The 288,358-nt window shown below is 42.8% G+C and overlaps 1 protein-coding gene and 1 pseudogene across 7 annotated transcripts; both read left to right on the top strand.

The window, feature by feature from the left end:
* The first annotated feature begins 77,216 nt into the window (after nt 1–77,216).
* Nucleotides 77,217–93,867, top strand: LOC309630491 (HIG1 domain family member 1A, mitochondrial pseudogene; annotated as a pseudogene). The gene is made up of 2 exons (XR_014249482.1): nt 77,217–78,332; nt 78,662–93,867. The product of XR_014249482.1 is annotated as an HIG1 domain family member 1A, mitochondrial pseudogene (transcript).
* Nucleotides 93,868–93,914: 47 nt separating this feature from the next.
* NR5A2 (nuclear receptor subfamily 5 group A member 2) lies at nt 93,915–219,623 on the top strand. 6 transcript variants are annotated; one of them, XM_082394836.1, is made up of 7 exons: nt 93,915–96,241; nt 111,438–111,556; nt 113,081–113,222; nt 115,473–116,119; nt 164,226–164,345; nt 168,962–169,109; nt 214,911–219,623. In XM_082394836.1, the coding sequence occupies exons 1-7, from the start codon at nt 96,178–96,180 to the stop codon at nt 215,156–215,158; spliced, it is 1,488 nt and encodes a 495-aa protein (XP_082250962.1). In that variant the 5' UTR covers nt 93,915–96,177; the 3' UTR covers nt 215,159–219,623. The 6 variants fall into 6 exon arrangements, with proteins under 6 accessions (XP_082250962.1, XP_082250963.1, XP_082250967.1 ...); XM_082394837.1 differs by lacking the exon at nt 93,915–96,241 and adding an exon at nt 106,779–107,379; XM_082394841.1 differs by lacking the exons at nt 93,915–96,241; nt 214,911–219,623 and adding exons at nt 107,204–107,379; nt 170,913–171,162.
* Nucleotides 219,624–288,358: the final 68,735 nt, after the last annotated feature.

Genomic DNA, 288,358 nt, shown 5'->3' with positions numbered 1-288,358 from the left:
TTCTCATCTGGAATTTGGGTTTGGATAAACTTCTCTTAGTTGTTTTGAGTATTTCCTTTCATCAGGCAAATTGTTACAATTGTTTAACCAGTTGCAACTTTGTTGCATGGGTCCCAGCAAGACCTGGGGGAAAGAATTTGAACACCCTGGGATTTTTATTATCCTTGGGCGGTGGGGATGGTTGTTTGCATTTCATTTTATTCCTTAAGGGTTTTTTTAAAAACTCCTAAATTCCATCCTCTGATCTCTCTCTCTCCTGCGTCCTTTCCTTCCCCTTCTTTGTTTTCTCATCTTTGCTGTTCTTTTATACCCTAGCCAATAATTATAATAGCTGTCATATAGTAAATGCCTAATATGATACAGCCACTTATGCAGAAAAGCCATTTATCTGAAGTGTTAAAGTAAATGATGACAATCAGAAAAGTTACATAATGTGATCAATGTCGTTAGTTTCTGAGTTTTCTGCATATAGAATTTGAACCCAGGTCACGTTTATTGCACTGCCTAAGCCACCTCTGCTGCTTCTTTTTTTCTATTTCTTGACCTCAACTCAGATCCAATACAACTCACTTCATATATATGTTCCTCTAAAAGAGTTTGCACAACTCGTTGGAAGTTGGGAGGCTTGAAACAATGCTGTAGAAAGAGAAAAAAATCACTCCCCTCCTCCACACCAGCCTTAATTGTGGTGCCCTGTTAGGCTCTTCAGTGTTAGGTTTTTGAATCATGCTGTGTTGCTAGTGCATCTAAACAAAATTTCTGTGCCCATATTTTCAGTTCACAAAGGACTTTTGCATATATCATCTAACAGGGGTCACTTTTGATGCCAAAAAAGAGAAATGTTGCTTACAAACTGAAACTTTGTAGTAAGATGTTTAATAAATACCTTAAGATTTTCTTCTACCTGGTAAGTCGCCAGATTTAGCAAATAAAAATACAAGACATCCACTTAAACTTGAACTTCAGACAAATAACCAATACTTAGTGTAGTATAAATATGTTCATGTAACATTTGGGACACACTATACTAAAAATTATGTTTTCTATCTGAAATTCTAATGTAATTGGGCATTCTGTATTTTACCTGGCAACCCCATTGGTAAAGAATAACTTAAAAATTCTCTTCTAGCCATGCTTTCTTTTGAATTTTATTTTATTTATTTTTTTATACAGCAGGTTCTTATTAGTCATCCATTTTATACACATCAGTGTATACATGTCAATCCCAACTGCCCAATTCATCCCACCACCACCCCCACCACCCCACTTTCCCCCCTTGGTGTCCATACGTTTGTTCTCTACATCTGTGTCTCTACTTCTGCCCTACAAACCAGTTCATCTGTACCATTTTTCTAGGTTCCACATATATGCATTAATATACGGCATTTGTTTTTCTCTTTCTGACTTACTTCACTCTGTATGACAGTCTCTAGGTCCATCCACGTCTCTACAAATGACCCAGTTTCGTTCCTTTTTACGCTAGCCATGCTTTCTAACAAGTCATTTTTTGAGTAGAGAACAGTAGGAGGCCTCCCTTTTTAAAGGAAGTCTGGGTAAGTATGTATGGAGCAAGGACTCCCTCTGTATAATAATCCTGCCCCAAAGTGTCACTTTTGCACAGTTGAATTTTTGTTTAGTGTTTTTCTCAAAGTATCTTACACCTTTGAAAGTGTAATTTTAAAATAGGGAGAAAGACTCTTCTTGTCTGTTTCAGACTCAAACAACACAGAAATGCATATTCATAAAAGGATTAAGGCAGCAAAGAAAGTGATGAGCTTCAAGTGTCGTAAAGACAAAGACATCAGAACAAATGAGGAAGAAAAACTGCCTTTGCCAGACATCAGTTTAATCAACCAGAATATGATGGACTCCACGGTATTCTGCTCTTTAAATACGATATACTAAGGTTTTACTCTGTTCTTGGCAGCAGATATAATATGTATGTAGGATAAGCTTAAAGACTGTAGAAGCTAAGTGATTCAGAATTTGCAACACTGTGTTTCAGGGCAGATAACTAGACAGGTCTTAAGAGGAAATCCAAAACGATATGGAGGTTGGAATACTCAACATAAAGAGTTGAGGGACCGGGCTTCCCTGGTGGCGCAGCGGTTAAGAATCTGCCTACCAACGCAGGGGACACGGGTTCGATCCCTGGTCCGGGAAGATCCCACATGCCGCGGAGCGACTAAGCCCGTGCACCACAACTACTGAGCCTGAGCTCTAGAGCCAGTGAGTCACAACTACTGAGCCCGTGTGCCACAACTACTGAAGCCTGCGCACCTAGAGCCCGTGCTCCGCAACAAGAGAAGCCACCTCAACGAGAAGCCCGCGCACCACAACGAAGAGTAGCCCCCCCGCTCGCCGCAACTAGAGAAAGCCCGTGCACAGCAACGAAGACCCAAGGCAGCCATAAATAAATAAATAAGTAATAAATTAATTTAGGGAAAAAAAAAAAGAGTTGAGGGTCCACTAGCAGAAGCCGTATTATTCATCCTGCAGAACATCCCTGACATCTGTCTCCATGGAATCCTTCATCACTGATGTTGTCAGAAAAACAGCTTTCACTGTGACGTAGTGCTGAGCTCATCCAGCTTGACACACCAGTGTTGGTCAGGGTCTTGTATTCAGATTAAAAGTTACTTTTGCTGGAATTATTATTCTAGAATTCTATAAGCAGAACTGACTTGGAGAAGGAAAAACTGAGGTCACATTCACCTCAGACCTAAACAGTGTTTAGAAAAGATAAGAGCAATGGTGTTCTCCCAAGGCATCCTTGGGAAAGCCCAGCCACCTCCAGGGTATAAACAGGGCGGCTTCCCTCCCCAGGGGACTTATAGAGTGAGTGTCCTCATCAATCATGGCTGCAAGAGGCCGCAATTGCATTGTTTTGAAGCTGAAGGTCATCAGTATTCTTACCAAATTATCACAGTTGTGATTTGATTTTCCTAGAACTTGGTTATTTAGAAAGGTTATTCCATAATTGTTTCCATCTGTTCAGGACATGAAGCTCATGTCTGACCAACAGAAACAACCAAAGGGCAGGTCATTTATTAGAGATAAAACCAGAATAGGGGAAAAACTCACAATATTTAGGATTCAGATATCTTCTCTATGTAACAGTATGAGACAGAAGGGGCTCTTGTTATACCATTGTGGCTCCCAGAAATGTAAAATCTGTGGCTATTTCTGATGGACTTAATTATTTAAGTAACAGAGTGTAAAAAAATAAAACCACATCTTTTCCTTCCTCAACTGTCTCTGTTTTTTAATTCTTTGAGTTCCAATATGCCTGCTTCTGACTCACTAGGAGTAGATAATGATCATCAAACCAACCAAAAAGTACTTAGCACTTACCATGAACTTGGCCACAGGATGGAATAAAAAGGTAAACAAGGTATAGTCCTTGGCCTCTCAGAGCGTAAGTTTACATTCTAGTAAAGGGTTGGCCTACAAAACAGAAATAGTTATGGTATAAATTAGAATGTGGTAAGTGCCAAGGAGAGAAGAAAAGTGCTATGAGAACATACAGAAGGAAAGTTTCATTTAGGTTTTCCAGAGAGATGGGTTCTGAGTCTTAGGAAGTGGGTAAGATCTCATTTGGCAGGTTTGGGGAAGAAACAAAAATTCTAAATGTTGGACGTAGAATGGGTGAGAAAGAACGGGAAGGATAATTCTGAGGACAGATTGTAAATAACAGATCGATTGCCCATTGGGATGGAATTGGAGTTTGTGTTTTGTTTTGTGTTGCTGTTGTTTGCTTACCCAGTATCTGTTTCCAGTATCCATTTTCCTTATTCTGGCAACAACGTCTGATTTTTCCTTTAAGGAACCTCTCCTCTCCATAATCAGTCACAGCCCTAGTCAGGTTAAGAGAGAATAGAGTGGGAAGAGGGGTGTTCCAGGAGAGAGCCTCTAATGTCCTCCAGCATCTAATAACTGCATGCAAGAAGGCAACCCATAGAGGGGATGGAACAGGCACGGAAGAAGATGGGGGAACAAGATCAGGAGGGTTGGTACCACGGAGGCCAAAGCTAGGAAGTGTTTCTAGGTGTGGAAGGTCAACAAGTCACCGTGGGTGAGATCCCAAGTACATGGTAACTGAAAAATATTCACCGGATTTGCTGACAGGATAATGTCATCGATAATGTAAGAGAAAAGAGGGAGAGGTGTTTCTACCCAGTGCTAAGGCTGGAAGCAGGGTCGAAGTGGGCTGGCGAGTAAGTAGGAGGTGAGGAAATGGAGACTGCAGGACGGACAATTCTTTCCAATCTCTAAGGGAATTTAGCTGTGAAAGAAAGATGACTGATCAGGCAGGGACCCGGAGCCACGTGGGGATTGGTTTGTTTTTACTTGGATAAAATGGATTAAAAATGGATGGGAAGAATCTGATTGAGAGAAAGGGTGAAGATGCCTGAGAAAGAAGAAATAATCAAAATCATCAACAGTGTGAGGTTCCTGAAGGTGGGACGGCATGTGACCCCGAGCAGAGGTTGGCAAGTCCTTTGACAGGATAGGGACGAGAAACAGGTGCAGATGTAAAGAAAGAAACATGTTTGGTATCCAGAAGAAGAGGGCATTCTCCAGCGACGGCATCTGTTTGCTCTCTTCAGCAGGAGGGGCGAGAGGGATGTGGGATCAGGGGCCACAGTGGACAAGAGAGAAGAGGGGGAAATAAAGTTGGAGGAGAGGAATAAGCTGTGACAAGAGCCTCCAGAGGTTGATGTTTTATTTTTTTTTTTTAAGTCTTTATTGAATTTGTTACAATATTGCTTCTGTTCCAATGTTTTAGCTTTTTGGCCTTGAGGCATGTGGGATCCCAGCTCCCCGACCAGGGATCAAACCCATGCCCCCCACATTGGAAGGCAAAGTCTCAACCACTGAACCGCCAGGGAAGTCCCCAGAGGTTGATTTTTTTAATACAAGTTTTTATCTGCACATTGACTTGGAATACCCGTCAAGGAAGCTGAATGGAAGAAACATTCTGGGGATACTTCAAAGTGTTTCTCTCACTCTTAAAAATAATAGCAGGGCTTCCCCGGTGGCGCAGTGGTTGAGAATCCGCCTGCCAATGCAGGGAACACGGGTTCGATTCCTGGTCCAGGAAGATCCCATATGCCGCGGAGCAACTAAGCTCGTGTGCCACAACTACTGAGCCTGCGCTCTAGAGCCCGCGAGCCACAACTACTGAGCCCGCATGCCACAACTACTGAAGCCTGCGCGTCTAGAGCCCGTGCTCCACAACGAGAGAAGCCACCGCGATGAGAAGCCCGCGCACCGCAACAAAGAGTAGCCCCTGCTCACCGCAACTAGAGAAAGCCCATGCACAGCAACGAAGACCCAACGCAGCCAAAAATAAATAAATAGATAAATAAAATTTTAAAAAATAATAATAAATAATAGCACGTGTGCTGCCAAAGCCAGCATGACCCACTCTTGAACACAGGTTAAGTAAATTGCAAGTAAAATGATGTTCTTAACCCTCTAGCTTTAGACAATGTTCAGAGATCTGGGTAAATACACTTTTAAATGGCAAACTGAAAACGAGTTTCGAAGACAACTAGAGTCAGAATTGCCCATTGGTTAATATGCTCATGGTGTGAGATGCCTTCATTTTTATAAGTTATATGAACTGCAGCTACCAACAACCACACCAAACATTCAAATTTAATCAGTATAGGATAAGCAGATTGTTTAAATAAATAAATAAATAAATAAAAGAATGGCTTTGTCTTTGGTGCTTGTTTATAAAAGACTTATTCCATCACAAATATTTTAAAGGTATCATAAACAACCATCCACTAACATAAATCCTAGCATGTACCTTGCAAAGCAATATCACTGATGTCTATTACCTGGTTGTGATTGATTATCTGCTTACCCCAAACTCATCTAAGTGCCAAACCAGATTGCACACTTATAGCAGGTTTGGTTCTAAAACTAGGGGGAAAAATTTTTTTAAAGCCAATGCATGCATGGTTTATAATTTTTAATTTCTCATCTTAAACATATTCACCAACGGGAATAAAGGTAATTGTTAGGTTATAGCATCATGGTATCCAGAGTAACATGGGAGATGGCCAAGATGTCTGCGTGATGCTCTGGAAAGAAGTTCCTGGGATACAATTTTAAAGGAAGCTTTGTTAGGGACTTCCCTGGTGGTCCAGCGGCTAAGACTGCACGTTCCCAATGCAGGGGGCCAGGGTTCGATCCCTGGTCAGGGAACTAGAACCTGCGTGCCGCAACGGAGACCCGGAGCAGTCAAATAAATAAATAAATATTTAAAAAACAAATAAATAAAGGCAGTTTTGTTAAACTGACATTCAGTAAAGGCCAAGAAAAGGCTCTATTCAAAGTGCCAGGCACGTACTTATCTTGCTGCGTATCAATTTTTCACCAAATCAATCATTTTATCACTAGTTTTTTAAAAATCTGTCAGTGATTATGTGCTATATTTAAATGTTCTGACTTTTACTCCTCTCTCTTGTTTAGATTTTTTTTTTTTCCCCTTTGGCTGAGCCACGCAACCTGTGGGATCTTAGTTCCCCAACCAGGGGTGGAACTCGTGCCCCCTGCAGTGGAAGTGTGGAGTCTTGACCACTGGACCACCAGGGAAGTCCCTTGTTTAGATTCTTTCATCTGTCTTCTCATTCATGATTATCTTTTCATCATCTGTCAAAACCCAGTTTAAAATGCCATCTCCTTGGTGAAGCCTTCCCCAACTCCAATTAGAAAGTTAACCCCACCTGCTCCTCCAATGCTGTCATGTATATAGTTACGTACCTCCCTCTGCCACTAGACATTTTTGTATCCCTAGCACTGCAATTGTAATCTCAATAAATGGAGGATTTTGAAAGTCACAAGAATATATGTAGGCACTAACATAACTGTTACATCTCAAGCAGTTACTTTAACTCCACCCAAGTTACCCATCACGTCTCCTCAGTCACACCCAAAATGCAAGCCCTTCCAGACACACATCCTCTTGTGGACTCAAACAATTCTTTTTTTTTAAGATTTAATTTTAGGGGCTTCCCTGGTGGCGCAGTGGTTAACAATCCGCCTGCCAATGCAGGGGACACGGGTTCGAGCCCTGGTCCGGGAAGATCCCACATGCCACGGAGCAACTAAGCCCGTGCGCCACAACGACTGAGCCTGCGCTCTAGAGGCCGTGAGCCACAACTACTGAAGCCTGCATGCCACAACTACTGAAGCCCACGTGCCTAGAGCCCGTGCTCTGCAACAAAAGAAGCCACCACAATGAGAAGCCCGTGCACCGCAACGAAGAGTAGCCCCCGCTCGCCGCAACCAGAGAAAGCCTGCGTGCAGCAACAAAGACCCAACGCAGCCAAAAATAAAATAAATAAAATAAACAAATGTATAAATAAAAATTAAAAAAAAGATCTTTAAAAAAAAAAAAAAAAAAGATTTAATTTTATTTATTTATTTATTTTGTCTGCGTTGGGTCTTTGTTCCTGCACGCAGGCTTTCTCTAGTTGTGGCGAGCGGGGGATACTCTTCGTTGCGGTGCACGGGCTTCTCATTGTGGTGGCTTCTCTTGTTGCGGAGCACCGGCTCTAGGCACATGGGCTTCAGTAGTTGTGGCACACGGGCTTCAGTAGTTGTGGCACACGGGCTCAGTAGTTGTGGCTCGTGGGCTCTAGAGCGCAGGCTCAGTAGTTGTGGCACACGGGCTTAGTTGCTCCGCAGCATGTGGGATGTTCAGGGACCAGGGCTCAAACCCGTGTCCTCTGCATTGGCAGGCAGGTTCTTAACCACTGTCCCCCTAGGGAAGTCTCGGACTCAAACAACTCTGTATGTACAACTGTGTCCTCTCATATTCGTACCCGTGTTCCTCGTGTTTCTCTCTCTCCCTCTCTCTCTTTCTCTCTCCAGAATTTATATCTCTACATCTGCAGGGAAGAGGTCAGTGTTCTCTTAGCTGCTTCTTTCCACTCTCAGACTATTCTCTTGCCCTTTTGTCCACAAAACCCTCTTCCCCTGAAGCTCATGCTTCTCCCTCTCCTTGTCAATTTCAATTACCTGTTTCGAGCCACCGCCCAAAAGTCACGGATGCCTTTGGCACCCAGTTGACCCTTTTCCTTTCATCTCTTACATGATTGCAGGTGACTTCAACAATTGTGTGGAAGCGTTAAAAAATAGTAAAAAATACTAGCTAACATTTTTGAGCCAAGCACTGTGTAAGTGTGTTCCTGAATTATCTTGTATAATCCTCCCACCAATCCCATAAGGTGTGCTACAATTAAGCCCACTTTACAGATGAAAAGATGGAGGCTTACACACTCCATCTGACACTTGGCCAAGGTCACACAGCTAGTAGGTAGCAGAGCTGGGAGTGAAGCCCAGGCGGCCTGACCACCAAGCTGCACGTTTAACTACGTCCTACACTGTCTCGAAATTAACCGAACAGCGTGGCCACACAGCTCCTGGGCTTGCCAACCATAGTGCTCTCTACATCCACGACAAGCTCCTGCTCCAAACCCAGGAGTCTGTGGACACCGGGAACCGCTCCACATACGAAACCTTAATCTTCCAAATTGCAGGGCACGTTATCCTTCTACCACCCCCTGTCACTTGTTCCTCTCCCCCATGAGGGGCTCCACTCCTTTTAACCACTCCCTACTGGTGTTGAAAGTTTGGCCTCTGTGCACTGGTGCCAAATAGGATCTCAGAGACAAGAGTTTTGGGTGAAGTAGAAAGGAATACCTTTAGAGCTGTGCCAGGCAAAGCGGGACACAGCGGGCTCCTGCACCGAAAAATGATGTGTCCCAACCCCGGGGGGATTTGATGAGGAGTTTTATAGCAACGGTTCAAGGGTGGGGTTGTTGTAAGATTAGGGTGTGTGCAGGGCCTGCAACTGCTCTAATCTGGTCTCAGATAATCTTCTTGATGAGCTTTTCTGGTTCCTGGCCTCAGGTGGTCTTTCTCTGGTATGAAGATTGTTGACATCTTCCATTTATTGGGCTTTAATTCTATAAAGAGCTTAAAGACATTGTTATGTGTATCCCTTGAGGTGGAATCAGGGCCCTGCCCCAAGGCTGCACTATTGTTTTTTGGCTGCCCCTCCCTTGTCTTTGCATCCCCTCTCTTCCCTGATTAGTAACTGTCTGAATCTGCCCTTTGGAACTCAGGGAAGGTCATGGAGGCTGGAGTCTCTTCCCTACAAGAATTGGGGACAGAAAGGCTCACATCCCCAGGAGCCCCACAGTGTCCTGCTTGGTTTCAGTACTGAATCTCCCTTACTTTTACTTTCTGAACCATTAGGAACCATTTAACCAGCACCTTCCACAAGCTAAGCCCCTGTCCTCCAGCCTTACCTGCTCCCCGAACTGCTAACCATTCATTTTGACCACTTGCCTTTCCCATCCTGCATCCAGGTCTCACTCCACCCCACCTCTCTGCAGCATCTGACTGTGATGCGGTCCCAACACCGTATAGTGCTCGGAACTGGACTCTCCTGGGTTTTCTTCTACTTCCTGCCCTCTCTTTCTAATAATCCTTATTTGGCTCTGCTGCCCAATCTTTTGATGTTGGTTCCTCAGGGTTTCTTCACTGGTTCTTTTACAATTTTAAAATAATTTTTATTATGATCTATTTCAAGAGCACAGAAAAGTATAAAATATAATACGACAAACACCAAAAAGACATGGCACGGATTTGTCAGAGTTTTTTAAAGAAATAAATTACAAACACAATAGGATTGTTCTGGGTGCCCCTCACTTACACTATTCTCAGGCTTCACTTTCCAGATGTAACCACTATTTTCACATTGGTGTTCACCACCCTCATGCTTCTGTTTACAATTCATGGCAGTTATTAACTACTTATGTACACATTTAGTAATTTTGCATGTTTTTAAATTTTATGGTACCACTGCTAAAAAGAAGTGAGCTGTCAAGTCTTGAAAACACATGGAGGAACTTTAAATGGATATGACTAAGTGAAAGAAGCCCATCTGAAAAAGCTACACACTGCATGATTTCAGCTATATGACATCTAGAAAAGGCAAAATTACAAAGACAGCAAAAATATCCATGGTTGCCAGGGATTGGGAGTGGGGAGGAGGTGAATAGGTGGAACACAGAGGATTTTTAGGGCAGTGAAAACACTTTGTATGTTACTATAATGGTGGATCCGTGTCCTTATACATTTGCCCAAACCCATGGAGTGTACAACACCAAGAGTCAGCACTAATGTCAGCTATGGACTTGGGGTGATGAGCAAGTGTCAGTGCACATGCATCACTTGTAACGAATGTACCCTCTGTGAGGGATGTTGGTAACGGGGGAAGCTGTGCATGTGTGGGGCAGGGGGTATTAAAGACTGAAAAAATCTTTATAGTACAAACTATGCATGTCTTTCCACAGCTTGTCCTTTTCATTCAAATATTCAACATTATTTTTTAGAAATCTAGAACAATTGATCTTTTCTCCTACTTAGTGGATTTGGGCTGTTCTGTGCCTTTTGCAACTGCAAATAATGCTGCAGTGAGCATTCCTTTCTTTTTGTGCACGTGACAATTTCCCAAGGATTTTCAAACTGCTTGGACTCAGGACACCTTTATACTCTTAAAAATTACTGAGGACCCCAAAGAACTATTTTCTTAATGTGGATTATATTTATCAATATTTATCATATTAGATATCGAGAGAGAAATGTTTTCAACACAAGAATTCACAAGCACACTAGCCATTAACCATCACAGCAATGACGATCGTACACACTACGTAGTCTCTGAACAACTCCACCATACTGGTGAGGGAATGAGAGTGAAAATAAATAACTTCATAATAGTATTATGAAAAGCTTTGATCTTCCAGACTCTCCAAAGGGTCTCAGGGGCCACCAAGGGTCCCAGGCCATTTTGAGAGCTGCTGTTCTCAGGTATACAGAAGGTGAAGAGCTCTGTGTTTACATGATGCCATCAAATTTCTCTCCAAAGAGGCTGTCTCAGATACACTCCCAGCATCTGGCAGTTCTGCTTTTTATTTTTGCCTAACTGATGGGTATGAATGACCTCTCATCTTAATTTGCATTCCTCTGATTTTCAAGGAGATAGTTTATATATGTGTGGGTATAATATATATATATATATATCCTTGCTGCCTTGCTAGAACTTGTAGGCCTCCAAACAGATTTTTAAATATTTAGTTGAGTTTTTCTAATGTGCTCAGCAGATTTTTTTCTACAAGAATGTCTACTGTGGGAATCCCCAGTGGTCCAGTGGTTAGGACTCCACACTTTCACTGCCAAGGGCCTGGGTTCCATCCCTGGTCAGGGAACTAAGATCCTGCAAGCCACCTAATGCAGCCAAAAAAAAGAAAAAAAAAGAATGTCTCCTGTTACCACAAGCAGAAATTAGGTTGCATGTACCTTTTAATATTCATAATACTATTTAATATTCATATTTGAGTTTACAAAATATAAAATTAATCAACAGTTCTATCCTCCTGAAAAATACAATGACTTAAAAACACTTTAATTTTAATATCTCTTTTATTGTACCAGCTGTGTTTGTCCAGAATTTTAGTACTAACTTATTTTTATTTATTATGTTTATTTTTGGCTGTGTTGGGTCTTCGTTTCTGTGCGAGGGCTTTCTCCAGTTGCAGCGAGTGGGGGCCACTCCTCATCGCGGTGCGCGGGCCTCTCACTATCGCAGCCTCTCTTGTTGCGGAGCAGAGGCTCCAGACGCTCAGGCTCAGTAGTTGTGGCTCACGGGCCCAGTTGCCCCGCGGCATGTGGGATCTTCCCAGACCAGGGCTCGAACCCGTGTCCCCTGCATTGGCAGGCAGACTCTCAACCACTGCGCCACCAGGGAAGCCCCCTAACTTATTTTTATATTTCCCATATTAGTCATTGTTGTGTGTATATATATACAATATATGTATACATAGTATATATACATATATTTATATGTGAATTATATATATAAAATTTCCCTATACAGTTTAAGGAAATTATATACCTAATATAGTACATATAATATGACTATATTTTCATTTTATATTTGTGTTTATGTTTTATATATTATATAATTTTATAATATTATTTATTATATTATTGCACATGTTCATACTTTATATATTATATATGTTATATACATAATATGTATAATTTCTCTAAACTGTTTTCTGGGTTATTTTCACAACAGTATCTTCCAGGTCACTAATCTTCTCTTCAGCTGTAGATTATTTGTCATTTCATCCATTCACTGAGTTTTCTATTCTGCAGACCATATTTTTTATTCCTAGAAGTTATTTTTTTCTTATTCAATCTATCTGCTCTTTTCTCAGAGTGTCTTATTCTTTTTTATATTTTCAGTAATTTATTTTGTAAGTTTAGTCATTTCAAAAATTCTTGTTTCTGGCTTCTACCAGATTATTTGATTACTTAAAGTTCTGGAGAGTATAATCCTGGCTTTTTGTGTCCATTGACTTTTTCTTTTGATGGCTCCTTTTTTGGAATTCCTATGAACTTTTTGAGATGATGTAAATGTTCTGTATCTTTATTGATAATTGACTATGGGGCTCTTATACATTTGTCGAAACTCATCAAAATGTTTACTTTAAAAGAACGAAATTTACAGTCTGTAAATCATACCTCAAAAGTAATTTAAGAATGTTTTAACCCCAAACCCATATTGGTAGAAACTATTATGTAAAAATTCCCACATGAGACTTTCTTTTTTAATCTCAAAACCAGAATGAGACCATTTAATTGTCTTCTTTCTATGCCAGAGGGTATTTTTTTCCTAATCCACCCTTTGAAGTGCATAAATCCATTCAGGGGTCCCAAATGGGTTTGAGTCTTAATTCCTTACTTCAGTGGGGACAAAAGCTTCATCCCCTGACCCCACATGTATGTTACGACCCAATCTTCCAGGTTATTGGGAACCACAAAACCTCCACTTCACCCCAGCAGGCAGGCACCATCTCAGCTTATTCATTTACCATGCCAGTCATTTTCAGGGAGGTAACTTGGAGGGTGTGGGGCAATTTTCCACCCGCTCCGCATGTCTGGTCCCTGGAAATGCCCATTACTTTCTTTTTTTTTTAATTTATTTATTTTTATTGAAGTATAGTTGATTTACAATGTTGTATTAATTTCTTCTGTACAGCAAAGTGACTCAGTTATACACATACATACATTCTTTTTTTTTATATTCTTTTTCATTAGGGTTTATCCCAGGAGATTGGATATAGTTCCCTGTGCCATACACTAGGACCTTGTTGTTTATCCATTCTAAATGTAATAGTTTGTGTCTACTAAACCCAAACTCCCCATCCATCCATTACTTTCTGAGTGCAGCTCTGCTCTAATAAGCTTTGCTGCCTTGTATCTTACATGTTTGTGTGTTTGCAGTGGGTGGGTTCTCGAGTTCCCGTTCTGCCATATTTCAGAACCGTAAATGCTCTCCTTCCCTTTTCTATAAACCATCAGTGGGTGGCATTTATTCCCATGGCTTCAGCTGCTGTCTATAGGCTGACTAACTCCCAAATCTCTATCTCTGACATGGACATCTCATTTCGGTCCCAGAAATATACTTCTAATGGACAAGCAGACATTCCCACCTGAATATCCCATAAAAATCTCAAACTCTCTATGTTCAAACTTATACTCACTCAAAACTGCATTTATTTTTTCAACTAATGGTATCACCATCCCATCAGTTTTCCATGCCACACATCTGCCAGTCTTCCTTTACTTTTCCACTCCCTTATCCCCTGTCAATTCCACAATTCCATTCCTTAACGTTCCCCAAATAAGTCCCCTCCTCTTCATTCCCACTGCCTTAATTCATGCCTTCCTGTATAGTCTCCCCCATACTATTTTTTACAGTTAACAATCCACCTTTTTTGGGAATTTCCTCGTAGTCCAGTGGTTAGGACTCTCACTGCCAAGGGCCTGGGTTCGATCCCTGGTCAGGGATCTGACCCCACATGCTGTGTGGTGCAGCCAAAGAAACAAAACAAAACAAACAAAAAAATCCACCTTTTTTCACTTTTACCAGAAAATGACAAATCTGAACGTCACCTCAAAATCCCAAGTAACTCCCCAATGGCATATATGTGGAAGTCCACACATGCTCCCTAATTTTTAATGTCGCCTCTTCTCATGACCTAGAGATTTTTTTCAGTCTCCACTCCTGTTAACTCCCTCACAATCTCTAGCCTTATTGAACTTCTTACTTCCCTAAATGCACAGTGATCTTTGACGGTACCAAACCTTTGCACTTGAGACTCAAGCTGCCTAGAATACCGTCCCCACCAGAGATTTCCCGGCATACTTCAAATATCCGTTCAAGAGGCATTTCTTCTCTGACATCCTTCCCAACTCTACAGAACCCTGCCCCAGGCAGTCCGAGGGCCCCTCTGAACTGCCAGGGTACCATGATGCCAAATGACACATCACATGCTTTTGAAAAACTATTTAAATTTCTGTCTCCTCTACTATATACTGTGAACTCCTTGAGGAAAGGGGTACTGTGTAGTATTCATCTTATCCTAATGCCCAGTGTCGTTCCCGTCCCATCATAAACATTCGGCTGACTCACTGATAAAAACTGTCGTACTTGCAATTTAAGAAAGACTACATGATTTATCATCTTACATCATCCATCAAGTGTCAAAATAATTTTCCCTAGAACTCCACAGGCAAAATATGCATATTCTTTTCTTCTTTGTAAGCCCTAGATTATAGGCATCCTGAAATGTAGCTGTGACTACATAGGTTGCCACCTCCAGCTTCAGTCTGTTTTTTAGAATTCAGAAGGATACGTGTACATTATCCTCTCTTGGAGCAAATGGCACTTGAGCTTGACCAGATTTAATGTCCATATAAAAATCAGAAATGCTACACATTGAGGCATGTAGAAACATTTGCCATCTCTCCTTCAAGCTCTGTCTGCCATCTGCATCCCACATCACCACTGCTATGCTGCGTCTGACCACTTTCGGTCTAGAAACCTCATTCTCCGTGGAATACTTGAATCAGAACAAATTACAGCAATAATGAAAATGGTCCTCTGAATGCACGCACTGCCCAACAAGAATACTTTGACCGGATTACTTAGCCGTGGCAGGCGGGGTCTGTTAATATGCTCTGCCTGGTTTCCCTGCAGACAGACTTCAGAAAATGTAAGCCTGCAGTTAAAGTCATAGAAGGCCAAGAAACCTGGAGACATAAAGAGTCAAATTCATCTCCTTGGGAATATGTTTTAAAACCATCCACTAGCGGGAAGAAGAGATTTAAGAGGTTCATTTCAGAGCAGATGTCAAGCCGAAGGCAGGGCCAGTTTTGTAGTTTTTGTTCACTAGCTGGCTTTCTGCTATCTCCATTTTCCACTGTAGTTTAGAAAAGCAGCCTGAGACGGCGCTCAGAGTGGAAAGTTGAGCTGGGTCTCGTGATGGTCAAGCTCCTCTTCTGTGTAGCACGCCACTGAGATGGAATGGATGGAGCAGGGCTTTCCCTGGCTGTTTCTCCCTCAGTTATAAACTGTCTGAAGAGAAAATGGCATAAAAAAATCTTAATTCATTATGCTGTTGCCAAAGCATAAAAGTAATCAGCGTGGTCTTTATCTAATCCTATCAAGACAGAAGGAAATATGGTAATAAACAGAACAATGTCTCAAGCCAGAAGGCATATTTCATGGTAGTTAATACGCTGGACCATGACTCAAAAGAGAGCTGGGCTTAAACATAGCTCTTCCATTCACAGCTGTAAGAACTGACCCTCTCAGAGCCTTGGGCCTCTGTCTATAAGAAAAGAATGGATTGCAGTACACCTGAAAGTAACACAACATTGTAAATTAACTATAACTCCAATAAAAAACAAGAATGGAGCTCTTAACTAAGCTCCAAAGAAACATATTTATCAATGAATTAAAATTATCTTAGCATCTGTTCATTGGTAGTACAAGGTAACAAGTAGTATAGGAACAAGAAGATGGGTCTATTATTTCCTTCTTTGGTGAATAATGCAAAAAACTTTATATAAATGTCGGCCACTTGGCTCAGCGACCAATGCAAATGCAACAAACATCTAAAGAGGTCTCCCAGGCACCATGCACCTCTCTCTCTGACTCATGACTTCACCTTCAGTGAACCCTGAGTGAATCTAGTCTATGACAGGATTTTTCAACCTATGCGATAAAGATAATATATTTGAAATGCTGTTTGTAAACTTTGGCAGCATTCCTCTGATCTTCAGACACAAGGTTCTACCAAATTATCATCAATGCTAAGCGTGTAGAATATGAAAGAAAGCATTTCAACTATCAAAGTTGAAGTCAGGAGCTCAAACCAAATTTAATTTAGGTCTGATTTGAAAACATTTTGGTGTTATGGTTCTGTGGTTTTAGAAAAAAAATACTCACCACCAGTTCTGGTTTAAACAGGTGGAGTAGGTTAAAACTGAAACATTTCTCCACGGGTTTGTGGTTAACCGATTCATTTATTGTTTCAGAAATTGAAGTTGGTTAACCAGCCTCTGGTTTGGGCTCCTGGCTCGATTCAGTTCAAGATCCTGGCAAATGCATACTCAGAAAAATGTACGATTCCTAAATTACCATGTGCTAAATATCCCAGCCTCCTCAAAACCCACAAGTCTTCCACAAACCTCCTTTCCACTGGTAGGATAACAGAGAAATGTCCCAGCCAGAAGCTGCCCAGTATAACCCAAAGTAGTGCAGAAGGCAGGCATCACCTAGTCTGAGAGCAGAGAGGACCCTATGGGTCCACTTTCAACAGCGGGTGATACCTGAACTAAAACATGCACCTTTCTTGAGCATCAGAAATCTCTACGTTGGCAGCTCTCAACAGTGATGTCTGGACACAAAGGTGTCCTCTTTTAGTTATGCAACATGTGTCAATTAGTCATTTATAAATGATTGATTTTTTTCAAGTTGATATGTTGATACACACATACACATTCATACAGATACTGATTGTATATAAGGACGCATTAACAAATTATTCTCAGTCATCCGCGTTCTGATGGGCGTTCTTGTCTAGGAGCAAAATGCACAGGCTACAGGGTACATGTTTGGGATGTGTCCTGCATGTGGGCATAAAGTGCTGTGTGTGACAGCAGGAAAATGTGACGGCAGATACTTTGTTGGGCACTCCCTTCTTCCTGTTCATGCCATAAGATAAACTTGGAAATCAAGACAAGAAATTTGCACAAGGCTAAGGACTGAGGTGTGCCCCAGACATCCCAGGTCTTGGACTCCCTGAAGCATGGGCGTGGCTATGAGGGCAGCTCAGCCCATTAAGCCAATTTGCCCTGAGAACAACCAGCTCTGACAAGAGCACGGTGCATTGATATGACCGCTCACAAGTCTAGATTCTTAGTTTGATTCTGGCTTAAGAGAAAGATGGGACTGTTTGGTTTCCTCAGTCAGGTCCCTGTCTGTGTTTTCAGTTAGATTTCAAGTTCTCCCACGTCGAGAGCGGGCACAATACCAGGTGACCTCGGTTAATGCAAATTTGCAAGGAGCTCGAGCAGAAAATACTGAGAAAGGAAACTTCTCAGTATTCCAAATGGTGCAGCTGAGAGGGAATTTAGATATCTCCTCCTCTAGTGGTTTCTAAACTTAGCTGGCCACCAGAATGAGCTGCAGAGCTTTATTAACAAATAAAATAAAATAAATCTATTGAATAAGAATCACCAGTGCCGCAACCTGGAAATCTAGGATTTTAGGAAGCGCCTCCTGAAATTCCGATGACCAGTAGGCTGTGGACCCCACTGATCTAGCTCACCCCCCTTCCTCCATTCAGAAGGATGCAAATGCAGACAACCCCTCGGTTGTGGGAATCACAGCTAATAAGTGTGGGGTGCCCACTGTGGACGAGACACCTTAACCTGCATTATCTCCGGTCCTTACAACTCCTCCTAAATTCCCGCTGCGAGCAGACAACTTCCTACAGTCTCCTCTCTCTAGATGTTCGGCACTGTTCTCAGGTAGTTAATCCTCGATGGACATTATGAAGTTTCCACGTGTTGCCCCAGCAAGTCCTGCCATCTAAGCCAAGAAGATAAAGTGATTAAGTTGCATTTCTCATCAGCAGCAGGTTCTCAGGGATCTTTTTTTTTTTTAATTTTATTTATTTATTTATTTATTTATGGCTGTGTTGGGTCTTCGTTTCTGTGCGAGGGCTTTCTCTAGTTGCGGCAAGTGGGGGCCACTCTTCATCGCGGTGCGCGGGTCTCTCACTATCGCGGCCTCTCTTGTTGCGGAGCACAGGCTCCAGACACACAGGCTCATTAGTTGTGGCTCACGGGCCTAGTTGCTCCGCGGCATGTGGGATCTTCCCAGACCAGGGCTCGAACCCGTGTCCCCTGCATTAGCAGACCGACTCTCAACCACTGCGCCACCAGGGAAGCCCCTCAGGGATGTTTACTGGGACCTTAAGGGATACACGATACTGTCCTCAGGCTGCAGGCACGGCAGAGATTAAGGAACTCATAGGAAATGAATGTACTCATAATTCTCAAGCCAGTATGAATAACCCCATGCAAAGCCACGTGCTGGGCCATCAGGCAGCTGGAGGGGCCAGGGCTCCCAGAATTCAACGACCCCGTCTGACTTTCAGCCATTTCCATGAGGGGTCAACTCACGATCTGAATTGATGGGACCACCCAAAGTGTTAAGACGCCTGGCTATAGGACTGGTTTTCATACACAGAATGGTTTGGCTCTTATAAAGAATATTCACAACAAAACAAGTTTAACTTCAAGCAATTTTGTTGCTGCTTTTTCCACTGCTGCTTGTTTCCAGAATTTCTAGCTAAAAAACACTTTCACTTTAATCAAAATGCATGTATTGAATACATATTTCACTTTTCAAATGGCTGTATGGCATCCTCCAGAGAATTTACCTATTGAGCATAGTTTCCCAAAATGATAAAATGAAGTAAGTCGGCATCTGACACCACCCCTGGCACCACTGCCACCAGCACATGCCACTTGCCCTCCGCTCCTTTACATCATTTCTGAACCCCAATCAAAGCCTCCCAAGGGAAAATTTTGGCAGCCCGAAGACACAGCTAATCCCCTTATAAATAGTTGTTCTTCTAAATTGCCAGAAAATTGAATGGATTATAACACAATAGAGCTATAAAAGTTAGTGCCTCCATAATAAATGTCAACTACACTTCTCTTGTGATTATTTAATCTCCTTCAGTCGATTTTATAAACCTTGTTACCCAATGGATGAAATAGGAAGGAGACACAAAAGATTCCTCTACAAATTAAACTTCATGAGCTCTGCAGGCATTCCTTGGAGATATTTCCAGTTCAGTTCCAGACTACCACAATAAAGCTAGTCGCATGAATTCTTTGGTTTCCCAGTACATATAAAAGTTATGCTTATACTATACTGTAGTCTATTACACATAAAATAGCATTATGTCTAAAATAAAGGTACATACTTTAATTAAAAAATGTTTTATTGCTAAAAAATGCTAACCTGAGTCTTCAGTGAATCATAATGTTTTGCAATAGGAGCATCAAAGATCACTGATCACAGATTGCCATGGCAAATGTAATAATAATGAAAAAGTTTAAAATTTTGTGAGAACTACCAAAATGTGACACAGAGACACGAAATGGGCAAATGCTGTTGGAAACATGGCACCAATAGTCTTGCTCAACGTAGGGTTGCCACAAACCTTCAATGTGTAAAAAGCACAGTTAAAATGAGACATGCCTGTATTTACAGAAACATGGATACTTAAAGGACTTCAAAATCACTGGGTCTTAGCTCACTTTAATTCTCCAGGCCCATTCATGGACACTGTCGTGCTTGAGCCTCACGGCAGTTATCAAAGGAAGCAGCCCTAGATGATGGAAGATGTGAACTTGAAGCAGACTTGAAGCAGAATGCTTAAGTTTGAGCCCAGGTTCTCACCGTACTCGCTGCCTGATACAAAGTTACAGTCGGCCCTCAGTATCCATGGGTTCCACATCCACGGATTCAACCGACCTCAAATGGAAGATACTCAGAAAAAAAATTCTGGAAAGTTCCCCAAAGCAAAACTTGAATTTGCCACCTGCAGGCAGCCATTTACATCTATTTACATAACAATTTACATTGTATTAGGTATTATAACTAATTGAGAGATGATGTAACGTATACAGGAGGATGTGTGTCGGTTATGCAAATACTGCACCACCTTCATTGAGGGAGTTGATCATCCACGGATTTTGGTAGTCGCAGGGGTCCCAGAACCAATCTCCCCACAGATACCAAAAGATGACTGCATTTAATCTATCTGAACCTCAATGTCATTCCCTGTGAAATGGGGGCTGGTGATAGCTACTTTCATTTACTGAAAAGACCAAATGACATGAATACCTAAAAACATCTAGCTCAGTATTCAATTTATACTTTGTGTCCATGCAAATCCCAGTGGGCATTTTTTATCGTGACAAAATGATTCCAAAACATAACACATTCGCAGGAAGAGCCAGTATAAAAGCTTTAAAGAGTAATAATAGGAGACTATCACGTGGTACATTAATTACCTTAATGGTCTCAATTTCTCTCTCCCTCCCTGCATGCACCTTCTTTGCAAGGTGCCTCTGCAGTTTCTTCCATCAAAAGGTAAAGTATACGTCCCTGCCCCTCAGAGCTGAGTTCGGTCATGTGACTTGTTTTGGCCAATGAGATGTTAGCAAACTTGCTGCAAACAGAGGTTTGAAAATGCTCTGTGTTTGCTTCCTACCCTGCCCTCTATCCCTCACGGTACGAATGCCTGGGCTGGCTCGTGGAGGATAAAAGATGTGCGACCTGGTTAAGTGCATCTCCCCAGCCCACGGCCAGCAAACCACCAGACTAACAATGAGCCCAGCTAAAACCAGTTTAGCCTAGCCTAAATCAAGCTGCAGATTCATGAGCTAAATAAATGTTTACTGTTTTAAGCCATACCTTCTCAAAGGGGTTTCCATGAGAAAATTAAGTCCTATAGAAAAAATATTTGAGTGACAATTTTCTCAATTCTCCCCCATGCAGCACAGTTAATTTGTTACATGTAATAAATGGCTTAGGGCATTAAGGCTTAACTGCTTGCTGAAACCCTATTAAAAAGGGATATTTTAAGCCATTGGATTTTGGATTGTTGTTATACAGCATAATTGCAGCAATAGATAACTGTCACAACCATATATTAAATACATCTATATATAAATATGTCAATATATATTTAAATGCCTTATAAAGTCACCATTACTAAAATACAGTGGATCCTTGAACAACATGGGTTTGAACTGCACAGGTCCACTTATATCCAGATTTGCTTTCAATAGCAAACACTACAGGCTACGCAATTTGTGGCTGGTTGAATCTGCAGAGGGGGTAGGTGCCCTAACTTCCTCATTGTTCAAAGGTCAACTCTAATGTGTCATCAAAATGACAGAGCAATAGGTCACCAAAATGACAGAGCAACAGAGCAAAATTAAATCTCAAAAAAGTCTGAAATATACATAAAATAAAAAATAAAAGTGGCATGATAAGTCTTTGGGGAAGAGATGGAGCTTTCAATAAGGTCTGTTGGGAAAATTAGGTATTATACGGAGAACAAAAACTTCACTACCTGACATCTCGCCATCAAATACACTCCATATGGTTAAAAATCTGATATTTTGGGGACTTCCCTGGTGGCGCAGTGGTTAAGAATCCACCTGCCAATGCAGCAGACACCGGTTCGATCCCCAGTCCAGGAAGATCCCACATGCCATGGAGCAACTAATCCCGTGTGCCACAACTACTGAGCCTGCGCTATAGAGCCCGCAAGCCACAACTACTGAGCCCGCGTGCCATAACTAATGAAGCCCGTGCGCCTAGAGCCTGTGTTCTGCAACAAGAGAAACCACCACAACGAGAAGCCCGCATACCGCAACGAAGACCCAACGCAGCCAACAATAAATAAATAAATAAAAGATTCTTTAAAAAAAAATTAATATTTTGTTAAAGAAAGAGCTATATCATAAAAAATAGATGAAAATTCATATCATCCTCTACTGAGAGAGTCCTATTTAAGCATGGTGCCAATAAACCAAAGCAGAGAGACTGATAGAGCTAACGATATAAAATTTTTAAACATCAGTACATATTTAAAGTATTAACTTTGGCACAAAATGCTTATATTTTGATATGATGTTAAAAGGCAAACAAAAAAATGGAATTTGGTCACAGGTATTACCTATATATGCTTTCATAGCAAATATTTATTGAGCTTCTTCTGTATGTCACAACTGCATCTGGAGATAAAATAAAAAGCAGAAACAGGCATAGCTCTTATCTTCATGGTACCTAAGGTCTAGCAATGGAGCCAGACTTTAAGGAAGTAAAAAACAAGCAGCGGAGCATTCCAGTAAGAAGAAACCACAAGTGCAAAGGTCCTGTGGTGGGAGGGGCTTTGGTGTGTTTGAGAGACTGAAATAAGGTCACAGGGGCAGGAGCACAGGAAACAGATGGGAGACTGGCTTCAAATGAACTAAAGAGAAAACCAGGGGCCAGAAGTTGCACAGTTTTACAAGCCATGAGAAAGATTTTGGATCTTTCTCCTAAAAATAAAGTCACTTGAAGGGTTTTAATTAAGCAGGCGACACGATCAGATGTGCGTCTTGTGAAAACCTTCTGACTGTAGAAGAGGTAACTGATTCAAGCATTTGAAGTGCGTGAGTTACTAAGGAAAGACACATTAGGAATCTGGTCTGGGGTGGGTGGTAGTGAGGACAAGTGACTGGATTCAAAGACGCTTTAATGATTCAAACAAACATAACACTGGAGTTAGGGAGTGAAGGAAAGATAACTGTTCCTTGTGCCAGAATGGGGTAGGGGCACCCCTGTAGGGAAACCAGGTGGGGGAAGAGGTGGATTATGAGTTGTATCTTAAACATAGTAAGGCACATGAGCAGCTAGAAAAGCAAACCTGGGTCTCGCCAGCATCTGACAGATGACTGAACTGGAAGTGTGTGTCTGAAGCTGTGAAAAGGGCCCTCAGAAGAGAGCCCTTGAGTAAGATGAGTGGTCCCCAGGCAGAGTCTTTAAGAACCCCAGGGAGTGATGGCTGGGTAGAGTCTAGACTTGAGAAGGGATGGGCCAGGGTGGGAGGGGACCAGCCTGGAGAGACCGAAGTCACCGCAGCCAACAACAGAGAGAACGTTGGGAAGGAGTGGCAACCATGTCCAGCTCCATGGAGAAGCCAGTGGAAGGAGGACCTTGAGTCGGTGACAAGGCAGGATCCCGGGCATCTTCGAGCGACGAAGGAGCTCAGGGGTGAGACTGCAGAAGCGGCTGGGAGGACGAGGAGAGATTATCGAGGATGCGGATAGCTTGCCCCGGCTGCTCTGACCGCGCTGCTCGGCCCTGAGTCTGCCATAGGTGCTATTTTTATAAACAAAATCCCCAAGGCTATGAATACTGTCAAATTCAGTACTCCAAGATGTCTTGTCAAGAAGGAAAAATACGTATTAGTTTAAAATCTATGGGAGATTTCTGTAACACCCAGTACGTGTCAGTCTTCTCATGGGGTTTGTAAGAAATAAAAATTAAAAGTAAATTTTTTATTGAGATATAGTTAATTTACAATGCTGTGTTAGTTTCAAGTGTACAGCAAAGTGATTCAGATATATATATATATATTTATTCTTTTTCAGATTCTTTTCCATTATAAGTTATTATAAAATACTGAGTATACTTCCCTGTGCTATACAGTAGGTCCTTGTTGTTTATCTCTTTTATATATAGTAGTGTGTTTATGTTAATCCCAAACTCCTAATTTATCTTTCCCTTCCTCCTGCCACCCTGCTTTCCCCTTTGGTAACCATAAGTTTGTTCTCTATGTCTGTGAGTCTATTTTTGTTTTGTAAACAAGTTCATTTGTACCATTTTTTTAAATTCCACAAATAAGTGATATCATATGACATTTGTCTTTCTCTGTCCGACCTACTTCACTTAGTATGACAATCTCTAGGTCCATCCATGTTGCTGTAAATGGCATTATTTCATTCTTTTTAATGGCTGAGTAGTATTCCATTGTATATATGTACCACATCTTCTTTATTCATTCCTCTGTCGATGGACATTTAGGTTGCTTCCATGTCTTGGCTATTTTATTTAAAAGGACGTTCTATTTATTTATTTGTTTGTTTATTTGTTTATTTATTTTTGGCTGCTTTGGGTCTTTGTTGCTGTGCACGGGCTTTCTCTAGTCACATCAAGCGGGGGCTACTCTTCGTTGCGGTGCACGGGCTTCTCACTGCGGTGGCTTCTCTTGTTACAGAGCACGGGCTCCAGGCACGCGGGCTTCAGTAGCTGTGGCTCACAGGCTCTAAAGTGCAGGCTCAGTAGTTGTGGCTCACGGGCTTAGTTGCTCCGCGGCACGTGGGATCTTCCCGGACCAGGGCTCAAACCTGAGCCCCCTGCATTGGCAGGTGGATTCTTAACCACTGTGCCACCAGGGAAGTCCCCATGTCTTGGCTGTTGAGGTAAATTTAACGTAAATAGCCAAATGAGATAAGGTACATAAAGTTCTTCGTTTGGTGCCTGACACAAATATCCATCTTCTCTTTTCTCTTTTACATGAATAATACTGAAGTCTAAGACAATTGAAAATGTTTGTGTGATGTTGAGGGTTCTGCTCTATCAATATTAATACCAATTAGATAAATTCTACTTTTTTCACCTCTTTCATATCCCTTTAGTACTTATACTCTTCTATTATAATTAATTATAATTATGTTAATAGAGATTTAATAACCAAATATTTTATAAGATACTATTCAATAGTTTTGGTTGTGGTGTTTTTTTTAAAAAAGACATTCAGGCCGCAGTTTATGCACATAACACATATGATGACTGGGGAAATGGATGCAGAAAAATATTTAACCTGTTTAAGGGCAATAATAAAATCGAAAGAAGCAGCAAATAAGTTCTTTTCTTCCTGAAAAATCTGCCTTAGCCTGAAAAGCTAGAGGCATCCGCGTGCCACTTGACATTAAGAATGCATTTCATCAGGGGCCTCGGGCACAAGAAAATTAGATGTTCCTGGTTTGCTCATTTACTGGACATAAACCAACACCACACTGCAGCAAAGGTCCCCTACAGAAGGAATCTATCGAATCCCTTCCAAAATGTCCTAAATAAGAAAATACAATAGGCAGAATTAAAGCTGTCCTGAGCTAGGGCACATTTATATTTCTGACAAGTATGGATTATTCAGTAATACCTCTCAGTGCACCAGTAAGGAGGGAAGCACGGAGAGCTAATAAAAGTAATGAAGTCTTTGTCGTACGTGAACTCCCTGCTGTTAAATCTCTTCTGAGACGTAGGATGAGCCTGGCAAGTCCGTGGCAGCACGGCTGGATCCGTGGGCCACTGAAGTGAAAATACGTAGAGGTTGTGGTCACCGTGGCTAAGATCACGGGTGTTCAAGCTCAGAAGTGGAGAGCTTTATCTAGCCTTCAACTTTAAGGAAACGTGATGATGACATAAAGTCGGGCTCATTGTAGTTGTACATTTCAGCAGAATCTAGAGATAAAGACCATAGTTTGATAATATCCAAAGCTTGGATGTATCTTGTGGTTTCCAACACTGAGCCACATCGTGTAAACTTTGCATTCTTCATCCAGCAACTGATAGCATTCACCACCCCCCCACCCCCGTTTAAGGCCTGTTGGAGTTCACCCAGGGTCCCTGAAAAGCCATGATGAGGTTGAGGTCTATGGAAGGTGGTCTGTGGAGTGATGGATGGGTCAGGGACCAAGCAGAAACTGGCACACAGCAACTGAGGACGGCTTAATCCACAAAAGTGTGGGCGGAGTACAGGGAAACTTCAGGACCGTGCAGGATCCCGGGGGGTGGTGACACCCGGCACATCCGTCACCCCTGCGACAGAAGTGTCAAGGCAAGAGAGAGGTCACTGGAAACTTGGGATAGAAAAGGCTCTGCAGAAAAGAGCTCCCTCCAGGAGCTGTGACTTCAGAAGAGGGACACGGCCAATCTACAGGCACCTGCAGGAGGAGGATGGACGGGTCCCCAGCCTCTCTTCCCTCTGTTCTCCAGCAGGTGGCATTGACTGAACCCCACCAACATCCGGGGGACATGGGAGCCCTTTGAAGTCACCTTCAGGGGCACTGAGCAGGACGGAGTAGCAGGGAAAGCAGATCGAAAGGGGCCAATGAAAGATACCCAGTATAAGTGGAAAGACAGAATTATTGTTTTAAATAATCTCTGGTGTCACCTAAGTCTTTATATCAGTAATTCCCAAGGTGACATATTTGCTTGGTTCCCCCTCCAGGAGGACTAGTATTTTTTTGGTTTGTTTTTGGTTTTGCTTTTTCATGTATCTATCTTTATTTATTTATTTATGACCATGCCTCACAGCATGTGGGATCTTAGTTCCCTGCAGTGGAAGTGCGGAGTCCTAACCACTGGACCACCAGGGAAGTCCCAAGGAGGACCAGTTTTAACACAAGAGTGAGTGAAGGACATTACTTTCCACTAGTCAATTTCCTTAAGCATTTCCAGGTCACATTATCTCCCGCTTCCCCCTCAAAATCAAGCATTCTCACTTCAATCCCCAGAAGAATATTTATTTTCATCCTACAAAGAACACCTATTGTTGATTGGTGACATTTTTTTTTTAAAGAGAATAATCAGAGCTCTCAGTTTTCCCTTTTACAAATCAGGTGAGCAATGCACTTATTCTGAACGATGGCAGTTTTTTGGCTGCTTGGGAACCCTGGAAATATTGATCAGTTAAAAATATTCGGACGCTTGCATCTCCTGAATTTGCTTACTGCAGCCCTTCTTCCTGGTCTGTCAGGAGAGCTCCAGCAATTTTGTTATCATGATAAATTATCCTCCCTGGTAGGTCACTCTTTTTTACCTAAAGTCACAATTTGCTCCTTCCTCTAGGTCACAACCTGATTTTTCAGGGTGACAGATTTATTGCTTGCTTTGTGTTCCAAAAAACAAATAGCCAACATTGCTCAAAATACCGTCCTGTCACAATAACTTTGGCTATTTCCCAACGGGAATGAGACCCAGAATTCATGCTTCTGTTTGCATGTGGTGGAGAGAAAGAGGCTGTTTCCACATTTCTGTGGCTCTGGGTTGAAAGGACAGTACTTAGGTTTAAGCCAAGCTGCCAGTTTAAGCAACAGATAAGCAAGTATTTGTTGGCATGGTCTTGGGGGAGCTTTTCTTCTTTGGAGGAAGCTCAAAAAGCAAAGCAAACAGCTACTTGTGACCTCCAAAGCAAGCCTTTTCACGGATGGCACATTTCCCTCAGCTCTTGTCCCCCATAAAATGTCCCTAAAACCTGAGAATGAAACTGTGCTGTTTCCACGGTCAGGTCAGGTCACGAAGCAGAGCTCACACAATGGAATGTGGACCAAAGCGGTGAGAAACACTTCCAAGCCTGTGCATCACTCACTCCCACTCCGTCTTCCAGGTTTCCTCCCCCACCTGCCCCCTGCGTGTGCTGTCACTGCAGCCCCCCACCCAGCCCAGCTCTGGCACCCAGCGCCGCTAAAGGCACTGTTTCTGCAGGAAGTCCCAGCCCCCTGCACACGGGGCTCTAATCTGGCTGGTCTCCGACCCAGCCTAGCACCCTCGTTTCTGATCTCCATCCACTAACCCGAGTTCATCCTCTTCCCCCAGAGAACCCATCCTTTTCGTACAGTTCGGATCCCAGTTCAGTGGCATCACAGGCAACCAGAAAAACCTTCTAGAGCCTTCTCTCTTCCTTGACTCATCCGTCTGAAAAATTATCAAATGTCCCAAATGTGCCTCAGATCCATAAGGGGGTGGCGCCTTCGTACAACGAAATGCTGCACCATGGTTAAAAAAAGTAAGTCAGAGATTTCCCTGGTGGCGCAGTGGTTAAGAATCCGCCTGCCAATGCAGAGGACACGGGTTCGAGCCCTGGTCCGGGAAGATCCCACATGCCGCGGAGCAGCTAAGCCCGTGCGCCACGACTACTGAGCCTGCGCTCTAGAGCCCGCGAGCCACAACTACTGAGCCCGAGTGTCACAACTACTGAAGCCCACATGCCACAACTACTGAAGCCCGCACGCCTACAGCCCGTGCTCCACAACAAGAGAAGTCACCGCAATGAGAAGCCCACGCACCGCGACGAAGAGTAGCCCCGACTAGCCACAGCTAGAGAAAGCCCGCGCACGGCAACAAAGACCTAATGCAGCCAAAAATAAATAAATAAATTTAAAAAAAAAAATAAGTCAATGATAAAATTTTAAAAATAAAGTCTAATATTAAATGAGTGAAATATAGCTGCATGTTTCATTGTGGAGGATCCTCAACAACATGATATCGAAAGGGGAGAAGGCACAATTCATACATACTGCAGGATTCTGTTTATATATAGCATGAAACAGGAAAGAGGAAGCCATACTTTACTCTGTGGTGAATGGTACGCATAGAAGGCTGTGGGACAAAGCCAAATAGAGATGGCCATTACCCATATCTTTTCTCTTCCACGTTATTACTGGAGTCTTAAAAAGGGAACATCCCTAAATGGTCGACACCAGTGTCTACACAGGTGGGACCCTGAAAATTCTGTGGGTAGAATGCTGAAAGTCCAGTCGAACTCTCTATGCGATGCCATAAAAACCAAAAACATCTGGAACAAAAATTAAAGTCATTACTCTAAAAATGAATTAAATTAACGATAATAGACATAGTTCACGTGATTTGCACTCCCCACCCTATTCTACAGCATGTTTTCTGTATCATCTTTCTAAGCATTTATTAAACTCCAACTCTGTGCCCGCCACTGTGCTAGCTCTGATAATACAAATATGAGGGACTTCCCTGGTGGTGCAGTGGTTAAGACTCCGAGCTCCCAGTGTAGGGGGCCCAGCTTTGACCCCTGGTCAGGGAACTAGATCCCACGTGCCACAACTAAGGAGCCCTCCGGGTGCAACTAAGACCCGGCGCAACCAAATAAATAAATAAATAAAATTCAAATATGATTGAGACAAATTTCCATTCACAGGGGATTTACTGCCTACTGGGAAGGGTTGAGAAAGGGGCAAAAATATTTAAGAATCACGAAATCAGGTAGCAAGTGCTGTAATAGAAATGTGGAAGGGTTCTATGGGAAAACAAGAAAAAACACCCAATTCTTCCTGGAAGCAGAGGTGGGAAGGCTTCGCAGGTGAGGCTTTGTTTTGCTTTGTACTATTTCTTGTTTGGGGTTTCTTTGGGTGTTTTTTGTTTTGTTTTGTTTTGTTTTGGCTGTTGGAAGAAGTTCATTTGTAGAGAAAAGTGGAGAAGGACTTTTAGGAAGAAGAGCTTGTGCAGAAGTGTGGAAGGAAAGCTTCACAGTGTATCGGGGAAATAAAAATAGGGGAGAATGAGATCAGAAGATGAAGGGGCTTGTACAACATGCCTTTTGATACTGCAGACCACAGATCACCTAAGTAGAGCCTGTCTTATAAATAAAGCTTTAGTGGTACCCAGCCCTGCCCGTTTGTTCCTTGTATTGTCTATGGCTATGATGCAGAGTTAGATCAGAGTTACAACAGAGACCCTATGACCATCTAGAAAAAGTGGGCCAAGCTTTGCGACAGTGAGGAACAATATAATGGTTGTAGGAGGGGGTACAAAGGTGTGAGTTATATCCCACACAGGACACGTACACGCAGTGCTCAGGGCCAGGTATCAGAGCAGTGGGGCTGGAGGCTGAGTCATAATACGATGGAGTTAGAATACTTCTCATAAGGGAGGAGAGACGACAACAATCATTTAGTCCACTTCATAAATGCTGCAGAGTAAGTAGCCCGCAGTGTGAATAGACTCCAATTTACTTACCTTTTCTACTATTAATGGACATTTGGATGTTTCCAAGCTTTTTCCTCTCTTTTACGACCACTGCTACTCTGAATCTTTCACTTTGAATCTCTTAGTCCACACGTACAAGGATTAGTGACTCTTCAGTGAAGACCGGGAAGAATTGCCAGGTCACATGGTCTGCACATGTTCAACTTCACGAGGTCACACCAAACTGCCTCAAAACCAGGTAAGCATGGACGACGTGCACTTTTCCAGCCTCCATATTGTCAGGGGGAAAGAGTAGAGCAGAGGTTAAGATCAAAGACTCTGGAACCAGTGCATGGACCTTCAATCTATAGATGTTAGTCTATAAAGGAATTTTCAAAAAAGATCCCCCAAATACTGGAAAGTCAAGGCCCTAATTACTGGAGTGAAGTTTTCCAAACAGACTGACCACCAGCCTTCATAAGACAATTGCCAAACCTTCCCCTTTGGCTTTTTACTAAATCAAACTGGACTAAACATCACACCAAGCTCTTAAATCAAAGTAAATTTGTAATTAATAAGCACCCATAATAACACACTCAGGGATACACAGAAAAATAAAGCACGATTCCCGCCTTCATCAGGTTTCACATCTAGTTCTGATGAAAGAGTAACCACATGAAAAGATATCTCAAATCAGAAGGTAATAATATCATTTTCAGGTGGTATGCACCACCGTATAGATCATCATAATTCATTCCTATGTTCAGGAAACTCATTTCGTAAGTCACACCAATAAAGAAAGCAAAAGGATGAAAAACTCATTTCCTGCCCTGTTGATGGGAACCCTTGAAACGTCATAGTTTATAATGTCCAAACCACAAAAGAACAGGCTTGTTGAATTAGTGGTCCACGGCTGGGGACGTTGCCATAGGTTCCGTGTCTGAGAGGTCAGCCCGCAGCTAAACTCCTGCTGTCTCATCCTCACCATTCATTTATGGTTCCAAACTTATCGTGCATATTGGGCAACTCCTGGCCTTTAAAATACCTCATTATCTCATTTCTTGTGAACATGATGATTTCTTCATGAGAGTTACTTGGGTTGTTCAAGGATCTTTCCATACAACTCTTCAGTGACAAATGAAGTGTTTTTATTCTTCATTATTTTGTGATTGAAATATGGCCTCTGTGGACCCGAAATATTTGAAGTCTACGGTGTTCGTTTCAATCATTCCAACCTTGGTCCTGAGTTCAATATCAGTAAACAGAGCACAAGAAATATTTTAAAACACAGTTTTCTCTGGACATTAAAAATATCACGTTTTAGTAGTGTGTATATGTCAACCCCAATCTCCCAGTTTATCCCTCCCACCCTCCTTACCTGCCCTGGTAACCGTAAGTTTGTTTTCTATATCTGTGGCTCTATTTCTGTTTTGTAGAACTCTGCTCAATACTCTGTAATGACCTATATGGGAAAAGAATCTGAAAAAGAGTCTATATATGTATACTTATAACTGTGCTGTGCAGTGCTGTACACCTGAAACTAATACAACATTGTAAATCAACTATACTCCAATAAAAATTTTTAAAAATATCATATTTTAATCATCAAAACTTATTCCAGAGTTCTTATAATAATTGACAGAAGCCAAAAGACCAGTTGGCAGAACAAGCATTTAAATTCGGATTTATTGTTTCAATTAATATTTACATTAATAATAATAATAGCTAATATTAAATGAGTGTCTTTGTGCCCAGCCCTGAGCAAAGCACTTTAGATCAATTATTTTCATTTATTTTAACAGTCCCCCTATATGCTAGGTATTATTAGCATTCCTGTTTTACGGTATCTATATCTGAATCAGGACTTATCTATTCAAGTCAATAAACATTTCTCATGCACCTGTTATGCATGAAGCAGTCCTAGACAGTTTGGAGGCTATAAAGATTGCAACACAAGCGATTATGCTACAAGACGGTACACAGCCGTGAGGAGTCGTAGGAGAAACACAACTGCTCTGGTAACTCAGAGGCAGGAGTGACCATATCTCCAGAGGAATCAGGAAAGATTTCATTGAGCAGATGTTAGCACATTATGGCTTTAAGACCAAGGAAGCCCCTCTCCTTCCTTCCCTCCCCACACAGACCACAAGGGCTCTGCCGTGGGCCTTTAGCAAAGGCAACCTGGCAGTGGAACACGGTCCACAGCACTCCATATGTACCCTGGCACAGGATTTCTAACCTCTATACGCCTGACCATATGCTCTTGGTGACTCTGATTTTGTGTCTCTATTCTGCTTGCTGGTGGTGTCACCAGCTCATGAATTGGTTCTTGGTCATGGCCCATTCTGACCTCAGCCTGTCCCACATTCACAGAAAGATCTGTTAGGCCCAACAGATCATGTCCATATAGATCTTTATGTAAGGAAATATACAGAGATTTAAAGGTATATCAGGAATTCCCTGGCGGTCCAGTGGTTAGGACTCGGTCCTTTCACTGCCGAGGACACGGGTTCAATCCCTGGTCAGGGAACTAAGATCCCTCGAGGTGTGTGGCGTGCCAAAAAAAAAATTAAAAATTAAAAATTACTAAATAAATTTAAAAAGGTATATCATTATATCCCTGAAACTAGGTAGAAAAAACTACAGATAGCAAAATACATTGGACTGTAGTAGTGACATGCAAGACATTTGGGGGAAATTTCTTGGGCACATAATGACACCCATGACTCCAACCCACTCATATTTTTTCCATTTACATTTTGTAGATGATCTGTAATAACATGCCGTCAAAAAAATAAGTACTTCCACAGGAATCAGCAGAATTTTCCAAGGTCCCATCCAAACCACTCTGTACACATTCATAATCTGAATCACAGAATTCCTTTTCTTCTGTCAATCACCGCGTTTGTTTTCTTTTTGTGGCCATCAGAAGCTACCAGTGAGATAACCCAGAAAACATCATGCACAGAGAGCTAATTGGAATGGACTTTCCTTGGCTTGTTTGAAGAAGCCCGCCTCGGGCAAGGAGTTTCAGAGGATGGAGTATGACTCAACCAGCCAGATGTCGTAATTCGTAATTCGTAATTCGCCTCCTCTGGGTGTGATCAACTCACAGGGAAGTAATAAAACTACCGCTGATTCTCAGTGGCGGGTACTAGGGGTCTGTAATCATCCTCATTTGGGGAGACGTGTGGTCCAGTGGACAGATGGGTAAACTCAAAGCAGAAAGGGCTGAGACCCAGTCTGCCGTTAAATCATCACAGCCCTCACCTAAGTCAATCCTTTGCTTTCTTCTGCTGTAAAGGGGTGGGGAGTTCATGAACTAATCTTTGAGATTCCCCACAGTTTTAACATTTTCTGACTAGATTACTTTCCATTCTAGACGTGGCCATTCTCCCACGATACGCATCAGGTGTAGAGGTGCTAAGGTGCTCTTAGAAGTGGCAGAAGTTAAATTTCAGGTCAAAATCATTATTAAAAATTAGAGTTTTTCTCTGTGCACCAAGATAAAGCACCACCTCCCCGCCTGACAGGGACAAATTGACTCTCTCCGTGATAAATGCAAATCAAACTCATAAACATTTTCATAGTCACATGTAAAAGCCTTTGGGCCAATCCTGTTACTGTATCATTGAGCCATTCAAATACTTAAGAATAAAATGCACTTATAGGGCTTCCCTGGTGGCGCAGTGGTTGAGAACCTGCCTGCCAATGCAGGGGACACGGGTTCGAGCCCTGGTCTGGGAAGATCCCACATGCCACGGAGCAACTGGGCCCGTGAGCCACAACTACTGAGCCTGCACGTCTGGAGCTTGTGCTCCGCAACAAGAGAGGCAGCGATAGTGAGAGGCCCGCGCACCGCGATGAAGAGTGGCCCCCGCTCGCCGCAACTAGAGAAAGCCCTCGCACAGAAACGAAGACCCAACACAGGCAAAAAAATAATAATAAATAAATAAATAAATAAATAAAAGATGCCTCCTGCAAGACTGCCCACACCTTTCCTTCCTATGGACTCCGGGCCGGGAGTCGGGGCGGCGCCTTCCCTGGCCGCCCTTCCCAACACCCCTCCCCCCAGGCCCCATCCTCTCTCTGCGCTATTTTCCTTTTTAGTACTTATCAACACCTAACGTAGGATATATTTCATTCATTTAACTTATTCTCTGTCTCCTCTCCATGAAAGCAGAGTTTTGTCTGGTTTATTCACTGCTGAATTTGTAGCACCCAGAAAAGTACCTGCCACATAATAGGCACTCCACAAATACTGGTTGAATGCACAAATGAATATTATTTACTGTTACGATATGACAATTGCCATTTTTAAAAGAGGGATATGTCTCAGGCATATAACCAAAACAAAGACAGCCCCTGCCTTCCGGATGCTTTCCAGCTTCAGATTACAGGAAAGACCCACTTACCTCCCACTGAAAAAATGAAAGAAATGAACACATGGCCAACTATGACATAGTCAGAAGTCTGTGACATAAATCAGGGGATGTGGCCTCAAGATGATAAGAGAATCAGATAAACGCGTTATTGTGGAGTGTTTTCAGTTCGGGCCCAGAAGACACACAGAGTAAACACAGGTATCTTAAAGCCTTTTCTGCTGGAGAAGCGTCAGTCTGCTTGCAGCCTGGGTTTTCCTTAAGTCCAAATTGTAATGAATCGCCCCACAGCAAAATATTACTCGGGTTCTGTCCTACAGTCCAGGAGAGAAGAAAACCAGAATCTCTTCTAAATTACCCCCCAACCCCAGCGCCGGATGCAAGCTGAAGGGGGCAGGCAGTGACAGGCCCACCCCAGAGCAGGATGGCCACTCTGATGTCATGTACACCCCCCATGGCTCCACTGCCACCCCCAGCTCTCAGCTCCCAGGCAGCTTGAGAGCACTGTGGTCCAGCCTTCCTGGATCAAAATCATTGCCTTCTTTTTCCTCCCAAAGATCCAAACTATCGTGTCAGCTACTGATACACAGAGATTTGTTTTTTGTTTCTTTGTTTGTTTTTTCCCCTCTCCCCTTGCTCAGAAAATATTGGTCGATCACTTCTGGGAAGCTCAGACCTGGAAGCTCAGCGACATTATTTACTATCCTGCAGCCCCCGTCCTCCCCTCTACACACGCATTCATTTAACAAGTCTCCTTCACCCCTCTATCCCCAAACTAAGTCCTTGTTGCTTCCTTGGCAACAGCAACTCAGGTGGCTCTCAGGTGACCCCATTTTCCTGTTTACTGTCTGGAAGTCAGGCTTTCTGTCTCTTTACCAATTTCCCACCTCCAGGCTCAACCTTGTGGTTGGCAGAATTCAGAGCCTTGCAGTTGTGGGACTGGGAATCCCACTTCCAGGCTGGTTGCCAGATAGGGGCCCCTCTCAGCTGCTAGACACTGACCACCTGTGTGCCACGTGGTCCTCTCCATCTCCAAACCAGCAAGAGGACCTCCAGTCCTTCTCAGGTGGCCTAGAAGGACACGGCAACCCACCACAGTGGCCCAAGCCAAGAATTTGGCCATCTTCCTTAATTCCTCCTTCTCCCTCAAGTCTATTGAATTCTATCTCCATATATGTACCGAAGGTATCCACTGAGCCCCATCCCACTGTCACCATTCTGGTCCAAGCAGCCATAATCTGTCCCTTGATATTTTGCAACAGCATAACGACTCTCCTTGCCTCCCTACAATCCAGTCACCCTAGTGCATCCAGAATGTTTCTTGCTACCATAGATCTGATCTGATATTTTTTTGGGGGGCCTCACCGCGCAGCATGTGGGATCTTAGTTCCCCGACCAGGGACCGAACCCACGCCCCCTTCATTAGAAGCACAGAGTCTTAACCACTGGACAACGAGGAAAGTCCCCTGATCTGATTTTTTTAATTGCCTTCCGAATTCTATCCTCAAGATAAAAACCAAATTCCCTAGCCTAGTTTACAAATGGCATTCCTAATCTAAGCCCTGTTGATCTCTCTGATTTCATCTCTTACTCTCAATGCCAAGTAGAAGAAAATCCAGAATCTCCCTCCTAAGGTTTCTTCTAATTACTCACAAAGTTTTTCCCTGCCTCTCGGCTCCGGCCTTCCAGAACTCCTTTTTGTTCACCCGACACGCTGTACACTCTGCCACCACCACCGAGCCTTTGCACACACAGTTTCATTTTCCTAGAACATTCCGTCCTGCCCATCAGCTTTCTTGGATATCACCTTAGAAACCATGTCTTTCAGAAATCTTCCCTGACTTCCCCAAACCTTCAGTTTTGCCATCATGCTGTACTTACCTCCCCATGCCACTCACCACATTCTGGTATCATTGCCTATCTGTCTGTACCCCCATCCGATGATAATATGCCCTTTTAGGTGGGAACTATATCTTGTTCTTTAGTGTATCTCTTGTGATAAGAAAGTGACTAGCAAATACGAGGCACTACATTTTTTTAAAAATTAATGTGTGTCTGTGTTACCAATGATCACAAGTTGGTTTCTGTGGAAAGTAAACAATAAAAGGTTAGGAGCCCAAGATATGTACTGGGGAGTAACACCTATGAAGCAAAGGAGGAAAAGCCAGGTGGGCAGAGGGAGATGTCAAGCTGAGATGCACACCTGACCATGTCTCTGCCAGCTCAGCAGGGAGTGTGGAGTAGAGATTGCCCATCAAAGGAGACTCACACTGGGCAAAGTAGCTGGACCTGAGGCCTTGCTTAGACATTGGTGGGGACCTCTCTAAGAAGAGGCTGACTTCAACTTGAAAGCTGAAGCCAATTCTGAAAAGCCACCAAGTGGAGCTGTCAGCTAACCACACCCACAGCAGCTGGGTAACAAACAAGTCCTTTCCTGAAGGGGGGTCCTGGCTACCACACTAATAAAAGAATCCGAGGGTTGTGCCTTGGACTTTGGAAAAATATCAAAAGATGGGTTCCAAAAATAGCTTGTACATTGATAACATCATTATACTAAGTAAATTTCTTCCAAAGTAACTATTTTTGAGGAAAGAGCATTATTTGAATGCAAATAATGGTGTATTTGGTTTTCAAAAATTTAGTCCTATTACTTTAGACTCACAACTCCTACACATACAGGATGGTTCTACCTGTAAGGATGTTATTTGTTTTGTTTTTTTCCATTTCATTAACATAGATTGGTGGAATATCTTGAATGGACTTTTTTGACCCAATATTTCTTTTTTAACAACTTGTATAGGAATAGTAAAATGGTAAAATTGTCATATTGTCATAGCATAGTATCATGCTAATAAAATCTAATTTGAACTCATGCAACCCAGACCCTGCAAAACATTGATCGTTTAGTGGTAGTTTGATAAACTGAGCAGAATATACAAATTCCACTAGATATAATGAGAAGAAAATACTTGAATTTTTGCTTTTAGCATTTCATGTGTCTATTCAACTTTCTAACTATAAATTATTAAATGAGGTTTAATAGAATCTAAAAACAAGTTTTGCTAAATTTTCAGAAGCCACAGGTACTAGAAACCACCAGAGACTTTTCAGGAAAATATTCTATGTGAGCCAGGTTTTTTCATGAGACCTAGATTAGAAAATGCCATTTTAAACATCTTGTGTAGAAATACTATGACCATACATATGCAGTTTCACTAAACTTAATAAGATATGGAGAAAATAGTTCAAAGGTTCCCAAAAGTTTTTTTCCCAAGCATTAAACATTTTGTGCTCCCCTTCCCAAATCATCTTTGTAATTTGTTCAGCCATTTTTAGAAATTTTAAAATCTTGGTTTTTCTATGCACTGTACACATACTCAAACCTTGCTTCTAAAAGGATAACGTCCTTGGGCTTCCCTGGTGGCGCAGTGGTTAAGAATCCGCCTGCCAATGCAAGGGACACGGGTTCGAGCCCTGGCCCGGGAAGATCCCACATGCCGCAGAGCAACTAAGCCCGTGCACCACAACTACTGAGCCTGCGCTCTAGAGCCCACGAGCCACAACTACTGAGCCCACGTGCCACAGCTACTGAAGCCTGCACGCCTAGAGCCCGTGCTCCACAACAGGAGAAGCCACGACAATGAGAAGCCTGCTCACCGCAACAAACAGTAGCCCCCGCTCACCGCAACTAGAGAAAGCCGGCGCACAGCAACGAAGACCCAACGCAGCCAAAAATAAATAAATTAATTAATTAATTAATTTTTTTAAAAAAATAAAAAATAAAAGGATAATGTCCACATCTTCCCTCATAAGGGAAGGATTCTGTTGGTCACCTACAATGTTTGGAAGATAAAATTATCGGTGGGGGGATGGGCAAAGTTGATTCCACCCTACGAGCAGGTACTGAGCAGTAAGTGACACCAGGACATGAAGCTAGAATCTGGCCTCTAGTGTCTGCAACTTAGTGAAGAAGAAAAAGACACTTAACTAGTGAAGAGTGAGTCTGTTGTTACCAAAAGCATATCTGAAGTAAGAAGAGGGGATTTTAACAAAATGTTTACGTGTGAGGTAAGGACACGTAACATGAGGTCGACCCTCTTAATAGATGTTTATGGGTACAGTCCAGTGCGTTGTCTACAGACACAGTGTTGTACTGGCCTTAGAACACAAAGGATATAAAACAGCTGCCTTCCCTGACAGGCAGGGTCAACGCCCCTACTCAGCCTTGAAGCAGTTGCAGAAGATGACCATCGCCCTTCTGCTTCCCATAATATGGGAGTAAAATCTCTGAGGGGAGAATGAAACAGGAGAGAAAGGGTCAGGGCACAACCTTTGAAAGAATGACATAGCCCGAGGCCATGACATAAACTGATTAGAACCAAATGGGTCCAAGATGGCAGATGAGTCGACTTCCACTAGACCGTGAGCCTCAGGATACGCTCACTGTAACACATCAGCAAGCTGAATGACACACCCACAGGTGCCATGACAGTTCCAAGGCCGACCAGCAGGATCAAAAAATGGGTGGTGGCCCAATTCCTGGAAATCCCCGCCCCTTACTGAAATAGCTGGAATGCTCCTCCCACTCATTAGCCTATGAAATTACCCACCCTTATAAAAGCTGAAAACCCCATACCCTGGTGCCTTTCTCACCTTCTGAGACGGCCCACACTCTGCCTGTGGAGTGTGCTTCTCTCTAAATAAATCCACTTCTTACCTATCAAAACAATAAAATAAAAATAAAACAGCTGCCTTTTGAAGGTGTGGTTGAAAAATGGATACTATTATCATCACCATCAAAAAATGTCCCCCCGCCCCAAATGTTTGACATGTTGCTATCAGCCCACTTTTATCTTGTGAGATTCTCTGGGTTGTTCACACCTTTAGGAGTCATATCACCTCTTTCAGAACTCTAAACTCTTACTGTGGATTAACACACTTCTGATAGTTCTTCACTTAACGGTTAACTTCTCAGAGCAGTGGTTCATGGATCAAGAGAATGCTCTTCACCCAATGAGCATTCATTGAGAGCTTACTGGGTGTCGGGCTCTCAAGAAAAAAAATTATGTCAACTCTCTAGGAGTTCATCTTTTCCTCCAGTTTGTAGTTATATACGTGTTTGTGTCATTACTTATTTGAAGTCTGGCTCCCACGTTACACTGTAACTTCCTTGAGGAAATATAACACAGCGGCTAAGTTACAAGACTATGAAATTACACTGCCTGCATCCAAATCCTGGCTCTACCGCTTCCTTGCTGTGTGACCTTGGGCAAGTCTCTCAACCTCTCTGCACCTTAGTTTCACTATCTGAAAAATATCTACCTCTTAGGGTTGTTGTGAGAATTAAATAAAATCTTTAAAACCCTTAGTATTTCTATGTGCCTGCCACACAGAAATGCTCAATAAGTGTGAGATATTTTTAGGGCGGCAGCCATTTCTCCTTAGCTTACCAGTTTATCCCTTGTGCCTGACACCCGTAGGTGCTAATGAAACAAATTAGTTCATTTTGGTCACATAATAGGACACAGAGCAGGTGCTGAAAGCACAGCTGACTTCCTTAATTCATTCAATGAAAATTTGAGTGCTTAATATGTGCCAGGCACTGGAAATACACCAATCAATAAAACAGTCAAAAATCCCTGTTCTTGTGGATCTATTAATATAATGGAAGAAAGTGCAAAAACAATGCACATGGAAATGCTATACTATGTTTGAAAGTGATGAGTGCTGGGGGACAAGACAGAAGAGGCTAAGGGGGATTTGGGAGGGCAGAGGATGGGGTTGCAGGTTTCAATAGGGTGGTCAGGGTAAGCTTCCTTGAAAAAGTACCATCTGAGCAAAGACTTAAAGGAGGTGAAAGAGCCAGCCGTGCAATTACTAGGCAGGGGCAAAGCCTGTGCAAAGGGCCTGCGGGAGCAGCATATCCAACCAAGAAGTAGCAGAGGGCCAGTGGGATTGGAGTAGAGTGAGCCCCAGGAGATGGGCAGCAGGTAAGGGTGGGATGGGAAGGGACATAGTCCTTGTGGGGTCCTGGAGACCATCGTGAGGCTCTGGCTTTTACTGAGTCAAACAGGAGCCACTGTCAAACAGAAGGACATGATCCATCTGACACAGACACAAATGTAGATACTTACCTGGATATTTAAGAATCAATCTGGACTTCCCTGGTGGCGCAGTGGTTAAGAATCTGCCTGCCAATGCAGGGGACACGGGTTCGAGCCCTGGTCCGGGAAGATCCCATATGCCGCGGAGCAACTAAGCCCCATGTGCCACAACTACTGAGCCTGCACTCTAGATCCCATGAGCCACAACTACTGAGCCCGTGTGCCACAACTACTGAAGCCTGCACGCCTAGAGCCCGTGCTCCACAACAAGAGAAGCCACCACAATGAGAAGCTCTCGCACCACAACAATAGTCCCCGTTAGCCGCAACTAGGGAAAGCCCGCGCACAGCAACGAAGACCCAACACAGCCAAAAATTTAAAAATAAGATTAATTAATTAATTTTTTTTAATCAATCTGGTTGTTTTCTTGAGAATAAATCGGATGAGGAAAAGAGACCAGTTAGGCAGCGATCATAATAAACCAGATGAGAGATGATGGCGGCTTGGACGAGAGATGGTAGTGAGTGATCGGATTCTGGATGAAGACACAGTTATCAGGATCCCCTGACAGATTGATGCGTGTTACGAGAGAAAGTGGGAGTCAGGGACGTCACCAAGATTTTCAACGTGAGCAAGAAAAAAGATGAGGTTGTCATGACCCAGCGGAAGCTGTGAGCTGTCAGAACGGGGGAGGGGGAGAGGGGGGGAGGGGGTAAGGGAGACCCAGAGCTCAGTTTGGGACCCGTGAAGTTGGAGCAATTAGGCTTTCAAGTAGAGAAGCTGAGAAGGCATTTCGGAGTTCAGGGGAGAGTTCACCTGGGATTTATAAATGGGAAGGAAAGATGTATGATAAAAAATAAAGGCACGTAAATGTTACAGGATAGGAGCAAAATGCCGCCAGAGTTCAGAATAAGCAGCTCTGTCCAGGAGGGGAGAGGCAAACGGTAGAATCTTGGAGAATGAGCAAGTTTGCTGGGTGAGGAAGGGAGACAGGGGATTCCCAGAGGAGAGCACAGCCAGGAGTCATGGGGATGTTGGAGAAGGGTAGGGGACAGCCAGAGGCTTCAGGGGCTGGAAGGTCAGACAAGGCGATGGGCAGAGGGCAGGGGAGAAGACAGACAGGACTGTAGCCAGGTTAAAAGGGAAATGGAGAAACTAATTGCAATTTAAGACTCATGTTTCTGACGGTCTACTCTTTGCTTTATACATCCTTTCATTCTGGTTGTTTTATGATCATTGGATATAATGCTAAGGGCTTCTGGTTTCTGGTTCTACCTATAAGGAGCTTGGAAGTCAGCAGTCTACTGGGGGAAAAAAAGGTAAAAACCTGAACAGACTGAAAAATCAACGACTCTTGTTGGATCCGTAAGAGAGGGGAGGACAAAGAACAAACCCCAGAACTTCAGATCAGAGAGACAGGCAAGTGGCTACAGGGGATCGGAGCTTGGGGTGGTGGGGAGGGAGGAATGGCCGTGGGAACCAGTGCTGTAGGAACCCCTGAGCTGAGATTGACAAATTGCTGATGGCTCAGTGCAGACGTCTCTGAGAGGTAAAAACTCCAGGGGACACAATATTGTAAGACTTCCCTCCAGGACTCAACCTGATTCCCACAGTAAATGTTGGAGAAAAATCCCCTCTGGCTCCGGCAGGGGGAGGGACAAAGGAGCCATTTGAAATAGACCAGAGCTCTGCTCTTCTTAACCAGGCTGCCTTTAAGAGAAACTAGTTAACCAGAGGCTAACCTGCTGGGGGTTATCAGAGCCTAACTGACCCAGGGAAAGGAAATAACGACATCCAGCCCACTCTAGCCATCTTGTTCCATGTAAAAGGGCCCGGGGGGTGGAGGGGGAGAAGATACAGGAATTCTTTAAAATCAATAAGAAAATAGACAATCTAAAAGAAAGATGTACAAATGAACAAGGCGTCTCCTAGAAGAAGAAACCAATGGCAACTAGACATGGAAAAAGATATACAAGACTCATTAGTTTTCAGGAAAATGTAAATTAAGACCACATTGAAATTCCATTTCACACCTTCCAGCTTGCAAAAATTAAGAAGTCTGAAAATGTGTGATCTCTGATGTTACTATGTAATTGTTTGGGGGCACCACAAACCATGCCCCTATAAGACGATGAACTTAAATGATAAAAAGAAAAAGACTGAGCCCAGATCACAGGGCTGTGGAATACTTCCCCTCACCCACACCTCTCCCCACATTCCTAAAGGCTCATTTACAGCAGTTCCTTTAACCTCGTCTATCAGACCAGTTATCAAGAAAAAATTACAAGGCATACCAAGAGGCAGAAAACACAATTTGAAACTACACAGCAAGCATCATAACCAGATATTGCAGGGATGTTGGAATTATCAGACCAGGAATTTGAAACACTGTGATTGATATGCTAAGGGCGCTAATGGATAAAGTAGCCAGCGTGCAGGAGCAGATGGTCAGTGTTAGCAGAGAGATGGAAATCCTAAGAATCAAAAAAGAAACACTACTGATCAAAAACACTGCAACAGAAATGCAGAACGCCTTTGATGGACTTCTTAAAGGAGGCAGAACACAGCTGAGGGAAGAATCTCTGAGGTACAGGATATATCAGTAGAAATATTTCAAAATCCAAAAAGCAAGGGAAACAGAGACTGAGGAAAAAAACAGAACAGAATATCCAACATCGATGGGACAGCTACAGAAAGTATAACATATGTGTATTGGGAATACCAGAAGGAACATATGTGTATTGGGAATACCAGAAGGAGAGGAAAAAGAGAAAGGAACAGAAGAAATATTTGAAACAACAATAACTGAGAATCTCCCCCAAATCAGACACCAATGTCAGACACCAAACCACAGATTCAGGAAGCTCAGAAAGCACCATGCAGGATAAATGCCCCCAAAAAACTACACTTCAACCTATCATTTTCAAATTACAGAAAGATTGAAAAAAAAAAAAAAGCCTGAAAGAAGCCAGAGGAAAAAAACCTAACTACAGAGGAATTAAAATAAAAATTACATCCAACTTCTCCTTAGAAATCCTGGAAGCAAGAGTGGGATGAAATATTTAAAGTGGTGAGAGAAAAACCCATCAACCTAGAATTCCGTGTCCTGTGAAGTTATCCTTCCAAAGAGAAGAATAAATAGTGACTTTCTCAAACAAAAATTGAGAGAATTTGTTGCGAGTAGACCTGCCTTGCAAGAAATATTAAAAGAAGTTCTCAAGAAAGAAGGAAACTAACACAAGTCAGATCTACATGAAGAAAGGAAGACATTGAAGAAGGAATATGTGAAGGTAAAATGAAAACTTTTATTTTTCTTATTCTTCATTGATCTACCAGGTAACAGTTTGTTCAAAATAATACCAACAATGTGTTTGATTATGTATGCTTATGTATATATCATTATATTTATATACATTTATGCTTATGTATGCTTATGTATACATCATTATATTTATATATATTTATGCTTTTATATACATCATTATATTTATATATATTTATGTTTATGTAAGCTTATATATGTGAAATGATTGACAGCAATGATGAGGGGGGGAATTAGGGTTACTTTGTTATTACAAGGTACTTGCACGACTGATACTGCTACAGTGTTATTTGAGAATGAACTTGGATTAGTTGTAAATGTATATTGCAAGCTCTAGCGCAACCACTAAACAAAGTAAAAAAGTATAACAGATATGCTAAGAAAGGAGAGCTAATGGAATCTTATAAAATGCTCAATTAAAACCACAAAAGGTAGAGACGGGGCAAAATGGTAAAGGGGGTTAAAGGTACAAACTTCCAGTGATAAAAATAAATAAATAAGTCATGAGGATCTAATGTACAGCATGGTGACTATAGTTAACAATACCGTATTACGTATTTGAAAGTTGCTAAGAGAGCAAATCTTAAAAGTTCTCACAAGAGGGACTTCCCTGGTGGCACAGTGGTTAAGACTCTGCCTTCCAATGCAGGGGATGCGGGTTCGATCCCTGGTCGTGGAACTAAGATCCCACACGCCAGGAGCAACTAAGCCCCCACTCCACAACTACTGAGCCTGCACGCCTCAACTAGAGAGCCCACGTGCTGCAACTAAGACCTGACGCAGCCAAAAAAAAAAAAAAGTTCTTACAAGAAAAAAAGAAAATGTGTGGGAATTCCCTGGTGGTCCAGGGGTTAGGACTCAGCGCTTTCACTAACGAGGGCCTGGGTTCAATCCCTGATCTGGGAACTAAGATCCTGGAAGCCGCGTGGCACGGCCAAAATAAAATAAAATTAAAATTAAAAACAAAAAACTGTAACTATGTATGGTGATGGATATTAAGTAGACTTGAGGTGATCCTTTCACAATATATACAAATATCAAATCATTATGTTGTATGCCTGAAACTAATATGACAGTATGTGTCAACTATACCTCAATTTTAAAAAATAAATACTAAAATTAAATTAAAAACCATGAAAGGAAGAAAGAATGGGGAACAAAAGTAGGAACAAAGAACAGCAAATAGAAAACAGTAAGGAATATGGTAGATATTAATCCAACTATATTAAGAATCACTTTGAATGTCAATTAAAAGATTGTCTGAGTGGATCAAAAAGCATGACCCAACTGTATATTGTTTACAAGAAACCCACTTTAAATATAAAGACCATAGAAATTAAAATAATGCTAGAGACTGAGATTTCTTATGAAATCGAATATCCACAAGGACAAGAAATTTTATCTGCTCCTAATGTGCTGAATTTTCACCCATAATTCGAATATGAAGAAAAATGAATGTATTTCTTACCATCCAGCTCACTTTGTCCTTCAGTAGTAAAAGTAGAACAAAGGGTCCACAGTGGCCCTCCTCTAGGTGACCACATCAGAAAACTCTCCAGATTGTCACTCCTGAAGGAGAAAATCATATGAAGGAGTTGGGAAAAGATATCTTTTAGATCCTTGTAGCTTTAATTTATTCATCTGACATCTATTTTATTATTTTTTTAATTTTTAAAAATTTTATTTATTTATTTTGGCTGCATTGGGTCTTCGTTGCTGCGTGTGGGCTTTCCCTAGTTGCTGCGAGTGGGGGCTACTCTTCGTTGCGGTGCATGGGCTTCTCATTGCGGTGGCTTCTCTTGTTGCAGAGCATGTGCTTAGGTGCACAGGCTTCAGTAGTTGTGGCACGAGGGCTCAGTAGTTGTGGCCTGTGGGCTCTAGAGCACAGGCTCAGTAGTTGTGGTACACGAGCTTAGTTGCTCCGCGGCATGTGGGATTTTCCTGGACCAGGGCTCGAACCCGTGTCCCCTGCATTGGCAGGCAGATTCTTAACCACTGTGCCACCAGGGAAGTCCATGGTATCTATTTCACTGAGGGCCTTTTATGTGTCAGGCACTATTAAAGGTGCTGATACAAACATAAAGAAGAAAACAATACAAACCTCTGCCCTCATGGGACGAGTTTCTTCTTCTCCGAGTCCATGATTCTGCAGAACGACCCATCCAAAGGCAGAGCTAAAATCCTGAGCATTCCCAAGGGTGAGTTCTTGAGTTAAAAATAAGTGAGCTGGTAACAAGATTTCTCTGGCTTTTCCTTTGCTTGTTTTTTTTTCTTTTTTCTTTTAATCCTTCAGTGGAGAATTTGAAACAAGTGGTCAACCTGACCGCTTTCTAGAGCATCCACAGGTGAGAAATCAAGGTGGAACATAATTCTCACAAAACTTCCCTCCCTAGGGAGCTCCCCGGAAGAAAGGGCCAGAGGCCAGTTTTCTAGTTAAAAGGAAAAAATGTTGCAACTACTGGAATCAATAAATGCCGGCCTCCACCATCTCCACGGCCGCGTGTGTGGAAGCACCCTGGCAGCACGGGCACTGTTGGTGCTAGCACGAGCACACTCAAGGAAAGTCAAAATGTCCTCTTTAAGGCTGTCGGGCCTCTTCAAAGCTTCCCCCTCCCGCCTTCTCCTCTATGAGATTGACGTGTACACAAGGTAATAATGGAAGAGAGGGTCCAGCCCCTTCCATCTACAAGAACCACGGCTAAAATTGTCTATACCATCTCCTCCCCAGGTCATTGTAGACCACATCTGCCCAGCTTCACACACAGAAGGTCGAGTAATGGGGGGAGACCCAGTAGATCACACAGCCAGCCTTTCTGGATCACAGACGGTGGGCACCTTGTGTTCCGTTGCCTGAAACCCCAACCCCAAGATGTTCACTTAGCTGGCTGCTTCTCCCAGAAGCTTCTGAAGCTCTTACTTCACGACAGAAGAGCCTTCCACAGCCACCCCTTCTAAAGTGGGGTCTACCCTCACCCTGCCATCCCCCCACCCCGACCCCGCAGTGAGACGACTGCCCTCTTGATGCAGCTGCACTTGTCACTCGGAAATGATCTTGATTATTCGTTTTTGCAGTCTTCCTGGAATATAGCCTCCGTGAGGGCAAGCGGCAGGTCCGTCTGGTCCTCCACTAAAGGGCCGGGGCCAGCACGGTGCCCAATGAAGATTTATTATCCAATGAGCAAAGGCTGGACCTGCATTGCCTGAGTGGCGGAAGTCTGAAGGTCATTTTTCCAATGGCTGCATTTCAATGGGTTAAATCCCTCATAAGCAAGTCAAAAGCAAAGACTGTGGCAATTAACCAGAGAGTGTTCAGGTGCAAAAACCCCACTTTGACTTCAAATCTCCATTTCAAGAGAAAGTGCATGTTTCCAGTTCCTTTAATTCTGGACTTGACTTTGTGTAAATCTGCCCACAAAAGGCTCCTTTCCGTCTCCCAGTGGGCAAGGGGTTTTCCTCCTTCCTCAACAACTGCGGGAGTTTCAGATGAGTGAAGCCCTAATGCGTTATGGATTTGTGTGCAGCAGGTTTTGGGTTGGTTTTGTTTTTTACTCTTTACTTAGGAAAGAATTGGAACAAAAATGGACTCAGCTGCTTCCCAGTTCTGAGACCCTGCCCACTCTCCACCCCAATCCCCTCAGTCTTTTGAGTAACAAGGGTTAACTAATAATAGGCAAAGCTTCTTCCAGCTCTAATAATTACATATTTTTCTATAATTCTAAGATGTTTTATGAGCAAGTGTCTATCTTTTTATTTCAATATTAGGGGAGAACGCATAGGGGTTTTTTTTTTAACCATTTCTTAAAAATGTTTCCCCCTCTGCTGAATTTTGTTCACCACAAAGCAAGGAAGATTTTTGTAAACAGACTTTCCTGAAAGGATTTTATAATTATCATTTACACACCCAAAGGCTTCAATCAGATTAAAGAGGTAAATGTGCCATTAACGATGACCCCCATTTATTTGCCTTGCACTTACTGTGTGTTTCAAAGTATTTTACAGATACTTTCACATAATCCCCACCTCAACTTTAGGAAGCACGTGATGATATAAATCATTTCTGTTTTACAGATGAAGAAACTGAGGCACAAAGAAGGTAATGATCTGGCTTCAAGTCACAAAGCTTGTACGTGCCACGTGAGGATGTGATCTAGGCACGAGGCTCCGGGGCTCACAAACTTATTCACCCTGGTATATCGCCTCCAAGTGCAAGACTTTTTCAAACCTTGAAGGCGGAAAGAGGACACAAGCCTTAAAAAACAGGGGGAAAAAAAGATTTTTTTGTTATTTTTTTTGGTGAATTTTTTTTTTTTTTTTACTTTTTTGGCCAAGCCGCAGGGCTTGCGGTATCTTAATTTCCCACCCAGGGATCGAACCCGGGGCCTCGGCTGTGAGAGCACGGAGTCCGGACCACCAGGGAATTCCTTCAAATGCTTTGATATGTGGATACATCTACCTAAAAATGAAAACTGCTGTCTGTCAGAAAACAGCATACATATAACTTAAAATGCAAATAAAATCTGGGGGAAATATGTGTAACATTTATGGCAGACAAACTATTATCGTTTTTATATAGCACTCTTTAAATAAGTAAAGGATCAATACCAGAAAAGAAAAATGGGCAAAGGATATGAATGTACAATCCAAAAAGAATAAATACTAACTGCAGACAAAATTTGAAAGTACCTTCAAACTCTTGGCTCTCAAATTAAATGCAAATCAAAGCAACACAATAATTTTTTTGCCTATAAAATTTACTTTTTTACACTCATATTTTTAACAAGGCAGCTCTTGGAAATATAATAAATTGGCACGACCTTTCAAAACCTGAAATTTTTTTAATGAGTACCTGGAACAGTAAAAGTAATCATTCATAAATGGGGAGAAATATTGATAACTGTGAAAATCTTGATAACTTGAAACTCGGTGACAGATATCCACGGATTCATTGTATTAGAGTCGACTTCTGTGTTTGCATTTTTTTCATATTAAAAACATTTTCAAGGAATATTTTTGTGTGTGTCTCTTTTTTTCCATTGAAGTACAGTTGATATTCAACGTTGTGTTAGTTTCTGGTATACAGCAAAGCGATTCAGATATATTTTTTTTTCAGATTCTTTTCCATTATAGGTTATTACAAGATATTGAATATAGTTCCCTGTGCTATACAGTAGGTCCTTGTTGTTTATCTATTTTATATATAGTAGTTTGTATCTGCTAATCCCAACAAGAAATTTTTTTAAATTTAAAAACATTCAATTCTTTTTATGCAACAATTCAAAAAGCTTATATACAACATTATTCATCTTAGCCTTATTTATGATAGCCAAAAAAAACACTCAAAGGACATTTTTAACAATAGGAATTTGTCTTTTAAATTAATTAATTAATAAAATGGAATATTAAGCAACCATCAAAAAAGTCATATTTACAAAGAATGTTGCATGACAGGAGAAAATATTCCTGGTAACACATCAAGTAGAAATAAAAGGAAGCTACAAGATTTTATGTTTTCCAAAAATATATTTGTGTTTCCAAAAAAGCTGAATGAAAAAAAAAAAAAAAACCCTCAAATTAACACACAGATTTTCTTTGATGGTGGGATTATAAATTTTTAAAAATTTTTTACACTTTAAAAAATATTTTCTGCATTTTTCTACAATATTCATGGAGTAATGTTACACTGAGGGGAAAATGTCATCTAAACACTGAAGACAGGAAAAAAAAAAAAAGAGTAAGGAAGAAAGTCACTGATGTAAAAAGTAATCCCATCTGAATCCATTTTGTTGAGTTTCCCTAAATGTGTTGCTATCCTGAAGAGAGGTTTACAGTAAACAAGATAACATCATGAGACGTATCTTCTGAAAGCCCTCTTCTCTTTATCAAGTCCTAGAATTTTAGAAGTGCTGGCATTTGCCCAAACAACAAGCACTGCAGACTCCAAGTTCAGATGATGCAGGGGATACCCTCCGAACAGCACGTGTCAAGCCTGTGCGGGGGAGAGCTGAGCTGGACCACAGGTGATGGGATTCAGCCTCTGAGGCCACACAGAGCTGACCCCACAGTGAGCGCTGGCTGCCCATGTGGGATCCGGGCAGGCTTTTCCTCTTGAGCACAAGAGGAAATGTATAATGATAGGATGTATATAATGTATACATTACATATATGATGGGATGTGTATAATGATAGGATGCTCACCGAGGGATTGAGACTCTATAAGCAACAAAAGTAATCTTGACAGCCAATGAAAGAAATCATCGGTCCTCCTTGTATTTCATTAGTTTCAATTCCCACTCTTTTTTTAAATGTCATTTCAAAATGGAAACCTAAAAGAAAAAGATACAAACACAACACTGTTAATCCACTATACTCCAATATAAAATTAAAAATTTTTAAAAAGAAAAAGGTACAAATGAACTTATTTACAAAACAGAAATAGACTCACAGACATAGAAAACAAACTTATGGTAGTACCAAAGGGGAAAGGGTGGGGGGAGAGATAAATTAGGAGTTTGGGATTAACAAATACACACTACTATATATAAAATAGATAATCAACAAGCACCTACTCTATATCACCGGGAACTAAACTCAATATTTTGTAGTAACCTACAAGGGAAAAGAATCTGAAAAAGAATATATATATTACTTTGCTATACACCTGAAACTAACACAACATTGTAAATCAACTATACTTCAATTTAAAAAAAAAAAAGGAAATCTGCATGACCCAACTCAGCAGGTATATGTTATACTTTTTTCTATGGCCAGCAACTGAATGTCCAGGATTTGAAGGTAGACAAGATGGCTGTGGTTGTCTGACCAATATGCTACTTTTCCAGATGGAAGAAATTTGAGAAAACGCAACAGAACGTCAAAATATTTATAAGAAATATGAGATGAGAGAATCCTGCGATACAGAACAGATAGACAAAATAAACAAATTTGGTCCTTTGCCACCTCTTAGGTCTCATTACAAATCCCTTAACTCCCTGAACTGTGTGCCTGAATTTCCTCAACCTGGGGGGAGAATTGGGGTGACCCAAAAAGCATACATAAAACAGTGAGGAAGATCTTGTCCTGAATGATGCAGAACCTGCTGCCCTCCTCTGGTCCTGCACATCCGGGTGTTGGGTACCAAGGGACCCTCTTCTGCATCACCTGGCCAGGTGTAGGACTATAAGCCTGGAACTTGCTTTGTAGAGAACACCAACTCGTGTGGCTGGCTGACAAATAGGACTTGGCGATTGGGAGATCCACCGTGATTACGGTGATATATTTTAAGGACTATTTGAAAGGGGACAGCCCAAGTGACAAGTGATAGAAATATAATTTTTAGGATACCATGAGCCAAATTATTTCTAAGAGAATGGCTTTAAAGAAGCAAACATGAGATTCTAAATCACAGATGAAAAATCAAATCCTTCCCATCTTTCTGCCTAGGAGGTGTGCATTTTAAAGGTTTTACCTTCTCACAGACATAGAAAACAAACTTATGGTTACCAAAGGGGTGGTAACCATAAGGTGCAGGGAGAGGGGTGGGGAGGGATAAACTAGGAGTTTGGGATGAACAGATACACACCAGCATATATAACACAGGTAAACAACAAGGACCTACTGTCTAGCACAGGGAACTCTAGTCAGTATCTTGCAATGGAAAAGAACCTGAAAAACAATATACATATTATTATATATATCATACTATATATTATATATACTCTATATTACTGTATTATATATACTATATTCAGTTATATATATATAATATAATATATATTATATTATATTATATATATAACTGAATCACTTTGCTTTATACCTGAAACTAACACAACACTGTAAAACAACTATACTTCAATAAAAAATTTAAAAAATAGAAAAAGTTTTACCTTAGTTATCTCAATTTAAATCTTTAAAAGAAAGAAACCTATGTAGCTCTATTACTCTCGTGTTCTTTCTTTAAACTTTTTTTTTTTAATAGAGTTTATTTTTTGAGCAGTTTTAGGTTAGCAGAGTGGAAGGTAGAGAGATTTCCCACTACCTTCTCGGGGGAAAGGGGAGCATCTGTGGGATAGCCTCCTCCATTATCAACATCTCCCAGGCGTGGTATGTTTGTTACAACTGATGAAACTACACTGACTTTATCATCATCACCAGAGTCCTAGTTCACATTAGGGTTCACTCTTGGTGTTATACATCCTATGGGTTTGGAGAAATATATCTCCACGTGAATCCACTATGGTAGTCTCATACAGAGTAGTTTCACTGCCCTAAAAATCCTCTGTGGTCTTTGTTTTGTTTTTTTTCTGGGTTTTGTTGTTGTTGTCGTTTTGGCTGCGTTGGGTCTTCGTTGCTGCGCGCAGGCTTTCTCTAGTTGCGGCGAGCGGGGGCTACTCTTCATTGCAGTGCGCGGGCTTCTCACTTTGGTGGTTCCTCTTGTTGCGGAGCATGGGCTCTAGGCGCACAGGCTTCAGTAGTTGTGGCTCGTGGGCTCAGTAGTTGTGGCTCATGGGCTTAGTTGCTCTGCGGCATGTGGGATCTTCCCGGACCAGGGCTGGAATCCATGTCCCCTGCATTGGCAGGCAGATTCTTTTTTTTTTTTTTTCTATATTTTAATGAGATTCTTGTCTGCTTACATTCTTTTTTTTTTTATTATGTATGTATGTATGTATGGCTGTGTTGGGTCTTCGTTTCTGTGCGAGGGCTTTCTCTAGTTGTGGCAAGCGGGGGCCACTCTTCATCGCGGTGCGCGGGCCTCTCACTATTGTGGCCTCTCTTGTTGCGGAGCACAGGCCCCAGACACGCAGGCTCAGTAATTGTGGCTCACGGGCCCAGTTGCTCCGTGGCATGTGGGATCTTCCCAGACCAGGGCTCGAACCCGTGTCCCCTGCATTGGCAGGCGGATTCTTAACCACTGCGCCACCAGGGAAGCCCTGGCAGGCAGATTTTTAACCACTGCACCACCAGGGAAGCCTCTTGTGTTTTTAAAAATCCAAATAAATCCTTCACTATTACCCTACTCAAGAAAAATATAAGGCCAAAATTCCAAATGTATCTACAATGATATCTGGCATTCAAATACAGAGAGCTGTTGGAGAAGATTAATAAGTGAAAAAACTTAGTTTTCCTTTAGTTATTTAGAAAAAAAAAAAAGTCTGGCTTTCAAGGTTATTCATAATCAGACTTCAAGTTCCTCCCTCTAATCTCTACCCCAGCCTGTCTTGTTTAATCACTGCTTCTTCAGCACATGTTGTTCATTCAAGCCCCTTTATCTTTCTTTAGGCTGCTTCTCCATCCGTCAGCTCATCACCCATCCATCCTTCAAGACCCAGGTGTGTCTTAGCTCACTTAGGAAGCTGCTTTCGGTTCCTCCACCCAGCAGTGATTTTCCCGTCTCTGAACTCTCACTCGGTCACTACTCCATCATTGGGCTTCGATGCATATACTGGTTTTTACTGCTAGTTAAATTTTTATAGGTGTCGGTCTTGTCTCCCCAACTGAATTGTAAACAACTAAAACACAAGGGCTCTGTTCTCCCCTTAAGGGAAAGCCTCGATCCATGCTTACAGATGCAGCTCATGAAATTCTTTGCACATTTCACTAACTGTCATCAACCCAAGTCCATGCTGTTTCCACCGTAAGAAAAGTAGGTACAGTCAAAAGGCTATATAAAGGCTCTTTATGCCTTGGGTGAACTAGAACAGAGCCATAAACCTGAACTGGTTTGATTCACGATGACTAATCCAGATTTATCTCCAAGCAAAGCTTCCCAATCAAGAAGCAAGCACAGTGATTCCACCTTCGCTAGATAATTAAATAACCTACAGCTAACCAGGCCAGCCTTCCCCCAAACTCCACACCCAATTGGTTCACCACGTTGCTGCACAGATATCTGGAATTGTACATGACAGATAAATTATTAGCACTGTGCTATATGTCCTCTAAACCAATTTGCCCTGACGTGCCTTATCAGAAGCCAACTCCTGGTCCTTCTGGAAAATAAAGTACTTTAAAAATATTTTTGTAGAAGCAAATGTATTTTCGACATAATCTCTCATGGAGTTCTATAGAGTGGAAACAATTATAGCATAAAAGGACGGAATTGAGAAAGGCGTGTTTGTGTAATGAGGATAAACTGTCTTGGTTGACATAAGGCTATTTTTTGCTTAAAAGCTGTTTTAGTGCTGTTGTAAGAAACCCGCCCCCCTTTTCTTTTTCAAGCCCATCCCTTAGAAGAAAAGAAAATACAGTCGGTGATCATTAGCCAGTTTTATTTTATTTACTAAGATAAGATTTACAGCTTTCGAGTACGACTAAGCTCTTGTGTACTACCCACAATTACCTTGTGACACAGAATATGGTGACCAAGTTTCTTTGTAAATGCTGGACTCTCCCGAGACAGTGAAAATTCCTGGACACCGCTTGCCCCAGTGACCTCAAAGAAATGGTCAAATCATAGCTCATTACTGATTAGAACAGTCACATAACAGAAGGTAAGGTGTGGAAAATCAGTTATCACAAGACAATAGAAAAGGGAAGATTATTTTTAAATGGTATTATGATAACTAGATAACTTTGTGGACAGGAAAAAGGAGGCAATGATTTATATTAATGCACAAAATCAAACTCCAAGATAGAGTACATTAAATAGTTTTTAAATCATTAAAAATTAGCAGAAAGCCAATTAGGTCTTTGGAAGAATGATCATATGTTCCTCATTCTTGACACAATGGAAGAAAATCTGAAAGAAAAGATAACTGGATCAAATAAAATAAAATATTTAAATTTCTATACAATAAAAAATTCAAGATCAGAGGAAAATTAGTATAAATGTCAAATAAGGAGTGTCATAAATATCTCATCTTAAGGTTTAAGAATGACAGAACCCCGAAAACAAAAAGACAAAAGATGGAAACAGCTAAGTCACACAAAAGAAAATGAAAATTATAAAACAGTACATGTTAGTAGTTAAGGAAATAAAAATAAATACTAATAACAACAGTAAAAATAATTAACTTTTGCTATGTGCTGGGCACTGGGCTGTAGATGTTATATTATTTAATCTTAGCAATAAACCTAAGAGTATACACTTTCCTTCCCATTTTATAGATAATAAAACTGAGGCTTGAAAATGTTATCCAGATCATATAACTAGTATCTGGGGACACAGAAACGTGAACAAGCAGTTACATACATTACAGATCTGCATACATTCAGGATACCTATTTACAACGGGTTTTTTGTAATGTAGGCAGGTGGTGGTGAAAACAGTCAGCTTATATGTTGATCAGTACAAACCGATGTAACTCTCGTGAGAGAAATGGCAACAGGCATCAAGCCGTAATGGCACTTGTCCCATTTGTACTGATAATCTCATTTCTTAGGAATTCATCCTAATAATTTAAAAGAAGAAAAAAAAAGATGATTTCATAAAGAGGTCTACTGCATATTAATTCAAAATAACAAATAATTGGAAACCACCATTCTCAGGAAGATAGAGATTATCAAGTAAATGTTGGCACAAATGCAAGGTGGAGCACAGCGGACCATTAGGCAACTTTTAAAAACACCTTTATAAATACGAAGTAGCAACATAGAACAGCATAGGAAAATGTTCAAGTATAAGGTAACACCAAGATAAACAAGTGTTATTTTTAATCATTATGATTACAATGATCTAAAATGTAAATAAAGATTGAAAGGAAATACAGAAAAGAAGGAAACGTCTATAGTATTTGAATGTTTCCTAAGCATCTCAAACTATGACCAAGCTACACTTAGACTCTTTATCCAAATTTTGCAAAATAAAAAAAAAAAAAAAAACTACATATAGCAACAGTATAAGCACCCTGATATTTTCAAACAGTCTCCAAAATGACACTGATGAATTTCTAGAACAACGGCACTCAACAATCCAATCAAGGCCATCATGTATTAGATCGCCTGATACTGGAAGAACAAGTCTCATCTGATTTGAGCCCAGTTTTGGATGCTTAACGTGAACGTTATATATATATGTGATCCAATATACTGGTCCATAATATGCGGCAGTGTTCACTTCCTGCTGTCTTGATTCTGATCCCTTCTTCTGGTATCTTGTTCATCTTTGTCATCAGAATTTATCCATTCCTTTAATATAATATTTTGGCAATAATATTAAATGTGAAAGTGAATGCAGTACATTATCTGACTACTTCAGCTTGGTTCTGCCTCAAGAGTAAAGGCAATGCAGTCCAGCTGAGCTCCCTGCAAAGATGGTAATGTTCCCCTCCCACATTGTCCATTATGGTAGGCACTAGCCATGAAGGGCTATGAAGCCTTTGAAATGTGGTGAGTGCAACTGAGGAAATAAATCTCATTTTAAATGATTTAAATTTAAATAGCCAGTAACTGCTGTATTGGGCAATGCAAGTTTAGAGAATCCTCATTCATTGCTACACTGATGGCTTGTTATCTTTTCATACTTGAGCTTCTCATCTCTGGAACCAGAAAAGCCATCTTCAATATCAAATAAACACATATTAAAACAATTCCAGTTCCCACTTCAAAGACACAGCCGAAGTCCCCAGATTAAATGAATGGTATTCCACGTATACACTGGCTTCAGTGTCATCCCAATTCAGTCGATTTGTTCATCACAATTCAGTCGATTTGTTCATCACAATTCAGTCGATTTGTTCACAATTCAGTCGATTTGTTTCATCACAATTCAGTCGATTAAATGCTTTGGAATGATCCAGGGCAATATACAGAACTAATTTTAGTGTTAAATTAGTCCGGCCAACTTACCCATCTCTGCCCCACCATTGAAAGCCACCATCCTGCACTACACTGCTGGCTGCATACCGTGCTCAAACTGAGACAGTGGTTTGCATCAGATTGCATGGATTTGGATGTTCTCTGGAGAAACCCAGTGCTCTGTAACAGCTATAATTTAGTCCTGCAGCACAATCATATCTTGCCCCAGCGGTAGCAAGAGTCTTCGAGTTGGCCCAGAATGTCGGAAACTGCTACTTGTCTCCAAATATCCCCTCTGTCTTCTCATTGTGAGTAAAATCCTCCTATTTAACTGGAAATTAACCACAGAAAAAGAAATGAGAAAAAAAACAATTACATGGAGACTAAAAAACATGCTACTAAAAAAAAAAAAAATAGATCAACGATGAAATCAAAGAAGAAATTTAAAAATACCTCGAGACAAACGACAATGAAAACACACCCATACGAAATCTATGGGATGCAGCAAAAGCACTTCTCAGTGCAAAGTTCATAGCAATACAGGCATTCCTCAAAAAAGAAAAATCTCAAACAATCTAACCTACCACCTAAAAGAATCAGAAAAAGAAGAACAAACAAAACCTAAAGTCAGCAGAAATAATAAAGATCAGAGAGGAAATAAATAAAATAGAGATTAAAAGCTAGATATATGATCCTTACAATAAATAAATGTTTTTCCCAGCTACCTTTGCTGCCACATGGCTGTATATCTAAGATCTAGCCAGTGGGATACAAGCAGAAATAGTGTGTGCAAACCCCAGGATGCACCACGCTCTAATTCACCCTTAACTTTCTGCTGGGTGGAATGTGGCTGTATCATCAGGATCTTTGTGTGGTGAAAGGCACATATTGAGAGAAACAAGAACCCTGTGTCCCTGATGCTCATGGTGTGGCCATAGCAGACGCAGATCACCCACATTTGTGTGAGAGGAAAAGGAAGCGCTGCCTGGTTTGGCACAGTTGAGCCAAGTCCTAACTAGCACACTCATTACACTCGACGCAAAAAAATTGTTGCATTTCTCAGAGTTTCTTTAGGACTATCTTCAATGTAGAAGGCATCTTTTTTACTATCAGAAGAAACTATATCAATGCTTTGGTCCAGGATATCTGTAGTAATCAAAGCTGCATTGATAAAACTGGAAAGGCTGCTTCTGATTCCCTGAAGTTTCTCTGGAAGGCAGCAAAACAGACATCTCAGCAATGGATGTAAAGCAAAGCTATTTTCTGGTCCACAGGGTGGGCGTTCTCTGGGAACTCTGAGAAAGTTGAAGACTTTGTCCTGAGAGCAGCCTTTGATTTGTAAATATTCTGCAGGGCCAGGGCTCACCCAGGCATTTCCCCCGCCAGCCAGCCGGGGATGGTGGGAAGTGGGGGGGAACGGATGGCTGAGGGCTGGAAGCTTCCCTTTCAGGTTTGTACTTCCCCCACAAACTCCTCGGAGCTTCCCTCTTCCTACAGTTGACCCTTGAACAATACGGGTCTGAGCTGCGTCTGTTCACTTATATGTGGATATTTTTCAATAGTAAATATCACAGTACACGATCGGCAGTTGGTTGAATCCGCGGATTTGGAATCGCGAATATGGATAACCCGCAGAAGGGAGGAACTGCGGAGAGCAGGGCCAACCATCAATTATACATGGATCTTCCACTGCACAGAGGGCAGGCGCCGCTGATGGCTGCTTTGTTCAAGGGTCAACTGTATTCCATCCCTGCCTCCAGGGCAAAGAACCAATGACCCCTGGAGCTTGAGGTTAGTCAGGAGCACGTGGGAGAGAAGAGGCTGAACACACCTAGAATTTCAATCCGAGTTTGTTTGCCATCTCCTCCCCTGGGCTTTAAGCTCCATGAAGGAAGGGCTAAGTCTGGGTTCTTTACTGAAACATCCTCATGTTTACAACAGTGTCTGCCCATGGTAGGAACTCTTAAACGCTTTTTGAAATTTTACTCATTTCCTCATGAACGTTAACTCATTAATGAATGAGGTATGCTCCTGGGATCATGTGTTATAACCTTTTTTCTTTTATGATATTATAATATTCTTCTTACAGGATTAAAATTGGAGGCTTGGGGAGGGATAAATTGGGAGATTGGGATTAACATATACTAACTGTCAATACTATATATATAACAGGTAACCAACAAGGACCTACTGTATAGCGCAGGGAACTCCACTCAATAATCTGTAATAATCTAAATGGGAAAAGAATCTAAAAAAGAATGGATATATCTATATGTATAACTGAATCACTTTGCTGTACACCTGAAACTGACACAACATTGTTAATCAACTATACTCCAATATGAAATAAATTTTTTTTTTAATTGGAGGCTGGGATTCACTTGCATAATATTTTTCTGTATAAAGCCAGTATCATGAGGGAGAGATGACATTTTTATCCCACAAGCATTTGAGTGGTTATTACATACTAGGAACTGAACTGCCTGCATGGGAGGACACAGGGATAAATAAGACAAAGTCCTTGCCCCCCAAAATCTTGTCTTATAGTTCAGAAAAAAAAAAAAAAAAAAAGACATATACACACAGAACCACCACAAGGCAGCAAGTGACAAGTGCCGTGAAAGAGGTCAGAGGACTCACTCCTCGCTGGGGGAGCTCAGCGTCTTCTGTGGACGTTCCATAGCCAGTGACCCCTCGTTTCTGATTAACTGCATGCTGACTTGCCTCAATCGCATACTGAACTAGAAAAATGCCTAGAAAATCAGGGTTTACGTTTTTATCTACCACAGTATCTCCAGAACCACTGTACCCATTTAGAATAAGGCACTCAATAAATATTTGTGAAATAACTAAGTGAAGGAACTGAAGGGCCACAAGACCCTTTATCGAGGCTCCTTGCTCTCCCTCCTTCAGGTGTAGCCCTGGTTACTCCTCAGGATGAAGACCCAATGGGGCCATGAAAACCGGTTTAAATCTGAAAACTCCATAATGGACGCAAACTCCAGTTTGACAAGAACTAATAAAGCAAGATTGTAAGGACTGTTTGTGAAAGGACAGCTCAGAAACAGTTAAATGGCAAGAAAATATGCCCTGAGGTCCCGCTGTGACAGCCAGTTAACCCAGGAGTTCCATGTGAAGCTGGCGGGCTCTGGCCTGCAGGGGTGACCATACCGGGCTTTGCAGCCAAAGTGGCCGCATCTCCAGGAGAGCAGAGGCCAGCAGAGTCCCTCAACAGAAGGGTGAGATCACCGCACTTGATTTCACTTGACATATATGTAATTATTTGCTGAGTTTAGACTAAAGCGGGAAGAAGAGAGAAGTGAAAACAGCAACTCAACTGGTTCGCTGTTAGGTATGTCGAAAATAGCCATCTTAAGGAACCAATTGTACATGATATGTGATTAATTAAGATTAATAAGAGTAAAGTGACAATCTTCATATTCCATATGGGTTGGTGCTCTTATTACAAACTTCTAGATCTTATTCCTTTTCTTAAAAATCACCAAAGGGAGAGAGAATGATTAAGTGAAACAGTAAGAGTAGAGGATTAACATGTCATGGTCTCTTCTTGAGTGGCTCTCTGTGATGTACAAATTCACAGATCACATCTTGACAAGATCTGCTTGACATAATCTTTAAGATCCTTTAGAGGCGAAGTCAAGATGGCGGTGTGGGAAGACTCAGAGTTAGTGTCTCCCAACAACTAGGGCACCTGCCGGCTGCTGGTGGGGGACTCTGTTGCCCAGGGAGATGAGAGGAACCCCTGCTGAGCTCCCAGGCCGATCCCCTGCCCTCCAAACCCCCCTCCAGGCCACGTGGGCCCTTGGGGGCATAGGAGGGAGGCCGGAAAGATCAGGAGAGGCAGGTGGGCGGGGCCTTTCCAGACCCAAAACCAGAGGAGCAGGAAAGGAGAGGAGGGGTTTGCCCCGCCCACTCGAGCCCAGGAAGCCTGCTGGGCTCCCAGGTGAGGTCCCCTGCCCTCTGAGACCAGGGGTGGAGGAATCGCCTGGGGCCCTTCTGTTCCTTGAGCCTAAGCCCCACCCCCCCAGGCTCCCAGGGCCTTTTCCAGCCCTGTGGGTCCTGAGCATTGGCCCTGCCCACCACCCAAACATCACCCTTGTTTAGGCCCTGCCCTCCACAGCCAAGGCCTCCCCCACCTTTTTTCTTTCTTTTCCCTCTTCCTCTTTTTTGGGGTACTGATGTACCTTCCAGTTGTTGATTCACCTATAATTTATTTTTATATTCTTCCTAATATATCTGTTAGTTTCCTAGCCTAATTTTATTTTTTACTTTGTTATTGTTCTTTTTATTTATTTTTTTTTTTTTGCCAAGTGGCTTGCAGGATCTTGGTTCATGAGCCCAGGGTTGGGCCGAAGCTCCTGCGGTGGGAGCTCCAAGTCCAAACCACTGGACTAACAGAGAACCTCAGACCCCAGGGAATATTCATCAGAGTGAGGTCTCACCGAGTTCCTCATCTCAGCACCAAGACCCAGCTGTACACAATAGCCTACAAACTCTAGTATTGGAAGCCTCAGGCCAAACAACCAGTAAGAGAGGAACACAACATTCGAATTATAGGGGTCCCAGAAGAAGAAGAGAAAAAGAAAGGGTCTGAGAAAATATTTGAAGAGATTATAGTTGAAAACTTCCCTAACATGGGAAAGGAAATTGTCACCCACATCCAGGAAGCACAGAAAGTCCCATACAGGATAAACCCTAGGAAAAACATACCAAGACACATATTAATCAAACTAACAAAAATTAAATTCAAAGAAAAAATATTAAAAGCAGCAAGGGAAAAACAAAAAATAACATACAAAGGAATCCTCATAAGGTTATCAGCTGATACTTCAGGGAAAACTCTGCAGGCCAGAAGGGAGTGGCAGGATATACTTAAAGTGATGAAAGCGAAAAACCTACAACCAAGAGTACTCTACCCAGCAAGGATCTCATTCAGATTCGATGCAGAAGTCAAAAGCTTTTCAGACAAGCAAAAGCTAAGAGAATTCAGCACCAGCAAACCAGGTTTACGACAAATGCTAAAGAAACCTCTCTAAGCGGGAAACACAAGAGAAGAAAAAGACCCACAAAAACAAACCCAAAACAATTAAGAAAATGGTAATAGGAACATACATATCGATAATAACCTTGAATATAAATGGATTAAATGCCCCAACCAAAAGACACAGACTGGCTGAATGGATACAAAAACAAACCCGTAGGGTTCACGCCAAGGAGTACTTCCCAGAACTTCTGCTGCCAGTGTCCTTGTCCCCACGATGAAGCAGAGCCAACCCCCCCCCCAACCCTGCAGGAGTCCCTCCAACACTAGCAGCCCCTTATGGGATGACTGATTTTGAAGAACCAAGAAAGGAGGAGAATTTTCTTTCTTAGAATTCTCCTTCTGAACTTCATCAGTGGGAACATTTCCTTAGGATGCATATGAATATGGTGAAAACCCAATCGATGTTCCCATAGGAATTTAAAGCTGGGAACAGAATTAAGTTTCCTTTGCCAGCTTAGTCATTTGTCTATGCCTGAATTTCCAAACATCAGGAAAAGTCAGATACTTGCTCAGAGGGATTCTATGATTTTTCAGACTCCTTAAATACAATTATCAGGGGAAAGAAACATACATCTGTGCAAGAAATATGGTGGATGAGAAAAAACATGCAGGTGGCTAGGTCTACCTTAGCATTGTTTAGCTCCAGGAACATGTAGATTGGGTAAGCCTAAGCCAAAATAAATTATTACATAGGAGGTTTATGGCCCCTATAATTCTCTTTCTGCCCTTTTCCTTCCGTCTGAAATTATTTAGGACCTCATTCCTCAAAATATATATACTCCATGCTCCATTCTCTCAACATTGATCAGTTAGAGCTAATCTGATAAATTAAATTTATTGCTCTTTTAGTTATTCTTCACTCAAGAAATTATTGGATTTATCGAATAATGTGAGAAAGCTATGTAGTATTCTTCTCACTTAGATATAAATAACAAGCTGCCATAAATATCAACAGATGTAAACACATATTAGGGTTGGTTTTTAGAGGTGTTTTCTGCTCTCCCAGAACTTGAATTTAAAATTAGCTAGAAAAGGTTGTAGTACCTTGTTTGATGATTAATAATGGATTATCAGCTGCTTCCTTTTATCGAAAAGTACCATGTTTCAGATACTATGTGAAGCATTCTGGAGGCTTTATCCTATCTTTTTCTTTTCACAAATCCCCCAAGGAGGAAGCAATTTTATCACAATTTTACAGATGTGGAACTGAGCCTAAGAAAGTTTTGGTTACCCAGGTGAGACATTTCCAGCTTGAAGTGTACTCAACAATGAGGAAATTCAGGGATTTTAAACCGTGCTCAGTCATTTTTGTCCATATTACTCGTTCTTCTCATAATATGCAAAAGGAAAGAAACATTTAATGAACATCTTCTATTTATCAAGTGCCATGAGAATCATGCTCTCTGTGTTATTTTAATTTTCAGAACTATCTTTGGAGATAGTATTAATATTTCTGCTTTACAGATGGAAACATTGAGGTTCACAGTAATGAAGTCATTTGTCTCGTATAAAAGAGCTAGTGAGATGTGATGCCAATAGTTGAACTAAGAGGGAGGTGGTTTCGAAGAAACAAGAGCAGAGAGAGAAATCAGTCACTTACAATCTCGTAGGCGTTGAGGGGGTGCTTGGCCCTTGGTGGAGGTGGTAGGCAGAGCCCGTGCGTTTCCCTCTGTTGTAAGAGCGAATTCCTCTCCATTTCTACTCTCCAGTGAAATGAAACATTCAACCATCAAGCAGGTTGGCACTTCCCTTTTCCCGGTGAGCTGTGAAAGCTTGTTTACCCCCTCTTCCCACCCCAATTCTTTACGCACTTGGACCTACTCTGAGTCAAGGCTGACTCAGGAACCATCTATCCTTACAGACGCTTCACGGGAAGTGGGAAGAGTGTGTAAGTAACAGACAGGGACCTGCCATCGTGGAAGGTTGGGTCCACCTCAAGAAAGAGCCCACCCTCGCATGGACTTCAAAAGGTGGTGTGGAGGGACTTCCCTGGGGGCACAGTGGTTAAGAATCTGCCTGCCAATGCAGGGGACACAGGTTCGAGCCCGGGTCCAGGAAGATCCCACATGCCACAGAGCAGCTAAGCCTGTGTGCCACAACTACTGAGCCTGCGCTCTAGAGCCCGTGAGCCACAACTACTGAAGCCCGCGAGCCACCACTACTGAGCCCGCATGCCACAACTACTGAAGCCCATGTGCCTAGAGCCCATGCTCCGCAACAAGAGAAGCCACCACAATGAGAAGCCCACGTACCACACCAAAGAGTAGCCCCTGCTCGCCACAACTAGAGAAAGCCCTCACGCAGCTACAAAGACCTAACTCAGCCAAAGATAAAAATTAATTAATTAATTAATTAATTTTTAAAAAACACCATATATATGCTGTCTACAAGAGAACCACTTCAGACTTAAGGACACATACAGACTGAAAGTGAGGGGATGGAAAAAGATATTCCATGCAAATGGAAATCAAAAGAAAGCTGGAGTAGCAATACTCATATCAGATAAAATCAACTTTAAAATAAAGACTGTTACAAGAGATAAGGAGGGACACTACATAATGATCAAAGGATCAATCCAAGAAGAAGATATAACAGTTATAAATGTTTATGCACCCAACATAGGAGCACCTCAATACATAAGGCAAATGCTAATAACCATGAAAGGAGAAATCGACAGTAACACAATAATAGTAGGGGACTTTAACACCCCACTTACACCAATGGACAGATCATCCAGACAGAAAATAAATAAGGAAACACAAGCTTTAAATGACACAATAGACCAGATAGATCTAATTGATATTTATAGAACATTCCACCCAAAAGTGGCAGAATACACTTTCTTCTCAAGTGCACATGGAACGTTCTCCAGGATAGATCACATCTTGGGTCACAAATCGAGCCTTGGAAAATTTAAGAAAATTGAAATCATATCAAGCATCTTTTCTGACCACAAATCTCTGAGATTGAAAATCAATTACAGGAAATAAACTGTAAAAAATACAAATACATGGGTGCTATAAACAGTGCACTACTAAATAACCAAGAGATCACTGAAGAGATCAAAGAAGAAATAAAAAAATACATAGAAACAAATGACAATGAAAACAGGATGACCCAAAACCTATGGGATGCAGCAAAAGCAGTTCTAAGAGGAAACTTTATAGCAATACAATCTCACCTCAAGAAACAAAAAGAATCTCAAGTAAACAATCTACCCCTACATTTAAAACAACTACAGAAAGAAGAACAAAGAAAACCCAAAGTCAGTAGAACGAAAGAAACTAACACGGTATTGTGAAGCAATTATACTCCAATAAAGATCTATTATTAAAAAAAAAAAAAAGATCCTTTAGTAATGACAGTAACAGCTACCACTAGCAAGAACTCTGATAAAAGTCCCTGTGTTGGGGGCTTTAAACGCACATTTCTTCATCCATCTTAAACTCTGAGATATGGGTATTATCCCCATTTTACAGATGAGGAAACTGAACTTCAAATGTGTTAAGAAACTTGCCCAAGATCAGGCAGCAAGGGACTGAGGATTTAAATCCATATCAGTGTGACTCAAAAACCCATGCTCTTTTCCTCAGCATGACTTCATAAAGTGAAAGGTAGATATACAGACGTGTAGGAACTCACATCCACGCAGCTGCTGGAGTGGATTTGTAAAGACAGTAAGAACAATGTCCACTCTGCTTACCATTTGCATCTGTCCCATAAAACCTGTGTTCTGTCTCCTAACCCTGGGCCCGGGGAGTCCCAGTCACCCTGCCCTCTGCCCCTCCTTCCCTCCTTGCTCTCCCGTCCTTCACAGGGTAACTCCGTTGAGCGTTTCTTCCTGAATAAACGCAAGCTCTTCAATGCAAGAGTGATCGTACCTAGCTCATCTTTGTACCCTGATAGCACTGAACACGGAGATAAGCCTGCCGCATTGGTAGAGGCTGCTCCACCCTCTGTGTGTCTCAAAAGAAGAATCAGACATAAACAGAAGCCTTTAAGCCCAAGGATATGATCACACACATCCTTACTTCCCATTCTGGTTTTCATACCAATGCCTACCGTTTCCAGGGCCTGGAGACAGCTAACGTTTATTGAGCACCCACTGTGTGCATCACTTTGCTAAGTAATATTCATCATCCGATGCAATCATCACCACAACTCCGTGACATGAGTACTATTACTGACCCCAGTTCACGAATAAAGGCACAGGGGCTAAAGGAAGCTTACGTGGTGAAGCTGCTATTCAAATTCAGGCTCCAGAGCTCACACACTGTCCATCACCACGTCAGAGAGTGTAGGCTGGTCTCTCCCGTGGTTCCCATCTATTTACCTCCAAACTAACCTCCAAGCCCCAACTCGAGGTTTAGAGGCTGTTTAACACCAGACTCACATCTCATCTTGGTCATTATTGCTTCACGTCCTTTCCTACCCTCCACTCGACTCTGATTTCCTAAAGTACAAGACTCAGCTCCCTGCCTCATTATCCACAGGGATAAACACACAGTAGGCGCTCTGCAGAATGCATGTGGGTCAACACTCAGAGTAACGCCACGCTAAGGCAGGCAGTGGACGGAGTGAAAAACAAAAACAGAAACGGAGGCTTAGAGCCAGACATGCCTGGGAGTAACTCTGGTTCTTACTAGTTGAGTAACTTGGGGAATTTATTGACCTGCCCTTAGATTCAATGTCTTCGTCTGCAAATGATGTAGATGCATGCCTCCTTCGGGTTATGGTAAGTATTAAATTATTAAATGAGGAAATCGTCTTCAGTACTTATCCTAGTGTCTGCCACCCAACAGGGCTCACTGATACAGCTAATACAGATTCCTAAAGCCCGTTTGTAATCGTCAGGACAGGCCAGGTCAGGCTGCAGTAACAAACATGGCTGTCATCTTGGCGAGTTCTTCCTTTCTCACGTGCTCGAAGTCTCTGCAGGGACCACGGTCTCGGACGCAGCGAGGCAGCGGTCCATGCTGGGGAAAGCTCCATCATCCTTACTGTCTGGGAGACACAGCTCTTGGGCAAAAAGAGCTCTGGAGAGTCTCACAACGACAACTGCATGTTTTGTCCCAGAAGTATCACATAATTGTGTCTTCTGCCCACATTTTATTGGCCAAAGAAATTCACAGACATGGCCACGCCCAACTTCAAGGAGGTGAGTACCACAGTAGACAGGAGGGTAATTCACGGTGAAAGAATTAAGATGGAATGTTCTGTCACCACAGAGGGAGCACAGACACGCTAAACTGACCACTCTTTGCCAACTTTGGAGGAGAAAAGGGCGCTGAGATGGGGGAGGGTTTGGGTCTGGTCCCAGCTCAGGTGCGAGCTAAGTGTGCAGGTGCCATGGGTCACTACATCATCTGTGCTTTGCTCCCTTACACACAAAAATGGAGGAATAGATAGAGTCCAGCTCCAGTGTTTTGTGCAGAGACAATGGGTATGATATTAAGTGAAAATTTAGAGCAGATTGTCTTCAGCACCTCAGGATGGACTTTTACGTACAGGAGCAGGAAACAAAAATGAAATGAAAAGAAGGGGGAAGATCCAGAAACCTGATTCAGTTGGCACGTTCTCTGGTTGTGATCTGATGGGGCTGAACAGAAGCTGTCCTGAGGAGGAATGTGCCCTGGGCGGCTTTCTCCTACTTCGCTGCGGTCACGGCTCCCAGACGCTGAACTTCCACGCACAAGTCAATGGGTCTACGTTTGCTGCTTGATCACGCAGCTTTCTGTCTTCCCCGCCAGCTCTGCTGCGGGTGTGGGATCCAGTCTCCTCCTGTGTGTCATTTACTGCCCTCCTCCAAGCAGCAAGAACTTTGCTGCTGATGATAAAAAATACCTTCTGCAAAGACTGATTTCCTCTCTCCATTGGCTTCATGTGTCTTTAGGCCGACCCTCGGGGGATACGTCATAGACAAAGATTCTACCTTAGAGAAAATTCTAAGGAAATCGAGGGCAGGCCAAGTCTCATCTGCACAGTCAGCCTCGTCTGTCCCCCCATCCTCCCCCCAGCACTGTTCTTCTCAGCTCAGGTCCTGGAGACAGGCCACCTGATTGCTAGCCATGTCAGTCACTGGCTGTGTGACCTTAGGCAAGTTGCTCAGCATCTCTGAGCTCCAGTTTCCTCATATATAAAATATGGTCATAACGGAACTTACTTCATAAGGATGTTGTGGTGTCCTAAGGGTTAATTAACACTTTTGAATATCATATGGTAATGATCAAGAAATGTCTAGTCTCACAATTAACAATAATGATAATAATAATAATAACAATATTATAAAGAGCACATTGACTCAGTCTCCCATCCCAGTGCCTTGTACCCACTGAAAACCTGCCCATAGCATTGCCTATACACTAAAATCATAACGGGCTGGTGTGTTGTACCCTTGATTTTATATAGGTCCTTGTGGGAATTGTTTGTTAATTTCACCACAGGTTGGGAACTTCAGACACTGTGGCACTTGTACCTACGAACAAATACTTTTGTCAGCATCCCATGACTTAAAGGTATTTTTTGGTTACTTTGATACTAACTAGGTAATAAAGAGCTCTACTTCAGTAATACATCAATTAATACCAGCAGACAAGTGCTTCAAAACCTAAAACGATGTTTTATCTAATGAAAGTGAGATCAATTCAAATTCCAGCAATCTGTATGCAAGGCCTTATGCCTTTGAGAGGCCGCAAAGAATTATAAGTGCCAGTTCTTTTCCTTGGGAAATTCACAAATGGCACAGTCTTTCTTAAGGAATACAAATTTAAGTGTACACGAATAAATAACAACACAATAAAGTTGGAGAGAAAAAAGATTAAATAACAATACAAAATACCGACAGGAAAAACCTGCCACATTATATAATTAATTGCTAAATAAGAGCATAGACAATAAATATGTCAAAACATTGATGAAGCAGATTAAGTAATTTAATCAGAAGCCGCCTGTATGTTTGTGAATTAGAGAATTGACGCTAAAGTAGTTACTCAGGGGACTTCGCTGGTGGCGCAGTGGTTAAGAATTCGCCTGCCAATACAGGGGACACGGGTTCGAGCCCTGGTCCGGGAAGATCCCACATGCCGCGGAGCAACAAAGCCCGTGCGCCACAACTACTGAGCCTGCGCGCTAGAGCCCGCGAGCCACAACTACTGAGCCCATGTGCCACAACTACTGAAGCCTGCTCGCCTAGAGCCCGCGCACCGCAATGAAGAGTAGCCCCCGCTCGCAGCAACTAGGGAAAGCCCGCATGCAGCAACGAAGACCCAACGCAGCCAAAAATAAATAAATAAAATAAATAAATGAAAAATAAATAAATAAAGTAGTTACTTGGGAACTGCCTGATGACTCAGGCAGTGAACTCAGGATTGGAACCACGAGGCTGGCTTTTGCTGATTCCTGCACTGTGCTGAACCCATCCCTTGGCCTCGCTGTGTTTCTATTTCTTGATCTGAAAATTGGAGCCAGCAGGTTAAAGCAGCCCAGAGATAGATTCTGAAAAATAATTAATCTACCAGAAGGACAGGAAAAGGCTTTTCTAATGTTATGGGGAAAAAAAAATCCCTACACTATGGCATAATTTCAACGGACGCAAAGCAGCATGTGCAAATTACACCCCATTTAAAAAGCAAAAATGTAGAAACTATGGAAGAATCCAAATGGGCTCCTGTGTTACTGATGATATTTCATGAGCCATCCAAATAAGGTCAGTTTCCCCACTCCAATGGGATGGTCTTTTTATTTTACATGAAACATCAGGCACTACTGGATTGTATAGTTTTCTGGAAGCTACCCTTTATTTGGATTGTTGTTCAATTAAAAATAGAAAATTCATAGAGATAATTATGAAGCTAAAGGGACAGGATTTCAGTGTTTCCTATCACTTGACAAAACAATGTATTCTTTGTAGCCTGTAACTTTCCCAAGGCTCACCAGGAAGGGCCCTGAAAATAGATAACTGACATCAAATTGTACCTTAATGGACACTAAGTATTGAAATAGACTGCGAGGTTTAACTCAATGAATACAAGATATTGCCACAATTCAATTTTATTCACAGACAGACCAACTTCAGAAAGCCTTATGATTTTCAGGGACACTGGATTGTCAGCTAAACAGTGTTATCTGACATGGTCAGGTCAAGGCAAGTTATCTGCCCGGTCTAGGGGCATCCTAACCAACTCCCAGGTCCTTAATAATCTGGTTCAACCTGAGTCCTTTTCTTTTTTCCTCTAAGCAACCAGTGGAAACCCATATAATTCTCATCTTATAAAGGAATTCATTTAAAGGTGGTTTGAAAGTTAATGGTTAAACCCATTGTTTGTGGTTCCATGAATATAGGTCACAATAGTAACAAGCCTTTAGACAGAAGGTACATAAAGAGGTAGCGAGCAGTTCAGGACCTTATTACAACATGTCTATCAAACCCAGAGGAACAAACAATGTGTCCGATTGATTTAAAAAAAAAAAAAAGTCTGGCAGACAGCTCTCACTGTGCCTTTAGCCCCAACACTTGCCCCAAATTAAAACCAGAAGTTGAAGAAAAAGCCTTCCTGACTCAACTGCCCAGGACCCACTCCCTTACGTGCAAAAACTCTCAGTTCCATTCAAGATTCTCATCTTTGCTCTCACAGGTTCAGCTGCCGGTGATCCAGAAATGTCTACCCACCAACAATTGTCCCAAGGATGGAGAGATCTCTGGAGAACAAGACCCACCCACCCTGCCCCCAACCACAAACAACAGAAAAGCTCCTTTTCACTTTGATCATTTCTGTTCCAATCAACCTCTTGTCTTGTTATGGGAAAAGCCAAATACTAACACCACAAACGAACAATGTGCAAGAATGGCCCCTTCAGAATAATTTAGGAAGAGGAATATAATTTCTTTTTTTTTAATATTTATTTATTTGGTTGCACCAGGTCTTAGTTGAGGCACGTGGGCTCCTTAGTTGTGGCATGTGAAATCTTAGTTGCAGCATGCATGTGGGATCTAGTTCCCTGACCAGGGATTGGACCCAGAGTCTTATCGAGCTCAGAGTCTTATCCACTGCGCCATCAGGGAAGTCCCAAGGAATATAATTTCTGAGCAGTAATTTTTATTTCTCAAACTAAGACCACATCTCAAGTCTCCCAATACCAGTTACTGGGACCCTCTGAAGCCCATAGGTAATATGGTGGCAGCTCTTATCACAATATATTTTTGTCTCCCATGTGACCATGAACTGTCCCCTTGCTCTTCTTATCACCAGCGCTCCGGCCATCGGGTGTCATTCAAAAGGTGCCTGGTAATGTGTGTTTGGTGAGCAGCTCTGCAGGCTACACTGGTGTAAACTCAGCTGGTCGGGGATTGCAGATTAAAGGTACAAAGCATGTAACTGATTGTAAAAGAATATTTAGATTCAAACAGATAAAGGAAATGCAGTTGGAAATGGTGGAAGATTAATTAAAAGACCATATAGATCTATTCTAACACTCACATTTAAGATTTATAAAACCCAGGCAACTGAATGATAAAAGTTGGATGTGGGCATTGTATAAACTTTTATAAATACTTTCCAATGTCCATATGGTATGAAAGAGGTCTGCATTTATGATTATTTATAAGAAGAATTGTCTTACTATACTTTCAAAGCCAAGAGAATCAGAAACCAGAGATCTCAGAGTACATAAATGCTATACTCGGATATAGTACTTTTACATTTTATTTTTCTCACTGACCAGGTGAAAAAGGAATTAACTAGCTTAGCAACATACCAAACCAAACTCCCTTCCCCCCACCCCCAAAACAAAAACAAACAAATAGACTCTCTTCAAATGCTGTAAGTTCCTTGAGGGCAAGGATAACGTCTTAGGCCTCTACTGTATTTTCCATAAAAAGGACCAACATGCTAGAGGATGCTTGATAACACTTTGATAAGAGATGCTGAGTGATCAGTCTTCTATATTTGAAAATATAAGTCGTATCCACTTCTATAACCACATACCACTGTCTAAATGTTTGTAGTTCCCTTAAATATGAAAAGTAAGTAAATGAAAGAGGATTTAATCTTTTTGAAAGTGCAGAGACTTTTATTGTGGTGCTTTTTGGAGGTGATAAGCTATGAGAATGGCTGGTCAGGCTTCCATTCCTACCAAAGAGGAAACACCTAAACACCAGCAGCTTGATCATTAGTTCTTATAAATGGAAAACTTTTCTTGTTAAGATTTCAAACTCTCCTTTGCTTACTATTGGCACTAAAGCAAGGCTACCAAACTCTGTCAAAAAAACAAAAAAAAACAAAAAAATCCTCCATAACTTGAGAAAACAGGGCTAGAAAGTGATGAGCAGTGTGAAACCTAGGAGAAAAGAACCCAGAAACATTTGGAAGAGGAGGATGCAGGGTGCTTCCTCTATTTTGTCAAAAATATGAGAGAGGGTGGTTGAGAGGTAGAAGAAATGGAGGATTTTTTTTGTCCTGGATTATTCTTTCAAACTTTCATTTTAAAATAAATCAGAAATAATCATTTATGAGCAAATTTAATTATGCCTAATACATTTGTCTGTTTCTAAAAATAACAAAACGTCTTTGACCTTAAGATTCTAACTATATTTACATACTACTATGCCATTTATTGAAAATACTAGGCTTTTTTCTTTATCTATCCCCAAAGTGCTTATTCCCCAGTAGCTTAAACATTCTGGGTATTTTATCTGTTTCTCTCTTTTGACTAATCAGGTCCAAATCAAGATACTGTAAAGACTGAAACACAGGCAGCTGGACTGAGCTTTACCTTCTGGATGGGCGGCTGCAGCTCGGCCATGTCTCAGGGAAAAAATGGGCCTTGCTCTTAGCTGGTCCCAGATGCAAAAGACTCACTTGGTTCCTGAGGAGAAGGACAGGTACAGTGGTCTTCTCTTGTTCGTGGTTTCTTAGTTCCCCAACCAGGGATCGAACCCCAGCCCTGGGCAGTGAAAACGTGGAGTCCTAACCATGGGCCACCAGGGAATTCCCGGTGGTTTCTTACAAAGGTACAAAAAGAAAAAGGAAGAATCTTAAACCCGGCATCACCGAATGGAACGCCCACCTAACCTCATGATAAAATGATTCGGGGACTCTGGGATTCTGAAGTTATCCTTAACAAATCAGAGAGGTCTCGCCTGCTATTCAGCAGTACCTTGAACAAGATTCAAGTCAGGGGTACAAAAATGGTGCTTCTACAAAGAGAGAAGTTGAATTGTTTAAATGTATTGCTGGTACAGAGGGATTTGGGGTTAACGTTCCGGCATCACAGGTGTGATGGGAGTTGTTTGCTCTTTGAAAGGAGTTAGGAGAGGACCTACATTTGCTGGTTTTCAGATGTGAAACAAGGAAAGAGAATAACCAGGTTTTTAACGTTAATTCAGTGTAAAAATGCAGCAGAAACAAGGTCAGGCTTCTCAGGGAGGCCATCCACCTGTGGGTAGTATCATACAGGACCAGTGAGGGGGCTGAGTGGGGCCAGACCCCCCCAACCCCTGTGGGTCACCACTTACACAACCGCAGCCCCACCATTGATTTGTTGCTCTGGCTTTCACAACGCAAGCACTCAGGCTCGAGTTTTTCTATCTCATTAAGGGAAGGTAATGCTATTGGTGCTTTCCTCGTGGTACAATTAAACACCATATCATATGATATCACTTATATGTGGAATCTAAAAAAAAATGATACAAAGAAACTTATTTACAAAACAGAAACAGACCGACAGACATAGAAAACAAACTTATGATTACCAAAGGGGATATTGGGGGTGGGGGGAGGGATAGTGGTGGATAGAGGGATAAATTAGGAGTTTGGGATTAACAGATACACACTACTATATATAAAATAGATAAACAACAAGGGCCTACTGTACAGCACAGGGAACTGTACTCAATATCTTGTAATAACCTATAATGGAAAAGAATCTGGAAAAGTATATATATATATATAACTGAATCACTTTTCTGTACACTTGAAACTAACACAACCTTGTAAATTAACTGTACTTCAATTTTAAAAAAATAAAATAAAATGAAATTAAACACTAGCTAGCTTTCAAAGTGATAAGATTTTAAAATTCCAAGATAGTACTTTGTGTTTTTGATACACACACACGCACAAGTGTGTGTCTCTAGCTACAGAGTTATATTTTAAGCTAAGCCAAGAAGAATAAAATATTTAATATAGATTGTAGATTATAAGAGCTGTAAAGAAAAATTCCCTAAAGTTATAAAGTATAACTTTTATGCTGAATGTAGAAAAGTAATTAAATATTCCGTAAAGGGCTCTGGAATCATTTCTATCAGCCCTTCCAGGAGTCTGAGACATTTATAATTGTAACCAGTTTGTACAGATGAGATAACTAAAGTTGAATAAAAGAAAAAGCATCATCACAAAAAATTCAAATTTAAGCTCTTGAAATCCCACTCCCCAGTGTTTGGATATAACAAAAGAATTTGTTTTCAGATTCACAATTTTATTGCAAGTTCAATTAAATGTCTTTAGATGTTTAGATCAGCATTCAGAAATGTTTTTGAACCCTGTTTTTTTTAAGAAGCTGCATTTAAAGCATGTTTGAAATTATCTAATAAAATATTTAGATGGTGTTAACACAATAGCAGTTCACATAAAACTTCAAAAGTTATCAACACAATAGGTCTTTTGTATCTCTTAGTGACCTGAGGACTGAGGCAGATCCTTGCAGTAAATCAAAATTGTCCAACCACCTTCCGGGACACTGACAGGCATCAACTGAGGCTTAAGACGAAGTACAAAGTATTGTGGATTCCTAAATTGGGCCAACTTTTGCTAATGCTTTTACTGATATCAAATAAGATAAAGCCAGGAATACTTAATTTGTTATCTAATTGTTTGGAAACCCATTCTTCAAAAAAATAAAAAAAATTTAATCCCCTAACTCATTTCACACATGCAAGTATTTCTTGATTTTCTGCCTTTTACCTTTCACTTTTAAATGTGGGCGAATCTCACACACTTTCACTGAACAAATAATGAATGGATGGATACTTTCTATAGAAAATATGACACCGGCATGTGTAGATGGGAAATAGACATGTAGGCCAGGGTACATGAGGATGCCATCTGTGCTTTGCCAATCTCACCAAGTTCTCACAAGCTGAGGCCAGGTCAGCAAAATCAGGGACACCCCTCTTCCCCCCAGCAACGCAAAAAGAAAAAGAACATCTGAGTACACACTGCCCCCACTTCACCAGACTGCTCTCCGAATTCTATTTATGCCATATCAACTTTGATATCAAAAGAAGGTCTAGAAAGCAGCTTTTACCACAATGACAATTCCCAGAACTTTTTCCAAGCAGACATTAGGGGTTTTTCTTCATACGTAGGTTTAAGATGAATAAATGATTGTTGGAATCAATTCCAATCAATATTTAATAATTTTATTGGACTTCCCTAGTGGCACAGTGGTTAAGAATCCACCAGCCAATGAAAGGGTCACAGGTTCAAGCCCTGGTCCGAGAAGATCCCACATGCCGTGGAGCAACTAAGCCCGCGAGCCACAACTGCTGAAGCCCGTGCACCTAGAGCCCGTGCTCTGCAACAAGAGAAGCCACCTCAGTGAGAAGCCCGCGCACCACATTGAAGAGTTAGCCCCCGCTCGCCGCAACTAGAGAAAGCCCACGTGCAGCAACAAAGACCCAGTGCAGCCAAAAATAAATAAATAAATAATAAATAAATAAAGTTATTAAAAATATATTTAATAATTTTCTAGCTCTAGTCAAAAATGTTCACCTTGGAAGATCTGAGTGGTTTGCAAACAATGGGGAAGAAGTAATAACCAACATTTGTTGTTACTATGTGCCAGACTTTTGGTGTAATTAACCCATTTAATCCTCACAACAACCTTAGGACATAGGTACAACGACTATCCTTCTTGTATAGATGAAGAAATTGAGACACTGAGGGTTTAACTTGCCCAAGGTCATCTGGCACAGCTGAGCGTACATCAATGCCATTGGCCTTGGGAGCCGAGTACCAACTCCAGCACTTTACTGCCTCTAGACGGACACACACACACACACACACACACACACACACACACACACACGTTGTTAACTCCAAAGGAACACCCTCTTTCCCATTTGGTACTAGGAATGTACCTTCTTCGTGGACACGCAGGGGACATTGTGACCTAATAACACTCCAAACCCAAGTAAGGAACAAAACTGTGACGATCCTACAGGTCCAAAGTCTGCTGCTCTCTTATTCTGGCTCAGTGTTTCCTCAACAAAGCCCAGGACAGCTCTGGGAGGACCTCGTAAGTTCTCAGTACTGCCTATTAATTTGATTTTAATGATACTGAAGGATGGATGATGGAACTTAAAAAAAAAATCAGCCCAACCGCTGAAACTTTGTGTAGCTGCTCAGAATCCAGCCAGCCAGTCTAGATAATGACCATGGCGTGGACAGAGTAACCTGGGGGCAAGGAAGTAGGATGTGACTGCAGGATCACTTTCATTGTTGTTCAGATTTTTAAAAAGTATTGCCCAGTGGTCAGATTTGTGGCTCTCAGTCTTAAGGGAGTGTAGAGAGGTACTCTGTGTGACTTAGTGAGGGACTGAGGAAAGAAGAGAGTTGAGACAGATGGAACATGGGAGAAGAGGAGAAAGTGTCTACACCGCAGACCTGATGCCCGACACTGCAAACGTCTAAACGCATCAATTGGAAAGCAGATATCAACATTGCAGAAAGAGTTTCCATCTTGTGAAAGGAACACAGATTTGCACTGAACAGCAAGTACTCTGTTTTTATTTTGCTAAATTTGATTTATGTCTAAATGTTTTAAAAACAAACCTATCATATAAAGCAAGGTAGGTCTATATTCAGTTACATTTGCAAAAGTTTGATCTGCATTATTTCCAGAGTTTTTGGACTAGATGCCACAAGTCCCATGCTGTGGCTCAGTTTTATTGCTAGGTCATTTAGATATTAAGATTGACCTTTTCTTTTTTTTTTTTTTAATAAATTTATTTATTTATGGCTGCGTTGGGTCTTCGTTGCTGTGCGTGGGCTTTCTCTAGTTGCGGCGAGCCAGGGCTACTCTTTGTTGTGGTGCATGGGCTTCTCATTGCGTTGGCTTCTCTTGCTGTGGAGCACAGGCTCTAGGCACGTGGGTTTCAGTAGTTGTGGCACGTGGGCTCAGTAGTTGTGGCACATGGGCTTAGTTGCTCCGTGGCATGTGGGATCTTCCCGAACTAGGGCCCGAACCCATGTCCCCTGCATTGGCAGGCAGATTCCCAACCACTGCGCCACCAGGGAAGTCCAAGATTGACCTTTTCTAATTAAACATCTTTACAATACAAGAATAAAAGCCCTAGGTGTAGGTTTTTTTTTTTTTTTTAAATTTACTTATTTTTGGCTGTGTTGGGTCTTCGTTTCTGTGCGAGGGCTTTCTGTAGTTGCGGCAAGCGGGGGCCACTCTTCATCGCGGTGCGCGGGCCTCTCACTATCATGACCTCTCTTGTTGCGGAGCACAGGCTCCAGACGCGCAGGCTCAGTAGTTGTGGCTCACGGGCCTAGTTGCTCCGCGGCATGTGGGATCTTCCCAGACCAGGGCTCGAACCCGTGTCCCCTGCATTAGCAAGCAGATTCTCAACCACTGCGCCACCAGGGAAGCCCCCCTAGGTGTAGGTTTTAAGGGTGTTCTAGGAAAATGGTGACTTAAGCACTCAAATATAATCATCATAGCCTCTAAGGCTATTTCTAAGGCTATAATCATCAATAGCCTCTAAGGCTATTTCTCATCAGAGAGTACACACACACACACACACACACACACACGTAGTGGCTTGGCCAAAAACATCCATAAGATGTTACAGAAAACCCCGAACGAACTTTCTGGCCAGCCCAATATAATGTCTGATTTCTAGCTCTATATTTATTAGAGGTGTTAACCAAAGTCTCTCTGGATTTTCAATTTAAACTTAGGAGATGTTGTGAGATGCAAAACAATCATTTAAAAAAGACAGAAGACAAAACAAACAAACAAAAAAAGCACTAGTGAGAAAACGAATGGCCAAATCATGTTTTAACATTCTCCTGTATTGAGGTTAAATGAAATCCCTGATAAGACAAAAACTTATCCAAGTGGCATCGGTGGCAGGTTCAAGCCTCCTAAAGAGACAGTGGGTGTAGTGGTTCAGTGCAAAAACCACGGGATCACAGTTCCTCCCATTTACAGTCTCTTCAACCTTCTGCAAATCACACAAGCTCACCGTGGGTCAGTTCTTGGTCTTTAGAATGGGAACGATTGTGGCTCTTACCTCGCAGGGCTGTTGAACAAATAAGTTAATTGATATAAAGCGTATGTACCAGTGTCTGGACATAGTAATTAGTACTCGAATGTTTGCTATAATTAGTGAGATAGAAGATAGGACAGGAATACTCAAGTGAGATCATTTCTATAAAGGCACCACGTACCTTTTGGTCTGCTCTCTACCAGCCTCCCGGTGGATGTTTCAATGAGCCCAATTTTATTTTTGTTCTGCACAGTAGCTGTACATCCTGATAATGACTGCCCAAGTCAGTGAATTGATGGCGAATTCTACAGCTCTGTATCACCAACATAAAAATCCCAGGGGAAACAGGAAATTTCCAAGCTTCTGTAGGGTCTGAAGCTCATCTTTGGTTCTCAAGGTTCGTACCTCTTGGACATCTGATCTCAATTCAGTTGGGTAGGAAATGGTGGTGTGTCCGTAAGTGTGACCTACCCGCTAACCCGCGTCTCTGATCCATGTGCACGTCTCTCACCTCGTTTCCGAGTCACAGTGTTAAATCCCCCCCGCCACAGACTGTTCCATTCTCCCTTTGCAAACTGTGTCTTGCTTACATATGTGAAATTAATGGTGGCTAGTGGGCCACAGGTGCTCAAGAAGGTAGCAAGGGCTTCCCTGGTGGCGCAGCGGTTGAGAATCTGCCTGCCAATGCAGGGGACACGGGTTCGAGCCCTGGTCTGGGAAGATCCCACATGCCGCGGAGCAACTAGGCCCGTGAGCCACAACTGCTGAGCCTGCGCGTCTGGAGCTTGTGCTCGGCAACAAGAGAGGCCACGACGGTGAGAGGCCCGCGCACCGCGATGAGGAGTGGCCCCCGCTTGCCACAGCTGGGGAAAGCCCTCGCACAGAAACGAAGACCCAACACAGCCAAAAATAAATATAAATAAATAAAAATTTAAAAGATGGCATATTTAAAAAAAAAAAAGAAGGTAGCAAGAGAACGAAACTTCAGGGACAGGGCTGACAGTATGTGTTGCTTACCCTGTCCATTCTCTCTTGCTTCCTTGTCAACAGAACCCTCATTTCTCCCCACTGGAAAAGTGACCCCATTGTGAGCTCAGCTCAAGGCTAAGTCCTGAATATTCTCACGGCCACGCCACCAGGGACGGGTTTAGGGACGGGCTTGTGACCAGGATCTCGCCCACGGCATGGAGAGGAATCTTCTGGCATGTTACTGGGAGGATTTCTTTCCTGATGGAAAGCTAGAAAACAGGACACCCTCATCTAATGCACTGGACCTTGTTTCTTTGTCCAGTGTGATTCCTGGGACGCCTGCGGCCCCCTGGCAACCATGAAGCTGCCAGAGGAGAGGGCATCATGTTGGCAACGGCAGAGACAGAGAGAACCAGGGCCCTGGTGACATCAGCGAGTCATGAGTGACCCAGCCCTGCAGTGGCCCCATCGCTGACTCTCTTAGGATGGGAGAGAGACGATATTTCCCTTATTGTTGAAGCAGTTCAGGCTGGGCTTTCTGTTACTTGCAGCTTCACTAAACCAAGGGGAAAGCAATGCCTTTTTAAGATAATCTAGAGAGAAGCCAGTTGGAGCCTGTGACATCTTGTCATTGTCTGAAGATTCTTCAATCACTATGTCAAGTGACACAGATGTTTCTTTTCCGTCCTATGATGAAGATCAGGGATCTAAACTTATCCGAAAAGCTAGAGAGGCACCATTTGTCCCCACTGGAACAGCAGGTTTTGCAGCAATCGTTGCATATGGATTATATAAATGGAAGAGCTGGGGCAATACTAAACTGTTCACCTGATCCACATGCACGTGGCAGCCCAAGGCTTTGTTGTGGGAGCAATGGTTCTTGGTATGGGCTCTTCCACGTATCAAGAATTCTGGGCAAAACCTAAACCTTAGAAGAGGAGATGCTGTCTTGATCTTGGTGGTGCTTGCTTTAGTTAGACATCTCATATTGAGGTTATATGTTTATGTTGAAAATAAATTCTGTGGGTCGAACAATAACATGGTAATTTGAGTATTGGCTTCCTTTCTTGCAGGCTTGATTTGCTTAGTGACTAGTTCACTAGCTAGGTCATTCAGGGGAGTCAGATTAGCACAAAAACATGTCACTTTTAAATGCACTTGATAGTCGTACAATGTCCACCTTCTTAAACTCTTCTGATAAAATTAGTTGTAAAGAGGACAACATGCCAAACCTGAAAATGCTCCCAGTTGCTGCAGAATATCATATGCTTTTGATGTAATGTAGGAATCCTATTTACCCCAGTTAATTTAACTCTTTCTGACTGCTTTGTGGACTGAGTACTGTTTTTAAGGGCTGGTTGGCTCTTGAAGAACGCTTTCAGAACAGTGCACAGAATACAACATTCTAAACCTCCCGGCAACTATGTGTGTGTTTTTAAACCAAACCTAAAGAGCTGGTAACAGCTGCTTTGAAATAGTATCTATTTCAGAATCATAGTTGTAAACATGAGAAGAACTTAACTGTAGATCCCCGTTTAGCTCTTTTGTAATTGCAGAATTATATTTTGCTGCTGTTATATTAGAATAATTTTTAAATGGCATTTTGAAATAGAAATGTGTATTTTAAGTGCTAATGCAAAGGTAAATGAAAAATACTTTTTAAAAATAAAATAAAATAAAATAACCTAGAGATGACCTGGAGAAAGAGAGTGAGAAGGAGAGGGATTGGGGGAGAGATATGAGTTGCTTAATGATGGATCCAGGATATATTTTCATCTATTGTTTTAATTGTAAGAATGGCCTATCCTTTAACTTACATAAAAGATGATTTTTAACATCCCCTCAATAAACTTTGTATGAAAAATATTTGGTGGGGGAGGGATAAATTGGGAGATCGGGATTGAGATATACACACTACGATATATATAAATAACAGATAACCAACAAGGACCTACTGTATAGTACAGAGAACTCTACTCAATATTCTGTAATGACCTATATGGGAAAAGAATCTAAAAAAGAGTGGATATATGTATATGTATAACTGGTTCACTTTGTTGTACACCTGAAACTAACACAACATTGTAAACCAACCATACTCCAATAAAAATTATTTTAAAAAAATACTTGGGGCCGTACAGACTACAGAAGTGTGGCCTTTATCCATGGTGCAGACCAAAATCACTTTAAAATATTCGTCAAACGCCTCAAGTTTATAAGACAGTCAAATTGGAAGTAAAACCTGGCATCCATCCCACATTACGAAGTATGGAACTTAGCTTAGTCATTATTATGAGAAGAAAATCAATGTTAATTGTTCAAATCATTCGCTCTCATTGACACCCCAAATCTCAGTGATTAGCGTCAGACAACCCAAACCAACCGTGGTAACCTGTTACTGAGACTAAATTTGGGAGAATGTAAAAGTGTCTTTATTTCTGATGAACTAAATAAAGAGGAAAACATTCCTCAAATTTTCCTCCAGTTCGGTAGCCTCTTTGCAAGAATCTAAACTCCAGTCATATCAGAAATGGGAGCACTGCCAGCTCTGATAAGCCCCTAAAAATTGTATGTCCAACTCAGAATTCAGAACTAAGAGATGCAGAATCAGGGCCAGGAAGAATGTGTAGTTATTTCTGGTTCTGCTGCAATTACCCTATCAAAATGGGCTGAAATGCAGCTAGAAAGCCTGGTGCCCTCAGCCTAAAAGCTCTGCTCTTTTATTTTTTTTAAGTGATTTTTTCATTTCTGGCATCTTAGCTTTGGCTTTCTTGAAGCTTACATGTTTGGGATTTTAAAAAATATATTCTCAAGTGTTTTAGCCTTTAGCTTCTCAAGTGTTGAAGGTTTCCAGGTTCATATCCCTGTTCAAAAATAAAATCGGTTTTGGTTTTGCTATGAATGTCTCCCTGTCTGGTGAACCAACGTTGTGCTACCCCTCCACCACTAAGTACGGAAAAATACCGCCTCCTGTCCTGTGTCTACACGTCGTCCTCAATTTTCTTGTCTTTTCGTTGATGACTCATAAGCCAGGCAGGCCAAGCCGCACGGCTATGGATGAAGAGGGACATGACCACAGTGTACCTTTCACTTGGTCCACTGAGACCAGGCTCTTTCTGCCATCTCTCGGGGGACATCCTGACCTTCTTCGTTTGGTTTCCTACTACAGGCTCTGTCTCTTCACGGATCACCGGGGAGCGCCATAAGAATGTCAACGACCATATGCCAAACTATTAACGGAGAAGAATACTGAGAGCCAGGCTGGCTGTGTAATTTGCCATGGTGACTGATGGGACACACTTGACCTTACTGGAGAAGCACTGAAGCCAGGTCTGGTCCGAGCTCCGTAAAGGATTGGAGAAAGCAGAGCAATGAACGCCCAGGCCCTGGGACCAGACAGACCTGCGAATCGCACCTCCGTTCCTTAGCTGGTTGACTCTGGGCAAATAATTTAGCTTCACAAATCTCCAGTTTCCTCATTCTTTTTTCTTCCATTGAAGTATTTACAATGTGGTGTTAGCGTCAAGTGTATAGCACAGTGATTCAGATATATATATGTTCTTTTTCACATTCTTTTTCTTCATAGGTTATTACAAGATACTGAGTAGAGTTCCCTGTGCTATACAGTAGGTCCTTGTTGGTTCTCTATTTTATATATAGTAGTGTGGATATGTCAATCCCAAACTCCTAATTTATCCCTCTCTCCCCTTTCCCCTTTGGTAACCATAAGTTTGTTTTCTATATCTGTGAGTCTCTTTCTGTTTTGTAAATAAGTTCATTTGTATCTTTTTTTGTAGATTCCACATTTAAGTGACACCATATGATATTTGTCTTTCTCTTTCTGACTCACTTCACTCAGTATGACAACTCTAGTTGCATCCATGTTGCTGCAAATGGTATTATTTCATTCTTTGTTATGGCTGAGTAATATTCCATTGTATATATGTACCACATTCGCTGTATCCATTCATCTGTTGATGGACATTTGGGCAGTTTTCTCATTCATTTTTAATTTATTTTTTGCTGTGCCATGCAGCTTATGGATCTTAGCTCCCCGACCAGGGACTGAACCCAGGCCCTCGGCAGTGAAAGCACAGAGTCCTAACCACTGGGCAACCAGGGAATTCCCAGTTTCCTCATTCTGAAAATAGTTCTGGGAGATATTTCCCTCATGGAGGAATTAAAATTATTTACCTAACACAGGGTGCTTTTTAAAAAATTATTTATTTATTTTGGCTGTGCCAGGTCTTAATTGCGGCGTGCGGGATCTTTAGTTGTGGCATGCGGACTTCTTAGTGCAGCATGCATGTGGGATCTAGTTCCCTGACCAGGGATCGAACCTGGGCCCCCTGTATTGGGAGTGCAGAGTCTTACCCACTGGATCACCAGGGAAGTCCCCAGGGTGCTTGAAATGAGTCAATGAGACAACCTGTACTAGAACTTAGCCCCGTGCCTGCCACACAGCAGGGACCCAAAAGTTAGCGGTTAATTGTGTACTGTAGCCAACCCTGCACCCTGCTAGCCAGAGTTTCCTCACTCTGATTCTTTCCCCAAGTGATCAGCCCCAGTTCACACTACCAAGACCCTCACCATATCTTCACACTATCTTCCCTTTTTTCACCTTCTCCATTTCCTTAATATTTAATCCCACTTCCCATGACCATTTTTTTAAATTAATTAATTAATTATTTATTTATTTTTGGCTGCGTTGGGTCTTTGTTGCTGCACGTGGGCTTTCTCTAGTTGTGGCGAGAGGGGGCTACTCTTCGTTGCAGTGCGCGGGCTTCTCATTGCGGTGGCTTCTCTTGTTGCGGAGCATGGGCTCTAGGTGCGCGGACTTCAGTAGTTGTGGCTCGTGGGCTCTAGAGCGCAGGCTCAGTAGTTGTGGCACATGGGGCTTAGTTGCTCCGCGGCATGTGGGATCTTCCTGGACCAGGGCTTGAACCCATGTCTCCTGCATTGGCAGGCAGATTCTTAACCACTGCACCACCAGGGAAGTCCCCCATGATCATTTTTCTTTTGTCTTTTTCTTTCTTGTTCTCTCAAATAACCTTCATCTTAGATCTTCTTTCTCGATACTCTTCCTTCCCCAGACATTCACTGAGTGCCCACAGCGTATAATCCTTGTGTCGGGAGGTGGGGACAGACAAACAAAGGACTCACCTCTTCACAAACAAAAGAGAAAATAGGCCAACACAGTACAGAGACATAAGTCCTGTATATAAGATATAATATAGATAATAACATAGCATACAATATATAATAGAGTATACTCTGGGCGCCATCTGAGCACAGAGGAAGAACATTTTATGGAGACTGGAGACTTGAAAACACCCAGGGAAAGTGGACTAAGGGTCTGTGGGGTGTCAGGTATCACGTTAACCACTTGGAACATTTTGTTTAATATTCACACAGTGGTCTGAGGGAGGCACTGTCATCTTCAGTCTAGAAGAGAAGAAATTTTCATATGCTGCTTCAGACAGCTTCCAAAGAGAGAGCTTTTAAAAAAGAAAAAAGAAAAGAAAACAAAAGCAAACAAATGAAAAAACAAAGAGTGTTTATTGAGTACTTTCTTTGTGCCAGCCTCACTTACAAGGAAGTACGTTTTAAGTCATTTTACTCTTTTTTTTTTAATATTTATTTGGTTGTGCCAGGCTCCTCAGTTGTGGCATGTGGACTCTTAGTTGCAGCACGCATGCAGGATCTAGTTCCCTGATCAGGGATCGAACCCGGGCCCCCTGCATTGGAAGCGCAGAGTCTTAACCACTGCGCCACCAGGGAAGTCCCCATTTTGCTCTTTATAACAACCCTATACTATTACTATTTCCATTTTACTGAGGTACAAAAAGATTAAGTAAGCCGTCCATGGTCACACAGCTAATAAGTGACAAGGCAAAGGTTATTTAAATCAGGAAAATTAATGAATGAACACTGAATGTCCAACAACAAGAGAACGATAAATTACAAAAGAGCGATCTAAAGGAACAGCAGCCAGAAATTAAAAATCATGATTTAGAAAAAATATAATGGGATGGAAAAATATTGATCATATAACGTAGATGTTTAAAAGGGCAGAACATAGGGACTTCCCTGGTGGTCCAGTGGTTAAGACTCCATGCTCTCAATGCAGGGGGCACGTGTTCGATCCCTGGTTGGGGAACTAAGATCCCACATGCTGCAAAAAATAAATAAATAAAATTAAATAAATGTTGTAATATCTATTAAGCAAGGGTTGTTATAAACAATTTTTTTTAAAGGGCAGAACATAAAACAATATATACAATATGATACCAAATTTGTCTGTATTTCAATCCTTAAATACATAGGAAAAGATTAGAAGAAAGTATTTCAGAGCTTTAAGATCTCAAGATGTCAGGATTACAGGTGATTTGTATATCTTCCCTTTATACTTGACTGCATTTTCTAAGTTGCTTTAATCTCTTTATTTTATTTGTATACATATCTACATGTACACAGATTTTTACCTAAATGCATAAATGTGATCATACGCCTCTATCATCTTTTCTTCTCTTTCGCTTGGTTCTCCCACTCACACAATTACCTTGCTTTGCCCATGCAGCAATAAATACTTCACAGGAATCCCTCCAAGCCATCCAGTGAAGGCTCTGCTTAGCTTTTTTTTTTCAATGGCTGCATTGTAGCCAGTGAAGTGGAGATAGTATCATTTATTCAGCCATCCCCAACTGTTGGCCGTTCTCTCTGTTTGCATGTTTCCACGCTCCAAGGACGTATCTTAAACACAGGCCAGGCTTTGCACCTGTGGAATGGGGTTAGGACCCCAAGCACTCCACAGCCCCTCACGCTTCCATGGCTGGTGCGAACTGCTTCCTCTCAGGAACCCCCTTGTCCCTCGGCTCACTCTGCTTTGTCCTCAAGGATCCTCCAGCCCCACTTCCTCCAGGACGCTTGCCATTCATCTCTCTCAAGATGGATTAGGGACGCCTCTGTACCCCCAGCACCCTATGCTCTGATAATTAACTCTCCTCTTTTCTCTCTTCCACCAAATCGAACCTCGCGAGGTTGACTCTATCCCCAGCATCATTATAGCCTCTTGTACATTTTAGCTGATGAAGCAGATGGATGGATGGATAAATCAACAAATGAAGAGATGATTGAACAGACAGAGGCATGAAACACTATGATGTTTTGAGGATTGACAAGTAGTTCTTTATAGGTAGAGTACAGAATGAATGAGAAAGTGGGGGAGAAGATAGAGAAGTTTAAAAAAAAAAAAGGTCAGATCTTAAAGGGTCTTGTGTAATAAACTTAAACAGTATGAACTTTTTATCCTAAAGAGTATGGCAGGGCTTCCTTGGTGGTGCAGCGGTTAAGAATCCGCCTGCCAGTGCAGGGGACATGGGTTCGAGCCCTGGTCCGGGAAGATCCCACATGCCGCGGAACAACTAAGCCCATGCGCCATAACTATTGAGCCTGCGCTCTAAAGCTCGTGAGCCACAACTACTGAAGCCCGCGTGCCTAGAGCCCACGCTCTGCAACAAGAGAAGCCACCGCAACGAGAAGCCCGCGCACCGCAACAATGAGTAGCCCCCCCCCTCGCAGCAACTAGAGAAAGCCCCTGCGCAGCAACGAAGACCCAACACAGCCAAAAAATAAATAAAATAAAATAAATACATTTATATAAAAAAAAAAAGAGTATGGCAAACCATTGAAGAATTTTAAGCAGCAGAATCGTTATTCAATTTTTTAAAAGTCGTTAAGCAGGAGTGTGGGAAAAGGCCTAGAGGAAGCCAGAGCAAAGACAAGGAACCCTCGGGAGGTGACAGAAAGGATCAAAGGGAGAAATGATGAGGGGCCTGTATGTATCAGTCATCAGGCTACACCTGCCCCGTGAGTTCTCATCTAACCTTCCCACCATCTCAGGAGTCGTGGTTCATGCTGCACCCACACTGAGAAAACAGAGTTAAAGGGAACACAGAATTCACCAAGGGTCACCATGTTAATCAATGATGTGCCCGGACCAGACCTCGAGTCCCTCTGGCTCAAAGCCCGTAAGCTGTCTAGTGTGGATGTCGGAAGCCAAGGCAATGACAGGACAAGAGGACGGGATGCCATTGAGGGATGTTATTGAAACAGAATGGACTGAGCTGGGTAACTGAATAGACACAGCAAGTAAATCAGAGGGAGATTTTTAGAATGATACCCAAATTTCCGATTTAACAATTTGGTGGTGTCATTCATCCAAAAAAAAAATGGCATTTGAAATGAAAGATAATGAGTTCCATTGGGACATGATGAACTGGATCTGCACTTATGATTTGTTGATATGTATATATATTTACATCATTTAAGGACATCATGCATTACCAATTCTATGTTTAAAGGTCTTTGCATTTCCCTAGTGTAAATCTTCCCAGCCATCAATACTAATATTGTCAGCTGATATTTATTGAATAACTGCTGTGTGCCAGGCATATGTATCATTTAATTCATAATAATTAGTTTTAGAACTAAATGATAGAGCATATGTAAGGCACTTCACAGAGTGCCTGGCATATAGTATGTGCTCAGTAAATGGAGAAATGATACATGAGGCTATAGAGGTAAAGAGAGGTCGAAAAAGTAGTCAAACATCACATATCTAGTAACAACTGTTCTAAATATCATATATATTCTAATATTAATATTATATAATTAATATGAATAAAGCTTTAAGATCATAATAAAGGCCAAAAATGGCACTAAATTTAAAAACAGCACATTTAAATTTGGGTGGTAATGGAAGTTAATGAAAGAGAGAATAGATAATTGAAAGCTCACAACAATTTCAGTTTTTTTATTTACCTGTAATATCAACTCTTTTTTCTCTTAATTATTAGCGTAAAATAGAAAAATTGGATGGTTTGTGGCTTTCTGGGAAATGCAAAAGAATTTGAAAAATCTAAAATACATTAGTATCTAAATAAAATATACTTGAGGGTATAACTTGCTATTTTCATGGAAATAAAAATAACAGGTAGAAAGTATGCCTCCCTCTTTGAAACTCATTTTTGTTTTTCTCAGTTTCATGTAGTATAAGATGACCTTTCTAAGTATCTTCAGTTTTTTTTCAATTAATCCTTTCTTTTTTGGTTTTATCTTTCCTTTCCCAAAATATAATGTGCATTTATGCCATTATTTTATTACAGTCAGTAGATTGATGATTGATGTTTTGACTAATCACAGATTGCTGAGTTGAGAAACTGTTTAAGGAATAGATATTTTTAGATTCTACTTTATCATTTTTGATTAAACATTTTTTTTTCACAAAGGATTGAGAGGGCCAAAAAAACAATAAAACAATGTCTATTAGAATAACTGAAACGCAATCAAGATTGAGTTATATGTCCCCATATAAGATTTAACCATATAAAATATTCCATTCTAGAGGAACACTTATTACTTGAAAAAGTGTTTTATTCATGTGGTCAACGAGATAATGTCAGGTAATATATAACCTTCAGTTGCATGAATTAAGCATGTCTGAGATCTATTTTGTGGCTCTATATTTTTTAGAAAATAATTACTATATAACTCCTAGGGAAATCACTTTGGGTGCTCTACATATCCCTCTTTTAAAAACAGTTTAGATAATTTAGTTATTTGCCTAAATGTTTTAAAAGGCCTTAAATGGAAACAAAATGGCACTGAGTTTATTTCATTTACTCTAAATAAAGATATGAACCGTAAGTCAAATCACAGACTGTGATAAACGTGGGGAACTCAACACAAGCCTACAGAAGAATAAAGTCTTAAACATTTCAATTGCTGAAAGATTGACTAAGGCTCTGTTTAATTATTAGTGCTATAAAAAGTGAGTAATATTTACCTGGCCATAATAGTACTGTGTAAAAGTGACTTATCTTTCCTGCCAGGTGCCACATTTCTCACAGTTATTAAAAAGAATGAAAAGAAATCTTTACATAGTCATTATTTTTCCAGATCTGCCACCCCATCGTCTTACATAATTTGGGACTTGGGGGTTGTTAAAGAAGCTGATTATTTATTGATTGATTTATTCGGTGCCAATGCTAGCCCAGGTCTTAAATGAAATCAGTGACAAATGGCATTGTTAGTGAAGGGTATCAGCAAAAATGCCCCAGTAAGCCATGGTTTGGCAAAAACTAACTGGTTCTTCTTATAAGTCCTCTGTAAACTCCCCAGTATCTGGTGCAATCAGTCCATTTGAATGATGAGTCATTTCGGGTGCTTGTTCTTGATAAATCCAAGTATAAACGTACCCACAGGGCCTTTCTGGTATATGCTTATGCAGGGTGCTGACCAGAAGTCCGATTTTACAAGAATATCCATTCCTAACAGATATGTCATAATGTCTTGGAAGAGTGTATTCAGGAAGTTTACAGTGACTGTAATTCATTAACTGAACTTCAACATCCTCATGCAATACGGGTTCAGATGACATTACCGAATGCCTTCTGGATTTTGGCAAAGATGCCTAGGGGTCATTAGTTATCTGTCAATCATTTACAAATCCTTTCTGAAATCAGTTAGCAAATAATGTTTTATCATTATCAACATGTATCCTTGTACATGTGAGTCACTGTAAGTGTGCTCTGTGGTGGTATCTGAGTTCGGTGGGATAATGAAGGTGATTAAATGCCCACATTCACCAAAAGGAAGTGGTTAGACTGCCTTGATTGGGAAAAATAATTACTAAAAATTGAGGTTGTAATTTCTTTTGTGCTTTTCCCCCAGCCCGGTTGGAACCTAAATTGTTCATTAACCCATCTTTGGGGCTGAGTTCCGAGCACCTGTTATTCATATCACATGTGAATGTTATTCCAGCCTTTCTTTCACAAAAATATGTTCATTTCTCACAAAGTACTGAGTATCTATTTCTATTCAATTAGCCTCCTAGATAAGCTTCAAAAGACCAAAGTAACTCATTAATGCAACGTTTCCTCCACATGCCAGTAAGTTCTACAGGAACGTGAATAAGAGTGACAAATAGCAAACAGTATGTTTTAAAAGTTCTGGTGGGAGTTATTAGGAACCCAGTAATGCCATCATCCTTTAACATTTTTTTGTATATTTTGTAAATAATTCTGTCTAATCAGAAGCATGTAACAAAGCATGAAATCCAATCTTTTTTTATTGTTCCATGTTTTATTAGCCATACACAAAAAAGAATAGAATCAAAGCAAAGCACTACATAATGCTATTAAATTATAAATCATGGGAGGTCTTCTATAGGGTGTCAAGTAGTATGTGACTAAACTAAGAACTGGGGTCAAAAACAAAAGACAAAAGAAGAAACTTGCCTATGTTTTCCAAAATTCCATTATGGAAGATGAGTTTCTCACCCAAGAACCCAAGTCACACGGTCCATACTGGTTTTTAATGACATCAAAATATGTATTGGACACTTTCTATATAGGATCTCATTTACTTCTCACAACAAACACTATGGGATTCCGTAATTTTTGTCATTTTTACTTGAAGACTTTAATGCTCAAAGAGGTCAAGCATTGCTTTGCCCCTGAGTAGGGAACAAAGTGAGTATGGCAATTGTGAACTTTCTGATCCCAAATCCCAGATGCTTAACTACTACCTTCATAGCGACCATGATCTTATAATGTGCTCTCCTGGTTTTTCAGGTAAAGACAATTAGGTGTACAGCCAGCGTGTTGGGAGGATTCGATGGGCAAGACTATTTGATGGGTTGAATAATATGTAAAGCCTTAACAAATGTGTGTCCAACACTCAGGCATGTGTGAAAGAAGACCTACATCTTCCAAAGCAGTTACAGGTGTAACATATGCCTGCAAAAATATATGCTCCTTCTGGGTTTCTATCTGAAAATTAGAGAAGAAATCATTGGTTTCAATAAAAATTGTATTTTGAAATCCATGATATATTTAAAAGAAAAAAAGTAATCTAAGTAAATAATACCTAATGTATTCATGCAAAGTAGAGTGTACACAAGAGCTTAAAGCTCAGAGAAAAAAACAGCATGTTTATCAAATGCCATCTCTGGACCACAGTCATGGCCACTGCCAATTCTCACCCTGACTTCCAGGAGTCACCCAGGTCCCATGCCACCCAAACCGGATACAGAGGAGAGTGTGCGTCCAGTAGGGCTGGGAGCAAGCAACACAGCTAGACCGCGGCAGAGAGGAAGGAGGTGAGAGGTCTTCCTTTATTCTCATTTCTCTTCTAACTGGTCTTTCCATATAGCACTTTTATCATTCCGATGCAGTATTCCAACATTTCAACCAAAATAACATGAAGCAAGAGGAGAAATGAAAACATAACAGTAATCAGAGTAAACAACAAAGAAAAAAAGGGGGGATAATGAATTCTATAATGTGACTCTTCAGACAATGACTGCTTAATCTATTACGGTATATGACGTGTGAAATTATGTTACAACCAATGTCCATATATTCAGTTATAAATGATCTGTACACATACATACGCACCCCATTTACTTAGTTTAAAAAAAGCATCCACATTACTATATATAAAATAAATAATCAACAAGAACCTACTGTATAGCACAGGGGACTCTACCCAATATTCTTGTAATAACTTATATGGGGAAAGAACCTGAAAGAGAATGGATGTATGTATATGTATAACTGAATCACTTTGCTGTACACCTGAAACTAACACAACATTGTAAATCGACTATAATATAAAATAAAAATTAAATTAAAAAAAGAAGCATCAATGTCAATATTGTTTAAAAGCACTTAAAGGCTTGAAAATATTCATACATGGGCTTTAGTCACTGATTGAGAAAGATTCTCTTCCAGACACCTAAAAGAATAAAATAAAATTTCAATTTTAACATGAAAATTAGCTAGTGTCATAAATTTATATTCCAACTTACCCAGTACCCCCATCCAAGCAAAAATTTCAGAAAAGGTCACTTTGTTTTTATTAACTGCACAACAGTATATTGTACTGATCCTTTCCTAATTAAGGCCCAAGTCTGTGAGTGTTAGCTAGCAATACTATGTGTCCATATGATCTTGCAAATAATTTTTCCATTTATAAAACTTTAAAACTTCGACTTTAGCCTTATTAACATTTTTTTTTATTAACATTTTGATTTAAACAACTGATCTAATTAGGTTATAATGTGTTCAAGTGCGTTCTCTATGTCTGTGAGTCTGTTTCTGTCATAGATAAGTTTGTTTGCATCATGTTTTAGATTCCACATATAAGTGATATCATATAGTACTTGTCTTTGTCTGACCTACTTCACTTAGTATGATCATCTCTAGGTCCATCCATGTTGCTGCAAATGGCGTTATTTCATTCTTTTTTATGGCTAAGGACTATTTCATTGTATATATGTACCACATCTTCTTTATCCATTCATCTGTCAATGGGCATTTAGGTTGCTTCCATGTCCTGGCTATTGTGAAGAGTGCTATGAACTTTGGGGTGCATGTATCTTTTTGAATTATAGTTTCTTCCGGATACATGCCCAGGAGTGGGATTGCTGGATCATATGGTGTTGAGTTTCCTAACTTTACTCCCCTAAAGGAGTAACCCTGAGGTGTAGAGAATTATATTTTGAAATAATCTTGACATTTATCTCAAAGACAAGAAAAGTCATAAAAACAGCCCGAATCTCAGGTCCCTATGGTGAGGATCCAGCTCTTCCAAGTTCCAAAAATCTTTCCACAACCTGTTCGGAACAGGCAGCCCCGGTTAGGACGCAGAGGTTGATGGGACCAGGAAAAGTTTCTGTTCACAGAAGAAATTCCAAAGCGCTTTCTTTTCAAACTTTTGGGGGGGAATATGGCTCATAATATTTAACAAAAGAAGATATTATCTATTTTAATTGCATTCAGATCTCTTCCATACCCCCAATTTCATGCAAATGTAATTATGAAAGCACATTTTTAAAACAGACCAAATTAACAGACCTTTTTTTTTTTGGCTGCGCTGCGCAGCTTGCAGGATCCTAATTCCCCGACCAGGGATTGAACCCTCGTGCTTGGCAGTGAAAGCGCGAAGTCCCAACCACTGGACCACCAGGGAAGTCCCAACAGACCATTTTGTTTCATAAAAAATTCCAAACATTGTATTCTCTGACCGGAACAATCGCGAATTCCATATATGATTTGGCTGGTAAAAAATTATTAACACACTACTCTTATAGAAAGGATGGACAACAAGGTCCTATTGTAGAGCACAGGGAACTATATTCAATGCCCTGGGATAAATCATAATGGAAAAGAATATAAGAAAGAACATATATACATATATATGTATACATATAACTGAGTCACTTTGCTGTACAGCAGAAATTAACACAACATCGTACGTCAACTCTACTTCAAATTTTAAAAACCATGTTACTCTTGAAGAACGTGGTGGCTTTTTTTATGAAATGTTATTTTTACATTTTGAGAATGGCTGACAGACTATGGTTATTTAGACATAGGTATTTTGGAGACATTTCTTGAATACGAAGTAACCCTATTACTTCAAGGAAAAAACTGAGAGTACTTTTTTCACTGATAAAACTCAGACTTTCAAGTGAACATTTGGATTTTAGAAAATCTGTATATTCCACTGAGAGTTGGACAGCTTCCCAGTATTTAAAGACTTCTGATGAGATCAGTGGTGATATTAGTGAGTATAAGTTTTGATATTTTTCAACATTTGGAACATTTGCCAAATTTGATGAACATATATTTTTCCAAATCACCAGTGTAAGATGTAATAAAATCATGCACAGGAAAAGGTGCATTTGAAGTGTAAAAAAGGTCAATGAATTTTAGTGCAATAGAGGACAAAATGTTCACAGATTTGGTTAAGGATTCCACATTTCCACTACGAAGAAGATATCACTTGTGGAATTTGGGTGTAGTATCAAAGAAAAAGATCCATAATTATCTGAAAAAGCTATTGTAACACTGCTCTTTTCTTCTGTCTTCATATTCTGAAGACCATGTTTTTATTATTATTATTTTTAAATTTTATTTATGTTTGGCTGTGTTGGGTCTTCATTGCTGCGTGTGGGTTTTCTCTAGTTGAGGCGAGCAGGGGCCACTCTTCATTGCGGTGTGCGGGCTTCTCATTGCGGTGGCTTCTCTTGTTGCAGAGCATGGGCTCTAGAGCACAGGCTCAGTAGTTGTGACACATGGGCTCAGTAGTTCTGGCTCACAGGCTCTAGAATGCAGGCTCAGTAGTTGTGGCGCACGGGCTTAGTTTCTTCGCGGCATGTGGGATCTTCCCAGACCAGGGTTCAAACCAGTGTCCCCTGAATTGGCAGGTGGATTCTTAACCACTGCGCCACCAGGGAAGTCCCATGTTTTTTATATATTTCAGCCAAAACAACATATCACAACAGACTGAATGCAGAAGGAGATATGAGAATCCAGCTTTCTATTAAGCTAGACATTAAAAAGACTTCTGAAAATGTCACTTTTTATGGATTATTTTGTTTTGGAAAACAGCTATTTTCAATTTTCAATGTGTTATTTATAGTAATATACTTTAACAACTACAAATTAATATATTTATAAATAATACTTTTTTAGAATGGATATATATATATATATATATATAAAACTGATTCACTTTGCTGTACACCTGAAACTAACACAACATTGTAAATCAACTATACTCCAATAAAAATTTTAAAAATAATAATTTTTTTACTTTCTCAATTTTAATGTCGAATAAAATAAATACTAATAGATATAATTCACATAAGCAAAAAGCTTTTAGAGCCTTATAATTTTTAAGAGAATAGCTGCTTTTCAGGGTCATAGGTCCTTTACTATCTACATATGTACATTTCTGGTATTATGCCACATTATTGTTTGACTGTTTAAAGAAATAACAACAAAGAACTGACATGGATGATTATAATTACCTAATCCTTGTTAGTTTGAAACATACATTTACTTGCCCAGCTATATGCTTCACTCCCCAGCCTCTCTTGCAGCTAAGTGTGGGTATGTGTCAAATTTCTGCCTAGTGAGCTGTAAGCAAGGTGTTTACATGGCGCTTTCAGGAAATGTCCTGGAAAAGGAATATGTGTTTTCTCCCTTCCTCTGTACTGCTTCCTGGTAGTGATGGCTGACCTCTAGCAGTCATTTTGGAACATGAGGACAAGAGACAGAGGAGAGTAAAACGGAAAGAACCAGGTCCTGGACAACTTTGTAGGGCCACTGTACCATCACTACCTCTGAATTTCTTTTACAAGAGAGAAATAAATGTCTTATTTAAACCACTGGCATTCTGCTTTTTCTATTAGATGCAGTCAAACCTAATCCAAAAAAATTAAAATTTTGATGGGAAAAAATGCTATATATAAACATTCTGGGTTTTCCAAATAGAATCTCAGGCCAATAAAAAATTTAAAAAAAAATTTGCTCCATTAGCAAAATCAAAACATACAAGAAAATAACTAACTGTTGTTCCACAACATAGGAAAAGACATACATTGCTCTAAGAATCCAGACTTCATTACTTTAAAGAACAACAGGGATATTTCACAAGAGCCTAAAACTACCCTTGGTCATTTGAGTAATAGTTCTTTCATGGTCAGGAGTAATCCAGATTTTTTTCCATGGATTCAAGGAAAGAATGATAATTTTTAAATTATGGAAAACGTATTACACATTCATCATTTTGCCAGCATTAACCTCAAAGTGTAAGTTTTACTTTATTGGGGTAAAGAGATAGGCTGCCCTTTTAATCAACTGACCAATGTACAAACAAGCTACGGTGAACTCCTCAGCTAATGAACAGGCATGATAAAAAAAAGTTGGTTGACAAAACATGAATAAATAAATGAGCACAAGCTCGGTAATGCTACCTGTAGTTTTTCAAAGTGTCAATCATATCCCTAGTCATCACTTAAAGAATGAATGTCTGCCAACGTTATCATCTAAAATATATTTACAGAGGTCAGGAGAGCTACATCTGTCCTCCTCTATGCAAAGAGGTGATGACATCAAGGGGGTATGTCACAAGCCTAAGTTTAGTTAGTGGATTTAAGCTGGTTTGGAGTTTTATCCACTAAGTACGATCTTCTGACCCCTCAGTTTTACAACTCTGCACTCTCTGAGCTGCACTGCACCTCTCCGTTTCTGAGTTAATCATTTGTTTGCCATTATCTGCCAAGAGTTCTTATCTCTCTTGCTGTCACTTTATAACAGGGTCCTCTTATCAACCTGCATAGAGTCATGTGATTAGTCCAAGCCTATCGAAAGTTTCCATTCCTCTGATTAGAAACCATCATGAAACTGGATACATTGTTTACAGCAGGTCACTAATGCTGGAAAAAGTACAGAGTCCAGGGAAATACTTGCTTGTAACTTTCTGGATTCTTGTATTTTTTTTTGGTTTTTGTTTTTTGCTTTTTCTTAACTTTCACTAAGGGTTACTGTAGTCTGATGTGTCCTCCCCAAGGCTACAAAATTTGACAAGCTGCACTTTTTCTTATGCTCAATGATTTCTGCTTTAAGCCAAAGGACTGCCTATAATTTCATTAACAATGTCTTCTAATTCGGATACTGGGGATTTACAAGAATCTCTAAAGCACGGACTTACACCTATTGGTAAGTAGGAGTTGCTCTTTTTATCATCTATTTATTATCCTGCTACTACACTAATACATGTAATTTAATCTCATCGATGTATTTACTATTATAAGTCACTGCTTTTCCAATTGTGTTTATTAAAAGCACATAAGTCCGCATATATATCACACATTTATCTTTCTTGAAGTTCAAAAAAGGCAAACGCATATTTCAAATATTCATTATATCCTGTTTTTGCATGTCATCCTATTAGCCTAAAACAGCCAGAAAACAAAATGTACAATATCTCATCTTCATCCCTAATATTTTCTGATAATTTTAAATGAGAAATAATAAACTAAAATTTGAACAACTTGAAACAAGTTAACCATATGGAGTCACCATTGATCAAACTTTAACAAGTGCTTTCACGTATCTGTGGAGTTTCAAGCCACATCACAGTATGTCTCATTCATTGCAGATATTGTAGAAAACTTTTGTTTTTCGAGCCAAAAACAAAAACAAACAAAAAAATACCATCATTAGTTAAGGATTAGAAGTTAAGGGTGACTGTTTTTCAAAATAATGAGCATGTCTTCTTTTCATAAACAGAGTAAGTAAACAAAGTTTATTTTCATTTTTAAAAAATAATGGCGAGTCACAAACGTTAACGTTACAGCAAGAATACCTTTAATTAATCCTGAAAGTCAAGGACTAAAGGGAAGTAATTCCCAGGGGTCTGTAATTATTAGTCTGTTGGAAATCTTGCCCTTCTTCCTTCCCACTAGTTTTTGAAGGACCTAAGCCCTTTCTTGTAGCACTTTCTTAGACTTTCGAAATGGAATTTCCCTGTAATTGGCAGAGGCCTGTCATCGGCGCTGAGTTCCAGCGCCGCTGGAACAAGAAGGAAAATCAAGGCTCCGGCTTTTCCTCTTTCTCCCTTGATAACCAGCTGACTCCACTGAACGCAGTGATTGCTTTTTTTTATGGGCCAACTACACCCTAAAGTATATCAATTGAGGAAACGGTTACAAAAAAAATGTTCTGTACTTACGAAAAAGAAAACACCGGGAAGGCAGGCAGAGTGCAACAGAGAATCAATTGCTCTGCTGATAAAAAGAAAATACGGGCACAGAAGGAGCTGGAAGAGAACACAGAGCGATTGCAAATCTTTGCCCGGGGCGCAGCCGCCTGGGCGCGTGGGCGAAGGGTCCCTACAGGCAGCGGCCCCGCTGGGCCACCGCGCTGCTGGCGTCGGCGGCGCGCGGCAAGGGCGCGCTCGGGCCGGGGATGCGGGAGCGCGCGGGGAGAGGCGCGCTCGGGCCGCGGAGGCGGGGGCGCGCGGGGAGAGGCGCGCTCGGGCCGCGGAGGCGGGGGCGCGCGGGGAGAGGCGCGCTCGGGCCGCGGAGGCGGGGGCGCGCGGCGAGTGCGCGCTCGGAGACTCACCCGCCCGCGGATGCGAATTCAGGGCGAGGGGATTCCCGAGACCACACACGAGGACCCCCACGGCGCGGCGCAGGCCCAGGGTGAAGGAATGCGGGTGAGATGGTGGAGGAGCCTCTGTCGCGTTGCCTCGGCTACCGCGGAAGAAGCGTATTTTTCACCCGACGCCCGGCACTCAGCACCGCGCCGGGTCCGTCCCGGGCGTGAAGCTGGACCACCTGCAAGTCTGGGGTCCGCCGGGTCCGGAGCGCCGGCAGCCGGCGGGGCGTCCGTCTAGCCCCGGAGGGATCGCTAGAGGCTGAGCCTCAAGAAGACCCCGAAGGAGAAGCCCAGGGCCTCCGCGAGCCCACCCCCGACACCCGAAACCTGTGCGGGCACTTCCGGGCGCCAGATCCTGGGGTGACAAAAGAACAGTGAATTTTCCGGTTAAAAAAAACCCTCTTTCCGGATCTCATTCGCAGCCACCGCCCCCTCCCGGCCCAGGCACGCTCTCTCCCCCCGTCCCCGGGTATTGCAGCCCCACGGTTTGTTGTGAGGTGTCCCTATTTTGAACATCTTGGTTACCCGGAGGCGGCTGCTGGCACTGAGGGTCGGTCTGTTCCACAGTGGGGCCATTCCCGGGGTTCTTGGCTAGACCGTCACCCGGAGGGACAGTGGAGCCATCAGGTCCTCCAGTGGGTCCCTGAAGGCCAGTTGCCTCTTGGATGGGGTCTGACCGCCCCAGGCAGGCCCAGTGAGGAGAACCCACGGGTGCAGCTCGGAGGGTCTGAGGTCCCGGTGGCTTTGATGGCAAGTTGCACGTTGGGATGGAGTGGGGAGAGGTTCCCAAAACTAAGCCCAGTGTATGTACAGCTCAGTCAGGGTTTGAATTCTGCGTCAGCTCATTTGTGTTCTTCTGGGAAATGTGCCTCTGTTTATCTAAAAAGCTGTCTCTATGGGCCCTAGAGACATGGCATGACATTTTTCTTTTATGCACACTGGTGGTTCCATGAAAATTGCACATAGACGTCTGTGCTCATATAGAAAAGTGAAAATAAGATGCCGTTGTTCCTTCTGCCTACCTGCAAGATAATCTGTGCGGTGTAAGAGCAGCTGACTTGGGTTATAACCAGATCGTTCCCCTAAAGTTAACTAGCTCTGGGATGCTGTCCAGATTCTTGGTTTCTGGCTTAGGCTTTTTTCTTTCTCACAAATGGGGTGATTTTACTGAATGATACGCAGTACGACTTTGAGAGAGAGAATAAAGTACCTGTCTATGTCAGCAAAAGAGCCAAATCTGTGCGGTAGGAAACATGTCATGTAACGAGTATTTACTGACCCTCTTGCAATGTGCTCAACGTTATGTTTGATTTGTATTAAATTTATGTAATTCTTCGATTTAAGGGCATTTTTGAAGAATATTATACAGTCCATATAATGTTGCATCCTGACCACAGGAAGTTCTGTCTGTGTAGTTAGGGGTACGTAATACACAGTGCACATGCTGTCTTGAGACTGTGATGTAAACGTTGCTATCTGGTCCCCTTAGCACTCTCGGAGTCTGGTTTGATTCCATTGATAACCTCCAGTAAGCTCTGTGCCCTTAAGATCTCTGGAAGTCAATGTCACACAGTGGAAAGTGAGAAAGCCTGTTATGTCGCCCTAACCTCTAGCCGGCTTTATCTGCAGTGCTGTTTAGAACACCAGTCACCCAAGCCCCGTGGTCTGATTCTTGCTGCTGGGTTTAGGCAGCCAGTTGCCTCCAGGAAGCTAAGCCTTGGAGCCTTGTCTCCTTCCCGGCTCCTGCCCACTTCCAAAACAATGCTTCTCAGATTCTCTTTGCTGGCCTGGATCCTCAATTGTGATGGGACTTAAAGAATTTCTTTAATGCCTCTTTTAATAAACCAAGAGAGATGTATGGATGAAGCCAGAACAGAGGCTTGGGAATGCTTTTTTTCTTTACTTGACCCCTCCACGCAGACACAATGTCTAGGGTTATCTTGGATTCAGCCTTGAACTTGAGCTGAGCTAGAGAGGGGCTCTGGAACAGTCTCCCGCCAGTTTTCCCAACCTCCCCAAACACCTCCAGGGATGCCCTTATGCAGGGCAAGAGTCAGACGTCTTACTCCCCAAGTCCAGAACCTACCTCAGGATAAAGCTACTTATTTGAGGGTATGTCTTCACTCTTTACCTTGCTGGAACAACTTCTCTGAGAAACCCACTTGGCTTCAAGGAACTTCAGGAGTTTGGGGGGCATTGTGTGTGGGAAGGGCCTGGGGAAGAGCTGAAATATGACCGGTGTATGAGAGATTGAGCCTGGGGAAACATGTGGACTGAAATTGACCAGACCGATCAATAAAGGCTGCCTCTTTCTCAGTCTTTGAGGAAGCTCTGTTATGTGTGTTTTTGTGTGACTGACAAGTAAGAAAAGATATACTTTACTTTTAAACCTCAAATAAGCTGAATATCTGCGGGTAATGTGATTGAGTCCTGAGGACTGTGTCGAACACTGCAAGATGGTGGTGTTGGCAAGAACCTCCCACTGGAAGGATCTATTTTTAATGGTCCTTAGAATGGCTAGTGATTCCCTTCCTAGTTGTTTTCCTTACAGAGGATGGTTTGGGGGAAATTAGGGAGCAAAAGAAAAAGATAAAAGAACTGATATTAATAACAGTGTGGTGGGCTGCTCTCCTGACACGATCACCTGTGTATAAAGTTTATTTTGTTTGAAAAAAGTTTTCTTTGTTAGCCTTACTTTACTGATGAAGAAAAAAAATGGACTCAGAAAGGTCAAGTGATTTACCCAAGGTCACTCAGTTTGTCAGAAGAGTGGGCTGTAAATGGAAATCATGGATGTGACTCTGAAATCCATGCTTTTTCCTCAGTTGAGGAAATTGCCCTTGTTGATATAAAGAAAGTATGATTACAGACAATGTTTGTCTACTCAGACTTTCTTCCGAAAGGCATTTTGGGCTTAAGTAAGACATTTGTCAATCGCTCTGTATCTTCCTCTTCAATCCGCAGTGGAAACCCCGAAGAATTTGGAAGGGTGGGCTGGGGCTTGGCGTATGGGTGGGGTGGAGCCATCTGGAGCCCTGAGAGCTGAGCAGAGATGGGGGGGCGGGGAGGCACTTCTGGTCTCTGACTCCGGAATTTCCTGAAAGGATCTCTGGAGTTTGACGTTGAGCTTGCAGTTCTGTGGCTTATGGTAGCAACTCGCGGGGCTCCTGAGTGGATGAAAAGGAAATTCACTGCATCCACTTGTTATAGAGTCAGTGATATGAGGACGGCGGGGAAATCACTCAAAATGAGTGAGTTTGGAGAGGACTTTTTATTCCTAAGAAACGAGTAAAGATCTCCTGGGGGGAGGGCATAGGGAAAGAGATAGTTTAAGTACCCCCTCCCCCGCCCTTTTTAAGCACTTTTGACAAAGCTTAAGTACCCCCTCCCCCGCCCTTTTTAAGCACTTTTGACAAAGCCGGGTGTGTCTCCTGCAGGGAGATGCTGGTCCCACGCCCGGCGCTAACATTTTTCACAGTTAATGCTGCTGAGGCTTGCTCTGGACGTCCGCAGCCTCAGGGCCCAAAAGCTCCGCCGCCTCCAGCGGTGTCTATAGGATTGGAAAGAAAACTGCTCGGAACCCGCCACCAGGTCCCCGAAGCGACGCCCCACAGTGTCTAGACAAGAAACCCTGGGGGAAAGCGAAAGAATTCGTCCCCAAGGCTCGGCGCACGCTGGCCACCATCTCTTAACCACGAAAGTTGTCTGCAAGTTGGAAAAGGAGCTGACACCCTCCGAAAAGCGCGATCCGCGGCATCTCGGGGCCCCTAACGCTCTCCCTACGCCCGCGCGGCAAGTCCCAGGGGGACGAGACCACCCCGAGTGCCGCCTTTCCAAACCCACTCTTTCTTTGTTGTCCAAGAGGGACCTGAATTGCTCGACGGCCGCAGTTCTGCGGGTCCGGCACTCTTTGATCTTAAGAACCAGAACACCCTGCGCGGGGGCTTCCCTAAGGCAGGAAGCTCCCCATGGTCCATCCCCGCGCGGCCACAGCCGGGGATTCGGAAGCTGAGCGGCACGTCGTCCCTTCCCTCATGAAGCTTCCAGTCTGGCCAGATTCAATGGGATGTCAGCCTAGGATCACCTAGTGCTCAGATCTGAGTTCCCGGTCCAGGTTGAGGCGCGGGAGGGGCTATGGGGAGTGGAGTGGCCGTGTGAGCGTTCAGCAGGTTTCACCCAGGGCTTGGTGGCCTGCAGGCGCCAGCGTCGTCCTCGAGAACGTCACTCAGTGTTCTGGTTTGTCCCGAGAATGGACAGGGGTGGTTCCGAGAGTGGGGTCTCCAGTGTTGAGTTGGAGCTGACTCACATCTCCATTTCAATTACAGAGAGGAAGAGCTAGATTAGATTGGACCACCTACCCAAGGTTATTTCCCAGCCGGCTCCTTTCTCCAGACCGGATCTCCCCATTCACCTCGAAGGGCACCGGCTCGACCAAGGTGGGACGCGCCTAGACCCCTGGGCAGGGGCAACTCGCCCCAAAGAAAATGAAGTCTAAGAAGTTCTACAGGGAAGCCTTATTACCGAGAGCTGTAGATTCCAATAATACAGGCCAAAGTCTCCAAAAACCTGACCTGTCCTTCAGGGAAAGGATGCGAGTTTGTTTGGAGGGGTGTGGAGGAGTCTTGATTACCCAGATAACTGCGGCACCTTGCGTTTTCCTCGCTGGTAAAGACGGGGCCCTGATATACTAAGATACCCCCATAGTGACTGTGAATCAGTCGCCATTGGCTGGCCACCCCCTACCAGGCACCTTTCTAGGGGTAGGAGGTCTAGACTGGCCGCAGTTTTTCCTCCTGGACTACAGGCTGTTTACTCAGGCAGCAGACAGGGATTTTTTTTTTTTTTTTAACATGACACGACTTCTCACCTATTCCAGTTTATTTTCTGCAAGCTTCAGCCAATTCGATGCTCTTTGTTAATTTATATGTCTGCACTAAAATTTAACCTGTCTTAAAAAAAAAAAGTGCTTTGAACGCGGGGGTGGAGCGCCTAAAAGCGGGGGTGGGGGGTGGGTAGCCCAGCACCACCCCCCTTCCCGGCTCCAGCTCAGGAGCGGAACTCTGGAGTTCTAGCTGAACTTAATTTTCAGAGGAAAGCAAAAGTGGCTTCTGATGGGCTTTTCGAGTGGGAGGGGCGGAGAACTTAGGCAGAACCCGAGCTTCCGTAGACTGATAAACTTGTTTCTCTTTCCCCTCGGGCTATCCCGGCCTGGTTGTGGAGAATTTCGGAGGGGAAAAAAAAAAATCTAGGTTTCTTCTGCGGCTAAAGAGTAGGCACGTGCTACGAGAAAAGTATTCTGGTTTCTCGAAAGCACCAAAAAGTAGGAATGGAGGAGGTGTTAGACATTGTTTCCAAGGATGTAGGTTTGCAAGTTTCGTGCGGGGTTGGAGACATTGTTTCCAAGGATGTAGGTTTGCAAGTTTCGTGGGGGGTTGGGCGGGTCGTGCTGGGTCGTGGGAGGCTTCTCCCACCCAGGCGGGCGGGAGACGTAGGTCTTCCACGCTGTTCTTCCGGAGACCCGTGTCTGCCGAGCCCAGGAAACTTGAACCAGTCCTGAAAATCATTCCCTCTTTGCACGCGGGAAGCGCGCGGGGCCGCCCGACACTTCTCAGGTCAGGTCAAGGGCAGGCTGTGCCCGGCGCGCGCTCGGGAACGCGGCGCGGAGCCACGGGAAGGCGGCGGCGGGAGAGCAAGGCAGTCGCATCCTCGCGGGCGGGGAGCGCGAGACCCCCTCCGCTCCTGCCCGCGGGTGGACGGGGCGCACGGCCCCGTGGCGCTGAGTCTGGATAAAATATGCCGGGACTGCGCTTCTCGGGCTCATCAAGGCTGCGGGAGCCTCCCCGAGGCATCATCCTTTGTAATTGCAACCGTCAATCAACGCTCGAAGACACAGTCAGAACCGGGAAGGACGACCCTGGAGACCAGCCCCGTAGGAAAGGAGGTGGAGGAGCGGGGGAAGTGGGGGAAAAGGGGTGCGAAGTTTGCCAGGAGTTGGCAGGGGAGCGGGGAGCGAGTTGAGAACGCGCGGGGTGGCTCAAGCCGGAGCTGTCTCACCCGGCCTCGCGTCCCCACCAGTTAGTTAAATGCCCCGCAGCCGGGGTGGATTCCTAAGTGCGCTCCCACTAAGAGGCAGTAGGTGAGACTTCCCCGGAGGAGGGTGGGAGGCGTCGGCCCGCCTGCCGGGGCTTTATCATTCCAAGGCGGTGGGTGTATCTCTCCGTGAACGCAGACCACCGCGAGCCCAGATGTTTAGACCACACAGGCCCAGTCCCCCATCCCCATCTCAGGTGCCTCCCCTCCTGGCGTCCGCTTCGCCCTCCCGCCTCGCGCGGAGGCTTCTGCCACCTGGAACCATCCCCAGGTAACCGACCCGGCACCGCGGGAGGGCTCGGGCACCTCCTCCCCCAGCGCTCCTTCCGCGAGGGTATTCTGGGAGACGCCCAGGCCCATCCCGGGTCACGGGGCAAACAGGTCCCGGGCTCCAGTGGGGACTCCCAGCCCAGCGGAATTGAAGGGGCAAAGGACCAGAGTAAGTGCTGGGGGGGGGGGGGGGCGAGGATGGGGGAAGGATGCACTTGGAGGGGGGTAAGGAGCGCGAGGTCGGAAGCCGAGGCCTGCCCCCCCACCCCGCCTCTGCGTCTGCTCCCCTAAACCCCACGCAGAGCGCCCGGAGTAAAGGTGACTGTACTCTCCGGTCTCTCCCGCGGGAGATTTCCCGCCTTGTCCACCGAAGACGGGGTTTCGACGTCCCCCGCGGGGACCTGGATAGGTCTGGGGCCCTCGGGAGCTCCTCCGTTCCTGGAGCTGGAGGCCTGGGGCACTGGGGGCTTGGGGTTCCTTTGGTTCTCGGAAAGGGAAGTTTTCTCTCGGCTTGAGACCTCGTGCGCTTTCGGTGCCCGTTGGGCTCGCAGCTGACTAAGCAGAGCCGTCAGCCTGGAGTACAGCTTCAACTGTGGATTCTCTTAAGGGAGGATTTTTAAAACCTTGACCCCAGCCCCTATTCTCCCGCCATCGCCGCTCGCTTTTGTGAGGAGACAAATGGATGCCAGCTGGCCCTTTGTCACCGTCGCTCCAGGTCTTTGGGGGTGTGATGGGAGGGCAGACTGGCCTAGACGGGAAGAGGCATCAGGTGTGGCCTAAACAGGTCCCTTCTGGGGCTGAGGCTGGGCCCTGAACATGAACACAAAGTTTGCCTCCAGCCAGGTCAGGCTCAGCCGCCAAGTCCCAGCAAAGATTTAGGCCACACTACAAGTCCCTGGTGCTGTCAGACCCTCTGTCCACTTCTTTCAGCTCTCCTAACCTCCTCCTCCCGTTCCAGCAACCAGAGGGCCTTCCGTCCCACAGAGCTCCAGCCTGGTGTTGGGAAGACGTTGCAAAAGTGCCCCCCTATGCTGTTTGGTTGCTGTGGGATGGAGGTGCTCTTAAATTAAGGCTTTGTAATAAACTGAGGCTCGAAGTTCACCTGCATCCATAAGGAAAGCGCAGCGAGCACTGATTTGAGCCCTGAGACTTTATCCCCTTTCTGAATTTAATTCACAGTGATACTTAAAATAACTATAGGAAATCCTGCAAATGGACGGACTGTCCCCAAAATCTGAGCATCTTAAGGGTCACTAGTTTTGGCAACTTCAGCCCACTCCCCTTTACAAACTAATGGGCAGCCCTCCCACCAGGGTTAAACATTTTCATGAAACCTGCAGATGCTACTAACACTGACATTTAAATAACTTGGATTCTGCATGCTGCATGTTAAACAGCAAAATGACAGATCAGTTTCGAGAGGCAACAGTATCTGAATCGCCAGGCGCGGGGAGGTGATGAACGACCCATCTCATATAAAAGTTTAGATTATGCATGGCAATGATGGGAGTATTTTTCAAGTCATCAAATACTGGACTGGCCAGTTTGACTGTGTGATCTCTATAGCATTCAAGTAGAATAAATTCAGAGCCTTTGAGATTCAAATTCACCCCCTTGTGGGTGGACTCTGATAATTACCCGGGTCTCACAGCAGACACTGAATATGAGGCATTTCACATGCAGTCAGGACGCTGGGGAAAAAAAAAAAAAAAATGTTTTCATCTTGTTGGGATGAGATCTGAAAACTTTGAAGATGGGGCTGGGCTGGTGGAGGAAGAGCTTGCATAACAGATGGTTCTTTAAAACTTTTTTTAAAGTGCTGGGCCTCTGGGCCTCATGTGGATCGTCCCACCCAAGAGGCAGCAAAATGAAAAAGAAAGCCCAGGCAGCTCTTCGCATTCTATATGGAAACCCAGTTCACCAAAATTTAGGAAGTCTGCCGCCAAGATAATCTTGGGCTCGAGGTGGGGCGCGGGGTGGGGGGGTGTTTATAAGTGAGAGAAGGAACTGGGGAAGAATGGGGAAACGGGGATAGCCGTTCAGATTCCCGGCGACACGGCTGTCCCCTCGGTGAGCAGGTGAACCGTGACGCTCCGCCACTCCCGGGGGCCCGCGGACTGAGTGCCGAGGGGAACGAGGCCAGGAGACCCTCAAGAGCAGGCCAGCTCTTCTTTTCATTTCTGGGTTGTTTAAATGTGTTTAACTCCTCCTGCAGCCCCTCACCCGGCGCACACGGGGGCCGCCCCCTCACCCCCACTCCCACTCGCGTCCCTCTGGCTTCCCCTCTGCGCGCGGACACCTCCGCCCGAGCTTCTCCTTGGCCGCTGCGCTCAGACAGAGGTCGCCTCTCACTCGCTGTTAAGACCCGCCGCGTGCGCATCCCCCGCCCCGGGCCTGGGTGGGGTGGGAGGGGGCGAGGCGGGGTGAAGAGGTTGGGGCAGGCGAGGGGACTGGAGCCTGCGCCTCGTCCTCATTGGCTGGCGCCTGGTGTCCGACCCGAGTCCGGAGCCCGCGTCCCCATTCACTGTCATCACCCCTCATCCCCTCTTCCCCTACCCAGCCCTACTCACCTCCCTTCTCCTCCTCTTCCTCCCCTTCTCCTTCCCAGCCTCGCCTCCCGGGCTGGAGAGGACTGCTCCCGGACTGGCGAGAGGAATAGACGAAGCGACAGAGGGAGGCTGGAACTTCCTAACTCCAAGCCTGATAGTGAGCGGGAGGGAAGCAGAGACGGGCAAGGGGCGGAGAGGAGAGGAAAGGCGAGGAGGGAGAGGAGAGTGAGGCCAGAGAAAGCGCGCGCGAGAGGCCCTGCGGATCCCGAGCGCTGGGCGGCGGAGGGCGAGGTGCAGGTTGCCCGAGCCGAGCCGTCCGGGAGCAGCGGCACCGCCGCGGCGGCAGCAGCTCGGCCTTCGCCTCCGCTGCGCGCCCGGAGCTCGGCCGTAAGCGCGTTCGCGCCCCGGGCAGCTGCGCCCTTGCCGAGCCGGACCGGGGCGCCCGGACGCGGTCTTCGCCTGCAGCCCGCTGCTTCCTCCTCGCGGTTCGGGGGCGGCTCGGGAGCCGCAAACCTGGACGGGGCTCGGGGGTCCTGACGGCAGCCCCGGAGGCGGCGGAGGCGCGCTCCTGCCGGCGGGCGAGGAAGCAGCCACCCGGTCGCCCCCTCCTTTTTCCCGGCGGAGTTGAAGCTGTGCCGCCGGCGTCCAGGTGCTGGGCTTCCGGACCGGCACGGACCCCCTACCCCGCCCGCGGCCGCCTTGTCATGCTGCCCAAAGTGGAGACGGAAGCTCTGGGACTGGCTCGGTCGCATGGGGAACAGGGGCAGATGCCGGAAAACATGCAAGGTAAGGAGGCGCTCGCGGCGCTTGGCTTCCGCGGCTCCAGCGCCCCCGGGCTCGCCCCGCGGGCTGCAGCCGCCCGCCCAGCGCGGGAGCTTGACCGGCCGCCGAGCGCTGGTCGCCGCGGGGCTGCCGAGCTGCGGGGCGGCGCGCGGGCTTCGGGCCCCTTCCCCAGGGGCAGGCATAAAAGTTTATGGCTCTTGAACAATGCGGGGCGGGGATTTTCCAAGCAATGCCTAATTGGCCACTTCTCATTAAGAAAAGAGAGGCTTCGAGCTCTGGCTACTAGAGCGGGGCAGCTTCAAGCTAAAGATCTTGTTATTCTAAAGATCATTCTAAGGAACGGAATGTCTCGCGGGAAACCCGAGCAGGTTCCCAGTCGTTGGAATCGGCGGGAACTTGAACCAGGGCTCTTGAGCGGTGGAAGAACACTGCCTGGGAGAGTCAACTGCAGAGAGAGATGGAGCCTCGGGGAGAGCGGGCTTAGCGGTGTTAGGACGCATGGGCACCCCACAGCCCAGGCGCACCCAGGGAGCCGGCTCGAATTTGAACAACTTCATAAAACTGCAGGCAGAACTGGAGAGAACCAGTTATTCCCAGCCCATCCTCTGGTCGGGCGCTGCGGAGTGAGTGTTGGGCGGGGGCGGCGGTTTAGCCTCAAGCCCTTCTGTCTGAGACCTGGGAATCTGGAAGTCCGTTTTCATATCCCAGCTTTTGATTGCTAACAACAACAGCCAAAAAAAAAGTAAATCCCGTAGGCAGTATTTTCGCCGCATTCCAAACTAAGCGAGTCTAGATCTGGCCGTATTGAGCCCTTCCGAAGTGTATCGCAGTTGCTCGGGGCCGGGGAGGGAACAATGTTAGGAAAAGTCACCGGTGCCCTTCCATCCTCGCCCCTGCCAGCGCGCAGGATGTGCGGGCCGGCGGGCCTGTGATCCCGGAACGCTTCCTGCCATCCCCTTGAACGGACTTGAAAGGGCCGGGGAGGCGTTGAGAGCAGAGTTCAGGGCTGGTGCACGCGGCTGTGCGGGAGAGGCGGCGCTGGGCCCGGGGCCTGAGGTCGCCCCGCTGCCTTGAGAAGAGGGGGCGGCGGGAAGGCGTGCGTCCTGCTGGTGGGGTCGGATACCGCTCGCGGATCCTGGGGTCTCGCTCAGCCTCCAGGGAGGGCCGTGGACGTCCCCTGGGGCCGTGGACGTCCCCTGGGCCCGAGGCCCTAGAGTCTAACTTGTAGGTTGGCTAACGAGGGGACCCGGTTGGCCCAAAGAGGCTTTCCCTCTGGCACCTGGGATTCCGCGAAGGGGGTCGCAGGGGAAGCGGCGCCGGGGAGCTGCCTCCGAAACCCTCCGCCGCCAGCGGCCGCGAAGGACTATCCTTCGGGCGTCCTTGGGGCCGGCGAGATTCTTGGGCCAAGGGAAAGTTTCTGCTTCTCCTTACCGCGCGCGTTTCTGGGCGACTCGGGAAAAGCAGCGGAGGGAGAAGCCGGAGCAGGAAGCCGGGGAGGCAAGAATCAGGGTTTGGGGGGAGATGGGAGGGAGATGCCATTGCAATATTTTCTTTGTAAAATTCGAGAGGGGCGTTCTCGACCCGACCTACTGCCCCAGAGCAGAAAGCTGGCTTTCCCTGGTGCCTAGGGCTCCGGGAAGCCTCCGGCCGCTGGCTCAGCCCCGGGGTCGAAAGCGGGTGGGCAGCGCCCGGGCGAGGCTTCCTCCAGGCCACGCGGCCTGCCGCCGGAGGGGAGCCCCTGCGGACAGGCACCCCAGGACCAGGCTCGCTTTGGTCTCGGCCGGGGACGCACCGCCGTCCGACCCGCGGGGCGGAGGGCCGGGGGGCAGAAAGAGGACCCGCTACCGGGTCCCGGGACAGTTCGGGGAACTTGTCGGCGCGCCTCTGAGGCCTTCGCTGTCCAAGGCCCCACCGCGCCCTCTACTTTGGCAAGACCGGGACTTATTTGCTCGGACGCACTCCGTGCTCCAAACGCTAACTTGGGTTAAGAGCACCTGGGCGCTTCTGAAAGGTGCCCCGGTCTCGCACCGCAGCGTCGGTCTCCCCACACGGCCTCTGTCTTTGAATTTTCCAAGAGGGTTCCCACCCCCAGCCCCGGTCTTTTGGGTGTCGGATCCCCGAGGCGCGCACCGGGTCGCCTGGAAACGGTTGCCTCTCCGAGCCTCTCAGATGCGAAGTTAAAGTTTACTTTGTTGGGGAAAGGGAGAGGGAGAAGAGAACACACTTGGTAAAGCACACCTTTTTCCGTCCCTAAAACGTGCCTCAAGACAATAATCACGAGCTTTAGGAGGGATGGGGCTATTAACAAACTTCTGGAACTCTCAGCCTCGGCCAAAGCCCCAGGTTCCCCAAACGCGAGCGCGGACCTCTCAGGGCACCGCCGGGAGAACTGCGCTCTGCGTCTCTTTATTTCTGTTTCTCGGAGCCCACACGTCTGCCTCGGCTGGAACATCTCTTCCCGGGACCCCCACCCCCCAACCCCCACCCCCCAAACTCTGGCTAACTCACCCAGGTTTATGCCCCAGCCCAGGGCTCTGAGTTCCTGGGAGAGAGCCGGCCCCACTCTGCCGGTCGCGGCTCAGCCGAGAAGCGCTGCAAGGACCCTCACCCCGACGGCCCTTTCCGGAGGCCCCCAGAGTCCGTAAAGAAAACAGAACTTTATTTTAAAGAGAGAAAAAGAAAATCAGTAATCATTGGCAAGGAGGCCACTATGGTGGTAGAGCGGCCGAGTACTTTGGGGGTGGGCTGGGGGCTATTTCTCCCTTTCCTATTTGGTAAACAAATCAGAGGAAGCTTCTGCCCGGCCCTCGGTTCCCCGTCCACCCCCTCCCGCCCCGCCCCGCCCCCTGCAAATGCCACTGATTAACTTAAAACAAACTTGACTGGGGCGTTTGTGCGCCTGGGTGTAGCCGAAAGTTGAGCAAGGGGCGAGAGGCGAATGCGCCCGGGGTTTCACCGGAGGTGCCGGGAGGCTTCGGGCGGCGGCCGGGCTGCGCGGACCTGCCCTCGCCATCCGTCCCCCGCGGCGCGCGCTGCGAGGCTCGATCGGCGAGGACCGAGTCTCCGGGAGGGACCGGATCAGGTATTATCTGGGGTCTCCGGGCCACTGCCTCCGCTATGCAGTATATCCATCTTGGAGCTGTGAAGACGCCTTCGCGGCGCTGCGTCGGAAGGAAGGCCGGTTACCCGATCCCTGCAGGGAGCCGCTCAGAGCCGCGGCCTGATTTCTGTTTAACAGGGCGAACTCGAGGTGTTTATATTTTGCGGGGATGATCGGAAACATGTGAAGTTCATTAAACGACTTCAGTACTTTGCGACGAAACCAAACCCTCGTGTGTATCTTTTCCTTTCCTTCTTTTTCTTCTTCTTTTTTTTTTTTTTTCGTCCGGGCGTCCTGCCTTTTGCCTTTTTATTTTTACAGGAGATTTTTGCAAAGTGTGGAGGGGAAAGCCCTATCAATACGTAACTGAATGTTTGGATTAATCTAACAGATCTGAACGCTGGGAGCCGCAGGCTGTGGTTAAATTGGGACTGCTGAGAAGGTTTCTGCGGCATCCGTTCCCCTGCCAAGTGTTTGCATATTGGTGTTGCTTTCCCCAAGCACCCTTATAGTTCGGTGCACTTTGAGCAAACTCATTCCAGTGGGAAGATAACGCCGTGTGCTCCTTTCTCTCCCTTAGGCAAAGGTGACATTTTGGAACTTAACGTCAAGGAGGTTTAAAAGAAATTCGAAGTTGTTACTTTATGCAATTCTTGTTTCTATTCTGATCTGTTGCTTTGCAGAGTTAGGGGGACTCGTGTTCAACAGTGGTCAGCTTAAGAATTTTTAACGCAAGAAATTAGAATTATTTTTAAACTAAAATAATGCAAAGCGCATGCCAAAAGATGTTTTACTTTCACTGTATGAAAATAGCTCTCTGCAGTACATCTGGGTAACACATTTTTAGTTTCTATTTTACCTGGTGATGTTTGCCCACCAGTCACCAAAATGGTTTTTATTGCAGGATTAAAACCTACCTAGTAAATTAATCGGATATGTGCATGCACTTCTCTTGTTTCAGTGTCTCAGTTTAAAATGGTGAATTACTCCTATGATGAAGATCTTGAGGAACTCTGTCCCGTTTGTGGAGATAAAGTGTCTGGGTACCATTATGGGCTCCTCACCTGTGAAAGCTGCAAGGTTTGCCTTCTCCGTTGCTACCTGAGAAATACAATGTTCAAAACCAAAATAAACCATTGGATTACTTCTTAAAGCTAAATATAGGCTGTCTTTTTCGGACTCAATTAAAAATGAGAGAGGGAATGAGTGAGTCTTAGTGAGATGATTCTTCGAAATATGTGTCCAATTTAATTCAAAAGGCAAAGAGATTTATGCTGTTTAGAAAACTTTGCCAGTCTCATGGCTTTAAAATAGTTTATGGTAGGAAGGTGATAGAGCTGTAGAAAGACTTCTATTTCTAACGGTCCAAAGTATTGATTTTGCTTGACTTATATATATTTAAAGCATCGTTGTTCTTGAGAGTGAACATGACAGAGTATTTCCCAAATACTTTTTAACTTCAGAGTATTCTGTGCTACACGTCCAAACATTTTTTACCCACAGACATAAAAGTCTAAATTCCCAACTGCATGATTTCATCCTGATTTATTCCAAAAATAATTTTTAAGATTTTTTTGAAATCTATATCATAAAGAATTAGAAACCAGATCTTAAGTTTATAATAAGAGTAGTTTTCATAAATATATTATATGACCTGTTTAAATGCAAGAAATTTTAATATGTAAGACGTACTGTATTATTACTAACAATGTCAACTATACATTAAGGATTTATCTCAGACCTTTTTCATATATTCCCAGTAAATCTGATACCCCCTATTTTTCAACATTTTTAAAAGTAGAAAACTCAGTACAATTACTTAAACCACTGCCAAGAAAATCCCTTCTTTCTTTCTAACAAAGTAAGATGGTTTCACTTTGTGGCTAGTAGGACAAACAGAATATACCATCCAAGCTGTTATTATGTTACAAAGCTACAGATTTTATTTTTGATTAATTCTTGTGGGTGAAATATAAGGAAGGCATACACTCTGCTAAAATTCAGCTCTCTGCTATATATGCTTTTTTCCCTCATGAGTTTCACCTTTTTCTTTACACAGTTCCCCAACTTGAATGTATTCCAATGGAATTATGAACATTTTCCCATTTTATTCTTTAAATCCTTTTGCTTTTAACTATCTAGTGCTGACATTTGTAAAAAATCTGAGGTGTTTTGCTATTCCATTTTTCCATTGCTATTTTACAGTAGTTTGCCACTGAAATTGTATCAGACTACTTAAAAACAATGCCGCTCTCTATATAAGTGCCTTATCTGGAATATGAAGGTTAATAGGAAAACAGATTTTCTTCAAAAAATTACTGGTTAATATGCATATATTTTCCCCTGAATGTTGAGATAAGATGGTGTGTAGCTAAAGCTCCCCAAGATTTGATACGATTCTTGAAATATAACTCTGATGCCAGAAAAATCTCTACCATATCCTGGTTTTGGAGGGTTGATCTTGTTAAAATGTAAAACAAACCACAGAACCACATAAGGGCTCAAACGGTGCAATGAAAAGATTTACTGGTGATGTCCTTAAAATGAAACAATGGAAGAGACGGGTGTTAGCTTTATAATATGTCTCACTATTTTCTCTTATAGGGCTTTTTTAAGCGAACAGTCCAAAATAATAAAAGGTACACGTGTATAGAAAACCAGAACTGCCAAATTGACAAGACACAGAGAAAGCGTTGTCCTTACTGTCGATTTCAAAAATGTCTAAGTGTTGGAATGAAGCTAGAAGGTAAGTTTTTTCTAAAGACCACTGCCTGTTAAAACTCTCCAAGGACATAGGATTTAAAACAACATTGTACTTATAACATGGTAATAGTATTTTCCTAGTCTTTTAACACTATTGACAATAAGATCTTTTGATGTTTTGTCAGCAGAATAGTCCGAGTCTCATTTAAATGCTGGTGAAATTTACTAGGAAAAAAATTCTAATACCAGAGTTTCGCCTCCTCACCTCTTTTTTTATTTTGAGGAGCATATGCATTTCATAGGTTAGATGAAAGGTCAGGTTAGATGAAAGCAAGACTAACATGATTCAGCTGAGAACAGGTAAAAATAATTTGCCAAAATATTTTTTAAAATCCTTTAAGTTTTCAAATCAGGAAAAAAAGTTTGATTTTAATCTTTTTAAATAGGTACACTTGTCATAATTGTTGCTATTAGTTTCATGATTCCTGAACAAGAGTTAAAGCCTTTAATTATAAAAAGATTTTGTCATGTAGAGTATCATTTTTGATTGTGTGGGAAAGCACATTTCTTTTTTTTTTTTTTAAGATGATGATTGAGTGCAAAATAAAAAAAATTTTTTGAGAAGCAGGAAACATGAAAAATAATGAACCATTACATCGGTAGCATTGGTATGACAAGAACAAGAGAATGGTTCCTCAAAAGCCACATTAAACTTTACGTTGAAAAAGTAGAACCTGCATTTACGATGTACAGATTGGCAGGAAGTAACGTTTAATATGTGACTTCTGTAAATAATTTGTAGTTCATGGACTATTATGGTGTGTTGCTGTTTTTCAGCCTCTGACCTACTGACTTTCCAGAGATTAAATATATTGTAAATAAAGTAACAAGAAGTGATACAGATCCCTGAGATGTGCCAGATACAGGAGTGCATTTTATTTGATCAGTGAGGCACAGACTAGTTGTGTTTGGGGCTTTTCTGTTGTGTGGCACTCAGACCTGATGGCAATACTCAAAAAATTTCAGATACGTCTGCTGAATTGCTAATAGGTTCCTTCCCAATAGAAGTAGCCACTTCGGTTATCAGGAGGACTGTTAAGTCAGTGTTGCTTTTAAGACAAGATCGAGAAAAGAAATAACTGATTCTTGTTAATTTCTTCGTTACCAATCCCTGTTATTATTTTCCAAACAGCAAAACAGTGTGGTAGATGCTTACTATAGTATGAGACTCAGAAGATAAAATGTTAAAAATTAAATGTTGTGATTGCATATGATGTCATTTGATTCCTTTTTTTCTTAACAAAGGGAAAAGGTTACATTTCTTTACCTTAAAAAGTGTGCTTTCTTAACAGTAAGTCACTTGCACTGCATGCTCATGCTTTGTTCACAGTGATATGAAACAATTAAGTATTCAATAAATTATCATCCAGATGAAAAACTCTTGATTATCTTGTGCGGTGTTCTGGATACCTAGTATTCACAATAAATTTTTAATGCTATACTAATCCGAAGATGAAAAGCTCAAAAACTTAACCTCCAGCAATTTCAGTATGTCACAAGCTGTCAGAGGGTTGCTGGGTCCTATCTAATTGCCACTGGCCACCATGAGCTAGGAGAGTCCCGCTAAGTAAATTACTAGACGTGGCCCCAGACGCCCCATAGCATTGTGACGGTGGACCGTTTTGACAGCTTCTGAAATGAATTTGCTTTAATTATGTCCAGTTCTGCTTAAGTGAAAAACAATAACCGGTGGCTCCCTGGTGTGTGCCCGTCAAGTCCAGGTGAGGATGATTTTCCAAGAAGAGCATGTACCTAACACTTTTTGCAGCAAATTAACCAAAAGACTTTGAGAGAGAAAGATGTTCTAAGGAAAAATAGTCACAATTGAATCCAGAAATGGCTCCTTTGATTTTTTTTTTCCCCTTTTAGCAGTTTGGGTTTCCATAAAGAGAATCACAGCATCCCTGGCATGACAGACCCTGATCCTCTTCCTTAACAACATGAAGCATCTCCTGTGTGTAGCAAAAATTAGGAAGTCTCTGCAGTCGCCAAAGGGTTAATATGTCCCTACGTATCCGAAATATTTTTTTGATGACAAACACACTTGGAGGAAAGAATTCATAAATAAAGAGGGCATGGCTCTTTTTTGGCTATTGTAGTGAAAACAACCACACACAGACCACTTCCAGTCCATTTTCAGCCTTTCTAACTATCTGGAGATCTGGAGAATGCTAATAATTTACATCTTCTTTTTACCCTTACTTTCTTTTTTTTTATTCCCCCATCCCAACAGCGGTAAGGGCGGACCGAATGCGTGGAGGGAGGAATAAGTTTGGGCCCATGTACAAGAGGGACAGGGCCCTGAAGCAACAGAAAAAAGCCCTCATCCGAGCCAATGGACTTAAGCTAGAAGCCATGTCTCAGGTGATCCAAGCCATGCCCTCCGAGTTGAGCATCTCTTCTGCAATTCAGAACATCCATTCTGTCTCCAAAGGCCTACCTCTGAACCACCCTGCCTTGCCTCCTCCAGACTACGACCGGAGTCCCTTTGTAACGTCCCCCATCAGCATGACAATGCCACCTCCTGGCAGCCTGCAAGGGTACCAGACCTACAGCCACTTTCCCAGCCGGGCCATCAAGTCTGAGTACCCAGACCCCTACACCAGCTCCCCGGAGTCCATCCTGGGCTACTCCTACTTGGACACTTACCAGACCAGCTCCCCGGCCAGCATGCCCCACCTGATCCTGGAACTGCTGAAGTGTGAGCCCGATGAGCCCCAGGTCCAGGCCAAGATCATGGCCTATCTGCAGCAGGAGCAGGCGAGCCGCAGCAAACATGAGAGGCTGAGTACATTCGGGCTCATGTGCAAGATGGCAGATCAGACCCTCTTCTCCATCGTGGAGTGGGCCCGGAGCAGCGTCTTCTTCAGGGAGCTCAAGGTACGTGACAGCCCTCGGGGGCTTAGAGCTCCCCTTCCCGGAGACCCGGGGCTCTGTGGTCCCTGCTTAATAGGGTCTTGGTGTGGAAAACACGTTTTCCTTACTTTTCTTCTTTGTAAAATGATGTTTTCGACCTTGACTTCAGAACTATTTGCAGCTTAACTTTATGGGGCTTTTCTTGCCTGTAGCTCTTCATCTGGGGGCATGGCATTTCATGTCACACAGGGGGGACAGTTGGTTGTTGTTTTTTTTTCTGAGTAGGAGAATGTCTTTACTTACTCCCTTTAACCTCAGATGGTTTATGGCTAAAAAACTGAAGCCAGTGTGAAACAGAACCTAGTAAACTTTTAAAAAATTACCCAGTAAAAAGCTCTGTTATAATGGTGCCATTTTAGAAGGAAAAAAAGGCCAACATTTAGTTGTGTTTAGACACTAAAGAATGCAAGTGGTACCACTGGTTAGTAGTTAGCAAGTAGGTATTTATTACCTGTTTACCTTGACATTAGGTTGGTAGAGCCTTTGTTTTCGGAGCAGATTCCAATAGGATGTTTACTGCTGTTGGCTGGGGAATGGGCCCATGGCAAGTGCTAGCCTGCTTGGCTGGGCTTTGCTACTCATAATCCATGTCTGTCGTTGATTTTAATGGATTGGTACATTGTAAACACAGCCCTTGTTTGTCTAAGGATCTCTGTTTAACTACATAATTATTTTATTTCCTGAAACTGAAGACCGAATTAATATGGGAAAGTTATAGGGAAGTTTGGGATCCGAGAGTAGCTACCAAAACTGTATTTGGTGGTCAGTGATTTCGTTCTCTGTGTTGAAAACAAAACTGAATCCTGGGTTTGATTTCTAGTCTGTCTGTCACAAAATCAATTTCCTCCTGTTCCTGTGGCTGCTTCAGACACCTAGGACTTTGGGAGGAGATTTAAACATCTCTGAGAGAAGGACAGTACAAAGCAGACTTTTAATTTAAAGGTTTCTGTTTAAAGTGGTGTGTGCGTGGATGGGCTGGGGAACGTGGAAGCCACGTGCAAACGGAAAACAGTGCTTTCCGTGGCCGTCTTCACCTGGCACTGTGATCTGCAACAAAAAAATTATCTGAATGGATCCGAGTAAGTTACTAGGCTACCACCAGCCTGCTGTTAGGATGCTGAGCGGTCCAGCCCTTCTGTCTAGGCCTCTGTCCCGCGCGTACAGACGGCTGATGGCGGGGATCACTCCGGGGGGGCGAACAGAATGCACTGTTAGCTGTCAGGCCAGACCCTCTGAGGATGGAACCACCCTGGGATAGTCAGGGCGCTTATCATTAGAAACCAAACCAAACCAAAGTTTCCCGGCGCTCTTAGGTTCACGACTTTGTCCCTTAAGAGAACAGGTAAGAAATTGGAAAATGAAAATGAAAATGATGATTTTACATACAGCCTGAAAGGTTAGGAAATGTACAAGTGAGGAAAGCACAGCCTTCCAAGTCAGAGGAAACCAGTTTGCATTAGATCTTTGCTACTTAGTAACTGTCTTTGTGGGCAGGTCCTCAATCTCTGAGCCTTAGTTTTCTTTTTTTTTTAAATATATATATATATATTTTTTTAAATTTATTTATTTTTTTTGGCTGCATTGGGTCTTCATTGCTGCGCGTGGGCTTTCTCTAGTTGCAGGGAGCGGGGGTTACTCTTTGTTGCGGTGCGCGGGCTTCTCATGGCGGTGGCTTCTCTTGTTGCAGAGCACAGGCTTTAGGCGCGTGGGCTTCAGTAGTTGTGGCACACGGGCTCAGTAGTTGTGGCTCGCGGGCTCTAAAGCGCAGGCTCAGTAGTTGTGGCGCACGGGCTTAGTTGCTCCGCGGCATGTGGGATCTTCCCGGACCAGGGCTCGAACCCTTGTCCCCTGCATTGGCAGGCGGATTCTTAACCACTGCACCACCAGGGAAGCCCAAGCCTTAGTTTTCTTGTAGGTAAAATTGTAGGTGTGGTGTTTGGGGGGTGATGGAGGGTATGGAGGGAATAGCAATACGTGTATTGAAGAGGTTTTTCGAGGAATAAATGAGACTATATGGGCAAAGCATCTAGTCCTGGGAACCCGGCCTATATTATATACTCAATAAATCAGTGCTATTTTAAAATTGCTCTTATTGTTTTATGACAAGTCTGTGGAGGCTTTACGTATTACTCTTATATTCAGGAAAAAAACATGCACTTGTACTCTGATTAGTTTGACATTGGAAAACAGTATTACCACATGTGTGGCAGAAAGTAAAATTGTATAATAGTCATTAACTACTGCCAGTTGAAGACCTCAAATTTGTCAGGCAGTTAGTTGGTGTAAGATGGATGCAAAGTGGAATAAGACAGAATATTTGCTCTCAAAGATTTTATGATAAGACAATTTCATAAATATCTATTCAAAAAAGAAAAAGACCGTTGAAGTCTGTTTCACAAAAGCGTGGGGAAAGAAATCATGTGTATTAATTACATGTGAAAAAAGAAAGGAAGGTTATAAAGTGAATATAGAGCCCCCCAGGTAGGACTTTAAGAGTGCTAGGAAAACACTCTCTCCAAATTTCTCTTTTCTTTTCCCTGTAATTAAATGGTATGAGATTCTTTTCTAGGGCATGAGAGTTCATATTTGGCTAAAATGTAAACACTTTTGAGAACGGGACATATTAAAGCAATATCAGTCATTTATACTGTTGTTTAAGGCATTTATCAGTCTTTCATGAGAATATGCATTTAAGAGGGAAAGGGAACAGATACAAACCCTGGGGGTGACACCTGTAAGGGGTGAGAGGTGCCCCCAGGAGAAAGAGACAAACTGGACCCACTTCACCATTTGCCTTGGGCTTACACTGATTCCGTTTTAAGTATTTTCCAGAGAAAGAGAAGTAGAATTTCAGAATAACTTAGGGGTCGTTTAAATATGGAGTTGCGAGGTGACCATTTGCTTCAGAAGAACTCCTTTTCCTTTGTTTATAAATTTACTTTGTGGAAACCAGACCAAGGCGTTTGAAGCCAGCATGGAGACGTGGGTTGCCGTGTATTTCTCCAGGGCAGAGGGTTTCAAACTTCTGAACTAAGACCTGCAGTAAGAAATACATTCTACCCTGAATCCTGGTGTACCAAACACATCACACACACATACACAATGCACACATGCACACACACATACAACTGAGCCAGAGTTCCACTAGACAGTACATGATTTTGTCCATGTCATGCACTCTGATATTTTCTATTCTGTTCTGCTTTAGTCTAATTTATTTCATGCTTTTTAAAAATTTCTGGTCATGACCCACTAAATTGATTTCACGACCCACTAATGAGGTATGACCAGCAGTCCGAGAAACAGTGCTCCTGGGAAGGTGTCATGGGTCTTCTGGGTGTTGTCTACCTGCCACCACTAAGAACGACTCCTGGACAAGGCCTCTCCCCGACACCACCACCCCCGCCGCCGGCCCCACCGCCTGGCCTCCAAGACATCCCCGAAACCTGCAGCCCGGTCCCTGCCTACCTTCCTGCAAAACTTGTGATTTTTTTTTTTTTTTTTTTAAACTTGTGATTTTAAAAATATCGTTTGGGAAGATGAATGCTCCCCTTTACACATTTGTCTTTTTCTTGTTAACGTCACTGCAAATTACCCATCAAGCGATATACTTATAGGGCAGATCAGATTGCTTATACCTCTACAACCCCAAGATGAAAAGGCACATATTTGCTCCTGGAGAGTAATAGGATAATAAGGCAATTTTGCAAATGACCCCTTGCTCGCTCTCCCAGGACAAGTTACACTCTCTCCGTGGATAAGAAGAGGGCATACAGATTCCATTTGTTTACTATTTAAGGGATCAGAAGGGCCAGAGGAAATTTGGTGGGTTGTTTTGTTGTTCTACATAGTTACAAGGTGCAAAAAGAGATATTCTGGTTCCCATTCAAAATATTGGAACGGGAAAGAGGAAAGTATAACTCCCAAACACACATCTTGAGACATAGCACATGAACAGCAAAAAAGAAAAAGAAAAATACAATATACTCAGAGAGAGCGTGCAATTTCAGAGCTGGATGATGAGCAGGGAAAAAGAGATAGAGGGTACATGTAAGTGAGCTGTTTCGTTTTTCTCTCTACCGGTAAGGAACAATCTTGATCTCCATCCAAAAGCATGGCATGGAAAAGTTGAAATGAACACCCTGAAACTAGTAGGTTTCCAAACAGCACGTGTGTATCCAATGATACCCCTTGCCTGGAAACCACAGATTTTCCAGATCTGGAAGAGACGGTGGGGGTCGTTTGATTCTACCCCCTCCATTTACATACGAAGAAGCTGAGGCAGGGGGCCTGTGGCTTGTACCAGATTATACAGCTACCGGAGGGCAGAACTGGGACTGGTTGATTCAGGTTCCCAGAAGCTGTGCTTCTCCGCAGCCCTGAACCCCACCCCACAATGCACACACACAAAGAAGCCGTGTAACCTTTGACTCCAAAAATACACGCCTTTGCCAGCGAAGCTAAAGCAAATCTCCACGTTATCAGAAGTCCATCACTACCACCCAATTACTAAATCACTAATAATCAGGGAGATAGATTTTCTCTGAGCCCAGACGACCCCCTGGGAGTGAGTGAGTCACTTTAGAAAGCTACTATAATTCTCGCAGGCCACTGGGGCATCATTCAGTGAAGTGCATCTACCAGCCGGCACTTCTGAGCCCTGGAGGAGTGTCCAGAGCTCTCTGAGTGCCTTTCCCTCTGCACACAGCCCTCTCTCTGGGAGAATCTGGTGTGGCAACCACGTGCAGTTCTGTTCTGCAGGAAAATGGCTAAAGGAAGTTACGTCCTGGGTCCTACGTGATGCTGGGTGTAACAGCATGGGTTCCTTTTTATGTATGTTTGCGAAAATAGGAAGGAAGAGAATTTAGGATTGTAACCAGTTGATAGATGGGCCACGAATTACTGAAGTATGACCATATTTTTGGGGTAGTGTCGTGCATTCACTATACCTTCAAATCCTTTTTTCTTTTTTTTGGCTGCATTGGGTCTTCATTGCTGCGTGCGGGCTTTCTCTAGCTGCGGCGAGCGGGGGCTACTCTTCGTTGCGGTGCACGGGCTTCTCATTGCGGTGGCTTCCCTTTGTTGCGGAGCGCAGGCTTTAGGCGCGCGGGCTTCAGTAGATGTGGCACACGGGCTCTAGAGCGCAGGCTCAGCAGTTGTGGCGCACGGGCTTAGTTGTTCCGTGGCACGTGGGATCTTCCCGGACCAGGGCTCGAACCCGTGTCCCCTGCATTGGCAGGCGGATTCTTAACCACTGCGCCACCAGGGAAGTCCCTCCCTTCAAATCTTTAAACCTTGTCTGTCTTACAGTGGCCTATACTCTTGACTTTTCCTTGTGTTTTTGGAAATCAAGAGCGAATTCCAGAATCCCCCCTTCCCCCCCGGCCCGCCATATCATAGAAAGCACTGTCTTTGTGAGTCAAGAAGATTGTGCTTTTTTCTTTCCGTTATTTTTCTCCCATCTGTGTCTTGAGTATCTCACAAACACAAGAGCAGTGAGAAAATAATTCCCACTTTGTTGAACAACTAATGAATCTGGAGGATCTATTTGATCTTCTAATGAGACCAGATGTCTTCAGAGGATTCTGGGAATGGGTATAGAAGAACTTCCCCTCCGTGAATGATCCTGATACATGGAGGAATAAAAAAAAAATTCTAAATTAATCCTGAGTGAAACACATAACTAGTGTTCCTGTGGAAAATAGGGCTCAGAGGCTCAGGGAGTTTGTGCCAAAGGAATTCAGCCGTGCCGAAGCCAGTTTTCTCGAAAGTGAGGAGACTGGGGGTGGGAGCAAGCCTTTTCTCTCTGCTCTGGTGCAGAAGCTTTTTGAGCAGAGTTTTATTTATTTATTTTTAACACCCTAGATCACTTTTCCCAAGCCTTAGTTCACTTCTCCCAACCAATATAGGTCTGCGGTTTGAGATTTCGTTGGATTTGCCCCAATTTTTTTTTTTTTTTATTGGAGTACAGTTGCTTTACAATGTTGTGTTAGTTTCTGCTGTGCAACGAAGTGAATCAGCTCTATGTAAACCTATATCCCTTCCCTCTTGGACCTCTCCCCCTCCCCCTGTCCCCCCCATCTAGGTCATCACAGAGCACCAAGCTGAGCTCCCTGTGCTATACAGCAGGTTCCCACTAGCTGTCTATTTTACAGAGGGTAGTGTGTATATGTCAATCCTAATCTCCCAATTCGTCCCACCCTCCCCTTCCCCCCTGTGTCCACATGTCCCTTCTCTACGTCTGCATCTCTATTCCTGCCCTGCAGATAGGTTCATCTGTACCATTTTTCTAGATTCCACATATATGTGTTAATATACAATATTTGTTTTTCTCTTTCTGACTGACTTCACTCTGATGACAGACTCTAGTTTCTCTTTTCTCACTCACGTGGCTTCTCCTCCTTCCCTCGGGATGCCTCAGCTTCCTAGAGGCACCTGCAGGCATTGCTTTGTACAGCGTCGTGGTTCCTGGGACCCCTGTCCTCGGCTGCATCTGCGTTTTCCCTGCAGGTGGAATGTGGTGGACCAGGAGGGCACCCGAACCCCATAGGTCTGAGGATGGATGGAGAAGCATGAGAAACAGTTGAGTACATAGACCCTAGGAGTGGGCTGCATTCAAGGACAGTAGATGGTACGTCTATGTGGCCCTGTCTCTGAGTGAGGGGACCCCACGCAGCGGGGTTTTCTGTTGGGGGTAGAAGGTCACCTTCAAGGGCAAGGGCAAAGGAGACTGAGCGGGGGAATGTGTGGACCCCTGTAACGCCCATGCAAAGACAGCTTCGAAATTCTCCTTGTTTCTCAGCAGCGGTGCGTGGCAAGGCCCTGCTACCTATGTACATTGTGTAGCGACATTTCCACACAATCCCACAAAGGGCTACCAATGTGTCCCTCCCTTTTAACTTCCTCCCTGGAAATCATTTTCAAATGCCGTGTTTCTGACCTCCCAGGACCAAGTCTGTGAGTTCTTCACATACAGCGTCCTCTGAAGGAACAGCCAAACACCTGGAGGAGAAATTGTACAAATCTGAAGTGCGCAGGACTGCTGGGCCCTGCTGCTGTTCATTTCTCTCCAGAAACTAAAAGAACACCACGTTAGCTTGAATATTTAGAAGTGTCACCAGGATTACACAACATTCGGGATTAACTTTACAACCAACCTTGATCCGACTTCTAATTCTGTAAGAATGCTTTTTCTTTACATGGCAAATAGACTAATTGGCCAATAGTTCTAAAGTCTGTCTTTATTGCACAATAAGAGCGTTGCAAAGGCAGAAGGTAACCCCAGATGGGTGCCTCTTGTCTTTCATTTGGGGAGCGCAGAGATAACTGGCCTTTCATCCAATGGCTCACAGTGTTGATTTTTAAAGTCTACAGCGGGACCACCTCCTGTGAATTGACTATCACATTTCTAAATACCCTGTTTACAGAATACTTTACCTGTGAGAGCAGGATAATTATTTCATTTAAATTAAAAACATATTTTTAGGGGGGGATGAAATACAGACGGTACCAGATCCGTGTTGAATGGATACACCCAAGATGTGGAGGAGGAGGATGGGTTGGGAGGGATGGGGGTAAAGGCAGCAGAGATAACATTCTGTCTTCACTTTTAAGCGACACTGAATTGCTAATTGGTAATCGGAAAATTCTCAGGATGTTTTCAGTGTCTTCTTAAGCAGTGTTCCTGATGTGATTGATACAAACACACTCACATTCATTTGGTAAAAAATAATTCCACTCACATATAGGTTTTGGGTCCCACGTGGATAGGTTTTGGGTCCCACGTGGTTCCCCCGGGCAGATCTTGTGTGTATATATCACAGAGTTTTGAGTACATATCCTGTTCTCAGATGTGTTCTCTGAAATGTTGGCTCATTCTAAGACCTGTTTTATTTTGACCACTGTATCTTGCCTCGTCTGAAATCACCACAAATCCTTCTTTACCACACACATCCCAGCACCACGGTTGTGCTTTTTTGATCTGAAGTCGTGATGGATAAGAGGCTTGGCTTACTGCCTAATTTAAAAAAAAAAAAAAAAAACTACTAAATATTACATTTCCCCTTGTAAAATAACGATACAGATTATAGTGTTTGTGCAGAAGTGTTGGCAACAGAATTCTTCAAAAGTTTTCCTTTGGGTGATGAAAGCTGTTATATTATTTTGACTAGCTAATCAAATTAATTGGGGAGCTTGAAGTGCCTTAGATTTTCCTTGTACAGTTATCAAAGTGGGAAATGTAACTCGTGGAGCTGATGAAAGGCATCTCTCACAGTATTCTTTCAATTATAAATCTTACAGAGGGAAGAAAGAACAGTTCTGTTGCTAAAAACTCAGGGCTTGAAATGCCCCTTAATGTTAATTGCTGTATTAACTAGTTAACACATTATTATACATTTTAATTGATTCTTGCTCCAGTTTTGGAGAAAAAAAATTCTGGATCTGTTTGGCAAGTAAATTAAGGAGGGAAGATGCTTAAGCACAATAATATTACTGTTTATATTAGGTTTAAATCATGCCAGATATTTGCAGTACAAACAGTAGCCCTCACTTTTGCGGGGTCTAACTTGCTTTAAAAGCATTAATAGTTTGCACTCATGTATTGGGATTTGTGGTTATGAATGTTTTCAAAGGAGTTTTATTTGACCATTGAGAATTCCTTTTACGGTTTTATCAATGACATGTCACAATCTTGAAAACATAACTTCATTCCAGTCATGTATTTGGATGGGTCCAGCTGAGGGTTGGCTTTTGAAAAGAATCAAAACATATTACACCTGCATTTCATTCACCAGGACGTAGCATTTTTCTTTAGGGTTGAATCCCACTCTCAAGCTACCTGTAAAACATTTCTGGCATAAATGATGAGTTGTGACCTAGGATTAGGACAGATTTCAGCTTTTATTCATTTATGAATTCACTTGTTCACCCCCTCATTCGTCAAACCTGTAATGAGTTCCTACTGTGTGTCGGTCCCCTTGCTACATTACTGCAGACAAGACAAAAGTGGGCCTGGCCGGACACAAGTTACATCCTCCTGGGCACTTTTCTCAATTAAAGTAAATGCAGCACCAAACACCACAGCCAACCCTGACTCTGAAAGCTTGTGCAGCTACTTGTGACTATGCTTCCGCTGATGTTTGAAATGTATTGGAACTGGAAAAGACAATTGACTTCTCACAGACAACAGGCCGACCTCTGAGAAACATGGCAGTAGTCCAATAATGACTAAAACTGAGAGATAGAGGTTTGTCCAGAATGTAGGGTAAGCTCTTGGGGGGCGCCTACCCAGCCTGGGGCAGGGGAGGGGGAAGTCTTGGAGGATGAGTAGGAGATGTCAACCAGCTGAGCAGGTAGAAGTGAGGGGAGTCAGGGAGACGTCCCCAGCAGAGAACAGCTGGTGCAAAAACATAAGGCCTGTGCGCTGTACTTTGGGGACCAGCGCATAATTCCTGTGGTGGGAAGGTGAGCATGTAGGGAGGTGGCTGGACAGGAGACAAAGGTCACTCACATGGGCTCCTAAGTAAGGATTTTATTCAAGGCAAAGGGAAGCTACCATGGGAAGTTGAGACGGGGTGACCCAGAGGGATTGGAAGTGTACCACAGTGACTGTTGGATATATATGCCTACTGTTTCCTTTTTCGTTTTGTTTATTGATTTATCTTTGGCTGCGTTGGGTCTTCGTTGCTGCGCATGGGCTTTCTCTAGTTGCGGTGCTCAGGCTTTTCACCACGGTGGCTTCTCTTCTTGCGGAGCACAGGCTCTAGGCGCGTGGGCTTCAGTAGTTGTGGCACACGGGCTCAGTAGTTGTGGCGCACGGGCTTAGTTGCTCCGCGGCATGTGGGATCTTCCTGGACCAGGGATCAAACCCGTGTCCCCTGCACTGGCAGGCGGATTCTTAACCACTGTGCCACCAGGGAAGTCCTGTTTCCTTTTTTGAGTTCAGCTTTGGTGTGGTTTTCCCTCGTTTCCCAGCATTTAGCTGAAATACATTCCAATGATTTCTTTTTATGTATCGCTTAAAACTTTGTTGTTGTTGTAAAGAAGGCATATAGTTGATATCTTTTCTGTATAGTTTGTTCTTTCTGCTATTCTTTCCAATAGGCCTTTTCCTTCTAGGTAAATTCCAGTTAATTGGTGACATGGATATATTTGAGGTCTTGGTCTTTGTTTCATGTTTAATTTAAACAAATGTGACATTTGAAAATTTCTTCAGTATAACATGTGTTTTGACCAGAAAGCTTTTTCTTTTTAACCTTACACTTATCTGTTGCTGTTTATTTCATAGTCATTGATTTAGTGGCCCCAAATCAGTTTATATTCACGTTATTGGGGGGAGGGTGCTATCTAGCCCGATGGACCTAGAGCTGTCACATACCAGCTTTTAAAATTATTTGTTTGAATCATTCATTCATTTATTCATTCAATACATGTTAATTAAATACCCACTAAGTGCCAAGCCCTACTCTAAACCAGAGGGTGCTGTTGTGAACAAGACCAACAGGGTACCGTTTTTATTGACATTCACTTTGTAGTGGGAGGGAAGCAGATGATAAACTGCCGAGAAAGATAATGTGAACAGTTAGAATAAATGAGTGAGGAGGGTAGATAGGAAGAGAGGGAGCAGTTAGAGGGCTTCAGAGAAGACAGACGTGAAGGGTGGACACTTGAACTGAAATCTGAACAGCAGGAAAGAACCAGCCTTGCTAAATCTAGTGATGTAGCAGTCCAGGCACAGGAACAGCAAGTGCAAAAGCCCTGAGGTGGAAACCAGCTTGGTATTTTCAAGAAACATGAAGAAGGCCAAAGTGCATAAGTCAAAGAGTTGGCAACGTGCAGCCCATGTAGGGCTTGGATTTTATTGTTTGGGATACGAACTCTTAGGATTTTAGGCAATGGAGTCTCTTCATCGAATTTCATTATAGGAAATGTTGCTCTGGCTGTAGGTGGGAAATGGGTCAGGAGGAAGCAAGAAAGGGTGTAGGAGATTCTAAGCCCAGCGGCTTAGACAGGGCATGACGGTGGGAATGGGGAGAAGCGGATGGACTCAGGACACAGGTTGAGGTAAAGCCGACAGAATTTGCTCAAAGGGGCTTTGGGAGAAAAAGATGAGACAAGCACAACTTGGGTATTTGGCTTGAGCCGTTGAGAGCCATTTGTTGAGAAGGAAAGGGAACCAGCATCTCTGGGAGCAGGGCCTGCAAACTTCCTAAAATGCTCCTGGAACAGATAGACGCAGAGGCCAGGGCTGGTCCTTCGATGCCTGCTTTGGGAACCACTGATTATTCTGGAGAACACAACTAAACCACCCCATGCAGATAAGAATCCAAGCTCTTCTTAGAGGGCAGGATTCTCCACACTCCCCTGCAGTGTACTTCAGAGTTAGCAGCAGTCAGGATGCTCTTTGATTTGCAACTTAAACCCTTCCTTCTGCAGAAGTGTCACCCCCTCTGTCATAAAGTCAAAACAGGAGGGTACCCTTGGCTTGATTCTAACCTGTTACTGAGTTACAGCTTGTTGAGTTGCAGCTCCATGAAAACCTACAGATACTGTCATTAAGGGATTCAAACTGATTTCAGCAATCAAGACACAGGAGTCTGGTTAAGACTGGACCCCTCTGCCGACACAAACTGACCAGGATGCAAATTCAATCGGAGTGGCACCTCAGGGAAATTAGTGGCTGAGGACATTCACTGCTTGATCCCACGTGACTTCCCCCTTCCAAGAATGTAAAACAGATTTGGATCATCAAACCTTTAAGAGGATTTTTCTTACTTCAGTGTGGATTCTCTAGAATTTGACCCCAAAGTTTGAGTCACCACCTTGACATGGACTCAGTTTGTTTTCCTCCACAGTCCTTTTTTTTTTTTTTTTTTCACAGTCCTTTTTATGAGGAGACAATTGCTAGTTATTTTAAATATTCTTTCTAAGCTTTATCTCCAATCCTTTCATTATCTTTGTTGCTTTTCTAACAACTTTCGCTTTCTTTCCTGTAGTAGAAGTCAGAGATAATGTAAACTGTAGTCTCTCCAAAGCTTCTCTCACCTCAGCGCAGAGCAGTGGGCAGTGTTTGGATTATAAAACAAATCCAGGGATTTACCTACAAAATTATAGATGGGCATGAATATGCCAGACATACCAGAATCAATAACCCTGCCAGCAGCAATGAGTGTTTTATCTACTCCGAAAGGACTTTGTTTCCCGCTGCTTAGTACCTTACTTAATTTACTTCTAGGCACTGAAAAAACCCTGATACTATTTTGTCCAGTATCTTTGCAGTTGAAACAACTTCTTGCCCACTCACTTATTAGCCCAAGTCAGTGGTCATTTGCAACACAGACTGACCTCAGCTTTGTGGACCCTGAAACTTACACAATTTAGGAAGCACTCGATAAAAACAAAAATATCTTCTCTTTTGCACATTTTACAAACTTTAGTTCTTGTGCATAGAATTGCTTGGATTCCCTCAAGAGTCTGGAGAGCGCTTATACATGGGAAGGTTCCTGAAGCTTAAGCTCATTCATTTCAGGTATAAATGCCTCTGATTTGCTTTCTGCCAAGGAATTTCTTGCATAGGTTATCACTGCGGCTAGGAGGAAGGTGGGGATAAAGAATCTGCATGGTGGTCAAATAAGATTTAAGTGTGGACCACCCAAATTGAATAACACAGATACGAAGCCCAGACACCTTTACCGAGTTTTCTTTCTAAAAATAATTCCTCATTGGTCATGGGACAAAAGACAGTCTTGCCTGTAGACTGAAGACGTAACTACAGCATCGTTAGATGCTCTCTGGCTGGTCCACCTTCTCCTCACCTAGACTCACTGACTGGCCTCTCTGACACATCATCCTGTTCCTCTGACTCCACTCTCCTTGCCCTAAGACATGTCTCATACACATATCCAACCAGTTTATGCAGAAAGTGCCATTAAGTTCTATTTCAGTTTTGATGAAGGATTCATAGAGAATTCAGACTCTCCGATAACAGTAGTACTTCGTGTACATGTAGGTGCCACAGTGATCTCATGAGAAACGTTAGGGGTTTCCCATGGTGAGATGATGAAAGAGGATATAAAGGTTTGGGGGTCCTCAGATTGGAAAAATTCAGTTTTTTCCTTCCTCTTAGAATCACATTGTAAACTATTACGTGATCATACATTTCCTGTTTGATTTTATTTACCCAGTCTTTGACTTACACATCTGAGTAAAAAGATCAGAGCTCTGAAGGGATTCGTTAGGAAGAACATTGGAAAATAGAATCTCTAACTGGGTCTCAGTAGTATGCACATCCATGAGTGGTTACCTCTAAGCTGGACTTGTCGGCTTTTAAATGGGACCTTGCAGAACGTTTTGATGAAGAGTTTAGTCTCGAGAGCTCAACATTCAAAATAAAGTTTAAAGGTTTTGAGAGGTTTTTAAAAAGTGAATTTTACTCACTTCTAGTATCGCTAAAAGAAATGAAGTGAATTTCTCAAGTGTTTTTCATTTGTGAGATGGTATGACTATATAAATTGTGCAGAAGAACTTACATGTTCTTGCCAAAACAAAAATAAATAAAGAAATGGGGTGATGGATGTGTTAATTAACTAGATGGGGGGAATCCTTTCAAAATGTAGCAGGGAGGGATAAACTGGGACATTGGGACTGACAGATACACACTACTATATATAAAATAGGTAACTAATAAGGACCTACTGTATAGCACTCAGTAACGCTACTCAGTACTCTGTAATGACCTATATGGGAAAAGAACCTAAAAAAGAGTGGATGTGTGTATACGTATAACTGATTCACTTTGCTGTACAGCAGAAATTAATACAGCATTGTAAATCAACTCTACTGCAATAAAATTTTTTTTTAAAAAGTAGATGTATAATCAAATCATCACAATGTACACTTTAAATATCTTACAATTTCATATGTCAACTGAATACATCGATAAAACTGAAATAAATTCATTTATTTATTGTACAGGGGACCAAAGGAGTATGTATCTGTTGAACGGATGGGTAACAGGGTCCCTTTGTGCACTAACTATGGACTTTTGTTTTGAGGAGTAATTAAGGTAGAGAGGAAAGACAGTCTAGCAAATTCTATGAGCCAAGTCATACTTTGGAGTGTCTTGTGGTTTTTATATATTATTTCTAAATAAACTACAAGTCAAGGATCTCCTTTAAATAAAATGATCAATCAGGAGGTTTCATGGACTGTTCCTGCATAATAACGTTTAATAGAAAATCTGTTCTAAAAATTGAATGTATCAATGAATCTGGATTAGAGCTGGTTCAGGTTGCTGACTCTGGCTTCGTGGCAGGATACCCTACCTCGTGACATATAAACATGAGTTGTGGCGATGGTTAGTAAGTGAGAGAATTCTGGAAGAATTTGTAGGGCAGAGGAGAAACGCGTTGACATCCTTTGGAACAAGAGAGTGAAAATGAATTTATTTTTAAAAATTTTTATTGGAGTATAGTTGATTTACAATGTTGTGTTAGTTTATGCTGTACGGCAAAGTGAATCAGTTATATGTATACCTATATCCACTCTTTTTAAGATTCTTTTCCCATATAAGCCATTACAGAGTATTGAGTAGAGTTCCCTGTGCTATACAGTAGGTCCTTATTAAAATGAATTTATTTTTTGAAATGAGAACAGACTACCCACTTTTCCAGATTCCTGTCCTTTTATGAGATTTTTTTTTTTTTTTGAGCCATTTTCTTCTTTGGTTAGGAATTATTTACCCAGATGACTACCTAGTGAGAAATTAGAGATCAGTCACATGTCGTATAGAACCATTTAGATGAACGTTCTTTGATTTCTAAATCAAATGTGCCACACAGAACACACTTTCACAGTGTTATATCCATAAAATAGTGGATATATCACGGTGCTTATATCCACAAAATAGTATTTCACGTGCTTTTGCAGTAGGTTTTTCCACGGCTTTGAGCCCTAACCCACTTCACTTCAGGAGGAAGGAAAAAACCCCACTAAATCAATGATTAGCTTAGATCTGAAAGCACTTTGCTGCAAAGGTGTAATATCTTTACAGAGGTTTCTGAGGTAAAGAGTATTTGTTTAGCTTTAACTTTATCAAAATAGAACACTAGGTAAAAACACATTGAAAGGGCACTTGAAACAGCAAAGCTGCCCGGAATCTATTGTTCCGTTACATTTGAGTGTCGGGCAAATCCAGTTGTTAAATTATCTCATGTTGAGAATTGGTAAATAAATGTTTATATAATTGCTCCCACTTTTCCTGACTCTCTTAGTTCGATCAGTTTTAGAGTAGAGAAGAAAAAAAAAAAATTTATTAAAAGAGAGCTTTTGAGATTGAATCCTCTAATTAGCTGCTGATTATTTCTCTAAATAGACTATCTTCTTTTTTTCTTGTAATATTAGTTCACTTATTTATTGCATGAAAGATTCATTAAATTCTATAGTGCTTTGCAGTTTTCAAAAGCTTCACACACATGATTTCATATAATCGCAGAATAACCCTCCCTCCTCACCCCTATATTGCCCCTCCCCCCATCAAACTGGTAACCACTAGTTTGTTCTCTGTGTCTGTGAGTCTGCTTCTTTTTTGTTTTATTCACTAGTTTGTTGTATTTTTCAGACTCTACATATAAGTGATATCATACAGTGTTTTTTTTTTCTCTGACTTATCTCACTTAGCGTAATGCCTTCCAAGTCCATCCATGTTGCCGCAGATGGCAAAATTTCATTCTTTTTTATGGCTGAGCAATATTCCATTGTATATGTGTACCACATCTTCTTTATCCATTATCTGTTGATGAGCACTTAGGTTGTTTTTGTGGCTTGGCTATTGTAAATAATGCTGCTGTGAACATTGGGGTGCATGTATCTTTTCGGATTAGTTGGGGTTTTTTTTCAGATGTATATCCAGGAGTGGAAATTCTGGGTCATATGGTAGTTCTATTTTTAGTTTTTGAGAAATAGACTATTTTCAATTTTAAAAAAACCACTTAATTGTCTCCATTCTAGTGGATTTAAAGCTGTGATGCAAAGCAGAGCTGATATTCAGGAAGACCGCAGGGGCCGGTACACCTGGCTTACTCAGCATCTCACTCCTCCCAGACAGAGCCAATCATAATATTTAGCAGATATTTTTTTCTGAAGGTCTTAAAAGTTGATCAATTTAAAAACAGACGTACACAGGCTATCTTGCATTTGATTTTGTGATTAGAACAGTCTGTGTTGTGTTATGAAGGGATCCAGGGACATGGAATGCTGCTTCAGGTTGACAGAATGTGTTTGTCTGTTGTCTTAGATATGAGGGAGAAATTGATTTATCTTTGCTATGACTGTCTTCACAAGGAAATACTTGTAAACAGATAGGCTCTAACTCATCAAAGATGAAGGTAATAGATGGGAAAAGAATTTGAAAAAGAATAGATACATGTATATGTATAACTGAATCACTTTGCTGTACACCTGAAACTAACACAACATTGTTAATCAAACTATGCTCCAATATAAAATGAAAATTTTTTTTAAAAATCAAGGTAAAGAAACAGCAGAAGTAAACTTGGCAAAATTGATCTTCCCGATTTTAGATACTTCTTATACCAGAAAACCCATTGGCTACAAAGGGAATCCCTAGGTGGGACCATTTACAGAGACTGGATTCCAGCAAGCAGTTTAGGGGGCAAGGGGGGGAGAAAATGAGGCTTTTTTTTTTTTGGCTGCGTTGGGTCTTCATTGCTGCACACAGGCTTTCTCTAGTTGCGGCGAGCAGGGGCTACTCTTCATTGCGGTGCGTGGGCTTCTCATTGCGGTGGCTTCTCTCCTTGAGGAGCACGGGCTCTAGGCGCGTGGGCTTTGGCAGTTGTGGCTCACGGGCTCAGTAGTTGTGGCTCACGGGCTCTAGAGCACAGGGTCAGTAGTTGTGGTACACAGGCTTAGTTGCCCCACGGCATGTGGGATCTTCCCGGACCAGGGCTCGAACCCGTGTCCCCTGCATTGGCAGGTGGATTCTTAACCACTGTGCCACCAGGGAAGTCCCAAGGCATTTTTTAATATTATATTTTTAACCATATTATATAGCAATCAGATATGTTTTTAAATGATAGTCCGTTGATTAATAAACTCCTTGTGGGTTAGTTATAGTAGCAACTTTGCTTCAATATTCAAAAGACAAAATTTGAGTGATTTGAGGATACATGAGCTGCCACATAAGGTGAGATTCTTTTAATCAAAACATCTAAAGGTCAAATAATAATAATTCATATAAAATTTGGAAAGAACACACAGTTGTATACCCCTTCCACACCCCACCATTGAAATCTGTTTTTAGTTAATAGGAAATGGGAGTAAAATATTTTATTGAGTCTAAATATAGGCTTTCATATATTAAAAGAAATGCTATTTACAGGTGATTTGTTACTAAATAAAATCTTGGAGGGACACTTTTAATTACCAAAATGGTAAGGTAACAATAAACACAGGAAATATAAATGAATAAAGTGTTCACAGACTCACACTGCTATAAATAACCCCCCAAGTCTGCTACTATTATTAGCATGGATGAACAAAAGAAGAATCCAGAAATAGAAAGGGGAAGAGCTTCTCGGAGAGCCTTGTATTCCATGGCATAGGAAATATTTCTAGCAAGCTCATGAATTTAGGGGGTTAATTGATTTTTAAAGAGGACATTTCCATGCTATCTGTTTGCCAAGGAAATTCTTTTTACTGGCATGTTTGTAAAGTTGGCAGGCTGTTATTTCCTCTGGGTGACAAAAGGTGTGATGAAGAATTTTATCTTGACCTCCTTACTAAAATCGGCACTGAGGGCTTGCCTTTTTGTTAACTTATTTGGTTATTATCAGATTATATCTCTAGAGGATTAGTTGATGTGGCTGAAGTTGGAAGAGGGAGTGGACAGCCCTGGACCAGGAGTCAGGTCTCAGCATCACCTGAGCCACCAGTGAGCTTTGGGTCAAAGCACTTATAGATGTGTCCCTGTGCCAGTTTCCTGATTGATGAATGTAGCAAACATGTATTGAGCTGCCAGGCCCAACGCTAAGCAGTGGGGTTACAAGGTAAATAAAAGTACCTTGTTCTTGCTCACAGGCCATTTGTGGCTGGGAGGGCAGAACTGGAGTTTACAAAGAATGTATCATAGAGATGATCCCTATGCAAGAACACAGGGCAGAACTGTACTCTATCTAAGGAAAGGGCACCCAGGAAAACTGTGTAGAAATGGGGCCATCTGAATCAACTCCATCTGGAAGGATGCCTCATTATAAAAAGGGATGAAAATGGCTGTACTTGGTTATCTTACAAGGCTCTGGTGAGGAACCAATGGCATGATAAAGGTGAGTTGAAAAACATAAAAGACAATATAAACATAGGCTACTACTGTCCCATATGACACATACAACAAATTTCTATTTTATCTTATTTTTTATAACAAAGGATTCACATGCATGAATAGTATCATACATTGTCTGCTAAGTTTTTTTTTTCTTTTTTCATAACTAGTGATGAGTGCAATTATTTGAGAACTGATTAACTGTAGTTAAGTGACAGAAAAACAAATCTCAAGTACTTTGTTTTTGTTTTTCATCAGTATGGCCCAGAATCAAAAGAAGAAAAGATAACTTCCCCAAATACAGCTATATTTTTCCATATGTGGTAATGATAGTAATTATTTTTAAAACAGTTATATTCGTGGTGATTTTCAGGATATGAAGTTATGATGATGAGGTATTTAGTATTAGTAGATTATTTTTTTAAAACATAAATTACTTATGCACAAAACTATGTGTCTTCTGGTGAAAAAGGTTATCTTTCTTAGGCAAATTAAGTATTAGATTTATCTCTGTCCAGTAGAAATTTATTATTTTCTTATCCTCAGTTGGATAGCTGACTCTGATTTAGTGATTTATTCAACAGGTATTTTTTGAGTGCCTATTATGTGCAGTGTCAAACAGGGCAAACAGTATCTTATAGAATACGTTCCAATATGTCTTTTTAGAGTGAAACATTTTTTAAAATTAATTTTTATTGGAGTATAGTTGATGTACAATGTTGTGTTACTTTCTGCTGAACAGCAAAGTGAATCAGTTATACATATACATATATGCGCTCTTTTGTAGATAGAACGAAACATTTTAAAAAATACATGGAAGTCAGGCATTGATTGCGTTTCCCCTCAGCACCTCCATGCATATAAGTGAATCAGGGAAAAAACAGGGAAGCCTCTGCTTCAGCAATATGCAAATTAATTTGGAGTATGCAAATAATTTGAGCAGACAATGCGTTAGCATTTAGAATTACCATTGTGAATAACTTTTACTCCCCATATGGTTTTTGTTTAAAAGTAGACGTGAAACAGAGAAAAGGTGTAAAACAGAGGAGAAATCTCTCCTGTGTCCTTGCACGGCTATTGATAGGTTAGCATAAACCATCGCTGGTACAGCCCAGGTTCAAGTTCAAAGGCACAAGCCCCAGGTCTGCATCCTGTGTCCACCCCTCCCTGTGTTCTATTCACACTGGCTTTTCTTCCGGAAGCTCTTTCGCCTTCCTTCTTTTAACAGCTTGGACTGAGGTGAGGATTCTCTAGGAGCCTTTATGAGCCCTGTGTTGCCAGGTTTCTAAAAAATGTAAGCATGGTAGTTTGAATTTAGAAAAAAAACACCAAAGTGTATATAAAAACTCTTCTGGTTTCATTTGATTTTTTTGTTAAGAAACAATGGTGTTTATTTATCATATTTGGCTTAGAATTTCTTTGGTTCTCGGTTCTCTCAATTTTTTCCAAGAAACTAAACTCAATCACAACCTTAGCAAACAAAACAGTTTGCAGTTGAGGGTGGGTGAGGAAGTTATATGAAGATTGAGTGGGAACATCAGCCCAAGGACATAATAGACAAGAAACCATGTTTTTCCTCCCTTTTCTTCAGAAGTAGTCTTCCGCATGGTTTAATGTGCTAACATAACCCCGGTTCCAATATTTCAAAAGATACAGAACTTCCCAGCACGATGATAAAGTTTTCCTGTGTTCCAATAATAAAACCTCAACGTACCAGTGACTTCCAGTTCCTCTGTGGCAACTACACCAACCAGGGCCTGAGTCCTTAGCCTGCAGTATCAGTGTAGGAGTCGGAAACAGATGTTCACGGGACAATGCCATTTGTTGTCACCGTCGATACTACGTGGCAACTTTCCCAAACGAAATTGTTTGTGGATGGAAAAGAATGTAAGCAATGATTCATGCCCAGGAATTTTTTTTTCTTTTTTTTCTTTTTTCTTTTTTGGCTGCAGGCTAACCATATTTTTATTTGTTTTAAAATCATAGACCATTACTGGATTAAAAAATTTAGGATAGCTTATTATTAGCAGATCTTTTCCATTTTGGGGGTCCAGCATTTCCTTCTAAAAGGAGCAACTATTTTAGGTGGTTTACTGGAAGTATTCAATGCCTTACTTTAGTCAGAGGATTCAGGTAATTGAATGGCATGCCTTGCTTTGTACTTTTGTTCATAATTTGGAAGCAGAGAGAATTCAAAATAAACATTAAGTAGAAACATATTTATTGGTAATAGGTAGCGTTACATGATCTTGATTTGAAATTTTCATGAATATTCCAAAGGCGCATCCACGCTTACCGTAAGAGACAACGGATTTATCTGTGCAAATTAAATATTAATTTTTAGAGAAGCTTAAACTGTGCTTACAATGAAATAGGTACAACAAAGCTACTTAAAACTTAGGCGCACCCTGTCCTACGACACACGCGCGCGCACACACACACACACACACACACACACCATCTATTTCAGGAAGGAAACCTAACAAGAATTCAAGGCATCGTATCCATCATTCTACTGCCGTTTTTGTCAAAACAAACTCTAATCCGCAGAGGAAAGTCTTTTAATGTTTATTCATAACAGCAGATGCCTAAGGCCGTAATTATAAAATGTTCTATGCTTTTTAAAATATGTAGGTATCTCTTAGAATTAGGTTTCTGTATCACAGAGAAATTATTTTAAGGGACATGACACAAAATCTGACTTTTAAACAACAGTCAGTGGAAAGATTGGGATCACATGTAAGGGAGGAGTCCTAGGTTAGGAATCAAGAGTCCGGAGGTCTCATTTCACTAACTAGCATTTTATTATAAAATCATGGCCATGTGGCTGCCTTTATCAGCCTATTTTGCCTCATCTGCAAGATGACAGGTCAGGCTGGGTGACCTTTAGGGACCTTTCAAGTTCTCACAGTTCTGGATTCTAGTTTGGTGGTAAAAACTTCGGGGCTTCGAATTCTAGTTTCTGTCAATCGCTGTTCACCTTCTTTGGATCACAGACACCTTTGAGTATCTGATGAAAGTTATTATGACTCTTCCCAGAAAAATGCATAAACAGGAGTTTGCACGCCATCCTGGGGCTTCATAGACCCCCCTGGAGCCCAGGGGCAGCCCCTGATTAAGAACCCTGTGTCTGGGTAGCTTCGTGTTTCTGTGAAAATTAAGGCAGGCATTTAAAAATGGCTCAAGACTTCAGCAGCAGAACTTTCTAATCATTTCTTTAAGTTAATTATTTTTATTTTCTAACGTTTCCACATGGTAGACATTTGACATTGGTGTCAACCTGCTTGAAGAATGGAAAGTCACGTTACTTGGCCAACTAAAGACTAATACGTATGACACTTGGAAGAGATCCTGTGTGTACACAACTAGAGGAGCGGGTGACAAAGGGTGTCATACCTCCCAGCTGAGGCCTTGCTTTAGAGCAGGAAATGAATGAACCGAGCTCTGCTTGCACCTCCCAATCAGTGAATCAAGACTGTTGTTGTTGTTTTTAATTTATGAAAAATTCAAAATTAAATGCTCCTACCAAAGAGACAAGGGGCCGGCCTAGGGAGGACTGTTTCCAGCCTTGTTCATTTTCTGTACCCAACACAGAATATTCAAATGCACAAAGTGACTGGAGAAAATCATAATTCAAGTGATAAATACTAAGTAGGAATTAATTCTAATTCAGTTTTAAGAATATCTAAACTGCTAATTTCCTTCCAGCAAACATCTCTGTGTTTTTAAGCCACCTAAGGGTAATTCGACATTTTCCTAAATTCTAATGTCATTTGGAGAAAGGTTTGGACTTTTTTATTTTTTTAATTTATTTTTTATTTTTGGTCACGCTGTGTGGCTTGTGGGATCTTAGTTCCCTGGCCAGGGATTGAACCTATGCTCTCAGCAGTAAAAGGTTGGAGTCCTAACCACTGGACTGCCAGAGAATTCCCTGCACTTTAAAAAGTACTTTCATGTAGGTGATCTCATTTGATACTATCATTTTTTTTTTTTACACATGATACATACATAACTAAACGTGTACAATTCCTTTTAATGAGTAGTGTGAGTCTTAAAAAATTTACTAACCCATTTCTTTCATCCAGCAAATTTATAATTTTCAGTAAAACTTTGTTTTTACCATCATAACTGTAGCTTTTAAGTTCTTAAGTGGACACATTCTTCATGTGCACACTTTTACATTTTTCGAATTCTATTAACTTCTCTGTATTAAGGTCAAATTGATAGATTCATGTTGCCTACTTCTGGCATTCACAGCAAGTCAGAGGCACTCTCCAGAAAACAGAAATCTAATCCTGATGTTACAGGGGGGCCCCAATACCACTTGACAGAAATGATTTCAATGAGGGCGCCCCGGCCTTACCTTTCCTATTTCACTAGAACAAATGGTATTGGTATTAGGGACATCCTTGGGTACCAGAAAACCCTCTCGCTTTGTGGAGCAGAGTTCCTTAGAGCGCTCGAATCCCATCTTTGATCTCCGGCGATATTTTTCTCTGTTATGTCACAGAGGTCACCTGGCTCATGTGTGACAAACTGCCTGCATAAGTCACAGTGCCAGTGGCAGAGATTTGTAACCATGCCCCTGGTCCATTGCCTTTGAATTATTTCACAGGCCTGCTGCTTTACATTTACACTCTGTCGGAAGATGAACAGGGGAAGGGAGTAAAATCAAGGGCAGGGTCTCATCCTGAAGGACAAGGGGAAACAGGTGGAAGGTTAATGGCCTTGGAGCGATTCCACAAGCCGCTCAGGCTTGATATATGGGCCTCGGGCCTAAAACGGGCATTGGCTTTCAAAGATATATTATTTCATTTGGGGAGAGACATTCTGGAGTTCCTGCATTTGTCTGCTGATAGATGACCCCCTGTCCGCAATTGGTTATGGCGTGTGAGTTTTCCTTGGGCCTGCTCCCGTACATAAAAATTTTGCTGAGCTCTCCAACCTCTCACGGGCCTGAGGAACAAGAATGGGACGTGTGCAAGCCGCCTACCAGGCTGCGGCTGGATTTCTGTTGCTATTTTAGTAGTTCCTTTTGAACCATGAGGCAAGTGGGGGATGAAAGAGACTTCTGTTCATTCATACAGTACTTGATAAGGGTGGCCTTGCCCAAAAAAATGAGGGCGGAAAGGATGGTGGGTATCAGACGTGTGTGTGGGTCGTGTAAGGTGGACCCAGGGGGATATTCGGTCATTAGGGTTTCAAAAGTTGCTCGCATGAAAAGACAGATGCCACCAAACAGCTTTGGACTTTCTGTTTTGCACTCCCCCTAAGCTTTTAATAAAGGGCTTAGTCTATTTTATTATTGTGTTCAGAAAGTTTGAGGTGATTTGGGGAAGGGAGAGAACAAGACCTTTGCAAAAAGATGCTTTACACACAGACCGATGATGGATTTGCCTAACGAGAACCACTGGTCGACGCCGCCAAAAAATATGTCTGATGGCTCACATGGTACAAGTGGATTGAACTGGACACCAGATTAATGGAACCAGTGTCTTGCATGAACCTTGTGTGGCCTCTCAGAAGTTGTACTACAGATTCTAAAGCTGCAGAAGTCACTTAATCTCTGCCTCCTAGTGTTCATAGATTTAATGATCACTAAAATATTAGGAATTCTAATATGCCTTAACTTATAAGTCTTCTGAAATTAATTATTAACTCTGGTTGGGGGTGTGTGTATATATAAAATCTTTGACTTTGTAATTCCTGATAACTGTTATACTAGCCTTGTCAGAGAGATAATGCTTATTTTTATGGCAGGCATTCAGGAGAAATGAGTTCTGTAAACTCACTATCTAAACACAGGTAAGTTTTCTTTCCAGTTCTTTTGTGTTCCACTGCCCTTGTGTTTGGTGAATACTCACACCACTGTATGAAGTGTTAAAGTTCTGTTTGTGGACATTTTTATTACACTGAATAGCTTTGTCAAAGGCAAATTCATTATCATCATAGATACATGGGGATTTATAAGAAGTTAATATTGGGCAAACAGTCTGATAATATATAAGTACCAATAGGAATTTAATTTTTGAATGAGAGACGCAGCTGTGCCACAAATTATAAATAATTCACACATACTTTACAAGGCACCCTTGTCCCAATCCTTATTCAGGCAACATCAAGCCCAGCTCTCAGTAGAAAGATGCACTGACCACTGGCCCTGCTAATAATAGGCTTATAGAGATGTTCATTTCTTTTCCTCTGGAATATTGCAAAAGCGCAGGTTAGACCAGACTGGGGGACCTGTTTAGTACCTGCAGGAAGAAGATGGCCTGAATTTTTTAAAGGAAAGCTTTCAGAATCACTAAGTAAAGAGACAGTTGGATGGTGAGTGGAATCTGCTTTTCCACTTGTTGCTTGGATAGAATGAGGCCCCCAGTCGGGGAACACCGTAGATAAAAGAATCCCAGCAGAAGGGCATGTCCCAAACCACACCAGGATGCTTTTCAGTCACAGAGTGTAATGTGGTTTTAGATTTTTTTGCTTGTGACCTAAACGCCTCATTTTCACGTTGGAAGAGTTACCAACTTTATTTCAGCCCTATTCACCCTTCCTCCTCAGTATTTCCCCATCAGTAGACCATCATCCTGTGGGTGATGGCCGTGCCTAAAGCAACGATCAAATCGCAGGCTCTCACATAATGGGGGCTCACTCTGAATTAGTGAGGAGCCCCAGTCTTCTGCATCTGTCAGGTCTCCCGCTCAGATGGACTCTTCCAGAAGGCCAGCCAGAGGAAGCCAAACACTTGCAGTCTCTTAATTGCTCATTTGCAGTTGGACAAAATGCTAAGCACAGAAAGGCTTCAAAGCCAATGGAATCTGCATTGAAAACAGGATCTCAGTACCCATAGTTGCTTATTGTTGCAAAATTAGAATAACAAATGTTCCCAGCATGAAGCCAACATAAACTTGCTAGAGTATTACTCAGCCTGAGACAGATTCAACTTTTTTCTTTTTTTTCCACAGCAATAGAAGATGCACACTTTGCCCTCTGTTTGTTATTCTATACTGTTCATTTTAATGATATATTTAAGTCTCCATCACACTTTGTATTTTTACGTATAATTACCCGTATTAAAAAAACACTCATTAGTGTTCTGTTCCACTGACTTAATTATGCCCTTAATTAAATCTTGACTAACTGGGGGTCACTGCGGTGTCAGTGGGATTTGTCACTGTTTGTCAGCAGGTGTCTGGTTGCTTCTGTTTCTGGTTTTCCTCTGGTTTGAATCTGTGTAAGAGCTTGCTTTTTTCCTCAATGCCACAGAGAGAGAGTTCTCATTGGAGGGAAGGAACAGTATATATTTGACAGGCAACTGCTCCCCGAAAGCTCGTTTGTAGGAGGACATTTTTGTTATCATTAGTCTAAGGATATCTCTGAATTAGGGGAAAGATGCTGAAAAAAGACCTGGATATCACAGATGCACTTTTTAAAAGATCAGTATGTTTACATTCTAGAAATCATAATCATATTCATGTATACAATTCTAAAATTTCCTTGAAGAACAAAAAATGATTTTTTGTGGTTGTTATGAGACCATCACATTAGATGTCTTGCACCAGGGTACTTTGTATTAATTATTTGACTGACATTTGTCATTGTAAAAATATAAAGCTAATTACAAACTCAGGAATCAAACTGAAACAAAAAAATGTCTTTTATGTGTCTAATGTTCACATAAAAGTCAACTCATTATTTGGAAGGACTTTTAATAATTAGACTGCTTATACCTTCACATTTCATATTAGAATGTTTTAGACTCTTGATATTAGTACATTACTTAAGGGAGATATAATTCCCATGTTTATGTCTATAATAGGCACCTAATGTTGATCTGAGTAATTGATTAGTCCAGTCAGGTTTTTATAATTAGTTGTCAGCTTTTCAACATAGACCCCCAAAACACTTGCTGTGAATCTAACATAAGCTCTAAGAAACTAAACTCAGACCAGATGTCTCTTAAGTTTTTCAGTCTAGAAATTCCTTTTTTTTTTTTTTTAAGATTTATTTATTATTTATTTATTTTATTTTATTTATTTTTGGCTGCGTCGGGTCTTAGTTTCGGTGTGCGGGTTTTCTCTCTCTAGTTGAGGCGCACGAGCTCCATAGTTGTGGCGCACAGGCTTAGTTGCCCCGCGGCATGTGGGATCTTAGTTCCCCAATCAACCAGGAATCGAGACCAGGGATCGAACCCGCATCCCTCGCATTGGAAGGCGGATTCTTTACCACTGGACCACCAGGGAAGTCCCCAGTCTAGAAATTCTGATTTTTCGAATAGCATTTATTTTCATTTAAAGGTAAAAAGTCACAATTTTTCTACCAGTTAAGATGTTTTTCAGAACTTAGATTTCTAGTGGTAACTTTAAACAAGACAATGGGTTACAGATATCAGACTATCAACAACATGAAACAGTATTGTCACCTTATTGTCATTATATTTTGATGTTTCATAAACCATTTAGATTTACCTACTAATAGGGTAGGGCAGAGTAAGAAGGAATTTTTAAAGAAACGTATACCGTAGTTCAACTCACTGTATTTCTGAAATCAAATCAATTCATTTCATCCTAAGGCATTAATTCCAGCTGCCTCTTCTTGAGTAACAAATATTCTCTTTTGTTATCCAAATTATTCTCAATGCAAATCTCATTTGAGGTTTCCTTTAAATTTCCTTATCAACTTTAAAAGTAATTTAAAATTTAAATATGTGAGCATACATGGTTTTTAAATCAATTTAAACGGTGAGATGATACCAATTTTTATGGATTCTGTGGATTCCGGTACAGCCTCTTAATAGTCCCTGGAGAATGAAAGACTGGATCCTGTGTGTAACCTCAAGCAGCTACCGAAGCAACATGAATCCCGATTTCCTTACACTTACACAGCTGAAGTCACAAATGTACAGCTGAGCTACCATAGCGTTGGTCAGATAATTTTAAGATTCCTTCTTTCATTCAGTAAATACTTATCAAAGGTCAGTTGTGTGCCACTTACATTTTAGGACTTAGAGATTCAACATCCCTCCTTTTGAGGAATATATTTTATATGTATTTTAGTGGTTATGAAATTTTTTTTGAATAATTACACTGACAATAAAAGCATTTCAAATTTATCAAACTAGCCTAATCAAGGATTAAAGCTACAAATCATGGAATGTTTCTGCTCCTCCTCTGTTTAAGCCTCCAAGAGACTCCCCAGTTCTCCCACCCAATGAATAGTATGAGTTCAAGTACATTCCCTGGATATGTTCAAAGATTTTTTTTTTTTTTTTTTTGGCCGCACAGTGCAACATGCGGGATCTTAGCTCCCCACCAGGGATCGAACCCGCACCCGCTGCAGTGGAAGCGCAATGCCTTAACCCTGAACTTCCCTGGACCACCAGGGAAGTCCCAAAGTTTATTTTAATAGTTAGTGTTCCTTTCTGAAGCTCAGAGTCAAGGTAAAAAGGAACAGTAATGGTTAAGGAGAATAATAATTTTTTTTTCATAAATTAAAAGTAACTTTTTTAGGTGAACTAGTCAGAGAAGGGTGGAAATCATACAAATAAACAATGATTTTAAAGCCTGATGGAATCTCTAGAAATTTTTTTTCCATGTGACAGCTAAATGATACCCATTTGTAGACTTTCATTTGTAACCTCCACAGAGCTGCCATTATTCTTAGAGAATAATGAGTTACGCAGTTTCATTAAAATTGCATTAATCCTTTTGGAGTACCTTCTCTAATTCATCGATTTGATAATATAAGCACAATAAACATTTTTGGCATCACAAAATGCAGTACCAAAGTGTACTCTACCCATAAGTACAAAATGTAACAGGAAAGCAAACATACTTACCAAAAGAGAAGCAGGTTTTCTAGCTACAAAATAAAGTTGGGTTGAACAGTGCTAAAATCTAATATTGAAACCGAGCAGGAGCCTTTGGGGCCCTCCTGGGTACAAAAGTTCCTCTGCGTCCCCCGTTTCATGTTTGTAGAAAAAAGGCTGTAGCCTCCTGGGCCTTTCCTGAGTTCCAAAGAGCAGACTCAAGCAGTTACTGATTAGGGAAGTCAGGAGATGCAGAAACAAAGGAAAAGCAGTCAGGAAACAAAATAGTTCAGCAATAAAACAAGAGTATGATTAAAATTCCCCAAACATCACCCCGTTACCTCAGCACCAACCAATCAGAAGAAAGACGCACAGCCTGCAGCCCTCACCCTAAATGTTACCTTTAAAAATTGTTCCCTGAAAGCCGTTCGGGAGTTCTTCAGGTCTTTTGAGCACGAGATGCCCATTCTCTTTACTTGGCACCTTGCAATAAATGCTGTACTTTCCTTTACCACAACCTGATGTCAGTAGATTGGCTTTGCTGCATGGTTGGCAAGCGGACCCAAGTTCGGTTTGGTAACGATGTACTAAGAATTGTGTCATCGGGCCATATTGTAAGCAGTTTTGTAACAGGTCAAATGACTTGAAGGTCACGGGCAGCAGAAACATCCGGGCTCTGCCCCAAGGAGGCTCCAGCATGAGTTACCCCAGATCTGCATCTCTTGGGAATGGAGAGGGTAGTGGTCAGAGCTGGACGTGTCCCCTCTCCCAGTCGTGGGTCTCTACCTATGTTGTGTAAGAGTCAGGCTCCCGTCTGCAGAACACAAGGTTACTTCTTTCACAGGCGTAATGGAGGATTACAGGACTTCACACAAATCAAGTTCCTGGTAGTCTATGATCAGGAAATGTCAATTTCTTCTTTCCTTAATTGATGCTGGATGGTCTGGTGCTGTATTTGATACACATCCTGGGCTTGGTGCAGGGCGCTGGGTAACTCGTTACTTCCCTCTGATCACAACAGAGGCTTCCTGATGTGGAGATTACATGGGCTTTGGAGTCAGACTTGCCTCGGATCCCTAGCTCTGCCACTTTCTGGTCATATGCTCTTAGGAAAGGGACTTAACTTTAGCGTCCTTGTCTATATAATAGGGATCATGTACTACTGACGTGGTATTTTTAAATTAAATAAAATAATATTTGCAGAGTGCACTGTGCGAGAATCTGGATGCACAGAGATGAAATGGTCTCCATCTTCAAAGAGGAGGCCTCGTGTGTGTAAAATATGAGAGCACCAGTGCTGCTTGGGGGCTGGGGGGAGAGGCTAGAACACTGTTCCTCAACAAGAATTAAATTTCTGAAATTCTAAAGTAGAGAGATAACCCGGTAAAGACCAACACAGTTTATTGTTCAAACCAGCAGATGTGTTATTTGTATGCATTTGGTATCTGCTGTGTAGTTAAGCAGAATTTTACGAGACAATTCTCTGAAGTCTGTATCACTCTCTCCCGTTTCTCTTGGGTCTGATGTAAGAACTGCTCAGTCCCTCGTCCCCACTGAAGGATGGAGGGAGGGGAGGATGGCTGTGAGACCATCAGTTTATCGAACTCCGTGGTCAGGAGACAAATGCTGGGTGCACTCAGGCTGAAGGGAAGGAAAAGAACTACAAGAGTCAAATATGATTCACTCACTGTTGCTAAGTGACTTTGTGCTTCCTTTTATTAGTATGTCAGACAGGCTTATTTATGCCAAATAATTATGTCTATTATTAATGGAAAGGTATGAGGGTAGGGAGAGAATGAGTTCCGGAAACTTTTTTAGAAATTAAAAAAAAAAACAACCCTCAGATAATTGCATTACAATATGATGAGTGCAATAATAGAGGTCCCCCGAGGAGAGGAAAATCTCAACACATGGGAGTCCCTTTTTTTCTCTACAACCCTGACCTGGGTTAAAACTGGGACAAAGAAGCAAAGGGCAGGCAAATTGTAGTTTCTGAAGAAGCTGGGGGCTTTGTTCAGGTGATTTCTTTTAGCTCTGACCTACCTGCCGTGTTTTAGCCACAGGTATACTCCACAAATGCACACGCCCGCCCATCAACCCATCAACACACACACACACACACACACACACACACACTCTCTCTCTCTCTCTCTCTCTCTCTCTCTCTCTCTCTCTCTCAAAACCTCTCCTCCAGGAAGGCTCATGTGTGTGCTTTCAGCTCCGTGTCCCCTCTTCCTGTTGTGAAGTCTGAGGGTCCCTTCTCTTCTCACTTTCCCACTGTTCTCTTCATCCCACTTTCTGAGAGAACATCTTCTGTCAGATTTTTCATTCCATGTCAGCTCTTTTCAGTCTTCCGCCTCCACTGGGTCCCCTCACTCCACAGGGATGTGCAAGTCTCCACTCCTAAAAAAACAAAGCCCACCTCCCTGATCTGGCCTCCTGTCTGTCGTCATCCTGCCTTTTCCCATCACGGTACCTGCGCCCTCGGCTCTGCTCCTGGTGTCTCCACAGCCGGGAGGTCTGGAGCTGGACCAGCACGGGGGCTGTACCCACACTTCTCAGTGGAAACGGCTCACGAATCTCAGACATTCCCGGTGACCTTGACCACATCTTCTCCGGCCTCGTCTGCTCTCCGTTTTGCATCCCTGAGGTTCCCGGGCACCAACTCTTGATTATTCCCTCCCTGGCTCCGCTCCCTCTACCCAACCCCAAAACAATATTTTCCTCTGAGATCTGTTGTTGGTCCCTTCCCTTCTCACACTACACGTTCTTGGTGATACCGCCCATAAACCTTCTCTTCCAGACTCCGCAGGAGCGTGTGCACTGCCTGCAGAACACAGACGCTCAGTCACCAATGTCACCACTCAGAGGTCTCCTGCAGTTGCCCCCAATTTTTCCTTCCCTGACTCTCAGCACATTCCTTCCAGCTGTTATCCTGGGTTTTCTGATTTCATCACACGGCTCTCAGCTGTGCGCTGCCATGTGCAGAAAAAGTTAACAACCCCTCAGCAGGCATGTCCGCATCTCCACCTTTCCATCTCCCTCCCCAGTCTAGACACACCCAAGTCCTCACACTTTCCCACCTCTGCAGCCTTCCCACCGCTATGCGTGGCTCACAGCGAGACCCCTTCACAGCATTTATCCGACGCGGCTGAGCTAAACCCCAATTCCAGGAACCTTCCTCAGTGGCCTGACCTGGAATTAATTTCCCTCCTTCCTATATGACTATAGTATTTTGCTTGTTCTTTTTTAGCTAATATGTCCATATATTCCACCACCAACACCACCACCAAACTCAAAGCCATTGATGTGACAGGTGTAAATGTAGTCACGGAACTCTCTGGAATTGGGGCTGTCTGACAAAATCTGGGACATACGTTGATCATCTTACCCTCTTTCTCCCGGTGGTATTTACTTATGTCTCTCTCTCCAATTCGTCCCCACCCCTTCTTTGTCACTGTTGAGGATCCTCCCACAAACCCTAGCAGGGTTTTGAACTCACTGCACAGGATTGTTAACTTGTCAGAAACTCACCCATGTTAATATGAAAATGATTGATACTGATTTAAAGCAGCGGTCTCAGACTTTTCAATTGCAAGACCCTTTGCACTCTTGAAAATGACTGAGGACCCCAAGACCTTTAGTTCATGTGAGTTTTAACTCTATTAATGTCTTAGGAGTTAAAACTGAGAAATGGTTAAAGCACAAGAATTCACCAGCACACATTCCATCTGCCACAAGAGTGACGTCATTTCATCCTGGGGCCTCTGCACTGTCCTGAGAGGCAGAGGGTCAAAGGGCAAATAGCATCTGAGCACAAATGGGAAGACGGTTTTCACCTCTTAGACCCTCTGACCGCACTTGTAAAACCAGTGGTTTAAATATCACTCCTGTGGGTATTTACTCTCTCATAGGGATTAAAGCTTGATGTCAGCTGAATGCAGTTCCCAAACCAGAATTTTCACATCAGCAAGTCAGTGGAGACACCCAGGGGAACAAAGCCCTTCTGGCTGTCGGTGGTCGAGAAGTCGCTCTCCGGGGCCAGGGCAGGGATGCCAGCAAGGCCAGAGCAACCATGGGGGCAGACGGATGTGTGTGGAGGTCATGGTTTCCCCTGCCTTGGCCAGCCCTGGCCCCTCCCCAGCGCACACACCCTCACTCACCCCAGTGCCGCCTGCGCCTTGATGACTGGGAGTGGCCGGTAAAGGGACAACTGGGTACCATGGCCCTCGTCCTTCTGAGGTCAAGATCCTCTGGGTTCGTGCAGCAGCTACAGTTTCTGTCTGGTCAGCCCCCGGGACAGGGAAGGAAGTTACTGGAGGGACCACGTCCCAACAAAAGCCTGGAGTTGTTGCTTTGGTTTTTGTTTGGGTTGAACTCTTGGTTGGTAGTAACCGTTGAGCTGAGGGTGATGGACTGAGCCAGACTTTTGTAGAAGCACAGTGGTGTCCTCTAGACAGGGCAAGTATTTACTGAGTCCAAGCCTTGCCCAAGTTCCATGCATGCGCTAGCTCAGTGAACTCTCCTCCCAAATTCAGGATGTCAGTGTTAATTAGAATTTGATGGGAGCTGGGGCAGGAGGATAAATCAGGAGTTGGGATTAAATCCACACACTACTATACATCAAATAGATAACCAACAAGGACCTGCTGTAGAGCACAGGGAACTCTACTCCAAATTCTGTGATAACCTACATGAGAAAAGAATCTGAAAAAGAATAAATATATGCATATGTATAACTGAATCACTTTGCTGAATCACTAACACAACATTATAAATCAACTATAATCCAATAAAATTTTAAAAAAAAAGAATTTGATGGAAGCTGGACTAAAGTAAGGCTCAAGGAGTTAAGTCCTTTGCCCAAGGTCACCCTCTTCTTGTCACACACGGGTGGAGTCTGGCTTTGCATCAGGCCTGTCCGATTCCCAAGCTCTCACCCTTTACCATCTCTGTGTATTTTCTCGTACCATATTCCTGTGCCCAAAACGATGGTGTGTGAGTGTATGTGTGAGGCCGTGTGTGCACACACATGCACATGTGGAGGGGAGATACCCATCTTTTCGCTGGAATTTTCTAGAACTTTTTATTCAAGGGGTGGTGATTCCATCAGTGCCGGCCTCACTGGTCAGCTCATTAGATGTGCAGGACCCCAGTCCCAGAATCTGCTGAATCAGAACCTGCATTTTAACAAGATCCCAGTTAACTGAAGGTGCCTTGAAGTTTGAGAAGCACAGGGGGTGAGCACAGCTACATCTCCCGAGCTCTTAAGGGGGGATGAAGTGAAGCTGTTATGAGGCTTCCTGCTTAGAGAGACATCCAGCACCTTCAGTTTTAAAAAAAAAGAAGAAGAAAGGAAAAGGGTGCTTCTTAAGAGAATATGCTTTCAAAGCAGGCACTTACGCTGTCTTGCCCATAATTTCAGACAGAATGTACAAATCCTTCAAGACCTAGTCTGTAGAGAAGATGCACTGTCATTTCTCATAGTCATCTTTGAGGTCTGCCTGCAGTGTGCTTGATTAAAGCAAGCAAAGACGGAAGGGCCGCACCGAAGAATGTGGTTTGTGGTGGAGTCTGGTTTGTGCCACTGGGCAAAGGTCACGGAGAGGAGCTTTTTCACGTGCTCAGTCCGGGATGAGATCCATCTGCATACTTCACCGTATCCATCTGAGCTCACGGGCGCTCCCCTCCTTGAAGCGATGGGCTCACGTGTGGATGGAGGTCTCTCTGAGCTGAGGATTCCAGCAGGGGCGCCACCCAGGGCAAAAGGTGGAGGTTTTAACACCCTCATTTAGGTCCTCCTTTCGGTTCCAAGTGACTTGTGTATCAGTTACTCAGAAAAAAAGATTTTAAAACACATAGGTTGCTTTTCTACTATGAGGAGTATTGTTTTTCTTCTGTAGTTTCTATAAATCATGTCTGTTCGACGTAGGGGTTAAATGTATTTGAATATAGGCAGATGGCTTGCTTTCAAGTATAACGTGAATGGTACCAAAACACAGCTCATTTCTCTCTTTTTTTTAACTTTAATTTTTTTAAACATCTTTACTGGTGGCACATATATACAATGGAATATTACTCAACCACAGCTCATTTCTTAATTAAACAATACCTGCTCGGTGTGGTCTTTAGGGCCCAGGAGTCACTCCCGTGTTCCTTTTTTGTCAAAAGTCCCTGCCATTCCTGTATACAGTCATCCTTTCATTGCCGGAGCACTGAGGAAGCAGTGGCTGGGTGAATCCAGCTCATAAAACATTTATGTGACCTTTGTGTACTTCTTCCTGGAAGTAATGGGCCATGGGAATTCTAGAGGTGAGGTAGAAACAAGCCAACAAGCAAACATTTCCCATCAGAAAAAAAAAAAAGTGTAGATTCCAGGTTCAAGCTGGACAGGGGCACACTCAGAGCCCTTCTGACTCTCAGGCAGAGTTTCCAAGGGCTCTTGGGCAGACAGCAGCCCCCCAGCCCTCCTTATTTCCATCCCATGTGGTGACAAACTCTTTGACAAGTGTTTCCTGTTCACCCTTGACCCCTCCCAGCCCCAGGACGGTGCCGTGCACGGCAGTGAGCAGTCGCTTTAGAGACACCATGGGCTTCTCCTAGACTCCATTTTGCTAATTTTCTCCCAAAGCAAAAGCAGATTTTGCTTTGGGAGAGAGAGTCAGGCTTGAGTCGGAGGCAAGTAGACTTAGGTCAAATTTTTGCCAACTAGAATTACACCTCATTCTCTGGATGGGGATTTCTGAAATTGACATCTGTAAAATACCTCTTTGAAGTTATTTTTCCCGTTGAAAGTATTTTTCACAGGAAAAGTTGCCTCTTTAGACCTTTGTAAGATTCCACATTTTAGGCTCTACCTCTTACGTCCCCCGTCTGCCACCTTTTTGAAGGCAGGAGGTCACAGTAAGGAACAATCTGCTGTGTCTGAGCTCCTTTTCCAGGCTGCTGGAGAGGAAGCAGCAGGTAGTTGAGAGCACGTTGAGGTGGGTCCCAGGGAACCGGGATGGGACACAGCTGCACCATTCAGCTCAACTTGCGGCCTGGCTAGGTCCTGCGTTGGTGGATTTTTTTAGGCACTCTAGCCTAGGAGTGAGTTATGATTATTTGGTATCTTCCAGGTTCTGAATCACAGTCAAGAAAGATTTTTAAAATATTTTTTGGGGGGCAGGGAAAAGTCCCAATTGGTCATAAAGAAATAATAGGAAAAGTACTGCATGTTGGACCTGAAAGGCCTTTGCTTTCTAACTCGTGTGCAATGGCCAATATCATTAAGACAAGACACGTGACAGACTAATTCTGAAGACTTGTGCTCCTGTTGCTGCATTTTTGTTATTGCAATGGCTAGAACCCCGCTCACACCACAATGCTGCTTTCTTAACACCCAAATGCAATCAGGTGCTCATTGTATGACCAGCTGTGTGAAAGCAGAAGTATTGTGTGATTGATGGGTAGTCATAACCCATCTCTAGGCCTGTATCCGTCCACACAATCTAGAAACTGTTGATCAGTCCAATTAAAAAAATTAATCGACTTCATGAGTTGGCTGAACTACTTTCCTGGTGGATGTGAATTGACCAGCCTATACCAAAAATACAGCCAACCAGCTCACGCTGCAGACACAGACTGTCATGGGACACTCAGGAATGTGGGATGTATGAACAAGGATGTGCCTCTAAAAACAGAACCACACGGCTCTCCTTCTTTCTCTGAGGAATGCTTTTCCTCGAAGAACCAGGTCGCATGCAGAAAATGTCAATAATTCGTTCCTATTAATATTAGGCCCATTTTCTATGTGATCCATACTTAGAATAAAATGCAAACAAAATTAATCACTTAAACTGAGTTATATACTTCTATTGTGTGAAACCCAGAGGCAGTGGAAAAGGACACAGTTCTCTCATTCCCTCTTCTTTCTTGAGGATGCTTAACCCGCCCCCGGCTTAGAGGGGTTCCTTCATTCCCAAAGGTAGTTCTCCCATTTTACAATGAGAATAATTGGGAAAATGGAATTCAATATCTGCCTTTCGCCTCTCAGCCGTCTTTGCAGGAACTTCTGTGTAGCAGGGTAGCTTTGCTATGCATAATTCTCTCAGATCTTGATTTGCTATAATATATAATATATATAATAATACAATGATCTTGCATCATTATATTCAGATATAAACCCTGTAGTTGTGCAGCTTACGTAGAGTGAATAAAGGAAACACTACTGAGAAATACCAGAAGGCATAAAGGGATTGACTTGGGACTGATCTGTAGGACACTGGCCTCATGGGGAAGATTCAACGGGGCAATACAGCATCAGAGCCCACACGGTTCTCTCTGAACCTCGAATAGAAAGAGTATGAAAGTAGAAGTAACGGGAAATGTATTGTAAGGCCCGTCCTCCTCACACAGGCGCAAAGAGCTAGGGGTGGTATCGATAAAAATCTAGCTCGTGTGATTTTGATTCCAGATATCACTACCTTGCAGCTTTGTAGGATGTTTTCTTTCCCCTTTTAACTGGCCAGAACTGAGGAACTAAAACATTATTTGAAATGAGTGCCGATACAATATTGGAAAATAGTGTTTCCATGATGCTGATATCCTTCATGTTTCCCTTTGGGCCCTGTAGTGGAGTCGAGGAGTCCTGTGTCCCAGCGGTCCCCAACCTTTTTGGCACCAGGGACCGGTTTCGTGGAAGACAGTTTTTCCACAGACGGGGGCTGGGGGATGCTTCAGGTGGTAATGCAAGTGATGGGGAGCGACAGATGAAGCGTCACTCGCTCACCTGCTGGGCGGCCCAGTTCCTAACGGGGGTTGGGGACCCCTGCTGTATCCCTCCCTGCTGAGCTCTAGGAAGGGGCGCCGGCAACCAGGAGTTATGTGACGACTCAGTTTGCCTTTGGGTCTTCTGGGACCGGGGGGCACTAGGAAGCCAGGTGCATGGCTGTGGAGGTGCAGGGCCGAGAGGTTTGAGGGAGGTGACCTCAGACGCTGCTCCAGGGACACAGCTGGGAAAAGGTGGTCCCCACAGATGGCTGGCCAGGTGCCACTCTTTCTGTCATGACCGAATGGACACATCCTATGAGGTTATATATGGGCTATTAGGAAAAAGGCCCCAGGATCAAATTAAGTTAATATTTGCCTAAGTATCTTGAGGGAAAAATGTAGTAAATAATATCAAATCATAATTTGTGGGTTTTCAAAAATAGGAAGAGAGGGTACTCCTTTTTCTTTTTTTTTTTTCTTTTCTTTTCTCTAGGCCCTTTCTCCATCTTGATTCTAGTTTACCCAGAAGAACCGTATCCCCATTTCAACTGGGGCACAGAACAGATCCCCTTGGGATTAAGTAAATGCCAGGTCTTAGCTCACCCTCTGTTCAAGTTACCTTCATAGTCTTTCCCCCAAAATAGGAAAGAGCATCTATCTAGATTTTATGTCCAGATAAAAAAATCCAAGCTTCTATCGTTGGTTGGGTAACCATATTTGTTGTATATTTCCAAAGGACTTTATTTCTCAAGTCAACCTTCTTCACATTTGAAATAGAGACATTAAATTACCATTAATATATTTCCTTGCAGGAAATAAATTGAGGCAATGTTCCCTTTTTAAAAAAATATTAGAGAAAAAGATTGTTCTTTATTCCTGTATGAAAAAGGCTTAGTGACAGAACACTGGGCTAGGATTCAGAACACCTGGATTCCCACCCCGTTTCTGGCCCCCGACTAACCTGCTATACATCACAGCCCACCTGACCAGAATGGCCTCCTCTGTAAAATGAAGTCTTTGAACTAAAGGTGGTTACTGGGTGGGTCCTTTCAGCACTGACCAAGCAGACATTAATTAGGCAAAGCGAAAATGGTTTGGTTTACCTAGAAATAATCATCCTGCACTTTTCGACTCCTGGAGTTTTCTCTTTAGTTGCCACCACTTCTGTGAACATATTTCTGGGCACCTCTGAAGGAGCAGGTTCATGTATCCTCAGCACCGCGACCTGAAGGGGGAAGTTGAATCCTGTGAAGGGACCATGTCCTCCTGTGTCACTGGGGAACCGGGTGGAGGGATTCTCCCAGGAGCCTTTGTACCCAGCGAATTCCCATCACTGAACGGTCCTGAGGGACCTCTCCTTTGCCTCTGCCCTAATGTGGGTTGTATTTTTGGTGAGTGATATTTAGGCCACTTGGGTTCTTTCCTCCTTTCTTTGGCCAAAAGCCTGATTGAAGCAGCCAGCCAAAAGGGACCCAAGGACATTTTAGCCTCTTAAAAACTTTTTTTTTTTCTTCTGGCTTTGAAATGCAGTCTACCAGGAGGAGGAAGCTGCATTCAGACCTTACGGGAGTCACAGCTCATGCATCTTCCTTTCTTCTGCATCTGGTGTCCCAAGGACTCCAGCAGTGAGTCCATTTCATGGCATGTAGGGCTGCCAAAAACCTTCCCTAATTTATGCCTTAATCACTGTTGTCCAGACAATGGGCTGTTGCATACCTGGAATTCTGTGGCTAGTGTCATTATTGTCTTTAAGGCAGTGTCTGGAAAATGAAGATTATAATCTTAACCTCGCTACCCTATTCCGAAAATGACAATCATATTCACAGATGCTTTCTGGACATTCCAACCAGGCTTAAAGGGCTTTGTCCTCATGGCTGGAAGATCCGCCTGGTCAGACATGTGGGGAACATTGCCTTAATTATACAGAGGAGATTTCTAAACTAGAGAACAGGAAACAGGCAGTGGTCATAAATGAAACAATACCTACTAGGAGAAAGCACTGGAAAATATTTCACATTAATCTGCCTTAAACTATTTCTTTTCTTGTTCAGCAACCTTTGCCATCACCTGAAATCTTTTTCCTCTGTACTTCATTCAACACCTCTTATATTTGACCTTCCTTTGTTTATTGAGATTCAGGTTTCCTTACCATTAATAGGGTGTCTGCCCTGTGCCAGCCATCCAGCTGGGCACACTTGTGTTTATCCCATTTAACAAAAACAATGGCTTGGGAGAGCAGCTGAGGTTTAAGGAGTTTGAATTCTTTGCCCAAAGTTACATGGTGAGGGTGTCAAGGCAGAAACCCAGGTTTCTGAGCTGTAAAGCCCGTATATTTCCTTCGTACTGTCTAATGGTCCTGAACTAGGCCATAAATGAAGGGGCCTAAAATGTATACCTTTTCTCCATTTCTGGAGTGTCTCAGGTTATCTTTGGAAAACAGACCATCAGAAACTTGTGTTCTAGGATCAGATTATCTTGGCTCCTCTTAACATTGTCATCAGCTTTACAGGGAGCGTTCGCTGTGAAGCTCAGTGTTGGCTATGGAGGGGATGTCATCAGAGCCTGGTTTATGTGTCATCTAGAACCCTCCTGTGGAAACACACGTGAAGTTTCTCTCGGGAGTCCAGTACATTTCGAATGTCACGTGTGCACAAATCATGTTAGCAGTGGTGCTCTGGTGACGAGGACCCAAACTGTGGCCCTTTGCCAGCCACTGGAACAGCCCTTATCGAGCTTGTTTTGGGAACCGATGCTATTCTTGGCTTCGACTTATTTTCCTATCTTTATTTTCCCTTGATCTCCATTTTCTCCCTTCTGTCATTTCATCTTTTATTATTCGTATGTACAAACTGCTTCAAAAAATTTTTAGGGATGTTGCATTTTATTTTTTTAATTTTTATTTTATATTGGAGTAGAGTTGATTTACAATGTTGTGTTTCAGGTGTAGAGCAGAGTGATTCAGTTATATATATATACATTTTTCAGATTCTTTTCCCATATAGATTATTACAGAGTATTGAATAGAGTTCCCTGTGCTATACAGCAGGTCCTTGTTGATTATCTATTTTGTATATAGTAGTGTGTAGGATGTTTTATTTTACACACACACACAACACACATATTTATTTATTTTCTAATCATTGGTTCCATGGAGTTTAACACGTTATATGTTACCCTGTGCACTGGTTATTTTGCATGGATATGTTGTGTTTGCTCAGTTCGTTTGTAAGTTCCTTGAGCATAAGAATTAGGTCTTATTTCATTCAAGTCTCAATGGCACCCAACACCAATCTGTGTAATTTGATTAATTGTTGATTGGGAAATGTCTGTAACCTGACAAGATGAATGAGTCCTAGGTTAAGCATGCCCTTGTACAAACCAAACTTTTTAATGCCAATCTCACTAAATCTGGGACTGGGTTGGCCATGAAGGTCACCAATCTGCTAATTCCTACTTCTTGACTTTGTAAAAGACTGCCACCTTACGAAGAATCACCCCTGTCGTGCTGACTGAATTGTCCTGTCAAAGCCCCTCTTAGGGGAATGATGGACACAGCTCACCTTCTCTGAGTGGCAAAAACCCCCTTTTCTTCCCATCTCTTTGCATATGAACATGCTTTGACTTTTTTTTTAATTTTTATTTTATATTGCAGTATAGTTGATGTACAATGTTGTGTTAGTTTCAGGTGTAGAGCAGAGTGATTCAGTTATACATGTTTATATCTATATCTATATCTATATCTATATTCTTTTTCAGATTCTTTTCCCATTTAGGTTATTACAGAATGTTGAGTAGAGTTCCTTGTGCTATACACAAAATATTTAAAATTTGTATGGAAACACAAAGACCCCGAATAGCCAAAGCAATCTTGAGAAAGAAAAATGGAGCTGGAGGAATCAGGCTCCCTGGCTTCAGACTATACTACAAAGCTACAGTAATCAAAACAGTACGGTACTCACACAAAAGCAGACACATAGATCAATGGAACAGGATAGAAACCCAAAAATAAACCCATGCACTTATGGTCGATTAATCTACGACAAAGGAGGCAAGAATATACAATGGAGAAAAGGCAGTCCCTTCAATAATGGGTGCTGGGAAAACTGGACAACTGTGTAAAAGAATGAACATGCTTTGACTTTGAAACAGCAGAATGTGATCAGTTCCTTAGACCACAAGGAAGAATGGTCTCTTTACCTCTTAGCGCTCAGCTTAGTCAGATCACGTAAATTCCATGTGGCTGGACATAGAAACCTGAACAGAAAACACTACCAGTACTACTGGGTGCAAACTCTTAATTGACCCCACAAGTACGATGAACGTACTGTTAACTTATAATTAATTCATATTTCAATAAGAAGCTGTTTGAAATGTGGATAAGAGGAAGAGGAAAATCCGGGCAAAAGTTATCCTTCACTTTGACAAATTCTGAGAATGTAGCTACATTTCTGTTTGAAAGAAATTGGTTAAATTACATCATGTTGTGTGGTGATGACATAGATCTCAATAGTGATATCTCACATTTACATACACCATGCAGTCTTTTTCTTCCAGACCTCAAAGGTGTCTCTCACTGATGTAATAACTTCACATGTATATAAATGAAAAAAGTCGGCATTGAATATCTGGCATTAGCCCATCTTTAAATAAAAGAAAATTGAATTCAGCATCCCTGGGAAATAAGGCGTAGCAGGCATCTGAATGTTCCGGATAAATGAAACTTACCCTTGGAAGCGTTCGTCTTTGAAAGAAATTTAGTGATTGTTGATGGAAAGCCTCCAACACAAATCACATGATACCCTCGCTTCCTAACCGAGGATTTTTTTGAGACTGTGCTGACTCATCATGGTCCAGGGCGCCTGCGCTTGGACCCTGGGTTCAGGGTGGTCCCCTTAGGGCTCCCTGAGGTCTCGTGCCCCTGACGCCTCTGCTGCCCCTGGATTGAGATGTTCAAGAAGTAGATTGAGGGCTGGTCTGTTTTATCTTCTGTCTCCTTCTTCTGCTGACAGCTCCCGTGTTCACTTCCCAACCACTTCACCCCTGATGGTGTGGAGGTGGCCCGTGTCCCTGGAGGTCGAGGCTATCAGCTGTAGGGCAGCCATTCGACCCCCTCAGTTCCTGGATGATGGGCCAGTGGGCACACTGATCGGTGTCTGATCCCCACACGCTGGTCAGGGAGGTTTGCTTTGGGAGAGGTCTTCGGAGGGAAATCTAGGGAATGTGGATGAGGTTTGTTCCAGAGGAATAGCCTGACCGAAATAGATCGTTCTAGTGACGGTGTATGTGATGAATGACAACTAGATGGAGAAGCCCGTGGACTCACGGGGTCCTAATTTCCGTGGACTCTTGGTCGTGACCTAGATGGGAAGGAGTTGGTGGGAGTGGAAACACAGGGCAGGTACCCTGCAGTCAAACCTCTCTGCCTCCTGCTTCTCTCACCTGGAAGAGAGTTTTGATCCCAGAGGGAGAAAAAAATCCTTTGTTGGTCCACTGGAGAAACGGAGAAGGGGCCAGAAGAGCTGAGTCCCTGGCTAAGTGTTGCCAGGCAGGTCTTTGTACTCTGGACCGACAGCCCGCAATTAACAAATACACAGGAATCACTTCAGTTGTCTCTGAGCGGGGAAGAACTTCTGCTCATAAATCTGTTGGGTTTTGCAACAATTGACAGGGGAGTTAGGCTGTTATTTCTCTTGTACAGTATTGTTCTTAGTGCTTGTTTAATCATTGTTAGTGTGAAATCATTTTTTCTTGGACTTTGTAGCAGTTTATTACAGAGGTTGCAGATAATCATCAGTGTTGTTTATAAAGCCAGTAAAGGATTCAAGCAGTTGTGTGTCTGTCTTGACCAAAGTAGGTTCTCATTAGGAGTTGCTAAGTTGATGCTGATTTGTTTGGGTTTTGATTTTTCTCTCCCTGCTTCTGACTATACCTTTATAACTGTCATCATTGTCACAAAAGAAAGTATAAGGAAATGGAGGTCCACCTGCAAGGATTTTTTTTTGTTTTGTCCAGAAATAATAACTGGATGTTATTTGTAATGGTTCTGAAGAGTCTTCACGTTTTTTTAAAATACTTTGTTCCAAGCGTTGTTTTAACAGGAGCTACTGAGAAAAAAAAGAGTTTTATTAAGTGGTTCTACAACATTAAGACCTGCTTAAACGTACCCTTCTCAGAAACTTCTGTGACCCCCTGGAAGTCTCCCCAAGAAACGAAGTAGGGTAAAGTGACCCCCAGCTTCTAGTGCACATGGGGTTATTATAATGGATGTACACTTCTGTCTCCTCTCCTTGGAGTGTGACTTTCTTAAAGGCAGGGATTGTGTCCTGGCCACCTCTGTTTTCCCCCAACTTTCTAGCACAAGGCCTGGCACACACCAGATTTAATGATCCGAAATTAGAAATGGGTTCATGTCCACTTTAAATTACCAACCCATGTCAGTTGAATGTTTTCCTAAACATATCTTCCTTAAAGCTTAACCACAATGATTCCTGATGTCGATTTTCAAATAAATGCCCCTGCGAGAGGGAAAGTGGAATAACAGTTTAGTGGCCAGACTGAGCAGAGGTAAATTTGAGGGGGGCAACAAAAAGGGTCTGATAAGTTCAACCTGGGCTTGAGAAAGATCTACACATTTTTCTTCTTCTAATTGTTTGCCAAATTCACTCCTCTTATGAGAAAGCACAGGTTTCTAATGATTAACATCCTGGGTTGTGGGAAGGTGTGTTCGCAACAATATGAGCCCTGTGTCCCCTCACACGCTCATCTGTGATACCAGTGTGAGTCGTTTCTGATGAGTGACTAGGGTTCTGAGATAAGCCCTTCTTTTTATTACAGCTGATAACACAGGATTGTACGAGGGTGTATTACCAACTAGTGAGAGGTTTTGATATGTCATGGAAATTACACTCCCTCAGTCTCCTGTCTGGGCTCCCCAAATGCCACCCGAAATTGTTTGTTGACAGCATTCATACCCGGAAATGTACTCAAAAGTAGTAGATTATTTTTCTCCTCTTCTCCCCACCCCCTCCACCCTATCACCTATAACACTCCTTCCTAAAGAGAAATTATCTTCAAAATTGCCAGCATCTCTTATCTGGAGATAAGGAACAAGTCGGTCATCATATTTGCCTTGTCCTTTCATTCATAGAGCTGCATAAAAACTATGTCACCCAAAGCCCCATGAAGCTGCATACTCTCCAATTTCAAGATAACATAAAATACCACATAATCAATTATGGAAATATTGAAATGGAATGTCAGCCTGGAAAACCTCCTCAGAGAGCCTTAAAACAAGGAATCAATTGCCCGAGAGGGGTGTTAAAATTACAATCAGTCAAGAAGTCTTTACCGAGGGCCAGCGGTGGGTCCAGACCTGCCGGCCCGTGTGGGGAGGGTCACGCGCGTGTTCATCACCGGGTGAAGATGACCCTTCCCTCCACGAGCCCCGAAGGAGTCACTTTTGCCGTTGTTGTCTATGTACCAGAGACACCGGCCAAAAGCAGACACTTGCAGGAGTGAAGGCACCACGGTCAGTCACGTGTTCCTTCATTTATTTCACAAGTGTTTTTGCTGGGGCTGCGCTGGACCCCCCCCTCCCCCCCCCCCGCCGGGAGACAAATAAACAAGCACTTACAGGACTTGGTGGAAACAGAAGAAATGATGACATGAACGGCACAAAATACAAAACCAAAAATGAAGTGCTAGTTATGGGAAATAGACATGCTTAATTTCATCTATTCCTGCAACTTCTGAAGCAGCAGAGGGCCCAGGAAATATAGACAGATTTTCAAAGCCAATCCATTTCCACACACACACACAGACACACACACACACACAGAGTTAGGAATAAGGTCTGAAAATGATACACTCCACTCTTTTTCTGAGCAGGACACACAAATATATCCTTATTTGGAAGTGTATCCTGATCACAAAAGAAAAGAAGGCCAGGGAAAGTGAGGTTCTTACCTTACAATTTGAACAGGCTTCGATGCTGGCAAACTGTTGCCATAAGTATTCCTCTCGTGTTCTATACCAAAGATAGGGGCCACCACATGCACCTGAGGAGGAAAAGCCCGTCACTGATGGCTCCAGGAAACAGGCTGCTTTTAATGGTCACTCGCCTTTTCTCCTCTTCTACACGGCAAGAAGATCATCTCTTAGCTTTTTCATTTTTCCACCTGCAAGATGGGAATCATAAATCTTCCTGCCGCGTAAATAGGTTCTTAAGCTGGAATTCCGTCCAGATGTCTTGAACCACGCTTCGAGGTTATTCCCCAATTCTTGGCATCCTTTGGGTATGATAACTGTTTCTGGGGAAACGATCTCAAAGTGTAGTATTTTCAGCTTCCCTGGAAAGAGTGCTAAATAAATAGCTAAAGCTTCACACCACAAAAGAAAATGTGCAGGGGAACTGAATTGCCACCGTGGACTGATAAATTTGAAATAAGACGCTGATAAGGTATGAGCTGGAATGAAGTGTAGTAAACCCAGTAGAACCAAGTGCATTTGTTTCTGAAGTTGCCCTGAGCATCTGAGAGGGACGGTCCCTGAAAACTTCTGGGCTTGAGGACACCCAGGATGTTTGTTAGGACGTTTGGCTGCAGCTTCTAGTGTGAGCTGTGTGCAGAGAGCAGCAAGGTGGGTCTCCAACTGCTGCCCACAGCCCGACGTGTACACACAACACTGGAGATTTTCCTCTGAAGAAGAATGAGCTCCCTCTGTCACCCACCCACTCACCCATGTTGGTGAGCGTTCTCCCCTAGGAGGGTAATTTCCACAAGGTAGGGACTGCTTCTGCCTTGTTCACCATTATACCCCAGACCCGGCACTTAGACTCAACAAATAAATGGCTCTTAATATCTATTTACTTAATGAGTGAAATTCTTTTGGTCAGAACAAATCATTTCTGACGGAGATGTTTGGGGATGCCTTTTCCTGATCACAGAGCCTGACTGTAGCTTCAATCTCTGCAGTTACCCTTTTCCTTCTCAACAGGATCAATATGGTCTTCCAACTGGGAGCCTTGTGTTTGGCATTGTTTCTTCATTCGTGTATTGTTTCACTCTTTATTCATTCCATCCTCAAGACAAAAACTCTCTCTTGTATTTTTAGGTGAGAAGATAAGGCTTAGAGAACTAAATGGCTTGGCCAAGCTCTCAGAGCTGGAAAGTGCACAGTTGTACCTCGAATGCTTGCATTAGTCTAAGTTCAGTACTGTCTTGTTTTCTAGACTCATGGAAATAGTCAGCCCTAAGCTCCTATCACTGGTAATATGTGAGTGGAAACTTCCTAAGAATCACCCAACCATCCAGAATCTCATTAAATATCTGCTTAAAGATGAATTTGTTATAAGTGAGTTAAATTAATTCAGTTTAGAAAATTCTAGCACCTCTTTTTCTTTTTTTAAAAAAAATGGGTATAGTTGATTTACAATATTGTGTTAGTTTCAGGTGTACAGCAAAGTAATTCAGTTACATATATATATATTTTTTCAGATTATTTTCCATGATGATAGGTTATTACAAGATACTGAATATTGATTGTTCCCTGTGTTATTACAGTAAATCCTTGTTGCCTATCTATTTTATTTACTGTATATTTGTTAGTCCCATACTCCTAATTTATCCCCACAACCCTCTGGTTCCCTTTTGGTAACCATAAGTTTGTTTCTTATGTCTGTGAGTCTGGCACCTCTCCATGTAATTTGGAGACATCCTAAAGCTTGAGAGAGAGAAAGAGAATCCTCTAGGTGTACCAGTTAATAGGTCTCTGAGACCATATTTTCTCATATGTAAATTGAAGAAAATGATGCCGGTTCTGCTAACTCCACAGGCAGGTTCTCTGAATTAAATCTAAAACAATATGCAAAACTCTTCAAAACTGTTACATGACATCTAAATGTCCGGTGTTGTTGGTATAAATGCATGATGTATTTGGGCACACCAAGATCTTTGGCTGGTACGTATTACAAAATGAAAAGAAACTGTCACAAATAGCCATGGAAATGGATCAATATGCCCTCCACGTTTGACCGTGGATATGTGGCCTGTACCTGAAATAGGTATGTTACTGTCATTAAAGAATGCAGTCCCCTGGGGGGGGGGGGGGCGACACCATGTGGATAAAATACTCACCATGACGCAGCCCTCTTCATTTTACTCGCCACTGCCATCCTGTGAGGGGGGTACTGTACTCGGCCCATTTTTCAGATGTGGAAACTGAAGTGTAGGGGGTTTGTGGGAAAATTGTCCAAATCATAAAGCAAGTGCAGGTGAACATCAAGACCAAGCTTGGTGATTGTTCTAGTCAAAGTCTAGCACAATTTGAACTTTGGGTGAACACGGATGACAAACAACGGCCGTGTGCTTCTAAATTCAAAAGTCATTTGGGGGGCTTCCCTGGTGGCACAGTGGTTGGGAGTCTGCCTGCAGGTGCGGGGGATGCGGGTTCGAGCCCTGGTCTGGGGGGATCCCACGTGCCGTGGAGCAACTGGGCCCGTGAGCCACAATTGCTGAGACTGCGCGTCTGGAGCCTGTGCTCCGCAACAAGGGAGGCCACGATAGTGGGAGGCCCACGCACTGTGATGAAGAGTGGCCCCCGCTTGCCGCAGCTGGAGAGGGCCCTCGCGCAGAAACGAAGACCCAACACAGCCATAAAATAAAAAATTAATTAATTAATTAATTTAAAAAAAAAATTAAAAAAAAAAAGTCATTTGGGCTGTTCTGCTGATTGCCTCTCATATAAATCCTCACAGTTTGGTGGCTTGCTAATATCCATATCCTATTTCAGCTTGGGCTCAATGTATTAACCTCTACCCAAGCCTGGGCTATTTGGGGTCATTCTAATGGGGTCCACTGAGGATAGTCTGAGGCGCCTGTACCTCCCACAAGCAAATGCTAATAGATCTACTGATAGACTCATCTAATAGAGTACCTTTTCCTAGCAGCTCGTTGATTATAAATATTTAGTTTAAGTATTTATATGTGGCCTAAAAAGTATTTGTCCAAATGAAAAGAATGATTTTCAGGAGGAAGGATGGAAATTCTGAGCATCTGTGCTTCGGTGACCTTTGGTGGTCCTTCCTTGCTTATAGTGTGTTCTCAGGTAAAAAATCATGCCAAAAAAAAAAAAAAAGTACTGAGTTACAGTGTCATTTTTTTCTATTTCTTTTACAGGTTGATGACCAAATGAAGCTGCTTCAGAACTGCTGGAGTGAGCTCTTAATTCTCGACCACATTTACCGACAAGTGGTTCACGGAAAGGAAGGATCCATCTTTCTGGTTACTGGGCAACAGGTGAGTGTAGACACCAAAAAAAAAAAGTGTCTTTTCATTAAGCACGTTCAAGATGGCAGGAATTTAACTAGGTCAGGAGCACTTTTGTGCTTTGAAAGGGACATTGACTGCAAATAATTTAGAAAAGCTGACTTGGTGTGCTTCGTTCCTGCTTGGATGATTACAGTGAAACTTGTAAAAGCTGGCGTGATCACAAACAGCCTGCCGCTTCCAGGCTTCTGGGATTGAAAGTTGTGCTTTGAAGGGTCAAAACAATTGCTCAGTCAAAATTAATGGTTAGTACCTAGGGTTGTTTCCTCAAGCGTCTGCATGAATCTACCACACTTGTTTGTCTGCCTTTTTTAAAAAAACCTTAGAAATGGTGGAATCCTCACTATTTTGGAATCATGTTGGTGGAAGAGACCGATTCAAATATGATATATCAATCATCTAAATATTTGGCCTAATGGCAAGCAAGTGAGAAGGGAAGGGAGTGATAGTGTTAGTTAGTAAGAACCAGTCATTATTGAAAAGGAAGGTGGAAAGAGGAAATTACAGTGAGATCCTGCTCCTTTCTGAATAGGTATTTGTTCAGTCAACAAAATGAAAGGCTGTCTCCACATCTTTTGCTGAATTATAAATAAATCACATGTTCCCAAGCAAATTAAAGGAAAGCATTCTTTCAGAGTTTTTGCGGATTGGATTAGTCTGATCTCTGCTTTCCGCACTATTCATGAGAAAGGCTTTCTAGAATCAAGCCTCAGTGGGCTTGACTTCCCGATCTTGTGAATTTTTGTTGAGCCTTTTCATCCCGTGGCTCAGGTCTTTGGGAGAAGTGTACCCATTTTCAGAGTTGAATCACGGGTCTGATTCCCAACCCCCTCCCTCCCAAACCCGACTGGGAGCTGCATTAGAAGAACAAGACTCAGCCCACAAATTAATTTGATTTCATCCTTCTGAGTTCCAGAAATCAAATGGGTTTGTGCCATTCTTTCTCAGAGCACTTCCATTCCCGCTCTTTAGAAATGCTCCTTATTTCACGTTTCATTTTGCCTTAAGTGCTGCCCCCGGGTAAAGGTAATTACCATGTAAAAAGTAGAGAAAGTGCATTTCTTTCTCTGATTTTCCAAACCAAGAACAGTCAAGGAGTAGATGGCATTTCTGGTCTTTAGTATCAATTATTGCGACTTTGCGTTTTGCCAACACAACGGAACTTCTTACTTAACCCTAAAGTTAGCTATTTTAATTCTGTCTTTTAGTCTGGCTTCTATAAGTGTACATTAAATAACCTTGTTAAGCCAAAAGGAAATAATGATTATCAGTAACGTTAAGCACTGCCAAATCAATTCCAAATATTTAGCATCTTATCGCTATGACAAAAATTCGTTTGTATTCAGTATTTTAAAAATACACGCACACAAAACATACGGCTGTATGTGTATATATAAAACAACAGTAGAGGATTTTGATGTGGCACCACTTTCAGTATTTGCATATTGTAGCTAATTAACAGCCGCTGTAACATTTTCCTAAGGGAAAGGACTACTGGCACCTTATTCATTACCTTCTATTATTGCGTATCGTATTAAAAAGACAGGCATCTTACAACGTACAAGTCATCAAAAATTTCAGCTATTAGGACTAAAAGCAATTTAGCTACAACTGTTGCTACCTTCATGGTGAGTGAGATTTTATCCAAAGGGGATATCCGCTTATAGTATTTCTTCAATATCTCTGTTGAATTTAATGGCACAAAGATTCCATGTAAGAGAGCGATAAATTAATTTTACTAAGTACATAAAAGACAAGGCCAGCTGCTCCTGAAATGAGGGCAAACTCCGCATTCAACAATGAAAATATAATTATGTTTGTAATAAAATGTCAGGAAGTTGCCGATCTGGGCTCTGTTTCAGGAATAAATCACTGCCCCTCCTTCAGAGCCATGCAATTTGATAAATTATCCTTGAAAGAAATGTTATCTGAGCCCCCATTTCATAAGTATGTTTGGGCTTTCAAATTAGCATGTAAATAAATATATAGCGATAAAGTTGTTGGTGTGACAATTGATTTCCTGAAGTCCATCTCACTAAGTACAGAATCCTGTGAAACCATTTCAGTCCCTTTCCATTAGAGCGTGTTATTTTCCAAGTATGAAGTTCTAATAGTTGAACTTATTTCATACCTGTTCAAGTTACACACATAGCAAATTTTAATCCATATTTTTAAAAAAATTAATTATTTAGAGTCCTTTCAGTTACAATGTACTACATTTGCAACTGTGAAGTTCTAGTATTTGAACTTACTGCCTACCTGTTAGAACCACAGACATAGCAAAATTGAATTAACCCTATCTTAATAATGAAAAATCAATTAATACCAACATAATTCTGGCTTATTTTAGTAGTACACCTTCCTGGTTTAGGGATCCACTAGTGATTTTTATTAAAATGTGTTATGTACCCGGACTTCCCTGGCGGTCCAGTGGTTAGGACTCCACGCTTCCACTGCAGGGGGGCGCAGGTTCGATCCCTGGTCGGGGAACTGAGATCCCTCATGCCACACGCTGCAGTCAAAAAAAAAAAAAAAGGGTTATGTACATTCTGAGCTACACCAACGATGCTTTCAGCAATTGATTCCAAGCTTAAGTTGGCGGTGTTGTCCCAACTACTCTCATTTCTTGATAACAGTGGAAGTGGGTGGCATCTTAGTATTATCCAGCTGAAGTGCCTCACTGAGAGATGGAGGCACGAAAGATGGAGCTTCTTGTGACTACCCAAGGCTCTTGCTTCATCAGTGGCTGCACTGGCCCACACCCTCTCCTGTCTTGTCCCAGGTTTCCTCTACCTCTGGCCCTGGCTGCCATTCCCAATTCTACCCCAGTTGTCCCTATAGGATTTATATTACTATTATGTGGAGTAGTTAGACCACGTACAGTTTCTAAGGGACTCAGAGCTCAGCCGCTCCTGTTAAGTAAGAACATCCTTGGAGTAGAAAGTTCTCCTGTAAGAGGACTGGTACAGTGATGGTTGGGACATCCCTGGGTGTGTCAGGCAGGTGACCCTCACGTGGTCCGTGACATCCATCCACTTGTCCTCTCTGCTTCCGGCTCAGGGTTCAGGCTGCCTGTGTGCTGGCCCTTCCTCTCACACAATCTGCAACAGAAACCACAGGCGCGCTTAGGACAGTTGATGTTTGAACTTAGTGGGCAGATGTGGGCACCTGGACCAGGCAAGTGGGACAGTGCAGTGGTGATGCGGGGGCCTCCCCAGGACACGTACAGACTGGGGCTTTATCACGCGCAGTTGACCCTCTATAAACTCATTGACACCTTTGGGGGGGCCGTCTTTCCACTGACTCATAATTTTTCTCACTCTCAAAAGAAGGTTTCTGTACACCCAGTATTCTCAAGTTAAAGCTGAAAATTCAACTCATCATATTTACACAATAAAAAAAAAAAAATCCATCCTGCCTTGTTTTTAATTGCAAATTCTCCTCAAGGGACTCATTCTCCTGCTTAGGAGGCAGCCCTGTGCCTTCTCCTAGAGAAGCAAGTGCAGTCAATTATGGTAATGAAATGTCAATAAATATAAAAATTTAATACAGTCTGCTCCGGGTGAGTGGCAGATGAGGGCTTGCCTCCCAGACAAATTTGCTGCTGCTGCAAATATTAAATGCACCTAAAAGAGTATCTGGTTGCCTGAGAGCTTGCCAGTAAAAAAAAAAAAAAAAAAGGATGGGAGCATCAGGTACCAACTGGGCTTTCCCATTATGCTGTAATTGCAGCCGCAAAGCCAGTTCTGCCATTGATAACCACCCCTACATCTTAACTTATTATTATAAATTGAACTTTTGGTGTCCCCGTGAATAATCTGAGATGGATGTATTGCACCACCTTTTTTTTTTTTTTCAGTGAAGAAGGAAATAAACCTTTTTTGTTTTCTGAATCAAGAAATTATTCTTCTCATAAATAAGATCACTGCTGTCATTAGAGAGAAATGTATTGACAAGCATAGGAAAGTAGCTAGTCTTTGTCGCTTTCGAGGAAGCAGCAAACCAGCGAATAATCTAAATGTGATTCTTTCATCATCCATAAGCATGCAATCTTGAGCAATGATTACTTTAACATGAAGTCTCTTAATAAAATTTAGAAACATATCTCTGCCTTCACTCGCCTCATTAATTAACTTCATGTGCATATAGAATGCCACCCTGGATTCACTTTTTATGGACAGTATATTTTTCTTTCAACTTATTCATGAGCTAACAGTTTTCATCTTAGATGATAATGTCACTTCACAGTAGGAAAAAAGATAAAGGTATCTACATGTACAATTGAGGCAGTCAAGACCTGCTTCCTACAGGGCTTATCAAAATGATTAGATTGATCAGGATGATTATGATACAGTTTATAATAATAGAATGTGTCTCAAACTGTTTTCGTGGGGAAAGTCCCCTGTGTTATGAATGTCTACTGCAACCTGATTTTTTACCCACAGTGCTTAAAAGTCTCAAGGGAAATATATACGTATACATATGTTTAATATATGTGTATATACATATATAGATTTTAACGTAAATAGCAAATAAAGATAGAATTTCCGGTTCTGAAAACCCCCTAAACTGATCCTGTGTTGCAGGTGGACTGTACCATCATAGCCTCACAAGCGGGGGCCACACTCAACAACCTCATGAGTCACGCACAGGAGCTGGTGGCAAAGCTTCGTTCTCTACAGTTTGACCAACGAGAGTTCGTGTGTCTGAAATTCTTGGTGCTCTTTAGTTTAGGTAAGGAATCCTTTTCTCATAAAAATGACTAAATGATACCGACCTTTAAGTGTCTTGAGGTCCATCCATGTTTTTGTTCTTCCAAGATAATGACCTTCTTTTCTAATCGTGAAATCTTCCAGCTCGATTATGTTTTCCTGTGTGTGTTCCTGGCTGAGTCATAGCCCTGTTGTGGGTGGTTTGGCGTATGGGGAAGGAGTTACGACTGGAGTCCTGAGTGTTCTTCCCTGATGGCTGTAATGAGTGGGTGACGCTGATAGACAGCCGTGACACAGGGTTAGGAAAGACGCGTGGTGTCACGTTTTGGCCACCTTTCCGCTGTTGGTCGTTTCTCTGCACCTTTTGTTTTAGCTTGCAAGCTACTGCTGTTTTTGTTCTTGTAAAATATGGATGGTAATTAAAAACCTGTTTCCTAAATCTCTATCAGGATTAACTAGAGAATGTTTATAACCAGATGCACCACTATGCAAGCATAAAAGATGACGGTTGTCAAGGGGAAAGGATGCTTCTTTAGGAAAGCTTTGGAGAAGAAAGATAACTAAGCAAGACAGATTAGCTAAATCAAGGCTCCCAGTGAGTCAGTTGAGAAAAATCACCACTGCTTGGAATAAAAAAAGGATTAAGGAGATGGATTTTTATGGACTTCAAAGGAACAGATTTTTCTGCCTGTCCCGTACTTGATTTCAGTATTTTCTTGGCTTAATAAAGCCAACTTAAATAAACTTTTTGCCAAGTCCATTTATTACTTATTGGCAGACAGCTGAGGGAGGGGCAACTTCCCTTGAATGAAAAAAATGCAGAAATCAGATTTACCAACATATGTTTTTTCTTTAGTCTTCAGTTATAAGATAGTTGTGAATTCATATCCTTAGAAATAAAACAATAAAACATACTGCAAAGTAAAACAGATGTGTCTACACTCCAAATTTGGTACTTTCATTTTAAAATGCTTCTTGACAGCACTGCACAACTGTTGCTAATAAAGGGATAGTTTGAAGTAATAGAACCAGAGTTAATTTTTCACATGTAGTCAACATTTAAAAGAAAAGGAACATTTTCATATTTTGGAAAATGTGATAAATATAGCAAAAAGAAATGTTACTGAAAATTTAAAAAGACAACAGAATTTCATAGATGTAGTGTTCAAAGGTTTACCATGCCAGCACTGGGTCCTGTATGGTTTCTGTATTAACCACAAGAAATAGGAAAGTTCTATTTAACTAAGTCTACGTGTTTTACTCAAGAACAGTTTTTTTTAAAATCAAGAGGAAGATAGCATAGGCCTGCTTGCTGTCATCTCACAAATTATTCTGGTTTATGGCAAGATCTTCGTCTTTTCAACTCGTACGTTTGATCAGTAATTAAATGAAAAATGTGGTAATGTGTGTGTAAGAAATCTTATAGCATCTTGGTGATAAAATATTTAAAGAGATTCATCTCACTTCAGTGGTATTTTAAATTAGTTGAAGAACTGCATGACATTGGAAGATGTAGAGATTAACCATCAGCCATGTTTAGTTTTCACCCCTTTTATCGTTCCTTCATCATTTTTCCGAATTATTATATCTCTGCCAAACACTATGGATGGGTGGTCAGGGTGGGGTTCGGGTGTTCCCGAAGTGCTCTCAGCACTTGAACCTCACAGATCATCTTCCTGAACAGTTAGTTGGGTCGTGTGTTTACCAGACCCTCAACCACACAGAACTCTCTGGTTTAATAAGGGTGTTAACTGTTTCAGGATCCTGGGCACCAGGGAATACCTAGTTGAATGTCCCTTAAAACTATGTCTGTTTGTTGTTTAAGGAGGAAAGGACAGCATGGCTTTCCGATCGATCAGAGGTAAATCAAGTTTGGCCAAGAGTTCATTTTTAAAGAAGCAAGAATAAAGTAACTGGCAGTAAAGTTCAGGTAGTTTCCAATTTGTGAATGGAAAGCTTTTCTCCCCCCATAGAAACGATGAATAATCAATCTTTGGGGGACAACTTCATTGAGGGATGTGGATAATTAACCTTTGGGTACCCAGGCCAGCCTCCAAAAGCCTGTTTTACCTGTGATGGGAGTGAAATCATACCAGGGCCTCCCTCGAAAGCCGATCCTGTGCCCCTGAGTCTGAAACCTGCTGTGTTCTGATCCCAGCCCAGCCTTGAGCCTCTGGGATCCTGGAGGAACACGAGGCTTCTGTGGACTGATCCAAGGCCAGGAGCTGTGTAGAGAGAGACTGTGTGCTCTTGGTGAAAGATGAAGCAGGGTTTCCTGATGGACGTGGTGAGAGAGTAGGTGTGAGCCCACGCAGGTACAGTCTCCTAAGCCTCATGGATGCCTGGGGCAAAAGCACGGAGGCTAGAGGGCAAGATGGGTTCAAGGTCGGGACTCTTGGGAGACCAGTGTGGCTTGAGGGAAGCAGCGGAGGTGCTGGAGAGGCAGGTGAGAGACACTCCGCAGTTAACTGAGCACTTCCTGTGAGCAGCCATCGGGATATAGCTGCGACCAAAACTGGGTACCACGGATTCTTCATCCTGCAAAAAATCTAGACGGACGGCAGGATTCTTTAAAGGGGGATGAGGTGCGTCACTGAAGTTGATTTGCCTTCCTGGTAGTCGTGTGGAAAAGGGACTAGAAACTGTGTTCCGAGTGGCTTTAACGCCCTTGGAGACAGGAGTGAGATGGGGTGTGGACACGTTACAGGGTGCAGACCATGGGATGCGATGGGGTTCGGAGGAAACAGCTGGGATGCATCTCAGGGTCCTGGGTGCTTCAACCAGAATAGGAAACTCTGTAGGAACGGCGGCTGATTAGTTGAGGTCCAACCACCTTCCTTCCAAAAGTCATCCTTCACTGAAGCTGGGTCCTGATTTCATGAAAAGCTAATGACAGGACTAAAGTAAAAAGTACAGTTGACCAAAATTCTTCCACTCTGCTGCCTGATGTTTTTCCTCAAATAGTATCCGTGAGCAGACATCAGTTGGGTAAGCTGGTTGAAAAAAAAAGAATAAAAGTAAAAAATGCCCATCTCCCAGGATATTTCTCTGTGTGTGATATAACAGACTCTGGAGGCGCAGTCTTTGCTGGTTGGAATGTTTTCTTAAAATCCTATTACTCCCCTCTCCCCCCGACCCTTTTTCTCACCTAACTGTGAGATAATTTGCATCCATGGAGATAATTCTAAGTTGACCAGTTAATATTGACGACCCAAGAGAGGCCAAAATAAAATTTTTGTCTATTTATTGGTTTATACTCCCACCTTTTAAAGAGGAATCAAAGTGACTGATGAAATTTGCTGTCACCCACCAGGGCAGAAATAAATCTCATAGAGGAAGAGGTGTGTGGGATCATGATCCCCAAATAGCATCATTATCACATGCATTCCAAAGACCAGTAGAATTCCCATTAACTGTATCTCCTGAAAACAAACGCAGAGCTGAGAAGCAATCACCTGGTCTTTAACTGCAGCTTCCTGAATAATGTCATTACATGGTCGAGCCCATCAGGAATACACATGTGGCCTAAGTGCTCAGAGCAGCAAGTGACCAGAATGTGCCAGCTAAGAGGTTACTCTGGCTTGGGATTTTCTCAGCCTTGAGGCTCCGTGGCTAGACGCTGCTGGACTCTTGTTCGATCCCAGGTGGCAGGAGAAAGTAGAGGCATATTGCATCCTGTTTCCCCTGATGAGTGCCCTTGACTGGTTGTGAGTTATTCTCTTCTCTGGTCAGCCAATATTTCTGAAGGCACTTTTTCATACTCAGCTGAGTTAAAGAGATTGTTTATTCTCTTTGAGAGGATTTCCCCAGCGTAAAAAGCAGATTGGGGTTAGAAATTGTCCTTTATGTTTCTCTACATCCCAGATTTCTAGCACATTGCTCAGTACACCGGAGGGACTTAGGAAATGTTGCTGATAGATGCATCAATAGACTTACACTTAGTTTTTTTTTAAACAGATAGTTTACTTAATGTTTATTTTATATTGGAATATAGTTAGTTGATTTACAGTGTTGTGTTAGTTTCAAGTGTATAGCAGTGTGATTCAGTTAGACTTACTCAGTTTTAAACTCAAGGCAAAGCCTTTACCAAAGTAGCTTGTGATCTGTAATAGGAAGTGGTTAAGCTGCGAAGTCCTATCCAAGTGCAGGTTAGTTTCGGAGACTAGTTTTTCCAAAGAACTCTCTAACAGCTGTTTTCTTTTTTTTTTTATTGAAGTATAGTTGGTTGACAGTGTTTCAGGTATACAGCAAAGTGATTCAGTTTTATGTGTGTGTGTGTATGTATTCTTTTTTAGATTTTTGTCCATTATAGGTTATTACAAGATATTGAGTATAGGTCTCTGTGCTATACAGTAGGTCCTTCTTGGTTACCTATTTTATATATAGTAGTGCATATATGTTAATCCCAAACTCCTAATTTATCCCTCCCCACCCCTTTCCCCTTTGGTAACCATAAGTTTGTTTTCTCTGTCCGTGAGTCTATTTCTGTTTTTTAAGTAAGTTCATTTGTATCATTTTTTTTTAGATTCTACATATAAGTGATATCATATGATATTTGTCTTTCTCTGTCTGACTTACTTCACTTAGTAGGATAATCTCTAGGTCCATCCATGTTGCAAAATTACATTATTTCTATTACCAGTTTGCATTCTGCTCCTGGCCTACTCTCTGACACATAGTAGGTTTTTAAGAAATATTTATTGCATTCATAAGTGAAAGAAAGCCTTTCCTTCCAACTTCTAGGTTAAAAAAAAAAAAAGTAATGGGAACTGGAAAAATTAGTTTAAAAAAAAATGCGCAAAATTTGAAGAAAGGGAGACTAGAAAATAGATCCTATAATACGTATTAGACAATTTGACATCTTTTAATTTTAGAAAATAAGGACATGTCTTCACATTGTGAAGGGAATTCTTATAAGGAAAGTAGAGACTAAACAGAATCTTCTCCTTTGGGAACAAAATAATTAATGGAATTAAGGGCCAATGATCAGTATTTAGATTCTGTTGGAATTGTGACACTAAGCAGGTCAGATATCAAAGTGAGCTACAGAAGGAGGGAGCAGGAAGGCTTTTCTTCTGTAGTGTTAATAATAAAATACTTCAAGCGGGTAAATCATTTACTATCTCCCTTCCATTTTGCATTTGAAATTTAAAAAACTAGGTGATTTACCCCCAACATTTTAGGCTCAGAGCCAGGTCTGGAACTAACGACCCCAAATTCCAGTCCGTGTTTTCCCTGCTACAGTACTCTGTCCTCTTCAGGGACGTATGAGCTCATCAATCAATATTTTTAAAATGCTCCCTACACCCTAAGGCACCATCTATACAGACAGAATGATGTAGGGAATTGGGACCATCATCTGAGGAATACGGACCGAAAAGAAAACCAGCCTCTCCTGGGTAAAAGCAGGGAACTGCTTTACATGAATCTCCAGTTTTTACTGAATATACTAAATAATTGTGAAGCTTTTTACTTCCCTTGGTTTCTAAATGTGAGTTGTTTGCATGTGTGTGTCTGTATGTCTGTGTGAACTCTGGGTTCAGGATTTCAGCAAGCTTGTTGAAAGCATTGGCCTTAAAGCCTTGGTACCTCCCTCTCGGAGAATCCCTCCTTGTGGTTTTGTTGTTGCCTCTTAGGTTTGTCGTTTTCTTTGGACCACTCACTATGCATTAGGAAAGCTGCACGATCATAAGCTTTCATTACTTGCATGTCTACTTTCTATTTGAACTCTGATGTTCAAAGGAGAAAATAAGCCAAAGTAACTTGACGGTCATTCTCCGCTTCCCCTTTGGTGGGCTTCGGCATTAAAAACCCTAAAATAGAAAAAGTGGAGCCATAGGTGTCTGGGAGGTTCAGGGCATGAAGCTCCTTGGTGGGGAGGGGAAGAATTAGTAAGTTCTATCTTCAGGTACAACTTTCCGCTTTGCTAAAGGGTCCACCCTGACTCTTGCAATATGATGTTGACATTGTTAATAGTGAATAAAAGTGCACCATGTTTTCTAGCTGGAGAATGTGGATGGTGAGTTCATAGTCTTTTGGGTTAAGGAAATGTATTTTCAGTCGTTGGTTTTCCAAAGGGCTTAGTTTTTGATAGGATAGGTATTTTTTTCTGGTTTGAATTTTGTCCAGGAATTCTTCGGCTTGGGGCTTTACATAAAGATCTATCTTTGTTTTCTTTTCCTACATATGTCCTTTCTCCTCCTGGCTTTCAAGGTCAGAACGTGGCCAAGACGCCCTGTAATAGCTCCCCGCAGAGAAGGCGGCAAAGCAAAATGCCAGTAGGGAGGTGACCCACGTGTAGTCAGGGCCTCTGTGCAGAGCTTGGAACTTCTGTCACAGAAGGGAACTCCCATCGCTGTCAGGACCAGATTATTTATATCTGCAGATTTCAGTTGAAACATGAAGGCTTTATAACGGGCCAGGAATTGCAGAGCAGCTATTGCCCTCACATCTCATTAACCAGAGGCCACAGGACTTGCAGGAATAGCAGACATTCCGTCCTTAAGTACGCACACAAAAGGCTCCCGTGTTACCGGCCTGGAGACCACAGCAGTTCAATCCTGGCCCCCTTAAGGGAGGACTCGTTTCTTTTGCTGCTGGATGACAAAGACCACCTCGAAGCTACCAGCACAGATGGCGCGTGCTCTCCTATAGTAAGAGAAGACTTCACCGTGCACACCCGCTTCCTCCCGTCCGCCCGGGTGTTTGCAGCCCTGAGGAGGATGGCAGAGGAGGGCATACGCAACCTCTTGGCTAAACTGCATTCCGTTTGCCAGTCCCAGTCAGGAGGTCAGCGCTGCATCAGTGTAAGTCCCCGCCTCCCAAGGGGAGCAAGCAGTTTTTGCAGCCTCCCCTGATGATTGGCGAGTTGTGGGGTGGTCAGGTTGTTCTGCCCCGGCTGTGCCCGGACACCCCGCCCTCCCCCAGCTGGGCATCCCTGGCGGGGGGCGCACATGTGGACACAGCAGAGGCCCCGTGCTCCGTCCCCGCACCCCCCCCCCCGGCACTTCTAGACTAGCCTGGAAATAGCGACGAGCGCCTTTGGAGAAGGGAATGCCAGGGGTTACAGAAAAGGCTACTGGTTTTGCCCACCTCTCCAGCAGAGGTCCAGCAACTTGTTGGGTCTGAGGGTTTTTTTTGCCATCAAACTGTGTGCCCCTATTGAGTTGGAAGGGGCAGTGGGGGGAAGAAGACACAAATCTAAGAAAACAGGAACAAAGGGAAACTCGAATGCTCCTTTGCTTTTTTGCAACATTAAATCCAGTTCATGAAAGAGGTTTCCAAATCCAACAGACAGATTTGATCACAGTGATTAAACACTGTGTTTGCAGTGCCTAGAGCAAAATGAACTGATCACTTTGTCAATCAGACAACGGCGCACCAAGTGTATGGACCACTGTGGAGCAAACCCACAGCCAAGCCAGGACGCGTTTGAGGGCCCATTCCCATCCTCAGCTCACAGCCTCCTTCCAGAAGCACTGGAAAAGCTTTTGAGGCTGGAACACTAGCACACATTTGTATCTGCATCACCATGTATATCTGAATACTGTATTAATTCAATTCTGAAACAATCACAACTGTCCGCATGTCATAAAACGCTGCTTACAAAGTATCTGCATAAAAGATGAAACAGCAAAAACTAGTCTTCCCGTGATGTGGTAATTGTCCTTCCTGAGGCTGGTCACAATATTTGCTTTATTGTAGCCTTTCAATATACTTCACCGTGCAAACCCTCACACGTTGCACGCACGCACACACACACGCCGTCACCAACTGGCCTGCAAAGTCTAGTGATGGATACATTCCCCTCACATCTTTACCCGAGTGCATCGGTTAAATTGTTCTTCATGAAACAGATAAGCAAAAGAGAGCTCCCTGGGTTCTTCTTACAATTAGCATTCAATCTCAGTTTTTCCCTTTCCGTATATGATACTCTAATTTAGAAAAACACTCACTAGATACTTGTCAAATAACCACACTGATCTCCATATTAATGCCTGGCTGATATATATGTAGCAGAGGGTAATGCTGGCAAATAAGCATTTCCTAAAATTTATGTAATCATTTGAAATTCAGAAAGGATTGATTAGCATTCAAGGGATACCGCCGTTCAATATTTACACCATAGAGATTTCACAGAAGCAAATAATGGCACATAAAGTTAATGCTTGTCTTAATTAAATGCAGTGTAATAGGTGTTGTGTGGATTTTTTTTTTTTCTTTCAGTGAGCAAAGCAGTTTAGCAATGACCGGATATAATTCATTTTGGAGTTCTAAGTTTGAACTGAATCAATACGAATTTACAGCCATGGAAGAAGTGATTATCATTTGTTATCTGCTGGCACAAGAATATAATTGCCCAAGTAGCATTTATTTAAGCATATTTCTGAATAGCTTATGCCTAAAGATATTTATCATTTTTCAGTTGTTCATACTAATATCGTCATTTTGCTAACTACTGCTATTTAGTGAGATGATGTTTCAGAGTTGTATTGGCCTAGCAAACTGGGAATAACCTACGAGGAAAGTGGATGAGAATGCTGAATGTGCTAGCTGATGTTTTTCCTGCCTTAGTCCTGCCAGCTGCTCTGTTAAAATCCCAGAATAAAGTGCCTGTCTTAGGGACTTCCCTCATGGTCCAGTGGTTACGACTCTGCCCTTCCAATGCAGGGGGCGCGGGTTCAATCCCTGGTCCCACATGCCACGCGGCCAAAAGAAAAAATTAAAAAATAAAGTGGCTGTCCTAGTCTTGACTCAGAATAGGTTAGTTGCTTAACATGGTCAGTTCAGGTCCTGCACACGAGTTAACGCCGGACCCCCCAGGCCTCAGGGTCATTCTAGAATGGAGCCAATCCGTGACTCACAGCCGAGTCATTCGTATGCCTTCTTTCTAGTTGACTGATAAAATCCAGTCTTGAGTTCTGGGTAATATTTGGTTAAGACAGACCAATTCAAGCCAGGAACCAAGAGCAGATATAAAAGATAAAGGCCTTTCATTGCTTTGAAGCATTAAATGACAAAACATACTAAGCGCCTACTATGTGCAAAACCGTTGCACTGGGTGGTATCTGAGCTGGCAACACAGTCTTTCCAAAGAGAAGGAAGCCCCCCATATGATACAGAACTTCACTTTGGACCCTGGGGACACCCTTCCAGAAAAGGCACACTCAGGGCTGCCCTGCCTGATGCTCCGGTCGTCATGGCTACCCGGCCCCCTCCTTCCCCCCCTCCTTCCCCCCCTCCTTCCCTCCCTCCCTCCTTCCCTCCTTCCCTCCCTCCTTCCTTCCCTCCTTCCCTCCCTCCTTCCTTCCCTCCTTCCCTCCCTCCTTCCTTTCCTCCTTCCCTCCCTCCTTCCTTCCCTCCTTCTCTCCCTCCTTCCCTCCTTCCTTCCCTCCTTCCCTCCTTCCCTCCCTCCTTCCCTCCCTCCTTCCCTCCCTCCTTCCTTCCCTCCTTCCCTCCCTCCTTCCCTCCCTCCCTCCTTCCCTCCCTCCCTCCTTCCCTCCTTCCTCCCTCCTTCCCTCCCTCCTTCCCTCCCTCCCTCCTTCCCTCCTTCCCTCCCTCCTTCCTTTCCTCCTTCTTTCCCTCCTTCCCTCCCTCCCTCATTCCCTCCTTCCCTCCCTCCTTCCTTCCCTCCTTCCCTCCCTCCTTCCTTCCCTCCTTCCCTCCTTCCTTCCCTCCTTCCTTCCTTCCCTCCTTCCTTCCTTCCTTCCCTCCTTCTTTCCTTCCCTCCCTCCTTCCTTCCTTCCTTTCCTCCTTCCTTCCCTCCGTCCTTCCTTCCCTCCGTCCTTCCTTCCCTCCTTCGCTCCTTCCCCTCCTTCCTTCCTTCCTTTTTCTCCCTCCCTCTGAACCAGTGCATATGCCACACACATGCCCATCTCACCAGTCCTATCTTGTCAATGAAAAGGCCTTTCTCAACCCTCCCATGGCACAAATCTGACCTCCATCAGAGGCAGGAGGAATTGGGAAGCTGGCTGGGGGGTCCCCTCTAGGACTGCTCCCACACAACCCACACCCTGAGCTACCTGGATTTTTCACAGAAACTTTGGCCCGAGCCCTGAAAAGAACCTGCACTGTGGCCAAGTCCAACCACTTCTCCCTCCTGGATGAGGAAATTGAGCTGAACAGAGGTCAAGTGACTCGTGCATAGTTCCACAGGGTCAAGGTCTGAACTGAACATTTTGGACTCCACACACAGGAAAAGAGCACAGACGTGGATTTCAATACTGACTGAATTACCGCTGTTGCGTTATTTCAAAATTAGATCAAGATATTTCTTGGCCAAATTTCTTAACTAAATCTAAAAATGTCATCATTGTGATGCATACAAGTAATTTCCCAGGAAAGCAAGGAATGCTCGTTGCCTTTTATTACATTCTGGAGGGCCCTGCAGCACGTGCCAGGTCCTGGGTGTCCCGGCTTTGGAAGAAGGCACCGGGCACATTCATCACACTTTGATTCTCCCAGCTTTGCCCTGGGGTCGGGGGCAGTTGGGGGGGGGGGGGAGCCATCCGTAAAGGCAGTAGTGTGACCAGAGTGGCAACACTGACCTCCAATTGGACAGTTCTGCCTAGTCCCTAGAGGGGAATGACCACATTCAAGGTGTGTATAATTTTGTCCTGTCTTAATACATAAGCATTGATAGCACACCTGAAATAACCCTTTCTCTCCACTCTTTGTCCTAAGAGAAAATAATGATTATATTAGTATTACTATCATCTCTGCAGGATTGTTTTTTAAGGTACAGATTTTTTTTTCTCATTTTAAATTTTTTTTTAAATTGTGGTAAAATATACGTAACATGAAACCTACCATTTTAACCATTGTTGCATGTTCGGTTCAGCGGCATTAAGTACCTTCAGGTTGTTTTGTAACCATCACCACCATCCATCTCTAGAATATCTTTCATTTCCTAAATTGAAACTCTGTTCCCATTAAACCAAGGGTCCCCAACCCCCGGGCTGAGAACCGGTACCTGTTAGGAACCGGGCCGCACGGCAGGAGGTGAGCGGCCGGCGAGCGAGTGAAGCCGCTCCCCATCGCTCACATTACCGCCTGAACCACCAACTACCCACCCCGCCCCGTCCGTGGAAAAATTGTCTTCCACGAAACCCGTCCCTGGTGCCAAAAAGGTTGGGGACCGCCGCATTAAACAACTCCCCCGCCCCCTTCCCTCCAATGCTTGCTACTACCGTGTAGAACTTCTTTATTTAGAAAGTACTCTTTACATATAACATAACAAGTTAGAGTCATTTTAGAACGTGGCTAGGTTCAGAGACTGTGGCTGTCGTGCCCAAGGCCACACAGCTCGGAGTCTGAGAGCCTATGACCCCAGCCAGGTTTTCTAATTCCAGACCTGTTGTTACCCGTCTACACCCACTGGAAAGGAAGTCTTAGGATTTGGGTCCTGACGTTGGAAGAGGGGAAGGGGGAGGTGTTCATAACCAGCTTATTACTACCAAGGTGGGAAAGGCTGCAGGCTTGAATCCAGATGCCTAGGCACCTTAGCTCTCCTGTTTCCCCATCGGTAAAATCGAAATAGTAACGTTCTCCCTAAAAGCACTATTGTGAGGGTTAAATGCAGTCATTATTATGAACTTAGCACAGCATCTGGCCCATGGTACCAATAATTATTATCCAAAGCCTCTCTATTTACATTCAGCAAAAGTCATATAAGTGAAGGCCCCTTATTGGGAAATTCCTCTTCCCCGAATACAATCTCTGGTGTACAGATTATATGAAAACGATCTTCCCTGTGACAGCAGAAACTACTCTGTTTATTCAGCACCAAGACATAGTTTGAAATCTTGGATCTACTAACCCAAGGCGCCATTATCACCTTTGATATTTTGAAATCTGTCAGAGGAAGCAAGCTGAAGCCACTTCCTTTTAGTTCATCTACCATACATCCCAAAATCAGACCAAAGTCACACAATAAACAACCGGTCCCCTTTCTAGGCTGCTGGGGCCCCGATGATGACATTGTAGCAACGTGGAATTGCTGGGTTGACACCTGCTCCCTGGAGAATGTTTTCCCCGGGAAATTCTTCAATGTTTCCCTCCCATGTTCTCGAATTATCAATGTTCTGTAGTTAACTTTACCTAAAAAGGTTGTAAATTCTTCTTTCAAACTTATTAATACTTCATCTCTAATTCTAATGGCTAAATAGAAATTACAGCTTCCAGTACACAAAACGGAAGATTTCACTTTGAGAAAGAAAGCTATTTCTTTTGGAATGAAAATCCTGGGTAACTTACTCCTTCCAAGGGAAGTGTTGAAATTTGAGAACTAAAACCTTTCGGAGAAATTAACTTTGTTCTTTAATGACCGTATTTTAAAATAATAGGATGCTTTATTAATAACAATTACTAATAGTGATTCTAATATTATCAGATCCACCCCCCCTCCCCCCGAGTATTGCTGTCTTCAAACTCAAGAAACTCAGTGGAGTGGGAAAAACGAAAACATGAACTTGTGCATGTTTTAAAATATTTTTGGTTCAGAGTCCTGGGTTCTCCCACCTGGAAGCAGGGTGGGGGGAGCCCCGGCTGATGAACTGTGAGCGTCCCTCACGATATGAGTCTCCCTGGAACTTCTGCTCCCTCGACTGTTAAAACACGGACACCAGGGTGTGTCGGGTATTTGTGTGCGGGTCACCCTTCACATCTCAGGTCAAAATCACCTTCTCTGACAAGTCTTCTTTCTCTCACTTCACAGACAGATCCACACTTCTTCCTCTGAATTCCTGTTGCTTCTTTCACAAATCACCACCTACCACAGTATTTTGTCATTGTGTAGTCTGCCCTGCCCTTACGCCAGGCCTCTTTCCCTTCTGCATTCCTAGCACTTAGCACCATGCCTGGAAAATACAGTTCATGTTAGAAAAAATACACTCACTTAGCGAGTGTGCTCAGTGATTAAGTGTGTAAACCGTAAGGCACTATACCAATGCTTCTCATTTAGGATCGTGATGACCCAGTCTAAATAGACCAGTCGGGAATCTGGAGGATATCTGATCCTTCCACATCTTTCTTGCGACAACAAGGGGTGGAGTACCCGCCCTACCTTCTTCGTGGCTAGCAAGCTCTCTCCCCAACATCCCGCTCAAGACCGCCACGTGAGGTTTCACCCAGGGCTGCTTTCTACTGACCAGTTTTAGGAATGGGACGGCGAGTTTTCTCAATGCAAAGTCAGAAGCACTGCTGAAATTTCAGGGCACTTCGGGTTCATGCTGACTGGCTGATTCTATGCAGATTTTTCTTTTTAATGTGAAGAAGCATCTGGTGGCCAAATTCCTATCCTCCAAATCTTTAAGGTAAACAGAATCTTATAATTTATCAGATATTCTGAGCCTGGATCATTAACAGATTCTCCCTTTCCTACCATGGCTAGCTTCAGAATCAAAGGACTGAGCTTAGTAGCGTGGGAGAGTAGGAAATAGAGATGGAAAGGCGAATGTGTGCAGGTTTTAAAGTATTTTAAGACTAACCGAAATTAAAGTTTTCATCATAAAAATCTTTAGTACATTCCTGATACTCATAGTCAGGATAGAGTTGTAGTAATTATCCATCTCTTTTAAAATTTTTTTTAAAAAAGTTGTTGTCATTATTGCTCGCCACAAGAAATTACAGGGCAAATTGGATAACCACATGTTCTGGCATTTGTCCAGAACAGCCCGTATCAAAAAGGATTGGTTGCATGAATACTGTAACAGTATCGTTTCTAATTATAACTTCAAGAAACTTCCTCTCTCAAAGGGGTAGCTGCAGAAACTTATTCTTATCTTACAAAAGAATTGAGGCTTTCAGGATTAAAAAACATCTTCATTTTCCCTTTTCGCTCCATGTTGTTTTCCAGATTCCTATTCTGATTCTTGCAGATCTGGAATCCTTCATAAATCCAGAGCTTGGATCATCAGTTTCACTGGGCCATAGATTTCGTTATTTAATGTACCACAGTCTATTGATTCATTCTCCAGGTGGTGGATATTTATTACAAACCACACTAAGGGAACATTTTTCTACATGTCTTCCTGGACATATATGGCTGGGAATCCTTTTCAGTTCTAGAAACTGCCACATTGTTCTTCACAATGCCTGGACCAAATTGCATTCCCAGCCACAATAACTGAGAGTTCCCATTTCTCCACGTCATCAACACTATCATTGAATTTCTGTCGTTCTGATTACAAGTGAGATTAGGAATCTTTTTACATGTTTCGAAGTACCTGTTCGTGTCCTTTGCCCATTGGGATGTATGCCTTTCCTTATTGATTTGAAGGGCACTCTTAGATATAGATGTAGATAAAGATATAGATATATACATAAATACATAGATAACATAGATAAGTTTGGCTTTTCCTTTCACTCTTTTAATGTATCTTTTCTTTCACAGAAGTAGCCATATTCATTCATATTTTCCTACAAGGTTTTTGCTTTTTGTAGCTTCTTTTAAGAAATCCTTCCCTACCTTTGAGGTCATAAAATTCATTCTCCTTTAGCTTTTTCCTAATATATTAAGACCTTGATTTTCACATTTAGATCTTTTAATACACCCAGAATTAATTTTTGTGTATAGTATGAGGTAGGGATCTACTTTTTATTTTATTTTGTCTTCTTTTCTTTACAGGTAGTCAGTTTCCCCAACACTCATTAAATTGAATAGCTTGTCTTTCCCACTATTTTTAATGCCACCTTTCATGTATACTCAAGATCTGTATATGTGTGGATCTCTTTCTGGACTTTCTGTTTTGTCCTAATGGTCTCTTTGATGATCCCACATGTTTAAGTAACGTTATACTTTTTGTCCCTCTACCTTTTATTTCAAAATAGTCTTAGTTATCCTTATGCTTTTGCTTTTCCATATAAACTTTAGGATTGGCTTGCTGTAATTTTACAAGGAGTCTGGTTGGAATTTTGAAAAGAATTGCCTTGTATTTAGAGATTAATTTGGGGAGAATGATTATCTTTACAGAATCGAGCCCTTCCCATCCATGAACATAGCTTATCTTTCCTTTAGTCAGGTGTACATTGGTGTCCTTCAGTAATGCCTTCTCATTTTCTCCTCAGAGGTTATCATTTGTAAATTATTTATCCTAGCTACGTATAGGGTTTGTTGTTATTGTGAATGTAAACTTTTTCTCTTACATTTTCCAATTGGCTAATGTACATGTAACTATTTTTTTTTAACATTGAACTTGTGTTTAACAAACTTGCTGAATTCCTGCATTTGAAATGGCTTTCCTGTAGTTTATCTTCCATACAATAATAGTCTGCAAGTAAATACAGATTTATGTTTTGCCCCTCAAATTCCTTTTCTTGCCTTATTTTATTGACTAGATAATGTTGACTTGAAGCTGTGATAACAAGCCCTCTTTATTGAAGTCTTTAATGGGAATGCTTCTAAAGTCCCGCAATGTACTATGAAAAGTTTTGTCTATTTACCTTTTTTTCTTTAAAAAAAAAAAAAGCTGTCATTCTGATTATCCTTCATTTTTTCCTTTACCTTCTGCTGTTTATTATTTTGTTCCTCTCATTCTAGCTTCTTGAGTTGAATATTCTGTTCATCTGTTTTCAGCCGTGCATTTCAGTTATTCTTCATGAGTGCATGCAGTGTTAGGAAGTTGCTGCTTGGCATGGCCATAGCTGAATCTGCAGCAGGTCTGATGGGGCAGATAAATTGAATTAAATTGAATGCAGACCTGCCTCGGCGGTCACTCTACCGACCTCTAGGGGGCGCGATTCTCACCATTGTCTATGTCAGTGTGTCCCTTAGGGTGGTGCACAACCTGGACAATCCTGTCAGCTATAAATGCTTCATGATCTCCATTCTGATACGTTTTTTTAAATCCATGATTTATTTAATAGTGGGTTTTTAAATTTCCAAAGAAATGGGTACATTTTGACTATCTTTTCATTTTTGGATTCTAATTGATTGCATGATGAGGTTATGCATATTGTTGATTCATTGAAATACGTTAGGATGTCCTTTATAATTTGATATTAGTTAATTTATCTAAATGTGGCACGTGTACTAAAAAAAAATACAGTGTCCATTAGGTGCCAAGTTTTGTTTATATTATTCGTGATACCTTTGTTGTATCTTCTTGGTGGGTTATTTCTTATATTACTATAATGTTCCTCTTTTTTTAATGATTTCGTCTTAAAATCAGCTTTGTCTGATATTGAGTGTTTTATTAGCTTTTAAAAATTAATATTGACGTATTTTTCCCCATCTCTTTACTGTCGACTGTTCAGTTGATTCGGTAGGATTTCTTGTGTTTCTGTGTTTTAGGTGGGTGACTTGTAAGCAGCATGTTGCTAGACTTTGTTTTGTTTTTATCCAGTCTGTCATCTCTTTTGAAATTTAATTTTGAGAACATGATAGATTTACAGGAAGTTGCAAAAAAAATCTTACTGGGAGATTCCACGTACCCTACATCTACTTTACCCAATGCCAGCATCTTGCATAACTATACTCAGTGTAAAAACCAGGAAATGACATTGGTGCAGACCAAGTAGAGGTTATTCAGTTATTCAGTTTGCTTATTTAACCAGCTAAACACTCGTTTGTGTGTGGTTCCTGCAACTTTATCACATGTGTAGATTGGTATAACCACCAGCACAATCATGATACAGGACCTTTCCATCACCACAAGGCTTTTTGGTGCTACCCTTTTGTACCCACACCCACTCCTTCCCCCATTCTTAACTCCTGGTAATTACTCATCTGTTCCTCATCTCTGTAATTTTGATATTTCAGGAATGTTATATAAATATAATTATACAGTTTATAACCATTTGGGACTGGCTGTTTTCACTCAGCAGTATTCCCTTGAGATCCATTCATGAGCGTACCAATAGTTTGCTGTTTTTGTGGCCGTGTAGTAGCCCACCATGTAGATGGACTACAGTTCATTCCACTCTTCATCTGTTGAAGGACATTTGGGTTGTTCCCAGTTTAAGGCTATTACAGATAAAGCTGCTATAAGTATCCTATACAGGTATTTGTGTAAACTTCAGTTTTCATTTCTCTGGGATAAACGCCCAAGAATGTATTTGCAGGGCCATATGGCGAGCATGTGTTTATAAAATGTATTTTAAGAAATGAGTTCAATCTGTTTACTGGTAAACCATCCTAGTCTGTGTATGCATGAAAATGTTTCAAATTTTGCCTCATCTTGAATAGTTTAGTTGGATATAAAACTTTAGGTTGGCAAGATCTCTCAACACTTGAGAAGGCTATTGGAGGTCTGCTCCCTTTTCTCCCTGGGAACTTTTAAGGTGTTCTCTTTGTTGCTGACATCTTACACTTTCACCCCAAGATGTCTAAGTACAGTTGACCCTTGAACAACATGGGATTGAACCACATGGGTCCACATACACGTGGATTTGTTTCCATAAATACATACAGTACTGCATGATACACAGTTGGTTGGACTTGTGGATGCAGAACCATGGATGTGGAGGGCCAATTATGGGACTTGAGCATCCGTGGATTTTGGTATCGGTGGCGGGGGGCGGGGGGGCCATGGAACCAATCCTCTGTAGATACTGAGGAGTGACTTGTACAGTATCCAGCTAGAGGATACTGGATGAAAGAAAATTATTCTCTTTTCATATGTTACTTCTTTGTAAATCTCTCTGTTAACTCCTATTACTCTATCTCTCTTTTATGTCTCTCTTTTTTTTTAAACTTGTTTATTTTATTTATTTATTTATCTTGGTTGTGTTGGGTCTTCATTGCTGCGCACGGGCTTTCTCTAGTTGCGGCGAGCGGGGGCTACTCTTCGTTGTGGTGAGCGGGCTTCTCGTTGCGGTGGTTTCTCTTGTTGCGGAGCACGGGCTGTAAGCATGCAAGGCTTCAGTAGTTGTGGCACGTGGGCTTAGTAGTTGTGGCTCACAGGCTCTAGAGCACAGGCTCAGTAGTTGTGGCTCACGGGCTTAATTGCTCTGCAGCATGTGGCATCTTCCCAGACCAGGGATCGAATCCATGTCCCCTGCATTGGCAGGCGGATTCTTAACCACTGTGCCACCAGGGAAGTCACTATGTCTCTCTTTTTCATGCCTTTTCCCCCCCGTTGTCTAAATGTGCTGCTTTTTTGCATTAATAACATTTCATTCTCTCTTCAACCATATCTAGTCTAGCAAGTATCCCATCAATTAAGTTTTATTTGAATAATTATTTTTGATTTTAAAGATTTCTAAAAAATTATTTTTCGTATGTGTCTACTAGTGTTTAATTTTTGCCAATTGGTTTCATATTTTTTTAATGAATAGTATCCCTTTATTTACCTCTTGAACACTCTGTGCAAACTAATTTGAAAACTCTCATCCAAATCTTCCACAGAAACGGTTCTTCCTGGAGTGAATTGATGTTTTCATTGTCGTTGTTGGCTTCATCCTTAGCAATATGTGTCTTCTTGGTTTTTCACGATATGATTTGCAGACTGGTCTTGAGTGAGATTTTTGGCGGTTATTGTTTCTGCCTCTTTCTCTTCTCTGGCTTTTGGTCTCTAGCCCACTTTGTGCTGAACTTTACTTGGCATTTCCCCATTTCCTTCCGTCTAGAGCTTCAAGAGCCCTAGACGGAGCCAGGTTTTACAACGGTGATAAGGCCTCTGTACTATGGCAACACTGAAGGCAGGTCAGATCCAGGCGCAGAGACGGGGCGTGAGCTGCCTCAGTTCATCCAGGGGTAGGTTTTCCCTGCTACCTTTCCTAGTTCCACAGCTTGCCAGAATGTGCTGCTCAGGCAGTAAAGCAGGAATAGTTTCTCTTCTTTCTCTCTCTCTCTTTTTTTGAGTCCCTCACCCGGCCCCATGCCATGCCCTGACCTCTGGGCCTGACCACAGCACTTCAGCCCTCACCACCCTCCAGAAGCTGGACTCCAGCTACTGTTGACTGTTTCAGCCTTGGCCACTGCCCTGCATTTCTGTTCTGTTGCTGACAGAGACATTGGTATTGTTTTTGAGCCTAGCTGTGTCGTTTTTCTCTCACTGAATATTTTTCTGTTGTTGATGAGTTTGAAGCAGGAAGGGTGTATCCAAATGTGAACTCACGGAGACTCTGGACTGAAGTCCAGCAGGTCCCTTCTCTTTCCAAAGATCCCGACATCCTTCGATCCCTACACCGCTACCGCCACGGACACATACGCGCACACACAGAATAACACGTCCAGCCGGGATTTCGTAGTAAAGCCCTGTGGAGTGGGACTCCAGTCTGCCTTTCCCAGTTTACGTCCCACTGTTTTCTATTCCCTCCTCACGTGTTTCCCAGCAAACTGGACAATTGGATGTTCCTAGACCCTGTGGGGCATCTTACTATCTTGCTCTGCTCATCTTGAAATACCATTCATAGGTCCCCTCAGTCTTTCAAGCTCAGACAAATGCTTTCCTCCCTCACTGAGAGACAGACTTTCCCAACCCTCCTCTTTGGGAAACAATTTCTGTCTCCCACTAATCAGTGTGTTTTTCAATCTCTACTACAGCATTTGCAGTAATCTGAAATAGCATTATAAAACATGGTACCCAGGCTCAATGACTTAAAATAGTCTTGTACTGTCTAACCATACATAGATAAATTATATAAACGCATAACTGAATCACTTTGCTGTACAGCAGAAATTAACACTGTAAATCAACTATACTTCAATAAAATTTTTTTAAAAATAGTCTTACACAGAAGATGGTACTTAAAGTAATATTTATTAAGAAACTACTGTGTGCCATGAGCTGCCCAAGACATTGTTATGTCATGTAATTCTTTCACCAATTATGATATGGTGTGAAATGTGCTCATTTTACAGACAGGAAAACTGAGCTTGAGTACGTTCCGTAGGATCAGCGAGCACGTGGTGAGGAAGGGACCGTCCAGCCTGGCTCACCCCAGGCCCACGCCCCACACCCCACTCGGTTTCACACGTGTCCATACCCAGGACTTGTGCAATTGCTGTAATGGCTGTTCGTGTTGTTCAGACGTGAGCCCCTTGGGCCACTGTCTGTGGACCCCCCCGTGTCAGCATCACAGGGTCCTTATGAAAAGCACAGGTTTCTCAGACCTACTAAATAGGAAAACCCAAGGACAAGGCCCAGGAGTGTGCATTTATTCCCCTCAAGTACTCTAGGCCTCAACAGTAATTGCTAAATTTTGTTGCTCATTAGAATCACCTCGGGCATAGGTTAATATGCCCAGAACTACCGAATCAGAATTTCCAGAGTGATGTCAGTATTCTAACAACTTCTCAGGCGAGTCTGAAGCAGATGGTCCACTAACCCTGGTCTGAAAAATATTAACCTAGGCAATGTCTTAAATTGGTGGCCCATTAGTAAAATTTGGACCCTTTTTTTTTTTTTTATTAAGAAGATGATCCAACTTTTTAAGTAAGAGAACCAACATAAAATGTAGATTTCAGGTTCCTTCTGAAAAATTAGAAGGTCTGACCACACTAGGTCCTCACATTGCAGGTTCCTGGGTGCATTGATGCCACAAATAAAGAAAGTGACCCTAAGAAGGGCTTGAGCATCAAGGAAGAATTCACATACTAGAAGAATGCTGTTTACCATACAGATGGCGATGTGAGCCCTGGAGATTTGAGATTTCAACATAAATAAATATTTGGGACAAATATACTGGATAAATGATTGTAAGCTTTACTAAGTATTACCAAATATAACTGTATTCTTCAAAAATGGATATATATATAGTTATACACATACAACCTCTCACTGTAATAAAAAGCAAAATAAAACTGGGGACTTACCTGGCGGTCCAATGGTTAAGACTCCGCACTTCCACTTCAGGGGGGACAGGTTCGATCCCTGGTCCAGGAACTAAGATCCCATGTGCTGCACAATACGGCCAAGAAAAAAAAAAAAAAAAAAAAAAGATTGGAAAAGCAAAATAAAACTACAAATAGAATAAAAATTATAAGGTTACCAAATATTAAAGACTCTGAAATCCAAATACAAGATTACTAAATATCAATAAGGTTGCTACATATTGACAATGTGTCTTGAGTTGCTAATTTAGTTGTGGAACTACATCTACGAGGTTTGCAGTGTTATGTGGAGAATTCTTTGAGATGAATGTGAGCTGTCTACAGCCCTCCAAATATAGATACGGAAAAAGAGTAGGTTTGCTTTCTTTCTCCCTCCTTAGTGCATCCCGTTGCTCTGGATGGCTTAGCCGAGGCTACCGTAGGAAATCCTCTGTGGAGGAAGACACAGGACAGTGGCGTTGGCTTGTTTGTTTTAACACAATACAGCCGTGATTTTAACAGCCTGTGTAAATGGCCATCTGTAGGCACCATGGAAACCTTCTGCCATCCTTTATCTCTGGGTACTGGAGAGCATAGCATCTAAGGCAACTTATGATATATTTAAGATCTAATTTTCTACTAATAAAAATATCTTAAATATTAAATGAAATCAAATTAGAACGATTTATTAAATAACTGCCATGTGCAAATTGTTAGGAGAAGCACACAGCAATGCCCATCCCGTCCATCTCTGAGAATCATGGCTCCCAGACCACCCAAACTACCCCAAGAATTTTCAGTACTTCTAAGACTCCATTTAGAAATTGTACATTTACCTACAATAAGATTGCCGAAGCTAAATAACACAAAATTTCTTTCGTTTTTACTTAATGATAGCGAGTCAGTATACCAATAGTTATCTCATGCTGAGTCTGGCAGTATTATGTTTTTCACTGGTTATAAAAAATAGAAGTTTGGTTAATTATTAGTTAATAACCACATGTTCATAAAAAAAACTTTCGAAAATGGGGAGAGAAAACAGTACAATACAGTGAAAAAAAGTGAGAAAACACTGATACAGAAGGGAAAAGGTCTGAATCAAAAATAAGATACATACACACATGAAACTAACACATTGTAAATCAACTATACTTCAGTAAAAAAATAAAATTTAAAAAAAGCATAAAACAAAAATAAGATATACATAGACTGTAAATCTGAGCAAAAAGCAAGTTTTGAAAATAAAAACCTCCCTGATAAACTTAAAATGTATTAAAATCACCATTTCTACAAGAGTGATTTTCTCTTTCCTTTTATACATTTCATTAGCTGAACAAATTATCTATAAAAATAAAATAAAAATTGATCTCCAGGCACAAGGAAGGGTGAAGGGGACCCTGTGGGCGTGTTCTGGCCTCATAAGGGTGGAGATGATTCCTTCATCGTCTCGTGTCCAGCTCTTGGTTCAATCCTTGGTACACAGCATGCTTGTAGACAGGGTCTATTTGTTCGTACTTCTTAGAGCTGTAAGTTCACACCCTGTATTCAAAAGAGTGACCACGACCGATGACAGTGGGTTTTGGTAAGTGGTGTGTGACCAAGCCTGCTTCCCACCCTGCGTGGCCCCGGCTACACCCCGCTGTAGGAATTACACGTCCGGTGCCGAGGCCAAGAGCCTCCTTGTTTCTGATCCCGGCCCGTCAAGTCAGTGCATCGGCCACTGAGTCACTGCCCTTTCCCAACCACCTCAGCTGCGTTTTCACATCCACCCATATCCCCCTCAGCACACCGCAAGCGCAGTCGAGGGGATGAGATCAGGGATAAGGGGCCTTTCTGCCAGGGAGAGGCGTGCGGGCAGAGGGCCCTGGCACCTGAGCCTGAATGTAGCAAGGACGTGGTGCGAACTCAGAAAGCCCCGTGTGCCGCCGTGTGTGAGCGTCACAGAGCTGGGAGCACACACACCATGAGCTCCCCACCGGTAGGGAGCCCGTCCTGCGGTGCTTTATATCCCAAGGGCGCATAGTGCAGTGCCGACCGTGCAGGAGATGGTCCCCGTCTGTGTGACTTAGCTTCTGCTTCCACCTGTCGACTCCTGTCGATCCCCTAGGGCCCATCTTCTTCCAAGATCCCTGCTTGACTCCCCACGACATTTTCCTACTGACTTCCACATAGTAGTTGCAATTATCTGTTTGTACTAAGGTTTGCACCCCTTGCTGAAGTCCCCAGTCTTGGCAAATAGTAGGTGTTCAAGCAGCCTGGAATGGATGGATGAATGGATGGGGGGATGGAAGGATGGCTGGATGAAACATTCATTGATTAGAAACCATGTCAAGCAATTTGAAGCAGCGCTCTCTCACACACTTTCTTTTTTTCTATCCCAATTCATTCTATCCCCAGAATGACACATAAAAGGGGACCAAAATCAAATGAAAAACCTAAGAACCTAACCCATATTTTGTCATCCTTGGTACATACTTAAGTGGAGGAAATATGAAATTGGGCTACTCGTTCAAAGAGTTAATAGGTAAACCAGTTTATGCATCACTAGCTTGTTTTTATAGCATCAATCTGATGTAGAGACAAAAACAATCCTGGATGTTAGTATCATTTATATTTCATGCCTCTGTGTTTATAGCAGTAAGACTCTGGATGATTATCAGTACCACTTAAAAATATGGCTCCTTGTTAAATCATTAATACATGTGATGTGGAGAGCTTCAAACAATGCTCAGAGATCCAGTAATTAATGGACTGATTACAAGATGCTTGTAAAATGGCTTAAACACGGAGAGTACAGAATAGGTGTAATTGTTGTAGAGTTAACCCTGTGTATTTAAATGTGGGAAAATGTTCAGTGAAGCTGGTGGGGGGTCGGAAACAGAAAGAGGGAAAGAAAGGTCATAAGATAGCACGTTAATATAGGGGTCTTAGTTACTGAGTTAAGATTTTTTTAAGGTTCTATAAAGGCAGAATGCAGGCATTGTTGATACCCCAAATGTTTTTTGAGCATGATTCTAATGACATAAGAGCATCACCATGAGTCACAGAATGCCATGTACCTTTTTGTGTTTTTAATTTTTTATTAATTTATTTATTTTTGGCTGTGTTGTGTCTTCGTTGTTGTGCCCACGGACTTTCTCTAGTTGCGGTGAGCAGGGGTTACTCTTCGTTGCGGTGCGCGGACTTTTCTTTGCAGTGGCCTCTCTTATTGTGGAGCACGGGCTCTAGGTGTGCGGGCTTCAGTAGTTGTGGCACGTGGACTCAGTAGTTGTGGCTCGCGGGCTCTAGAGTGCAGGCTCAGTAGGTGTGGCACACGGGCTCAGTTGCTCCGTGGCATGCGGGATCTTCCTGGACCAGGGCTCGAACCCATGTCCCTTGCATTGGCAGGTGGATTCTTAGCCACTGCACCACCAAGGAAGTCCCATGTACCTTTTTGAAGTCAGAAACTGCCACAGTTCAGGTCCTTTCAGCCTAGGTACCTTTTCTGACCCCATAACTAAAATACTCTTATTACCAGTGCCCAGCTCTCACACTGTTGGGTGTTAAGAATAAGTGGTACTTCGTGATTTTCTCTCTGTTGTTTGCTGTCCTCAGAAATGACCTACCCTCTGAGCTTTCTTAGGGTCTCTGACATTTCAGCTCTTTTCCGCCTAGAGAAGTTCCCTTAGCGTTAGTCATAGAGCTGGTTTGGTGGTGCTGACTTCTCTTAGCTTTTGCTTGTCTGTAAAGCTTTTGATGTCTCTGTCGAATCTGAATGAGAGCCTTGCTGGGTGGAGTAATCTTGGTTGTAGGTTCTTCCCTTTCATCACTTAAAATATATCGTGCCACTCCCTTCTGGCCTATAGAGTTTCTGCTGAAAAATCAGCTGATAACCTTATGGGGATTCCCTTGTATGTTATTTGTTGCTTTTCCCTTGTTGCTTTTAATATTTTCTCTTTGTCTTTGATTTTTGTTTGTTTGATTAATATGTGTCTCGGCATGTTCCTCCTTGGGTTTATACTGTACGGGACTCTGCGCTTCCTGGACTTGAGTGAGTGTTTCCTTTCCCATGTTAGGGAAGTTTTAGCTATAATCTCTTCAAATATTTTCTCGGACCCTTTCTCTCTCTCTTCTCCTTCTGGGACCCCTATAATGCAAATGTTGGTGCGTTTAATGGTGTCCCAAAGGTTATGACATTTCAGCTCTAGAAGGAGGAGGGGGAACAGGAAAATGGTCCTCCTGATGGCACACCACCCAGCTGAAGTGACCCCCACTCACTCGCCCCGCAGAGGAAGAAGGGCCTGTTGAGAAGATGAAACATGGTCTGGTGCCCTTTAGCACTTTCCTGTGCAGTCAGTCTGTTAGAACGTATTGGGCGATTATAGGACAGTCTTTTTCAGGAAAGCCATGGGTTTCGAGTTAGCAGGAACAATCTATCAATTCCTAAGATTATGCCGTGATTTACTGTCAGAGCATCATGTATTCTCTGATTTTCTGCCTCCCATGAAACATTGTGCTTTCCTTTTCTATTGATGTATCAACTATAATAGTTACAAGCAGCTACAGAAAAATCAATAGCGAGCTTTCATTACCGTGTACATCAAGCGAAGAGCCGCGGCAGCAGAAGCATACCTGGTGAGACCCAGCACACCAGCCGCGGAAGGTGCGCGCACGTGACCCGTTTCTTCCAGGCCGAACGGAAAATGGTGGGATTCGGCACATCATTTGTAGGGAATTTTAGAAATGCTGCTGTATTTGAAAGAGTAGAGAGAGGCTGGGGAAGGCCACTCAGCAGGCATGGAGAGCCTAAGCATCTTTCAAAACAAAAGCAGGCTCTTGCCCAGATGGACATAAAGATGCTTCTCCTGTGGGTTCTGGTTTGCAACTGTCCCCTTCAGGTCCTCTGGGCAGCGGGAGGACGTTCCAGGTTACTGTGTCCCCAGACTGACTCTCTGAGCAGGAAGTGACCGCTGCTGAGGTGAAAGGTACAAAAGTTACACGTCCACCCGGCCGAGGACGCTGCAAACCGTGTCCCTGTAAAGTGATATCGCCAGAGTCTAATCAGCTCAGGAGGCCCGACAGACACGTGGATGAGTTGAATTCTCTTACAGAGCACACGTTGGGGGGGGGGAGGAGAATTGGGATTTTAGAGCAACAAGTACCTTTATTTGCCTTGAGAGCATCTTGGTTACCAATCCATGCCTGGGAGACAGGCAAAGCCTCAGATCTTCTCTAGCATTTCGGCATCAATTTGGGCAAAAGAAAGAGGAGATCTACAAAGCAGTTCCTAACAAGTCTCGAATCTGAGCTGTGTGCAATCATAAGTCCTACTAAATTGCCAAACTCAAAATATATGTACAGTGAAATGTGCGCGTGCGTGCGTGCATGCACACACGCACGCACACACACACACACACACACATATTTATTACTTTCTGATAGTAATGATCTATACGGTAAGTCCCCTGCATACGAACCTTCAAGCTGCGAACTTTCAAAGATGCGAACGTGTGTTCGCATGTCCTGTCACGTAAGTTAGTTCACGTGTCTGGCATACATTGTCACGTGCGGGTATCCTCTACAGGTGATTGTGCTTTTGTGTACTTTACTGTACAGTACTGTATAGAATGCAGTAGTACAGTATCTTTATTTCAAGCCTAGAATGTCCAGAAGCAAGCGTAAAAGCAGCAGTATATAGCCAGTTGTGTTAGTTGGGTACCTAAGCTAAGTTTGTTGGACTTGCAAACAAATTGGACTTGCAAACGTGCTCTCAGAACAGAACTCGTTTGTATGTGGAGGACTTACCATATAAAGGTTTTTCATATTTCACTACTATGCTCCAACTCCAAACCCCCATTATAAAAATTATCTTTAGAGATAATATATTTATCGAGAAGGTAGAAACTTGCACCTGGATAATTTTTGCATTTGTATAAGAGTCTTAAAGAACTACAAAAATATTTTTTGGAAATGTCACTCAACATTAAACAAACAACAAACAAACAAGCAAAAACCTTGAGCCAGGAGATCAACCTCCCCAAAGGAGCATTTAAAGATAAATCTGAACAAGTGGTTTGACTTCTCTGGGTTTGTTTGTTTGGGAGTGGGGGGCAGGGAAGGGAGGGAGGAAAATTTCAATGATGAAGTTTTCAAATATTCCATTTTCTTTCATATTATTCCCAACTTCTGGGTTGTTTTTTTTTTTCCTTCTGTGTTTATATGCTACCAGATTTTGTGTGAGAATGTTTTAAATTTCCCTTTGAAATTCTGACAACAGAATGGACAGGCTTCTGCACGATGGCCTCAGAGATAGATGCTCCTTTCCCTGGCTAGTCAGGTGGCTGTGACATCCACGAAGTTACCCTTTTTATTTGCCAATGTCCCCAACAATTAAACCTGTACAGATAATTCATACATGGCCAGTCTCTAATTATATGCTTGCTCTCATTTATTTCTTTTGCCATTTTCCTGGTTGATGTTTTGCACGTTAGTTACGTGCAGTATTTTTTTTAACCTGCTTTAGCGGTGGTTGTCCTGACTGTAATTGGAGATCTAAGTGAAATGGAATATCATTTGGACGGTTTTCAACCAGGCATCATTACACAATCCCTGTGAACTCAGCTAACACTTCTCTCCATGTCACACCCGTGCTCTTTTTTAATAATTCTGTCGTCTGGTAGCCGAAATGCACTCTTTCCACGTACTTTATTTCGCGTAGTTAAAAAGAACTCTTTCCATGACACACTGAATGAACCCTAGCACCAAACACGCTGGGGCTGCCCCCTGAGCTGCTGGCGGCTGCAGACAGAAGGCATAGGCCCTGGCAGGAAACCCCGGAGCAGGATATTGTGCCTGGGAGGGGCTTCCCAGCCCAGCTTGCTCAGCCCTGTAGGGTCAGATTAATGGGGAAATCCAGAATGACAGCAGATTTGCCATCAACTCATCTGGCTCCCCGCCAAAGAGGTTGCTGGTCCGACATCCACACGTGCAGTGGGTGTTGGATGTTTTTTAAAATAGGTGCAGTGAAAGAGAATACATTTTAAGCAGGAATTGAGAATGCAGTAAAAATGAGGTGATAATGTATGAGAAAATAAACAAGGTGAGGAAGAGAGAGGAGGGAAAGAAAAAGGAGGGAAAGGAGGGAGGGAGGAAGGAAGAAGAAAGAGAGGAGGGAAAGAGAAAGAAAGAGGAAGGAAGGAAGAAAGAAAGGAGGGAGGGAGGATCAGTTAGTAGTAGAAAACCAAATATACACTAAAGCAAAGGAACGATTATACTTATTTCATTCCCTAATCATATACGATTTGAATTTTCTTCCTAATCGAGAAAAAAGAAAGGAAGTTCATATATCACAAAAACTACTCTGGAATTGCACTGGCATAAATATTATTCTGTGATCCAGTTGAATTCTTAAGTTGGTGCATTCTTTATGCAAATTAGTTAAGAAAAATAATTTGGATATTTTTATATGTTTCACAAGTATTCTTTCCACTTTCACCCCATTACGAGGTCTTCCCTTCACAGGGATCCCCGTCTGCCCTGCTTCTTCCAGCTCCTCAGTGTAGGACCCTTGCAATCTGTCTCAGCATCCAGAAGCCGAACATGTGAGCGTGGTCAGGAGTGCTTGTGCAGGAATGTTCTAGGACCAGCCTCACAGATGGTGTGATTTCCTGAGCTAGACTGCCCCCCTCGCCAGTGGCCGTCCTCACACTTGACATATTTGGGAAGGGACAGGCTTGTCCTGAGGCAGAGGCCACGCACCTCTCTTCACCACCTCTAATCCAGCCACAGGGGAGACACCTGCTGACCTTTCATTGGTTCAACTGATCGCAATGGTCACAGGCCCCTGAGTGTCCACAGAACAATGAGTGACACTCAAGAGACAGAGGGAACCCTCTCCTGGTGGTCCCACAGCAACCCACTGCTCGGAAGTGCACACCCTGAATAAAGGGATTATGGGGAAGCCCAACCAAACGTTTAGGAAGCGTCTTACCAGAGACAGTGATGGACCTGTGCTCAGGAAGCTGCCTTGTTTTTTCTCTGATGCCTGATTTCTGTTGACTCCAGTCTCACATCTCCACTCTTCTGGCATCTGCCCGAGCGGCTGGAAAGCTCTTTCAGAAGTTTAAAAAGATTTCATTTCACTGATGCATCAATTCTGCACTTCCAGCCTCTCAGGGGGACCCCCTTTGTAGACGGAGCTTTAGGAATATCAATGCTGCAACTTTGGGACCAAAATTCAACCGTGCTTCAGGAGAGTGGAAGGAACTTTTTCTCCCTCACCTCTACTCCCACCAAAGACCTAGTCTCCCAGTAACAAAATGCAGGGCATGATTAAAGGCACAGAGGGCAAAACTTGAAAATCCAATGGACCCGGATTCTAATCCAGTTCCCAGTTCTGCCACCAACCTGCACCAAAGTGGAATAATAAAAACAACAACAATAACGTCAACCTACTGGGTTGTCTTAGCCTTAAATGAGATAATAGGAGCATAGATAGAGACCTCAGAAATGTTTCTTGCTGATATTATTAGTTAATAGGCCATTCACCATAAATATACAAGGTCCATACCTTACAAGCTGAAAATGCTCAGATGGCTGTTACAGGGTAATATGTATTTCCATACATCCAACTGATTTCCTTTCCACCATGACTTTTGTTTTAATCAGAGAAATAAGAACTGTTCTTGATTAGATGATGAGGGATTTGTTTGCTTTGAAATAGTGAAGACAAACAGTTGCTCTGGTCACCTCATACAATCTAAGATGTATACCTTTTTAAAAAGAGACATCTCTATCCACAAATGTCATATTCATAGAGTTTAAAATAAAGCTCAGAAAAAGATTTTGCATTTTTCACTATTACACAATAGACTGGGAGAAAGATAAGCATCTCAAGAATCTTTTTTTTTTTTTTTTCTGTTTTGAGATGTGTTTAATGCTTTGAAGAAGTGTTTCTTTAAAATTTAGGAAATGGAAGCTTCCTTATTTCTTCACAACCAAAGAATAACCACAGCGCAGTTCACTCTTGGAAGAATCTCACCAGTTCTGGAGTCATTGTTGCCTTTGGTCACAGTCAGATCAGCTCCCAGATTGCTGTTTGTGATCTAATGTCACTCTGGAATTTTAAAAATTATCCCCGATTTTCTCTGTTAATGAAGGCTGCAGGACAACAGATAATCGGCAGATTATCCAAAAATCAAATCTTAAACAGCTATTTCAGTCCTGTGCTTCACAAGATGAGAGCTGTTATGAATACCACCTGTACCTCGGAGGCGCTGAGTGGTGTGGAGCTGCCCTTGAACTTGATGTTGGTCCAGTCACTGGGCCCCCACGAGGCACAGGGGAAGTGTATCTGGGGTTTTGTCTCGTGCACTGAATACTTAAGGAATTGCCCATGAGACACAGCAGACACCACCCAGGGCTCCTCGGGGCCACGGGAGCGACGCCCTGACTGCGGGCATTAGCCGACACCCTGACTGCGGGCATTAGCGCAGGGAGCAGGTCGCCATCTCCACCACTGACCCTGACCCTTACCAGAGCCGCTCTGGGGGATGCCTCGGGTCAGGAAGAACCTTCTCTGCGCTGGAGATACTTCTCAGCGAGGAGGTCATCACTGGATGAAATGACTAAAGGTACTCTACAGCCTAGGCACCGTCCTGCCTCGTGGGAATGACTGTTAAAATACATTTGAAAGATGAGGAAACTGAGGCTTGGAGCCTTTTCCTCCTCCCAAGGTCAGCTGGCCAGTGAGAGGTTCACAGATTTAAAATCACCTCTTTTCCCTTTTCCCAGCGGTGGAAACGCAAGGATCAATAATTCCCCTAAATAGTCAAGAGTTGGCTATAATACAGCCCCAAGAGCGCCAACCTCTGCCTACTCTTAAATTCATGATACCTGGGTGTGGAAAGGTATGGTCACCACCTATTCATCGTTCCCTTGCTCTGCAGAGGCTTAGAACTGAGCACAATATTTTCCAGAACAAATAAGATCAAATATAAGGTATTGTAATATCTGCGCTATCACTGTCTTAGCAAAACCCACAATCACATCAAGGCGGGCAGGTGGGGTGTGGAGAGCTTCCTTTGCAAAATGTTTCAAGCTCTTAAAAGTTCTCAGTTTCATCTTTCCTGTTACTTTCTCTGCCACATCGTTAAACAAATACAAAACAAATTGGTGATGGATTTTCTGTCTTTCACGTACAAATACATATCCCTAAGCAGTTGGATGAATTATTAACTTATGTCCAAAAAATTGATAAATATTTGGCTTTAATGATCTTGTTAGGTAATCAGTTTCCCTTCCCCCTTAGTTCTCACCCCAAAGACCTCTCTTTTCTTTTTACAGTCAAATGATTCAAAGTAAGTCTTGGTTCCGCCGAATGATTTTTTTTTTTTCCCCTTCATTCAACCTCTGATCTTGTTGAGCGGAATTTTAATAAGCTGAGGAAAATGATGTAATGATAAGTAACAAGTGTATCTAGCTCTTAAAGAGTAGTTTTATTTTAACGCTACAAACTAAAAAAAAAAAAAAAAAAACCAAACAAACAAACCTTGGATGTTTAGAACAGACGTATACAAATACCAGTTCTCATATGGGCCTAAAGTTGCAAGCATTTTCCTGATTGTGATGTTACTTTTTAGTACAAGTGGAAACAGAACATGCAAAGTACAAGAAACCTCACTAATTCAACTTGGCAACAGAAAGCTGAATTCACATGTAATTAAAGAAATGCAGTTTTAGTGATCTCACCCCAATGCTTTCTCCAAAATAATAGAGTTATCACAGTGGGGTACAATTAAAAGAGGATTGGGAACCTCAGATGCAGCATTAAAAAATTCCCAATTCTGACAGGTTTTCCACCCAATTCTATCATTAATCCATGGTGTGTCTTTCTCAGAAGGCTGGTGCCCGGCCTGCCAGGAGTGTTGGGGGAGGGGAGATAAAAATAGATGAAAAGGCTTTGATAAAAGTTCAAAGCCCTAAACACATGTTTCATTCTCAGAAATTGTAAGACACACTAAGCCTATATTTCATAAAATACCTTACAAAAGGCCTTTAACAGTTAAAAAAATGGATTTTAAAATAGATGACGCATAAAGAGTACTTTTAATTCCTTGAATTTATGATTCTGCTGCTGGTTTCAGATAGAGTTTATTTCTCCCGAGTTAGATATTCACACTGTGATTCAGAAAGGCATGCTTTAAACTTCCGATCAAAAATAAAACCCAACTTGCAGAGAGCTCAAGTAGCAGAGTGTTAATTCCTGCACCAGCCACAGACAGGGCTGGAGTTTCCCATAGTCTCTATTTCTTGCGGTTTGGGAGGCAAAATTCCTTACCTTGTTACACATTCTTGTATCGACTTAACTGTAATGTGTTTTCCTTCTTTTAAAATAACCAAGACTTACTCTTTCAAATGATGCCTGTGTTACTTTCACGTCTTGGTTTCTGTTGAAACGAATGGGATGAGAACCGGTCCACCGGGTGTTTGATTCTTTCACATCTAATCGCAGCTGCCACTGGGTGGGAAGTATGGAAGCCAAGTCTCAGCAGTGATATCCCCGGGGCCCTGTCACCCAGGGAATCGGGTCAGGAGCACAGCTGGATGGTGGAGACACATCTGTGTCTTTCTGGCACCAGGCAGTCCTACCGTCTGGTGGCCTTGGTACCAGAGAAGATTCCTTGAGGTTCCTGCCCAATCAGCTACAGGCCCTGAGGTCTGTGTAATACAAGTGATACAGAATAAACGGGTTATTTGGGGGAGATGGTCGAATGCCTTTTTTTTTTTTGACATTTTCACCCGCTCTTTAGTTGGAAGGAAACTTCTCCCTCTTCTCCCCCCCCCCCCCCCCCCCCGCTCCCCCGGACCCTCGGCCCTTCTCATCCCTGGCCCTTTCCATCCCTCGCCACCTCCCAGGCCTGGAGGACAGAAAAAACTGGCTGGAACCAGCCTTGTGTGTAGAACAAGCCGCCCCTGGCAATGCAACTGTGCTGCTGCCTGTGGGCTAACAGGAACCCTTTAAAGAAAAGGGTTTCTTTCAAATGCTGAATTATGAAGGAGTGTTGATTGTATGGGTAGAAATATCTAGAAGATTACATCTTCTGTCTTCCAGACTATGGCTCTAACGTGGAAAAATGTTTGAAGTCACCTGTGTATTGCAAATACAGTACCTTGTTTACTAAATGTACATTTATATTCTCAAATGTTACCCTTTCTTTTTTCTCTTAGAAATAATCTCTCCCAGAGTCCGTAGGAAAGTTGTACAACACTAACTAAAGCTGAGTACAGCGGACTAAGTTGGGCTCTTTTTCACTCACTCTGCCACAAAATAATATTTTAACGGGCTCAGCTAATATGGGATCCAAGTTCGCAAAAGTTTGAAATCAAATAATTAAATGCAAATACGGCATTCATCCCAAAGACGATAAGAATGCCTTTAAGCTAATATTTTTAACAAGAATGGTTGGACAGCCTCTCTTGTAAATTTTATCATACCTGAGGCAGTTTTCCTCATTCGATTAGCTGGAAAGCTGAATTTATCCTGAGGCAAACCAGACATGGAGCCCAGGCTAAATTCAACAACTGGAGCTTAAGTTTGGCTTAATATATCCCCACTTGGATCTGCCTGTTTAATTCTCTTTCATATGATAACGTTGGTTTATTCATAGGCTTTGACTTGCCTATGAACAAACTGAAGCCCATACCTTATTCGAAGAGAATAAGAAAGCTTGGCCAAAACTGCAGACGTGTCTGAGTGGAAATCAGAAATGCAAACATATGATTCAAAAACTGTTTTAGGACGTGACTACGAGAGTGGGGTGAGGAGCTTTTCTCTGAAGAAGGACAGCTTTTTATGCATGTGGACATTTACTATTCTGAGGGGACAGATGGTCTTTATAACAAGATAAGGACCCAGGCTCCCAAGGCCGGCCGGCCAGGGCAGCTGCAACTTGAAATGCTACCTATTTTATCAAAACGTTATATGTATTTGCCCTTCATATTAAGTCTGTTTGACAGACAGCTTTATTTGAAATTTAGGGGGAAACCGGGAAATTGCCTCATCCTGTGCCCCTTTAAATTCTGTTTCCTGGTTCAAAATATTCCATCAATTCCCAGCCAGAGACCTTTTTTTTTTTTTTCCCCTTTCATTCTCCATGCATTTTTATGTGGCTTTCAGTATCATGTGGCACGTAGAGGTTGATAAAACTTACAATCTGTTTCAATTCTTTATCTTAAAACCCCTGTAGTATAGCCTTCCTTCCTCATTTGTATCCCTCGGAATTCTGGAAAACAAATTGCAAATGTATATAGAGAAGGAAAATAATGAATGTCGTATGTCAGCGGTTGGTCCCTGACGTAGCACACAGCCCCCAGATAGACTTTTCTCAACATCTTCAGATTACGTACCACTTCATAACATCAAACAAACCAAATGGTCTTCCTTCTCCTACACATTGAACTCAGTTTCTTCAATTTTGTATCAAATTGTGAAATTATTTTGAGTCAAAAATTCCTCATTGTTTAGAGAGGAATGATAGGAAACGTGTTCCACTATTATAGCTGAAATTGGTTATGAGTTTAACCGAGTGAGGAACCCTGAAACTGCCTAAGGGTCTGGTAGCTGGGACTTGGGCTCATGTGAGGTGTTCAGTCCATCCTCAGGGAGTTATTCCGCATATGGTTCATATTCGTGGGAGCTTAATTCAAAGTAGCAAGTTTCCTAGGATCTGTATTGGGCATCTGGGCTTGCACGAGGATGCCGTCTAGGAGGACAGGCAGGACACAGGGACTCTAGGTTCAGGAAGGCCTTCCAGACACAAACAAGGCGAAGATGGATGTGTCAATTAATGTGAAAATGTATTCTCTCGTTTAACAAGTGTGAAGGGGGTTCGACTTTGTCCAGGCACCATGCTAGGCCTGGGGAGGGGTGACCGTTATCAAGGTCACCTGTCTTCACAGTTGACAGGTAACCAGGTGACATCCAGCGCCCCCTGTGATGGGCAAACGGAGATGGGCTTGGGGGAGGCTTCCTGGAGGCCGGAATGTCTGTGCCGAGGCTGGGGGACATTGGTCTGAAAATCGGTGCAGGAAAATGAGCGGGGCAAGCTCCCGGAAACCAGGGAATGGAGCGTGTGGTGTTACACACCCGGGTTTGTGACGCCCGCTGGCCATTCAGGCAGGGTGTCCAGGACGCGGCTGGATCTACGAACGGAATAAAGCCATACCCTGTAGCCTTCAGCCTGGGGCCTTGAGTGCGCGGGGAGGGTGGACGGCGCAGCGGAGGAAATAAATGTTCTACACGCGGAAGGTGCAAAGGAGGCAAGAAACGCCGCTGCCTTGGCGCTGCAGGCAAAGCACTCAGCCAGAATCCCCACTGAAACCGCGTCCCTAGAAAGCACAACACAGAGTGGAGCTGGTGCTTTTTGTTTACGATTATGAAACAGTTCTGCACGGAACAAAAACAAAGTCAGCCTTGAGTTCGATATGGAAGCATAACAGCATGTCAAAGGTCCCCAGAAAAAAGAAGAAGAAGAAGGAAAGAAAGATTTTGGTTTAGGGCCAAGCAGTATTTAACCAAGAAATGTGTTCTTTCATTCATCCCTCACATATTTAGTGAGGGTTTTCTCTGTGCTGTGCACTGGCCTAGATGCTGGGGCTCAGCTGCAAATTAGACCAAGTCCCGGCCTTCACAGCTTTCCTTCTTCATTTTTATTTATTTATTTATTTTGGCTGCGTCGGATTTTGGTTGCAGCACGCGGGATCTTCGTTGAGGCACGAGGGCTCTTCGCTGCAGCGCACGGGCTTCTCTCTAGTTGCGGCGTGTGGGTTTTCTCTTCTCTAGTTGTGGCGGGCAGACTCCAGGGCAAGTGGGCTCTGTAGTTGTGGCATGCGGGCTCTAGTTGAGACACATGAGCTCAGTAGTTGTGGCTCGTGTGCTCAGTAGTTGTGGCACGTGGGCTTAGTTACCCCGCGGCATGTGGGATCTTAGTTCCCTGACCAGGGATCGAACCTGCGTCCCCTGAATTGCAAGGCGGATTCTTTACCACTGGACCACCAGGGAAGTCCCACAGCTTTCCTTCTTGTGAGGATGACAGGCAAACGTAACAATTAGACAAATAACCGTATGCTGTAAAGTCAGTCAGGCATCAGTAAGAATGTACAGTTTAAGGATGTGAGGGAAGAGGAAACACAAAATGGATAGCGGTCACTCTACGGCATCAGGAATTGGTCCATGGAAGGAATACACAGGTAAGCTGGAGGGTGCCGGTGGCCATCTGGCTCTGCAGAGCAGTGGATTCTCAGGTGTCTGTTACATTACGTTTAATAACCTACACGTACAGTACGTTATTCAGTGTTTAATTGTGGTAAAATACGCAGAACATAAAATTTCTTTTTTTTTTTTTTAAATTGAAGTATAGTCGATGTACGATGTTGTGTTAGTTTCTGCTGTACAGCAAAGCGACACAGTTAATACGTATATATACATTCTTTTTCATACTCTTTTCCATTATGGTTTATCCCAGGACACTGACCCTAGTTCCCTGTGCTGTACGGTAGGACCTTGTTGTTTATCCATCCTGTATATAATAGCTTACATGTGCTGACCCCAAACTCCCACTCCACCCCTCCCCCAACCCCCTCCCTCTTGGCAACCACCAGTCTGTTCTCTACAGAACATAAAATTTCTCACCTTCGCCACTTTTAAGGGTACAGTTCAGAGATATTAAGTCCATTTACGTTGTTGTCCAACCAATCTCCCAAACTCTTTCCATTTTGCAAAACTGAAACTCTGTACCCATTAAACTACCCCCGTTTCCCGCTTCCCCCAGGCCCTGGCAGCCACCCTTCTACTTCTGTCTCCATGAATTTGACTGCTCTGGGTACCTTAGATGAGTGAAGTCCTACAGTATTTGTCCTTTTGTGACTGGCATACTTCACCTGGCATCATGTCCTCGAGGTTCATCCACGTCGTCCGTGTTGTCCACGTTGTATCAGAATGTCCCTCCTTCTCAAGGCTGCTCACTATTCCATCGTATGTAGAGACCACATTTTGTTTATCTCTTTACCCAGTAATGGGCACTTGGGTTGCTTCCACCTTTTGGCTACCGTGAACTGTGTGTCTGTGAACAAACACGGGGGCACGCATAGGTCTTGCACACATGGCATATATTTTTAAGGAAAACTAAGGCAGAGTGTGGGGCCAGAGTGATCTGATGGTGAGGCAGCGCTGTTTTAGAAATGGTTCTCCACAGAGGCTTCTCCAAGGGGCTGATGTGTGAGCAGAGACTCGGGTGACGTGAGGGAGAGAGCCCCACGTGATCGGGAAGAACCATCCAGAATTCAGGAACAGCAAGTGTGAGGTCCTGAGGCAGAAACAAGCAAGAGGACCACTGTGTCCAGAGAGGAGCCCGGCAGAGATGTGGTCTCAGGGTTAGACTGGGGCAAGGATGTCCGTCTTATCCTGAGAAGGACATGTATGTAAACTCATGGAACAGTGTTTTGTTCGACGTATTTAAGTGACACCGTTTGTATTCAATCTATAATCTGTAGACTTCCGGAAAGGGTGCCTGACCCGTGTCAGCTCCCAGAGGCAGCTTTGCAACTTCTGCAAGCTTTGTCCTCACGTCCATGCAAAAGCTACACCCTTCCTTGTAAAGGGGAGCGCTGCTAGGACATAAATGAATTCAGGTACCCTTTTCCTGTGGCACGGTGTGTCAAATCATGGCTGCATACTAAACAGAGTTTGAAATAATTTGTAATTGAGGCCAAAAACCATCTTGGAGAATCGAAGTCCTATCCGGACAGTTGAGTGAAAACGCAGGTGATGGGGTGGGTGAAGAGCGATGCTTGTCCCTACTTGTTTGTTGACGACACCAAGCCAGCACCTTCCTTCCAAAATTTGGGCTCATAATCATGCAGTTGTAGACTGTTAGAGCTGGGTGACAAGAGATCATCAAGTCCAACCCTTGCCCTTCACAGGCCAGGAAACTTGAGGCCCCAAAGAGTGGCATGCTCGTGATCTCACAGTTGGAGACAGAATCAGGACTAAGAATCACGACATTTGATGAGTGAGGAATGTTGTTCTCCTTTGGGAAAAAAACCACTGCCTCTTGGGGGTGACATATTATGAACGCGAAACTGACAAAAGGGCCGGCCCACTGCGGGTGACATTCTTTATGCACTGGTATTTCCTGAGCCTGTACTTTTCAGCAACCATGTGAGGCACTGCATTAGTAGCCTTTTGTTCAGAGTGTCATATGTGTTTGGGGAAATTGGGCTTCAAAATTAAGAAAACATGGTGGAATATCTTTAACTGAAACTTAAGCCTTGGCCATGTTTTCCTGAATATTCTTTGTGATTGAGGGTAGGATAAACTTGCAAGTGATCCCTCTACCTTCCATTAATTTTGGAAAACTGCAACATCAGAGATTCTGTTTTGTCCATGAAACTTTATGGCAGGAAAACGATCACATTGCTGTGTATGTAGAAAGGTTACCTTCCAGGTGTGTATTGGAAGCAAACAAAATTTCCAAATTTTATCAGTAAAATTATAAGAAAAGTAAGGCCCCGTGAGTATACAATGCTTGTACACTTTTTAAAGTTTATTCATATTTAAGGTATCATTTTACTTTTAAGCGATCCTAAGAATTATTTCCCCATTTTGCAGATGGAAAAACTGGCTCAGAGGGGACTGAGTGACTTGCTTGAAACTAGATTAGACCACCATTCCTGTCAAAAATCAAGTGGCTTTCAGACTTTTTAAATTGATGAAACCCTCTTTTCTAAATATAAAGCATAGAATGGAGAAACTTACTTCTTAGTCCTGGCACCTCCACAGCCCCGGTGGCAAGGGCTGGGCTCGGGCGTGCCCAGAAAAGGCCCCCAGGAGGGCGCCTGTGACGCCGGACTCTGCTCAGTGTTGGCTGTGACTATTTTTAACTATGATCTGTGGCATTAAGACGATTACGGTGTGTAATACGTCAATATAAGTGTCAGGAGTATGTTATTTCATTCAAATTCTCTGAAAACTCTTCATTCAGGGATCATGAGACCCTTTAGAAACTGAACTATTGGACCAACCAGCACAGCCCTTTCTCCAACCCCCGCAGGTGGCAGGAACTTGTGGGCTGTGACATGGGGGGAAAGCTCTGGGACTGGGATGTCCCCAGCCCTTTGGGGCTCAGGTCCCACCTCTGTGATCTCGTGGGGAGAAGCCCAGGGGTTTCGAGGGAGACACCAATTCCAGCTCAGGACGTGTGTGACGCACTGAACCCCTCTCAGCCTGTTTCTTTCCCTGGAAAATGAGAATCATAATACCTTCCCCATAAGATTCTTAACAGTATTAAATGAGATATGTAAAAAAAATCCTGTGCACGTTGACAAGCGCTTGTTAAATGTCAGCCACTCCTCCATTCTCTGGGTGTGTCCTTAACTTAGAGATCGTGGAAAAGCTGTTTAATCTCTCTGAGTCTAAATCTCATAACACCTGTAATGCCTTCTCAAGAAAGAATCCTTGGCAAGTTGGCTGTCTCCAGAATCCCACCACTGACCCCTTCTCTTCTCTGTCCACACGTTCCCACCGACTCCGGGGGTTTCATCCATCACCTGTCCGCTGACGGCTCCCAGATCTGGACACCAGGCCTGCCTCTCTGCTGCGTCTAGACCTGTATCTCCAGCCATCTCCCCTACGTCCCCAGGGAATGTCCCACATGCCCCTTAAACTCACCACGGCTGCCCCTCCAATCTGTTCCGACTCCTGCTGGAGGCATGGCCACAACCCGCCTGCCTGCCTGGTGTCATCCAGGACCTTAGCTCGCGACTAATCCGGGGCCAACAAGCTCTGTAGTCAACCATCCTGATGCCTTTCAAGTCCATCCCCACCCCCACGGCCACCGCGCTTGTCACCCGTACTCCTGCGACAGCCTCTCTACACACCTGCTCTTTCTGACTCAGAGAGCTGACCGCGTCCTTCCTTCTTAAGATCTTGCAATGTTTCTGCATGGCTTCCAGAACAAAATGCAGACTCTGTCTGATGTGCAGCGCCCTTCACAGTCCTAAACCTTCGGGTCCATCCTTACTTTACACCCTGCTCTCCTCCATGGAAGGTAAGCTGCTTTGCGGGGCTCCAAGGACCCCGTTTCCTGTCTCGGAGGCTTTGTGTGTGGGTCGCCGTCTCCTGTCACCTTTTCCTCCCCGTGTTGCTCAGCTCACCCGTTTCTCAAAACCTCTCAGGTGTCACTTCCCCCAAGAGCCCTTCTTGCCCCCAGGCCCTGGGTTAGGTGCCCATCCTGTGTGTGTCCAGGGCACCCACTTCTTGTCTCTGAAGCACTGGACACAGAGACTGTGTCTTTTATTCCTCTATCTTCAACACCTGGCACAGGGCTCTTTGAATGAATGAATGAATGAATGAATGAATTCATAGATTGTGTATACATAAGGTATGAAAGAATAAGTGAAGCATGGTAGCATGTTTTGTAACTTATGAAGCACCAACCAGTTGTAAGGGCTTCTTTCTACATACAGAAATAATACGTCTGCTATATGTCCACATTTTTACACAGAGTTCCTGTCAAAGAGTTGCATTTTCTTGTGAGTAATTTGTATATGAAGACATTGAATTGTATGTTCTGGTCGCTAAAAACAGCTCTTGGCTAATCATCATACACATGTGCACACATATACACACACACACATTTATGTAAAGGACTTACCAGTAATTAATTTAAAATCTTGAGTTTAAGTTTTGCTGGAAGCAGAGTAGAATCTAATCTCAGGCATCTGCACTGAAAGTGTCCTGTCTGCCCATCTCCAACCCCTAAAGAGCCCTCACTATTAAGTGAACTTGGTTCATATGAAAAGAGCTAGCATGTTGCCCTCCAGAAGTTCCTACAAAATTTTTTATACAAATTATTTAAATATAGCCCTTTAAAAATAATTTTTAAATGAATTCCTTATAGAAAATTCATTTCCTTTCTCCTTTGCTGGCCTATCAAAGGAAAGGGTCTTCTGAGGACAAATTGTGAGCCAGTTTACAGATGTCACCCCTCCAAAAGCCACAGGGGAAAGAAGTGTTCTCCGGGTGCAGAATGGTACCTCTTTTCCCCACTTTTGTATCTTTGAAAGGACAGGATGAGATTTTTTTCCCCACGTGTGGAAAGTGAACAAAGATAATTATATTCTTGGGCCATTTGAGTCTCCCGGCCCCCCAACCTCCTTGCTCAGCAAAGGACCAGTCTCTGAAAAGAGTGTCCTGACCGGGAGGATTTACAGCCTATGCCACATGGCAGGTACCAGGGAGATAGAAATCAGTATCTTCATCTTCAGAAAGAGCCTGAATGCCACGTTAAGACCGAAAAGCCAGCTGTAATATATTCAAGAAGACCTAAGGGTTTACTTTCCACTAAGGATGGAAAAAAATCTGAGTACCCCACTGTGAGCGTATCGTGATGCTGCCTCATATAAAAAGTTGGTAATTAGTCCCTGAGTGAATAAAGTAGAATAGATGATAAGAGATTGATACTTAGAGGAGAAGCTCAAAATGATTTTGCCAGTCATCAAAATTTAAAGGCGCTGGAGAAACGGTTGGATGCCTCTGTCTGTTTACATACTGTTTCCAACTCAGACTTTGTAATGATAGGGTTCATTTAACTTGCGTTTCTAAATTGTATTAAGATGAAGTTTACGTAAACGTCAAAGAAACACATAGTGTGCCAAACGCGGGAGACTTTGGGATGAAGCACCACAGAAGAACTGGGGGGGGAATATCGGTTCATTCACGAATTTCCTGTGTTATGGACTCCTGGTAGGGATGAGCTAAGACTCTCAGGCATGCTAGCACCCATTCATTAGAGGAGGGCTTGGTTGGTAGGGGAGCATCCCAGAGGAAGTGGTGAAGACTTGAAATGTATTTCATGTTTAATTTTTCAGGAAAGGGCATTGAGTAGCATAAAAAGGAATTCTATGAGCATTATGGGAGCACACTTAAATTTCTGGACTCTTCCTAAAAAGTACATACAAGTGAGCTACATGAAAGAGAAAATTCCAAGTCTTCCGAGGGGTGGTGGCATCTGTGTTTTGGCACTTCTCCATTGGCTTTTTTTTTTTTTTTAATTCACAATTTTTAAAGGTTATATTCCATTTATAGTTATTATAAGATATTGGCTGTATTCCTTGTGTTGTACGATATATCCTTGTAGCTTATTTATTTTATACGTAGGAGTTTGTACCTCTTAGTTCCCAACCCAGATCCTGCACCTCCCCCTTCCCTCTCCCCACTGGTAACCACTAGTTTGTTCTCTGTATCTGTGAGTCTGTTTCTTTTTTGTTATATTTATATTCACTAGTTTGTTGTAGTTTTTAGATTCCACATATAAGTGATGTCATTACAGTATTTGTCTTTCTCTGCCTGACTTGTTTCACTTAGCATAATACCCTCCACGTCCATCCACGTTGTTGCAAATGGCAGAATTTTATTCTTTTTTATGGCTGAGTAATATTCCATTGTATATATGTACCACATTTTTTTATCCATTTGTCTGTTCATGGGCACTTAGGTTGCTTCCATATTTTGGCCATTGTAAATAATGCTGTTATGAACATTGAGGTGTATGTATCTTTTCAAATTATTGTTTTCATTTTTTTCAGATATATACCCAGGAGTGGAATTTCTGGGTCATACAATATAGTTCTAGTTTTAGTTTTTTGAGAAACCTCCATACTGTTTTTCACAGTGGCCACACCAATTTACATTCCCCATAGTGGAAAAACGAAGGTCTGCCTGTCAGACCGAAAATGAAAGACACTCAGGAACCCAGGGGCTCACAAAAGAATTCACCACAGGATTCTTTGAACAGAACACACTATTCCATTTAAAATATTTCAGGGAGAGGTCTATTGTGTAAATCAGTTTTTGAAAGCTGCTCTCAAATTAGAAAAAGAAAGGAGGTAGACTTATAAGATGCGTAACAGCTAATGTAATAGGTCATTTTATAACTAATCAACCTTGGACAAATACACCACTAATATAAAGCAAACATTAATTGGAGAAATCCCTGGGGAAGCCTTGACTAAAACACATAATATATAACACATCACCCGAAGATGCTGGCAGTGTACATAGGGAAATGGGCGATTAATAAAGGAGGGCAAGATGCAGTGAGAGAGACAGGAGCTGAAATAGATCAGCCAGAGCAATGTTCCAGGAACTTCTTGGTCGGTGGATGAGAGTAATTCAATCAAAATCTTTTTCTTTCCTTCCTTTTTTTGGGGGCCCGTGCCACGTGGCTTGTGGGATCTTAGCCCCCAACCAGGGATTGAACCCACGCCCCCTACAGTGGAAGGGCAGAGTCTTAACCACTGCACCACCAGGGAAATCCCTCTTTCTTTCTTTTTTTGACCTTGTAGCTTACATATCAGAATCATTGCCACTAAATTGCAAATTGCCTGTACAGACATAGAAAACAAAATAGACATTCAGTTAGTAAGTACCTTTGGGGCAACTAGCAGCATAACTTTTTTTGTGTTTAATGATAAACACATTATAAAAACACAGTATTTTCCTTCAGAAGGAAAATTGCATGTATTTTTAAACTTTGGGGAGGAAGGTGGCAGTTTGGACCAGTGTTCACAGAAATTATCCAGCGAATGCTGATCTGAAGATTTTAATGATTATATGTACTAATAGTAAGTGAATAAACCAGAACTTGTGATCCATCCTTTGTTTTACGTTTGTTAGCAGTTGGCTGTTTTTGTTTTTTTTTTCTTAACAGAGTCCCATAATTTATCACAGAAGGTTGAACCTCATTCTCAAAAAATACATTTATCAAAAAAAGAAGGTTTCAAAAACAACTTTCTGAAAAGACTATTATTCGTTTATCTTGCATTTCATTCCGTGCAAATTCCTCCCTATAAACCTCTGTGACTATTGCTAGCTTTTCTTGCTGTGAGAATATCTTTCATTGTAGCATAAAATAGTATTCCATTTCGATTTTTTTCCTATGATTGTGTTAAAATCACTGTAACACCGGAAGTTGCTTGTTTGGGTTTTTTTTTTTTTTTTTTCAACTTCTTACTGGTAAATAAAAGAGAAAACTAAATTTTTCCTTACGTTTTATGTTTAAGTTTAAATGTTTTCTTTAGGTTGAGTGGAGGGTAAAAAAGAAGCAGCACTAAGAAGTTGGTCAGAATTCAGATGAACTGTTTTTGCGTTACCCGTTCTCTGCTGTGAAGCTTTATGAAGGACTGTTGTCTGTAAGCAGAGTGTGAGCCTCTGAAAGTATAAGAGCATGGCAGAGAGCCAGGCTAACGTGAATGTAGATTTTTTTCTGTCATCTGCCCAGGTACAGCGTAGTCAAGGTACTTCCAGTTGTTTACATTTTGTAATTCTGAACCAAATATAACTAATATTTCTAAGTATTTTAAATAACTTAAAATAACTTTTAAGACATTTTAGGTGAGATAGATGGAAACTGCTTTATTAACTGTCAAGTGCCACCTGGGTACAACGTCCAGTGGGTAACAATTTAAATGTCAGTTTAAATGCCACAGGAAGGCGTGAGCTTGTAGTGTAGCATTTGTCTGTTTGTACATCTCATTAATAAATAATCAAATATTTCTGATTCTCCCATCGTACTTTGAAATAGATGTGATCCCGAATGCTCACACTATGTTGGTACTAATTCCCCACTGTTTTTAATTTGGGGCAGAGATCTGGGGACAGAAAGGGGGAAACATGTTTCATGCAGAGTTACGGCTCAAAATGTAAACACTGAAATCATCCTGGACACATTTCAACAGCAAATGTAAGGCAGCCTATTGTAACAGCATTTAGAGATACCAAAATGGACCCACACATACATACAGGCTAAGGTTAACAACATATAGAGCCGAAAATATTGCATAAGAGTTATTTTGGTAACTCTTAACTGAGTTTATAGCACATTTAACCTTTTAGTTATAGTATTATGTGTTTTCTATAGAATCGTTCTTATTTATTTTTCTCCAGTTAGAAAATAAAGCGGAGGGAGGGGTGGGTGCATCTGTTTACCTTCTCAGCATGGATGTCTGTAAACACACACACATATCCATGCATTTCTTCCAGAGGCTTCTATATACACATTGTGTAAAAGTTGTACAGTTAACATAAATAAACTCCACCAGAGAAATTCCACCACAACCGTTTTCCCTTGCTCATTGTCTGTGTGTGTGTGTGTCGGTCTGTCTTTTGACTCTGTTTCCCTCTTATTCAGCATTTATGAGGACCTGTAAGGCAGAGGATCTCCAGGAGTTAGGCTGGGTGAATTGCCTGCATCTGTCTCCTCTGTGTGAGCGACTCATGTCCAGAAGGAAAAAGAAAGAAAGGAAAAAAAAAAAAGTGAAGTATCAGACTTTAGAAACCACATTCAGGTTAAAGGGTTGCGGCCATCCTGGCTTGAATTCTGCCTAAAGGACAAGGCTTTCATTTGATAAAGATCATTAGTCACCGAGACATATATTTTAGAGAGTTCCCAGCAGCGACTGTTCCGCTGGCAGTCACTGGAGTGTACAGATGGTTCATTAGCATAGGCTAGACAAGTCAAAGGCTTTCAGAATCATTTAGAAAATGTCAAACAGAAACAAGAACCCTGTCACTTTTTATTAGAATTAACTACATCATACCCTGGACACAGATTTCACCTTGGGTCAGAAAAATTAATACAGAATTCTATGAATTGTGTCATATACCGGGTTAAGATAGGTCTTCCTAGAGGGACTCATTTGCTGGCAATATATTATGATGCCTCTGCTTTAGGAATCCTTAAACCTTTCCTTTTGTGAGATATGAAAAGAATTGACCTTGCTCAGAATCCATTGGTGTCTAATTGATTTGGAGGTGTAGGCAGAATTTCAACAAGACATTCTTCTAAAGCTCTTTTGTGATCGTTTTCCCAGGAAGCTTGGTGAGTGGGGCTGACTGAATATCGAGCATTGTATCAAGTCTGCTTTATGTCGGGAGGAAAATACCTCCTTTAACTGAACACGCTGCTGGGGTAAACAGGAATTAAAACATCATCGAATTATTGTGGGTTTTTGTTTTTTTTTTAAATCCAGATGTCAAAAACCTGGAGAACTTCCAGCTGGTCGAAGGTGTCCAGGAGCAAGTCAACGCTGCCCTGCTGGACTATACAATGTGCAACTACCCACAGCAAACAGAGAAATTTGGGCAGCTGCTACTCCGACTACCTGAAATCCGGGCTATTAGCGTGCAGGCCGAGGAATACCTCTACTACAAGCACCTGAACGGGGATGTCCCCTACAACAACCTGCTGATTGAAATGCTGCATGCAAAACGAGCTTAGTTACAGCCCCTAGGAGTGCGGCTACTAAAACACAAAGAGATCGGTGGTGGGGAAAGAAGAACAGGAAGAAAGGGAAAAAAAAAAAATACTCTGAATGTGGCTCCAAGCAACACAAATTAAACACTTGGTTTAAAGATATTGAATTTAATAAAGCATAATAATCAGATACTTAATAGCCAATAAATGATGGATCAGGGTATTTGTATTGCAGACTGTGAATCAAAGGCGTCACATCCCCAAAGAATTCCGTATAAAAGACATTGGAATGGAGTGAATTGAACTCACAGGTGGATCCCAACACCACATCAGGATGAAAATGGACAGAACAGTTCTTGTATGTTGAAACTGATCTCCGCTGTGAAGAAATCTAGGAACTGATCTGTGTTATCCGTTAGGCTTTCGCAGCGGGGGGGGGGGGGGGGGCGGGGGGATTTGAGCTTACAGAATTCCTCCGTGGTAAAGCTGAACTGAAGCCATTCTCAAGAGTTCATCAGCTGCACCAATCGTAGCCCTTCCCTCTTCCTTTCAAGGACGCAGCACCTTCTGTCACGTGATCACGGAATCTGTACTATGGACTCTCGCTCATCCACACCCACTAGTAGCTCCACCAAATCATGAAAAGCCTAATCTTGAATGTCTGTGTCTTAGACCTGCAAACAGCTAATAAGAACAGTCTATGAATATGTTAGCTTGCTATTTTGACTATGTTCTGGTTTGTTTTGTCATGTGTTCATGTTAAAAAAAAAAAAAAAAGCAGGCAGTATCCCTCTTCTGGTCTTATATAAGCATTAATTAATATTAAGGGCAACGAGTACAAACTTTGCAAGCTTTAGCTTTAGCATTGTAGGATTTCATAAAAATCTCCAGCAGAAAGGCTTGTTAGACTACATCAGCCTTTTTAACCATCAAGGTTTGTAGTTCATTAAAAAATACAACATGAAATGTATTTTGCTGGGATGTCAAGTAGTTTAAAACAAAACTGAAGCGTGGTAAGCTATGCAAAATAAAGGAAGGGATGTGCAGGTAAATTGACTCGTTGCAATTGATCATCCCCTAAACGCAGAGAGGAAACAGTGATCTTTACATATGGCCTGGAAAGATAGTAAAGTGATTCAAATCTTCCCCAAAAGGGAAAGGAAGAGAGTGATACTGACCTTTCTAAGTCTAAAAGTCTGCTGTTGAACAAATTGGAGGACAGAGAATTGCGAAACAAACTCTCCAAACGACGCTGTCAGTATTATTAACAGGCGATGCCACAGATAACAGAAGTCTTGCCTTACTTCACAATTCTCAAAGGTAGCTGCGCAGATGTGGATCAACATTTGTTTAAAATAAAGTATTAATACTTTAAAGTCAAATAAAATAGAGTGTTTACATTCTTTAGGTCCTCTAGGGGGAGGGGGGAACCTGTGATATGACAAAAGAGCTAAAGCAGTAATTTCCTTAATGTTATTTTTCTGATTGGTAATTATTTTTAACAGTACTTAGTTATTATATGTCGTGAGACACTAAAATCAAAAACGGGAATCTCATTTAGACTTTAATTTTTTTTGAGATTATCGGCGGCACAATCACTTGTAGAAACTGTAAAAAAAAATGAAAGTATCTCCTAGTCCCTTAATTTTTTCATAAATGTTGCTGGCTTTTGAATAGTTTATTTATATTGTATATCATAGTTTCAACTGTAGACAATTATGATGCTAATTTATTGTTCCTTGGTTTCACCTTCGTCTAAGATAGCCAAGACTGAAGAAACCAAATATATGTGTGTATTGTAGCATGTCAAGTTAGCGGAACATAGTTCAGAGACAGAGAGGGGTCTTAATGAATTAAAATCATTCACTTGATTAAATGTCTGTAAATCTTCATAATTCTTACTGTAGTTTATTTAATATCTATTGTAAATTATGTGACTTGTAACCTCCTCTGTTTTCAAGTAAATTTAACAAGGGTGGAGCCTTACCTGGTTTTTCTTTCCAAGCGTTGTAAGTTGTATACCAAAGATATTAGTTATTACTTCTGTGTGTACAAAGAGGATTATTTTATTATTTTTATTAATCACCTCTAATACGCGTCCATGTGAAGGGTACCCATTAGCTAAGCCGGGCGTCCGCAGCTCCTCATGCAGAGCTTGGTCACCCGTGTCATCTCCGTGGCTCAGAGGACAACGGAAAAATAGCTGATCAGAGTCTATATCCAAAGCAGTAAATAAAACAGTAGCATCTTTGCTCTCCCCAGTTAAAAACCAAGTTGGAGGGGAAGAGTGTCAACAGTTAATGAAATGGTTCCATCAATGGGTATGGAACATGGGTGGAAGCAATTTTGAGATTTGGGGGATAGTTATTTGGAGGGTCCTTAACATTGCAAAAAAATTTTAAAAAACAAATACATTGATTCCAAAAGTCCAGGTTTTATTTTAAATATACAGTATTCCCCACTGACTATTAACACCTAAAAAATGTCACATATTGGGATGTTGTTGACCTAGTAAATTACACCATGAGAACAGCTAGAAAGAGGGGCAACACGGAGATTACAGCCACGCTGCTGGTGCCATTAAAGGCAGAAGCTGATAAACAAGAATGCCAGCCGCTTGGCGTCCACGGCCCATGCAAAGCCCGCAAGCGAATTTTCTCTAGTGTTCATCGTTAAGTGGCTTACAACCAGACATTGACTTAGTAACTGCTTTATCAACTACAGGATTTATTAGTAAAAGCAGACTCAAATATGGAGGTTTGGGGCTTGGCCTGGTTTATTATCGTTGGTCTATGTTTATAAACAGAAAATCTGTCATGTCTGAATATTTGTCTTACAGATCTTCTGTTCCCTTGGATCTGAACCCATGCAATGTTTAGAGTGTGAAGTTGGTTCCTCGTTGACATGACTTACTGTATCAGTGAAATCAAATTGTCCTGTTGGTTCTTGCCAGGAATTTCTCAACAAAATGGAATTTTTTTTCAGTATTTCAATAAATGTTGATATGCCCAGCCTGATCATTTTTAGAAGTTTTTATGGTGTCCTCATTCTGTTGGGTTCTAAAGCTTCCACGTAACTGAGATCCTTGACTAGGGATGGAGTCCAAAGAATTCCACACGAAGAGATACTTTTCCTTCTCTAGATACTTTCTCAGGTGCTCCACTGTCCTTAGTTGGATACTTGAAGCATTGATCTCAACTTGTGCATCGCCTCTCCATACACGAAACAAAGCAATTTGTATCATTAACTGTTACAACTGATGGCAGAAATCTCTTACAGTATCTGTCTTCGTAGAGCTCACTGTGCCCTAGTCACGCCGCCAGGTGTTTGGTTAATTCACTTGATCCTCAGATCAGCTCCATGAGGTATCCTCCTCCTCCTCTTACAACTTCTTGCTCAAAGTGATACACTAGTCAGTGGGAAGTGTGGATCTAAGACCCACGGCCTTAAACGCGACAATATGCTGTCTCTAAACGAGGGTGATGCTTAGGGTTTGCTTCAAAAGGAAAAGAAAATCAGGCATCAGGTACTAAGTTACTGATACTTGATGTCAGTGTTATCAGTGATACTATTGATATAAAAGCCTTTAAATTTTTTTGGAGTTTAACCCTAAAATTTAACATCTTTTTGTTCTAGACATTAGCCTTCTCTATTTATTTATTTAGCTATTTGTTTATTTATGGCCACACGTTATGTGAGATCTTAATACCCCGACCAGGGATCAAACCCGTGCCCCCTGCATTGGGAGCGTGGAGTCTTAACCACTGGACCGCCAGGAAAGTCCCTAGCCTCCTTCGATACCATTGAGCCTTTGGAGATGTTTGAAGCAAGAAAATACCTCCACAATCCATTTTGGAATTTAACAATTATCTCTATTACAAAAGAGTGCAAGAGCCACAAAACACTTAACAAGGCTTATGATATGTGGTGGTCCAGCCCTCCCCCTTACACACCCTGCTTTCCCCTACCTCCCCCTGCCGAGACCAGCAGGAGGTGTCATGCCTTTGCCAGGCAGACACTGATTCTTCTTATGGTCCCACCAAAGGATACCAAGGAATCAGATCCAAAACGCCATACCTAGAGTCTAGTAGATTGCGGAGTTAAGATTTTTAATCAACTAAACAGTGGCCCACAAAAGACATCTCCCTTGTCAACCTCTTACTAGGAAGAACTTTAAAAAAAAAAAATTCTTGGCTTCCCTGGTGGCGCACTGGTTGAGAATCTGCCTGCCCGTGCAGGGGACACGGGTTCGAGCCCTGGTCTGGGAGGATCCCACATGCCGCGGAGCAACTAGGCCCGTGAGCCACAACTACTGAGCCTGCGCGTCTGGAGCCTGTGCTCCGCAACAAGAGAGGCCACGACAGTGAGAGGCCCGCGCACCGCGATGAAGAGTGGCCCCCGCTTGCCGCAACTAGAGAAAGCCCTCGCACAGAAACGAAGACCCAACACAGCCAAAAATAAATAAATAAATAAATAAATTTAAAAAAAATTCTTGCTGACATTCCATGGCATATGAAAAAATATGTATATATTCATACTTAGTTGGAAACTAACTTCACATATAGAAACGTGTACAGTTTGATAAACTTTTACATATGTATACACCCAGGTAATCATCACACAGGCCAAGGAAGACATAGAACATAATGTTTTTAATGTTTTTATAAGTGGTTATATACATTTTTTAAAAAATTGGTGGAGGGGGAGTTTTTCTGAAGCCCAGCCCGACAGCCAGCAGAGGTGATTCTGATGAGCAGATATCTCCCTCACATAACTTAGAATTTCTAACTCTCACAAAGTTGTTGAATCCATCAGCATGAAGCAGCCCCTGAGGGGGGGAAAAAAAAAGGTTCTCGCTGATGTGCATTTGATTGTTATATTCGATATTCACAAAAACTTTGAAGAGGTTTGTACCTTTAACTAAGTTTGACGTTCGGTTTGAAGCCATCTCTGATGTATATTTTTATGAGAACCATGTGGAGAGTTTGTTCTCCATAACACAGGTCAAAGTGCTACGACACTCAGTGATCTTGACATTTCCCTGGAATAATAAAGACCAATTTTCCTTAAGGCTGAACAGGAAGTGTATGGTTTAGTCACTCAAAATAAATATTCCTGCAGTACTTTAACTGTTTCACATAGGCATTTGTTTTATGTTAAGTGAGGAATTAATAATTCAGTGACTGAGATCAGCCTGTGATGGTGGTTTTGTTTGTAGAAAAGCTTAGAACCAGTCTGTGAAACGTCGCATATTTAATTGTCGCTAGGAAAGGGGGGAAGAGGCAGAAGGGGTGTAATTAGACTAATCGCTGAGTATCCCTGATGTGAGTTTGACACTAAACGGTCAAGAAGCCAGTAGACTGGTGATTGCTGGGCCCTTCACGCTCCCCTCCTGAGCTGAGGCCAGCATGGGGCAGACCCTGGATGCCCCAAGAGGTTTTGGGGACCCCAGCCCAGCCTCCCTGGGACACTGGGCTGAGACTGTCCCCAGGACCACGTCTGTGAGACAGAGCCAAGGGGAGACAGGAGGCGTCCTTCCAAGGGTGACTTTTCGAAAAATTCTATTCATTCATTCAAAACTGCTTCTCCAGCATCTGCCGTAGAGTAGAGGCAACTTGTGGTGGTGGAGGTGCTGGTTCCCCACATACACCTCCTCTGGGCCACAATGCCCTGAGGTCAGATGAGGTGACCCAGGAAGGTTGCTGGTACTTGCTTTCCCAGCCCTTCCTCAGAGCGCTCCCTGCCAGCTGACAACAGAGAGCAAATGAAAGAGGTTGCACTGGGGGCTTCCCTGGTGGCACAGTGGTTAAGAATCCTCCTGCCAATGCAGGGGACATGGGTTCGAGCCCTGGTCCAGGAAGATCCCACATGCCACGGAGCAATGAAGTCCATGCTCCACAACTACTGAGCCCACGTGCCACAACTACTGAAGCCCGTGTGCCTAGAGCCCGTGCTCCATGACAAGAGAAGCCACTGCAATGAGAAGTCCACGCACCACAACGAAGAGTAGCCCCCACTCGCCACAACTAGAGAAAGCCCGTGCGCAGCAACGAAGACCCAATACAGCCAAATATAAATAAATAAATTTATTAAAAAAAAAAAAGAAAAGGAAAGAGGTTGCACTGGAGAAACCCACGCCATCCACAGCAACGTCTTAACTGAAAGAAAAACAATTTGCTTACTAATCCAGTATTTCTCACCTGAAAAATACTGAGCATCTACTATGTTCCAGGAAATGATCTCATTGAGGAAATGCATCCAAAGAACACATATTAGAAACGATTCAAGAAAATAACAGCATCTCTCTTTAAGCATTTATTATGTGCTAGGCATTGTGAGCTACATACTGTGACAGACTTGTTAGTTGTCTCCCCAAAATCCATCCTTCCTGGTTTCCTGGACACATGGCTCCTCAGTGAAAGACTACATTTCCCAGCCTTCTTTGCAGCTGGTGTGATCATGTGCCTAAGATGAGCCAATGGTGGTGGAACGTGGCGGAAACGATCATCCCACTTCTCAGCCTTTTCCAGCGTCAGAGACTAGCCGCTTTCCTTGGACTTTGGCTCTTACCTCCTTCCCTGCCTGGACCCAAGGTGTGGACTCAGGTGAGAGAGAAATTAACTGCCCTTATCTAAGCCACTGTATTCTGGAGTCTCTTTGTTTCAAAAGCTTAGCATTGCCCGTAATATACAAAAATGATATTATTGAATCCTCGAGGCAACCCCATCTTACGACAAGGAAACTGACGTTTACAGAAGTTAAGTAACTTGCCCGGGTCTTATAGTCAGTAAGTAGTAGGGCAGGGTTCCCATGATTCTGTTTGATTCTAAACCCCGTGCTTTGAACCCCCTGGAAGCACAGACCAGGCATCCTGCAGGACCTGTGTTCATTACTGAGCCTTTTCTTTAGGACTCAAAAGAAGCAACGGTGACAGACAGTTTTTTAAATAGTGGCACCCAAAACACAAAAACATTCTTTGTCTCAACAAGAGTGGGAGTGATCGGTTATATCCACTGACATCTAAAACAGGTGTCGATTGCCCAGGACCTCGGGGACATCCACAACATACAAATTCTTTGAGTCTTACATACACAAGAGTCGGGGGCTGTAAACCTTTATTTGTACACCTTCTCGACAGGAAGCAGCACCATCATCACCACCCAAATGTTAGTCCTGACCATGTTGTAACTTTAAGAGCTCCCCTAATTTTCTCATACTTTAGTCCGACTAGCAGTTTCCCTATTTATTTTATCACAAAATCATTCAAGAAACATCATATCTGCATTCACTATTCATAACATCCTATCTACGAATCCAAGGCAATAATGTTTACAAAGAAAAGACATTTTGTGCCTGTCATTTCGGCTCACCTACCTTTGCCATCGGCCCACTTACTAAAGTACTCACTATTTTAAAAAAAAGAAAAGAAAAAAATCTTGTCCCAAGGATTTTCCCCAGAAATAAATTAGGACTGTCAAAAGCTCTCTGCCACTGAGGTGGAACAGCTTCTATAAATAAGCGTGGAAACACGTGTCGCGCTGGCCCTGGTGTGGCCATAGCAGTTTTTACTTCCCCTCTGTTCCTGCCGTGTGGCCTTGTGTTATTCCAGTGTCGAATGTTCCTACAACTATTGTGCGGCCTGGATTGCGGCCAAGTTCCCGGGGCGATGCCCAGCCGGTGCTCACCCAGCCTCCTACCTCCCTTAAAGGAGAAGAAAGCGTGCAAGTGCCCAGGGGAGGCCTCACATCTCCTACACCCACCCACGCACCCACTCCCAGTCTCATTGATGGGAAAAGGACGAGGACGGAGAGCCATGATTGTGCCCTGCACCATGCTGAACCCTCATTTAACCAGATCATCTCCTTTGATTCTCACAACAAGCCTAGGAGGTGGGCATTATTTATCACTGTCGCATCACAGATGAGGAAACTACGGCTGAATCACTGTGGTTTCCTAAGGTTGCACAGCTGCTGGGTGGCAAGGCCGGGGTACCAACCCATCTCCATTTCCCCACGGAGCCGTGCGTTTCGCTCGGATCAGTACAGAAACTGCAAAACAACACAGGAGGAGGTGGGGGCTAAGCTCCGCGTCTGCTTTTTTTGTTTCATCATCACGCTGCCTGACTCTTTGGGACGAACCCTCCCTTTGCCCAACTTCAGTTGAGATCTATATGCATATCAAGAAAAGGCAAGAAAACACACCCTGATCATGTGATAATCTCACATCTGTAAAAACCACCGTGGCATAACGAAGCCCAAAAGTAAAATTAGCGTGCCTCAGTGGTTTCTGCTTTTTCTCTGCTCATTTTCTCTTGGTTCGCTTTTGCTTTGTTTTGTTTTAACGTAAAGGAACTCAAAGGAGGAGCTGGGTTGTTTTCAACACTAAAATGCAGTCACCTTCCCCAGCCACATGGGTGCCTAGAATGTTACTGGCCAAAGAGGATTTGGTGGAAGGTGCAATATTTAGATGTGGGTACTGCTCACCAAGGCACGAAGGGCTGAACCTCGGGTGAGTGCTGAGGAACGAGAAGTAGGAAGTAGGAGCCAGGTGCCGAGGGAGAGTCACAGACATGAGAGCCCAGAAGGACAGAAGGATGAGTTCAGAACGTAGAGGGATTAAAGGGGGGGTGGGGGGCAGATGGGATGTGGCCGCCCCCTTGCAAAAGAACAAGCCTGTAATCTGGGATCAGCCAGGTAACAATGAGAAGTGTCATTGTTCTCCTGATATTAACACTGTCACTGTATGACCTCATTCTGTGAAAAACTGTGGCCAAATAAGGAATGACATCAAATGATCTTAGCGGTGTGTAATTATTTTAGGTCCACCGAAGCGTCCTCAGAACTTCCTGCGTTTATTTTCATGCAGGGCAGTTAAGAGCTTCCCTGGCACTGAGAGTCAGAAGAAGGGGGTTTCCATCCAGCTCTGATTTATGACCCACAGAGGTGCCAAGTTCCTGTTTTTCAAGCTCTGCGGGAAACTTTCCCAAATACAATCTGATGTGCAACAGAGCCACCTAACAGGTTCGGGGATGGGAGGGGACTGCGGGGGACCTCGGGGCTACGAGTGTTTTTATATTGTGAACACAGTTCATGATTATCAGGGGGAATAGGGAAACCCAAAGCCTGCTTATTTTGTAATCCATTGGTAAAACACTTGTTGTTAATCATCTATGTTTGCTTCCGAGCCCTCCAAGCCGAATAAAAGCCTGGGACCTCCCTTCTGTCTCTCAGGAGGGCAGGAATGGAAAGTAGCTCCTGTCACCCCCTCGGTGCCTACAAGGGGGTCCCGGCTCCCTTCAGCCCCCTGGTTAGAAGTGTGGATGGCAGTGGCTTTGCAAACATGGGGCTGCACACCTGACACTTGTGTATCTGGGGACGCCCCAGAGAAAGCATCAGCCTCCCAGAGATGGAGGGAAGAGAGGGGGAAGAATAGCTGTGGAGGGGCTCATCTCCCCACCCGCCTCACCTTCCCGCTGTGTCATCAACTACCTTTAAATCGGGTAACTGTGCTCCCCACACAGGCTAAGACATTGTCCCCAGCTCGCTGGACCTTGCTCTACATCTTGGGTGGACAATTTCAGTCCCGTACTTTTCTTGACCAGAGGAACGTGAATAGGCTATTTACCCATCTGTGGTCAGAGTTCAAGACAGCAGTGGTCCCGGTCCCGGCCCAGATGCCCAAAGGCGACGACCTGTCCTTCCCTTCCTCCCTCCCTACTTCCTTTCTGACGAATTGCCTGCAAAATAGCACTCACAAACCTCCCAGCCCAAAAAAACCCACGTCCCAGTTGGGCCATGTGCCATCACGTGGGGCTAAAGAATTAAAAAGGAATTAAAGTCTACTGAACGCCCCCTGTGTCTTCCACCGGGAAGCTGTGAGTGGTCAGACCCTCTGCCAGGGACCCAATCCTGCTCCCAGCCTTAGCTGCTTGTAACTCCTTACCTACTCATAATAGGTGCTTAATAAATGTTTCTTGGATTGAATCAAATATTTAATGGCTTTTCTCGGAATTTAACATATATTTGAAAACACACATAATTTGAAAAGCAGTGTTAACAGATCTTTCACCTTGAAAGATCCTGATTTGTATGAAAATCCTCCTCTTCACCTTTCTTATAACTGCTTCCAAAGAGAACCTAATAATCTAAAATTGTACTTTCACTGATAATTTCTATGTCAATAGATTCTTGATTATCTAGGATAGAGGAGATATGACTTAGAAAATAATTCTGAAAGCCATTATGGTCCAAACATGAAAACCTACTTGACTTTTCATTGTCAATTGACTCACCGTGAATGTTCATATTGTTTGAAAGTTAAAGCAATCAGTTCCTTTAGCACCTAAGATACAGATGCTATGAGCTTCATCAGTCCTCACAGTCATTGCAACATAGACAACAGAGTTCTTACTTAGATGAATGTTTTGTTTGGCCACTCTTTGATCTGAAAATCCAAGTGAGAAAGACCTTATTTCTTCAAATCTAAGGTCAATTCATTTCATGTCAGTTGTGAGATAATGCCATGATTGTACACACCACTGAAAAGGAAACATGCTTCTGGCATTGTTAGACATACTCTGACTTGGAATAAGTTTCATTGGGAAAAAGTTTGTCTTAGAAGTGATGATATAAAGTCTTCCTTGGCTACACACTCCTCACCGTCAAGTTCCAGAGCCCCAAATCCTCGAGCCACGGAAGGACCAAGCGTCAAGCATTGTACCTATGACTAGTTACATCCAATATAAAATGACCGATGGGTTTGTCTTAGGGTTTATATATGTATATATATTTCCTTATTCAGAAGATATTCCTTTGTACCTAATATATGTGTTAGACACCGTTCCTGCCCGCAAGGACTCACAGTCTAGAAATATATGACTTTGATTTAGGCCAGGGGTCAGCTCACTATGGCCCATGAGCCAAATCCCACAGACCTGCTTTTGTATACTTTTGTTGCAACACAATCACACGAATTTCAGTAGTGTCTACATCTGCTACCCTATAAGCACAGAATGGCTGCAGCAAAGACCACATGTTGCCTGCAAAAGCCTGAAACATTTATTCTCTGGCCCTTTATAGAAGACGTTTGCCGATCCCTGGTTTGGGCTAATGGTTTGGGACTTGCTGGGAGTCACTGAAAAAAACTTCCATTGGAAATAAATATCTCATCAGTTCCAAGTGGCACAGACCCTAAAGTCTAAGCAGGAAAATTGGGGAGGAGGGAAGGACTGGGAGTTTGGGGTTAGCAGATGCGAACTATTACGTATAGGATGGATAAACCACAAGGTCCTGCTGTACAGCACAGGGAACTATATCCAACGCCCTGGGATAAACCGTAATGGAAAAGAATATAAAAACGAATGTGTATATGTGTATAATCAACTCTACTTCGGTTAAATAAATAAGAAAATCAATAAATAATTTTTTTAAAGGAAGGAAAATTGGGAGGGAAGGGGAATAAATAAAGAGGATGTAACCCTAATAGAGAATAAGCAGTAGTGATTATTTAAGAACTTCCTGCTCTGTCTCCCGCTTGGCTGCTACCCGTGGCCTTCCAAGAATTACACCAACATGGATGAGGAAAGAAAGATCTCTAATCCGACGGTACGGCAGCTCGTTAGCAAGTCTGGGGTTCAGTCCCTTGCAGGTGACATCTTATTAACGACAGTGGACTTGAGCCGTGCCCCCCATAATCCTCGCCAGTGACGCCCTCAGAGCCTGCCCTCCATACTCCATTCAGCACTCCAGTCACCCGATACCGATGAAGCAATTGCTCTGTGCCAGGCTGTTCTGGGCACGAGGGTGACACAGGGGACAACAGGACACACACTCTACTGATGGAGTTTGAATTATAGTGGGAAGAGACAAAAGTAGGCAGGGTCATAAATCTGTACATATGGGGCGATGGTGACAGTTGCCAAGATGAAATCCAACAGCATCAGGAGATGGAAAGGGACTGCAGGGGGCAGGAGAGACGGGGCGGGGAAGGACTCTGCCGCCTGAGGACAGAAGGAACAAGCCGTCTGGACCGGTTTCCAGGGTGGGAAGGGTGTCCTGCCCTGAGGCGGGAACATCGCAGGCCTGTGTGGAGGGGTGGCGCACAAGGGAGCTGGAGTGGGGAAGCCAGAAGGGAGAAAGCCCGAGAGGGTGCAGGGCTGGGCCTGGGCGAGGACGCAGGGTCCGCCAGGGGGAGGCAGGAGGCGAAGCCCCCGGAGGCGGGGGGCGGAGGGGCACGATCCGGCCCTGGGTGGAGACCGGGGGCTGGGCGGTGGGAGAGAAGAGGGGGGGACAGTTGGGGGCTGCTGTGATAACGAGGGGTCTAGGATAAGGGAGACAGAGGGAAATGTAGGGCGCAGCGGGCGGTCTGGGCACCTTCCAAAGGTGATGCCTGCAGGGTCTGCTGATGGGTTGGCTGGGGACATTCACAGAAAAGGGCACAAGGAAGTTAACCCATTCCCTGTAATGGACAACTGACATTTCCTCAGCCCTATATGAAATGTGGACAAATGCCTCTCTAGAAAAATCGAATGTGAACTTGGTCACATGTAATCCAAGCCGTGGTGTGTGGTCACACAGATGCAACTTTAAGACAAATTGTCTGGCCCCTCTTCCAGCCAGAGGGCCTCCCTAAGCCCCTCCTAGGAAGAAACGCATAGCTTGTTAGTCACACTTCACTCAGCCGTGTGGTCCTTTTTACAAGCAGAAATTTCCTAAATGGGAAAATAATCTGAAAAAGAATAGATAGATGTACATATGTAACTGAACCACTTCGCTGTACACCTGAAACTAACACAACATTGTACATCAACTACACTCCAATATAAAATAAAAATTTTAAAAGAAATTTAAAAATATGGGAGGGACATGCAAGAGGGAGGAGATATGGGTATATATGTATATGTAGAGCTGATTCACTTTGTTACGAAGCAGAAACTAACACACCATTGTAAAGCAATTATACTCCAATAAAGATGTTTAAAAAAAATTTAAAAAGAAAAAAAGAAATTTCCTGTATCTGCAATAGCATCAAATGTAAATGAAATTTTATTTTGTATTAAAAATCACTCCTGAAATTAGCATACTAGGGTTTTAGTAAAAACTTTTTTACAAATTAGCTTAGAATAATACACTTGTATTTCAAAAAAGGGTTTAAAAATCTGAATTACAGAATTATTTTAAAAGAAACGCCATCGCTTTACTTTCAGTTATCTAAAGCAGTGCTTTCAAATCTGAAGGGTCCCACAATCACCTGAAGATCTTATGAAAATGCAGATTTTGATTAGTGGGTCTGGGGAGGGGCCGACATTCTGCATTTCTAACAAGTTCCCAGGTGACCCTGGTCCTCGGACCACACTTCAAGGAGCAAAGACCTACAAGCTAAGAAACTAGGCTAGGAATAGATTGACTAGGAGATGGCCTTTTTTAGAACAAATTTAGTAAATAGATATGAAGCGCTTATTCAAGAAATATTTACTGAGTGCCCTCTAAGGACCAGGAAGTGTATTAGATGCTGGGGTTCAGAGGTGGAAGCTGGTCCCTGGTGTGAGGACTCAGGCTGATGAGGGAGAAACCACCTGAATAAGCAGTTACAGCTGCCCTGGGTGCCCCGATGGCCAGGCTCTGTGGAGGCCAGAGGAAGAGTGAATGGGGCAGGACACGGGGGTGATGAGACCCGTGAGTGGTCTCCTGAAACCCAGATAAGGAAGAGGACACAGCGGGGAACGACGTTGCTGGTGGAGACCCCCTGGTACAGCCCTGGTAGCTCATAAGTCCCTGTGTACTTGCAAGCTGTTCGCGTGATGGGACTCGAGTGCCCAGGGGAGGGGGACAGCAGGGAGGATGGAGGGCAGGCCAAGGAACCAGAAGGGGTGAAGGGTGTTCGCGGAGAGTCAGGTCTGCATCTTGAAGATGACCGTGGGATGCGGAGGAGGACGGGGCACGTGCTCTGAGCGTCACTGACACTCAGGCAGCTTCTTTCTATTGGGACATGAAATGCAAACATTTTTTTTTTAAAGGAATTCCTTTATTATTATTTATTTATTTATTTATATGTATTTATTTTTGTCTGTGTTGGGTCTTCGTTTCTGTGCGAGGGCTTTCTCCAGTTGTGGCAAGCGGGGGCCACTCTTCATCACGGTGCGCGGGCCTCTCACTATCGCAGCCTCTCTTGTTGCGGAGCACAGGCTCCAGACGCGCAGGCTCAGTAGTTGTGGCTCATGGGCCTAGTTGCTCCGCGGCATGTGGGATCTTCCCAGATCAGGGCTCGAACCCGTGTCCCTGCATTGGCAGGCAGATTCTCAACCACTGAGCCACCAGGGAAGCCAGAAATGCATACATTTTTAATCCATTTATGTGAACTTGATAACGTGAGTAGTGTACACAGTAAAGGCGATGGGATATAATTAACACAGCAATGATCTGCAAGATAGTCATCTACCCAGTGCTTGAAAAAAAGTTTATTCTATAAGAAGGATAAACACTTTAATCTGCTCGCTAAGGCTGAGGGTAAAATTCAAAATAATCTCTGCCCTAAAAATCACAACTTCCAAATGGATAAATTAAAACGAGTGGCGTAAACCACTAGCTTCTTTTCCTGCCTTCGTTCTGCTCTGTGGCCACCCTGCGTGTGAGTGAGTGCGGCCACGGCCACGGCCATGGCCACGCCGGGTTTGCCATCAGTGCTGAGCTCTGAATAGCAGCCGAGGATCCCAGCAATTCAGGTAACTGTGCCCCACGAAACCGCATTAGCGCCTTGGTTATAACTTGGATTCCTGTGACATTTCAGTCTGATGCACGTATGTATATGAGGGTGAATAATTCTGATTTCCAAGACTGAGATCTGTCTCCCACACAGGAAGAGAAAGAGAGACAAATCCCGCCTCATAAACAGAGGAAAGAAGCCAGGTAAACTGTGGATACCCTGAGGCAATTTGTCTGCGGCATCAAAGCAGCCTCAGGACAAGGAGGCCGGAGGCTTCTTCGGAAACCACAGTGTGGTCCTCCCGTCACAAAGCCTGGCCACACTGGGGTTTAACCCAGCAGGGTGAGAATCGCACAAGGAGGGAAAGTCTAAATAAACATCATGCTGATTAAGAAATCAGACATGAGCAGATCAATGATAAGCAATTTTTACAGGGAAAGACCCAGAAGGGTCCCACATGTACCGTTTTTTTTCCCTGGTGTTGAGGCCACATTAAAATTCCAAATTGCATTTACAGTCTATGTAAATAAGGAGAATAAGAATAAAAGTAGCCACACTTACAGCAATAACAGCAGCTGTCCTCAGGAATTAACTTTATCCGTTGACTGGACCTGCTCCTTATAACCATCTGGAAAAATCCAGGCAGGAGTTTTTCTCCACCTATTTTACAGAGTGGAGAACCGAAGTCACAGGTCACTCTGGGGGAGTACTTTTTTATGCCTTCTCCACAGCTCTGTGACACTTAGTTCTTGAGCAGTGACAGGGCAAATATCCACTCTTTCCAAGCAAGTTGGTACTTGCAAAGTATACACATATTCTTATTTTTCCATTTATTATTTATTTATTTATTTTGGCTGCGCCGGGTCTTAGTTGCAGCACACGGGATCTTCATTGCGGCATGTGGGACCTTTAGTTGCTGCACGTGGATTCTTAGTTGCGGCATGTGGACTCTTAGTTGCGGCCTGTGGGATCTAGTTCCCCAACCAGGGATGGAACCCGGGCCCCCTGCATTGGGAGCACAGAGTCTCACCCACTGGACTGCCAGGGAAGTCCAAACATATTCATTCCACCAAAAATATTGGCAGATTTTACTCCTGTTTTCCCACAGGTGGCAGCTCCTGCTCCCACACCCCTGAAAGACGTGTCCTTTCCGAATCATAGCATAGCTGGCAATAGTTAATAAACAACTTAGAAAGCCGCTATAAGACATAGCCGTCTGTGCCAGAAAATAAGTGACGCGGAGTTACAAGAGTGCAGCCTAATGGCGCGACCAGGAAGGTGGGCGTGGCGGTGGCGGGGACAGGGCATCACGTCACCCCCCCCATCTCCGACGTGCTGCTTCCCTCCATCCAGAGGAGGCCTCCCCAAAGGCGGACCGGATCCCAGAGGAGCCAGGCTGGCCCCGGGCTCTCCCGCGGCGGTGAAGATGGAGCGGAGCTGGTCACACTTGTCCCTCCACAGCCGCAGGAGCCTCCGGTACAGCCCCTTTCATCCTGGCGGCTCCACCGATCTCACACACCTGCCACCAGGCCTTCTGGCGTAGCCAGTGCATACCCACCCCCCTCCCCGAGTCTTCAAACACAGCCGGTACTCCCCTCCCCCCACGGGTCCGCATTGCAACCTCGAGGTCCCATGACCCACCCCTCCCACGTCCCCAGTCCCTGGGAGGGTAGTTTCATGTGTCAGCTTGCCTTGGCTGCAGAGCCCAGTCACTTAATCAAACACTGATCTAGGTGTTGCTGGGAAGGTATTTTGTAGATGGGGTTAAGGCTACAGGCATTGGTTTTAAGTAAAGAGATAATCTTCAGTAAATGTGGGTGGGCTTTATCCAATCAGTTGAAAGGCCCGAAGAGAGCAAAAACTGAGGTTTCTCAGAAAAAGAAGAAATTCTGCCTCAAGACTATAGCATCGACTCCTGCCTGAGTTGCCAGCCTGCCCTACAAACTTCAGCCTTGCTGGCTCCCTTAAAATAAATGTATTGATGTGTGTGTGTGTGTGTGTGCGCACGCATATGTGGTTGTGTGTGTGTGTGTGGTTCCCACACTCCAGGCACACCCGTGTTGGCAGAAAGGATGGATGGCCCCCTGTCCCTCCACTTCATAGCTCATCTGTGCTTCTGTCAAACCATAAATGACTCGTCCTCCAGCTCGGCCCCACGCCCCCTTGCGGGGGGACTGCTGTCCCCCACTGACAGCCCGACGACTCCCGTCCTTCACTGAAGAGACTCTGGTCCCAGGGTCACCAGCTTCTGCGTCCCCGCCCACAGCACCACTTACCCCCACGCACACATTTTTCTCACCTATCCTGGCCCTAATTTCAAATGTTCACTTGACTCTCTTCCTGAACATGTCACATCCAGTCCATGCGAATCCAATGGATTCGGTCTTCCCTCTACACTCAGTTCTGCAAGGGTCCCAAGTTCAACGTGTGGCTCATCCATCCGTTGAGTTACATGAGCCCAAACGCAGAAGCTTTTATGCCTCCCTCTTCTTTGTCTCCTTATTTCTTAAATACCCCTCAAATACACCTCTGTCTTCATCTCATCACCACCCTAGCTCAGACCACCACTAACTCTCATTTAGGTTATTGGAGTAGCCTCCTGAACTGGTCCCCTTGCTACCGTGGTGCCAGAGTAATCTTTTCAGATGCAAATTTGATCATCCTCTCTGACTAAAATCTTTGCACAGGGACGTCCTTGGTGGCGCAGTGGTTGAGAATCTGCCTGCCAATGCAGGGGACACAGGTTCGAGCCCTGGTCCAGGAAGATCCCACATGCCGCGGAGCCACTAAACCCGTGTGCCACAACTACTGAGCCTGCGCTCTAGAGCCCGTGAGCCACAACTACTGAGCCCATGCGCCACAACTACTGAAGCCCACATGCCTAGAGCCCGTGCTCTGCAACAAGAGAAACCACCACAATGAGAAACCCGCGCACCGCAACAAAGAGTAGCCCCCGCTTGCCGTTAGAGAAAGCCCGCACGCAGCAACGAAGACCCAACGCAGCCAAAAATAAATAAATAAATTTATTTTTAAAAAATCATTGCACAGATAAAGATTTGAGGATAAAGTAAACAAACAAACAAAACCCTTCCTTGAATTGAACAGTGTAGCACTACCTCCCCTCCCAGTTCATTTCACATCATGCACCCCTTCTGCCCCTCTGCCCCAAGCACCCCTCCTACTCATTATACAGCTCAGCGAGGTCAGACCCTCTGGGAAGCAGGTGCCGAAATGGAAACAAAAGTGCAGGAGATTTGCCAAGGAAACTCCTGTGAAGGATAAAGGGAGAAGGAGCAGGGAGGCTTCAGAGCAAAACAAAGGTCTGACACTTGTGAAAAAACAGAGGAAGAAAGGACAGAGGAAGAAAGGGCTGGACAAGAAGAGCCTCAAACCAAAAAGGGAAAAGGGAAGCCTCCTATGCTGTGGGTGGGAATGTAAACTGGTGCAGACACTATAGAGAACAGTATGCAGGTTCCTTAAAAAACTAAACATAGAATTACCATATGATCCAGCAATCCCATTCCTGGGCATATATCCAGACAAAACTATAATTCAAAAAGATACACGCACCCCAATGTTCATAGTAGCACTGTTCACAATAGCCAAGACATGGAAGCAACCTAAATGCCCATCAACAGATGAATGGATAAAGAAGCTGTGGCACATATATACAATGGAATATTACTCAGCCATAAAAAAGAATGAAATAATGCCATTTGCAGCAACATGGATGGACCTAGAGATTATCATACTAAGTGAAGCAAGCCAGAAAGATAAAGACAAATATCATATGATCTCACTTAAATGTGGGATCTAAACTGTGACACAAATGAACTTATCTACGAAACAGACTTGCAGAGATAGAGAACAGACTTGTGGTTGTCAAGGGGGTGGGGGAGGAGTGGGGGAGGGATGGATTGGAAGTTTGGGATTAGCAGACGCAAACTTTCATATAGAGAATGGATAAATAACAAGGTCCTACTGTATAGCACAGGGAACTATATTCAATATCCTGTAATAAACCATAATGGGAAAGAATATGAAAAAGAATGTATATATGTATAACTGAATCACTTTACTGTACAGCAGAAACTAACACAACATTGTAAAATAACTATACTTCAATTTAAAAAAAAAAAAAGAGAAGAGCCTTATACCACAGTGTAGCTCTGAGGACGTCGCAGCCATCTGGGGTGAAAGCAGCCCTGGGTGTATGTGATGCTGGGTCCAAAGGGGCAGCGGCTGAAGGCTGTCCGCTGACCACCCATCCTCCTCTCCGCAGCCTTTCTCTTGAAGGGAGAGCCGTGGGGCACACCTCCAGGACGGCCACAAGATCTCAGCTCAAACAGTGCATTTTTCAGCAAAAACCTTTTCCTGTATTTACAGTCAATTTCTTAGATTCTAGAGATTACCAGGGCAAGATATAGAAACATTTCAAAGGTTCTTGAAACATGTTACTAACATTCTCAATCCCTGAGAAAAGACTAAATCACTTGTGCTACACTGCGTTTAATAAGATATGCAAGCATACCAATACATTTTATAATATTTTGAATAATAAAGTTAAAAGGCATGGTAGGGGGAAGCTTTGGACTTAGCAAGTTGAGAAAAAGGAAATTCGATTACATTCCCTTTTCTAAATATTCTACAAAATCTCAGTTTTATTATAAAAAGACGAGAGCTATAAATATGTGTGTTTGCTGCTAAACGGTTAGAACTCTTACCCTTTCCATTCAATTTGCCTTATAAATAACAAACCCCAAACTAAAGATTGAGGTTGGATCAAGCTATGGTTCAGAATACACCCCTCCCCCCCCATTTTTTTTAACAACACTTACTTTATGTTTCCTGAAAAGGTGAAGAGATACATATAATACAGTCCTGCCCTTGGGGAACCATATCCCAGCCAGAGAAAAAGACATGTAGATAGTTAACAATCTACCACACCACAATGTGCATTATGATAAAGAGAACAGAGAGCTAATGGGACACAGATGAGAGAGGAATATTTTTCAGCCAACATGCAGAGAGAGAGAGAACGAGGAAACAGAACAATTTACAGAAGTGACGTACACACCGGTCTTTGGAGAATGAAGATGAGCTGGCCAAGAAGAAGGCGTTACCAACAGAGAAATGGGTACATGTTAAGGCGTGGAAGCACCAAGTGTGGGCAGTGGTAGAGGGCTGCAAAGGTAACTAAGGGCAGGGCGTGCAAGGGTTTGCTCCAGTAAACTGAGGAGTTTGCTTTCACCTCTATAAACAGTGCAAGTGTTGAAAGGTTTTTGCATAGCTAAGTGTCATATTCGGAGCGTTGTAGAAAGACCATGCCGGTAGCAGCGTGGAGGAGGGGTTGACTGGGAGGAGGCCAGTGAAGCTGTTGGAATAGTCTAGGTCAAGAAGAGTCAAGAGGATGGAGTTGAATCAGAGAGTAGTGGCGATGAGGAAATTAGAAATGGACGGAATCAAGCAAGCTTTGGGATCTAAGCCTGGGTCTTATGAAGCCGTAGAAAGTCTAAGTCTGGTCTCTAGACTCACGGCTCCAACCTGAGCTGGACTGCACACAGCCCGCATCCCTGAGAACAAGGCCTTGAGAATCATCTCTCCAAGGTTCCATGGAACCACTTTACAGCCTGGCATCTGCTCATTCAGATTCAAAGGGCTTAAAAGAGTTAACATAATCTTCCAGCTTGGCACCAATACATTCTCAAATCTCACGTGGTTCCCTGAGCCTCGGGTTCAGAGTATGAAACCTTTTTAATGACTTGGGTGAGATCCACACCATCTCTATAAACAGCTGAGGTGTGTTACAGTAGGAAGAGGAAGAGGTGGACCTGAACATTCCCACATGTGGACCACCTGGCTCTTAAAGCAAACAAAGTGACTCTTCTTACTCCCCGTTTGGTGAAAACACGCCATTTCCTTCTCATTTAGATACACGCTTGGGATACAGCCACTCCACTATTTTCAAGAAGACCAAAATTAATCAACCAAGAAAAGGATCTCAGAATGAAATGATGATCCAGCATTTATGGTCCAGAACCATGTGTGGATGCAGAGCTCAGTGGAGCATGACCAACGGCCACTAGGGTCAAGCGGACTGTGTGGACGGCACTGGTGCTCTGCAAGAGGTGGCCTCTTAGGGAGCTCAACACGCATGGAAGATGCAGACTAAAGGTTTTAATAGGGCGCCCACCTTTGGCTTCTAGAAGCTTCTTATGAGTAACTGAGAGTCATGTGCTGTTTCAACATACACTCACATCTGTGATGGCCCGACAGCCGCCTCCACCTCGGGTGTCTCACTGACTCCTCAGAGTCAACATCTAATCATCTTACTCCTGGGTTAGCTCTTCCCCCAACCTCCCCAGGACTGTTTATGGCCCATCACTTGTAGCCCTCATCCGTCTTTGATTTTTCCCTTCCCCGCCACACGCACGAGTCAGATACCCAGTTACTCTTTTTTTTTTTTTTTTTCCAGTTACTCTATTAATTCTTCCTCTTCTGTGGCTCTTCTTTTCTCTCCCTACTGTCACCACCTCATTTTTGTTCCTGGTTCCTCTCACCTGGAGTATAGTCCTCTAACAAGCTCTTAACTCTCTAATCTCGTCGTATTCCTCTCCATCCAGTTTATGATTCCTAAATTAACCTTTCTAAAGCAAAGCTTTAGAAAATTCAAAAATAGTTTAATGGTTTCACCTTTTCTACCAAATAAATTCCCGACTCTTTAGTCTGATAGTCTAATGTGTTACCGGTCTGGCTCCAAACTTCCCCTCAGCCTAAACACCACCTCAAATTGCGCAACTACTCTTGAATCACACCCTACAATCCTTTTTGGATCCATGGTCCTGTTAAAGCTTTCCTCTGCCTAAAATACCTCTGCCCTCTCCACCCATCAAAATCTGGGACCTACTTCCTTAAGATAACATTGACTAAAAAAACAAAATAAACAAGTGAAAACAATACATTAGTACCCCCCCAATAAACATGCTTATTCTTCTCTCTTTCTCCATCCATCTACCCACCAGTCTACCTAGAAAAAGGAAATTAGGTTTTAGAAGATATACACCAAGTTGCTACATTGTAAATCAACTATACCTCAATTAAAAAAAGAAGATATACACCAAGTTGCTAAAAGGAAATCTCTCTTGGTGGCACAATCCTAGATGGGTATTTTTTTTCTTTCTTTCTTTCTTTTTATTATCAAATTCTCTATTTTTTCTGCAGAGAGCATGTATTATTTTTATAAGAAAAAATACTGTTTTATACCAATAATTAGAATTTCGAATTTTTTAAATGCCTATCCATCTTCAAGGCTCTCCTCACATGGAACCTCTTTACCTTTCTTGATGATGAAAGGTGTGTACAAACTCCCCTTCTTTCAACTTCCTGGGTAGCTTTACACACACACACACACGCACACACATACAGAGTCATGTGGTCAAGAGCATAAGTTTTGAAATCAGAAACACAATGCAAAATCACTTTTGACTGTCCTGTTTGATCCGTCCCTGACTGTCCCCACCAGTGCGCACCATGCTGATTGGGGCTGCACGAAGCCATCCACTGGTCAGTCTCAGCCTGGCTGATCTCACTGTCTCCACTTTGCAACACACAACAGCACACTGATTTTTTTACTTTACAATGGTGCACTTTCTTTTTTAATTTTATTTAATTTAATTTTTTATACAACAGGTTCTTATTAGTTATCTATTTTATACATATTAGTGTATACATGTCAATCCCAACCTCCCAATTCATCACAGTACCACCACCCCACCCCCAGCTTTCCCCCCTTGGTGCCCATACGTTTGTTCTCCACATCTGTGTCTCTATTTCTGCCTTGCAAACCGGTTCATCTGTACCATTTTTCTAGGTGCCACATATATGCGTTAATATACGATATTTGTTTTTCTCTTTCTGACTTACTTCACTCTGTATGACAGTCTCTAGGTCCATCCATGTCTCTATAAATAACCCAATTTCGTTCCTTTTTATGGCTGAGTAATATTCCATTATATGTACGTACCACATCTTCTTTATCCATTCATCTGTCGATGGGCATTTAGGTTGCTTCCATGACCTGGCTATTGTAAATAGTGCTGCAATGAACATTGGGGTGCATGTGTCTTTTTGAATTATGGTTTTCTCTTGGTATATGCCCAGTAGTGGGTTTGCTGGGTCATATGGTAATTCTATTTTTAGTTTTTTAAGGAACCTCCATACTGTTCTCCATAGTGGCTGTATCAGTTTACATTCCCACCAACAGTGAAAGAGGTTTCCCTTTTCTCCACACCCTCTCCAGCATTTGTTGTCTGTAGATTTTCTGATGATGCCCATTCTAACTGGTGTGAGGTGATACCTCACTGCAGTTTTGATTTCCATTTCTCTAATAATTAGTGATGTTGAGCAGTTTTTCATGTGTCTCTTGGCCATCTGTACGTCTTCTTTGGAGAAATGTCTATTTAGGTCTTCTGCCCATTTATTAATTGGGTTGGTTTTTTAAAAAAATATTGAGATGCATGAGCTGTTTATATATTTTGGAGATTAATCCTTTGTCTGTTGATTTGTTTGCAAATATTTTCTCCCATTATGAGGGTTTTCTTTTCATCTTGTTTATAGTTTCCTTTGCTGTGCAAAAGCTTTTAAGTTTCATTAGGTCCCATTTGTTTATTTTTGTTTTTGTTTCCATTACTCTAGGAGGTGGGGCAAAAAAGATCTTGCTGTGATTTATGTGAAAGGGTGTTCTTCCTATGTTTTTCTCTAAGAGTTTTATAGTGCCTGGCCTTACATTTAGGTCTTTAATCCATTTTGAGTTTATTTTTGTGTATGGTGTTAGGGAGTGTTCTAATTTCATTCTTTTACATGCACCTGTCCAGTTTTCCCAGCACCACTTATTGAAGAGATTGTCTTTTCTCCATTGTATATCCTCGCCTCATTTGTCATAGATTAATTGACAATAGGTGCATGGGTTTATCTCTGGGCTTTCTATCCTGTTCCATTGATCTATATTTCTGTTTTTGTGCCAGTACCATATTGTCTTGATTACTGTAGCTTTGCAGTATAGTCTGAAGTCAGGGAGTCTGATTCCTCCAGCTCCTTTTTTTTCCCTCAAGATTGCTTTGGCTATTTGGGGTCTTTTGTGTCTCCATACAAATTTTAAGATTTTTTGTTCTAGTTCTGGGAAAAATGCCATTGGTAATTTGATAGGGATTGCATTGCATCTGTAGATTGCTTTGGGTAGAATAGCCATTTTCACAATATTGATCCTTCCAATCTAAGAACATGGTATATCTCTCCATCTGTTTGTGTCATCTTTGATTTCTTTCATCAGTGTCTTATAGTTTTCTGAGTACAGGTCTTCTACCTCCTTAGGTAAGTTTATTCCTAGGTATTTTCTTTTTGTTGCTATGGTGAATGGGATTGTTTCCTTAATTTCTATTTCTGATCTTTTGTTGTTAGTGTATAGGAATGCAAGAGATTTCTGTGCATTAATTTTGTATCATGTAACTTACCAAATTCACTGATGAGCTCTAGTAGTTTTCCGGTGGCATCTTTAGGATTATCTATGTATAGTATCTAGTCATCAGCAAATAGTGACAGTTTTACTTCTTCTTTTCCAATTTATAATCCTTTTATTTCTTTTTCTTCTCTGATTGCCATGGCTAGGACTTCCAAAACTATGTTGAATAATAGTGGTGAGAGTGGACATCCTTGTCTTGTTCCTGATCTCACAGGAAATGCTTTCAGTTTTTCACCATTGAGAATGATGTTTGCTGTGGGTTTGTCGTATATGGCTTTTATTATGTTGAGGTAGGTTCCCTCTATGCCCACTTTCTGGAGAGTTTTTATCATAAATGGGTGTTGAAATTTGTCAAAAGCTTTTTCTGCATCTACTGAGATGATCATATGGTTTTTATTCTTCTATTTGTTAATATGGTGTATCACATTGATTGATTTGCATATATTAAAGAATCCTTGCATCCCTAGGATAAATCCCACTTGATCATGGTGTATGATCCTTTTAATGTGTTGTTGGATTCTGTTTGCTCGTATTTTGTTGAGGATTTTTGCATCTATATTCATCAGTGATATTGGTCTGTAATTTTCTTTTTTTGTAGTATCTTTGTCTGGTTTTAGTATCAGGGTGATGGTGGCCTTGTAGAATGAGTTTGGGAGTGTTCCTTCCTCTGTAATTTTTGGGAAGAGTTTGAGAAGAATGGGTGCTAGCTCTTCTCTAAATGTTTGATAGAATTCACCTGTGAAGGGACTTCCCTGGTGGCGCAGTGGTTAAGAATCTGCCTGCTAATGCAGGGGACACAGTTTCGATCCCTGGTCTGGGATCTGAGCCAAAAATAAATAATTAATTAATTTAAAAAAAGAATTCGCCTGTGAAGCCATCTGGTCCTAGACTTTTGTTTGTTGGAAGATTTTTAATCACATTTTCAATATCATTACTTGTGATTGGTTTGTTCATATTTTCTGTTTCTTCCCAGTTCAGTCTTGGAAGGTTATACCTTTCTAAGAATTTGTCCATTTCTTCCAGGTTGTCCATTTTATTGGAATAGAGTTGCTTGTAGTAATCTCTTATGATGCTTTGTATTTCTGCAGTGTCCGTTGTAACTTCTTCTTTTTCATTTCTAATTTTATTGATTTGAGTTCTCTCCCTCTTTTTCTTGATGAGTCTGGCTAAAGGTTTATCAATTTTGTTTATCTTCTCAAAGAACCAGCTTTTAGTTTTATTGATCTTTGCTGTTGTTTTCTTTGTCTCTATTTCATTTATTTCTGCTCTGATCTTTATAATTTCTTTCCTTCTACTAACTTTGGGTTTTGTTTGTTCTTCTTTCTCTAGTTCCTTTAGGTGTAAGGTTAGATTGTTTATTTGAGATTTTTCTTGTTTCTTGAGGTAGGATTGTATTGCTATAAACTTCCCTCTTAGAACTGCTTTGCTGCATCCCAAAGGTTTTGGATCATCCTGTTTTCATTGTCATTTGTCTCTAGGTATTTTCTGATTTCCTCTTTGATTTCTTCAGTGATCTCTTGGTTATTTAGTAGGGTACTGTTTAGCCTCGATATGTTTGTGTTTTTTACGGTTTTTTCCCTGGAATTTATTTCTAATATCATAGTGTAGTGGTCAGAAAAGATGCTTGACATGATTTCAACTTTCTTAAATTTACCAAGGCTTGATTTGTGACCAAAGATATGATATCTCCTGGAGACTGTTCCGTGTGCACTTGAGAAGAAAGTGTAATCTGCTGTTTTCGGATGAAATGTCCTATAAATATCAATTAAATCTATCTGGTCTATTGTGTCATTTAAAGCTTGTGTTTCCTTATTAATTTTCTGTCTGGATGATCTGTCCATTGGTGTAAGTGAGATGTTAAAGTTCCCCACTATTGTTGTGTTATTGTCGATTTCCTCTTTTATAGCTGTTAGCATTTGCCTTATGTATTGAGGTGCTCCTATGTTGGGTGCATATATAATTGTTATATCTTCTTCTTGGATTGATCCCTTGATCATTATGTAGTGTCTTTCCTTGTCTCTTGTAACATCCTTTATTTTAAAGTCTATTTTATCTGATATGAGTATTGCTACTCCAGCTTTCTTTTGATTTCCATTTGCATGGAATATCTTTTTCCGTCCCCTCACTTTCAGTCTGTATGTGTCCCTAAGTCTGAAGTGGGTCTCTTGTAGACAACATATATATGGGTCTTGTTTTTGTATCCATTCAGTAAACCTGTGTCTTTTGGTTGGAGCATTTAATCCATTCACATTTAAGGTAATTATCGATATGTATGTTCCTATTACCACTTTCTTAATTGTTTTGGGTTTGTTTTTGTAGGTCCTTTTCTTCTCTTGTGTTTCCCACAAAGAGAAGTTCCTTTAGCATTTGTTGTAGAGCTGGTTTGGTGGTGCTGAATTCTCTTAGCTTTTGCTTGTCTGTAAAGCTTTTGATTTCTCCCTCGAATCTGAATGAGATCCTTGCTGGGTAGAGTAATCTTGGTTGCAGGTTCTTCCCTTTCATTACTTTAAATATATAGTGCCACTCCCTTCTGGCTTGTAGTGTTTCTGCTGAGAAATCAGCTGTTAACCTTATGGGAGTTCCCTTGTATGTTATTTGTCATCTTTCCCTTGTTGCTTTTAATAATTTTTCTTTGTCTTTAATTTTTGTCTCTTTGATTACTATGTGTCTCGGCGTGTTTCTCCTTGGGTTTATCCTGCCTGGGACTCAATGCACTTCCTGGACTTGGGTGACTATTTCCTTTCCCATGTTAGGGAAGTTTTCGAATATAATCTCTTCAAATATTTTCTCGGGTCTTTCTCTCTCTCTCTTCTCCTTCTGGGACCCTTATAATGCGAATGTTGATGCATTTAATGTTTTCCAAGAGGTCTCGTAGGCTGTCTTCATTTCTTTTCATTCTTTTCTGCAGCAGTGAATTCCACCATTCTGTCTTCCAGGTCACTTATCCATTCTTCTGCCTCAGTTATTCTGTTATTGATTCCTTCTAGTGTATTTTTCATTTCAGTTATTGTATTGTTCATCTCTTTTGTTCTTTAATTTTTCTAAGTGTTTATTCTTTAATTCTTCTAGATCTCTGTTAAACATTTCTTGCAACTTCTTGATCTTTGCCTCCATTCTTTTTCCAGGGTCCTGGATCATCTTCACTACCATTTTTCTGATTTTTTTTTCTAGAAAGTTGCCTATCTCCACTTCATTTGGTTGTTTTTCTGGGGTTTTATCTTGTTCCTTCATCTGGTATGTAGTCCTCTGCCTTTTCATTTTGTCTGTCTTTCTGTGAATGTGGTTTCCATTCCACAGGCTGCAGGGTTGTAGTTCTTCTTGCTTCTGCTGTCTGCCCTCTGGTGGATGAGGCTATCTAAGAGGCTTGTGCAAGTTTCCTGATGGGAGGGACTGGTGGTGGGTAGAGCTGGGTGTTGCTCTGGTGGGCAGAGCTCAGTAAAACTTTAATCCACTTGTGTGCTGATGGGTGGGGCTGGGTTCCCTCCCTTTTGGTTGTTTGACCTGAGGCGACCCAGCAACTACAGGCCCTTTGGTGGGGCTAATGGCGGACTCCAGGAGGGCTCACACCAAGGAGTACTTCCCAGAACTTCTGCTGCCAGTGTCCTTTTCCCCGTGGTGAGCCACAGCCACCCCCTGCCTCTGCAGAAGACCCTCCAACACTAGCAGGTAGGTCTGGTGCAGTATCCTATGGGGTCACTGCTCCTTCCCCCTGGGTCCTGATGTGCACACGACTTTGTGTGTGCCCTCCAAGAGTGTAGTCTCTGTTTCCCCCAGTCCTGCTGAAGTCCTGCAATCAAATCCTGCTAGCCTTCAAAGTCTGATTCTCTGGGAATTCCTCCTCCTGTTGCTGGACCCCCAGGTTGGGTAGCCTGACATGGGGCTCAGAACCTTCACTCCAGTGGGTGGACTTCTGTGGTATAATTGTTCTCCAGTTTGTGGGTCACCCACCCAGTGGTTATGGGATTTGATTTTATTGTGATTGCACCCCTCCTTGTGGCTTCTCCATTGTCTTTGGATGTGGAGTATCTTTTTTGGTGAGTTCCAGTGTCTTCCTGTCCATGATTGTTCAGCTGTTAGTTGTGATTCCGGTGCTCTTGCAAGAGGGAGCGAGCGCATGTCCTTCTACTCTGCCATCTTGAACCAATCTCTGTCAATGGTGCACTTTTTAAATGGGTAATTATTGATCAAAAAATCTTTTTAGGGCTTCCCTGATGGTGCAGTGGTTAAGAATCTGTCGGCCAATGCAGGAGACACGGGTTCAAGCCAGGGAGACATAGGTTCAAGCCGGGAAGACATGGGTTCAAGCCGGGTCCGGGAAGATCCCACGTACCACAGAGCAACTAAGCCTGTGCACCCCAACTACTGAGCCCGCATGCCACAACTACTGAAGCCCATGTGCCACAACTACTGACGCCCATGCACCTAGAACCCATGCTCCACAAAAAGAGAAGCCACCACAATGAGAAGCCCGTGCACCACAAAGAAGAGTAACCCCCTCTCACTGCAACTAGAAAAAGCCAAAGCACAGCAACAAAGACCCAATGCAGCCAATAAATAAATAAATAAATAAATAAATTTTTAAAAAAATCTTTTTAGAACAAACTTCTGTGTACACTTCCAGTTAAATAGTGAGAGTCTTCTGCTGTACTTCCATCTTTAATGATGGAAAAAAGGCTTGTTGATGTGAGAGGAGCACACATTCATTACCCCCTTTTAGGCTCCCCTGACCTCCTACCTAAACAGCTCTTCTGCCTTGACTTACCTGACAGTAAATAATTCCCCTCTGAATTTACCACTGTTCATTATTTGATGTTCAGAGCTTCTGATATTTGTGGGTACCCCCATTGTCTTCAGTCAGTGTTAGGTTTCAACTGTCAGCATCCCCTTAAATCTGGCCACTGGGTGTTGGGTTTTGTTGAGGGGGGGGCGGACAACTAAGAGGAACATTTCTACAATCTTTTCTTAAGTACTTTCTTAGGTGGAAGCATCCTTCATCACTGCCGTTCCCAGGCCAGCTCTGTCCAGAAGGAACCCTAGGAGAGGGTTGTTGTCCCCTTGCCTCATCCAACCCTGCTTCTGCTTTTTTCATTATAAGTCCGTTCCCTTGAATATGTATTAAAAATATCTGACTTTTGCCATGACTTTCACAGAAAGTCAGCTTCTGAGCGCAAGAACATTTTTATTAGTATTAATACACTAGTTCCCAATTGCATTTAGCTGAAACCAAGGGTACAATTCCATTGATTTAAACACAATTTCTTAAGAAGGTACTTGGAGAGAAGGTCAGTAAAACAGGGCTGGGAGAATTTCCCTGTACCCATTATGCCTCTCTTGGTCCACACAGAAGTCAAGAACTTTCAAGTATCAGGACAGAATGTTCAGCATTCCAATAATTAGCTGACCAGAACCTGGAAATGAAAAGGGAAAAAAAATAAAACAACTCACTCAGAAAATAGAAATAGTGCATTTAGACCCCTCAGCCCCTCAGCACAGATCCCCAGCTGAACTGCAGTTGAGCTCTACACATTTGGCTGAAAAAGAAAAAATCTGAGACCACATATTAAGCATTTTCAATTAATTACAGTATTTAAAATACAAATATATGCTTTTTCTTCTATATTTGAACCTCACTTCTTTTTTGCTTTCTAATGTGGATTACTTGGCAACATGCAACTTAAGCATTACATGGCCAATTATTTTTGTTTTGTTCAATTATTTTCCTCAAAATCTTATGTTTTTTCTATCAATTGGAAAATTATATCAATAACTTTATAACATACTTATAAGTTCTTTAATTTTTTAAAAAGATCTTAGTTTAAGAAAAGAAGACCTAGATGTATCTAAATTATAAAAATGATTTAAAAAAAAGTCTTCCTTTAGTAGGGGGGAAAAAACAAGGTGATATAGTGGAAACAGTGAAGTCTGGAATCTATGTACTTAGGGTGCCTTGGATTAAAGTCTGTGACAGATCAATTCTCATTTTTAAATTCCCCTAATGATAAACTCAGATTTTAGTAATTATTTAAGGGTCCCCTAAGGAATGTAAGGAAGATAAAATTCCAATTTCAAGACTGAAATTAAATAAGGATAATTTCATGAGGAATTTGGGATAGCTCTACAAAGATGAGAATATAATATGGAGTTTTAGACTTTTTTTTTTTTTTTCCTGTAGCTATTTCATTATATTAAACAATCCGTGAAAACTGTAAGTAATGGCAGGAATGAGACTATTGATTTTTCTCACTTGATTTGTCCTGCATTGGTGTTGACCGAGCATTCGAAGCTCTCTCTCCCTGAGCTACAGCCCCTGACATGCAGGGCGTTTTACTGCTGCGCTCAGGGGAGTTTAACATGCAGACATCCAGCCTGCAGGACCGCTGGACTGTGGTAAAATACACCATTACTTGAAACACTGGATGGGGAAGCTGGCTCATTGGGTTGTGATTATAGTCAAAAGGAACTCTTTGGGATGCTCATAGATTAAAATGAGTGGTTTAAATGTCCAAGATAGACCTCTCGTTGTCATCAACAGCAGAATAAAAGACCCAGGTAACATCTCAGACAGCACGTGTTGTGGTTCTGACCCAGTCTTGGATCTTGGACAATCGTTTGCTTCCCTAGACCTCAGTTTGTTTATCTAGAAATGAAAATGCATCACGGCATCAGCTCAAGAGTTTCTTCAGCTCTAACATCCTGGGATTCAATGGGTGATAAATCTACACGTATCATATTACACAACCAGGAAGAAATGAATTCTCAAGGGGAAAACAGAGTATGAAGTAATCCAACCGTTAATGTCTTAATGAGGGTAGAAAGAACAGAATTTAAGGTCACAGAAGTTAAATAGAGAATGGCTAAACATATTAAAAGATGCTCAACTTCATTTCTAATTTTAAGTTGCAAATAAAAACAAGGATATACCCTTTTCGCCAGTCATACTAACTAAAATGAAACATTTAGATCTCCAGTGGTGACTGGGTGTCGGGAAACACACTCTCAGTGCTCTGGGTACGAATGGAAATTGATGCAGACTTCTCGGAGGTCAACTTATTAACATCTACGCAAAGTTAAAATGCATATAGCTCTTGAACAAGTTCACTTCTAGGAAATTAGCTTACAGATATACTTGTAAAAGTACACTATGTGTACAGCAATGTTCATGACAGAATTGTTTGAAATACAACCATGAATATAACATGAATGTCCATGAACAGGAAAATGGTTAAGTAAATTATAGTGCATCCATTTAACGGGATATTATGCAGCTGCTAAATGAAACTTTGTGTGCCAATAGGGAAGGATGCTGCGAATATCACTAAGTGAAAAAGCAAGTTGGAGAGCAATATACATAATATGAAACAATTTGTTAATAAAAAAAATAAAAGGATAGATAGATGGTAGATACATAGATACTTGCATATACGGAGACATTTTCCAGACCTCTACCATTTTGGTCACCTTAGGGACTCGGGGCTGGTGGTTAGGGAATTTTATAATAACTTTCTATTTGAATTTTTTTACTGTGACTGTTTACATTCATATATATAAAGAACTACTTAAAACAAGAAACAGCCTTAGGAAAGAGTAGGGAAGGAATGTCACAGAGCAGCAGTGTGTAGCCTGATGCTGGGGGATGTAGTGCCAGAGGGCCAGTCTGATGGGGGAGCAGATGCCCGGGGGTTGTTGTCTGATGGGGGGGCAGGGATGTGCTCAGGGACCAGTCAGAACATCAGCTGTAGGTGCGGAGACGACAGGATCCTTGGCCACGAGCACACTGGCACACACCTGTTCTCTTCACCTGCCCAGCATACCTTTCCCCTTCTCTTTGGAACGAGACCTATTTTCCTTTTGGACACCAGGCTCCTTCCACCCTCCATCCGAATGTTTCTGGTTGGGGAGCTGGACCTTCACCTCCAATTCCAAGGGTGAGCCTTGACCCTGGCCTGGCCACAGCACCACAGAACGGTCATGATCTCTCCAAGGACGGACACTGACCCCACACGGCCACTGAGAGCACACTCTCAGCCTCGTGCTGGAGCTCCTGGACAGAGGTGCCCTCTCTCCCTCTGGGCTCAGAGCAACTGCAGCTAACTGTAACTGCAGTGGCCATTGCGGACACCACCTGGGTAGAAATTTGTCTGAAAATCAGACACAACAGAGGAAAGCAGAACCTCTGTGATGAGAGTCGGCTTTCTGTGAACCCAGAGCTCGTGGACAAGGCAGGCAGAAGCCTTTTCCATTGCTTTTCTGTTCTCTTAGGCTTGGCCTGAGTTGATAAAGTCTCATTCTTTCTGGAGCTGCTTTGAGCTGGGCTCCTATGAGTTTCAACCAAGAACCCCAACAAACATAAGCACCTTAGGACTTCCTTCAACAGCTGGCAGGGCCATACTGCCTTTTCAAGCCCTCGCCCGGCACGGTGGACCCCCAAGCAGCAGCACGTAGAAATATTTTTTGTCCCTCTGCCTACGATTTCCTATCCCCCCACCCCAGCCCTAGACAAGAGGAGAAGCTCAGAGGAAATTCTGCTGCGTGAGGTGTTGGCTCTAGTTTTCAGGATGCCAGTAGTGCCTCTGTGTAAGCCATAAGTAGGATTTTGTGTCCCTATTTTCTTACATTTTGGGTCTTTTCAGGGGTTAAGATTATGAGACAGAAGAATTTGAACCACAGACTGCTAAGCTCCAACCCTTGACTATGCAGCTGTGTTTGCAAAACCTAAATGATCAAGCTCAGCCCTCCCCAGCTGAGCCACGCGAAGCCCTCCTGAAATCTGTTACTCATGCTTGGGGTTTTTTTTATATTTATAAATGGCAATAATGGCGTGAGCATTCTAAGGATGGAAGAAGTCTTCTAATTGGTCAGTCCCATTTATTATTTTTTTCTCACACTTCTCCCGTTCTTGATTTCTATCTAGATGGTAACGAATTCATAAAAGACTTTCTCAATGTAGAGTTTTAGAAATTGAAACAGATGAAAATGACATATTGTATACAGACAGCTGATTCACTTCGTTGTACAGCAGAAACTAACACAACATTGTAAAGCAATTATACTCCAATAAAAAAATAAATAAACATAAAATTCACTTTCACAATTTACCTAAAAAAAAAAAAAAAAGGAAATGACATATCCTCTCAAGGTTCCAATTTTTTTCCTAGTTCTAATAGCTGTTCAATATCTTCTTTTAGACACATGACGATTTTGGGGCCAGGCGTACAGATTCTGGTTCAACACCCACTGACCAGCCTCTTCTGGTCCAGGAACCTGCTGTACATGACATGGAAATTCTATAACTAGGCGCTCGTCACTCCCACTGCATCTGAAGCAACACGTTCACTACCTATCACTCAAGGTACATTTCACACTCAGGTGTAAACACAGCCATCCCAGAACCGTGACCACGAGGGAAACTTCACAGATCCCTGGAAAACGTCCCCAGTTCTGTCCTTCCGGGCGCAGGTCTCCTTAGGGGCCAGGCGCTCAGGGCGCACTGCTCACCGTGCTGGCTCTCCAAGATCAGGGCGACCCCGCTGCCCCCTCACGCCGCACCTGTGCTATCTCCCACTCCTCCAGCCAGTTGTAAATCTTGGGAGATTTGGGGGCCCTGCCAGGGGCCGGCTCTGAGGAGACATCGTGGTCCCCTGCCGCACCTACGGCAGACTCAGAGCCACCAGACAAGGCCTGTCACAGAGAGGGCCGGTCTCCACGAGGCCCCCTGCAAGCTCGGATCAAAGGAACTGGCGAAGAGGCATCTGGTGGTCCCGACCCCTCCTCCTGCCACTCTGCCGGCAGGGTGAGCGGCCGGCTGTGACCCCGTTGCAGCCACAGCTTGTGGCAGCGCCCCTGACTGCGTCTGGCTGTCAAGACCCACAGGACTCCTGGGGACCCCAGAGGCTGCCGGCTTCGTGCTTCACTGTTAGACTTTTTGGTCTCAATAAACTCAAAGGCAGGTGCAAAAATGAGAGAATTGGAAGGGCCCAGAAGAAAAATACCACTGGCATGTTTTACTCAGCTGTTCTTACGACTCCATGACATTTAAGCCAGGCCCCTCCTAGTCCCGGTGACAGCGCCAGGGGTTCTGGTCGTATATGACTAATAATAGCTGGAAAAAAACATTGCAACCCGGGGGGGTAATGATGAAACGCTGGCCTGCGAGGAAGAGCCGCTGGCAATGCACCTTGTTTTTCAATCTGCTAATCCCAAATTCCAAATGTATCCCTCCCTCCCTTGCCCCTTTGGGAACCATAAGTTTGTTCTCTATGTCTGTGAGTCTATTTCTGTTTTGTAAATAAATTCATTCGCATTATTTTTTAGATTCCACATATTAGTGATATCATATGGTATTTGTCTTTCTCTGACTTACTTCACTTAGTATGATCATCTCTAGGTCCAACCATCTTGCTGCAAATGGCATCATTTCATTCTTTTTTATGGCTGAGGAACATTCCATTTCTGTAGATGTACCACATCTTCTTTACCCGTAGCAATGCATCTTGATTCTGTTTCGGGTGATTAAAATGCTCCTTAGTTCAGAGGTCTGCTTTTCCCGATTTCCTACATACACTTACTGTCTTGACTCTGCCTCCCTGATTCCTCTGCTGTCATTTCTGTCTTCCGTCCACCCTGCCCCACTTCCACCTGCACAATCACACTCACCTGAAAACATGGGGCTTGGGACCAGGCAGCCCAGGATTCAATCGTGTTATTCTCCTCCAAAGAATGCGTGTGCTTAGCATGATGGGCAGAGGTGGTGAGAGCACAAAAGAACTATATGTTCATGGTATTTAAATGATTCCTCATTGGCTGCAGGAAAAAAAAAAATCTGGAAGCCCCTTAGCCATCCGCTACCTGGGATCCTCTTAGTACTCACGAAATCGCCCCTTCCAGGCAAACAGGCTCAGCGACGGCCCCCTAGTACTGCAGCTCTTACTATTCCATCCCCCTGGGAAACGTCCATTCTTTTTAGTAATATCCCTATTAGGTTGAAAGTATCTTGAATGCAGAAATCATTTTATATTTATCTAGTCTCATGTGAGATAAAATATAAGCATATAGAATAATAGGGGATTCATAACTTCTTGAATTGATTGATTACTCCTCTTCAGCCTTGAAAGACAGAGTTCAAATCCCACCATCACTTCCATCAAGCCTCCTGGCCCTTCTGCCCTGCAGGTTCCCTTCCTCCTTTATTCCTCAGCCATAAAAGAGAATGAAATGATGCCATTTGCAGCAACATGGATGGACTTAGAGATGATCATACTAAGTGAAGTAAGTCAGACAGAGAAAGACAAACACCATATGCTATCGCTTATATGTGGAATCTAAAAAGATGATACAAATGAACTTATTTACAAAACAGAAATAGACTCACAGACTTCGAAAGCAAACTTATGTTTACCGGAGGGGAGGGATAAATTGGGAGTTTGGGACTAACATATACACACTACTATATATAAAATAATCAACAAGGGCCTACTGTAGAGCACAGAGGACTCAATACTCTGTAATAACCTATATGGGAAAAGAATCTGGAAAAGAATAGATATATGTGTATGTATAACTGAGTCACTATGCTGTGTGCCTGAAACTAACACAACACTGTAAATCAACTATACCCCAATATAAAATAACAATTAAATTAAAAAAAAACTACCCTAGTATCTATTATCGGTACAGTTCATTTAGCAACCAACCAAGAGATACAATTCTTTTGCTCTTTTTTTGTGCTGTTATTTCTATTTTTCATGAGTTAATGCTTTATCTCCTCAGGCACCATGAAATGTCTTCCTTACTACAATCTCTGAAGTCCTAAATAGGTCTTTCAATAAACACAAATAATACTTATCTATTTAATTTGCCAATGTGAATTCTAATTGTGTATGTTAATTATAGACAATTAATATTCATTATTAATTAAATCCAGATAAGTTTTTTTAAAGCATACTAAAATTTTGTAACCCTGCATTGTTTTATAATAAAGTCAAACTCTCGACATTTTCTAACAGCAGTGAATGACACATAAAACATGACCATTTAGTACTAAATTTTAAATTGAAGTATAACTCCTATAAACGTAATTTTAAAGGACACGGCTTCTGATTTGAGTCGCCGTTTAACTCCCAACAATTCACACTTGGAAGACACTCAACAAATCGGTTTATTTAACTTAATAAAGGGCATTTCGGTCCTTGACTTGAGGGCTATCTAAATGCTTCTTGCCTCTCATACCTTCTACCATGTTGTCCTAAATTCCCTCATTCTCTGTCATCCCTTGAGAAGCCCCCTAACCACAAATAAGACACTAAATGAATAACATCTTAATGTGAGTTAATTTATCCAAAATTAAATAGTCCATTGCTTTGCAAGACCCCAAGAAAATAAGGCAAGAAACAGATGAGTTGTAAAAAAGGAAGAAAGTTCCAGAAACTTCCCTCTTTTTCCCAGGCTCTGAGCTCTTTGTCTGACAAGAAATAGTTATAATAAATCGTAAGACACAATTCCTTCCCACTGTAAAGTGAAAGGATTACTGGACACTAATTAGTTTTCCATCATCTAGACCAGCAGCCCCCAACCTTTTTGGCACCAGGGGCCAGTTTCTTGGAAGACAGTTTTTGCACGGACAGGGGATGGGGGTGGATGGTTCAGGCAGTAATGCGAGCGACGGGGAGCTATGGGGACAGGCAGATGAAGCTTTGCTGGCTCACCCACCGCTCACCTCCCGCCGTGCGGCCCGGTTCCTGACAGGCCGCGGACCAGTACCGGTCCGCAGCCCAGGGGTTGGGGACCCCTGATCTAGACTGATCGGGACACCAGTCTACAACCACACTCTTTTTCCCATTCTCATTTTTCCAAAACATGCTTTCAACCAGGGGTGAACCTAGGTTTGGGGGACCTGAAGCTAATACAATTTCGGGGAACTTGCTTACGAAAAATATGTAAAAGTACAAATACAAGTGTCTGTGATCATTATGAATACGAAACACCCGCAGCTTCTCCAACATCAGCCAACATGAGGAAGTGTGAAAGGGGTTGTGATTACAGTTTCTCACTTTTTCAACTTTTGCACGAATGTCAATGTGACCCCACACGACCATGTACACACCTGCACTGTTATGTAAAATCCACCCAATCCTAGGCCAGCTCTGCCTTCCAATTCCTGCAGAAAGGGCCATCTCTTATTTCACATGGAAATGTCAGCTGTCTCTCTCAGGCCAGCAGTGTCCCTTGGTATGAACTCTCTCTTTTTCCTTTAGCTCTGCGACAGCTCGTTTTCGAAGCTTCTCGTGCACCGTAGTCTCCACCATCAGTCCGTCAATCAACACATCGTCTTTAGTTTTAGTCATTGTTAGCGAGCTGCCCCGTGCGCCCGGCTCTGTCTTAAGCCCTGGGACACAGGCAAGAACACGAGAGACCAGGTCTAGGCTTTTGCCACTAGGGTTTCCAGGAGGAAGACAAGGAACAGATCAATAAGCAATCAATTATCAGGGAGTCATAAGACATGCACGGCAGGGAAGGGCGGGAAAGGGTGCCCAGGTGATCTGCGACAGCCTCTCTGAGAAGGTGGCGTCTAAGGTGAGACCTTAGAGGTGGCCATTCCAAGCTGGTCAAGGTCACCAATTCGTGTAAAAGCCCTAAGGCAGCAGCGAGCCCGTTCAAGGAACAGGAGGAAGACCAGCGCAGCCCCACCAAGGGTCGGGGCTTCGGGGACCAGGGAAACGAGTTTGATTCTACTCTAAGTGCAGGGCAGAGCCTCGAAGGGAATGAAGTAAAATAGCTACATGGTGGGATTTGCACTTTTAAATAATGACTCTGGCTGCCGTGTGAAGGATGGCTTTGTCGCGGGAGCCAGAGTGGAAGCCTGGAATCCGGGGAGGAGGCTGGTCAGTAGACATAAGGGGCAAAGTCGAGCTTCTGGTCCCCAGCTGAGCCGCCCCCCAGGGACCCCCTCCCGCAACCACAGGTCAGGCCTTTGGCAGGACCCTGAGGAACTAAGACAGCTGCCAGAAGCCTGTAACACTGCCTAAGTTTCCCCAGATCTGCTCCTTCAAATGCCTCCTCTTGATATTGTATACCCAAGAGGTGGAGGGGGAGGAAAGTGGGGAGGAAGATGAGAAGACAACTCGTTCTCCATTTTCCCTTTTAAGAGAGGAAAACGTCATTCCCCTAAGTTGGGGGCACGAAATCAGAACGAGCCCGCCCACCCGGCTCTAGAGACAGACAGACACGGGCTCCAGTCCCGACTCCAGTCCCAGCTCCGTCACTCCTGAGCACGTCACCTCGCTTCCCTGCTAGGAACCCCAGGTTCTTGATCTCTGGAATCAGGTGCGTAACGTCCGATGGCGTCTCAGCAGGGATGACTTGAGATAATGGCTGGTGCTGGGCAAAGCGGAGGAATGTTCCTCCCCCACCTCGTGACAATTTGGCCCTGGGCACAGGTTCTAACGGGGTCAGAGGGGCCATCTCCCTGCCCTTCACCTGCTGCACAGACCCACCCTTCCCGGGCTAGCCTTCGAAGCCCATCCAATCTCACAGAACTGCCTTGTGGGCGAGACATCTCTGAGAAGTTCAATTGTATTTTGGTCCAGAATCATTTGCCATTCTCCTGTCCCTAACACATAGGTCTCTGTGTGTTGATCTAACCAACTGGTGGTGTTTTGAGTCATACATCATGGGGCCAATGGTGCCTTAACCACGAATTACATTAATATATCATCAAAGCCACGGCATTGTTATGATGTATGACTTTAATACATCATTGCAGTGCCGGGCTGCTAATGATATATTACTCAAAACCATAGCAACAGCTAGAAAGATCAAGATAAGTTTTGTATTTTTAAAACTTATTCTCAATAAATACGATTTTTTTTTCAGTTTCCACAATAAAATACGTGTTCCAAGGATATACGAGGATGCAAGTTCACCTGATAAGTATCAAGATGTTTTCTTGGTTGTCCTTCTTTCACTGTTTACTCTATACCCTGCTCCTAAGTTCACTTCTAAATACCATATCCAAGTCTCAGAAAAATAATATCACTGCTGAGGGTATGATTCTCTAAGTTTTCCAGGGGTCTCCAGTTCAGTGTCACAACTGCACATTTGTAGAGCAGTCGTTTCACTAATGGAATTTCAAGCATTTTCTACCCAACTTTCCAAAGGATCCTAGGCTATGTCGGGGCAGAAATGCCCTTCAGTCAACGTATGGGCAAGTCTGCTTTATACAACGCGACGTGGGAAACGCCTGCATCTCTTCTTCCTCCCCCTCCTCGTTGTCACCTGAGGTGGATACTCAGGATACACCTGAATGTAGGCTCTCCCTAGAGATTTCCAACATGTCAGAGGGATTTAAATCTAAATCTCAAATCTTCCACCCTGCAGGCCGGAGCCGTTGCTATTTTTAGCACAATGAGAATTGGCAAAGAAATGAGACTCGTATAATTGCACCCATTGCAGCAATAACGCCATCGCTAACAGGGAAATCTTTTAATCCAGATCCTCACTGCGAATCTCAGCTGCACGACACGAGTTCCGGTCACTCGGGAATGGTCTGAAGAGCAAATAGGCACTTAGCATGTGCACATACATACAAGCACGCACATGCACGCTCACATATACACACCACACACACACACACACACACACACACACACAAAGCGGGAGAATGAGACATTAGGGCCAAGAAGCTGACCCCAAAGCGGGCCTTCTTAAGAAGACGCTGATATTCTAATAGCCACAGGCCCTTGGATCGACTTTTAAAATTCAATTCTTGAGAAACTTCAGAATCGGTGTCATTTAGAGAGGGGTCACCCAGTCCTGCGCAGAGGTGGGAGCATATTTCTGAAATTTCTCAAGTAGACTTTTATAGTCTCAGCATTTGGCGTGTTGTGAGATTTAGAAACATCCCATAGCATCTCAGTCTCTGGGTGTGGGTGTCTCTCGCCCTTTTCCCAGGGAGGCAGGGGTCTTTCACCCCAGGGGCCTCTGAACCCCTCTCGGGGCAGGAAAGCCTGTTCTCATTCCAAGTGCCTGACGTGGGAATTGAAGTCTGTCCCCTTCTCTCTCTTCCTCTGGGCTGGAGGCTGCAGGGGAACCAGCTGCGGGAGGACGGATTAGGGAGAAATGATGATTCAGCACCTACGCTTCCTGCCAGGACCTCAGTGATCAGTTTAGTCTCAATCAGCAGATAGAGAAAGAAAACACCCGGAGCAGAGACAGGAAGATTCACACCAGAAAAGGGAAGAGTGACAAAGATCCTGGACTCAGAAATGGGAGATCTGTGATGCGCTTGGGCTGAAGAAAGAATCTCCCGGATGTTTTTGTACTTTGTTCTTGAAGGCAACCAGAGAAAGGGAGCCTGGGTGCTTATAAACCACAATTAACCGCAGAGCTACGAGGGGCCTCAGAGACTGGTGTTCAGACCCTGGTTTTACAAATGAGGCACACGAAGTGCCAAGGGTGCCTGCAATTCCTAGACCATTGTTTTTTCCAACATAACAAACTTTTTGTTTTATTTCTTTTTCCTTGCTGGTTATTTATTTTCAATATAGCAGTGTGTACATGTCAATCCCATCCTGGACCATTTTTGGAGGCATTCATTCATTATTACATTCTATGGGGCTCAAATAGGAGTGGAAGCTTTTCTCTGCCCAGAATGACCATCCTCCTCATCTTCTTCACTTGGCCTGAGTCCCACTCCCCCTTTAAAAGCCAAGCCCAAGTCCCCTCTCCTCCAGGAAGCCTTCCTGACTTCCCCCGGCCTGTGGTGATTCCCCCCAAGGCTGACTATCCCTGAGTTTTACCCAGTGGTGCTTTGTATTATCTCTCGCCCTTTCTAAGATACGCCCAGTAAGTTCAACTTCAGAAAGGGCGCCCTTCAAGGACTGACAGCCCTGCTTTGGGTGGGGTTGGGAGTGGTGGGGAGGGGAGGTCCAGAGGAACAAGCACCTCTCTCAGAGCAGCTGTCTATTGCAGGGTGTTGATAAAGGCGGGAAACAGACAGAGTGATACGATCTCTTGTAAAGACCGAAGATATTCCTAATGCCATTCTGTATATGTGCCTGCTTCCTGCTTCATGGACAACCTGACTATGTGAGCTATTTGCAAAGAGGAAGGAAGTTCTGTTGCGAGTCCCTTAATCAGGGTGCAAAGTAAAACTTCTGTGCCGTTTTCACCATTACACAGTAATCACTTCTTTCTAAGGTTTTAAGCTGGATTGCCACAGTGTCATTTTTATGTACAGTTAAATATATGATGATATAGTTATATGGGGGAGAGATATATATGCAATCTGCAGTTTTCTACCCTAAAGAATAGTTTGGAACATACACACATATAAACACTACAAAGTATTGGGTAATTTTTGTCTAGATTCTTCAAAGAAAATTAGAAATTCATGGCTATATCAGAATCCTTATTAAGAAACAGATTTTATTATGTGGTTTCCTGAGGATTCTTGTCTTTTTTTTTTTTTTTTGGCCATGCCACACAGCTTGTGGGACCTTAGTTCCCTGACCAGGCATCGAACCCGCACCCTCGGCAGTGAACCCGCACCCTCGGCAGTGAAAGCAGGAAGTCCTAACCCCTGGACCGCCAGGGAATTCCCAGGAGTCTTGTCTTTAATTGCTTCAAGTAAACACAAGTTGCTCACACTCATCCAAATAAAATGCTTTCTAATTCTTCTAACTTTTCCCGCAAACCATCCAGAGAGCTCTTGGGAATCAACTGAATTTTCAGGATAAGAGAAAGACACATTCATTGCACAGTATCCATCTTTCAAATTTGTAAAACATGTCCTTATGAGACGACACCTTGGAAAAGGATCGGCCAGCTGCTAAATTAAAATACGCTTTATATTCATAGAAGACTAAATACCATGGTTTATCACGTAGATAGAGAGAACAGAGTAGCGGTTACTAGAGGGGAATGGGGGGACGGGCGGGGGTAGGAGGGTGAAACGGGTCGAGCGGACCAACTGTATGGTGATGGACGGAAGCTAAATTTTTGGTGGTGAACATGCTGTGGGGTAAGCAGAAGTGGACCTATAATGTTTCACACATGAAACGTATAATACTACAAACAAATGTTAGTTCAATACAAAAATAAATTAAAAATAAACAAATGCATATATCTCATGGTTTACCAATCCAGCAAGACAGCACAGTGAATTGGTTTCACTAAATCTAATTCCATGAACCACACCGAGTGCATCCCCTTCTTCCTTTGGAGAATTCAAACGCACTCCACCGTTCGGCAAGAACAACCCAAAGCGGAGCTTCCCGTCAGGGTCAGGATGTAGCATCTCTGCTTCACGGACAATGAACAGTCTCCTTTCCTCCTTCACTTTCCAGCGATCGTGTGTGCTGGGCGGGTACACACAGCACTTCCGCAACCTCCCCATCAAGCCCACGTGACACCCTCCTGAGGCCAAACACTTCTCCCCAGGAAAAAACGTGGCCAGGCATTATATGTTTCCCCAGTAACTCTAGGCTCTTCTGACCTTCCTTCCTGCTGGTGCTACATCCTTTGTTACCAAGATAACTTGTTTATAAAAGTGCTTGTATCATTTACGGAAAACAAGTGACACATGCTCTACCTGGGGCGTGCTGCAAAAGTAAATGCCAGAATCAAGCAAGAAACCAAAGGCTCTCGTTTCTGAATCTGAGGTTCCGTGACAAGGAGAATTTGAACTCACAAAACCGTCATTTGGACACAAGAACTTCCCCAGGGTAAAGGTTTCACTCTGAAAACTACAAATACTTTACATTTCTTTCCTTTTTATGAGTTTCATCTTTCATAATAGTACATTCTCTTGTTTCTGAAGTCTAAAAATGCATTTGTGCATTTGGGTATATGCACATAATACGACAGATATTAATCAGACTTTCTGTAGTGGTCGTTTCATGATATACACAAATAGTGAATCATTATGTCCGCCTGAAACGAATAGAATGTTATATGTCAACTATACCTCAATTTTTAAAAATGTTTTTAAATTTTAATTTCGTTGGTGTATAGCTGATTTAAGATGTTGTGTTACTTTCAGGTGTACAGCAAAGTGATTCAGTTATACATATACATATATTCACTCTTTTTTAGATTCTTTTCTTTTATAGGCTATCGCAGAATATTGATACCTCAAGTTTTAAAAACGCATTCGTGCGTTGCTCTATCACACAATTTGCGCATCTTGGGAACACTGCCCCCCTCACTGTTTGCTGTGTTCACACCGCACTGCCGTCCCCAAACAAGCTTGTTCTCCCGTGACCCCTGACCCGCACTTAGGTTAAGTCCCTGCACGTGGAATCCTCTTTCCATCCCTTCCCCTGCCAAACACTGCTTGTACCCAAGTCTCCCATCAGGCTTCCCTTCCCCCCAGGAAGACTCCCTTTCCCAGGACAGATGCTTTTCTCCGTGTCCCCGCAGAGGTTTATCACACGGCATGGCACGCGTCCGACACATCTGTATCCTCAAGCATCCCCCCGAGACTGAGGTTCCTGGGGACAGGACCCCACCTGTCTCATTACTGTGCACCGACAGCGCCTAATCCCGTGCTTGACCCTGGTGGATGTACTCACCACATCTTTGGAGAAAGGGTCGGTGACCGTGACCTCTAACTGCCTAAACTAACTGTTCTGGGGCTGTACAAAGAGCAGCGGGGCTACGTTTCTGCACAAAAAGCCGAGTGTGGGTTAAATCCTGCTCCCTCTCACCCGCTGCCCTGTCTCTCTTCCTTGAACGGGCTCCGCTCTTTCCTCTCTAAAATCCCATCCTCCAGATCTGCGTGAGGTGGATGCCGTCATTCACACCATCTCCTCAGAGAGGCCTCCTCTGGACGCTGGGTCTAAATGAGCTACCTAGCCCCTGATATCCTTTCACCTGCTAGAGTTCTCTGCACGGCCCTCTTCCTACTCTGATATTGCATTTCTGTGTTTGTGTATCTTGTCACTCTACCACCATCAGAGTGTAAGCCCGAGAGGGTGGGGCCCTCGTCTGCCTGATTCACAGCCATATCCCCAAGCCTGAAACCTCACTGCACATAGTAGATGACGAATGAATGAATGAGTGATTAAAAGATTTAAAAGTTCTTCCATCTAAGTCGAAAATTATCATGAAATATTCAGAAAATGCTTCTAAGTCAGCTAGAAAAACCACTAGATTTACATACTAATTATTGATAGTAAAGCCATCATTTTGTGTTTGTATCTGAGTCACCTGGTGTGAACACAGGCAAGACACTCGGAAAGGAGGGAGTCGGTGACCCTCAGTGCCTGGTTGAGGAGCTGACCTGGTGGAAGGCGAGCCCTCCTCGGGGAAAGGCTCTCTTGCCTGTATGTAAAGACCCGAGAGCATGCCCAGGTTGGTGTGAAGGAATTCCAACTATCCGGAGGACCAATGCCTAGAATAGGCGAGGCCCTTGACAAGAAGAGCTACAGAGAAGAAGTTGAGTTCTTTGAGGACCTACAGGGATTTGAGTCTTACCAGGATGTCTCAAATCAACCAACAAGTTCAGATATTGGCACCCCTAGACATTTCCTAGATATTACAAGGCATAAACCCAAGATCTGGATAAATATGCTTCCCACTAGGGAGACATGAGGGATCCCAGGAGCATCTATAGGTTCCAAGACCTGGAGCAGCCCCCAGAGACTCACTGGTGTGAAACCCCAGCTCTCGGGACAATCTGTAGTCAAACTACAAAACACATTCCTTTTGGAGCTCAAGGGCCAACCGCCTCTTTCCTCCAAGAGCATCCAATACCCTCGAGATCTTCAAGGCACAGGAAAATTCACAGTCGCACAGAGCCCCAGAACTAGGAATGGCCCAATTAGCCATCCCCAACTCAGATGAGCAATACTGCACAGGCTAAGCTGGCTTTGAATCCAGGCTCCCCCACTTATTAACTGTGTCACCTTGGGCAAGTTCCTTAACCTCTCTGAGCTACCATTTTCCATCTGTGATAAGATAATGGAATAATACTCTCTCAGGGTTATTGGCAGGGCTAAATGAGCTAAGGTATATAAACCACTTAGCAAAGAGGAAAGGCTCAATAATTTTTGGCTATGGTAATTATTATTGTCATTAATAAATAAAGGCGGTTGTTATAGAGAAACAAATGTTGCAGAGTAGAGGATTGTGACTCAGAATTTTGAGTTACGTGCATCCATTTACAAAAGAGCCACCAAAGAATAGTTCAACGTCCAAAGCTCAGATTGCTACCTGCTGGTTCTTTGTCATATGTACCCTTTTAAAGAAACCCCTTTGAAACTGGGGGGATATAAGCTAATATGACCTGGTATTAACAACATGTCTTTGCTTCTCTAAAAGGAATTAGATTGTGTATCCGCAGGATGACACTCACCACTCGGGGCTATAATTAGTCCATGTCTGTTAAATAGCAGTTGCACAACTTCCTAGTAATTTACTGGAATCCTGAATTATAAGGCTGCTTTTTGAAAATGTTTTTGCCTGCATCATCTTAACCGCCCAGTCTCAATTAGGCTCGGGTCTCTTAAACCAGAACGCGAACTAGCTGCTTTTTTGCATAGTAGAGAAATTCTAAAAGCATCCATCTAACTCTATCCTAAATTTCACCAACAAGGGAGAGAGAAAGTTTATGTGTCAACTGAGACAGTAGTACGGCAAAGGGAACCTAGCAAGTCGATCTTTCCCGTATCTCCACGGAAACACAGTTGTAAGAAATATCATTCATGTGTGTGTGTGATATCTCGTGATGTTACATTGATTATAAACAGATTGATTAGGTAGAATGTGCCGTGTTGAGCAAGAAAATGTAAATCAATGACAGACACTATCCAAAGGTCTTTAAAGAAGATCATCACTTTTTAATAATAAGAGAAAAGGAATGCACAGATTGGTATCATTTCCAATGCAACTGCAAGAAAACAGACTCTAAAAATCTTTAAGTAAGATACATCATGAATGTGAAAAGCAGAGCCATATTTAGGAAGAGAGAGTATCTTATGTCAAAATGAAATAAATTTGCATTCATTTAGAAAATTTAAAGTAAATCAGTACAACATAAATTACAGGTACTGGAAATAGTGCAGCTGGTTTTAAAGGAAGATAATTTACACTAGTCTTTATTATGGTATTAGACAACATAACCAGAAAGCACAACCTGGAAATTAAGTCAGATGCAAAGCATACTGATTGTCCTATGTAATCGTTACCCCTAGAATGTACCTGAGCAATGTAAGTGGCATTCAGAGTAAGCGACTGATGGGTAACAGGTGTACTAAGTCATCAGTGATCAGGCCTGAGCCTTGCTCTTGAGGGTCAGCCGTTGCGAGATGGCGGGAGGGCCTCCTTCTCCCTGTTCTCTCATCCACGCCACTGCACTGGAACAAGTTTCATTTCCATTTTCTCATCCAATTACATCTTGCTCAGTTCCTCACTAAAATTTATAGCAAACTTTGCAAAGCTTTTGACCTGTAGCATCTTATTAAACTTTTATGAAAAATCAATGGAGTTCCATCCTACCGAGGCACTGTCCCTCATGCCGTTGTCAGGGGTGAGTGAAGCCTATTTACCCCCAGATCTGATGCGAGAGATTGGAACCGCAAGAAGTTTTCATCTCGCAGGCCAGGGCGCCATAAATAGGAAACACTCGTATTTTTCTAAAATACGGCATTTCAAGAAATGCCACCTTGTGAAAATGAGTCTGAAAAGGTAAGCGAAAGAGCACGTCTTTAATCATTTGTCTTTTTTGTTGGTGTTCTCATCTCATCGCTCTCCTTCGGAATAATGCATCCGTCTCTGGGCCACAGAGGACCCGGGGAGCCGACGGGCCCGCAGAGCTTTGCCGAGCAGGGAAAGAAGCCGTGCTGGGCGAGGGAGGACTCAGTGGTGAGGCGCCCAGAACCCCACCACCTCCCCTTTGGGGCTTTCCTCGTGTTCACATTTTTTAAGAATTGTCAGATTGCCTGTCACCACTTCACCAGGCAGCACCGCAATCCCTCCTCTTCCTCTGCTGAGCCCCCCAAAGGGCAGCAGAACAGGTTCCAGAGACTGTCAAGAGGCAAATTCTAGCCCAAGTCAAGAACTGGGTAAGGAACCAGCGTCAGAGGGCAGGCTTGTCACCCCACCCCAGTTCACTGTATAGAACGTACCACGCGGAGTGCTTCGCTTGGCCCTCTCCCCGGAGCCCTGGATCTGTCCGTCCAGCCACCTACGGGACACCTCCCCTCGGCTGCCCTCTGGGTTCCTCGTAGGGGACACACCTGACCCTCCTGGACAAGCCCGATCCCACCGTCCTCCTGCCCTTCAGCTATCTCACCACCGGTCACCCGATCACTTGGACCAGAAAACTGAGAACCAGCCTAGAATCATCTTACCTCCTAAATACTTCTTGAATCTGTACCCTTGCCCACTACCCACCCCTCAATCCCAATTTTGTCTTTACATCCAACACAGTAGCCCTCAAATCTCTCTCCTAGACTCTCGTGAGTAGCTTCCCAACTGTGCTCTCGTTCTCCCGTCTAGGCCACATAAACCCATGATAAACTCTGACTCATAAAGATCTCCCCCTGGCCCCCAGTCCTGACCACACACTCCCTGCCCTGACGCCCTTCTGGGTCTCCATCAGTCACCTCCAGCATGAGGTCCAGACCCTCCGTGATGAGGGCCCGACCTCCCCCTCGGCCCCGGGCTTGGCCACCATTTCCTGAGCACTCTGTATGTGCAAGGCCACAGGGTTTTGGGTTTTTTCCACATAAAATGTTTGTCAGAGCTATGGGTTCACAGACCCCTTACAAAAATGCGTCTCTCTTGAAGTCTAGGACCCAGTGACTTGAGTTTGGTTTCTGTGGAGATTGAAAATTTAACAAATCACAAGAGAGTGTGAAACCCATACTCCATCCTTCTTTGGCCAATGGTTTCTCTCAAGTTTTCTGAGGGAGAAACAGCTGCAGTAAAAAAAAAAACAGCTAGTGACCACCTAGAGGGGTGGGATAGGGAGGGTGGGAGGGAGACGCAAGAGGGAGGAGATATGGGGATATATGTATATGTATAGCTGACTCACTTTGTTATACAGCAGAAACTAACACACCATTGTCAGGCAATTATACTCCAATAAAGATGTTAAAAAAAAAAAAGTCCACCAACAGGACTTCCCTGGTGGTCCAGTGGTTAAGACTCTGGGCTTCCACTGCAGGGGGCACGGGTTCGAACCCTGGTTGGGGAACTACGATCCTACAGGCCATGCAATGTGGCCAAAAAGTTTTTAAAACTTTACAAGAAAAAAAAAAAACATGTTTCAAAACAACCCAAGACCCTTCTTTCTCTTCACCTTCCTGAAGTCTGGCTTTCCCCAGGATTTCGTCCCAGACCTGCTTTGTTCTCCTTCACAGTTCCTTCGGGAAGTTCACGCGCTCCTCTGCGAGAGTCAGCCTGTTTGGTTCTCCACCATGGCCCTTCTCCTGGCAGAATACTGATTCCCACTCAAGTCCCCACCTCCTGCCTGTCTAGACCACTGACCCCACCTGGGCCCAAACTCTTCAGGTGGGCAGACTGAGAGCTCTGGGAACGCCTCTGTGCCTTGTGCTTCCAAGAGACACACTTCAGACCCGACATCTCTTCTCTGGGACATTGTCAAATGTGTCCAGGAGTGAGGCTGGTGGAGCCGATGGAGCCCTTGGCCACCAGCCAGAGGAGGAGGGGCACAGTAGCCCCAGGCAGAGAAATAAGGCTACAGCCCCAGAGAAGTAAGGCTACAGCCCCAGATGAAACAAGCCTGACTGCCAGCCTACCTCTGTGCTCTTTCATTCTTCTGAGCTAATAAATCTCATTTTTGAGTCAGTTTGCGCTGGATTTCTGCAGTTCCTTGCAGCCCAAAGTATTCTGACTGATGCACGTGGCTTCGATCACCACCCATAAGCTCAGATGGACATCTCAGCTTTGTCCATTTGTCTCAGCTTTTGTCCAAAGCTATACTACAAAGCAAGAACCTTCTTCCTGAGCTCCTGACCCAGATGTCTGGACGCTAACTGACTCACCTCCAACACTTCACAGGCGACATAACCCACTGCCCCTCCCATTCCATTCTCTCTCTCCCTTGATTAATACCACTATCCACCCAAATACCCCAGCCAGAATCCCGGGGACCCCCAACCCCTCCCTCTCTTCCAGTAGGTCCTTCCCCTACCCCCACCATGTCCAGTGGATCACCGGATCCTGTTGCTTTACCTTCTAAATCCCCCATAATTTATACCTCTTCCTCCCCACCTCCACGCCTTAGTTCATCATTTATCCCCTGGATTAATACAAAAGGGTAGTTAGTTACCTGGCCCCAGGGCCTCACCAGCCACACCAGAGTTAGGACGATAACAACAGCATTTACTGAGCACAAGTGCTAAGAACTATTAAAGCATTTCACATGTATCACCTCATTCGATCCTCAGAATACCGTCTTGAGTCAGGTGCGTTGAGACAGGAAAAGAGAGGCATTTAAAGTGACAGGGATGTTGGGGGGGATAAATTAGGAATTTGGGACTAACAGATACACACTACTATATATAAAACAGATAAACAACAAGGACCTACAGTATAGCACAGGGAACTATAGTCAATATCTTGTAATAACCTATAATGGAAAAGAATCTGAGAAAGAATAGATAGATATGGATAAGTGAATCACTTTGCTGTACACTTGAAACATTGTAAATCAACTGTACTTCAAAAAAAAATTTTTTTTTTACATCATTTTCCTTCTTCCTGAGATGCTTTAAATGTTTCTTTCATGGCAGGTCTAAAATGAATTGCCTAAGTGTATGTTTGCATAAGAATGTCTTTATTTCTCTTTCATTTTGAAGAGTAATTTCATTGGATATAGAATTCTAGGTATATTTTTTCTTTCAACACTTTAAATATTTCACTTCACTTTCTTCTTTTTTTTTTTCTTTAATTAATTAATTAATTAATTTTTTATTTGACAAAGTCTTTTTTTTTCCTTTTTCTTTTTACCAAAGCAAAGACATTGATAAAGCAAATACAATCTGCAATAATAAATACATCTGCAATAGATGCTAAATATCATTAAATTATTACATAATTTAGACAGTAAATATGGTCTATTTTTGCTTCTTTCCCATAGGATACATTTGATTACATTATTTTTTAATACAGCAGGTTCTTATTAGTCATCAATTTTACACACATCAGTGTATACATGTCAATCCCAATTCCCCAATTCATCACACCACCACCACCCCACCGCGGCTTTCCCCCCTTGGTGTCCATACGTTTGTTCTCCACATCTGTGTCTCAATTTCTGCCCTGAAAACCGGTTCATCTGTACCATTTTTCTAGGTTCCACATATATGCGTTAATATATGATATTTGTTTTTCTCTTTCTGACTTACTTCACTCTGTATAACAGTCTCTAGATCCATCCACATCTCTACAAATGACCCAACATCATTCCTTTTTAAGGCTGAGTAATATTTCATTGTATATATGTACCACATCTTTATCCATTCGTCTGTCGATGGGCATTTAGTTTGCTTCCATGACCTGGCTATTGTAAATAGTGCTGAAATGAACATTGGGGTGCATGTGTCTTTTTGAATTATGCTTTTCTCTGGATATATGCCCAGTAGTGGGATTGCTGGGTCATACACTAATTCTATTTTTAGTTTTTTAAGGAACCTCCATACTGTTCTCCATAGTGGCTGTATCAATTTACATTCCCACCAAGAGCGCAAGAGAGTTCCCTTTTCTCCACACCCTCTCCAGCATTTGTTGATTGTAGATTTTCTGATGATGCCCATTCTAAATGGTGTGAGGTGATACCTCATTGTAGTTTTGATTTGCATTTCTCTAATAATTAGTGATGTTGAGCAGCTTTTCATGTGCTTCTTGGCCATCTGTATGTCTTCTTTGGAGAAATATCTATTTAGGTCTTCTGCCCATTTTTGGATTGGGTTGTTTGTTTTTTTAATATCGAGCTGCAAGAGCTGTTTATATATTTTGGAGATTAATCCTTTGTCTGTTGATTCATTTGCAAATATTTTCTCCCGTTCTGAGGGTTGTCTTTTCGTCTTGTTTATGGTTTCCTTTGCTGTGCAAAAGCTTTTAAGTTTCATTAGGTCCCATTTGTTTATTTTTGTTTTTATTTCCATTACTCTAGGAGGTGGATCAAAAAAAATCTTGCTGTGATTTATGTCAAAGAGTCTTCTTCCTATGTTTTCCTCTAAGAGTTTTATAGTGTCCAGTCTTACATTTAGGTCTCTAATACATTTTGAGTTTATTTTTGTGTATGGTGTTAGGGAGTGTTCTGATTTCATTCTTTTACATGTAGCTGTCCAGTTTTCCCAGCACCACTTATTGAAGAGGCTGTCTTTTCTCCATTGTATATCCTTGCCTCCTTTGTCATAGATTAGTTGACCATAGGTGCGTGGGTTTACCTCTGGGCTTTCTATCTTGTTCCATTGATCTGTGTTTCTGTTTTTGTGCCAATACCATATTGCCTTGATTACTGTAGCTTTGTAGTATAGTCTGAAATTAAAATTAAAAATCAAAAAAATTAAGTGACAGGGATGGGATTTGAACCCACCTAGTACAGCCCTTAACCATCAAACTGTCCTTTCTTGTCATGTCACTTGATCACCTAAAATCCTCCAGGGCCTCCCATTTTGCCTAAAGACCCTTCACGTCCAAGCCCCTGGGTGGACCCTGAACCCTCCTCACCTGCACACACTGTGGTTTGTTCCTGAAGTTGCCCTCTAACCTTCACGCTTTCTACAGGCCGTTCCTTCCACCGGGAACTTTTATTCCATCATGAGCACGTTCAGATGACTAACTCCTATTCTGACTCAGCCCAGGTTCGCTTTCTCCCTAACTCTCCCAGGTATTAAAAGCCAGCCCCTACATCTTGCTTTTCACACTGTAAGGTGAATGTTGGTTGTCTCCCCTATTAAACACTAGGCTCTCTGGACGGTGACTTACTCCACCGTGTCAACAGTGAATGGCATATAGGAGGTCTAAATAAATATCTGTGGACTGAATGAATTCATTATACTTGCAGCTGTCCAAAGGACAGGAGTGCCTTGTATTAGAAACAAGATTAGGAGGCCTGACCATTCTTAAGAATTGACCTGCGAATACTAAAATGATTTTACAGCTTCAAACACATTACTAAGTTACTAAAACTCTGTTGAAACTGTGAGCACTGAACCAAACAAATCTTATAGCAATCTTTATGACAAGCAATTGAAGAAAGATAACATATAGTAATAAAAGAAACAGTATACTCTTGCCTTCAGGCAAAAGGTATTAGAAGTCAAGATTTTTCTCAAGAAAAAAGTCGACAAACATCTTGGCAGTGAAATGGGAAAGTCAAATTTAGTCAAGATGATATCATGGAAAGAACTTGACCCAGTAGGCTAGTCTTCTAAAAACTATTCAGCTCATCTTGATGTAGTCTCTGGAGGGAATATAATTTTTCTCTGACTTTAACCTTGATTACCATGGGGAAAAGCTTTAAATGGGATGCTCTTTTGGTGATAGATAAAACGTGTGCTGATGCATCACTGAACATGAGCGCGATTCTCCAAGGATATAAGTGTTTAGTCATTGTACGGCCAACGGAATATCATGGCCTATTTTTATGAAGCTATGTTTATAAATATGGCTGATTGTGGAGTACTTGCTGAGATGCTGAATTTTTACTGCCTTTTAATCAATTAGCCATATAACACAGAAGTAAGACAGTTCATGAAAATTTTCTTTAAGAAAAAAAAAAAGGGAGCGTAGGTAAGCAGTATTGTCCAGTATTCTAAATATAAACCGTTCCAAGCTGTTGATAATAGGAAACCATGGTACAATAAGGACATTTGGGAAAAGACTTTGTGTATCTAAAGATGAGGGGGAAGTAATTTGAGAAAGTAGCCAAATCATACTATGTTAGAACAAGAAGGCTCCTTACAGATCACAAGACCTTGATTATTAACTACATTCCCAAGGCCCAGTAAAATCAACAACCAAGTGCAATAATATTCCAGCTACAAGCTTTTCAATCCCGTAGAATCTTATATCTAGACCTGGATGTATTTCAGCCCTAATCAGATAAATAATTGCTATACTTTTAATTCTTTGCAAAACCACTAAGTCTTTCGTATTTCTTTTGAAATTATACTGGGATAAAATCCCTTCACTTTTTACTGCTTGTTTACTGGTATCACACCATATATCAGATATGTTATTGGGAAACCTAGTGTCAGATTAATCCAATCTTTCCAACTTTAATCTTGTGCTCTTTTATAAATCAGAGTGCAATGTGTTGAAACATTTCCCCATCAATTACTACAAAGCACAAATATTCCTCTTAGTGTAATAATTAAGGCAGAAGCTACAAATAAATATTGCAAATGTTATGGAATCAAAGCAACAATCTTCAATCAGAATGTTCATTTTATCTGCTTTTCGATAAAAGCCTATCACCATTTATTTTACACATTTTATACTTTCCTCCCCCAAATACTTGAGTGACATTTGTTGCCCAGGACACCTATGGCCAGCTTATAGGAGTAGGTGAACAGGAGAAAACTGGAAACTGGGACAGCATTTAAGTTTTTGTTTAAAATAGGTACTTTTTAAAAAGTCAGTAAAAATTTTAAAAGAATGTAACATTCATAAAAATGATTTTATGAGATTCAAAAATGTTTGAAAGGATGGTATAGTTTAGGGGAAATAAGAAAATGAAAATAATGTTTCCTTTCTGTTGAGACAAAATTAAGAAATAAGGTCATCAGATGATTTTGGGCGGGGGGAAAACATAGACATCTCAAGTGTGTAACTTCTCACTACATAAGAGTAAACTTGGACTGTATGTAAATTCAAATTTTTTTAAACAAGCATACTACACCATCTAATAAATACAAGAGAGTACAGCATAGATCTGGGTTTAAAGAAACAAATTTTTAGTTGTTATGATTACAGGGGTGCTGAGAAGTTTCGTCATGCACCCAAAATACCCCTCCTACCAAGTTAACTGAAGCCTAAAATTCCAAATTTTTATTTTCTTAGCTTAGAATTGTGTCTTATTTTAAAGTACAAATAGCCCTAGAAAAGGTCGACTACTCAGCAAACTATTTATACTTGAGTGTAAACTAGGTTGTCATAATCTCTCCAAGTGTTGCTAAGAGACAGGCAGAAGTGATGGAGAATCGGAGAATCTGGATACAGACAGGTAGACGGAGGTAGATAGAATGAGGACCACACAGGGTGAACTTCAGCTCACTCGATAGTTGGCTGGAGCTAAAGAGATTTTTACATTTTGACCACGTTAGTCAAGACAAATGAAAGAACTTCTTCCAATAACTAGACAGGCTTTAACTGTTGTGCATGTCAGGTTATAGACCCAAAGGCTTGGAAGGGAATCAACTTGACCTCCATCTTCGCTGTTTCCTAAACTCCCTGATCAGGTTTGTTTTGCAAAGGTCACTTAATTATTACTCTGGGTAACAGTTATAAGTTAACGTTATCTTCTCCCAGATAATGATAGCATTTTGCATGCGCTAAGTCAAACAGGAATTAACGAAATTCCGATGGCTTACTTCAATGATAAATAATGAGCCACTTTAAGGAAACGATCTCCTGGGGTGTGTGGAAAAGGCTGCCGCTGAAGCAGGCTCCTGGGTGTGGAAAACAGGAAACGGAGCAGCCCACGTTTGGAAGGACAGGCAGCTCAGCGTGGGTCACCCAACGTGGGCACGAGCCCGTGCTCTGGCTTTGTTACATTTTCTTCTTTTTTCTTTTTTGTGCTATCCATATTTTTTTTTAAAAAATCCAATCACTCTGAGACATCTACAAAAATACCACACATACCAAGAGCCAATAAAATGATCTCCCTAATCCAAATTATAAAGGTGCATATCGTGTCCACGGCTCCCACGCTGCCTTCCTGAAATAACATTTGACAAAACTATTATCAGCGAAAAATTTCCAACTCTTAAAAGCCTGTAGGGAGGGTCTCCATGTTTCTGTTTTAGTAGCATCACGTACACGAAATATACTGTTCTAGGTTAAATTTTTATGGACAATACCTTTTTCTTTCATCTTAAACCTGGGAGCTTAAAGCTTTCAATTTCATGTGATAATGTAAAGAAGGTCTATAACCTATAAAAATATAGGAGATCAAAACCTATTCCTTATCAAATCTGTTGAAATGATCTGATTCTTGTTCCCAAGCAATAGAGGGGAGCCGTCTTTACTGTGTCCCTAAAAGCCTCACATCAATCTTGCTTTGAGGACATTACATACCATCAGTAAAATTCAGTTCTCTATCACGTCACATGACATTGCTCCATACTCATCTTGATCTTAACTTAAAGGTTGTTTCTGGAGAAAATGGGCCAACAAATCATATTTTCTTAAACATTTTACTTTAATCATTTATGAGGTCACCCATCTTGAAAAATACATCAGAAAACTTGAAACATGGTAACTTAGAAATGACACAACAAATAATGCCTATTTTTTTTTAATGTTTATTTATTTATTTATTTATTTGGCTGCTCCGGGTCTTAGTTGCAGCACGCAGGATCTTCATTGCAGCTTGCGGGATCTTTAGTTGCGGCGTGCAGGATCTAGTTCCCTGACCAGGAATCGAACCCGGGCCCCCTGCATTGGGAGTGTGGAGTCTTAACTGCTGGACCACCAGGGAAGTCCCAATGCCTATTTTTTAAATGCATAAAATTTAAGCCAAATATGATATAAATTGGTTTAAATTATCTATTTATATAGAAAATAATTATTCAAATTATTCTGTTGAGTGTCTTTCTGTTCTTGTAACAGTTCGAATTTCAGGGCAAATTAATATACAATATGCTTTTCGTATTTACTCATTTTTCAAGTATGTTACAATGAGAGGAATTGGTACTGATTACAAATCTGAGTACGGGGACAGTTTTTCCAGATTCTTCTTTAACAAGAAACTAGCTGGACATCTTTCCCAACGGTATTGCTATGAACAGCAGTACAACACATCTTGAACAACATCGGCAGTGCATCTGGAATTTGTAAGGGAGGTGCCATGAAGAGGTCAAGGGAAGAAGACAGAAGAATGTAGGTCTGTCCCTCATGCAGACAGGGCCTGATAGCAGAGCGTCTCAGAGGACGAGGACAGAACCATTCACAGCGTAAACATCCCCAGCTAGGAGCTGAGGAGACCCCTGTCTGCAGAGGCAGATAGCGGGGCCTCGGACCGTCCACCCCTGACGCCCACCCACTGGAGGCGAGGGTCCACTGTGCGTTCATCGGGTCCAGGGCCGAGGCTGCAATCAACGGTCAATAAAACAGAATTAGGGGGAGTTCCCTGGTGGCCTAGTGGTTGGACTCGGGGCTCTCACTGCCACAGCCCCGGTTCAATCCCTAGTCGGGGAACTGAGATCTCGCAAGCCTCGCAGCGCAGCCAAAAAAACAACAACAACAGAATTGGGGCCAAGCCACTTAGGACGTCTGCAGTGGCAAGACTAGTTACCATTATTCCATCTCCTACGTTACTGTCCGACTCCCCTCCGCTAGAGTGCAGGGACACCAGCGACAGGACTCTGTAAAAGGCCGGTCCTGGCTGTGGACAGGGCCAGGCACCTCGGTGGTGACACAACATAAACTTCACTGCATGAAATCCTGGAAGTTGATGTAAACAGCTTTTAATAGCAGTGAACATTTGTCGGCTTTGTTTAGACCATCTGGATGTTCCATTGTGTTCGGCTGAACGCCGACTGCCTCTGGGTGACAGTTGATGTATGTTAAGTACAAGCAAAGTGCCTCGCCTGCTCTGGGACCCTGAGAGAGAACTTTCAGGGTTTTGTGGAATATTCTGTCAGATCTGCATCCTTCATGGCGCCGTGCCAAAGTCCTCCGGCTTTTTTTTTTTTTATCAAAGGAGAGGTTTGCTTTTACTGTTTAAAAGGTTAGGAAAACTATGCCAAAGTTCTTCCAGGCAGCTTGGAGAGCTCGGGCTGACAGGAACGATTTTCAATATGGAGGAAAGAATAAAGAGACCCTGGGAGGATGCAGGCTCTGCTTGTCTGAGGAACAAGCCATTACAGTGCCACCGAGGAAACCTCGCCAATAAACACAAAGCCGCTGATGATCCGGAGAGGGGAGATGGTCCCTTAAAAGCACAGCCTATTCCACCTGCACAAGCCAGCACGGGATGCGCAACTGTGCGCACGTAGGTGCCCCTTCTAACACGAAGCGGCTCCTCCTCTTGGCCCTGATGCTGCACAAGTGAGAAACAGCCACGACAAAAAGAGCGGGAGAACTAAGCTCGTGACCCAGCATAAAATTTACACAAGCACAGCTGGAGCCCCGCAGAGCAAAGGAAGGGCTTAGAAGTCTTCCCCTCGCTCCCCAGCCCGCTGGCCTTATGGGAACATCTGTGAGATGCTCCACATCCCCTTCTGTCGCACCCACTGCTGGCGCTGCCGCCTGTGTGAAACTGGGGGATGCGGGCGCCGGAGCCGGGAGTGCTCGAGATGAAAACACTACTCTGTTTTTTGTTTGTTTTTTTTTCTTTTTACTATGTCAGTTTAAAAATGGTTTAATAAGTGGGATTTCATTTTACTGTACAAGATGGAGAAACTAGATGATGGATATGTAATGACTTGATCTCAGATTGTTCACGTGGGAAACATGCTGATACTCCCCTGTGTTTGGAGCATTGCCAAATCTCGACGGACAGTAGAAATAAGGGGCAGAAGTTCTACGCGTAAGCGAATTCTATGATTTATGTAACCCTGGATACGTGATTCAGACAACACGTGGTTCTTACAAGGACCACAATTGCTGTGCTGCCCTTCTTTATCTTGGGGGGCATGCTATAAGTCCGGAGAAGCCTGCAGGAAAAGAAGAAATGGTGAGAACCAGATAGACTAATCTGTGAAATGGGTATAATGCACCATCGTACGGTCCTTCTGAGGATTAAGGAGACAGTGCATGTAAAGATGTCATGTACAATACAATGTAATGTATTCCAACAAAAGGCTGAAAAATTATCATTATTATTAGAAAATCGGTACTGAAAATTTGATTATGTAAAGTTGTTACATGGGCAAATAAGGACCCACAAATACCGTTTTTTAAAAATACATTAATAAACAGGTAAAGAAGTTATTTTTTTGAGAGAGAGCTCTATGTTATGTTCTTTGGAATAATTTATATCAAACATTCTAAGTTACACTATGGATTAACTATGTACCAAGAGCAAAACAAACCTTCCAAGGGCTTCTAAAAATTGCCCTTATCTCCTAGTTCTTTTCACGATTACAAATTAAACAAAGAAACCCTACACAATAGCTCAAAAGAAAGGAGCACAGAGAAATGTATTACAACCGCTAAATAAAATTTATACGTACATTATTGTGTACATTGAAAGTACCACTCTGAGAATCATTTTTGAAGGGCCTAGAACAGTGGCTGGCACAGGATAGAAGCACAAGTATTCACTGAATAAATGAGAGAACTCTTAAAGATCCCAGATACATAATGCTATAATGCAGTCATCGACCGTCAGCGAACATCGAACGTGATTACCACAGCAAATGAGTTTCTAATGTAACAACATACAACAACAACAAAAACTGACAAAAGAGTTAGAATTTTTAGAAACAGCGTGGCTTCTTTTCATCAGACCCTAACTGATTTTCAAAGGATGGTGAAGTAGATATTGACTAAACAATTGTTATGATTTTTTTTAATTCACAGTTTTTATTTCCCATTGAATCTTACATTATAGATTACAGATTTCAAAGTGCTTTCACACTCATTATCTCATTAGGAATGACCTATCTTGAAATTAACACAACATTGTAAATCAACGATACTTCAATAAAATAAAAAATAATAAAAATTTGAAAAGAATGACCTGTCTTTATGCCCTTCTCTCTGAAACAAAACACAGCTTAAAGTATGCTGTTTAAGGAATAACTATAGTTGAATTATTAGAATCTTGTTTGATTTTCCATTCACTTCTCACCTCTCTCAAATTAAATCACACCCAAAAATAACGTGTTATGCAAAGGGATTGGACAAATGGTTTCTGTGACAAATTGTGTCACCCAAAGATGGCTTCAGCATCTCTCATTCCACAGGCTCTTCTGAAACCTGACCTTGATGCTTCCCTCTCCTCGAACCAGAGTAGACCTTTACGCCTGCTTCAACCAAGAGTATGGCAGAAGTGACGCTGGGACTTCTGAGGTTAGAGTTTTTAAATGCCGTGTACTTTGCCTTGTTCTCTTGGGACACTCGGTCTTGGAACCTGGCCATCGAGCTGGAAGGTAACCCTCGGGGAGGCCCACCTGGGGAGGCTCCCGGCCCACAGACCTGGCTGAGTTCCTAGCTGACAACCAGCACCAATTTGCCGACCATCTGAATGAGCCGATTTGGAGGTGGAGCCTCAGCCCCTGGTCCAGCAGATGAACCAGCCCTAACTGAAAATACATGAGCAAAATAGACGGTTTCTTTGTTTCAGATGACTACGTTTTTATGCAGAAGAATACAAGCAAGCATTCTAGCACTAGAATTCTAAGATCCTGCAAAAACTGTTCTATGTTTTTTATTTATAATATTTTGCTTACGTGGTTGATAGAGTACAATGACTATTTATGGACTTAGAAATAGTGAGTTAGATTTTAGTACTAAACAGACTATACTGAAGCTTTTTTTTTTTTTTTTGAAAGGAGCTTACCCTTTATTTTATTTTATTTTATTTATTTATCTTTGGCTGTGTTGGGTCTTCGTTTCTGTGCGAGGGCTTTCTCTAGTTGCGGCAAGCGGGGGCCACTCTTCATGGCGGTGCGCGGGCCTCTCACTATCGCGGCCTCTCTTGTTGCGGAGCACAGGCTCCAGACGCGCAGGCTCAGCAATTGTGGCTCACGGGCCCAGTTGCTCCGCGGCATGTGGGATCTTCCCAGACCAGGGCTCGAACCCGTGTGCCCTGCATTGGCAGGCAGACTCCCAACCACTGCGCCACCAGGGAAGCCCTATACTGAAGCTTTTATCTGAACTTCCTATTTCCCTTCACCTACAAAACACAAGTAATAATGTAGGTTTCCCTTATGCTTTCCAGAAGCTGTTCATGACAGAGGCTGTGAAACTACAACACAGCTTCAAATTATTAGAGCTTATAAATACTATTAAGTCAGCTGAATAAACTGAGCCAGAAGTATATTTTAAAAAATTATAAAACCTTTCTTTAAGGTATAAAGCTTCATTGTTGATCAAATGAAGGAATGTAAATGGAAAAACATTTCGTAAACTATAAAACATTTTACTAGAGAAGTTGAGATTTAAAAAAGAAAACTTACCATTTCGAAGTCTGTTAGCTCCAGTTAGATATACATGATCAAAACATTGTAAATAATACATTTATAAATTCATTAATCCTTTTTAAAATTCCAGACTAATGAAAAATTGTGCATTTTTAAACAGCTACTTTGGCAACAGGGGATTGGATTAGATGACCTCTCAAAGTTCTTTTCAGGGCCCATGAATCTGAGAAATGCAAGCTGCCTTGCTATCCACAGACACCAGATCACAGAGGATTTTAAATCTAATTTCATTTACTTAAATTCTGTGTATTCTGCAAAACTGAAGAAGTTCACCTCAATGCCTATATTAATGAAGTAATAATTAAATCAAGTTTTGTAACAAATATCACGAATGTAAAGATCATTCGTTTCTCAAAAACATGAATATTATTTTCCTCTGATTTTATAAATTATCATTGAGTATTTTTAATTTTTAAAATGCAACACTCTTACAATAGCTACAGAGAAAGTGGGATTATAAATCAACAGAATGTAGTCTTCAAAAGAGCATAGTCCTAAATAATCATATTTCATGCAGGTCCCCAAAATAAGTAGTAAAATATTTCTTAGAATCCTGTTGAAGATATTTTACTGAGGGGATTTTGAATGTGTTAAGTGGAATCAAATTAATATTCATGACTTCATCTGCATAAGCACTGGAAGAGCCTTATTTGATTCCTCAATTATCTGTATAAATATGTGTTTAAATATTTGCTACCTCGGAAACAAAACCAGCAACTCATTAGATGTTGGGAAAATTAAAGCAAAACCTGAAAAGCAAATTTTGATCCAACGTAGCAGTAGGAGTTGATTCCCAAGCATCTGTACCGTAAAATGTAATGTCCCCTAGTTTTTTAAAAAGTGAAGATGCTAATTCTGCTGATGAAGATATTGTTTCCCCCCTCTTGCGCCCTATTCATTATGCAAGGCTGCAGAATATGAAGTGTGGCGGTGTGATCCGGCCGATCTAATGATCTCCCACACCTGCTCATCTGGTACCATTTTAATTAACACTCCAAGGAGGTTTGTCAAGAGTAATCAAAAACATTGTCGCTTATAAAGCTGTGGCAACAAATCAATAGTTTTCATCAGAAAAGGTAAGGTCTGGCATAACTGAACCATTTAATTGCTTCATTCCAATAAACAAAAACTGCACATTTTAATGACTTGATTCGGGAGATCAATATCGAGCCGCAGATCGCATTAAACAGCAACACGTGGTGGGGTATTCGCAGCCCTTTCCCTTCCGAAAGCCGCATTCCTCTTTTTTATTTCATCCCCGAGTGGCAGTGGGTGGTTGCACCCATGCGGGGCTGTGATTTATATCTGAGGGGTGACCTCTAGGGCCGTAAGACTGGGACGGGTGACTAGTTCTCAATGGTAAGCTACTGGCACTTGACAAAGTGCCTGAAGCAGAATGAATTTATTTCTCTTTTCCTCAGTCATCAACAGGCTCTGCCCTGACCCCTGCTCTGACTCCTATAACAAGATCTCCTGTCGCCGCCAGAAAAATTTACTGTCGTGTCTCCTCTCATTGAGCCCGAGTGAGGACTGCTGTCACCTTCAGTGAACTGAGTCCGCAGGAGATTTAACTGAACACCAGTCCTCGTTTAAAAGCTAAGGAAGTGCATTTCCTATAAAGCAGGCAGCGTTCAAAGGCATCTGTTTGCCAACGGCATGATTTTCTAAAACGTGAAATCTTTCTTCGGGCTACACTTAAGGCAAAGCAACACTGGGGCCCCCAAACTCACTGATTCGTGTGGTGCCGTGAACGCAAAGCTCTCGTGAAAACTACAGACCTTAGAACTCTCTGTTCATCATCAGTTGCCGTAAGAAGACCAACGTCCCCACGGCATTTAAGTCATTTTGAAGGTTACTCGAAAACAGAAATTCTTAACCGTTGAAAAATATTGTATGTGATATGCATAAACGGAACCCTGCCAAATCCTGCTGCCAGAAATACGCAGATATGCAACAGGAAATAAAGACATCAGGTTATGCATTTTAAGCAGTCTGATGTGCTCTTGCATCTTTCTTCATGGCGATATTTTTAAATCCATTGTCAAAAAAGACTTTTCAACAGTGACTTCAAAAATACCCAGATATTAAGTCTCAGCCTGTTGGAACATTCACTACTGAAACACAGACATGAAGCGTAAACCCACATTTATAAAATGTACACGATCTTAATAATCTGCTTAAAATAATTAAGCAATCAAAATGAACATTTGCAAACGCTCGTGTCAACAACAAGGCAATTAAAAGACTGACGTTTGATGGTTTCTTCCATCTCACTAAAGCCTGACGCCAAATTTCCACTCCCTCTTTCATTTTCAATTCTTCCACCCTCCCTGCTTCACAGCTCCTGGCTATTGGCTTTTACAATCTGTCCCCAGGGAGTGAGGAGTTATTACCCCTGTCGATGGAAGAGAAAGGGATGTTATTCCCTTGTCACCCTCTGCGGCTGCAGCAGATTCCGAGCGCTGATGAATAGCCTTCATTGGAGAAAGGTGCCTGAGATGCGGTTAGTCCTCAGGCCTGTCAGATCCATCCACCTGTGCCACTGGCATTACTTACTGGAGTCAGAGTGACACTTGGTGTCTCCAGAGTCGACCAAAAACCTCCAGGAGCAAACACTGCACGGGCCATTCTGCTGCCCTGGGGTAAACACCAAGACAGATGTCCAAAGATGCTACACCCTTGCATCTTTGGCATGACGGTAAATGCAAAAGTTGCTTGGCAAAATCCTTCAGAATTGCACCAAGTTTATTTTTTTAAGATTTCTTCCTTTTAATTAATTAATTAATTAAGTTATTTATTTATCGGCTGCTTTGGGTCTTCGTTGCTGGGCGCGGACTTTTTCTAGTTGCGGCGAGCGGGGGCTACGCTTCGTTGCGATGGCTCCTCTTGTTGCAGAGCACGGGCTCTAGGCGTCCGGGCTTCAGTAGTTGCAGCACGTGGGCTCAGTAGTTGTGGCGCATGGGCTTACTTGCTCCACGGCATGTGGGATCTTCCAGACCAGGGATCGAACCCGTGTCCCCTGCATTGGCAGGCAGATTCCTATCCACTGTGCCACCAGGGAAGTCCCATGCACCAAGTTTATTTTTTAAGGCACTGAGTATGAAGTAAACATTGTGACAACTTATGAGAAAGCTGAGGGAAGCTAATACAAACATTTGGGCATGCTGCCGCCCTTGTCAGACTGTTTTCCATCATTTGATTTTTCTTGTTACTGTGATTTCATCATTCCATCATGACAGTTAGGAGACTGGAAATCTCTACTTAATTCATAACTTTCAGGCCCACATTTCTCTGTTTTTCTCTCCGATTTAAAATATGAATAACTGCTTCCGTCAATTGTGAAAAAGTCATTACGTACAAAATTATTTCTTAAATTTTATTATGACAAACGTAATATTTTACAGGGCAAGAAAATAAATACTAATTTCTAGAATTCAGCCGTGAGTTTCCCATCCCAAGAAATGTCTTGGCAGGCTCTAAGCTGTGAGGATTTTCTTAATCAAGGTACAGAGAACCTTTTATTCTTTCTGTCTCTGGTTTGCCCCACATCTGTCCCTCTACCTGCTGTGTTTACCTCGAGGTGGGTGACCAGTGGGAACTCGGCAGTCACCACACATGGCACCTGAGGACCGGCCTGTGTATTGGACTCCAAGATTGTTTGGCCACAAGACTTACCAGGAGCCTGAACCCTGTATATTATTCATTTATAAATACATAATATACAGCTACAGGTCCCAAACCCTCAGCCAAAATCCTCAGAACCAAACATGCTTCAGAATTTTTCTGATTTCAGCAAGGTAATAGGGTGCGTACACCATACAACACGTTACGTTCCTTGGAAATCAAGGGCACCCCTCAGCCCCGCCGTGAGGAAACTTCAGGACTTCTGCACAGAAACATATGATTATTCTGATGACTTGCATGAATTGGGCTCAATAAAAGCTATAAATAGCCACACATCCATTCCGGTCAGTTCAGGCTGAGCTGACAACTGAATTAAAAAATAACTTGTGACTTTTGGAGCTGTTGGACACCAGGATAAGGGATTGTGAACCTTTACCACTACATTAGGCTGTGAAACTTAGGGCAAAAAACAGATAAAAGGGAGATGAGATAAAAATAGAAAGGGAAGCTCTCACATTTTCCTTTTGTGGGCCTTCACTGCACACACTTCATTTTGGAAACCACTGGACGCCAGTAGACACACTGCCCTCAGGTTACAGGAGGTGTGGGCACGGCTGAAAGCTGCTGCAAGCAGGAGGACGCGGGGCCACGGAATAGCTCCGTGGTTCTCCCTGCCCACACAGAAAATGCGGAACTTCAAACTGTCTACCACTGAAAGCCAGCCGACACCCAAGCCACCGGTCCAGCCTCTAACTCCTAAGGCTACCCGGTGCCTGCCTAGGTAGACTTACCTATAACCAGGAGGGAGGAGGAGAGGTCACAGCTTGAGATTAGCACGGTGACTGGAGAAGAACAAGTCCTTTGCTAAACTGACTTGTTTATTCATGACTGGGCGACGTACAATCGTTGACGGTGTGTTTACTAGAACTCTTCCAAGTGACTAGGATTAACACCAGTTTTACTTCTCTAGAATTGACCCAGCCTTACCAGGTCTCGTAGTAACATTTTAGTACGAGGCGATAATAATCTATTTCCCAGACAGACCTCTGCTCTCCGCCCACCTCCACCACCCCGCCACCCCCAGGGGCCAGGTGAATTGAGGAGAAAAAGAGGCTGAAGCACACAGATAAAAGGTAGGTTTTTGCTTGAAATCCTCAGTGAAGGAAGTTTAAAATTGTAGCATAAAGCGCTTTCCACAAAGAGCTACCATTCATCATAAGTGGTTCTTCCCGCAACCCTGATGGTCAAGCCCTCATTCGCTCTTATTCACATTTTCTTTTTTTTTTTTAATAATCTTTCATTTATTTATTTATTTATTTTATATTTTTTTATTTTTGGCTGTGTTGGGTCTTCGTTTCTGTGCGAGGGCTTTCTCTAGTTGCAGCAAGCGGGGGCCACTCTTCATCGCGGTGCACGGGCCTCTCACTGTCACGCCTCTCTTGTTGCGGGGCACAGGCTCCAGACGCGCAGGCTCGGTAGTTGTGGCTCACGGGCCTAGTTGCTACGCGGCATGTGGGATCTTCCCGGACCAGGGCTCGAACCCGTGTCCCCTGCATTAGCAGGCGGATTCTCAACCACTGCGCCACCAGGGAAGCCCCACATTTTCTTTTAAAGAGAAGAACCATAAGGAGGCCAAATGAAGGACTGGTGATGTCAGGGAACACCTTGACTACTCCTAAAGGCGATAATTGTCTTCCCTCTCGATTTTCCCTTTGGCTTATACTTATTTTGCATCTGCTTAGACCACAGGGGCAGTGCTTTTCCCACCACTGGTCCCTGCCCCAGTGACAGTACTAGGAACTCAAGCAGAGAGTGGACTCCACCATCCCCCCTCACCCCTCCAATCTCCCCCAGGGAGGGCCCTGGGCCTGATGGGACAGAAAAGAATCTTTGGTGATTAATGCAGAATGTTCTAGAAGTTCAGACCAGCTGTGCCCTTTTTATTTTTTTTATTTTTTAACAAATTTATTTATTTATTTATTTTTGGCTGCGTTGGGTCTTCGTTGCTGCGGGCAGACTTTCTCTAGTTGCGGCGAGCGGGCTTCTCATTGCAGTGGCTTCTCTTGTTGCGGAGTACAGGCTCTAGGCGTGCGGGCTTCAGTAGTTGTGGCTCGCGGGCTCTAGAGCGCAGGCTTGTGGGATCTTCCCGGACCAGGGCTCAAACCCGTGTCCCCTGCATTGGTAGGTGGATTCTTAACAACTGTGTAACCAGGGAAGTCCCACCAGCTGTGCTCTTATTCACAAGCACCTCAGTGTGACCCTCACAAGTACCAATTAAAGGAGCGATATTACAAAGCTTTTTAAACTCCGGAGTCAATATTACACGCCCAGAGGAATTCCATTTGCATATAATTTGTGCTTACTTCACATCAGCATTTATAAAAATGTCTTGAGCCTCTTTTCCTTTTCAACAAAGAGAGGCTTTTTACACCCAGAATTTTGAGATTTCCCCAAAGAGGTCTGATCAATCTCAGACCCAAGTATGAAAACTGCCCTAAATACAAACTCTCCTAAATATCAAGGAACATGGAGATTTAAATTCACCAACAAAATTTCTCCTGGGAGAAAAGTGAGATTGACATCCTTTGTTACCTGCATTGTGAAATGTGTTTCTTGGTTTATTATATGTGTGTCTCCCATTCATGTCATAGATTCAGCAAAAAAAATGCCCCATTGTGGAAAGACAGTGTCTGACTCAAACTGGACGGTCCAGTAGAATCAAGTTCAGGACCTCATCAAAGTGTCAGACCGATTTCCACCACATTGCTAGGAGGTAATTCTGTCCCACCATTGACAGAGATGTACAAATAAATGTCATTTCATCCATGGTGCTACCTTGAGTTCCAGAGTAGCACTGCCCAGTAGAAACATGCCAGCCATATACAAAACTTTACATCTTCTTGTAGCCACATTAAAAAAGGTAAAGAGAAATGGCTGAAATTTTACTCAAATATTTTATTTAATTCAAAATACTATTGTCTCAACATGTGATTTACAGAAAAAAATTATTAATGAAGTGTTTTATGGTCTTTTTTACATACTGAGTCTTTAAAATGCAGTGTATATTTTACAGTCACAACCTTTCTCAATTTGAACTATAAATTTTTTTTTTTTTTTTTTTTTTTTTTTTTTTTTTTTATTGATTGATTGATTGCTTGCTATGTTGGGTCTTCGTTTCTGTGCTAGGGCTTTCTCTAGTTGCGGTGAGCTGGGGCCACTCTTCATCGCGGTGCGCAGGCCTCTCACTGTCGCGGCCTCTCTTGTTGCGGAGCACAGGCTCCAGACGCGCAGGCTCAGTAATTGTGGCTCACGGGCCTAGTTGCTCCGCGGCATGTGGGATCTTCCCAGACCAGGGCTCGAACCCGTGCCCCCTGCATTGGCAGGCAGATTCTCAACCACTGCGCCACCAGGGAAGCCCTGAACTATAAATTTTCATCAGAGGTAGTGGATATGGATTTAGGTTTCATAAAATTTAAAGTCAAAAATGTAGACTCACATACTCAAGTTGTTCCAAATCATACTTAAAAGTTTTCCAATAACCGACTCGAGTTACCAGTTTTTCTTACTTTTAATTTTAATTTGTTACACCTTAAAATTGAGTTCCCCAGTTGCAGGAGCCGCTTTTCAAGCACCCGGTGACCTCATGTGGCCGAGTGGGTCTGAACTGGGCCCGGCAGCTCCTGAGTAAGTGACAGGCGGGGGGTGGGAGCAGCTTTCCCCCTCCTCACTGAGGACCCCCTAGCAGGGCAGGTGGCCAGTCCATGTCTGCTCGTGTCCTTCGAGGGGACTTCTGGCTACCACGTGTGCTGTGGGGATGGCTTCCGTCCTGCCATCCAATCCCCTTGTAAGAGCCCATCTCACTCAAGCTTTGATCAGGAAGCAGAGCCACGCTGAAGATCAGGAACCAGGGGAGTTATTGCAGGACCTGGACGGTCCCCAGCTGGGGAGGACGTGGAAGGTCAGGGGAGTGTCAGCACCGGCCCTCCTGAAGCTCTGGCGCAGGGGGACACAGGTGGGGAACCAGGCTCAGGGCGGGGGCTGCCAGAGGTGCGCGTGGAGGGGAGCTGAGCTGGCGGAGATGCACGGAAGCGGGGGGACCAGGCCGCCCCTGTCTTCAGGGCAAGGTGTGGGCAGAAGGGACAGACATGCAGGAGAGTGGGCACCAGCTGGAACCTGCCAGCAACCTTGGGTCTGCCCCTCCTGTGTGGCCTCTGCGACCTGCAGAGGGTAAAAGCTGCTGGTCCCTCCCGCCTTCTAAGTCAGGTGCCACTTTCTCTTTCAGCCCGTTCTACCCAGAGCCACCCAGGGAAGCAGATGCTGGGAATCCCAGGTGCCCCTCAGCCACGGTGACATGACAAGACACCACAGATGCCAGGAAGAAGTTTCCTCAACTCCCAGGACAGAGGGAAGTATTTCTCCTAAGAAAACAGTTTGCTTTGATCTCATGGACCCCTTTAACTCTCATGGACCCATCTAACTGATCCCTTTTCTCTCTTTGCTTTGGCTGCTAGGAAGCTCCGAACTAAGTCTGTAGACCCTGCTTACAAGGGTACAGATGTTAGGACATGCATTTTGCAGCTCATCTTCTGCCAGCTTTATTTTCTTTGTCGAGTTGCCCCTCTTCTCTCCTTGATTTGTCTCATCCTGTTAGGTGTATGTTTATAAGCTGTCCCACATGACTTTTGATGGGAAGGTATATACATCAATGGATGGGTGGACAAATACAGACAGGGACAGGTGAACAGGGGCCCTGGCTGCAGCCGGCCTCTGCAAGCTGTCTTATTCCACTCTCCTCCCTCGGCCGCAGCTGTGCTGGCCTCATCCCCCGAACTCACCAAGTTCATGACCGTTGACTGGGGCTGTGGCTCGTCCTCCGGGAAGCATGGTGCTCGGGCTGCTGCAGGACTGTTCTATCCAACAGATCGTCCTACCCATCCCCATGGCACAGTGACTGTGTCAGCTGTTTCCTTCGCAGCCCTTGTCACAATCTGAGTACCACATTCAACGACTGCCTCCTTAGAAGAATGTCAGCTCCCTGAGGACAGGGACCTTGTTCACTGCTGAATCCCCAGAACCAGCACAAAGTTGGCTCTCAACACCCATGTGATGAAGGAATTAAGGAACGATGTGCAACTGGCCAATCAATGAATACAGAGATACCCACTGTTTATTTTAAAGTAATTTAAATAATTTGATGTTCTACCTCAAATAACTTACCACCCATAATTGTTTAAAAAGGAGTTGGGGTCGGGGGGGAAGGGAGAAGGGGACTACGTTTAGTCTATTTCACTTGTCTAAATAGCATAGCCAAAAGGCAAGGACATTTTCCCCGTCTCTCCTCTCACCAGACAAGCAGTTGTCGGAGGTTTCCAGGAACATGCGTGCTTCTGTTATAATTCCATGCTCTACTGAGTGTCAGGAACTGCCACAGTTTTGGTGGATTTTTGGAGCTACTTGTTCTGAACCTGGGCTGTGGCCAGCCCCACCCACATCTGCTTCTTTTACCAGAGAAATCAAACTGGAGTATGAGGAATCTAGAAATGTTTTCACAAATAGCGTTTGCCATTCACATCAGTCCTGGCTTTTTAAAGGAAATTTTAATATTCCGTCTCTTTATTGGAAGGATAGAAGTCAAGGTCTCCGGCAGATTCTAGCAACTACTCCTGGAAATTCTAACAGCCAAGAAGTTTGGTGCCTATTTTTAACTGCATCTGACTTTCGTGTTAGATGTTGCCCTGACCCACATTTATATCACAAATTAAACAGTCTGAGAATATTTGTATTAAGATCAACAAGTTCAAAAAAATTGTTTAAAAAGGTATGTATAAAAGGATAAAAAGTGTATGATTCTACTTATATGATGTTCCTAGAGTAGTCACATTAATAGACGCGAAGTAGAAGGGTGGTTGCCTGGGGCTGGGGGGAGGGCGGATGGGAGAGAGTGTTTAATGGGGCAGAGCTTCAGTTTGGGAAGATGAGAAAGTTCTGGAGATGGACGGTGGGGATGGCTACACAACAATGTGAACGGACTTAAAGCCACTGAACTCATGACACCTAAAAATGGTTAAAGTGGTAAATCTTTATTCACCACAGTTTTAAAAAGCGGGTGGTTATTGAGTCTGCCTCATTACACAAAGGTACTGCTCTATGGAATTGTACAGCGTTGCCTTTATACTCTGTGGTAAGCTGGATAATGGCCCGAAAGGGCACACAGGTCCTAATCCCTGGAATGTGAGAATGGTACTGTATATTGGCAAGATGGACTTTGCAGGTGTGATTAAGATACGGATGCTGGGTGTACCCTAGATGCGATCGCTGTGTCCTTACAGGAGACAGGTAGACGGAGATCTGACAGAGAAGAGAAGAAAGTCATGGGACGAACAAGAAGGAAGCAGAGTCGGAGGACAGCTGCTACCTGTTGGCTCTGAAGGTGAGGAAAGAGCCCTGAGCCCCGGGATGCAAGAGTGCAGCTCTGGAAGCTGAAAGTAACAAGGAGCTGGGATCTTCCCTGGAACCTCGGGAGGACCACAGCTCTGCTGACACCTTGATTTTGGTTTTGTGAAACTGATTTCAGACTCTGACCTCCAGAAGAGTGAGAGAATAAATGTGTGCTGTTTGTAAGCCCCCCCAGTTTGTAGTAGTAATTTGTTACAGCAGCCATAGGAAACTAATATATATATATATGATCATATACTTATATAACAAATATCTTCTTTTACAGTACAGTATTATTAACTATAGTCACCATGCTGTACATTACATCCCCAAGACTTATTTACATTATAACTGGAAGTTTGTACCTCATATTTTAATAGTAAACTATTTTAATAGTAAAACTATATTTCTGATAAAAAACACCTTATATATTAGGTACAGTCCCATTTTTCATCTTAGAAAGCTTTGTATTAAAGGTATTACATTAAATGGTATTGGTATCTCCAAACTATAATCAAATAATTCTATTCGAAAATTCAATATTTAAAATACTCAGCATAGACAGAACACTCACATAAATCACAGCAATATTTTTTTGGATCTGTCTCCTAAGGCAAAAGAAATAAAACCAAAAATAAACAAATGGGACCTAATTAAACTTAAAGGCTTTTGCACAGCAAAGAAAACCATCAACCAAATGAAAAGACATCCTACTGAATGGGAGAAAATATTTGCAAATGCTATGACGGACAAGGGGTTAATATCCAAACAGTTAATATCCAATACAGTTCATACAACTCAACAGCAAAAAAGCAAACAACCCAATTAAAAAATGGGCAGAGACCTGAATAGACATTTTTCCAGAGAAAGCATACTGATGGCCAACAAGTACATGAAAAAATGCTCAATATCGATAACAATCAGAGAAATGCAAAGCAAAACCGCAATGAGATATCATCTCAGACCTGTCAGAATGGCCATCATTAAAAGTCTACAAATAACAAATGTTGGATAGGATGTGGAGAAAGGGGACCCTAGTACACTGTTGGTGGGAATGTAAATTGGTGCAGCCACTGTGGAAAACAGTATGGAGGTTTCTCAAAACACTCAAAATAGAGCCACCATATGATCCAGCAATTCAATTCCTAGGTACTTATCTGAAGAAAACAAAAACACTAACTTGAAAAGATTCATGCATCCCAGTGTTCATAGAGCATTATTTACAATAGCCAAGACATGGAAGCAACCCAAGTGCCCAACAACACACGAATAGACTAAGAAGATGTAGTGTCTATGTACAATGGAATACTACTCAGCCATAAAAAAGAACGAAATTCTGCTGTTTACAACAACATGGATGGACCTAGAGAGTATTATGCTTAGTGAAATAAATCATCCAGAGAAGGACAAATACTATATGTTATCACTTATTTGCAGAACCTAAAAAATAAAACAAACAAATGCATATAACAAAACAGATATAGAAAACAAACTAGTGGTTACCAGTGGGGAGAGGGAAGCAGGGAGGGGCAAAATAGGGGTTAGGGATAAAGAGATACAAACTACTATGTAAAAAATAAATAGGCAAGAAGGATGTATAGTACAGCACAGGGAAATATAGCCATTATTTTGTAAGAACTTTAAATGGAACCTATAAAAATATTGAATCCCTATATTGTACACCTGAAACTTCAATAAAATAAATAAAGAAAAATGAAATGCTGAGGCAAAACCCGCCAGAAGCAAATTATTCCTAACCTATTAATCACCTAAAATATTCTAATATGTCTCCAAAGGCATTTAAAGCCAAAATCAGATTTCCTTTAAATGGGAGAGGGAAACAGAATATAAACTCCCTTAAATTTGCATTCATTATAGATTTAATACACATGTAGGTAGGAACAGCTTCTAAGACTGGAGAACATTAAGTGAGCAGACCCTTAGTTCCCAGGGAAGGGCCTAATACCCTCCTAAACTTTGGAAAAGCACCGTAAAATTCATCCCCAGTCACGTCGGGAGGCTTGCAGTCCTGAAGGCATCTTCCTGGCTCATTTGGTATTCTCCGTGTGAGCCACTGAGCCCCTCATGGAAATCTAAAATGATCATATTTCAGAAACAGGTGGAGTTTTCAATGCCCAAATTGTGGATTGTTATGCCCTCACGTTTGTCTGGTTCCTCTCATTCCCAAATGACGACACAGGTGCAAACACAGAACGTGGTCTATGCAGGCAGTGACTCGGTCACTGCCTTCAATGCACCGGCTAACTGGCTGGGGTCTCCTCCCCATCCTTCAAAGAGGGTCACTGAACCAGAAAACCACTCTTCCCTCCAAGCTCTGGGCCTCCACTGGGAAACCCACCAGGGGGGCTGCGTAGTTACACGTAAAATGTTGATACTCAACCGAGAAGCTAATAAATAATACTAAAGGTCTCTATCCAATCATTAAGCTCTGCAGATTTTCTCTCCTAACACAGCTCAACCATGTCCCCTTCTCTACACCTCCACACCCATCGCCCCAGCCTAAGTCACCATGATTTCAGGCCTGGTTTATTGCAAGATCCCCCTTACCCTTTACTGATTTCCCTTCATCCTCCTTTGGGA

The sequence above is a fragment of the Balaenoptera borealis genome (genome assembly GCF_965194805.1).
Source record: "Balaenoptera borealis genome assembly, chromosome: 1".
Taxonomy (NCBI): Eukaryota; Metazoa; Chordata; class Mammalia; order Artiodactyla; family Balaenopteridae; genus Balaenoptera; species Balaenoptera borealis.
This window is presented reverse-complemented; position numbering and strand designations above follow the sequence as displayed.

Coding starts and splice junctions, on each gene's coding strand:
- NR5A2 (XM_082394837.1), top strand. CDS start 107,298: ATGCTGCCCAAAGTGGAGACGGAAGCTCTGGGACTGGCTCGGTCGCAT. Junction 107,380..111,437: donor GATGCCGGAAAACATGCAAG/GTAAGGAGGCGC, acceptor CTCTTGTTTCAG/TGTCTCAGTTTAAAATGGTG. Junction 113,223..115,472: donor TGTTGGAATGAAGCTAGAAG/GTAAGTTTTTTC, acceptor CCATCCCAACAG/CGGTAAGGGCGGACCGAATG.